Genomic DNA, 274,158 nt, shown 5'->3' with positions numbered 1-274,158 from the left:
GATTGTAGATAAAAATAAAAAATAATAATAAGATATAGCATGTTTAACAAATAAAAACATCATAACTTTTTGCAAAAGAACAAATCCTGAGAATTTCAAAAACGTCATTATAACTTTTGTAGATACGCTTTTGGGTGGAGAAGAAGTAGTTGAGATTTGCATCATTGGGTATTCAATGATGTTTCCTATAATAACTACTCCATTTTATCATTAATAAATACTAAAAAAGATAAAATATATAAATAACATAGATTTCCATGAAATACCGAAGCTTGCACAACTATTCTACAGCTAAAAAATAAAAAAAGGAAAAAAATTTAAATGAGGTTGGATTAAATTAAATTAACTATATAATAAATATATTCGTAACATAGTTATATATGCAATTTAAATAGACAAATATTAAAAAGTGCAGCAGGATCAAACTCGAAATAATATTTTCCAATTAATAGTTATTAGGCACAGTGTTGGAAATTATTAATAATTAAGAAATTAAAAGGCATTTTTGAGTGAGTAATTTGATAGTTATAAATTTCAGCAATTAATAGTTATTAGGCATAGTGTTGGAAATTATTTTTAGCTCGGGATTAAAATGATAGGTCCAAGTCCACACACTCTTGAAAGGCTGCCAACCTTCCTTGCCCCCGCTCCTCCCAGCCCACTCCCTCCGCCTAACTCATTTATCCAACTTGCTCCCTTTGGCTTCTTGTTTCCTTAATTTGCTACAGTAATTCTAAATTTTTCCCTCCTTTCTCTCTGCCTCCTCGTTCTCCATCTCCCCTCTCTCTCTCTCTCTCTCTCTCTCTCTCTCGTCTTCCTCCTCAATTTTCTTCTTGCACCGCCCTAACCGCCATTAATGGCGTCTTATTATAAATACATTTTCCTCCATGACTCTGCAAGTCAATCTAACATAGAACAAAAATATTCTCTCCCCTTCTCCTAACAGTGTTACCTTTGTGGTTTGGGATTTTCGTGACCGAGGCTATTTTTGTGAGGTGATTGAAGCCTTTGTGGCTTGAGTAGTTGGAGCCTTGGTGGCTTGTGTTGTTGGGGCCTTTGTGACTTTGAGTTGGGTATAACAACCATGTGTGGTTGTCGGTTTAAGTGGCTGTGGGCTTTCCTCTCGAATCTAATTCCCTGAGCCTTTCGTTTTTATTCCGTTCTTATTTACTGTTTATTACATGTATTATGTTCTGTAGATTTAATATTATTTTTATAATAATTTCTTATTATTGTAATAGTAGTATGTATTAAGAATTTTTGTAATCCACAAATTTTCTGTAATAATTTGATTAAAATTTCGGGCTCGTCACTTCTGGGATTAATTCCCAACACACAGTTCATTTTCTGAACCTCATTTTGCTTCAACATTGTTGCAGCTAAGTGTCAAAAGTTGGTTACTTGTTACTGAATCTGCAAAAGTTTGTTTGCATTTGATCGACATGAATTGAATAACTTAAAATTTAACATAAGGTCAGAGTTTCGTAATTTTTTAAATTAAATTATTCAAGTGATTAAATCAACAAAGTGATTTAGAGATCGTGCGTAGAAAGTAAGTGAAAATGAACCACTGAGGCTTGGGTTAATGGTATGTTATTCTCAAATTATGCCATGTATTAAATAATTTATGGTTGTAATTTTAGATTTCGAGACTGATTGGGTCGAGCGGACCCTCCCTTAATAGGAGAAATGTGAACACTTAGTGATACTTCTAGACTCGGTGATTCTATGATTTTCTATTCATATTGCTTACTAGGGTAAACTACAACGACCTTTCATGATGTTTTGGCATAATTACGAATACTCTCTTATCGTTTGAAAAACTACAAATACCATTTTGATGTTTGATAAAATTATGTAATTCTTAAATGAAGGTATGAAATTGTCAACTATGCCCTTATTGTATCTTTTTTATTTAAAAAAATTGTAAAAAGAAAATCAAATAGAGTGGATGCAAAAAATTAAAAAATTATAAAAATATTATCAACTCAATCAATAAAAAACGAAAAAACTAAAAATAAGTAAAATTATAATTCTTAATCCACAAGGGCATTTTGGTCAGTTTAATATAAAAATAAATGAAAACTTAAAGAAGATTGAACTAATTGTTATTCTTAATCATGCCAAATTTCATAAATGTTCGTTCTAATTTACCTTTGCTTATTATTGTGCATGTGTTTTTTACTTTTTGGTGTAATTCTGCGGAGGAGCCAGTTTCAATAGAGTCGGTCCATCTAAGATCATTAGATGAAAAAACGATGAACAGTAAAAACAACCATCCTTTAAAATTTAACGACAATAACATAATTTTCATTGTGCTAAATTATTTAATAATTACAAACTATTTATTTAATGTAATAACCCGCCGTACATATTTGATACACATCAAACTATCAAATAACATGAAATTCCCTCCTTTATGACCAACATATGGTCCATTTCTCTCCTCAAAATCTCCCATTATTCTTCCAAAACCGGTAGATTTTTTAGTACAGATATGATGGTACCATTTTGGGCTAGTTGGGGGTTGGGGGGGTTTGATGCTTGTCCAAATTTATTTAATTCAACTGAAGAAGACATGTTTATATTATAGGCAAGCTTCAATTTTTTCTTATTTGTCTTTATCTATATACCTAAATTGGTTTTTGGTCTGGACATTTTCTGCACATCTTAGGTGGAACGCGAAGAACGCCTCCTTCCGAGAGGGGGGCCGATGCACAAGACATCGACGGATACCGTTATGCGAGACCTTCGAATTGGATAGTTAACTAATACAACTTTTTTTTTCAATTATTAATAAATAATTAATATAATTTTAATAATAAATACGTGTTGTAAAAATATTATTATTATGTTCGAATCTTAAATATTTAGCAAAATGAGAATTCAAGCGATTTGTTATCGTGATTTTATTTTTATATTATATCTATATATGTAAATAAATAAATAAATGTACATTGGAAATATTATTGATATTGAGACTTTAGGTCTATTTGATGCTATTAGCTTTAATACAGATATGACCATAATGAGTGACAGGTGACAATCAATTCTAATAGATTGCATCATAATTTCTATTCCCAAAATTTTCAACCTACCATCTAAGCTACTCTTAGGCTTCATCTACAACAGGGGAAAAAGAATTACACTCTCCACCCTAAGTTTTGGTATAATTGACATAGATCCTCTATGATTTAAAAAATTATATTTAATATCTTTGAGAGTTGTTCTCATCTAATAAATAAGTCCTTCATTTAGTCAAAATTCATCGAAATTGTTGATATTAGAAAAAATTTGATAAAAATCTATATTTATTCTCGTATTGATTCATTACTAGTTTGTTGCAAATCAAATATTTTTTTTTATGATTAAGTTGTCCTTATACATGTTCACATGTTAATTGGTGTGAGGATGTATATTTTTAATATTTTAAAGATAATTTATTAAAAAAATTATTTACCCTACAATAAGTCAACGAGGATTATCGATTTTTATTTATTTATTTTTTGTTAATATAAAGAAATTCAGTGATTTCAACTAACGGATGGACCTATTTGTTGGACGAAAATAAGGATCATGAACACTAAATGTAATTTTTTAATGAATAATTACACTTTCTTCCCCTGAAGTTTGGTGTAATTTCACGTTAACCCCCCGTGGTTTTGGAAATTATATTAAGCACTCTTAAGATTTATTTCCGTCTAACAAATAAATCCATCCATTAGCCAAAATTCATTGAATTTGCTGATTTTGACCAAAAAAAAAAAGTTGAATAAAAATTCATATTTACATTTGATCGATTTTTAGCAAGTCAAACATTTTTTTCCTGACTAAACTATATTTATAACAGTGAAGATATACCTTCTCACATGCATTGACACATGAAAACGTATGAATGTAATTGATCATAAAAAAATTTATTTAATCTGCAATAAATCAATAATAAGTCAATTGGAGGGTAAATATTGAATTTTTTTTTAATTTGTTTGCTAATATAAGCAAGTTCAATGAATTTAGACTAGTGGATGAACTTATTTGTTAGGCAGAAGTAAACATCACAAGTGCTAGATCTAATCTTCCACACCAAAGAGGGTTTACGTGTAATTATACCAAACCTCATTGGAGGGATGTGTAATTATCTCATTTTTCAAACCACATAAAATCATAAAACAACATCTGCCAGAAAATAAAAAAAAACTATTACAAAACAGAAAAGACTCGAATTCGATTAAATGAATAAGGACCTCAAAATAAAGTCTGATTTGCAAAATATCTCTATTACTTACATGAAAATCTTGATTTGAATCTTTTATTCATGTAAATGGATCGTTCTTGAATATTATCTGAACTGGTATATAAATAATAAATATACATATATATACTAATTTATTATTTTACATTTATAAGATACATCATTAACTCTGAATAATTTGAAATTCTTGATGCTTAGATATTTTTTCATATCAATATATTCCCATTTATATTCACAAAAAATTTGAAAAATCCTGCAAATTACTCTGATATTTCAAAGTATATCCTCAAATCAAATGTCAAACGGTAATAAATAAATTAATAAAGTGAAATCCACGCACCGAATCACGAGCGTGGAGAAAGGGCATCCGGACACAGCACACGCACATTTGTAATAGGAGACCCCACGCCTACCCACCCTTGAAAATCCTATTAACGTTATTGCTATATATACAATTTCATTTATTCGCTCTTTTTTTTCCTATTTTTTTTCCCTCTTTTCTACCATTTCAAGGTTCAAGAATTGGGGTTCCAAATTCAATCTCAAGGCCCTTTCTTTTCCTTTCTTCTGTTCTTTGGATTTCTCAAGAAAAAATCAATCTTTCTTCTGCAACAGAGTCAATCTTGAAAAGGGCCTCTGGAAAAATTAAAAAAAGAAAAAAGAAAGAATTCATTGAGTGTAAGTGTGCCATTGGAGTCACTGTAAGTCAGCTCTAAACCTGCCAAGAATCATTTTTTATTGCAAATAAATTAATAACTTCGAGGAATAAGAAGTCTACAAATCTGGGAATTTGTATTTATCTGATTCTTTTATGTGTTAGAGTTCAGCTTCTTCTGCTCTGATGGTCACACTCAGAAGTCGCAACATTGGACTTTGGTGTTTAGATTTTGTATGCATATAAGCAAAAAAAAGAATCAGTAAAAAGGTGGTGTACTTTAATGTGTTATGTTGTCCTGTTCTAACCCTTTTTTCCCATAGGATGATGATTTGAGAATCACAAGTTAGGAAAAAGCTAAAATAGTGAAAAGGGTCTTTTTCTTTTGATGGAAAAGAATGTGGTTTTCTGGCAGTTTTTGTCGATTTGAAAGGGTGTTGAGAAGTCTACGTTGCGGTGTGGTTTTTTATGTGTGATGCCCTCTATTTTCTTCTTAAAGGCCCTTTTGTTTTTCTTCTTTACTGGGGTGACGGCTAAAATAGTCAAAACCCGAATCTTTGGTTTTATTAGAAGAGAACTAGGGTTTTTGAAGTGGGGGCCTGGGTATGGTTGTGACTTGTGAGAGCGTAGTAAGGAAGCTCTGTTGTCATGTACCAACCCCGTTTGGTTGTTCTTAAATTTTCTGGCGTTTTGGTTGGTGAAAATATGTGTTTGAGGTATAGCTAAGTTCTTGAAAGGCAAACCAGAACAGTGAATGCTTGTGCTGCCAGGAGTTAGGCTTTTGCGTGTGTTATTATTACTTTCGGTTATTGCTCGTAGATTTATATATGGAGATGGGCTTGTGGTGTTGAGGAGGAAGATGAAAGTTTGAAAGAGAGAGCGCCATTTTGAGTCTTGAGCTTTTTCTTGGAAGATAAAAAGGGTTCTCTTGTATTCTTCTCCTCTCATTTTTGCACTCTTTTAGATGAGCTTTGGGGGGTTCACTGGTAAAAGTAGTGGCGGCGGTGTTAGTGACCATAGTGGTGGTGGTGGGAAAATGGTGGCTGATGGTTTATGTTCTTATGGTATCATGTCAACTGGTGCTATTTCTCAGCCTTTGCAAATGGTCCATTCTTCTCATTCTCAACCTATGTTCATCTCTCCGCCCCTTTCTCTTGCCCTCGTATGAACTCTCTCTCTTTCTCTCTCTCTCTCTCTCTCTCTCTCTCTCTCTCTAAGTGTGTGTGTGTGTGTGTTGGCAAATGATTTTTATCTTCTGTTTGTCTTCTTGAGTTTTTAATATGTACATGTAATTCACTGTTGTTTGTTGTGTGATTGGAGTAATAAGTTCTGGGGTTTCTGATGAAGCAGCCTAAGATGGAGAACCTTGGGGAGATGGGCTTAATGGGTGAAAATTATGATAGTGGCTTAATGGGAAGGACAAGGGAAGATGAGCTTGACAGCAGGTCTGGCAGTGACAACTTTGAAACGGCATCAGGGGATGATCAGAACACCACTGAGAATAAGTCATCAAAGAGGAAAAAGTACCATAGACACACTGCATACCAAATTCAAGAGCTTGAAGCGTAAGTTTCACTATTGCCTCTCGTCTCTATTTCTGGTTTTGTTGTTTTAAGGTAAATACTAAATCAAAAGAACTTTTAGTACTCGCTGAGGTTTTTGCTCCTTTAGTTCTTTTAAGGACAATCCACATCCTGATGAGAAAGGAAGACTAGAACTTGGCAAGAGACTAGGCTTGGAGCCGAGGCAGGTGAAATTTTGGTTTCAGAATAGAAGAACCCAAATGAAGGTAATTTGCCAAAATAGTATGCTTGTTTTAGGTGAATCCCGTTTGTTTTCTCATATTAAAGTTGCTTGTTGAATTGGCATTACTGATATGAGTGTGATGATTAAAGACTCAACTGGAGCGCCATGAAAATTCGATCCTAAAACAAGAAAATGACAAGCTCCGCATTGAGAACATCGCCATGAAGGAAGCCATGAGGAACCCTATATGCGAAAATTGTGGCAGCCCAGCTATTCTTGGAGAAGTACCTATAGAGCAGCACCATCTTATGATTGAGAATGCGAGGCTGAAGGATGAACTCAGTCGACTTGGGATCCTAGCAAACAAATTCTTGACTAGGAACGGTGGTTCCATGCCTCCAATGGTTTGCAACTCAAAGTTGGATCTTGCAGTAGGAAGAAACAGCTTTTGTGGTTTGAACTCTATTGATTCTGCTTTGCCTTTGGGACTTGACTTTGGCAATAGGGTGCCTAATGCATTTCCCATGATGCAAACCAATGGGCCTGCCGTGGGCATGATGGGTGTTGATGCTCCCCTGGACCAGTCGTTGTTTCCAGAGCTTGCGTTGGCTGCAATGGATGAGCTGATGAAGCTAGCCCAGCTTGATAGCCCTCTTTGGTACAGAAGCTTGGACGGAGGCGGAGAATCCTTGAACCTTGATGAGTATATGAAGACATTTCCCCCTTGTATTGGCGTGAAGCCCAATCATTTCGTAACTGAAGCAACTAGAGCTACTGGTACCGTAATCATCAACAGCTTGGCACTCGTGGAAGCATTGATGGATGTGGTAATTTCTTCAATTATTAACAAGAATTCCTACTCCCAATACCAGATTTATATTATACTTATATTCAACTTATTGTTCCTCTACCAATGCAATTCATGGAATATAGCTTCCAATATGAGTGGCAAATATTTAAACGAGGTTCAAGTTTGGTATATCGTCTGCTTCACATCAATGGATTTCTAATATGCTTTCAGTATGCAGAATCAATGGACAGAAATGTTTCCATGGAACATAGGGAGAGCCTCAACTCTTAATGTAATCTGCCCTGGAATGGCTGGAAACAGAAATGGTGCACTGCAACTGGTATAGTATTCTTACCCCTCCAAGACCCTCAACATAAACCATGGGGAAACAAAATATAAATAATTAAATAAAAAAAGAAACACCTGAAGTCACTTTCTATCATGTATCCTAGATGCAAGCTGAGTTCCAAGTTCTTTCACCTATGGTCCCCGTCCGACAAGTAAAGTTCGTTCGCTTCTGCAAGCAGCATGGACAGGACATGTGGGCTGTGGTTGACGTGTCTGTTGATACCATCTTCCATGGCATAAGAGGCAACACTTCTGTGAATTGTAGGAGACTCCCTTCAGGTTGCATTGTGCAAAACATGGCAAATGGCTGCTCCAAGGTAACTGATGACAGTGAATTAGTAAAAGAGTTTCTCATGTCTGAATCCAACCTTAACCAACTCGCCTTAATTAGACGGGATTCTAGACTGGGTCATTATTGTATGTAATTAGATTAATGCGGATAGCTTGAATCCAACCCTCTTGACTTATGCTTGGCTTTAATTATTTTAAGCTGATCTTTATGATTCTTGACCATGAAAACTTCTAACTTTTACAATCCAGTACTTTAGTTGTCTGTTTCCAGTTTAGGGATGAATAGATGGAAAGCATCTGCAATATAATATTTCAAGACAACATAGATATTTGCATTTCAACCATATTTAAATATCTATAATCTTTCTTTATGGTAATGGCGTTGGGACTATAATTTTTGGTTGTGTATGGTTAAAGATACGATGCTTCTATTCTTCTCTCTCCCTCATCCTCCCCCCCCCCCTCTCTCTCACACGCACACACATACACATGTAATCACATGAATATTTTTTGTTATCCACGAGGCTGTATAAACTGGATTAAACTTTTTGTATCTTCTGAAGTTAACTAGTGACAGCCTCTGGATATGTGTTTCATCTGCACCCTAAGCGAGGAAATATTGGCATTATGATATAATGATTGTGATAGTAATACTTGATTTGATAAGCATAACATCTTTCTTTATACTTATTTATTTTCAATTTCTCTCATAATTTGCCTTTTCCCATACTATATTTCTTTCTTTGTATGATGAAACATATTAATCCTAAAAGATGAATTTCAGGTAACCTGGGTTGAGCACACGGAATATGACGAGAATATCATCCATAATTTGTACCGGCCATTACTCAGGTCTGGACTGGCATTTGGTGCACAGAAGTGGGTTGCCAACCTACAACGCCAATGCGAACTTTTTGCTACCATCAGGTCCTCTATGGCCTCCAGCAGAGATAATTCAGGTGCGACATTTATATGCTTTAGTTGCTCTCTGCAACAAACAACACTGGACGCTCAAACTCTCCCATGTTTTTCAGCACTTTCTGCAAACAACAAGAGTATCGTCATGCTGGCACAACGCATGACTCGTAGCTTCTGTACCGGAGTTTGTGCCACCGTCCACAAGTGGGAAGTAGTCCAAAGCTCTGATAATACCAAGTTGATGATGCGGAAGAGCATGGGTAATCCCGGGGAGCCACCCGGTGTTATCATGAGCGCTACAACTACAGTTTGGATGCCTGTATTACCTCATCATCTGCTTGAATTCTTGCAGAATGAGAAGATGAGGAGCCATTGGGACGTCTTATCTCAAGACGGTCCTATGCAACAGATGTTGCAGATTCCCAAGGGCCAGGATCCTGGCAACAACATCTGCCTTTTGAGTACTAGTGTGAGTGGTCATGCAATGTGTTAAACTTACGCTGCCTATTCAATATGTGAAACGTCTTGGATGTTCCTAAGACCATGGATGCTCGGTCAGTTCTCCATTTATTTCAGTTTCATTTTCTGTATTTCAAATTTGCAGGCTCCAGCATCCAGTGCAAATCAGAGCAGCGTGCTGATTTTGCAAGACACTTGTACGGACACATCCGGATCACTCATCGTCCATGCAGCAGTTGAAACAACATCAATGAACATAGTGGTGAACAGCGGTGATTCTTCCAGCATTGCCATCTTGCCATCGGGTTTTGCAATCGTGCCAGATTGTTATTCCAACTCCAACAATTCCGAGAACGGCAACGAGGGACATCGCGGTGGCGGCAGAAGCGGCTCGTTGCTTACCGTAGGGTTCCAAATACTTGTCAACAATCTGCCTGCAGCCAAACTAACAATGGAATCCGTCGACACCGTGAAGTCGCTCATTGCACGTACGCTTCAGGGCATCAAGTCTGGTCTCCAGTGCAGTTAGCGCGCATTCATTTCCTTACAAAAGCATACTAAATCTCAACATGCATGAAACTTGTCCATAAAAGAGAGAGATCAGATGCTACAAGGTTGGAGATGGCATTTTTGGACAGGGATTTGAGTCAAGAACGAACCTTTTGGTGAAAAGAAAAGAAACCCTCATGGAGTAGTATCAGGTAATGAAGTGTTGTTGGCACCAAGTGAAGGGTTGTGGTTCGGGTATTGACTCAAATGACCTGCGAAACAAAGGTTGTCTCTTTGTATTTAAATATGTTGTTTCTTAAAAACAATATACTGCTTGTGCTTACACCTTCATTTCATTTCATTGGTTTGTAGAAGATTTTGAACAGGTTTTTGGGTTGGTATTTATGGTTTGAGTTGTGATTGGTTTAAACCTCTCCAATGCTTCCTCTTCTCTTCTATATATGTATTTGTGTTTGCATGTAAAAAAATTGATAAACTACTTACATGACATCCTTAAAAGTTATTACAATGCTAACTATATTCCTATTCCTTTTCAAACTATAAAAATTTTCATATGTTAATTTTCCATCCTTACCAAATTAATTATTGCTAATTTTTTGTTGTTACACATACAATAATTACATTTTAATAAAATTTTAAAAATTATCATTGATTTGGGAATGGGATGATACACATATGGTGATATGAGGTTTTGATAATTTTATAAGAGAGAAAGATACCAGCTTGCATGCGGAGTATATATATGTTAAATGAAATAGAAAATATAGTGTATATATTAAGGGGTAAATTATAATTGGTTTTTATGAAATTTGCTATAATTACAACTGTTCTCTTATTATTTGAAAAATTACAAATGCCTTCATTGAATCAACGGTCTCTAACAAATATCCCAACATAATAAACTATTGTAGAGAATATTTATTAGACGATTATGAGAATATTTTTAATTTTTAAATAACGACAAGTATTAAAAAATTATAATAAATTTTGAAAGAGTCCGTGATTTGTTCTTTATTAAATGAGCAATAATATAAACAAAACCTTCCATTCACTGTATTCTCTTTTGGGCCGTGAAGCCCTTTTTGTAACCATTGTGTTCTCTAAGAATTCCAAAATTACACTACGACCCACATTACTCTCTTTAATATCAGTTAGTCCCCACAATTCATTCTAATTTCCACCAGCCTCCACTCCGGCTTCCCTGTTAATACACCACCCAAAATCAAAATCAAGAACCTTAAACCCCCAAAACCCTAAACCCCTGTGAAATGCGAGCGTTTATTTCGTCCGCGTCAAAGCTATTCAGCTCCAGAATCCTTACCCGATCCATGTCTCAGTCCACATCCATACCCAGAAAACAAGCGCGAGTTCGAGACCACGGGTACGACGACTACATGGAAATCGAGAAGAAAGTGCGCAAAGTCCTCAAATTCCAAGAACTTATCCTCTCACAACCCAACAACATGATCTCCATTTCACGCCTGGACTCTCTCTCCCGCCGGCTCGGATTCAAGCAATTTGAATCGGGTCGGTTTATTCTCAAATTTCCGCACGTTTTCCAAGTGTTTGAACACCCAGTGCAGCGAATCCTGTATTGCCGGCTATCCCGGAAAGCAGTTTCGCAGATTGAGCAAGAAAATGAAGCACTTTTGCGGCAAATACCCGATGCTGTGACCCGGATAAGGAAATTGTTAATGTTGTCAAATACGGGTCGAATTAGGTTAGAACATGTGCGCATTGCGCGGAAAGAGTTTGGATTGCCGGATGATTTCGAGTACTCGATAATTTTAAAGCACCCGCAATTTTTCCGATTGTTTGATGCTGATGAAACTAGGAATAAGTATATTGAGATGGTGGAGAAGGATAGCAGCTTAGGTGTTTGTGAAATTGAGAGAGTGAGGGAAAGAGAGTACAGACAGAAGGGTATTGATGCTGAGGATATTCGGTTTTCATTTATCGTTAATTTTCCACCCGGTTTTAAGATTGGGAAGTATTACAAAATTGCTATGTGGAAATGGCAGAGGCTGCCTTACTGGTCGCCGTATGAAGATATTTCTGGGTACGACCTGAGGTCGTTGGAGGCACAGAAGAGGATGGAGAAGAGGGCGGTGGCAATGATTCACGAGCTGTTGTCTTTGACAGTGGAAAAGAAGATGTCATTAGAAAGGATTGCGCATTTTAGGATGGCAATGGATTTGCCCAAGAAATTGAAGGAGTTCTTGTTACAGCATCAGGGGGTCTTTTACATTTCGACAAGAGGGAATTATGGGAAGTTGCACACTGTTTTCCTGAGGGAGGCGTATAAGAAAGGGGAATTGGTGGTGCCAAATGAGTTGTATTTGGCAAGGAGGAAGTTGGCTGAATTGGTATTAGTGAGTCCAAGGAAAGCGAGATTGGATAAGGAGTTGGTTAATTATAGGAGGGATGGACTGGAAGATGATGCGAAGAGTGCTAAAAGAGACTATATGGAGGATGATTTTCAGGTGAATAGGAATGGCAGTGGAGACTTGGAGGTTGGAACTGAATCAGATGGTGATGTGGATTTTAGTGATGCTTCTGTTGACTCGGATGAGGGTGACAGTTCTAATGAAAGTGGTGTGGAGGAGTCTTGTGCAACAAAATCATGATGTTATTCCAAAATTGCTGGTAGCTATCCATAACATTGCAAATGCTGTATTGCAGATGCCTTACTTGGGGAAACTTTGGAGGCCGGAAGAGGTGAACATATCAGGATGTGGTTCTTATGTGCGAGATCGCCTTTTCATCATTGCTGAAATAGTCCAAGTCCTAATCATCTGATATATTATAAGAACTTCACTTTATAGTTTGACATGCAATATGGATGGAGGAGTTGCACACTGCAATATACTTTTGATGCATCTGTAGATTTGATCATCCATACCACGCATGCAAAGGAAAAGTCATCCAGTGGACGGTCAAACTTTGATGTCTTGATGGTAGATGGTATCAAGCTTGCAAAATGAGGATGTTGGACCATAACTCTCCTGCTAATGAAATGGAATGCGGGACTGGACTAAATTATTATGTTCACTTCAGTCAATGGTGGTTTAATTGCTGATTGTTGAGGAAATCGCCTGGAACTGCAGGTTTTAGTGCTTACAGAATGCAATATTGCATTGTATAGGGTGCCATATCCATAGAATACTTATGAGGGGGGTTTCATGAATTCAATATATAACTCAGGTGCCTAATTCAAATCCGCAGTAAGTTTTTTCTCCTCAATTTCATGTGAATTCTTGTTCAGTCTAAACTATGTCTCAACATGGGATACATCGAAGCAATTTACTGATGTGAAGATTATGTGTCTGAAGCACATATCTTAGCCCTTTCCCCAATCTCAAGATTGTGGTCCTTATTACTGATTATGCCAATGAAAATGTTTGAACTCTTGAATCTGATGATTTTTATCTCAAGGTATTCCCATAAATGATAAATCTTGGTTTTCCAAATACTGCAATAGGATCCAAATCCCACAAAGACAAGTTGCTTATGTAATTGATGATTGCAAACTTGCAATAAACTATTGACAACTAGGTTTACTTGAGTCAAAGATTAAGGTCAGAAACTCAGATATTTAAGGATCCATATTTGCAAGTCTCTTTCAAATGAAATCATCAGTTACTACATAAGACGTTGATGATGACATTGTTCCTCTGCAGGCACGCCACCTTTGTATTTGTTAGTTGTTAATTCTTGAAGATATTTTGAATGGAGTGAATTATTATATTACTGAAATGTGTGTGATCAGCTGACCAATCTATATCTGATTCGATTGATTGATAATTGATTACATTGCATTGTTTAATTCCGAATGCTTATTGGTGAACCCTTTTCCTGGATTTGGATTCAGTAAGAAGTGTGAATTTTTCGATTGGTAAAATGCGGGAAAACTTAAAAAAAAAAAAATATTATAAATAATCTGAATTTATTTTATTTAAAAAGTAGTATTTATCTTAGGAAAATCCTAGAACCCATCTTGGTATTATGAGTTATACATTTAACTTTAAGGCTACGTTTGGGGTAAATTATTATGAAATTTGTGATTAAAAATAATTTATAAAACCCACTTCAATTGCTAAACCCAGCAGCCACGTCTCTTGGTGGGTTCTTTTATTAAACAGAAGTAGTGATTAATACGGGGCGGAGCAATACATTTTATGAAGTAAATATGAATTCCTCAATATGAACAACAGAGCAAGACGTGTAATAGCAGTTAAACAAAATTACCTGAGATTAACTTTTACATTTATTATTGTATGGATGATGGAAGTTCCTTTTCAATAATCATTGTCTCATACGTAATAACTACTTCTGCTTAATCCAAATGCAACCAAAACCTCCTAACCCTTTATCTCATTTTTAGAAATTATTTATCATACATATTTCAGGATCCATTCGTCATTTGTAATTGTTTTTTTTTTTTTCTCGTTTCATCACAAAATAAGATTTTAAGGGATTATAATTTTAATTTTAAAATTATATATTCGTCGTCGAAAAATTCAAGATCAAATGAATTTAAATTAATTTTTATAATAAATAATAATTATAAAAAAATAAAAAGAATGAGTGAGTGTTGTCAACAGCCAGAAGCCAACGACCCCAAACAAATAGTACTTGACTACTGGATCAAACATTTAATTATCCATACGAAGACTATGATTTTATTTTATTTTATGTTTTTACTATATTTATTAATTATAATATGTATTTGAAGGAGGTATAAATTATGTATTACCAATTTCTAACCACTCAAATCTCTTTGGTGGCATCCAGAAATGATGATCAACTTGACACAAGTCACTTTCACGTACTCACCTAATACCATAAATAATTAAACACCTCGACCCCATTTTTGTTGTAATAATCGATATTGATCATGTCTCTTACTTTGTACTTATCCATGTTTATTAGTATAGAAACATCTCATGAATATGTGGAATACAAGCAATAGGTATCTTATAGATTCTTAGTCATGTAGATTCTTAGGGTTGAGAAAATTGGACATTCTTGTCAATTTTTTATGTTGTTGGAAGGGTGTTGTTCCAATGGTGTTAAGTATTATTAATATATTGTAAATTTGAATTTAATGAATTTTTATGTATATTTATATTTACAGTGATCTAAATTTAAAATAGATGTCATCTATATGAGTGTATCATGTATGGGCAGCCGTTACGATTTCAAATATAGTCATCAGATTATATCTCCACAAATCAAGTCAGAGAGCTGGCAATAAGGCATAATTCAATTGACGAAGTTGAGGTCTTATGACTCTAAGGTCAATAGTTCGAATCCCGTCAACGTGTGGGATATTATTCTAATTTAATAATAAGCGTTGATTAAATATAACTATTTGATATATATATGATTATTATAGTTGTTAGATATAAATATTTGATATTGATGATTGTAATCGATTTATTTAAAAAATATTTGATATGAATGAATATTTTGTTTCTTAATATACTACAGTCCGTGTCTTGTTGAGGCCTTATTATCATAGACTAAGTACTAAGATAAATCATATAAATAATATTTATAAAAAAGCAAATTAGAATAGGAAAATTTAATAAATATCCGATAGTTGTGTGTAGATTAGGCACGTAAAGAAACTTTGATTCACTTCTCCGGACCTACTTCTCTCTACCTTTCTGCTTATCCAAACATTTTATACACATATCATAAATATATATATATATATATATTAAATTAATAATAAAAAAGTTAAATTCGGGTTCCCACCACCATAATTTTGATAATATATTAATAATGATAATAATAAAAGTTAGGATGTTCCCTCAAAAAGTTTGAATTTTTGTTACAGTGAAAGAATAGAGACAAGAGCAGAGCAGGTCCCTCAAATCTGAATGGATGTTCCCCAAACCCACCTAATTCTTTACGTACAATCCGAGTATTGTTGTACTATAATTAATTACCATCTATCTATCCATATATATATATATATATATATATAATATAATTATTTTTAAATTATTAAACCTGTTTTTCTGTACTAAACAGGGGCTAATTCTCTGTTCAACGCAGGTTCTTTAATGCTCCTAATTAATTAATCAATTTGTCTTTTATTACAACAAATAATAGGATAAATTACAATGAATTTTCTCGAAATTGTCATAATTACATATAATTTCTTATTATTTGAAAAATTACTGATATCTCTTAATTTTAACGATCGTCCACCAACTAATCCATCTCACAGTCCCCATTAGATTTTCTATTCATTTTTTTTTGTTAACTTACTCAAAACGTACTCTTGATCTATGAATTATAACTTTTAATAGTTTAAAATTTATATTTATATTATATCACATGAAAGCTGGTTATATTTTATCCTAAAAATAATGTGATAATGAGTTTTGAGTCAACAATTATAGTGATAAGTTGTGGTAGAGTAGATTCATTAGATGGGTCTAAACCTGTGAGTAGTGAGTAGCTCAGAGTTTGATGTACTTTGAGCTTTTTTTCCTGAGAATTTAATTGGTGGGGTGGGGGAGGGTGTAGGGTAGGGTGGTGGATATTTTGCAGCTGAAATTAAGGCAGCGGTGTGGAGAAATTGTAATAAGAGTGGATGTCCGATTCCGAAGCAAGGGGCAAAGGGGTCCACTCATTACGGACTACTATCATTTCATTTATGTCTCTCCCCTTCATTTTTCTTCTCTTTTTTCATTGAGATTGTTAGTCTCTTAATCCATCGTATAATTATACATAAATTTTATATGATTTTAAAAATTATATTTAATATTTGTTTATATTTTAATAAATATATTTATTTATTAATTAAAATTTATTTAATTTGTTGATATTGATAAAAAAAATTAAATAAAAATCTGTATTTATCTCTTATTGATATATTGCAAGTCAAATAAATATTTTCTAATCAATCTGCATTTATCCATCTTCACACATTAATACATGTGATGAGATATATTTTTTACTTTGTAATTACAATTTTATCAATAAACTGTAAAAATAAACATTTAAAAACTAATTTTTATATCACATGTCAACGAATAATAAATCAGCGGTCCAAAATTTTGGTGGTGCTAAAAGTTTTAGAATTTCAATATTTAAGAATCTAAATTTTTAGTTTATTTTATTTTCTGCCTTTTTTTCAGAGGTTTTTCGATGCAAAAACCTGCCGTATTTATTAGTAATGGAAGATTTTTATAATAGTATGAGAAAGATAATTTATTTATACTTTTCATTAAGTGAGAGATCCTAGAATAATCACTATGATTTGACAAAAAAATGAATTACCTAAAATGCCCCTGACTATATTTATTTTTTCCACAAATAATCGTGTTGTTTTATTAATCGATTTAACTAATAACTTTTTATTCCAACACATTTGAAGTATTTTTATTTTATCAGTTCTGGCAATTATTTATTTTTTTAATTTAATTAAAGATATAATAAAAATTTAATTATATATATATGTATGTGGAGTGTGGTGTGTATATATATATGAAGTCCCATATATATCACCAAACTCAACCAAGTTGCTTTGCTTGTGATGCAAATCATTAGAAAATGTAAAAAAGAGAAGGGAATAAAAGAGGGGGCAAGAAAGACAAACGCCAATAAGTTGAAGAGCTACGGATTTCAAAGCAAAGCATTAAAGAATTACATGTAAATCCAAAATTTCGAACAAGAACATCAAAAAACACGCACCAAATATTCAATGAGAGAGAGAGAGAAGGCAAAAAGGGTTGCCTTGACAGCGGCATCCACTCCCTCTTTTCTTCCCCACTATGCTTTCTCAAAGCAAGACATCTTTGAAATTTTTTAACAACATAATTCCAAGCAACCTCTGAGAAATATGTGCAAAATGTACTTTGAAGAAAGTATTTTTATCAACTGCTTTTTTCCAGAAATTTTGTGGGATTTTGTATCTGTGTCTGAAAATTGTTTTTTTCTCACTTTAATTTTTTTTTATGTAAATTGTACATATTTTGATGAGTGAATTGGGTTTTTGTTTTTTGTTTGGTTGGGAAACACACACACTCACACACAGTACACACATAGATACAGTCCATCTAAAAAGAGCTCACCGTAATCAAGAAAATTTTCCCATGTCGAGTAAGGAGTTAATCCTTTTTTACCATTTTCGTCTTACTTTCTTGGAAAATTTGTTTAACGACGGTTGACCTAATTATCTTTCTTTACATAATAAACTCCCTTCACTTCTCACACTCCAACTCCTATAGGTCCACAGACAGATACATAAATCTAGATAAAGATTTAGAGGGAGGAAGAAATAGAGCCCGCAAAATCTTTTGCCTTGAGGGGTGAAAACGGTGAAAAGAATGGGGAATTCGTTTGGGTGTTCTGCCTCAGGGGAGAGATTGGTATCAGCTGCAAGAGATGGAGATTTTGTTGAGGCAAAGATGTTGTTGGATTGCAATCCATGCCTTGCAAAGTACTCCACTTTTGGTGGTTTGAACTCTCCTCTTCACTTTGCCGCTGCTAAAGGCCACAATGAGGTGAAGAGAGAATCCAATTGTTCCATCCTTACATTTTGTTTTTTTAGGTTTCTTGGAAAGCCCATTAGTGTGTTTTCTCCTTTTGTGTGTTGATTTCTTGTGTGTGATTTGTGTCCCAATTCGCGGGTTTGGATGCGACCCCTCATTTGTGGAAGTTTGGGTTTTTAGATTGTGGCATTGTTGCTGGAGAATGGAGCTGATGTGAATTCAAGAAATTATTGTGGGCAGGTACAAGATTTACCTATTTCGCTTCTGTGATTCTGAAGTTTGTTTCTTTGGGGAAGAATGCTTAATTGTGTTCTGGGACATGAATTGTGTGGTCTCTCTCGTTTTCCTTTTTCCAAGAAATGAGGGACAACGCTAAAGTCCTATGTCAGCAATTTGCTGTTTTAATGGGAGATCAGCTGGGTTGTGATTTTGATTGTTTAAATGAATTTTGGGAGAGTATTATTGGGAAATTTTCCTTTGATCAAGAGATCACCGCTGGATCTTTGTCAAATCGGAGTCTTTTACATGTTGCTTAACTGCTTCTGCAGACAGCTTTGATGCAAGCATGTCGATATGGACACTGGGAAGTTGTTCAAACTCTTCTTCTTTTCAGATGCAATGTGAGTTATTCACTTTGAACTCCTTTTTCCTTTTCTCTTTCTCCCTTTTCTATATAGTAGGAAAATTTGGTTTAGGAAGCTTTATAATCTAGTTCAGTATTTCATCTTCACATTCAGATGCAATTAATTAAGTTACAGGTTTGGTTCCGTCCTATTAAATTTGGGTGCTTATCTTAGATTGTTGAATTTTCTATTGAGGGTGCTGTTCTCGGTGCCTTTCAGGTTACTAGAGCAGATTATCTTAGTGGGAGGACTGCTCTTCATTTTGCAGCTGTCAATGGACACGTACGATGTATGCGATTAGTGGTTGCTGATTTTGTTCCAAGTGCTCCATATGAATCCTTAAATGCTCAAAAATTAAGTGACAGAACTGATTCTTCTAATTCTAAAACCAAGAATGAACAGAGGTTTGTGGTTTTAAATATGTTCTAGTTTTGTTCTCGGTTGTTAAAATCATGTAAGTTCCATGTTGGAAGTGGCACATGAAGATTATCCTAGTCTGCTTCTTTCTTCTATTGTAAATAGTTCTTTGCTGAGGGTCAGACCAGCATAGGGTGAAGCATTTCCCATGAAATTTGAGAAAACAATAGCGTGTTTGAGGTTGCTGGTGGGTAAGCTTTGGAGTGTCTAAGAGTGTTTTCAATCCATTAGGGATGGACTAATGGAGAAAGATGAACTTGGAATAAAGAAGAACAGAAATTGAAGGGACTGCTGTAATATGATGATTTTGGTAACTTTGCTGATAAAAGATCTATGTTTTGACCATTCATTTTACCTCATGATGAGGATATTATTCATAGTGATAAAGAGAATTTTGATATGGTTGTACGATATGACGGCTTGCAAGAATTTGAGGATTTTTTGTTGGAAATTTGGTTGATCGTTTTCTTGAATTAGAAGCTGATATACAAAACTTGCCGCTGTGATGATAATGGTTATTCATCTAAAACGAAGCATAAACCTATACCTGTTGCTCATTATTATACATTTCCCTTTTCCACTCCAGCTCACTCTCCAAGCTTGTAAACAAGGCTGCCGATGGTGGTATTACTGCTCTTCATATGGCTGCCTTGAATGGATACTTTGACTGTGTCCAGCTCCTACTTGACCTTCATGCAAATGTATCAGCTGTTACATTCCATTATGGAACATCAATGGATCTGATAGGTAGGTAACTTTCTTAACGGTAGATAATCTATTTGGAGATACCTCTATTTCTTCATCTATTGAAGCTACCTGTTCATACTTTTACAGGGGCTGGAAGCACTCCTTTGCATTATGCAGCTTGTGGAGGAAATCTAAAGTGCTGCCAGGTGATTATAAGTTCATTTTCATTAACTTCTACTTATTACCAATAATAATTGGCACCTGTATGTACTTTCTTGGTACTTCTGGTTGTCATTTACTAACTATGACACTTTCTGCTTCTGCAGATCCTTCTTGCAAGAGGTGCTAGTCGTTTATCATTAAACTGCAATGGGTAATGCCCTCTAGATATATTCTTCTTAACTTTGATTATGTACCTATCCGTGTGCAACACCTGATGAACGTGTGTTCTGTTTCAGATGGCTTCCACTTGATGTTGCAAGAATGTGGGGTCGTCATTGGCTTGAGCCCTTGCTTGAACCTAATTCTGATTTGCCAATCCCAATATTTCCACCTTCTAATTATTTATCGTTGCCACTCATGAGCGTGCTAAATATAGCAAGGTAAGATTCAGTAACTTTTTACCACTGACCTTGGTATGTTTTAATATATGTTGTTACTTATCCCCCTAGCAGCATATACTATTCAGATGCTAATAATAATATCAAACTATAGTTGAATATGAACGTAAAATTTTGATTGATTGTGGCATTATTCTTGTTCTGTTATGTATTTAAGTAGCTTTATTCTTTTCTCCTTTATTCAAGTTTTGATCTTCAACGTTGAAAATTCTGGCTGCTTCAGAGAATGTGGGTTGCAGTTCTCAGCAAGTGCCTCTGATGATGCTGATATTTGTGCTGTTTGCCTGGAGAGAGCTTGTAGTGTAGCTGCTGAAGGTATGCTCTCTCTTTCACTATGAACATACTACTGTCCTTGTATAAATTATAATTGCTCCGTGGTCCTTTCTATCACTTACTTTGCAGGTACCCAGATTTCTTTCTTCTTATTCATTCTGCTCTGTGTTGGCCATCACATGGTTGGCAAAAATGGGCTTAAATACATGAAGATTTTGAGTATTTTTGTTCTACTCAATGATACTTATAGTGGCATATTTATCTTACCATAAACAGCATCAACACTGTTACAGTGACTTAAATATGACTAAATCGAAGCTGTTATAATCAAAATGAGTTACTTGGTATACATGTTACTACCAACCATTAGGTTTATACCGTTTACTTGATATAAATCCTAGTTACTGTCAGCCACAGGTTCCCAAGGGCCATAAGTACAACATGAACCGAGCTCATGTGTGAGTGAAACAGATTATAAATCAAGAAATTATGGTTTTAAGGTCTGATCTCATTATGCCCAGATGCATAATGAGTTGTGTCTGTTTCATGTCCCATAGTTAAGTAACATCAGGAAGTACTATAATCTTGATTCTGGCACTAATTCACTCAAATTCTGACCTCCAGGGTGCGCACATGAACTTTGTGTAAGATGTGCTCTATACCTCTGCTCGACCAGCAACATTCCTTCGGAATCATCAATACCACCTGGTTCCATACCCTGTCCTCTTTGTCGACATGGCATCGTGTCTTTTGTCAAACTGCCGCGTTCTTCAGCAAAGGAAATCAAATTACCTTTATCACTTAGCTTATGTACACCATGCATGCTTCACCCCAGAGAACAAGATGTATCTGAAACTGTCGGCTCACCAGATATGAGAAAGAAACGTGTGGATTCAGTTTCGTCGGATATTTTCTGCCCAGTCACTTGTAGCCCGTTTCCTTCTGTTGCTATCCCGCTATGCACATGCAACGAAGGGCCTTGCCCAAATTTTGATGCTGGAGAGAGTGATCACCAGGAAGAGTCTCCTCAACGTTCACAATCCATATCAGATGAGCAGGAGAAAATGGAAGGTATGAGATTGGAGAAAACGACCTGTTCGAGTATGTTTTGGGGGAGACGAAGCTGCAGCAGGGAGCATCAATGCAATGCTGAGATCAATGCATGAACGATTTAGTGGAAGGTCAAATTCATACTTTTCTATTGATTCAAGCTAGTTGGATTTTAGGTTTCACGAGTGTTTCAGAAGTGGATTTGCTTGCTTCTGTTTCTCTTCCTGAGTCAATCAACTACATCTGCGGCTGGTTGACGACTTCTTGATCTATTGTCGATGTTTTTAGGAAAATCTTTAGGAGCTTGTAAAAATCTGTAAGGCAGAAAATTACTGATTATAGCAGCCCACCAGCTGATTGGTGGCATTTTTCTTTGATAATTGATTGGTTTTATGGTGAAAAAAAATATTTGTTGCCCTGATATTTGTACACAGAATCTTGTCTGAGTCAATGAGGCATTGCCTTGGTTCTGCTTCAAACTGTGAGCTATTCTTGTTTGAGTTGGGGCTAGTTAATGTTACTGCGAACGAACTTTTATTACATAAACAATTGTGCAATGGGCAGAAGATCTATCCATTACAGTTGCGATACATGATAAACAAACTATAATAACAATCATGATTATTGTGACACATGATAATCAGGGGACTACAGGACAATCCCATTACACATGCAGCAAAAACACCCTTTATTTTCTTTTATAAGTATCCATTTTCTAACATCATCAGAACCTTGAAGAAAGCTAAAAAAGCTTGTGGGACCCCTCCAGTTTCCAAACATAGTAAAGGGTTTTATGACACAAAGCAACACAAGAAACCTCAATATAACACCCCTTTGTTGTTTTTGCGTGATATTCCAGGTCTAGTTTTTATCTTCTCCTGCAGGCAGTCTCTCTTTGTGCATTGAAATAAACTGCGGCAACCGGCAACCCTAAGCCATTCTCTTCAGCAAATCTCCTTGTATTGAAGAGATCTCTTGAAGCTGGTGGCCTCACAGTGTGCCTGGCTTTCTGCCTGAACAGAAGGAACACATACCGATGGATCCCAATGACTGGTTTCGGTGTCTCGTAGCTCACAATCTCTCTCCCTGGTTCAGGTAAAATGCACAGAAATCCCACTTATGATTACTTTCATAATGCATTATTAGTTAACTATAATAGCAAAACTCGAAGCATATTTTGTTAATGGTCATTTGCTATTCTGAGTTTGAGTGTGTAATATATCTTGTTTAAAGCAATTACTTACCAAAAGAAGCATCAGTGGTGCCTGGAATGTCTGTAACTATCCTGAAAACCAAATCGAATCACATAAATTCTTGCATAGAATATTCACATAAATATAAAATAGACGATAGCGTAATGCCTAACGTATAAATTGTATTCGTCGTTAGACGTTTAAGTTGAAAATCAACAGACCAGTGGAGATGTTCCCTCAAGTATGGATCACTGGGGCCTGGAACATCAGGATCAGTCATCACCTTCAAGAACATGCAAACATGAAAATGTGAGAAAATCACACACTACACTCACAGAAAACACACACAATGGTGGTGTATATATGTATAATGGCAATGGCAATTACAAGAGTATAAGCAGCCCTCAGATCTTCTCCACCTATCTCGACTCGGGGTTTAGACGTAATGACCGAAGGCATGAGCTCATGGCCATTGGAGACCTGTTTGTTGCTGTTGAAGGTTACAGTCAACTTGACACAAGGTATAAAACTGTCAACAACTTCTCCTATAACTCTCCCTACAGAAAGTGGATCTAGCTGCCTCGACATTATTAGGACAACCTTTGCAAAGAGTTAAGAAGACAATGTGACACTTGAACACTTAAGGGAAATGAGGTTTTGTCTGTTTTATGTGTGAGATTGATACAATAATTTTCAGGGCTTTTTATAGAGGAAACAAAGAAACCAAAGGGGCATAGATTCTCAAGAATCTATCTCTGCATGCAATAAAAAGTTGCCCTATATGCTCAACGAAACATGTTAAAAAGAACTTTGCAACTTAGCTGTCTTCTTCAGAGTGGAGGCTGATGAATATTTCTTGGAACAGACCCCTCTTGAAGTTTAAACTCCTATATTAAATTATTAACATTTGTGGTTGCAATAACAACAGTTTCTCGAATATCGACACATTCATAATTAATTCAAATCGGGAAAGAACTATGATTATAAGTTTTTATGCCCTCTATTCAACTCGATAACTCTTGCTTGCTTGTAGTCTCTCCTAATTACTATATACCGTCCAAATCATTTATGTTAAACTAATTCCGACCAATCCAACAAAATCTTGAATGTAATCTCTTGCAGCAAAGTATTACACGCAGCAGTCCATTATTACATGCAGTTCAAATCTTTTATTTCAAACTGATGGTTCTATTCAACTTTAATGAAATCTTGATTATAGTCTCTTGCAACCAAGTATTGGCAGCACCTATTCTTACAATTCAACTTATATTCCATTATTGTCATAACCAGCTAGTTCCCCATTGGCCAAGAGTTCCTATTACAATACACACAATGTCTATGGGTGATTGGGTGGATGAGAATTAAGAATATAACTTTTTGTAATTGAAAACAATATCTTGAGCAAATGGGAATTCAGCTTTTGAGGTGCAATTCCCTAAACACAATTAATACACATGATAAAGCCAAAAAATAGCTTATCATGAAAGCTTGGGAAGGTGTACATAATTCAAACAAAAAGGGTTTTTTGTGATTGTAAGGATGCCTTTGCCCAAAATAGTATGACAATGCATTTTCTGGAAATTCTTTTAGCACTGGTGGACCATTCTTTTACCATTTATATATATAGTATTCGTGTTATTTCCTAAAGTAAGTTGATGTGCCATCTTCTATCTATTTGTCTCTTTAGGAACAAATATTTATCCTTCTTGTTATAGAAATTTGTCCCTAAAATTAGGGTTGGAGAATAAAGTCGATAATTTTGACTTACACGAACCAGTAATTTTTTTAAATCTTTTTCTATTTTGTGTTATGTTTAGGAGAAAGTGATGGAGGTGAACTAAAACTCGATGTATATGAAATTCATTGGCAGTCCAATTTTGTTTCCATCCAAAAGTGGGCAGAAAAATGAAAGTATAAGGCCAAAAAAACAAAAAAGTACAGTTTTTTACTTTTATTTTCTCTATTACACACACACATATATAATTTCTCTCCAATTTTATTTCTCCTTCTTGCTGATAATACTATAATTGCCAAAGAAAAAATAACAGAATCGCTGAAAAACTACTGCATTGAAGTCAACAGTTAGGTAAATATCTTGTTAGTAATTTTTATTTATTTAAACTAAATAGTTTAGAATAAATGAACGTTAATACTCATTTTAATGAATATTTTATTAATAAAAAACATTTTTATTCTAATTTGATAAATTTTTTTATTAATAAAATTTGTAAATTTTGGATATATATACTAAAATTATATTAATATAATATTAATTTTTTTATTTTCTGATACAAAGTGAAGAGAATAATAATTCAGTAAAACTATAAGAGTTGGTCTTTTGTTTTCTCTGTACCAACAAGGGAAAGTATTTGAGATTTATTCTCCTTCCAATCATACCAAACAACTTAAAGAAAAACTATTATCTTTTCCTCCCATCCCCCTTTCACTTCTCTTTTCCTCTCATTTGAATCAAACGAATCCTTTACATGTTATTAAAAAAGAAAAAACATGATATGCTTATCTTAAAATTCTTTGTTTTAGAAGAATATTTCGAAAATTATTAAATATATGTCGAAATAATATAAGCGGTGTGACTCATCAACCCCTTCATTAGTTTGATACATCAGCACAATGGTTTTTTTTTTCCCTTTTAATGAAAATAATGAAATATCATCATCAATATCAAATATTCATATTTAATAACAATCGACAATTACAACAATCATATACTAATTAATCATTAGTATCAGATTGTATATCTAATCAACATTTGTTATTCAAGTAGAATAACACGTATTATTAAAATAAAATAACATCAAGCATGTAAGTGGTGTTCGAACTCATAAGCTTAAAGTCATGGGCCTCGGTTTCGCTAATTGAGCTAGGTCTCATCGAACTTATATCAACATAGGTCTTGTTGATACTAAAGCGCAATCAAACTTTAATATTTTGACACTCGATTCATTTAAAAAAAAAAAAGAAAATTCCACTCTATAATTTCAAAATAGGGTTTTCCATATATCGACTCAGCATGAAAAGTACCAAATAATGTGAATTATTACATATTAGTATAACCTAGATCCCACTATCGATAAATGAAATTCAAATAAAATAATATTTTTATACTTGATTTATTTATCTATATGTATACTATATAAAAAAGAAATTTTATTTTCATTCACGAATAGCGACTTGTTACACCGTGACCCCAATTTTTAAAATTATAAAAAATATTTTTATGTATTTTCAACCATTCCTACTCAATTCTTCTTTTAATCTATATATCTATACTAATATGAAATTTTCATCACAAATGGCATTTTGTAAAACAGCAATATCAAATTTTTTTGTATGGATAATATTGCTTAATTAGTTTATTTTTATTCATTTATTTTTTTTAAATATAGTGTGTTGGTTTATATAATTTATTCTTATTTATAATATATTTTAAAGCACAAATAATGATTTATTACATATACGTAAGGACGACGTACCATAACGGCTAGTATCTATACTATATAAAAAGAAAAGGTTTCACAAACGGCATTTATGACACTATAATATTAATTTTATCGTTATACCAATTATACCCCTAAATTATTTTTTTCATTGCTTTCTTTCTTTTTAAATTTTAAAAATATAATATATTGGTTTATATATATATATATTATTCATAATATAATTTAAAAAATAAAATATTATTTATTTATTTGCACGTAGAAATCATGTGCCATAATGATTAGTATATTAAGAAAATTCAAATTTTGGTATATATGTAGAATAGGAGAGGTTCCACGTGTTGGTTAAAAGCAAGATGAAGAAGTGATTCGGTTAGTGGGCAAGTGTCGTTTGGAGGGTTGAGGAATATTAAAATGGGATTCAAATGCCAGAAAGTAGTACTACTGTAACTGTAAGCATAATTACAATTTACTTGCATTAGAATCTAACACAACCCCCCCCCCCCCCACCCCCATCTTCTATAAAGGTTTTGGAGCCATTACAAATAGACACATGTCATATTTATCCTATATACTTGATGCCTCAAAAATACATATAATCAAAAAATAAGTCCAATTCGAAGAAGACCTAACAAAAACTCAAAATTACACGGAGTTTAAGGAAAAAAGACCATGAGCTTAAATGCCCCAAAAAAGTTGATTGCGCAAGAAAGCCCCTATAAGGGCCTTGAAGGTTTGCCCCCAAGCTTAAAGGGGAGGTTAACATGGCGGCCACTTGGGCATTACTACATCCTCGTACACATGTAACAATATGGTACTCAGTCAGTACGGAGGAATGATGGCAATGTAAATGCCGAGGAGACCCAAGGATCCAAGCAAGTCACCGAACTTATCCTAACTCCCCTCTAAAAATCCGGGAGCATGTCTTATGAGAAGGTTTATCTGTTTCAAGATCCCAAACCATGAACACTCCAAGAGTTCCTTAAAATTTATTGGAAAGGTATTCTCGAGAACCACCTTCCCCAATTTCGAGGAAATTACACTTCTACACTTCATCAAATGGCAGTGTATGAAGACTATAAAAATAACTCTTCACCCTGAAGGGTAATGCATTTTTTCCACTTGTACGCATATAAGCACTCTTATTCTAAATATTCTAGTTGTGAAGCGTTATTTTACATTACGCTTTGTTTCAATTTAATTTTTATTTCCACCACTGTTTACTGACTTAAGCATTGCAGTGTTAATGTATTTTTGCAAGTCTCCGTTACCAAAATCTAAAGAAAATTAGGTCAAAAAATCTCAATTTGAATGTACCCGAATGAACAACATTTTGCACGCATTAATATTGATAGTGGAAATCACACAATATATGACGTCTATTTTTTTGTTATATTTATCTGATTAAATAATAGAGGGAAGACAAAATATATATTGAATTTGATATCATTAACGTAAAAAAGAAAGGTGAGTATGGATTATGACATCATACTTTAATGAGGGGGACAAATCAAAGAAAAAACAGGCATAACAATAATTGGGACAGATGGAACTAATTGACGTACAATACAATGATCTAAAGCATATTTATATATATTTATATAGATCCATAATGTTGGGATATATACAATTGTGGCATCATATCACTCCTTTTCTCGATCCAAAAAGTTGACTGTCGGAAATTGAAATGCTTTAGTATTCGAGTAGCAATTTATCAAATGCTTAATTATTAATAATGTTCGAGTAAATGAATTATGTAATATTTTTAATTGAATATGAATCCAACTTGAATAATTTATTTTTTATTAATCGTATTAAATCCACAAACAACTTCAAATTATAGAGTTATTAATTTATCAATTTAATGTAATAAATTCAGATAAATTTATAATGATCGAGTTTTAATATTAATGGTTTGCGTCCACCACAATGACACGTCCATAGGCTTAAAAGAGATAAAATGACATGCATTGCACTTTTTTTTCAGTCAATCTCATTAATTATTCCTAAATTCCAACCCTAATATTCTTGCTATCAAGCAAAGCGACACGTTGCACATTTATCTTTTTCGGTTAATTTGACACGGGTACTCATTATTTAAATTCATGCTACGTCAAGTACTTCGTATCATAAAAAAATTTAACTTATTGTTTATTTTTAAAAAATTGATACGGGCAATCATTTAATGATCCTAAGTATTAAACATCAAATACAATATTTACAAGATTTAAATGTATTTCCTTTTAGTAGATCAATAGTTGGTCGAATTCTTCGTAGTCTTTCAACAAAGAGTATGAAAGCTGATTAATTAGGAAAGAGCAGCTAAGAAGGATAACTTGCCCTCAACCCTAGTCTAAAACCTAGCAAAGAAATCATTGTAAATTAGGTGAACTAGTGCCCCACCTATCTTCAATCCAAGGGTTAAGACAACGAGTTATTAGAGTTGTCAGGTTTAATCCATACTTCATGCATAGTGTTTGGATTCGTTGTTCAAGTGTTTTGTTGTATTTTATGGAGATAGAGAGAGAAAAATAAAGAAAAATAAGTGTGTGTTAAAAATAGTATGTATGTTTGGATTTATTTTGGAGATAATTTAAAATTAGTATTGTATGTTTAATGTTGTGCTTTGGAAGACAAAATTACTATCCATTGTCAAATCATGTCTTTTTTTTATATATATATGTATATGTATGTATTTATATTAAAACAATTAAAACACCTAAAATAGGTGTTTTTGAATGATGTCAAATATTGGGTATGCTTTGACTCGTCCCATAAATAACTTGAAATTGAAAACAACCATAGCGATGTTGTTTGCCAAAACCTAGGTTGAATTTGTCAAGAATAAAAAGTTATATTTTGAAATAGAGTTAATTACATCTAGGCTCTCTTTGAGAAAACGAAATTAAACTTTACCTCAAAAAAAATTTAAAATTATATTTACACCCCCTTAAAAAATTCTCCACTTACACCTAACATAATTCCATTAGGGTTTGGAAGCGAAATGCTGAAATAAGCAATAAAATCTATATAAATTTTTATTTTGACTTATATTTAATATTTATATATATATATTTTTGTATTTATAAAGGAATAAACATAATGATAGTTTTTCTTTAAAAGTATAAAATTATTACACTAGAACGTTAAATGAGGGGTAAAATAAAATTTTATATAATTTTTTTGTTAACATCAGTATTTTTTGTGCAACTTCTAATTTAAGGGGGTCGGATTATAAACAGTGAATATTTGAAGGGACTATAAGTGTAATTTTGAAAAACATAATTTCACATATTTAACAGAAGCCTAAGCATAATTAACCCTATGAAAAAATTATAGATTATCAACAAATTAAATAACTAAACATGAATGTAATATTTTTAATTTCATATAATTTGATTTTAGAGTAATTCAATATCTTTCAACAGCGAGGGATTGTATATAAGTACTTAAGTGGTATATTCATAGACGTACATGAACAGTCAAATTACGTTTTATCTTTATATTTCGAACAAATATTCAAATTCAGCCTCCATACTATAATACGAATACGAAAATCGTGTCCAATAACTTATTTTCTCCTTAATAAAAAGGGATAATTACGCTCTATTTCTATATAATTTGGTGTAATTACACGTAAATTTTTTATAGTTTGAAAAATTACATTTAGGTCTCGGGTCTTACTTCTGTCTAATAAATAAGCCCCTCAATTAATCAAAATTCATCGAATTTGCTGATATTAACAAAAAAAATCATAAAAAACTTTATATTAACCCCAGATTGATTTATTACTGATTTATTGCATGTCAAATAAATCTTTTTATAACCAAATTACCCTCGTATGTCTTCACCTTAATAAAGATACTTTAGTTCGAGAAAAATTGTTTGACCTGCAATAAGTCAGTAATCAATTAATTGAGGGTAAATATCAAATTTCATTCAGTTTTTTTGTTAATATCAGTAAATTCAGTGAATATTGAGTAATTGAGAAACTTATTTGTTGGAAAGAAGCAAATGTTATATGTAATTTCGCAAACCACATAAGATCTATATGTAATTATATCAAATATCTGGGGAAGGGAGGGTGTAATTATCCCTAATAAAAATTGAGAAATTATAATAGGATTATTGAACATAATCATTGCCTCCATTGTCATAATAAAAGGTGATGAGAAGAAGAAGAGGTGGGTGAGTGAGAAGTAGTTGTGAAGTAATTAACATAAAAGCAAAGAAATAAATGATTAATAAATAAATAGTTATGAAAAGTTGGTGGTAAACAAAATTAGGTGGTTTTAATTATTGAGATTTTAAATTGACCAAATTAATGATGCGAAGACCAGCACCATGTGCATATGTTAATTACTTTGAACCTTGCAATTTAATGTATACATAGCTGGAAATTTTCAAAATAATATTAATTTTGAGAAATCTCAATTAAAAGTGTTTATAATTTTATGTTAAATTAATTATATAACTAATTATTTTTATATGATCATGGGTAATTTTAAAAAATTATATATATATGTAGTTATTTTTCATTATTTAAAAATATTTAACATGGACATACCCTATAATAAATATAATTTTTTATTATGATTAATTATTATAACTAAAAGTAATAAATTATAATCTATACTAATTAACTACGAACTAGCCCCCCTTTTTTTTGGCAAGTGAAGCAAAAAATATTAACTTTTTTAAGAATTACATTTCTTGGTTTTTTAGAATTTCATTTCCTCAATTATTGTCTTTGAATTATATCATTTTAATTAATATGTTAGATACAAAGTACTAATCGTATATGATATTTCTATACTGGTCAAGTATATAACAATGTCAACATAGGTTATTAAACGAACATAGCATCCCCATACCACCTTAATGTATAGCTATCAGTACAAGATATTTCCAATTACACCTAACCGTAATTTTATTTTTCTCATATCATAGATCATGTCATCAATCACATAATTATAACAGCATGCAGCTCGTCATCAATCATATTATCGTAAATCATTGAGTATACGCCAAACTAAGTAAATCGTCTCTTTATTTGAATTCACAATATTTCCATAAATGATTTTATCATTCAATTTCTTTTTTTAAAAAAAGTTGCAACAACCACATTTTATAGCCTGAAAATAATTATATTTTACAGCTATTTAGGCTCAGCCCAATTCAACTCAAACAAATTCTGTAGGTCCACTTCCACAGTTCTAACCATACCCGGCCCGAAAAATTAGCCGAAAATTAATAATAATAATAAAATCAGTCACCATAGATAATTCGAATTATGTTTTTTTTTAATTTATCCAAATGATCAAAAATAAAATTTCAATTTTTTAAAAGATATCCCTTTAATTATAACTAATTTCAAATTATTACATCATAATTAAATACAATTTACCCCTTATATTAACGAAAAAGTGTAAAAAAATCCTTGTAAAAAAACAAAATGCAAACCCCTTGTGATTTAAAAATAATACAATTTACCTCCTTTAATAAATTGACAGAGTGAGTTAAATTGCATCATTTTTAAATCACAATGAGATTTTTAACGCTTTATTTTTTCACAAGATTTTTTTTTTCACTTTTTCATTAATACAAAGGGTAAATTACATGTAATCCATGCTAACGAAATATATTTCAGTTCTTGAATTCTTACTTGTAACTCCAATCCAACAAACAATAATTTTATTTAATTAATACTTATAAGAACAAACAATTTGATTATATAATATATCAACTATTATATAACAAAAATAAAGTAATAATAACAGTCACGTGCATGAGACTCGAATTTAATATCTCTCGTATTTTGACAACAAAAAAATAATAATGATAAATATTACAAAATAATCGCGAATGGGTATATCTCTTTTCTTGAACCCAATCCCCTTCCAACACGTCAGAGGTAACATCCATCCACTTAATTGCTCTATTAAATGCATATAAATAGAAAGAGTCGTCATATACTTAATTTTCAGGTTTCTGCAAAGGGATATTGGTTTCAGGGTCATCACCTAAACTTTCGAGTCCCGCTTTTACGCCAAAAATGAAAGCGTGCACGTTCTGCTCAACGTTTTTAAATGTATCGCTAAAATCCAAACGTCGAATCGACTACGATTTTATAACTTCAGGTAAAGCGCCAGACCTCATCATTACCTTCACTCCATTTAATATAATTTACTGTTTACGGACCTTTTCTTACCTGTGGAGTATTGCTATTAATTACAGTTGGAGTAGCAGTACACCCCTTTTTCTTTAAAAAAAATAAATTATAATAATATATATCAATATATCATATTTAAAACAAAAACAAAAAGAAAAAAAAAACAACAAATAAAAAAAAATCAATTAGAGGTATTATTGGTATAATGATAAAAATTGATGTTGCGGTAGTATAGATATATATTATCAACAAAAATTGTATGCATAAAATTCTCACTGAAATAATTAGCGACACACACAATGATGATATAGTGCTAATAAATAATTATAGTTACTGCATTTTATTTTGTTATTATAAATGCGGCTCTAATTGTCTGTAGTAATAATTATTTAAATACTGTTTCTTATTTACTAAAATAAACAAAAATAAAATGAGATAATTTAATTTAATTTAATCAATCATCATCATCATCTCATTTGGGTCTGGTGGATGTGGTCAAACTGCTCAACATGAGTTTCTATTTGGTATGTAGCATAATTTTTGGCAGCTTTCTTTTATAGGGAGCGGATTGCATTTCTAATACTATGTTTCGTAAATTTGACAAAAATAGTAACATATAAATAGAATAATGTACAAGTTATGTAACTTTTGAACAGAAATAAGTACATGGATCTCATGTAGTTGTTAAATAAGACTCGTTGGGGGGTTAAAAATCTGGCAATGAGTTTTTGAGGAAAACTAACGATTGTTAGGCTGATTTTTTAGCTCGTTATATTTTAACTAAAAATAAAATTAAAAATAGTACTGTATTCCATACTTCTATAGTGATTTAGATGCTTTGGGCATAACATCTTTTTTCCCATGATTTCATGCCACCGATCCCCTATTGGGTCGAATAGCATTTAGGGTTCTTCTTAATTTGAACCAAAATCGGGAAAGATAATCAACGGATTCTGACAACATCAAAGTTAAGGGTTTGAGATGAAAACAAGAAAATCATTTTGGGAGAGAAAACGATGGTATTTAACTTGAACACTTTTTTGTTTATATAATGTTGTTATTGTCAAGCTGACAAAATATGGTACCACAATTTATAAATTAGCCTAAAGTGTGGTATCGAAAATGCAATTTGCTCCTTTTATAGGGGTGCTTACAGTAGCACTATGATGCTAAGTTGTAAAGAAAGTTTTAAGTAGTATTAGTAAATTCCGAAAGTTAATATAGAGCTGCTCATTACTTTTAATTTAAATTTATATATCTAAAAGGAAAAAATGTACAATAAAAATATGAATTTCAACTGAATTTGGATAATAAATAGATAAGTTAGAAGATCCTAGTACAAGAATGAAACAAGATTAAGAAGGCGTAATCAAGTTGAGTGTGTGTTCTACTAAAAACACAAAGGTTGAAAAGATGATAAATAAGATTTCCATTTTGGTAAGTGAAAAAACAGAGGAGGAAAGACAGAGCAGTGGGTGAGTGGCACTGGGTACGAGAAATTCTTTTAAGTATTTGTTTGTTTCCTGTTGAGGGACAGCTGAAATCTGGGGCTCTTTTCAGGCCCACCCCCCCTTTTCCTATCTCTAGTCCCATCACAAATCTCTTTCCCTCCAAACAAGTCATATATTCACTCTACTTACTACACTTACCAAAACATCCCTCTTTCCTTGTACATCTTCTTTTACTATATATTCATCTTAAATTTTTTTAATTCAAATCGTATGCATAATATTTATCATATGATTAATATATAAAAAGTGATTTTTATACAATAAATATATTTTACTTGTCATGTAATTGTTTTAGATCAACAAAATAAAAAATAATTCCATTTTTCTTTGGAAAAATTGTAATTTTAGTCCTGTAACTTTATAATTTTGACAATTTTAGTCCTTTTTCGCCCCAATTTGATCGAAAATTAAAAATTTACTTGCAATTTTAGTCTTGTAAATAAGTTCATGAAGGACAAAAAAATGATGAAAATTGCCAAAATTTTAAAATTATAGAACTAAATTGAGAAAATCAATTTATGTAGAACCAAAATTGCCAATCCACATGAATTACAAGACTAAAATTGCAATTTCCCTCCTTTTCTTTCGATAAATGTTATCTGATAAGGGTGGTTGTATCTTTTTGCATTTATAATTTTTTGACAATTTCTTGTTGAGGTGAACTTTTTTATTCTATATTATGTTATTTCAAAGAGATTTTTGGGGAAAATTGTAAATATTTAAAAAATATAGATTCATTGACAAAATTAAATAAAAAATTATTCAGGCTAAAAATGATAAAGAAAGAAACACTTAAATCATAAAATTCTTACTAAAAGAATGAACTAATAAGATAAAGATGACGAAATTTTCCTTTCGACTGAATTAGAAGATTATTATATCCAAATGAAGGTTTTTTAATACACAAAGTTTTTATATTTACCATTCACATAACTAAAATAAATTAAATTATATATGAAATAATAAATCCAACTTGCTAACAAAACCAATCTAGACATTATTAGTATTAATAAATATAGAACAAATTAAAACAAACTCTAATGAGATTTATTGTAATTATAAATACATCATCATTATCTAAAAAATTTTAAATATTTTTTTAAAATTAATGAACGTCTAACTGATATCTCACTGTAATGTAGGAAGTCTGTATAATTTACCCATATATACAATTTGAGGTTGCACCAAAGAAGCAACTTTTGGAGTGAAGAGGGGCAATACGGTCAAAATGCATATATGTATATTTGAAGGCAAGAATCGATAGTGAGTAGGGAGAGAGCGAGAGAGAGAGAGAGTGTCTGATCTGACAAACTCTTGAAACCCTTTTCGTATTCTTTTCGAACTGCTTTACACTGTGAAGGGGACCCCCACATCCAGATTCTGAAACGACGCCGTACATCCACGTTCAATCTCCCCATTGCTTCTCTCTTCCTCTCCTCTGTCCCAAACACTAATAATTATTAATCTTTGTTTTTTTTTTTTTTATGAATTTGTACCATCGCCACCCTCTTCATGTTCCCAACAAACTGTACCTCTCCCTCCTCTCTCTCTCTCTCTCTCTCTCTCTTTTTAACATTGCTTTCAAGTTTCAAGAAATCATTATTGGAATTCTCTCTCCTTATAAGAAAACCCGCAATGTGCTGATAATGCACTATGATTTGAAAAACTTGAGCCAAGATTTCAGTTTTGTGCTTGTATAGTTCTTGCCCATTTGGTTCTTGCACTGGGAAAGAATGGCGTTTGTGTTAGTCCATTGGTTTTTCATTGTGTTTATACTGAGTTTCTTCTGTTCAAACGCTATCTTGGAGCAGAAATATGGGAGCCCAGATAGGGAGAGTTTGCTGTCCTTCAAAAACTCTCTTGAAAACCCTCAAGTTCTCTTCTCATGGAGTCCTTCCGTGTCGCATTGCAACTGGACCGGTGTGTTTTGCAATGAAGGTCGAGTTACTTCGGTCGTTCTGTCTACTCACACTCTTGCTGCTAACCAACTGAAGGGTCCTCTCTCCACTGCTCTCTTCTCACTCACCAGCCTCGTTGTTCTGGATCTTTCTTCTAATCAGTTGTATGGTGAAGTTTCACCGGAAATAGCTTCCCTCAGCAGGCTGGAATTATTGGACTTGGGTTACAATCGCTTGACGGGTGAGTTACCGAGTAGGCTTGGTGATTTGACTCGTCTGCAGACGCTGAGACTTGGACCAAATTTCTTCACTGGAAGAATCCCGCCGGAGCTGGGAAACTTGGTGCGGCTTGAGTCTTTTGACCTCTCAGGAAATTCTCTCACCGGAAATATCCCACCCCAGATAGGCAACTTGACTCAACTGCAGATTTTGGCTCTTGGGAATAATTTCCTGACGGGTTCCTTGCCTTATAATCTCTTTACGAAGCTTCAATCTTTGTCTTCATTTGACGTTTCAAACAACTCTCTTTCTGGAAAAATATCGCCGGAGATCGGAAAACTCACCTCCCTTAACGAGCTTTACATTGGCGACAACCATTTCTCCGGAGTGTTTCCGCCGGAGATTGGCCAGCTTTCAAATCTTGAAATATTTTCTTCGCCTTCTTGTTTGTTCAATGGCCCATTACCTGAAACGTTCTCGAAGCTGAAATCTTTGAGCAAACTTGACCTTTCTAACAACCCATTGCAGTGTTCAATCCCAAAAATTGTTGGAGAAATGCAGAACTTGACCATATTGAATCTTGTTTATGCTGAGCTTAATGGAAGCATCCCATCCGAGATTGGAAAATGCAGAAACTTGAAAGTCTTGCTGCTTTCCTTCAATTCTCTTTCCGGAGTTCTGCCTGAGGAGCTATCTGAATTGTCTTTGATAACACTTTCTGCTGAAAAGAATCAACTCTCAGGTCCATTGCCTTCTTGGCTTGGAAAATGGACACAGGTTGACTCGATATTGCTTTCGAACAATCGATTTTCAGGCAGCATTCCACCTGAAATTGGGAATTGTTCAATGATAAGTCACATTAGTTTGGGTAGTAATTTGCTTACCGGTGAGATTCCTAAAGAGTTGTGTAGTGCTGTTTCTCTTGCAGAGGTTGAGCTTAATCATAATTTTCTCACTGGGAGTATCGCAGAAACTTTTGTCAACTGTAGAAATTTGACACAGTTGGTTTTGGTGGATAATCAGATTGTTGGTTCTATTCCAGATTATTTCTCTGAGCTTCCTTTAATGGTTCTTGAGTTGGATTCCAACAACTTCACGGGTCCTATTCCTGTGAGCCTTTGGAGTTCACTAAATTTGATTGAGTTTTCTGCTGCAAATAACCAGTTAGAGGGTTCTCTCCCTTTGGAGATTGGAAATGCTGCTTCTTTGGAGAGCATTGTTCTCTCTAATAATCATATTACCGGTAGAATTCCAGCAGAGATTGGGAAGCTGAGTTTTCTCTCTGTGTTGAACTTGAACTCCAATTTTCTTGAAGGGAATATCCCTACTGAGCTTGGGAACTGCACTGCTCTCACAACATTGGATTTGGGGAACAACAGTCTCAATAGCTCCATTCCAGATGAACTTGCTGATTTGCCTCAGTTGCAGTGCCTTGTTCTTTCTTATAATTATCTGTCTGGGCAGATTCCTTCTAAAGGTTCCAAGTATTTTCAACAGGTATCTGTTATTCCTGACTCTAGTTATGTTCAACATCATGGAGTCTATGATCTTTCACACAATGGATTGACTGGTTCGATTCCTGAGGAACTGGGGAGCTGTGTGGTTCTGGTGGATCTACTGCTCAATAACAATTTGCTTTCAGGGGAGATACCAAGATCTTTGGCAAGCTTATCAAATCTCACGACTTTAGATTTGTCAGGAAATTTGCTTACTGGTAATATTCCTCCTGAATTTGGTGATTCATCTAACTTACAGGGACTGTATCTTGGAAACAATCAGCTCACAGGCACAATCCCTGAAACACTTGGTCGGTTAAATGGCTTGGTGAAACTTAATTTGTCTTCTAATATGTTATCTGGTTCAATTCCTCCCAGTTTTGGTAGCTTGAATGGGCTTACTCACTTGGACTTGAGCTCCAATTCGTTAAGCGGTGAGCTTCCTGCAGCACTATCTGGAATGGTAAATCTTGTGGGCTTTTATGCTCAGCAGAATAAGCTTTCGGGTCATATAGATGGGCTTTTCAAGAATTCGATAGTTTGGAGAGTTGAAATTTTGAATTTAAGCACCAATTCCTTTGGTGGGAACTTGCCAAGATCTTTGGGCAACATGTCCTATTTGACAGTCTTGGATCTTCATGGAAATGGTTTTACAGGGGAAGTTCCACCTGAGCTCGGAAATCTTGCACAGCTCGAGTATCTTGATGTCTCAGGGAATATGCTTGATGGAGAAATTCCTGGTGATGTTTGCAGTCTTACCAATCTTTTGTTCTTGAATCTTGCGGAGAACAGTCTGGAGGGTCCAATTCCAAGATATGGGATCTGCAAAAACCTGACAAAAGCTTTACTATCAGGGAACAAGGATTTGTGTGGTGGAATTGTAGGATTACGATGCCCTTTGAAGAGCTTTGGCAGAAAATCACCTATGCTGAATGTCTGGGGACTGGCATCAATTGTTGTAGGCATTATTCTGACAGCTCTTTCATTGATCATAGTGCTGAGGCTCTGGGCTAACAGAAGCAGCAGAAACGATCCTGAAGATGTTCCAGACAGCAAGTTGAATAGCTCAGATGATCAAAATCTCTATTTCTTGAGTAGCAGCAGGTCAAAGGAGCCACTAAGCATTAACATTGCTATGTTTGAGCAGCCTCTCCTCAAATTGACACTGGTTGATATACTTGAGGCGACGAACAACTTTTGCAAGGCAAACATAATTGGGGATGGTGGCTTTGGAACTGTGTACAAAGCTACCCTGCCTGATGGAAAAATAGTTGCAGTAAAGAAGCTGAGTCAGGCCAAAACACAGGGTCAGCGGGAGTTTTTAGCAGAGATGGAAACTCTAGGCAAAGTAAAACACAGAAATCTTGTTCCTTTGCTAGGCTACTGCTCTTATGGTGAGGAGAAGGTGCTCGTCTACGAGTACATGGCCAATGGAAGCTTAGATCATTGGCTGAGGAACCGCACTGGGACTCTTGACATCTTGGATTGGACCAAACGATTCAAGATTGCTCTCGGTGCTGCACGTGGCTTAGCTTTTCTCCATCATGGGTTCATTCCCCATATAATTCATCGCGATATCAAGGCCAGTAATGTCCTACTCAACGAGGACTTCGAGCCGAAGGTTGCTGATTTCGGGCTAGCAAGACTCATCAGTGCCTGTGAGACTCATGTAAGTACTGACATTGCTGGCACTTTCGGGTACATCCCACCCGAATATGGCCAGAGCTGGAAATCCACAACTAGGGGGGACGTCTACAGTTTTGGTGTGATTCTGCTCGAACTGTTAACTGGGAAGGAGCCAACAGGACCTGACTTCAAAGACATTGAGGGTGGTAACTTAGTCGGATGGGTGTTCATCAAAATCAAGAATGGTCATGCTGTGGACGTGCTTGATCCTACCATTCTCGATGCAGACTCAAAGCAGATGATGCTTCAGACGCTGCAGATTGCTGTCATCTGCTTGTCGGAAAACCCTGCTAACCGGCCTACTATGCTCCATGTTCTTAAATTCCTGAGAGGGATCAAAGACGAGTAGAAGGCCAACAACGATCTTGCTGATTACTTGCCGATCTTTAAATAAAATAGCTAATGGAATTGTATTAATCTGCAGAAGTTGCGACCAGTGTTTTCATCGACTTTAATCAACATAATGACTACCTATGTTTACACATATTTGATGTAGTTGGTCTTATATAACAGTAAGTACCTAATTTACATTCATATTAAAGCATTAATTTACACTTTGTTTTGCACATGCATCCCCATATTGAGTTTTAATGTTGTTTTATTGAGACAATGGACACTTTTAATGTCTGATAACCAATTGGGGACATAATAATTTTGATGGTTGAGTTGTGAAAGACCAACTGCTGCATTTTGTTGCTATAGCTGGAGAAGACATGACCTATGATAGAATAGGATAAGACATTTTCAACTGAAGCTCTCATCTGTGTCTAATAAATGAGGATGCAATTGTCATTTATGTCAAACTAGAAATCATGGGACAAATCTTCCACTCACAAATTTGAGGATGTACTTGTGAGAAACACATTAATGCGTCATGTTAAAGTCTGTTTCCTAGTATTTTTCTGTAGCATTACATATTTCTGTTCTAATTTAATTATTTATTTTTATTAAAAACATTACCGACTCCAGTATCGAGAATTACGATCAATGCATCCTCACTAGATGGTGGAACGGAAGCAACCAAATTTGAGGAATAATTGAAAAACATGTCCCCAACCATCAAAGATTTGGGGAGAAAAGTGAAATTTATTGCTAAACAATGGTCCCCAGGAGAACAATCCAATAATTTGAGTTCAAGATTTCTTATGAGAGGTTTCGTAATCGAACTTGAATGAGTGCGTGAGTGTGTTGGGCATATTTCGAAAAAAGAAAAATCCATTTATAATATGAATTCAAATAATAGAATTTGTATGTAGTTAAAGAAAGGGTAAATTATAGCTACCTCTCTTGAGTATTGCTAAAATTACAAATACCTTCTTGTTTTTGAAAATTTGTAATTGCCTACTACTTTACACTTGTATTTTGAAATAAAAAATAAATAATTAAAATAATTTAAAAAAATCTTAAGGTGGGTAAAGTAAATAATTCATTTGAAAATATTAGTTTATAAAAAGATTTTATAAAATTGTGAAAATATATAAAATTATATTTGATAATTCAAAAATATATTTTGGATATTTCACCATAAAATTGAATGAAAATATAATAGAATTGGCTCGTTGTTACATGAACGTTATAATTAGGGGAGGTATTTGTAACTTTTCAAACAATAAGGATGTATTTGTAACTATGCAAAACCTCAAAAGAAATGGTTGTAATTTACCTCTAAACAAAAAAAATCCTAACCTAAGCAACAAACCTCACGACAGCCTAAACTTCGGACTACTTAACTACAAAAACTCTAACATATTAGTAATAACCTGGTAAAAATATGAGGTCCAAATAAAATTTATCAAAAAATAAGTAAAAATTAAAAAAAAATCCGAAAGTTGTTAGGTCATAATTGCCAATTGTAAGGGGTTGGGTTTCGATCATGAGATGATTATGTGAATTATAATCGTTTGAAATTCAACCATCAAACGAGCAATATTATGTACAAGTGTTTACATTTTATTACGTAGATGGTGAGTTGTTTACCTTCTGACAAGGTCAGGAATACTATAGCCATCCATGAAAACAGGGAATGCCCCTTTTTATGAAGAAGATGGATGAAGAGCAGCATACCATGTCATGATTCAACTTAGTGCAAGAAATTGGGGTGTGATTCATGTGCTTTACACGTGTCTGAATATTCAACAAAAGAAAAACAGGAAAGAACCAAAAGACTAGTCTAATTAATCAGGCAGCCTTAAAAGGTTGTAATCCCCTTTAATTTCAAACGTTCACATGGATTAAACGCAACATCAAGCAGTCAATAGTGGTAGGTCGTAGGCCCCACTCTCGTAAATGTTACAGAAAGAAATAGGTATAATTATACCGGACTCTCTTTACATTCAGTATAGTTCAATGTAAATTTGTTATCACTTTTTTATTTCAACCTATGAGATTTGGAGCTTTTATTGTTCTTTAATGCTTAATTAGTTTATGGTTTCAATGTTTTACTAGAGAGTAATGGGTAAACATTATTTTTGGTCCCTCAATTATACCATTTATTCAGATTTGATCTTTTATATTTTTCTCCCATCAGATTTAGTCCCTCAAATTTATATATTCCATTTTTTTCTGTTAAAACTAACGAATTTCTTGAAAAGTCAAAAATATTTTTGCTGTCCAAAGGATTCGAAGCCGAGATCTTGAGGAAAAATTTTAATGTCTTCACCACTGCACCAACACTATTTGTCTAATTTTTCTAAATAAAATATATAATACTGTTGTATTCTGTTGTACCGGAATAATTTTATAATTATGTTTTAACTGATGTTCAGAATGTTTTCGAGATTTTTTTATATATTTGATAACATCACATTTATGTGTTTGTTTGTGACTTTTATGTTTTTTTTAATGTACTTTTATGTGTTGTGATTTATAATATTGTTAGATGCTTATGTTATTTTAGTTGGTTATATTTTAATTTTTATTATGAGGATATATAGGATGACAATGATTTATGTAGGTTGATTTTAAAAATTTTCAGCATGATGTTGAGATGTTTTTAACATATTTTTATTTTACTGTTATGTATATATAATATTTTATTTAATAAAATAATTAAGTAGTGCACTTGGTAGATTGGGAAAAACATTGAATTCTTTACACAAAGTTTTAATTTCAAGTCCTTTTGACAGCAGAAATAATTTTTTAAGTTGTAGGTGTTAATTAATATTTTATTATTTAGAAAAATAAATAAATGATGTATTTGGTGCTGTTAACAGAATTAAATTCTTCCTCGAAGTCTTGGTTTGATTCCTTTGGATAGCAAAAACAATATTTTTTTTTTTAAAATCCGTTAGTTTTAACAGAAATATAATAGAGGGGATAAAAAATGATAGAATATATAAACTTGAGAGACTAAATCTGAGAAGAGGAAAACATGAGGAATCAAATCTGAATAAGTGGTATAATGGAGGGACCAAAAGTGACGTTTACCCATTACTCTCTAATAAAACATTGAAACCATAAACTAATTAAGCATTAAAGAACAATAAAAGCTCCAAGTCTCATATGTTGAAATTAAAAAAAAAAAAAAAGATAATTACACTCACTTCTCAAAAATTGATGTAATTTCACATTAACTAGCTGTGATTTAAAAATGCATTGAATAACCTAAAATTTACTTCTGTCTATCGAAAAAGTTTTTACGTTAGTCACAATTCACCATCATTCCAATATTAACAAAAAGATCAGGTAAAATTCATATTTATTTCAAATTAATTTATTATTTATGACAAATTATTTTTATACATGTTCACATATTAATACATGTGAAGAAATAAATCTCCACTCTTGCAAGGATAATTTAATTAAAAAAAATTATTTAATATGCATCAAATCAGTAATAAATTAATTAAAATAAATATCACTAATTTTTAATTAATATTCATAAATTTAATAAATTTTAATTAATTAATAAACGTATTTATTAGACAAAAACATACCTAAAATGCTAAATATAATTTTGCAAATTAAAAAATTTATGCATAATTACTAGAATGGAGGGGACTGCGACTATCCCAAAAAAAAAAAAAGGAAGAAAACTTTACAAGAAGTGATCCAAACACAGTCCAGCGACACTATACAAAAGCAGATCCATGTCCGTTCTTAGTACATAGTTATCACAAGAAGCAACATACCTAACATATGTAGTAATAAGATAGTATAATTGGCACCCTCCTTATGCAAAAGTTAAAATAAATGAAATTATAATAATTCAGAATAAAGGACTAAGAGAACCTTCCTGATCGGGGGGTACTTACTTTGCAAAAGGTTACCGAGGCACGTGCACGTGAACCTCTTTCGCACGTGCCTCTCCTCGTACATCACAGACCCTTCTACGCTAATCTTATCTTATTCTACCGGATCTAATCCTCTACACTAATCCCCATCCTCCCACCCAACGCCTACATCAATTGCACACCTTCCGATTTCTAGAGTTACTCCGTTTTAACCACGATGTTTCCTGGTCAGTGCCGCTGTTTTCTTGATCCAATGGCTCGGATTTAATATCCCCACCCGGCTGCTGTAGCTGCAAATCCATCTCATGGTCTCCCGAGCTACCCTCGCCTTCCCTCCCGCGTTTCATACCGATCGGCACCCCGAACAATCTCGCGCTTATTTCCTCCGCCGCCGATCTGATGTGACTTTCTTCTCCGCCGTTGGCCGCCGCCGCCGCCGCGACCACAGCGGTTTGCATTTCTTCGCAAAATCTCGTCATTGGTAGTAGATCCAACGGCTTCACCGCGTTTTCCGCCAAGTATAATTTACAGCTATGCCCTTGATGATCGTTGCTGCCGTCATTTTTGTTGTTGCTGGCGTAATTTGACATCAAAGCGTAAATATTGTTGCATAAACTTTTCATTTGGCTCAACTCTTTATTGAGCTGCACGTTTTCTTTTCTCAGCCTCTCGTTTTCTCCAATCAGTTCCGCTGTGCTGCCGCTGAACTCCCGGACGGTGGCGGGGGAATTCGAGGAGGAAATTACTTGCTCCTCACCTGAGTCCGACGGAGACACCGTCCGCGGCGGCGCTGCCGGAGACGGTTGTACAGCAACCGCTGCAGATGGCGTCGCCACCGCGGTCGATGATGCCGTCACGATTTTCCGGCGCTGAATATCGCACAAAAGCTTTTTCTCACCTCTTCGAAAGCATTCATTCGAGAACTCCCACCGATCAGGCACAACCTTCCTAAATCCCTAAAAGTTCCACAAAACAACTCGATCAATAACCAAAATCAAAACTTAGTCACGAATTAAAAAAAAAAAAAAAAACTTGATCATAGAAACTTACGTAGGTATTGAGTTGTCTGACAAAACTCGAGAAATTATTGTGCTTGAAATACTTTGGCAGCAAATCTCTAGCAAACTCCGTCGGATTCCAAACGATAAAAGTAGATCCGTCCTCGTTCCAGGAGATGACGTCATCGATGGCATGGTCATCCACCAGCTGATAAGTTTTGGTCAAAAAAGGCGTCGGAAGCGTCCTCGGCGTATCACCGGCCGTCGATTCACCTCCACCGTTCCGATCCACCGGCGGCGGAGCCATAGCTCCTGATTCACCGAAAACCACCAATCTCGATAAACCAAAACATCAAAGAAAACTAGAGAAACCAGAAAATCAAAACTTACAGACGTTAATTCAGTTGAAAAATCCCAGCACAGATCTAATTGTTGAGAGAGAGAGAAAGAGAGCGGAGGATGAATGGTAATTCTAGAAGGTTCTGGTTGTGAATAAATACAAGAAGAGAGAGAAAGGGAGTAAAAAGGGAAAAGTTGGAGACGGAATAGAAAGAAAATAGAGGAAAAGAGAATAAAAGTGAAAGGGAAGGGAAAGAACGAGAAGTTTCGGTGGGGTAGAGAGATGTGGCGGCAGCATATTGGAGAGAGCCACACAGCTCAATCAACTCTGGAGGAATTGGAATTAGTGTGGCGTGGAAAATTCTAAGACGTGTTTCTTAGTCAATTAAATTAATTAATTATTTTAACAAAAACCTTATACTAATAAATCAATCAAGGAATTTTTATTTTATTTTGGGAGAGAAATATCTAGCTAGAGAATCTATATCCCTTTTCCTTTTGAAGCTTTGACTGAATCAAGAAGCAGATATCAACCATTTTTTTTTGTTATTTCATATTTTTAATAATTTTAGAGTATGTGAAAAAAATCATAACTATGTTCATTAATTTCAAATTAAAAAATTTGAGAAAAATAATTTTAAAATTAAACCAGATTAAATGCATCTGAAATTTATCAATATTTTGTGAAAACAATTAAGATTTTAGCCTTATCATTTGAACGAGGTATCATTTTATAATATGAAAAATTTTCATAATTCGATTAGGGTCATCGAGATATCATCACACTAATGATGGAGGTGAATTTTTTCATTTTTGTTTTTATAAATTACAACAAACTCCTATCTAATTTGACATAATTATAAATATATTTATTGTGTTAAAAATTATAAATATTCTCCTAATATTTTATGAAATTATGCAATCCTTTGGTGGAGGTTTGAAATTATTAGCTTTGCTCTTACTATATTTTTGAAAAAAAAAATTACTAAAAAATTATTAAAAAATCGAACAAAGTGGATGAAATTTTTTGAAAAATTACTTAAAAATTATTCACTTAATCCATACAATTTTTTTAACTATTTTAAAAATTAAAAAAAATCATAATTTGTAGCTCTCAAGGATATTTCGATCAGTTCACCGAAGAAAACACAATGGATAATATTGGATTTGGTTGGTTATTTGATGACCATTAAAATCATGAGATATTGATAGTTTTTCAATTAATAAATACCAAAATATTTATAATTATGTCAAACCTAAAAAAAACTCATTGTAATGGTTTTGGCTGATTCATTTGAATTTGGTCATATATATCAAAGTTCTAGTAAATAAAAATCCAAACATACTTAGTTTACTAGGACATGATTTAATTAGTTTTCATAGATTACACATAACATATATTTATTTTGTAATTTCGTATTTATTTTTCTTAAAGTAAGGGCAATACAATTATTGTTGTTGAATATCAATATTTAATAAAAATTATTACAATAATTATAGTCTGATTAATAATATCGAATAAATTAAATATAAGGTAACTGGTGTTCAAATGTTGATAGAATAATTGTTTTTTTCTTTTTTAATTTAAAAGTGCTAAAAGTTTAGCAAACAAGTACAAGTTGTCCACCCCTTAACTTTTGACTACAAAGTAGAAACCATCTAGAAATGGAAATTTCATGAGAATTTTTCATGTAGTTATCTGTTAAGAGTAATTATCCTCCCATCCTCTAAATTTGATGTAATTAAATGTAAATCACTATAATTCATAAAATTGCATTTGATACTATTAAAGTTTGTTTTTGTTCAATAAATAGGTCCCTCAATTAGTCCAAATTTACTGAATTTTGTTGGTATTAAAGAAACAACTAAATGAAAATCGATATTTACCCTAATACAATTTTTTGTGACTAAACTACCTCTATAGCAGTGAAAATATACCTCCTCACATGCATTAACATGTGAAAATGTATAAGAAATTTCTTATCATAAAAAGATTTATTTAACCTACAAAAAATCAGTATTAAGTCAACGCGGATGAATATGGACTTTTATCCGTTATTTTCGTTAATTTCATCGAATTTGGTAAATTTTTTGACTAATAAAAGGACTTATTCGTGAGACAGAAGCAAATTTCAGGAATATTAAATATAATTTTTTAAACCATATGATATCTACGTATAGTTATAGATCAAAACATAATTATTTAAATCTATTTCTACATACCATATTTTAATAAAACTCATTAGTCAAAGTTAATTATTTTAAAATAATTCAACAATCATATAAAAAATATTTAAGGTCAAACCAGACTTACAAACTCCTGCTAGTAAATCTATCGAGCAAGCGAGCGAGTCCATATGAACCACAAGCATTGGATAACACATACACAAAAATCTTCTTACTCCATTTCAAGGGATGTTTACAATAACGTCTATTTTTGTATTTAAAATAAGTTTCAGAAAAAAAAATATAAGTTAAATAGTTGTAATAGACAAAAAAATAAAAATAAAAAGTGATTTTTTTTAAAAAAAAAAATTGAGTGTTTGAAAAGACAACTTAATACCTACAATTTTATTAATAAGCTGCATAAATTGATAATAGGCCATCTACGTCGCGGTATGGTGCTTGAGTTTGGAGTGAGGGCTGCTACTAATTTACTAGCAATAAATTGTTCTATACGGCGTTCAAAGTAGCGGACAAAAGAATTGAACAAACATATATGATGTAGGTAAGTATTCCAAATTAGTTGTAGATGAGAAGTTTCAATTGCTTATAAATTTCAAAACAAAATCGTGGGCCTGTACGTAACTAGAGCAGATGATGTAGTCAAGTATCTCGCATTGGTTGTAAACGATGAGTTTGAATATTCTCCCTAGCAAGGGGCCATTTTTCAGAGAAAAAGGTATGAGGCTCTTACACAAATAAACCAATTAACACCTCACGTAATAAAACATCGGAAGAATTGCAAATTATTTTGATATATAAAATAAAATACCAAATAAGAGACGAAATATCAAAACAGATAATATTTTGTGGTCTGGACAAAGGAAAGCAAAGACACAATTGTTGGAGAAAAATCTACATTAACTGGGGGGAAGAAAGATGTCCGTGATTGAATGTAGTTACATGGTGACATGCACAAGGACAGGAGCAGTTGAGTTATATTTGTGGTCGAAAAAAGCTAGGGCGCGAAATTATTCTCATCCAAACACCACCCACATTACGGTCCCCAATCCCAAATCCGAACATAGCTACACATGTTGCCTTATCCCACACTTTATCCACAACCCACAAAATAATACAATGATGGTCCGCCCACAGGGAAAGTGACTTGCTGCCCTTGTAAGAATACAAGTGTTGTATACTGATTTTATGATTGGTTTAATTCGGATAAATTTAAAATTTTGTGCGTAAAAGGAAATTTAAATTTATTTGGGTAATTTCATATTAAAAGAATTTTGAATTTTTCCCTGTTATTTAGAACTATATTTTATTAAATTTTGATGAATATTTTTATATTGTGACAGTATTTGAAATTATTTTAATCAAAAGTTTGGTTCAAATCCAAATCCTTCTTTTCAAATATAGGCTTAGTGTTTGGACCAATTTTTTATAGTCTTAAGCTGGTGATCATCTTGAATTTTGAAGCTAGTGGGACTTGTTAAAATAACATGAGCTTGCCCTTGAGATTGGCCCCATTTTGCAAGGATGGACTCGGGACTGCCAAGACTACAGTCTTAATAGTTATTACAACAAGAAATTTTTCCCTCATTGCTGGGAGAATTTTATTAATTCGGCATTGATGTGGGTCAAAATACTATTTCGAGTTAGGCCCACTAGGAAGAAACCCTTTTAAGTAAATAGGATCTGCGTATTTTTAACTTGGGTCAAACTAGTTTGACCTGACCGAATCCCCACGGCCAGCAATCGGAACTTTAGGATCAAGAACACGTGGCGCCATCTTGGAGCGTCCTGTGTAGTCAGTACGTTAGGTGCTAACTATAAATGAGATGCCATAATCATCTTTAAATATGTGTTTGTTGTCGGATCATTATTATACGTTTTTTTACCTTATGACCGTAATATCATTAATAGTTTGAATGTGGAAGTGTTTCTGTTGGGAACGATCCTAACACCTCTAACGTATTTTGTACTGAATTCAAGTTATTCTTCACCTCCATTTAGGGTCCAACGATCCCATCAGACATATTCGTCTTGAGAAGTGAGAATAATGGTAATAAAAATTTTTGGGAAAATTAATGTAGTTGGATGAGTTCATAGCCCAAAAGCCCGTGCATTTACGGGCTACCCTGCCGAGGAAAAGCAGGTGTCCTTTGGGCTTGTCATGATTTCTTGACTAACCTTTTGTATGAAAATTCTTCTCTTGTCTTTTCTTTTTTACAAGTCTAAATAATTTAATAAAGAGAATTTCATTCTTTTGCAATATTTTATATTTTTTTTGACTCATAAAATTGCAATTAATTAATTAATTGTTCTGGTTTTGCTTTCTTGAAAAAAAAAAAAATCTTTTCCTCATTTTAGAATATTGGTCAAATACTTGATATGGAAAGTTTGTAAACATACGCCTATACACAAAGTACCCATATATATAAAACACATAAATAAATATTAATGATATGGAAGAAAATGAAGTAAGTTAAATTCGGAAATTCATCATTTAATAATCAATATAAATCACCCCCACTGTTATTACAGGACGTGGTTTTCAACAATTAAACATTAATAAAGACCGTAAATCAAGATCGTAATTAATAGGCGATTCAGGAAAATTACACCACTACCCTAAAAAAAAAGTGTCGTATTTAACGCGATGCAAAGGTCCAACGGGCAAGATAGTAAAAGACAATACTTTTCTTTGAGAAGTCTACCTCCTTTGGCTCATTTTGAATTCAGACAAAGAAATAAAATAATAATTTTAAACAAAGAAACTCAAAAAACAAAATTAAGATCATCAAAAAAACCAAAATAATAATAATAATTCCTTCACAAATCCAGACATTCTTATATGGAGTAGGGTTTTGGCAGTCCATTTAAGAATCTTATCCTAATTTTTTTCTTGTCATTTTGCTGTGGACTTTTGCTCATGCATTGTAGCTTATAAGTTGGCAGCTTTTATATTAATGTTAAAGAATGTCCCAAGTTTTCTGAAAGTGGGCATCTCCTGCAATGCTATGTCCTTATCAAAATATTGCTAAATAGGACCCTGTTTTCACCCAACTTTTCTATTTTCAACATCTTCCAAGTACATATCAATTGTAGGGCACCCTATATCACTATTTCTCCCCGCGATTTAATCACATGAAAATCAATACATATGTTAGAATATACATTTAATTTTATCAAATAGATTCAAATTCACATTGACAATGTTCGATTTTAATCACTCAATCACAATGATTGTTGGTGCTTTATAATAATTACAAAGTCGGACATAAATCCGTATGCCATCCTTTTTTTGTTTTTTTTTACAGGGGGGAAGGGGGTTCATATTCTACCTAATCCAGTTAAGCCCGTTGATCAACTAGGTTGACGGTTAATTAAGAAGTCTTAGAATGGACATAATGTAACCACGTAAATACGTATATGTTTTGACACGTAGAATTCTCTATAAAGATAGTTAGTTATCATATATCCCTTTAAGGTACCGATGTTTTGGCATTAAGAGATTTATAAAGTGTTTACTAAGTTTATTTAATATTTTTAAAACTTATCGTTATATCAAATCTTATTATAAAAATAAGTGTTCATATAGTCTTGATAAAATAAGACGATTGATCTTATTATATGTTAGTGATTTAAAATTCATTATTAATTTGAAAGAATTTGTTAATATCTTAAGAACAAGTTGAAAATTCTTGTTTTTTTTCAAAAAAAAAATAAAAAAAATAATATCCTAACGTCTTATTTTTCAGAACTTCTAAGCTTTTTTTTTTTCTATAAAGAATTACAGAATACTTTATAGCATCTTATAAACTCCTAGAGTAATCACCATGATCGGCAAAATGTGAATTGACTTAAATACCCCACCTCAATTGTATTTAATTATTTCTTACACAAACTACAATATTTTTTTATTAATATCATATTTATTCAAACATGTTTAAAATTAATTTATCTTATCAGTTCTGATTAATTATTTATTTTATTTTTAATTAAATAAATATAATAAAATTTTAATTATACTCACACATCGAGCTTAGTTGTTGCGATCACTCATTTATATAAAATATCTTGATTAATCGGTATAACAAATAGATATTTTTTTAAGAAAAATCAAAATTATGAATTAAGGCTAATTAACGACGATCGCCATCTCCGCTAAAAGGGGTGTTAGATTTTTATTTTGGTTATAGAAGCAAAAAAAGAAAAAAAGAAAAAAGAAAAAGGGAAATTGTACTTAAAATTTCTTCCATATCCTGAGGAGGAATTATTCCATGAGTCACACGCCCCAACAAAATATCTCACCACCCGTCAATCGTCATCTCTCAACCCTGAGATATTTTCACCTCCTCCCTCCGCTTCCCCTAATCGCACCACTTCGTTGGTGTTCCTCACGCTCCTCTACTTTTAGTTTTGCACTTTTCTTTTATTTATTCACCCATTTTGGAATTGCTTTGGAGTGAATTTAAAATAAATAGTGAGTTTAAAAAATTTAAAAAAGATTAATATCATATTGGTTTGAATTAAAAACTGAGTTTTTCCCTTTTAAAAATATTTTCCTGCAAAAAATAACCCACCCCTATTTCGTATATTTATAAGAATTTTTAGTAATTTTTTTAGAAGTATTAAGAGTTTTATCTATTTGATACCACTCGACTTTTATAATAAAAATATTTTATTTAACAACAATGAAGAATTAATTATAATATGAAAAAAATACAAGTTATTGATATGAAGTATATATAAAATTGTCCTGTATGAAAAATAAAATACTAAATTACCTATCTCTCTTATTAAAAATGAAGCAGTGCATTTTCTTGAAAGACGGGTAAACTTTTCTATTTTGAAAAATACAAAAAATAATATATGAATAATTTGCTCATTTATAATATTATAATGAGTAAATTGTATTAAAAAGTCAATCATAATATGCATGTAAGCATTTTTAGTTTTTCTTACCATAATTATTATTTTTCAAAATCCAATCATCCAATTGTTGAACTCCTACAAAACACATCAATTTGAGAACAACATTTTTTTCTTTGTCCTTTTTTTATTTTTTCATGTAAAGCTCTTCTAAATTATTTATTATAAGAGATAGGGAAAAAAAAAAAAAAAAAAGCAAGCAGTGCATGGACGCGTCAACATGGAAGGGAGAGTACAGGACAATGATACTCTCACGCACCACTCGTAGTTGGAACAGGCCGAAACTTTTCTGTTAAAGACGGACCCAAACAGCCACCTCCAAGTCACACTATAAAACCTGGGAGCACCCGAATCTCAACACAACAAAAACCACACAGCCCTCCCGCCGTATTCCACCGGCAACCAACAGTCAGCGGCGGCGGCCCCGCCTACTGATGATGGCCGAGAACAGCAAGAAAGGTAGGGGATCAAGTTGGCATTGGACAAACGAGAGACACGTACATTTCTTGAACTCTATGGAGGCTTCCTTTGTTCACACCATGTTCGAAAGTAACGGTCGACTTCCCCCTCTCGACCGTTATTTACCCGACACCTCGGACTCCACAGAGGATTTGTGTAAGGAAAGACGGCGTAGGCACTCGGCCTCAGGTAAAATTCACATGTATCTCATATACGCACGTATAAAATTATGTAAAATTTTGTTGAAGTAGGGCATTTCGCTTTTCATTTATAGAATAACAACATTTGACGAGGATCGCAAATATTTAACCAAAAATTATGTTGAGGACAAATATAATTATTCACAAGTTAAAAGGAAATGCTGAAGAAAGTGATCCTAAGTTAAGTTTTCATGTTAATTATATCGATATTCGTTTATTTAGATCCTGTAATTTAGAGGTCTACATATACAAATACGTTTTTTTTTTCTTTTTTTTATGCTATACTTCTTAAAATACACTCTCCATTCAACGGTAAAACTTTATACAAGTATCCCTAAATAATTGTATCTGTAATTTTCTAAGATAGAGAATTTTTGTGTATTTATACCAAACCTCGACAAGGGTAAATGTAATTTATGTTAATCTTTCTTGGTAAGGTTGGAAGATCTTATTTGATTTGATGGAGAGAAGCACACATAGCTCATAATTAAAGTAAAATAAAATCCAAGCTCTAATTATTGTAAAGTTTAAAAAAAAAGAAAAAGAAAATTACCCCTTATGAAAAAATTATAACGATTGTACTTTTAAAAATGAAGCAATTTACCTCCATATCTAAGGAGGTAAATTGTTTCATTTTAAAAAAGATAGGGAGGTAAATTGCTATTTATTTTTTCGTAGGGGATAATTTTACTCATTTATAATATCACAGGGGTTGCTCGTATTTTTTTCTAATTAAATATTAAGTTTATTTTTTTAGGTTGAAATAATTAAGATATACAGAATTAAAACATTGTAGATATTGTTGTGTCAAGTGGGAGGACAGAGAAAAAGACCAGAATTTTATCATGCCAAAAATCTTCACAAGATCAGGTTTGTCTCACTCACTATATATATATATATATATCCTTTTAAATCAAGGTCACATGCAACTATAAATCAATTATTTATTTTATTTGGATTGGTTTTAAATAAATTAAATAACCTACATAATTATTTAATTTCTCATTGATTTTCAGGTGGTCCCACAATTTCAGAACGAGAGAGACAATAAAGATAAAGATGATGATAATTGAGAAAGATCATCTTGATGATGATGTCTCCCTTGTAACACCCCCTAATTAAGGAAATTAATATTAGTATTAATTGTTCTCTTCATTATTAATTACTTTATTAATTGTGTTGCCTTTGATCTTTAGTATCATTATTATTATTTTTCCTATTTCCTTTTTATTTATTTCCATTTTTTTTCCCTTTTTTTTTCCCTTTTTGAGATGAATATATACAGTTTCGATCGTATAATTAAAAAAGGTTCCAAAAACTATAAATTACTTCACAATTAATGCACCGGAAGGAATTTAATATTTAATCATGATTACTTATCATGGTTAAAAAAAATAGTCGTAGTAAATAATCATTAACCACAATCGCTTATCAATTATTGGTCGTGATTTTTGTGAGTATGACTAAAAATCATGACAAAAGTATGAGCTATAGCAAAAATAGCCTCATGGTGGATAACTTTTTACATCGATTTTTATTCGATCATGATTAGTAATAATTATTTACCATAATTTTAATCCACGACCATAGTTGATAGTAAGTTTTTCTACTGATGAGGGTATTTATAATAAATTACCCATCGATACAATTTTAGATACCATTGGAATAATTCGAACCTACCATACCTGACAAAGAGATAAATCCGTTCCTATGAATTGAGCCAACATGTGTGGATGTAAATTTTGAGATATATTTCAATATATACAATTCTTTTTCTATTCTTTTAAAATAAATGGTAAATATTCATCGAGACAGTTTTATATACGGACACACATGTTATCATTCGATATGTGTATGCGGTTGGTTATTTGATCTGTTCATGCCGGGTAGTTGAAGAGATAGTTAAAACACGACATTACAACAACTTGATATACAGTTGTTAATTGTCATCATCAATGTCATTAATTTGTAGTTGATTTCGTAATAAATATAAGGATAAATTACCGCTCCTCTTGTTAAAATTTGATATAATTATAAATATCTTTTCGTTATTTAAAAAAATACAAATACCCCACTTCAAATGAAGAATAATTACATAACCTCTGGACGGTGAGGTGGACATTACCATTTTACCCTGTTGAAAAATTTTAAAACATAAAAAAAAATATAAAAACAGAAAAATATTGAGGTGGGTAAAATTGATGGTTCGTAGAGAATATTAGTCCATAAAATTATTTCATAAGATTTTAAAAAATATATAAAATTATAATTCATTAATTCAAAATAATATTTCGATCAGTTCATCATAAAAATTGAATAAAAATCTAACGTGGGCTAACGGAATAGACTTAGTGTTAGACGAATATTAAAATTAGGAGATATTTATAATTTTTAAAACAACGAAAATTTATAATTATATTAAATTTTTGAAAAGATGGCTCATATAATTTAGCCCCTAAATGTAAAGATTATTAGACCTATATGGCTATAGAGACACTATGTCTAGTACTATAGCCGAATAAAATATAGTTTTCAATTATTACTTGTGAATTATAGTTGTGTAAGAACATATATACTAATTTAAAGAAATGGATCTAATCCGTTGATCATCAAACTATTGGTGGATATGGACTAATCTTAAACATCTCACATGAAAGTTTCTTGTTTGGATTGATCAATATCTTGTTGGGCATAAGTTAGATAAGACGTTATGCTTACCACTCATAATTAGAGGGTCAGAATAGGGCTGAAAAACGATTCAACCTATTCATTTAATATCGATTCATAAAAACTTGTTTGAATTTGATTTTTTTAAATTAACAAACAAAATTTGAGTAAAATCTTTTGTTCGATAAGTTTTCGAGTTTGAATTTGATGCAATTAGTGCAAATATAATAAAATATTTAAAAATATCAAATTGTTCGATTCTGATTTATGTTTGAGTGCCATTAAAGTTCGTTTGATCTCTATTATATTAATAATGAAATCAAATTCGAACGAAGTTTTTCAAGCTTGATAATAATTTATACAACTTTGAACAATGGTGAGTTCGACTCCACTCGACTTGAACTATTGACAGGTCTAACTCGAGACCAGATTAGGGGAAAAAAATCTAAAATAACATCGATGACAATCTAATAATAATCACCAATTTTATACATGATGCACTGGTCACCATGGTATGTATACTTGTACGTATACAATCAGATGGATACGGCAAATTGTAATTTGAAAAATAATTTGTTTTAATGTTACTATAGTTTAAGTGATGATATTTTTACATTAATAATCTTTATAATTTTATTAATGATAAAAAATTTAAAAAGATTATCACTAACTAGTGGGAAAAGAAAAACTATGTGATAATTATTACTAGTGTAGTTGGGATATAATAAAAATACAATTATTCTTACGTCGAAATTGTTGCTACACATGTTTCACTATTATCGATAAATTTTTATGCTGTGGCACAATAAAATGTATTATTGTTAAATATTATTAATTTTTGAGCAGAGTTGTTAAATATTATTAGTAATAATATCGAGATATATATATATTTTTCATTAAATAAAATTTGCAAAAAGATTTGTTCTAATGTGATTCCTAAAGTTTATTATAAACACGCAAATAATTTTTAATAAATCAATCAACGTGAAAAAAGAATTAAAAGTGCTACTATCGTAATATCAAAGTTACAGTTAAATGGTTATATGATGAGTTATTTGGCGTAGATCGTACACCAAATAATATCGAGAGCATATATCAGAAAAAAAAAAAAAGAAAATATTTCGTCGACTTCTATAATAATTTTGGATAAATATCTGCTAATCAAATGCAGATGAACATAAGAAACTCGTGTCAGAAACTAGAATCGTAGTGTCTTAACTTTATCACTGGAGCAAAACTCAATAAATCATGTAAGACTGATAGCTAGTAATATAAAAGATCCTTGGCATCAATTGCATCATGAACAGGACGCTCAAGAACACACTGTTTTATTGAACAAGCACAGCAAAAACTAGAGTTCCAAGAACAGACTGTGAAAGGTTCTGTTATCAAATGTTAAGGGTCCATTCAGATGTCTATGTACAAGTTGCAAAATCTGAAAGAGTAGCAAGTAAGCTGCAAAACCACAGTGACGACGGCAACAGAAAGGCACGGTATGATGATGTGGCATGACAGGTATTAAGATTTAAGATCCATTTGCTGGCTTTGATGGTTTCTCAACGTCGATGTCTTCCGCACCATCAGTTATGGATGACGATGAAACACATTGCCTGTCTTTCTTACCATTGGCCTTTGTCTCCTCATCAGACTCATCTTCAAGAAAGGAGCCCTGGCGCAGAAGTTCTTTGACCTTGCGAAACTCGTCGTAGTGAGCTTTCCTGTGCTCCCTAAAGCTCCTGTGTCTCTCAAAGTCGGAACCTGATAGGTTTGCATTAGGAAATGAGTGAGAATCAGGGTTATCTTCCCCAGGTTGGTATATTTCATCTCCCTCTCTCTCTCTTAATGTTATCGTTATCATTAGTATTGACATCACATGCCGTAGCAGATACGAATCATAGAAAATGATGTATAAATGAGTAAATAACTATACCAACTGGGAACAAAATTAAGAACAGGATAACACATATTCTTCTGAATCTCCTCTTTTAAACTAATAATTTAAAGCAATTGCAGCAAATTACAGAAACGTTGAAACCTTCAAACCGTTAAGCTATTCATTTGGTTAAATTAGTAGAAGAATGGAGCCGTTTTGACAACAAGGCGTCATGCCTCAGAGGATAAATAACAGTTAGACTGAAAACAAACAATGCAAACCTTCTCCATCTTGTTCCATTGCATCTGCCTCATCTTCAGATGTACTCCAGCCAGATTGATGCGAGTTAGTTTTGCTGGAGGAAGCTACATCATTCAATGCTGAACGGATGGCTTCTGCATGCATTGCGTCCTCCAAACCATCTTCGAAACTTCCGCTTCTAATAGGAGATAATGATCCTACATTCATCAAAAGAAACCAGTAGAGTTAATGTTATAGCACATGTTTTCAATAGTTTCAACAACTAGTTAAACTTCACTAAAAAATGTGCATGTAGCATATTCAGAAGTCACTGACAACTAGTTAACATTCAGCATGCACCATTCTTATATCAGAAAAATCTATCATGATATCACTAAACATAAATTTATGTGGTCTGATAAAATATGTCTCTTGCCCCCGCTCCCCAAAAAAATAATTGGTGAACCTACTAATTGCAGGACGGGATCTTAGGTGTAGGAATTGCAGCACCATAAGAATCAAAAAGAGATAAGAGCCAACTCTCTTGACATCCAGCACACTACCTCTACAGAAATTGAGCATTGTTTAATAGAAAGATCTATTTACGTGTTCATGACGGAGGGCCCCAAACCAAAACAGAAAAAAGTAGAGAACAGAAAGAGAAACTTTTCCTGCAAACAAGAAGTCAATACCCAAATAGAGAGAAACCAACATGGCAGGCACCAGACAGAATGATGAATTGGGAACTAAGGTCATCATGTTTAGAATGCAAGATCAGCTCAGATTTGACCCAGCGCACGACCAAGAAATTAATTAGGCTCACATGACAACATACAACATATCCAAACAAGCCACATAAAAGGGATTGAACCATCTTATCAAGGTAGTAACTTCAACAATCATATTGCTAAACGTGAACCAAACAAATATTTATCATGACAAAATCCACAAGGAATAGGGAAATTTCTAAAGCATGATTAGAGGAAATGAACCTATATCAAAATCACAGATAAGATACATGCAAATGTAAAAGAAACCCATACATACCTTCATCATCAATCATTGGATGATAAGGTGTCTTCGGTTCAGTTATTTTCTGCCTCACGGGTTTAGTTGCCTCGATTTCCCCCAAGTTATCTTCATCCCATTTCACTCTTCCCCTGGCACCTCTATAAATTGCCAGCATCAGTATAATTTCAGTGAGGAGTTAAAACTTCACCTTAACAAACAGTTCATTGTAACTGAAACTCGTGCATATAAGAAAGACATGAGACCTCATCTTGACTAATGCCACGATAAGTCAATTACATCTACTACTACGAAATTTCAATTATTCAACGAATTATAGGGCACCCAGGAACCACCATGCTTTAGATGTCAGCAAAATACTTTACTGTTATCTGTGACAGGTTACTCAATTCACATGTGGATTTTCTAAGGTAAGGTTTCCAGCCACCATACTAGATCCAAGACATATCATATGAAGCCTTTTTCTGACATGCAAGAGAAAAAATAAAGAATTAGAAATCAATCCAATTTTGAATGGCATTCCATTTCAAGTCCTAATTATATGATAAGAACGACTACAGACAAAATAAATGTCACATACAAAACAAGAGTATCCGACAAAAAGGCCATAACATAAATAATAAAGAAATTACTTCTTCATATCAGCCATCTGATAATCCTCCGTATCCCCAAACCACACTCAAAAATGGACCGTAGGCCGAATACTCTGTAACAAGAAAACACATACACTCATTACATCAAAGTGTCAAACCTGAGATGGTGTCTACAAAGAAAATAACAATTTTAACATAATGTCCATAAAAGCCCACTATTCATGCTTTGATCAATGTTTTACCACCTTGAATGTCTTCCTGTCAATTTCACCACCGAAATTCAAGAACCAAGGTTTTGCCTCAAATCGAACTGCACAACCGTCAAAAGACAGCAGCAAAAACGGAACAAACACAAAAAGCCCTCACCAAAACAAGATTTAAATCATTAAAATTCTAAAAGATATTCATAAGCCGACAATTAAACCAATCAACAAAATTCAACCGAAAAATACAATTCAAGGCCCGGAAAATGCAATCTTCTCGGGCCATGACGTCAGAATTCAAATGGAAATACGACGTCAAAACCCACAATATGGAAAAGCCAAAAACCATTAGATCAAACGACCAAAAATTAATTCAGAATAAAGGAGAAAAAGTTTCTACCTTAATGAAGAAATGACGGACTTTCTTCTTCAGCTCTTTTACTCCTTCTCGGGAGCTTATGATAACAAAATAAAAACAAAAATTATGAGCTTTATTTTGTTCTTCGCGGGGCATTTACATGGTTTCCCCAAATGCCCCCAGGGTCCGAAACAAATGACGACTATACCGGGAGTCTTTTGCGGGTGCGGTCGGGTTTTATTGGACTATCCAGATCCAGATTTAGAATACGTTCTTTTTTTTTTTTTTAAATTAGAATTGGGATTAATACCCAATAAATATTTATATGGATTGTAAAAGCTAAAAAAAATTAATAGTAAATTTCATTAAATGTCAATAATTATATATTAACGAGACATATATTTGATTTAATTATTAATAATGACTAAAGAATTTTAGAAAAATAAAAAAAACTCAGATCGATCCTCGATAATGTACTTGATTGGTTAAATTTTAATCTATTTTATTTATTTTTAACTAATTTATTGCTTTTTTATTTAAATAATAATATGTAATTTATTGGGTACTAATAATTTAGAAAGTATGTGGCCATCTTAGATAGTATTTAAATCTTAGAGCTCTTACTTATGAATTAATTATTACCAATACAAATTATTATTCAAATATGAGCTATTTAAATAAAAACTATATGCATATGGCTTCATAAGTTCATATTCTAAATGGATCGGGCTAGACCCTGTGGGTTCCGGACTTCTGAGGGGCGTGACCCGACCCCTCTTCGGGAGGGGCATTATAGGCATCCGACTCGTAAACGAGAAAATTGGGGAAACAAATCTGAGTAGCGAAAGCTGAAGACAGAAAAACGCATACACCTCTTTGTGGAGCTCTTCAATTCACTTTTACCACTGCCCTAGAACACACACCAGTATGTTTCTCTTTTTCGATTTCCCAATGCATTCCGAAAATTTTGTTTGTTCCTTTCTGAATTATGGAATTTCGTGATTGTGATTTATGCTGTAGTAAATTCCATTTTGCATTTTTTTCTCCAGTTCTTGATCTTGGTGTTTTGACTTTTTATGTTCTTGTAGGTGACTGAATTGAGTGCGTTTATGAAGTAATGTTCCTTTTATTTTTTTTGGTTGGTTGGATCATGCGTCGATTTGTTTTCGGTGTGAGAAAGTTGAGATCTTGATCATTGGGCACTGTAGGAGAATTTCTTCTTTTTCTTGATTTTAGTGTTCTTACGAGGCAGTGAGTTTTTATTTTGGGCATCGGATAATCTGGATCATTGGTTCTTGAAAAAATAAAGAAAAAACATGGTTTCGTTCCTTCATGGTTTAAAGGGTGTATCTAGAGTTTTGCTCCTTGGGCATCCGGATTCATTTATAATTTACTTTGCATTTTATTCTGTGTTTTTGAGGGGCTAACACCTACATCTGGATTCGTTTATAATTGACTGAATTGAGTGTGTTTATAAAGTTTGTTCCTTGGATGTCATTAGATATTAGTTTAATGATAGTTTGATGATCATATAAGCAAAATGGCTGTCCGGTGCACATGACCTGAACAGCAGAAAAAAAATACATTGTTGAAATTTCGCTGACAGACATTCTAGATAAAGATAGTCTCTTGTTGCTCCAGCTGTTGGAATTTTCTAGTTGTTTAGGAAACGTTTTGGTTTGTGGAGTAATGATAGTTGCTTTAATCAGACCAGATGTTTTTGTGACATTAGCACTTGCTGCATACCTCATTAGTATATTAAGTGTAGATCTTACGGAAGCAACTACTCATTCTTCCACTCGAACCAGTAGAAGATTAAGATTGCTAATTCTGTCTTATCTTTCTTTATACTGCTGATGTATTTTATATCCGTTTGCATTCTACAATTGCAGGGTGTGGAATTGAGTTCCTAGTTTTTACTGACAAAAGGCTTCATAGAAGTATAGAACAGGGCTACTCACAGATGTTTTCACTGTTTTATGGACTATGGAAGTACATGTTCAGCAAAATGGAGTTTCATGTTCTTATTCTTGGAATTGACAAGGCTGGAAAAACAGTAATATTCTCAACTAGTCTACTCTGATTACATGCACTTCTTTCTTTTGCTTATCTCTGTCTACTTGTTAGATCCTTAATTTGATGCAATCGATCTGATACATGAAGATAGATAACTACAAGCAGGAGACACTTCTCCTTATCTATAATGAAAGTCGAGCGGAATTGTTTTAGTGCCAAATCATTGTTTTGAGCTAGTTCAAACATGAATTTCAGACATTGCTGGAGAAGTTGAAGGCACAGTACTCGAACTTGGAAGGCCTTCCTCCAGACCGAATTGTTCCAACTGTAGGGCTCAATATTGGTCGTGTTGAAGTGTCTAATACAAAACTAGTATTCTGGGACCTGGGAGGTCAGGTTTGGAATGTGCTCTGAACTTCTTTGCTAATTGGTCTTTGTAACTGCAAAAATTTCTGTGACCTTGACAAATTCATAATTTTCAATTTATATTCATATTTGACCGTGAATTCACGGTTCTGTTTATTTCATTACGAGAAATTTATACTGATGCAAGACTTAATTTTCAACAGCTTGGTCTTCGCTCCATCTGGGAAAAATATTATGAAGAGGCACATGCTGTGATTTATGCAGTTGATGCCGCATGTCCGTCCCGTTTTGAAGATTCAAAATCAGCACTTGGTAAACATTCTGGGCGCAATAATACTTGTCATTGCGAGTTGTTCTCAGTATATTTGCTCATTATGTTATGATGCCACCCCAATTTTCTCTCTGGTTTGCAGACAAGATTTTACGGCATGAGGATTTGCAAGGAGCTCCACTGCTGATATTGGCAAACAAGCAGGTAACTATTTCTTCTGTCCCACTTTAGGATTGCCTGGAATAGTTGTTTATTGAGGAACATGGATCTTAACTTCATTTTCTGAATGTTGTCGGTGTAATATGATAGGATTCTAGGATAATTCACCCAGTTATGATTTGCCGCTGATAGGCTTCTCCCTCTGCACCTTTCTCAGACCAAGTACTTTTATGTTATCCTGTCATTGCTGCTGATTAGCTTTAATATATGATCCTATTGTATGAAATTTCTCTATCCATTTGTTTCATTAAATTTATCATTCAATATATAGGAATACTGTGACAAAATGAGAAGAAGATGGATCCAACAAACAAATTTCATTTACAATGTAATTAGATGAGTGTATTGTGTACTCCACAGGATCTCGAACAAGCTGTATCAATTGATGAACTTGCTCAATATCTGGACCTCAAGACATTGGATGAGCGAGTTTATGCATTTAAAGCTGTTTCAGCTTTTGATGGGTAAACAGATGGATTTTAATTTATCTAGTTTGTGACAATTTAATAAGTTGTTTGGGTTTCAGGGGATCCCACCCTCATCGCAAGTCCAACACAAGGGATATGTGATCAATTTGAGATTTTGTTGCAGGCTGGGCATAAAAGAAAGTGTAAACTGGCTGGTAGATGCTATGGAGAGGAGTAAGAGAACTGAAACGTTGAGGCTTCGTGCTGGATCTAGTGTTGTTTAGAACTGATATTGTATACATACCGCCACACCTTCCGTGTAATGTTGTGCGTAAATCAAGGGTCAATCTCATGCTATATGATGTAATATCGAACCTATATTATTGAATAGTTCTCCCGCAACAAAGTTGAAGTTCTTTCTGAAACTAACTTTGGTTTTACCACTTTTCACCCCATTTTCCAATTAGCATGGAATAACTTTTAGCCCATTAGGTTTTAGCAGTGATCCAAGTTATACTTCAGGACTGTTCTCGAAATGCATCATATGGTGGAAACCTTTCCTTAGTATAGAGAATAGGATTATGTTACTCATTCGTACATCTCCTCTAAGAGCCATACCATTGGATAAAAATACAGTACAACACATAAACTATTGCATTGAATTTAAATAATTTTTCTTCACATTATTTTTCTGAATTAAAATTTTAAAGAAACATCATTCAAGACAATGTAAGCTCAACACTGAACATATAAACCAAGGAAACAGTAGGTTGGCAATGTTTATGATTATACAGCGGCCTTCAGGCAAAAATCCTAAGATTCACTAGTACTTGTAACATTGTTTCAGATCACCAACTCTTGGCATTAGATCACCGAATTAGTGCAGCACCATGGGTGCAGTGGCTTTTTCCTTGACAGCAGGTTGAGGTTCTGCAAAGAGCAAACCACAAATCCAACTCTACGAGTTATTGTCAGCAAAAAGCAAAAAAAATGAAACCTTGAACTGGAGAACATGACTGAATACAATTACCGTAAGCTAAAATCTACAGTAGAATTAGCAAGCGTGCAAGTCAAAGTAGAATGCAAGAAGACCAGTTTCAAGAAGTCATAAATGGTAAGTCTGATTACCATCTCATACATGCATCACATTCATACCACTAGAACATCTCAAATTAGAGAGACAACAAATTGAAACACATGGCCTTATATTTCAAGTTACAGATTTAGATATTTACACATAAACCTAGTATCATGGAATTTGCTAGGAAATGTGCGTTCTGAAAATCCGGGGTCTGGTGTTCATTTTCGTGTGTATGAGAGACTAATGGCATTACGTGCAAAATGATGCTTCCAAATATAAAGCAAATGGTATCTTCATTGATAAGTTCTTGCACATATCAGATGTATCCTTACTGGATATAAGAGCTTTAGGCCTGGTTTTGAACAAAATCTTGTGGCGAATAACTCCAATCACATCCAATTCTACCCCTCCGGAATTCACATCGTCTTCACCCTCCTCTTCTTCTTTTCGGAGTTTGATCTTCCTCAACACTAAAATCGGCTTCTTCAGACTCACTTTTGTTCCTGTCAGCTCATGGTACCCAACTGTAAATGTATAATTTTCCTGAAAACCCAGAAACAGAAACAAGACAATGAACCCCTCAATCAACAGTAAATGTGCAAACCTTTCGGAAAATCCACCCACTAGCTACACACACAAAGTAAGAAGATGCCCGGAATTTTTACCAAAGGAAGAAAAATGAGTTAATCGGAAGCACCTGTAAATGGTAATAAGGGAAAATGTAGGAAACCTGAGAAGAAGGGCGGCAGAGGACGCCGATCTGGAGGTTCTGGAGGCGGTTCTCAAAAGAGGGTTGGGCTTGAACTACCCCTTGAAGTTCCACAATTGCCCATTCCGGGCAGTTGCCCTCTCCACAACTGCACTTCACCTTGATTTGCATTTCTTTATATGTTCTCAATTGATGAAACTATGATCCATTTCCACTGTTTCTTCTTGTCTTACTAATTTATGAAATTAGGGTTTTGATAACCGGGGGAGTTGAAGCAGCAGCAACACCTGTTGCTTGGAAGTGGATTTGGCGCCAAAAAGTTAATCTGTTTCCGGAGTGTTGATACGGCGTCGTTTTATACGGAGGACCGAATACATAATCAAACTAAACTCGTGGTGGCCTAAATATAATATTAGAACAGGCTCGTTATTTCAGAAATAGATTATTTGGAATCATTAAATTAATTAAAACTATTTTTTAAAATTACAACAAATACAAAGTGATTATCATCATATCAATCAATAGTGAGTTTATAACAAGGGAAAAAATATTTGTTTTTGTTATCTAAACATGAAATATAGATTTAATACATAAATAGTACAATTCATTTTCTTGATTAAGTTATGGAATAATTACATTGCCACAAGATTTGATGTATTTACACATAAATTCATTGTATTTTGAAAAATTACATTCAATATTTCTGGCGTTTGTTCCTATTTAACAAATAGATTCTTCCGTTAGTCAAAATTTACTGAATTTGCTAATAATAGTAAAAACATTAAATGAAAATGCATTTTTATCCATAGTTGGCTTATTATTCATTTATTGCAAGTTAAATAAATCTTTTCTGACCAAAATAACCTACTCACATTAATTCATGTGAAAGTGTGTAAGAATTATTTGATTATAAAAAATTTATTTGATCTACAATAAGACGGTAATAAGTCAATCGAGAATGAATTTATATCTTCATTTTTTTTCTTTTTTTACTAGTATCAACAAAATTGATAAATTTTAACTAACGAAAGAATCTATTAGTTAGACATCATAAACGAATATTAGAGATGCTAAAAGTAAATTTTTTTATTATTATTCAAGTAATCAAATTTTTATCTTCTTCTCTTTGTTGTCACATAATAAATACTCAAAAGAAAAAAAGAGAGAAACAGAACAATATATACAACAAAGAGGGAAAAGAAGAGTTCTAGCACTAGATTAGCATTTTTACAGCACTTGAAAGTGTAGTCAGCTGCTGCAGAAAATCACAGAATTACGATTCAAAATTCTATTGCACGCTTTCTGCATACATACAACCAATTTCACAGACTAAGTCATACACCACCCCAACTTCCTACATGAAATTCTGCTTTCGCCCTTCGACCCCGTTGCGAAGGCCGACAAAGTTCTGTGAGCCACCATGAGGAGGAGGGCAATCTCTCATACCTTGTTGCCTCATGTAAGGCTTTTTTACAGCATTCGGTTGGCCAACTGATGAGTATACCGATGGGTAGACGTTATCTAACCTGAACTCTGGTGCCGTTAGGCTGTTGCATCCACCGACTCCTGATGAGCCGAGAGGCTGCTGGAATGACACCCGCCATTGTGTACCGTCCTCGGCAGGCGTTTCACTGGTGAGCATTTTCACGGCAAATTCAAAGCAAGGATCGGCCCAGATATCGCCAGACGGCAACATGGAAGACGAGGATGAAGTTTGATTAGGTGAAGCTAGTGATGAGACGGGACTCTCGCCGAGTTTGTCCATATCTTCGATAGGAATTGCACCGGTGAGAGTTTTGACTGCAAATTCAATGCACGGATCCATCAATAGATCCTTCAAAGAGGAGTCGAGATGTTTTTCGTCCTTGTTTTCTTCCTTACAGTCGACACCAACATCTTTATGGTCTTTAAGAGATGAAAGATTTCTCTGAACAACTGGTTCCTTTTGCTCATTGTCAGTAGGATTTTCTGTTTTGCATTTTGAAGGAAGCTCTTTCGGGTTGTTGCATCTATCGAATTTTCCGATAGTATCAATGTCTGGCTCATCTGACTGTCCAGCTTTAACAACACTTTTGGAGGTATTAACTTCTGGCTCACATGATAGTGCAGCCTCAGCTCCAGCTTTGTCACTGGTTTTCACTTCCAACGATGGATCAACTTCCACACATGCAAGTCTCTTTGAAGCTCTCCGAGGCAAGTCACTCGTCCATTTGCTATTTGTGTTTTTTCTCTTATTTTGGCACAGTAAACTTTCATGTTCTTGTTCCTCTCCCATTGTACCTTTCTCTTTCTCTTTGCGTTCGAAGCCATTGGTCACTGGCGTATCAACATTTTTCTTCCCAGCACCTTCTGAGCCTGCCAACACAACACACCAAAAGAACTTTTCACATTCAGAATTTCAGTTTGAACATCAAGCAAACAAGTTCCATAGTCGGGAACTTAATGCATGCGAGAAACATTCTCAGGGAGTTCAATGCAATGATAAATCATGACCGAACATCTTATCACCTGATTCTACCGACTGATCTTTACTGATATTATCTTTTAGTTTACTGTCAGCCAATCTCTTGCTTTGCCTTCTCCCATATTTCAGGTCTTCCTTTCTATTAACCAGTGGTAGCGTATTTGGAAGGCTCCCAGCTGCGGAATCAAAGTTTCTCTTAAGTTGCTTCGTAACATTTGCTTCAGGCATATCTACTTTTTTCTCTGCACCACCCACTGATCCTGCAGTTGTAATTTACATCACCAGGATATTATACATCAGTTCAGCAGAAAAACTATGGTACTTGAGGTGAAGTTTCTTTGATCATATTATCCTCTTCATGTCAACTCTTCGTGAATTGTATTCATTCAGAGGCATTGACCAGAAAGGGGTGCAAGTTAGGAAAACAGTTTCGTGTACTACGCCTAAGACTCGGTACAGTACCTGACTTGAACCTCCGATCCCCATCAGCTCTTTTATCTACTTTGTTGTCAGCCAATTTCTTTATTCCTGCCATTCTATCTGCATGTTGTTTCACTCTGTAGACCAATTGTAGCTTATCAGAAAGTTCAATAGCTAGAGAATCATCTTCTTCTTTTCGCTCCAAATGATTGTCCTCCTCTGGTTTGCTCATGCTATTCGTTGCAGCAGGTTTCAAGGCAGCAGCAAGTTTTAGTCCTGATTGCAAGAAAGAAAGATTACAATATCAACCATATAATAGTTTACGACAATCAGAAAGTTGCTATTAGAAAATGTAATCATACTGAAAAAAGCAAATTCTTATCAGTGAACCGCTATTCTGTGTCTATGTGCATTTCTTTTCATTGAATGCTCAATTGTAAGAAAGGTGAAAGTTGTTACAATTATTTTCAGCCTTCTAAAGCAAATTGCATCCCGTCACAGGCACAAAATCAGCTGAGACGAGCAGGAGGACAAAATGAAAATTCATAAATCTATTCTACAAGGTGAATAAATCTTTACAATGCATTATTATGTTAGGTAGCGGAATACAATGTCCAAGAATAGGCTCAACACCTGACTTTATGCTTTCATGCCCACTTAAATTTTTTTCTGCTGTCTTGTCCATCGACCTCTGTCGTTTGGCCTCAGCAGTTGACTAGGGATGAACCAAGCAAAGTTAAAGTAAAGTTAGAGAATGCAGAGAATCCATAACATAAACATAAAAGGCCGCATCTAAATTGCATAAACAATTCATTAATAGAAGGCACCAAGCCCGAAACACAGAGAACCTCTGGTATGCACCAAGCTATGACAATATTAAGGCACGTAAAAAGAAAAAAGATCATGAAGCACGATTCGGTAGTATACTGATCTAAGCAAAGGAGTCAATTTACAAAAGGAAAACAGAAAACATATAAGGAAATGAAACACATGAAAAGCTACTGACAGATTGAGGATGATCTCCCAACTCCTGATTGATGTGACCTTTGCTATCTAGCTTGAACTCCGCTTTTCCTGAATCCTTAGATTCTAGGTAGCGGAAAACTTCTTGCATAGAGCGGAAGTAACGTCCGGTAACAGGATCAATGTAATACTGCAAGAATCACAGACAAACTAGAATAAATAAAGATTCTCTGGAGAAAGAATGAAAATACAGATTTTGAGCCAAGATTAGAATGCATGAATTTATGCACAAAAAATGGACAGCAAAATAAGCAGTTTCAGAAGGCGGACAATCTGCTAAAAGTAGAAAAGCAATGATGTGGTAAGAATCAGAATGAAATGAGAAAATAAAGATAATAAAGGAATCAATACCGGATCTCTCCTGGTTTTGCGACCCTTCTTCGTCGTTCTGATTTCCTTAATCCATCCGGGAGGCAATTTGTCTGCCACAGTCTTTCTGATCTCGACCTACAATGTTGCAACAATAAAAAAACCACACGAAATGCAAGAAGAACTGTTGCAAGGAAAATCTCAGATGCATACCCCTTAATAATGTGAGATTACAGTGGGTCCGCCACATTATATGGGTCCCACATCTCGGAAAGCACAAGAACAGATATATCGTATATCCTTCCAGTTGGACTATTTGTCCTGGAGGAATATCAGAAATGAAGTCAAGGTTAAACTAATATGGCTCCTACAAGCATTTGTAAGCGTCCCAGCTGGCATTCACCTTATTATTAAGCGCCCTGGGTTTCCGACCTTTTGCTGAATATTTGAGGTACCGAAGCACTTCCGGCTTGGAGTTGAATTTGAGGCCATTTGAGGGATTCACATAATACTAGAGCAAACCCATAAAATAATCAGAAACAGAAGTTAGACGTCATTCAAGGTAACAAAACTAGATCGGTGAAAGATCTGCAGGAACCATCTGAAAGAAAGTTCGTAACAATATGATTTTGCAAATGAATGGAGAGGAGATATCTCAAGTATAACGCTTTCTTGTTTGGAATGCATTTATTACACCACCAAAATACAATAAACAATTCCATACAGGACAACCCAAAAGAAGAATAATTTGTTTTCGTCACTTCAGAGACTAACAAGAACTGAATGCCCGTTGGTCCGGAAAGAAGAGGGCAAAAAGAACATACAATAGATCTTACTAAAAGGTAAAGATCAGGTCATTATAAGGAAACATAACCCAAAATATTGCTCTCGTCTTGACAAGCAATAAATTGAATTACAAACAATCCCTTCATCCCTTTCCGCTCCCCCAGCCCCTCAAATTTGTCCTCAGAAACCCTACTGTGAATTGTTTAATATGTCTGTAGCTTCTCCGGTTTTATCAAAACCATCACATTAGATTACCATAAAAGCAACTAATTCCCACTTATAAATTGATCGTGGAACTTTCCCTGGAAGGAATCAGAGTAACGCCTTATTCAGAGAATTGAAGACAAGTGAGTGCTAATATCTACTTGCTCATACGATGGCCTAACCGCATTATTTATGTCCGAAACTTTCATTGCAAAACCAATTATGTTGCTCAACTTCCTCAGATAACTCAAAAGTAAGAAGGGTACTGTTCCAACTCACCCCAAATTGTAGGAAACCCACTGTATTGGTCTAATCAAGAAATTAACATCAGAAATATGATTTCCAGATGCTTTGCTACGACAAGGTCCAATGAGGTAATTCTTCTGTTTCCATCAATCTATATTAACTCAAAATGAATAAGAAGATTTTGGTTTCAGCCACTTCATTTTACCTCTAGCTGAATTCCAGAAAGAATAAACAAAGCCCTAATATTGCAGCCTTAGATAATTATACATAACCTCAATAATCCGCTCCAGCTTTCCCTAACCTCAAAAATGTTTCTTGTTTCCATTTTTCGGCATTCAGGCAAATAAAGCAGAAACACAATAGCATACATCACGCAGCAGTTCAATTTCTAATTAGAGCACTTCCAAGTCAAAACATCAAAATTTTGATTTATCAAACATCAAAATAGATGTATTTACCAGCATGCAAAACCACAATCCACAAAAGCACACAGATCGACAATCAACCATAACTTCTCAGACAATAGTAATCATAAGATTTACGAAGCAGATAAACAGCGAAATTAGAGCACTTTTTCAACAAATTTACCTTGTCTTTCCTTCCACAACTCCGAACTTTCACACTAACTCTCCAACCCACTGGTAACCAGTCCGGGTGTTCACAACCCATTTCAAGAAACACTCTAACAGGTACTAATCTAAAATCAGAAATAGAACCCCCACAAACAAGAAACGCATAAAAAGAGAAGAAAATCAAGAAAATACAGACACACACTACAGACACTAATCACATCCTTTCACTATAAGCTTCCACTCTCCACTAAAATCCCAGCTGACTGCAAGTTCCGCGACTCTTTCTTTCACTGAAGAGTGAAGATTAAAGCAAGAAAAGTTCAGAAAAGAAAAAAATAGTTAACAAATAGTGTTAAAGAGTTAATGGGGTGCGGTAATAAGGTGAGGGAATCGGACAAAACGCATTGACAACCACGTGTTGCCAAACTTTCTGCGTTTGCATTCCGAGAAAACCCCAAAACGTGTCCGAGATGATTGCATAAAATCTAGTAATATTGAACGGTACGTTTCAAGAATTCAATTAAAGCGTTTTTTGGTTTCTTCTTTTGTTGGGTTTTTATTTTATCCTCTTTGACCAGATACCCCATGTGACATGCACTGAATTTGTCATTTGTGGCCTGTGGGTGGTGGTTTAGCTAGTTAGGTATTTCCCACCAACACTTCAACCACAAAAAATAAGGGAGAAAATGCCTGAAATTCAAAGCAAAATGAGTAAAAACTAAAAAGAAGGAATTTTTCAATGTAAAGTTTTCATTTTTCTCTCTAACCAGTGACCATCATCATGTTATTGGCAACAGTTAGCGAACGGGTTCTTGAGTACAAGAAGCAATCAAGGGGAAAGTGCAAGCAGCACAGAACTTAGATTTTGTTTAATTGCTGGGTCCATGAGAAGATGCCCATTCATAACTTCAGATTGAGCCCACTAAAGCATCTTATTAATTAAGAAAAATTACTTTTCTCTGACTTTTCTCCTTTTTATCTGCAGCCCAGTTCCTCTTTTTCCTTCTCTTTTGAGCATCTATGGGGATTTTACTTTACAAGGTGGGTTGACACAGTCACTACTCTTAAATTTGGTGGGTTCTTATGGGACCTACTAATAAACATCTATAATTGTTCTGGAACTTCACACTGGATAGAGGAGAAAAAAAGTATGGAGAAAAGCATTTAGAATCTTGATTTCCTTGACATCACTAAATGGTAAAGATTAGCCACTTCTTGAGAAAAACAGAGCAGATGAAAATTACTCAAACCCCACCAACTGATAAAGTTTCCTTGTTTATGTGTTCATTATTTGTTGCAAAATTCTTATAGTACAACACAGGTGCATGATCAGCACACTACGCAAAAAATTGATTCTCCAGTTTCAAACAACACCTAATGATCTCTTTTCCAGACATTACCAACCAGAAACGGACAGGGACTCTAGGAAGAACTAAATATACTCAAATGATTACACTAATGCTACAAATGTTTGATGGGAAGCAGAGAATTGAATGTTAATAGTTGAAAATAATCAGAGATGGTTCTTCCTCCTAAAGTTATATTTATAGGCCCAGATGTTCTAACGGGTCTCCTCCACGTGGCAGCATCTCAAGCCTTGAGCTGATAAAAAGTCTACGGTTCAGATCTCAAGTTACTAATGTGGGTCGGGTCGAAGTTGGGTTGTTCTAACGATCTGACCTGGAAAAAAGTACACAGATCTTGGGTTTTTATGGCATTTTACCCCTATAGAAGGGTCATTAAGGTACCGGAGAAAGGTAGACTAGAATTTAGCTCTTATTCTTTCTTCATTGGCAGCATCATTCATGTCCATGCAACCGCACAGATGAACCTGTGCTGAGATGATCATAAGTATGACAAACAAGAATGAAGTTGTCTGAGTTCTCATATCTGAATTCACTTAAATACAATCAAAATCTTGAGCAAAGAGATTTGAAGGTTAAGAGCAAATGGTGCTTGTAAATGTTCGGTGCAATGAGGGTCAGAACTTCTTTATATAATGAAAGCAAGAGGCATTGAACTATGATCAGGAGCAACTTTTCGACTTAGTACAAAAATTCCAAGAAAAAGGGTTCGACTTCCACGTCGTAAAGTCAGATTGATAATTGCTTACAATATCAATTGGATGACTTCTTGTTTTCCTTTAATCATCATGCAATCAATTTTAAGTACCTGTATTATTGATTTTGATGGGGGGTATTAATTCTAACTGAAGCCTAAAATACATAACCGATTGAAGTTAGTTCCTTAAAAATCACAATTCTAACAGCAATTTTCAACAATGTACTATGATGTTCAATGTTTGAATGCCAGTCTATTCTTGAAATTGACTCCATTAACTATATTCATGTGCCACAACTAAAGAATGAAAGTGGTGCTTTGGAAAGATAATGAGAACAGAATTATGTGTCTTTTCTTTATTTAACTTTTTGTTTTCTGTCAACTCATACCATCTTGCAGGCTGCCGCTTAATTTTGCTTTACCTAGTACTAGTACAAACATCTGAAGTAACAGTTTCTGTTAAAATTACAAGTCTGTAACATGTGCTTACGCTGCATTGTGATTGTAGAGATCTGATGACCATCAAGGGAAGAAGTTCATCACAAGGAGTAGATAGGAAGTTGACCGTGTGTAATAATCATCTGCGATATCGGTCTTTTCAGACAGAACATCACAAAGAGATGCATTACAGAGTTTTATCAAAGAGAGAGAACTATCTCAACCAGTGTAATATCTTAGCACATGAAGAACCTAAATTTTAGAAACTATTTCGGGTTGAGATTAGTATTCTAACTTCTGATTCAACTCAAAAAATTGACTATGATACTTCAGCAACATGAAAAATGAGCATGACATCCTTTGTTCTCTAATTATAGCTGAACTAGGTTACAACTTCATGTTCACGAAATCTGCTCAAATGCCAACTAGCTGCAAGAATAACAATGAAAATTGTCAAATGCCAACACTTAGCATCCAACAACGAAAGCAAGTCAGTCTATATCTGCCTGCTTTGTACATACAAAGCTATCAATAATTTCTCTTACCTGGAAGGAATTCTCGCCTCTGAATCAATTGTGGAGAGGGTTAGGCCCCTCAGGGACAAGCAGTCGAGCCACAACGTGCAGAGTTTCACTCTTCTTTTCCTCCAAGTGATCCCCATTGTAAGGAACTGTTGCAAAGTTCTTAAGATAAAAGGATAGGAATTTAGCTCTTATTGTGAGTTCTGATTCTTCCGTAGGAGGACTGCTGATGCGCCTGAAACTGGATACCTGAACCAATACCAGAAGAATTATGAATATGATAAATAAGTGGGAAGCAGTTAAAATTCTCATATCTAATGACGAAAGAAATCTAGACGAATACTTTTGAAAGGAAAAAAAGTAAGAATTTATTATAGATGTTAGGTGTAATGAGGTGGGAAATCGCCTTATAATGGAACTGGGATCCTGTTGATTTCGAAGCAAAAGTCAGAAACAAATATTGCAAGAAACCTGTCCGATTGGAGCTGACTAGCGAACAATATCAAGAATTCGGATTATCCAACAAAATGATTTCGTGTTGTGATGTCTTAAGGAAATCTGCTTGTTTTAATTAATATAGATGGATACTTGATGACAGTTCAATTCAGGTTTCACCAATTATATTCAATATGCTAAAAAAATATAGAATCGTTTGGAGTATGCTTTCAAGTAAGTGTCTGTATCTGGTAGAGCTACTCAGCAATGCCGTATAAGCTGGTCTCTTGAGATAAAGTAGGTAATCCTTGCAAGCGAAAAGATTACAACCTAAAACCTCTTTTCACCCCCAAAGAATCAAACGTTGTGTTCACTATCTGAATTCTGTTACAAATAAAACGCCATGTAAAGACTATAAAGGAAGAATTTGAACTTGCAAGTAGCAAAAGTATGAAATGATCAGCAAAACAAGTTGAGTATTTGATCAAGAAATGCAACATTTTTGTATTTTTGTATTCAGTGATAGGCTTGCATATTATAAAATAAACTTGTTTAACAGTCAGGCCGATCTCTGTTTACTTTTTTAACAGAAAAGCTTTCACTGATGCAGTTAAAGCCACGTCTTCTGCATTTATCCGGTAAAAATGAAAAAAAGAATTGCTTTGCTAGAAAGGTTTCCATTGTCTTTTGTCTTTGTTGGTCCAAATGCAACCTAAGGGACGAGACAATAGTTCGGGCTGGGACAACCACATTTATCAAGCTGTAATGGTTGGTAAGTTGACCTGTCCCCAGTTGGACATAAAACGCTTTAACAATATCATGAACTTTGTAATTGTACCTGCAGATCAGCAATCTTGGTGCAAAAACTGCTCCATAACTTGATCATATTCGCCATAAGCATAGGCTCTTTACATATCGAGAGTGAGAATTACTGGGTAGCATTAGAAATCCTCGCACGTACATCATAAGTCTGAACGCTGACCACCACGAGAAGTGCTACTGGCTATTAGCAAGGTTCAGAAATGAGTTGATGACAAAGTTGTTGAATAATAGGGGAAATAATTGTTATTATTATTGTTTTCTTGGGTGCTCTTATTATTATTTGTCATTGGGGCCATGGGCATCTGGTCTAGTAAAAAACACAAATTGCCTTTGAAAGTGAAAGCAATGTCTTGCCAAAAATCATTTATTTGGAACTTCTTGTCTGCAGATCCTTGGGAATCTTTCATAGTGGACATGGGCATTTGGCCCCATTTGGCTTTTTTTATTCTTTATTATGGCTTGGAAAACATAAGGCTTCAAATCTGCAGCTCAATTGACTAACAGTAAATACTAGAAATATATTTCAGCCAAGAAAATGGATGGCCAAAGCATATATTAGCTTCCAGAAGTAAGAATACATCGATAAGAGTCTATGGATGAAATCACTAAAACAAAGGAGTTCCAAGAATCATCCACTCCTCACAAGGAAGTCAGGAAAACTACTGTTATCCCCAACTTAACAAGTCATTATCCAACAACGGGATGTTTAATCAGCTTTGATATATAACTTTTATCCTACACTTTGTATGATCCTCCATGCAAAACAAGGCAAACCAGGCAGCCGATGATTCAGCCAGCTTGGCAGTTCATTGCTCTTTGGAAATCACTCCTTTTTCTCAGCATCACCAGCGCTTTTGGCTTCCTCAGTTTCCTTTGCAGCACTCTCCGATGTGCCATCTTCAGCTGGCTTTCCGACATCACCATCAGCAGCTTCTGCTGGCTTACCAGCATCACTTTCAGCAGCCTCGCGTGGTTGGCCTTCAGCAGCACTATCACTTACTCGCACGGTGGACTTGACAGTTCCAACCTTCACATACTTGCTCATGAACTTGTATTCCCAATCTTGTAAAGCTTCAAGCTCAAATACACCCAGGCCAGTGAGATCACCATTCAGATCTTTTTGTTCGAAAGACATCTTTGCAAGAGCTCGACTAGCATCCTTTCCCGCAAACAAGGCGTAAGGTCCACCAGGCCCATAAAACATTCTGCAAACAACAAATATGATTAAGTACAGAAATATTTTGAAAGGGGATGATTAAATTTATCTTGATTTCAGAAGGCTAAAGTATGTGGTCTCAGAGAGTACACTACTTGAGTATGGGAGGAATGGTATTTGAACTCACTTTGGGTTACTGAATGCTGTAGCAAGCAACTTCACTCAACTAATCAACTCATATTTGCATTCAGGATGGTAATTAACTACGAGAAGAGATAATCACATGGAGTCCATAACTACATGTATATGATAGTTGTCCGAGTTACTCTGTCACTATCATCTGGAGATGGCAGGATGTTCTTCACTTCCATGTAGGCTAAATTAATCACTTATTGAGTTTTTTATCACTGAAACAAGTGACAACTGATATCATAAAAAACCAATGTGTAATTGTATAAAAACAAATTTTCAACTTATAACTATCATACTTTTGAGTGAGGGGAAATCAAGAAACACAAAAGATATGCACAATAAAAATCATTTAGACAGCATACGCTTATTGATTTGCTCCAATGGTTGACAAAAAGATATACCAATTTAAATCAAATATCCTACAATCACCAATTCACTATACATAATATCATCTGTGTTCAGTTTTTACAAAATGAAAGTAGATTTGACAAACGGTAAACAGAAGCCAATACAGGCATACATGTCAATGAATTAAGAAATCATGAAACGTTCAAAAAACAACCTTGAACCAAACAAGGGACAAAGAAAGATGGACCAACTCCTCCTCTCTGTGCAAAAGCACATACACATAATTCACAAATCAGAAACCACAAAGCACCAACAAAAACTTCAAAGTTCCAGTTATTTCTGAGCACCAAATCAACAAAAAAAGGTCCAAACTTTACCCTTCCCGGAGCCCATATCACCAAATTCATACACAAGTCATAATCTCAATCTCAGCCCACCTAGTCCACAACCACCAAAGTTCATCACTACCACAAAAACAACTATATATATCTCAATAGACACAAAACGAAGCACCCCAGCAATCAAAAACATAAACCTTATACCTGCTCTGGGAGACATCATAGATCTGACCCTTGATAGCCATGAGCAAAGGCTTCTTAGGATCAGAGCCATCATACTGTTTCAACTCCTCATCAGTAATCTCACCAACCTGAACAGGAGGAGGAAGAGGCTGCAACTGCTCCTCAAACTCCCCGGAACCACGGTGATGTGCATCATCAGAAGAACCGAAATAATTTACGGCCATGTAATAAAGGGCCAGGCCTACAGCAATAGTGGTGAAGAAGGTAGCTGGCGAGAGCCCTGTATATGCTGTGATTGATTCTTTTAAGGTCTCCCACAATTGAACAGCCATTCTTTCAGGGGCTCAAAGGACTGGTAGAGAGAGAAAGAATTGATTTCTTGAGGACAACGATGAAGAGTAGGAGAAGTGGAGTATTTCTTGAATTTTCAAGGGTGGCGTTTCTGATTTTTATCTACTCTCAGATGGCTACAATCATGTGTGGGGGATGGGATGGGGTGGGGTGGGGGGAGGGGGGGGCTTGTTAACACCTTTCTAGACTAATTGACTACTGACTAGTAACACCTTTCTGCTCTCTTTTTTCTTTTTGTTTTTTTACCATAAGATATTTTACTATAATGGGGTCACAAAAAAAATTAATGTATATCTTGTGAAAAACTGATCAACTAATATTCACAAGGTCAATTTTAATAACTTGTACAGAGCCATATATCACTTTGATATCCCTTGAATGGGTAGGGCATCAATTGTTGACATTTTGAGTGTCTGGATCTGTTACGCACCCGACTCGATAAAAAATATGGGCGAATTTTCAATCTGTTTGGTTATTTTTTTAGTTTTTAAAGGGTAAAATTGTTAAATGGGGATTTTACATTATTTAACTCTATCAAGTAACCAATTTTTTTTTTTTTTTGAACTCTAATTAATGTGTTTTCCATTATAAAGAGCCAAATTTCCATAAAAGAGCCAAATTTCCATAAAAGTAGGCCTTGAACCCAAATTCAATTGGTTGGAAAATATAGTAGCATTGGCGAATTTTTTGGTCCATAAATAGTGAGCTATCCTCAGAGTCCTGAGCTTCCCTGCAGGAAGGGAAACGCATACGCATGAGCCTCGCGCGGACAAAAAATAATGGCTATAATTAAATACAGGTCGTTCATCAACTTTTTTTTTTTTTTTCCTTTCTTTAATATTTGGCCCCATTATTTATTTATTCATTTCATTACTATTTGATTTAATTAAAAAAATCAATATCGTGAGTGGATAATTTAAAGCAAATTTTTATTGATTGCAATATTTTATTTTTCTCTTTCTGCTCCATTTTTTATTCTCTTTTAAATAATTGCATTTTTTTGTTGTGAAATTTTTAAATACATTATGAAAAAATAAAAAAGAAAAACATTTTATATTTGTGGGAATGATAAAATTTGGGGATAATTATATTGTCCTCCCAAATGTTTGGTATAATTATAAGTAAACCTCTTGTAATTTGGGAAATTACATTTAGTATCCAGACGTTTGTTTTCATCTAATAACTAGATACCTCAATTAGCCAAAAATTCACCGATGTTACTGATATTAGCAATATAAAAATGAACGAGGATTCATATTTATCTCAATTGATTTATTGCATGTTAAATATATATATATATATGTGTGTGTGTGTGTGTGTGACTAAACAACCATGATAAGAGTAAAAATATACATGTTCACATGCATATGATGTAAACATATATAAGAGTAATTTTGTCAGAAAAATATTCATTTGACCTGTAATAAGTCTATAATAAATATCAATTTTCTTTTATTTTTGTTAATATCAATAAATTTGTGAATTTTGACTAATTGGGAGATTTATTAGTTAGATGAAACAACTTTCGGGATACTAAATGTAATTTTTTGAATCATAAAAAAAATTGTATAATTAAACAAAATTTTGAGGACAATGTAATTATTCCTAAAATTTAATTAAACAAAAAAATGAATATTGTAAGAAATGATAGTCCAGTTTGCTTTAATGATCCAATATTCTGGGCAACACAAGTTCCAAGTCCAGCAAAAGCCCAAATGTCTCAGACCAAGCCCAATAAGGCTTATTTCTAAGGTTGCTGAGGCCCAAACCAGAGAAATCCAAAATGATCCGGTAGCCCGATTCAGATCAAACGCTGTATTTCTTTGTTTCAGCGGAGCAATTCCGTCTTTTGGTTTTGCATCTGGTTTTTCACTCTCCAGTAATAGTAGTAGTAGCAGAAGAAATTCTATAGCAGATGGGCGGAGGAGGAGAGCACCACCACGCCGATGGGGCCCACGGCGGAGATTTCAGAGCGAAAGTCTGGAGTATGACGGGCGGGCCCTACTGCCGCCCGAAGCACTGGAAGCGCAATACCGCTTTCGCCATGGCTGGCATCGTTTTGATCTGCATTCCCATCGCCATGAAATCTGCCGAGCTCGAGGTACTTGCAGAAATATGCGCTTGTTCTTGTGATTAATTTGTTTTTGTGGGTTAAGGGGATTTTGGTTGTTTACTGATTTGTTTTGCTGTGGAGGGTTTGAGTGTTTGGGCATTTGGCGTTTCCTGCGTTATTCTTGATCAAGTTCGGATTTTTAATCGCTAGGGCTTTAGTTTCGTGCTTTGTTTTTCCAGTTTTATGCGTATCATGTTTTTCTTGCTGCTCAAATGGTTGCTTTTCTCAAAGTCTGGTGGTCATCGAGGTGTAATAAGGTTAAAATTCGTTTAATGGGTTAGTGACCCGAATATGACCTTGTTTTGGCTGGCGAGACTGGAGTTCATGGCTGCATTTTTTTCTTGGATTACCGTGAAGGAAAGGAGCAAAAGAGGGCAAATGGGACGGATCTTTTACCTCTCAGTTATTTCTACTTTATTTCAAGATCAAATTAAGTTATAATATCTACTAATTCGTGACTGTGATGAAAAAGAAAAGAGAAAGTTTGGAATTTTGCTCTCTCTCTGTTAAGCCCTTAATCTGTTCGACAGAATTAGAACAATCGGCGACAAGATTCGCCGCAAGAGATAATGAAATTGGACTGTCAAGGAAACTAATTTCTGTTTTCAATTTGATTTCTCTGTTCATTCTCCCCCAATTCTCACCATAACTACATACTGTTAGTGCTCTCAACAAGGGATCTCTCTGCACGTGTTTGTCATCCCATAATGCTTAAGATTTTTCTGGAAAAGGAAATAGCTAACAAGCAAACATAACTAATAATCTGATAACATCAAATGTGGGCTAACTTTGTGAAAGCTGTATATGGACTCCTGCTTAATCCAAGTACCGGGCTGGTTTTCGGATCTCTCTTCTTGGTTTGGGCTGGGCTGCCGACACTTTGTGAGTGGGCCTATCACTCTCTGTTGTATATTGCATGATCTTTCTTCTTGTATTACCCAAAGTATTCAAATATGAGAAACATAGTGTTTATATCCAAGTGTAAATGCTGTGTAAGCTTGGTGGTTATTTAATTGGAAACGAAAGAAAATAATGTGTACATGGGCTCATTCAAAACGGCATGAGAGCTAAGTAATTTTCCTTTCTGTAGTCAGCATAGGGAGTAGAAATGATTCAAAAGTTTTTCGGTTGGAAGTGGAAGAATGATATTGATGTATTGGTCCATTCCATCTAACTGTTCTGCCTCTCATGGATAGACCCTTTGTAATATGACATTTTGTGCTCAAATAGGCTTGCTTCCATAGATAGTTGCAGTTCTTGTTAGTGGAAGTTGATTGCTATACGTAGACTTAACTGAGCAGTTACAGGAGGATTATTCATTAAAATTATTGTCTCCATGAAGCTTTCCATATGGTTACAAGCTTTTTCAACCTTGTTTATATAATCCTCTTTAGCTTGTTGATGACTTGTTTTACTAATGGATCAAGAAATCCTTTCAACTTTTAATTCCAATAGCCGAATTGCCTATGCTTGTATTGGATAAACATCGAGCGAGAAACTCGTGTTTCTGCATTCACTATGCACAAATTACTACACTGGAATTGATGAAACTAAAATGTCCAGAGATACAATTTCCATTTTATAAAAGTATATGTTGATACACTTCGTATGGTTTAGTTGTTAACTGCAAACACACCTGATGAAGAGTCTATTCTATTAACTAGGTTATTCTTTTCCAGAAATCATAATATCATAGCCGAATTGATGCATATGTTGCTAGTCTCAGTTTTCCTGTTTCTTCCAAAATTTAAATATCTAGCAGAATTCATTTTTGTTGAAATTAGTTCTTGCTTTCAAGAAACTCGCAATGCCAGATATACATGTTGCTACTCTTGTTTCTGATATCTACTAAAACGATATTTCTTCTTTCAAAATTTTTCAAATTTTTTTGGCTTAACTCTAATAGATCAGACATAGCAAGCTATTAGGCTAAATGCATCAGCCATCGGGTGATTCTTAAAAGCGGATTGATGACCTGAAATTGTTACTGATCCATGTCATAGGCCGAGGCTTCAAAAAAATCTAGATGAAGAAGGCCTTCTTTTGATATAAATGACATCATATGGGTCAATACATAGTGCTTTAGTTTAACTTTCAATTCTAGTAATCAATTGTTATATTCCCTAGACGGAAATTGTAAGGAATTGATTTTTGTTAGCCTTATTATATGGTTTTGTGAGATTACATATTTTAGCTTCATTTGTTTGGACATGGAATGAGAAAAGATGCATATCGGTGATATCCATTTTCCACTTGCCTTGCTTTAAAAAAGTCAGATCAAGATTAAGAGTTTTGTCAACTCTGATAGTGCGGAGAACATATTCTTGAGGAATCCCTTAAGTCTGCTGAACATTGGACTAGTGAAATTATTGTTCTAAAACCTCAGAAGCTGTCGAATATCTTGAAGATCCGAAAGAGTACCTTTTCCAGAAAAGTTAAACTGGAACCCCTTAGAATATAAGCCAGCAATTAATGTTCTCTTACTAGTAATTAATATCTTTGTTTTCAAGATTTTGAATTCCGTATGTTGCTTTTGGGTTCCAATATACAAGTCTAATTTTCATCAACTGATTTACTTTATCATAACATGAAACTGATCTACATATGTTCATCTATCTTACTAAACTTTGAATATTTCTTGCAGCAACGTCCACATCTTCCAGTTCATCCAATTCCCTCCCAGATCTGGTGCAAGAACTTTGGGAACAAGGATTATTAGTTTGTAATAAGTTTTGTAATGCAACTATAAAAATCACATTGCCTTCTGTAATCAATTTCCGATGGTGTATTTCTGGGGTACTTTTATTTCTGAAACAAGTGACTGTGAGGGCTGAGGTCTCCATTTGATGAAATAAAAGACGATTGAATTGGTGTTCAGGTTCCTGTAGAGACAACATTTTATAAGCCTTATTGCGCTATCACGGTTATTGTCTAGTTGCTATTTGTAAGAACAACTTCTGCACTGAATGAAGTTTGTTTCCAGAGTTCTTGCTTGAAATGAAATTTACTCTGAAGATATGCTTTTATCTGCACCCCCTCTTCTTGCCACAAGTGATGCTACTTTCAATGCTCTGTGCAAATTAAATTTTAGGGATAATTATATACTCTATGGTTTATTTACAAAAATCATTTCTATCTTTTATATAATTACATAACTCACTCTGACAATAAAAAAACAGGTGTAGTTTGTGTAAGGATTTTTTAACATTTTGGGAAGTGCATATATAAATTTTCAAAAAAAGCAGCAACGATTTGTGTAAATAAATTATATGCTAGGAGGTGTAGTGTAACTATCCTTGGATTTTATAATGTTCATCATCCATTGTTTTTCGTTCCCCCTATACTTCTCATTGAATAAAAAGATTTCAAGATCTCAGAGCAATTTTTCCTCTATGGCGGTATGCTGCTTCTCATTGAATAAAAACTTACTGTAAATTTTGATTTCTCAAACTTTCTTTTTCCTACTATTTTCATACTAGAACATCTTTTGATAAAAAGGAATCAATGCATTCAAAAAATAAATAGAAAGAAAAAGGAAAGTCAAATTTGCTCTTCAAGCCCCTTCCGTAGATTTCACACACAATGTAACCCCTCAACTTTTCAAATTTCAGTCTTGGCTCCGTAGGTTTTGGAAGAGTGAAGACAGTACGTTGCAGAAAAGCATTTCAAAAAGCTGAAACGATATCAAATCAACGGCTACTTCTGTGAAAACTCGTTTGCTATTTCTCAGTTACACCAATTCTCGCTCGTCTTGAATAAACCAGTTATGGTTCTTGGTAAAGAACTTCACACACAGTATGTGTGATGTAACCCCTCTCAAGTGAAAAAAGGTGGAAGAATCGGTGAACAGAGGATGGGAGTGAAGAACCTTTGGGATATCTTGGAATCTTGCAAGAAAACTCTTCCTCTTCACCATCTCCAGTAAGTTAATTTCTAGTAAAATTATCTTCTGCTGAAACCCATTATTTTAGTACATGTAATGGTCTGTTTGAAGTCGAAATGTAGGTGCTTTTTTGGTGATATGATTATTGTCTAGGAACAAGAGGGTGTGCGTGGATTTGTCTTGTTGGATGGTTCAACTTCAAAATGTCAATAAATCGCATTGTCCGACGAATGACAAGCTTTATTTGAAGGGTCTGTTCCACCGCCTCAGGGCCCTCATTGCTTTGAATTGCAGCCTTATCTTCGTTACTGGTATTCTATACCCTTTCTCTTATGGAAGTACTGTAATCTTTAATTTGGTCCTGTATTATACCATCTAAAGTTCAACGTATATTCATCAAGCAAAGTTCTCTTCATTTTCTAATTGGGGGACATGTTGAACTTTGCATCTGATAATGTTCTAGCAGCTCTCTGCTATTTTCAAATGTTCGATCTTTTCTAGTCCGACAATCTGAATCTTCAATTACAGTATCTTCTTTTATGAAAGTTGTGACTTAGTTTATTGATTGAGTTTTTACTATAACTATGAAATGGATGTTTTTGTTGGTTGTCTAGATGGCGCGATTCCTGCTATCAAGTTATCTACATATAGGCGCCGCTTGAATGTTGGAAATGAGGTAATACTTTCTCTCAGACAATCCGTAAATTTTGCACCCTTCTGCAACATCACCATTTTCCTGACACCATGATTCTTCATCTTACCTTAGTGCTCTAAACATGCAGGCCATTCAAGATGCTGGAAATCCTCGCAATGTATCAGTTAAAAGAAATAAGGGATCTGAATTTTCATGTATGATTAAAGAAGCCAAATTTCTGGGTGTGGCCCTTGGGGTTCCATGTTTAGATGGGTAACTTACTTGGCCATGTTCAAATTTTAGTTTAAAGCTCATGCATTGGAGAAGGAAGAGAACACACCAATCTCTAACATTCCCCCTGTTTGTTTCCTTGGAATTTTTTCATTTAAAGCAAAAAAAAGAAAGCTATGACTTTTGCCATCTGAATATCTAGCACCGCACTTCGTGTATGATATTAAAAGAAATTGCAAAAGTACTCTCTCTCTCTCTTCTTTCTATCTTTCTATTTTTTTGTTCAAAAGATTCAGTTTTGTATTCAGAGAATAGTGCGCAATAATTGACTTTACAATTTTCTCTTATCTATCAGGAGTCCAATTCTTTTATATATCATTACTCTTGTATAGTGAAAACCTGTACTTGGGGAATACTAATTTAAGATTTATCATGTTACATATATTATGAGTAATGTGAATAAAAAGCTCTTGTTGGGAGCAGCATTAGACAAACTTTGGTTCTGTGAGTTTGTTTTCTGGCAGTATGGTTACAACCAATTCATGGGTATGGTTTTGTTCATCACCAATTCAACTGTTCACATTGTTGTTGGATAAATAATTTATGGATATGTTCTTTCTCTTTGTTGCCAGTACAGTTGTTTTCTTTATGGTTTGGATTTCTTCGACATTATGTCTGTCCTTAAACGAAAACATTTTCTTTTGGTAAAATAGCAAATTATTCAATAAAGTTCTTGTAATTTAGTCACTTACCAGATCATAGAAATAATCCAAGATGTAACCTTGACTGTCTAAAGGGTACATCTCTCTTATAGCCTGAGATTCTCAAGTCTCTTTGAAAAGTTCAAATTAGAGTGGATGTCAGAAAATGTAGATGACACATTCGATCTATTTTGTGTAACTCTCTGTGGGCTAAATCATATGCAGGATTGAGGAGGCTGAAGCTCAATGTGCATTGCTTAACTCAGAATCGTTATGTGTATGTGGATGCTCTTATTTTCCAATACTGTGCCGACTATGAGACACATTATTTCAGCTGGAACTCTGATTTCTATTGTTGTCATAACTTTGATCATTAGGATGGGTGTTTCACATCAGATTCAGATGCCTTTCTGTTTGGTGCAAGAACAGTTTATAGAGATATTTGTCTTGGTGAGTTTATGAAGGTTTTTGCTTCCCAGTCATTCAATTGTTATATACTTATTCTGCTGTGTTTTTCTTATGTTTAGGAGAAGGTGGATATGTTGTTTGCTATGAAATGGATGATATCGAGAGACAACTCGGGTTTGGAAGGAATTCCCTGGTAATTTCTCTTTGACTTTTTATTTGAATATCGAACAACATTTTTAAAATTAGACATTTTATGTTGGTCATTCAGTTTGATCTTATCATTTCCGCATTAGGGGGAAAATGTGGATTCTGAAGGATAAATGCTGCTTTGATTATACTACAGTGTTATTTTGCATGAAGTTATTAGTTGTGACAAGTTGGATCTGAATAATATAGCTGCATGAATTGCAGAAGTGGAGCCAAAGTTCAAAAGTGAATTCCAACTTTGGGGAACAACCTTTCTAGTGGTTACTTTTCACTAGAAAACCTTGTTCCCACTACGGGCATCAGAAGCCTCTGAGTCCTACTTTTGCTTAGAAATATATTATGTGAGAATACTCACTGTGAAATATTGTTTCTTACCAGCTTCATAGAAATTAGCAAAGTGGCAATTTTCAGCATTCAACTTCTGAAGAGTGATTCACAATTTCTTTTATGTATTAAGTTTATGCAGTTAGAATGAGAATATTAGTATAGAGTTGTATGTTTCAGAGCCTCGATTAACATTTTATGTGCAATTTATGGCCTTCAGATCACTCTTGCTATTCTTCTTGGCAGTGATTATACCCAAGGAATTCGTGGTTTTGGGCCGGTAAGATTAAGAAATTGTCAACTAATCCCTTTTGATCTTCAGTCGAACTACCTATATGACATTCTTTTGTCTTGGATGTAGGAGTCAGCTTGTCAGATTGTGAAATCTATTGGTGAGTCAGCTGTTCTTCAGCGGTTTGCATCAGAGGGATTATCAATTGCAAAGAAGCAAAAAAGCTCAAAAAAGAAGGGCCAAATGTATAAGGATAAGAAGAATAATGCTGATAGTGAGAGGGATTTTAATGGTGAGTTATTCGAGACTGGTCTTTATCATATGACTTCCATTACCAAATTGTTTCAACTTTTTATTCGGTTTTTAGTCCAAGTAAGGATCTTTTTTCCAAATTGCTATATGGGTATCTCATATATTAGTTTAATATAAGATTTAACTTTGACTTGTACCTTTCCATCTTACTGCTTTTCTAAATTCACTTGATGTGCTGGAAGTTTGGCTGGCATTGCTTTATTCAAACTGAAGATGAGGACAAGCACATACATTTGATACTTATTGATCTAGCTGCAAGAATAATACTGTAGTAAGAGACCGCTGCCATGATATTAAGCCCTCCTAACTTAATCTTACTCCTACACAGGAATTGAATGTGATTTAGCTGTAGACAATAAGTTCTTGCAAGTGATCAATGCATACTTAATGCCAAAGTGCCATTCAGCAGACTCAGATGCTGTGCACAGGTATAATTCTAGCTTACCCACTGCTATGTGAGTGTGAAGTGTCAAGGTTTTCTTTCTGAAGAAGTTTTTCTCACAGTTGACACTTTAGAGATGTTTGACAGGTTTTATTACTTTTTGTTTTTAAAACAAGATCTATGAAATTTTCTTTCCTCCGTTGATGTAGGGTTCTTGCTCTTTATCCATTCAATCACAGCCAACTGCATCAGATTTGTGCTCAATTTTTTGACTGGCCTCCTGAAAAGACAGGTTAGAAAATATAACGCACACATCCTCGTTATGGACCAAATATAAGAGATTCTATATAGGTATATCTGCATGAAGTGTACGGACATGCTTACATCAGTGTACTCATGCACACAAATCCTCAAAGTACATGCAACAATTATAAGCTACATAGGTACACATTGACCATGTGCTGGTCTTAGGTTCTTATTTGGCCAATCGACAATATATGGTAATAGTTGCACATATGATAGTTCGACAATTATTCTAATCTGGTGCTTTTTGTGATGAAAGACATCTTCTTTATATATGGTATGGTGAAAGTTGTATTCAAGATTGCAATAGATGTGAAGGTGCATCAAAGTAGAACCTCATCCTCTTTTGAAACCAAAACCATCTCTAGTGAAGTGGGAAAGATCATGTAGAACCCATTTTGTTTTGTGCTACACCTCTCGCTTCTGAAGGTTTGTGTGTTCTTGGCTTTTATACAGATGAGTACATCCTTCCAAAGATTGCTGAAAGAAACTTGAGGCGATTTGCTAATCTTCGTTCAACCTCGTCGGAATTAGGACTCCATCTGCCAATTAATGAGGTACGAGGCACCAGTCTCTTTATTGGTGTATTGGAACTGTGTGTTTTTAAGGTTTACCTGATGCTACCAGTGAATTTTCTATGCTTACTGCCATCTGCTTATATTGATTATTTCTCTTTTAACTTTTGCTTATGGTCAACTTTTAATATATGAAAAATGCAAAAATAAATTGCTTGGGAGTACAGATACCAGTGAAGTGTCCTATATCTAGCATCATCAAGCAAAGGAAATTCCAGGGAAGAGACTACTTTGAGGTTTCTTGGGAAGACATGGATGGGCTCAAAGCATCCGCCGTCCCAGCTGATCTGGTGGAGAGGTATTTATGTTAATACCTTAACAGTTGGTCTATGCTCTATGCATGGGGAAACTTGAACACATTAACTCTGCTACACAACAAAATAGTACACATATTACACATTCCGGAGGGTAATAGCGCGATGAAGAGCGGTCGTAAGGGGGCAGGGGCCGGTAGAGCTCCTGCTTTAAGGAGTTATTAGTTCCCAAGTCTTGATGTAAACATGTGAGTCTCTAATTGCTGGTATAAGTCATGACCTCGTTCCGTTCTCTTTCTCTGTTAGTGCTTGCCCTGAAAAGATTCTGGAATTCCACGAAAGAAAAGCGGAAAAACAGAAAGCCGCTCGTAGATCAAGGCCGAAGCAATCCAACAAAAGAGCAGCAGAGATGAAGGAAATTGAGGATAAACTCCACAAATTGCTGCTTGACATTGAACAAGAAAGTAGTACCACAAGTAATGCTGTTAGCTTAGGTGCATTGTTGCCACAGAAGATCCCAACTAATGCGCATGTTGATCTGGATGAAGGACGGTTGCACCTTAATGCTAAGTCAGTAAGAATTAGTCGAAAAGATAATGGCAGCAGCAACGTGGGAAGCTCTGGTTCTGGTTACTATTCCACTGCTTCAGCATCTTTAGAAACAGAAATCATTGATCTTGTTAGTCCACCACCACGCGTACATTCCCATGAGGTCTTAAAATGCCAAGAGGTGAGGAATATCGACGTGATTGAGTTGAGTGATACGGACGATGCGTCACCTGAACATGCCAGAAAAGCAAGGGAGTTGAGATTGTTTATGGCCAGTGTTAGAGATGAAAACTTGTAGTTGACAGTACAGAGATATACGTTCGATCAAGGCCTGTCTTGATCAAGAGGTGTACTTTATGTCATGCTCTTTTTTTTATTTTTATCAGTGTACTGTGGACTGATAAAACCCAGCTTCGATGATAAATATACAGAACTTTGTAATATCTTATTGTATATATGTATGTGAAAAAAAGAAAGGAAATGTTATTTCCTTTTAGTTTTAAAATCAAATAAAACACATTTGTTTATATTCAATAATTGAAAAGGATGAAACAATATTACATATTGAAATACCAAAATCACACATGAATATGTGTTCCACTATTGGTATGGTTTTCATTTTCAACTATACACATTTCCATGCGAAATTAATTGGTATTTTAATGCATCATTTAAAATTCTATAATAGAAAAAGAACCAATTTAATTGACTTTTAAATGTATATAAGTGAAAATTATTGAAATAACAAAAGATCAATGATAGTGTGAAACTATTAAATATGTATATTTTACTTTTTAGAAAAACAAGGATGTCGAAAATCATAAAGAATGTTGTGTAACTCCCCATGACGACACTAAGCATGAGTCCATCAAGAACTAAAACCTAATGAATTGCCAAACAAATTTAGATCGGAATGTAAGTTTATACCGAAGTCCAAACACACTAACAGTCAACCTTTAACTATTAGGCCACAGGCCATAATATTTGGCGGTCTGCGCACATATGGTTGGGATCAAGCAAAGTAATGGTTATCCAGGAAAACCCAATAAAATTTACACCAAGCTTATACAAACTTGAACCTAGAAATTGGGAATTGAACTCTCTACTTATTATGTACAATCATGATATTTCCCCTGTGCTTCCATGGTAGTATTTCCAGGCTACACGGTATTTTACCTATTTAAGAGCTTGCCCGCGAGGCTTTTAGCAAGCTTCAAACTGCACAACCTCTTTGCAGCATCTTCTTCTTCGTGAAAGGCGAGATTTAGGTGAAAGAATAAATCTCTGTAGGCTTTCTCAATTTCTTCTAAGTTTCGAGTTCCTGCTGTGCGCAAGCAATCCATGGGTATGTAAGCATCCTCTTTGGCATTCTCTGATTTGTCATTCGGCATTGCACAGTTCATTAAGAACTTCATTTTCTCTTTTTTGCATACTTCTGCTTCCAATCTTGCAGCCATGGCAACCGCACGTCTAATGCACGAGGAAGGTAACTGAACAGGGGAGTAAGCATGAGTAAAATATAAAAACAGTGGAGTAAATCTTGATGCACTGAGCAAAAACACAAGTATAAGCCAAGATAGAATATACGACATCAATAGGATAATGGGTTATTGTAGTACTGTTTAGCATTTTTTACGCGTCTTCAACTATAAATATTGGAATGGCAAACTGCTTTACATGAATGAATCACAAAGAAAAAGATACTGAAGCTTACTTGTGCAAGTTGAGCGACCTTAAACCCAAAACTTCTCTCAGAAACACCAGCCACAAGTTTGTAAAGATAGGTAACATCATCATGATTCACGGTATCCATCTCATGGTCAGCTTTGAAGTTGAGATCTGTCTCCTTCTGTGGTGTCAAATATGAGACATGGTATGCTCCTATAGAGCCTGGGAAGTCATTCCCAATGTTGACTATTTCAGGATAATGAGTAACAAAGAGGACTATGCATCTTTTATGCTCCAGAAGATAATGCAACGTAGCATAAGCAATGGCCACACCATCGTGTGTACTTGTGCCTCTCCCAAGTTCATCAATTATGACCAACGAGCGGGATGTGGAATGCTGAAGAATGTGGGAGGCCTCACTCAATTCTTCTAAGAAAGTGCTTTTGCCCAGCTGAATACTGTCAGAAGCTCCCATTCGAGTGTAAATGCCATCCAGCACATGCAATTTCGCTGATGATGCTGGTACAAAGCAACCAACCTAGAGAAATCAGACGGGCATTTCGATAAAGTCATTCCAAAGATATAAATAACATGTAATCAGCTCCGAATATAATAAATCAACCCCAATAATTAAATAGTGGAGGCAGGTATCTGTTTGTCAAGAGCTTCTTTTGGATTTGTTGTGTTTTCTTTTCTTTCTTAGTTTTTCCCCTATCATTTTCCTTTTTCTTTTTTTTTTCTTTTGTGTGTGTGCGCGTGGGGTAGGGTTTCAGTGTGTAGGAGTGGATCAGCTTCTGTCAGCTTCAGCTATTCAAAGGTCGAGCATCCAGAATCACGGGAGTTTTCCTTGAAGTACCAGAATGTACACTCTTTACATGGTTAATATTGATTTACTTGCATTAGGAATCCATGCCACTGGGTTTAAGGAGATTTAGGGGGAAGATGACATATGATGCAATTGAACACACACACTCAGACAGGGCCAATTGGAATAAGCAAAACTGCAGGGGACATGAGAAAAGCATATGGTTCTTCAAATTGCGAGGACAAGGCTAATTTTTTTACCTGAGCCATGAGAGCTATTAGAGCAACCTGGCGAATATAGCAACTCTTCCCACCCATGTTTGGTCCGGTAACAATCTGACAGTACTGGCCATCTGCATGCAAATTTGTATCATTTGGAACAAAATCATTTTGCAAAATATCCTCCATAACCTGCCGGAAGTCAACAGCATGAGCAGCGAATCAGGGTTAAGGGGCTCGCAGAAAGAGAAAAGCATATAGATACTTGCCCAAGCAAGAAAAGGTAATAATCTATTGGCAATACACAGCAACAACTCAGGTAGGGAAAGAACACAATAATAATCAGCGCATGTACCATTATATCATATCTTGGAAGTAAAATAATCCTACCACAGATATAGAGCACTAACCGAACAAAGAAATCATCAGGTAACAATCTTGACAGACATCAAGGGCATAAGATGTTCACAAGCCTCTAGAAATCAAATCAGCATAGAGTAATGTAACTCAGTGAATCAGCCCGAAGCCTTATGTTGATTACTTATGCAGTGAAGTCAACACAATGTTGGATCCTTGATTTTAGTGAAACACTGTGAAAATGTCTTCAATACTCCAGATGATGCTAGTTGATTACTCTTTTAAATGTTTATTTCCTCATCCTTTTCCTATTCGCTTCTTTGCCGAAACCCGATGTCCAAAACATAGTCCAAACAAAAGACAAACAGCACAAGTCATCACATGGAAAAATCGCTTCTGTTTTTCAATTGTCTTCATAATCAAGATGAAAACATTTATGGGTGCAAAAATTACAGTCAAAAGCATAAACATCCCAAAGTGAGATAGGCAGCATTAGTATCCCAAATTACAGTCTCTAACATCTCCCCATATTTCAGAATTTAGGTTACAATAGAATGTCCCACAAAGACGATATTCAAGTAGACCGGGAATAGCACAATGTCATAGAGACAAAAACTGAAGAAGTGGAGCAATTATGAAAATCCACTGAAAATATTCAATGAAACTCACTTTTTTATTATTTGTCAATAACCAGAGAATTTGGTGTCCATAACTAAATATTTTATTTCCAAGAAAGAAACTAAACATAGGTAGCTCAGCCTACAATATGAAATTAAGGTGTCGACGGCACATACTGGATGTCGACCACAACTGATGTTTATCTCAGCAGGCTCATTGTCACTTACAAAAACTGGGCGCACATAATTCTGCAAGAATGAAACCAAGAAAATTCATTAACAAAGTTGTCGCAAAGTGATGAATAGGATCTCCGTGATCATGTAACAGCGGGACCTTAGTTCTTGAAACCATGGCAAGTGAATAGAGACAATCCAATGTAGCTAATGCTTGAACAGCAGACTGAAACTCAGAATAGGATCCACCAAATGTCTTCAAAAAACTGTCCCAAGTGGCTCGACAAACAACAGAAAGCTCCTCATTTGCCAGAGTTAACTGGTCTAAAGCACTCAATACTTCAGGTGGATGATATCTAATTGTTTTTTTGGTGCTATTTACTTTAACCCAGTCTGGAGGAACCTTCACATCAAGAGGCAGCTGCACACGAAGTTTATATTAATATTGGGATGTAGATCATGCATTAAAACACATCAAGAGATTTTATGAAAAAGACAAGAGGCTTCTTCCACATAACTAAAACACCAAATAAAATTGCAATACTGGTGGCCCATAAATGTAAATCCTCTAACACGAATTGTGATGGGGCCATAAAATTAATACCGAATGGCCTTGACTTCTTCCGAGACGAAGTAAGAGATATACACATCCAATAGCCATGTCCAAGTTGTCTCAGGAAAATGCATAAAATCCTTGATTAACTAAAAGCAGCACACAAGAAATCTTTAAAAAGGGGTAAAGGAAAGCTGACATGCATAAAGACAATATTCAGGCTACGAGACTACGAATTGAAAAGGAAATCATGTGCTCAACAAAGTCAAATATGTGCATAGAAACTGCTGATGCCGAGAAATCTAAGAATAGATTACACCAAACGCAAATTTCAATAAATACCTCTATCAAATGAGTGACCCCAGATACACTCATAAACTCTAGATTGTGAATCCGCAGCTGTTTGCGATATAGAGGAAGCAATTGGTATAACCTTTCATTTGCCAAGTGAACTTTGGTTCTTGCTGAAGCAACCTATACATGTACCAGTTAGATTTACTGTTAATTAATGAAGATAATTTACAAAAGGTTAATTACACTTAGATCCCCTTTGAAAATACGAAATTACACTTTCTCCCCCAAAGAAGATTCAAAATTATACTTAAAATTCATTATTTACACCCGATCTCCATTTTGTGTTAAATTTCCAATTTTCCCCTCATTTGACATTCCTACACAATAATTTTGTTCTTATAAGGAGAAGAATGTAATGATGTTAACCTCACTCAATATTTATATATTACATTTATTCTAAGTACAAAAATATACTTGGAAATGATAAATGAAAGGCAAAATTGAAAATTTATATAATTTTGTGTTTGCTAAAGTCAACATCTTTCTTCCAAACCCTACCGCAAGGGAGTTAGGCGTAAATGGAGAATTTTTTAATGGGGTGTAAACGTAATTTCAAACTTTTTGGAGGAAAGTGCAATTTCACATTTTCAGACAGGGTCTAAGTGCAATTAACCCCTTACAGAATACTTCAAACAGGCTGAACAGATGAACTCTTCAACTAAACCTCTGGGAAATTTCCATCAGAAATGATAAAAAGATTGTGAAGATCCCGTTGATCTGCAGCTTCTTTGTTCAGCATAGACAAAAGTCTTGCTGCAGTGCTAATAACACTAGAAGATGAGGCAGTCAATATCAACTTTCTCAGCAAAGCAGAGCGCACAGTTCTCACTTGTGGACTTCTGTTTTCATCTTCTTCAATGTGAAGTTGACACAGTTGTCTTCCAGCAAGTAAGATAGCTTGGACAACCGCAATAAACTGAACATACACCAAGAAAATGGTCATAAATATCCAGAGCAACATCTGCTGGCTGCAGAAACATTACCTGATAGCATTTATTTAGCTGAAACAATGAAGGGCAATACAATGGATAACCATTCCGCATTTATTCAGCATCGCCATGAAATGGAAATCATACAATGACAAAACAACTATTAAGGTGACAAATACACGAAATAAAATATAAAAAGGATATTACATTAAGATTGCTTACGTGCTGATAGCATTTGAACAGGAAGGAGCATCTGGGGTTGAAGGAGGTAAAATAGCAAAGATATTAACAAGTTAAACAAAAACCTAGAGTATGCATATACACATGAAGGAAGCAAGCAAAGGCACACATACATGAAGAAGAAGCAAGCAGAGACAAGGATAAGAACAGCGTTAGGGCATGAAAACCAGTAACTATTTGTTACCTCGGATGCTGTGGCAGTTCGATGGAAAATCCTTGTAATCCCACGCTGAACATCAGGTGCCCTTCCCAATGAGATCAAGACAGATGATATCAAATGATGAATCTCTGGTTGTGCAACAGTGATGTCAGAATTTTCCTCATTAAAATCAACCTCAGAGGCTTTAGAAGAACCCATCGACTCCAGTATTTCCGAAACAGCATCTGAACGTGCATATATCATACTTCTATCACATAAAGGATGGGTAACCTATAGAAACATGGAGCACATATCATGAGTTACAGTATCACCAAGCAAGACAAGACAGTAAGGGATTGAGAAAAACAAATATTGGAGAATACATATGAGGGTCTGCCACACTCCATACCCAATGTCTCAAAAGCCTTGAACCAAATACGGTCAGAGTATGATTCATGCATTGCAACAAGGATCCATTCTCAGAACCATCAGAGTTATTCTTGAGCACCTACATTTGGTGGCAACGTAATTTACAGATTATAAGTAGTCATTCATTTGAATTGCATAACATGCTTAATAGTCACTAAGCCACTCACCTCTAGTTGTTGCAGTGCATTAGCTGAGAGGGTCATCTCCATGATGCTAGAGAATGGCCGGAATGAAGCGTCCAAGCATAAGATTCTTTCAAAACCAAATTGTTTCAAATGACGAACAGTTACAGCTAATGCTTGAATAGCTAATTCAGGCATGTCCATAAGTCCCTTTAGATTAATAAATTAAGTGAAGAACAAATGAATACAGTATTAGCAACCTCATTCTGAATAACAAGTTATATGAGTGGAAATAAATAAAATAGGTTCATAATTGAAACCCAAAAGTTTCTTCTTTTATTTGGTTACAACAAGAAAACATACTTTAATCGCACCTTAAATGCCAAGGAATTATTGCCTTGGATAGATGCTATAACCTTCTCCTGCTGACCATTAGGTAAGTTATTTTCATTTAATTCCTCATACAATGATATCACTTCAGCAAGGGCACCACCATCATGAAAGCGATCTTGTGAAGCATACTCCACTCGAACATTTGACACGGGTCCAGCGAATGCCAGTAGCAACTAAACAGGAGGGGGGAAAACTCAGTCTGCTGGCAAACAAGATGATAGAAATTATAACAGGAAATAGTAACCAACAAGAATTTAATATGAATTGCTTTATATACACCAACACACCGATTCTACAAGGAAATTAGGTGAGAACCAAAGATACCACATGCATCAGGACAAGGTGGATTAGGAGATCATGCCTGCAAAGCTTAAGACATACATAATTTCTCAAGTGTTACACACTTTCATGAGGCTTCACTAAGAAGCCATAAGCAATCATGTAACCTTATTTGCAAATCTATAACAATTATAAAAATAAAGGCAATTCAACTCTTTTATAACTTTAAAAAAAAAATTGCTGAGGCCCTTCAAAGCATTAAAGACTGTGCTCATATTTGTTATGCAAACTGCAACTCAACCTCTTGGGTTCATAGGAATCCATAAATGCAAAAACAGGATGCTGATATTCCTGGCGCTTCAATACTAATAAGAATAATATTGATCAAAGGATGACTTCTAATAAGAGGTTATTCTGTAAATAGTAAGGATACTGACAGTTACCAGAAGTATCATACATCTTACTCAAATCAAAATGTTTTCCGCAGAAAAATAGAAGAAACTGAGGAGTAATAAATAAAGGTCTATAATCTGGGTGCCCACAAGTGGGGAGAACATTGGGCCCCTAATATATTTGGAATGTGGATGGCATATTTGTTTGGTTCCAATGCCGTGATATGTACAATTTCCAATCAGATTATTTCTGCATGCATTAAAAATGTTTCTTAACAGTAGATTCTACAAGTCAACTAATCAATCCATCAATAACCAAAAGGTTGTAGTTGTTTAATTTTCTATAACTGTACAAAATTTGATAATAGCGAAGTAACTATGAAATTGAAGTGACATAGGAAAGATTTATAATGTCCAAAGCACTTTTAGACATAACAGTTCAAAAAAGGTTCTACGAGATCTGTAGCATTCAACAAAATATCAGTCGGGAAAAGGTTCAATGAGATCAGTAGCATTGAAATACTGATGTATCCATTTTCCAAGAGAAAGGCTAAGACCGGTACCATAGAGTTGGTCATAAGCAGCATCATCTAATGGACTTTCTTATGTTTCTATTAGAGGCTCCAGAACTCAAAAAAGGCTGACCCAAAAGTTCGGTCTTAGCATTTGGTGCTCCTTCGGCCTCCTATCTAGACCACTGCAAGCATCATATGCACAAACTCGAGTTTCATTTATATGTTTTTTATTTCTAGAACCCTTCAAGTTTTATAAAGGGGCCAAACTTTTTGTCATCAACAACACAAGTCAAATTGCATGTTAGTGGATTTAAACGCTTCAGTGCAACTTCCCACAAAGAAACAACCACAACCAGAGCAAGTAAAGGAAGCAATAACTTAGTGCAAGCACATGCTGCCTCCTACATAACCAATGTGTCGCCTGATTTGCCATAACAAAATCAAAATTAATACTAAACTACCTTCTCCGTCTGCTTAGACAGCGGTCTTCCAAGAAGTAATTCAGCAGGAGCCAAGTTCAAAAGCATAGCCTCCAACCCAGCCCTCATAAAGTTATCATCAAACTCCCCATAAACAACATCACCTGTTGAAATCTCGACCGCCACAGCCCCAATCTTCACATCCAATCCACTCTCCATATTCCCCACCATCTTCTCCACAACACAGAACAAATAATTGCTACACGACCCACACCTTTCCTCCCCACCCCCCAAATCCTCCGCAGCCTCCAAAGTGGCCTTAGTGTACAATGCCGATAACCCGCGGCAAAATGGGCCCAACCTATTCGTCCCATGGGCCTTAATTGCCGCGGTCTCAGTTTGTTTGACGACGCCAACTTTATAGCCTGCACTAACAAGTCTCCTCACATGAACATGCAGCCTAAAAGTTGGCACACTAGCAGTCAAAAAATTATGATCCATGTGCGCATATATACCCAATACTCTAGCAGCATTTTCAGCATCCTCTCCAAAAAATCTGTATTTATAACCAACCTCAATCATTAAAAGCACGTCAGGGTACCTCTCTTTGAGTTCAACTACTTGTTGCTCTAAAGGTGTGTACTTAGGGTTTCGGATTTGGGTGGAGTTCTTGTTTCTCGAAGGCTCTAGAAGCTCGTGTGGAGGTTCAAGAAGTTTGTCCAGAAATTTCTGGTGGAGGGCGGGGTTGGGTAGGGGTAAAACGGAGTTATCAGTGGGCGTGGGGTGAGTAAGTTTCGGGAGCTTGTTATGGCGGGAGTTCAGCTCGGTGGTTCTGAGGCGTTTGGCGGGTGAAAAGGAGACGGTGCTGGCGATTTTCGGCGGAGGTGTGGGCGGGTTTTGTGGTTGTGAGGGGCCGGCCGTGGTAGTGGAGTTTTTGGGTTTCGGTGCAAAGAAGCGGGAAATAACTTGTTGTTTCTGTTTCCCCATGGCAGCGTGCTGGTGGAGGGATAAGACGGCGACGCTGGTCGACGGCGGTTGTCCTACAATATTTGGCGGTTGGGCATCCTCCAGCTCCGGACCTTTCAGTCGTCCTGCACTTGTAACTCAGACGAATTGAAAATTATTATTAAAAATTAGTCAAATTTTCATTTTAATGATTTTGTCAAAAATTCAAAGAATTTTGGACATGCTAATGCTATTACGTTATTGGGCTGTCCATCGCATAGTGCACCGTGAGCCCACTAACATAACTGACAAATTCTTGAACCCTTTATTGCAATTATCCATCGCCCCATCTATACAACGTTTCCTTAGGCCCGTTTATTTTGCAATATAACTTATTTGAATTTTTGAATTATAAATAATTTATATTAACTATACTATATATTTATTTAGATTGTTTGGATTGAATAACCCAATCCACACAGTAATTAGTATCTGTCAAAATAACATGAAATAAACTTAACTATGACATGTAAGCACAGATATTTCGTTGAGTTTTTTCTGGCACATCCTGAGTCGGGGTTCATTGTTGGAAAATTTTAAGCTTCATATAATGAAATAATATTTTGAAATATAACAATCGAATTTAAAAATAAAAGTCACATTGAAAACAATTATTACATCACAGTTAGAAATGCTATTTACGATCAGAAAATTAAATAGTAAACTTACAACAAGAATTGCATCGTAACAATTCTCTGTCCATTGGTAATTGTAAAATTTAACCGAATTGTAGAATTCACTGTTTGTTTTAAAGAAAATATACGTCCCGCATCAATAGTGGATTGGGTACAACATAATTTCTCCCAAAATAAGACAGTTGCAGTTTTTACGATTTTAGCACTTTAAGGGTGAACACATCGATCAAACACTGAAAAGCATTTTACAAAACTTAAACTCAAATCTAAAATTTTGAGACATAGGTTAAGACCGAGAGAAAGAGCTCGAGAGTGTGAGTTGTGTTTGAGAGAATGAGGAGTGGCCTTTTTATAGGCATCCTCACATGCAACATTCAAAACAACCAATTGTGGCACTCAATTGTCCAAATGAGACAGCCACAATGGTTAAAAGAAATTGTGGCAGTTTTGAATTTCAAGTGAAATCTGAAATTGAAAATTTTAGGAATAAAAAAAATTAGAATTTTATTTTCAAAATTGAACTCAATGTTTTATATATATATATATATACAATGTTTTTTCTCCTTTTCTCAACCTAATATATGAATTTCATATATTTTTTACTAAAATTACAACAATCATTAGTTCGAACTGCATGCGCATGATACTGGAGTCGAGCAAATAAATGAGTAGGGGGCTGGTGGTGCAGGGAGTCGAGCTTTCATAGGCTCCAGGCTGTTTCAGGCAAAAGAAGAAGGATAACAAAAAAGAAAAAAAAAACCCAAAAAAAGGAGGAGGGACAATCGGAACGGCAAAGTATTGAATCTCAGTGGATGATAGCAGCAAAGCCACTCTGTCCCTTACAATACCGCATGGCTCTCTCTATCATTTAATCTTATGAAAACTAACAAATAAATCTAGCAAAATAAATTTCTAGGGTTTGTAAATTGGGGATTCATGGTCCCTCTATCTTCTTTAGGATATGGGTACTTTATGACCATAATGCACACAATTGTTGGCATACAAGAAGCCACATACTTATAAAAGTACACACCTTAGCTACTACATTAATTATGAAACAAATTTCACTCTACCCTGTACTTCATAGTAGAGTAAAGGGTCATACGCACCGACCCCCTCTTTTAGTATATAAGTAATTTTAGTTAATTTATATATTAGCTAATACAAGCTTTCATTAACATCAATTGTATTTTATTTAAATATTTCGAAAATTTACTTATACATTCGATTTAATATCTCATATATTTTAAGAATATTTACAAAATATAAATATTTCAGATTCTTTGATCTTTTTCGTCATATCAGATACAATTTACGTCTAATTTCTTGTATATGATTATGTATATATACATACCACGTGTATTATGTATGTGGAGGGTTCATAACCTCTTGTTCATATACATAAATCTGAAACAATTTGAATAGGGTTTCCTGCTAAGGCTAAGAAGAGTACGAAGAGCTACCATGCATGTTGAATTATTCAAGTTTTCATCACAACTTAATTTATTGCCCTGCAGCCCTTTGTTTTATTTATTATCAAATATTAATGCAATACATATATGGACAAAATTATTATTACGTGATTAATTCATCAATTATTCAAAATTTAACATTAGGAATTAATAACATAATTTTAGAACGAAATATATGGGTTCGATATTTGATTTTTCATAATAAGAAACAAATTTAAAACGAAATGCAAATGAAATATCTTTCAAATTTAGGGAGTGTCACATTATATATATATATATTTTTTGCCCTTCATTAATGTTCATCCTACATATATATTATTCTTATTCAAATCAAATTTAAGTGGATGGGACCAACTAAATGACAAGCACATTAACACAGTTAATTTTCTAAACTGCTTCATATCTGATTAAATTTAATTTAAGTGAAGTTAGAATTTCCTTAATTTACTGTATATATACATGAAGTATAAAGTAATTTAGTACAAGAATTGAGGGGACAAAAGGTTTGGCTTAGACCACGTAAGACAATGGCAGCCAACAACCTACGTCCACAAAATTGAGGTACAGAAGCAACCGCCATCTCTCTTTGTCCCTCCTCCACTTGTACTAATAGACTTATATAGTATCAAATACCCTCAATTAATACATCCTCGCATGTCCAACTGCCCAAAGAGCGATGAAAATTTCCCCTACTTTAATATATTCCCCTCAACTATTGCAAAAATACCCTAAAGCCCCCTACTATTTTCTTTATAATTCCATTTGTAAAATGGTGCACGCAAATACAACTTAAACCATCCATAAACATAAAATTCGTGACAATTACGTATTTAAGGTAATATTTAGTTCATATATATGATTGGTTTGTGGATATTAAATTTGTGGTGCAATAAAATTTTGCAACAAAAATTTGAGCCATATCTAGATGTGGTGAACGTGCAACACATGCAAAGAGTGGTAGAAATAATGCATGATTTCACTTTTCACGGGAAGTATCAATTTTTCCAAAATTTAAGGAATTATCAAAGCCGGTTATTGGTCAAGTGGGGTTAAGTCTCTTTGAGACAAAATCAAAAGGTCTTGATGTGCGAAAGATAAGAAGTATATAAGATTCAATTTTTGGTCCAATTGAGGTCCGTTGATGATCCAAAATCACCATAGGCTTTTTTGTTGCATATTGACGATCTGACCTATTCAACTGACATATTAGCATGATTAATCTAAAACGGCACATCAACCTAAAAAATCCATCAGTCGAGAGTAATTGGACCAACAAGAAGTTCAGAATAAGGATTTGAGATGACCTCAACATGTAATGACCTACTAATGTGCCAACAATATATCTTGCTTGTATGGAACATGACTGATGTGGCATACAGTTAGACCAATCCAATCCAATGAAATTACACACACATTTTAATCTAGGAATGTGGAAATCATGTTCAATCGATTCCTTGATTCTTTCGACCAACTCCTATAAATCGGAGAACACTTAGGATAAATGAGGTATTAGTCAACCAACGAACAAACTTATCAATTTACTCTTTTTTTTTTCTTTTTGCACTTTCTAGCAGTCTATTCATTTTTCCTAAACTCTTTCAGTTAAACTTATGATATTCAAGTATTTACCATACATACCTTGAATATCAAAGTTTACACTGGTTTGTAGATTTAATCCCCTAATAATTTTCATATAGCTAGTTCACATTTTATGACTAAATCCCATTAAAAATCTCGATCATTCTTACTAATGTTTTTAAATTGATCGTTCTATATTGTTATCTTTAAGTGTTTCTCAACATAATAGTAGAATATAGTTTTCTTGAAAAAAAAAAAAAAACAAAGTAATCTAATTTCTATGAACATGAGAATCTAAAATGATCTCCTCCCCCCTCAAAAAAAAAATGGAAAAAAAAAATTAAGGAAAAACAATGGAAGAGGGGTATCATAGTCATATGTCGAGACTTCATGGGCATTTGTGAAAAGAAAAAAAACAATGGAGTCAAAAGTGAAATATTCTATACCACGTTGAATCCTCTTTGAACATTGATAAACTGCCCAAATCCCACGGGAGCCTTTCATTGGTTACAAACCCACAAGAACAAAGCAACAAAAAATCCAGAACAATTCTCCGCATCAATCTGATCATATGAATGGGAAATGAAAAACTTCTCGTCCCATTCTCCCCTCCAAAACCCGCAGCCAAGCACCACCCCATTAAACCCAGAAACAGGACGAGGAGGAGAAGAAAAAGAAGAAGATCAGAAAGCAAGATGCGAGTGGGATTTCAATCTCTCCGCCGTAATTTCTTCTTCGGACGCCGGCTCCACCCCTTCCGACGCCATCGGAGTTGTCGAGTTCAACCAGAACGATAGCTTTCTCGCCACCGGCGGTATCGCCAGAAAAATCAGAATTTACAGCTTGGAAAAATCACTTGAATCGTGTCAAAAGGTTGAAACGGGAGTTAAGTTTCTCGACCACGCAGCTGCATGTGAATTCTACATCTGTACTCCGGCTAAGCTCAGTAGCATCAAGTGGAAACCCGGGTCGGGATCTCGGGTCATCGGGTCTGGGGACTACGATGGGGTGGTAATGGAGTATGATCTCGAAAAGCGGGTGCCCGTTTTTGAGCGCGACGAGCATGGAGGTAGACGTGTCTGGAGCATGGATTACTCGCACTGGGATCCGACAATTGGGGCATCTGGGTCTGATGATGGCACCATGCAAATGTGGGATCCGCGTTGCGACGGGGGGAAGTGTCTGGCTGTGGTCCAACCTAACCGGGTCGCCCGCAGCCCAGTTTGTTGCGTGGAGTTCAATCCGTTTGGCAGACCCCTCGTGGCCGTCGGATGCGCTGACCGTAGAATTTACGGGTACGATGTGCGCAATCTGGAAAACCCGGTTCTCCTCCTCGATGGACACCAACAGGCCGTCACATACACAAAGTTTCTGGATTCACGAACAATAGTTTCTTCCGCCATTGATGGGTGCTTGATGATGTGGGACACAGAGGATCAGCGCCCGATTAGGACTTACAGAGGACACGTCAACACCAGAAGATTCGTCGGATTATCCGTTTGGAGAAATGGCGGGCTGTTGAGCTGCGGGTCGGAAAACAATCAAGTGTTCGTGTATGACAAGAGATGGGGCGAGCCCATATGGGTTCGTGGGTTCGCACCGGCAGTTCAGCCACGGAGTGAACCGGGTTTTGTTAGCGGTGTTTGCTGGCGGCAGGCCGGAGACGAGCGGTGCATGCTGGTGGCGGGTGGTTCAGATGGGGTGTTGCAAGTCTTTGAGGGGGAAAGGAAGTCATGCTCGTAAAGGAAATTTGCAGGTTAAATTTAACATTTAAGATTTGAGGATAATTGATCCAATAATGTTATGTTGTGTTTGGATACTTTGATTTGATTTTAAAATTTTCAAATTCATAATGATAAATACATCGAAGTTATTTGGAGAAATTTATGATACATAAACTTTTAAATTCTTACACCTTTGTTTTGAGTTATATATTACTGCATTGTAAGAAAATTTAAATTTTGTAGTCATTTAAAATTATATTTTCAAATTTAATATCTTCATTCTAAATTCAACCTTACTTTTTTCTTTTGTTACATACATTTGAGGAAGAGAAATTATATAATGTAAGAGGAATTAGAGGCTATTTTTGTTTAGTTTTTATGTTAGTTTAAAGTTTTCTTCTCTATTTAGGTAAATTAATGTTATATTTGGATCGAAAAATATGACGTTGTAAATTTTAGATTAAGAGAAATATTCTTTTGAATTTATTCTAAAGTTCAAAGTTTTAAAACGTTCAACTCTAAGTTTGAATTGTGTTTGATTTATTATATTCTTAATTTTTTTTAATATTGAGTCATTTGAATTATTTTTATCCAAATTCATTCATGTATTTAGATCGATAAATTTAAAAATATAAATTTTAAATCCTTAAAAACAAATCTCTTGGAATTGTTTGGTTAATTTTAAAATTTAAACACTTTCAAATCCTTGTATTCTAATTTTGAAATCAATTAAAATTTTAAATTCTTTTCATATAGAGTCATTTGAAATTATGTGTTCAAATTCATCCATCCAAACATAACCTAAGTATATATTTGGATTGATGTATTTAATTTTTGTAGATTTAAAATCTCTAGTTGAAGTTCATCTAATTTATTTGTCTAATAAAATAAATCAATGAATTTTAAATCTTTAATAGAATCCATTAAATTTAAAGTCGTAAGTATGAAATTTATTCAAATGACTTAGTAATTTTAAAACCTTCTGAAATGCCTTGAAGCGTAGCTATATTTGGATTTGTCGGAATAATTTGAAACAGTATTTCATATAACTTTATATAAGAAAAATTTAAAATTAAAAGATCTGAAAGTCTTTGAAATTCATTATTTCAAATATTTCAGTCTAAACACTACCTATAAATCCAAATAAGAAATTTTAAATATTCAGATTTGAACTACAAGAAATTCTAAATTATATTCGTTTTAAATTTCTAGTCAAATTACAAACCAATCATTCCAACGCAACCTAATAGAACCGTTCTCTATTAACAAGAATTGGATGTTTGCAATATAGTCCTAATTCAATTATTATTATAATTATAAATTGATATTACATCTTATATTGAATTTCATATGTACCTTTACCACATATATATATATACATATATATATTTTTATTATTATTATTTTTAGAAAAATATATTTTAGGCAAGAGCCCACATGCCGTACGTTGGACAGTTTGGTTGCAGTGAGGCCATGAAAATGAACCAAGTAGTAAAAGTAATGTTAAGATGAGAAAGGGTGGGGTACATTTGGATTTGCTCCATTTCCTACCCAGATATACTGTCGGACTTACCAGCTCACACCACGTATCTGTCTTCACCCTTTAACAAATGTAGGCCCGCCTGCCAGTGTATCGGGTTTTTCTTTAAAACCGGGTACGGGTATCCATAATCGTTACTTAGCAAGTTCGGGTTTCTAGCCGAGTTCTGAACGGTCATACCTATGATATTTCAAGACCCAACAGGCTGTCGCATCCCCCTTGTACCCAACAAAATGCCCGTGGACAATGAATTATACCTACCCAATCCAACCCCATGCGACCCGTTTCGTAGTTTGTGGGTCGTGTATGCTTGACCCGCAATGATTTATTTAAATTTTGGGTCATGATTTGTTTAAATTTTAGAACTAAGGATGTAAATAAAATTCCAACTTGTTTAAATTATACTCCGACTTAAAGAACTTGATAAATTATTAATTAAATTAAATATAGATGCCTTTTAATTGAAACAAATAATTTAATATTTACAAGTATATTATTACTATTTTTTCAGTAATTAACTCAGTACAAACGGATCAGGATTTATATAAATTCTTTTTGAAGTCTGGCATAATTACACATAAATTTTATGTGAATTATAATTACACAAAATCTTAGAGCATGGCAGTTAAAAAACCCCAAAAAACAAAAATTTAATGTAGTTCAAAAAAATGTGTAGAAATGGGCCGGGCCCAAAGAGCTAACAATTAATTCCCTCCAAAGATTAGGTCCAATAGAGGCCCAACCTATTTTTGGACTATGCCTCCAGTCAAGTTTCAGGCAGCCGAAACAATCATTTCTACTTGTGCCTTCTCTTGTTGGAGGGAAAGAGAGAGAGAAAGAGAGGGCATTAAATTTGTCTTCTGTGACTGTTCACACTATTCTTCCGATTTGAACTAAACTTGCATTGAAATCACACCGTTCTTGAATTGCCGTCTGCGTAGGACTGTCAGCGTACGAGCTACATTCCTCCCTCAAGTTTTTACTTCCTTCCCGCTCGAACACCTCTCTGAGTTCTGCAGATAATAGAGGAAATTCTTTCGCTTGAATCTAAAGTGGAATAGGAGGGGAGGATGGTGACATCGCAGGTGGTAAATACGTACCCGCTTTCAAGCTACACTTTCGGAACCAAAGAGCCGAAAATGGAGAAAGATACCTCCGTCGCCGATCGCCTTGCCCGCATGAAAGTCAAGTCTGTTATTTTTTTTTTTTTTGTTTTGTTTTTTAGTCTGATCTGTGTATGCTCTTTTGTAATAGTAAAATCTTAATCAAATTAGTTTAGGGTTTATCAGCCGGCCTCAGAAATATGCTTCATTTGTGGGTTTGTTGTTTTATGCCTTCTTATCTTTTTTGGGGATTTTGAGTTGCAGTTACATGAAGGAAGGCATGAGGACTAGCGTTGAGGGGATTTTATTGGTAATACATTTTTCTTCCTTTACTCAAATTGGCAACTATTTATTTGTGTTTATCCAAGAATTTCTTTCTTGTCTTCGTTCGAAACAAATTGAAGAATTTTTTTTTCACTAAATTCTGCATTCGCCATAGAATTAATCTGCAGGTATGACTGTTGTTATTTTTATGGCCTGTTATATTGGGAATGCCTCAATATGCATTTGTGTTTGGTTGTGTTGCATTACATACAGTCTCTTGGCCTTGAATTACGCCACTTTTATTGTTGTAATGTGTGTCAATTGTGTGGGCCATTTGATTAAGTCCAACTGTGTGGGGCTTAAGTGCAAGCTTTCAGCCGTTCTCTACTATCTGCAAAATCCTCTTGGGAAATGGTTGTAGTCTTGAGTCTAGTTTCTTTATGTAGGATAACATCAAGAAAAGGTTTGAGGTGGTTTGCCATCTTGTTTCTGTTGGTAATATCATTTTTCCTTTGTGTTGACCAACTTCCTAAGTATTTTCTGATTCTATCCAGGAAGATGCTTTCTCAACAATATGATGTTTGGTTGGATCAGGCTGCATTCTTATTGTTTGGACCTTTGTGTCTTATTCAAACCTGCATAATAACATGTGTGCTTGCTGCAGAGTGTACTTGTGTGAAGTCATGTCATGCTGTTTTACCTGCAAATAAATACGACAATTTGATTTCATGCACGATCAAGGATGGCATTGTGATTCCTGGTCTTTAGCACCGTTCCTCATGGACAGACATTATTAGCTGTTATCTTCTAGTACCATGAGATAAAGCCAGAAGTGTTGTCCCTATATTAAGTTAGTAAGGCATGCACTTTCTCTGGTATTCCATGATCATGACTTAACTTGTGTAGTTTATTAAGTTAAATGCATAATAAGTAGGAGAGAAGTAGCCCAGGCGAGGTAGACGTTGACATACTTATGTGTTCCCAAGTAACAAAGTTGATAATGGTAGAACCCTCACGCAGCAAGTCTGTCATTGAGCCATGCTAAACTTGATACTTCAGTTCCATTTTAATCTGCTTCTCCAGCTAAAGTTCAATAAAGAATGAGGATATCATCCTCACAGTAATCATCTCCCCCACTGGATGCTATTATTCAGCTACTTATGTTTTCTAATTATAGAAAAAAATGGCTGTTTTGCAGGTACAAGAGCATAATCATCCCCATATTCTTCTTTTGCAAATTGGAAATACTTTCTGTAAACTTCCAGGAGGCAGGTTGAAACCAGGAGAGAATGGTAAAATATTTTTTTGTTTCATTTTTATTCATTGTTATTCAATAAATTCTGCTTGTTTTTTTTTTTAATTTTACATAGGATAGAAGAAAAGCAACAACCTGAATTGATTTATTTTTGTTCTTGTTTTCTTTTTCCTTTCTTATTTTCGTGAATACAATTTACAGAAATTGAGGGCTTGAAAAGGAAACTCTCTAGCAAACTTGCGGCTAATTCACCTTCTCTACAACCAGATTGGCAGGTAATGCACAAGAACAGTTAATACTCTTATATAAAAAAAAATTATTAGATATAGATTGTGGAAATGGAAAGTGTTTTTTGAATATGCTTTGGAAAAAAAATACAGAGTTGAATTGTATGTCGCTCACCTGATATTCCATGTCAAGGGAGCCATATTTTCGACATGTTCCTTGTTTCTTGTCTGCTTCTCGTCAATTAAAGTTTTGCATGGTAAATGCTTACCGTAAGATGCAAACTTTTATGCAGATTGGTGAGTGTGTGGCGACATGGTGGAGACCGAATTTTGAAACCACCATGTACCCTTACTGCCCCCCACACATAACAAAGCCTAAGGTAAGATCACCATGATATGTAGATGTTACTCGTCCACAAATTATTCTTAACAGAGCGTGTGAAAATGCAGGAGTGCAAGAAACTTTTCCTTGTTCACCTCTCTGATCATGAGTATTTTGCTGTGCCAAAGAACTTGAAGCTTCTTGCTGTCCCATTGTTTGAACTCTACGACAATGTGCAGGTGCGACAAGGTTCAGTAGTTGGCATAGTTGCAACATGAGAAATAGCATGTGTTTGGGAGTAGTACTCCAGATATGAACTTAGCATTTCAAAGTATTTTTAACTAAAGAGTTTTACTCAAGCACCATGTCCGTTATTTCGTTTTCCATGTCGTATTCACTTTCTTGGTGTTACAGTTATCTCTACTCTTCTTCTCTACTTTCTTTGTCAGCATCTGCAGGATGTCCATCTTAATAAGGTCATTATAATTCTTACAAAGCTCTTTGTTGATCTATGTCAGAGATATGGGCCTGTTATATCTACCATCCCGCAGCAGCTATCCAGGTTTCATTTCAACATGATCCATCCATAAACTCATGGGGGATTCTGTGGAACTCAGATGGAAGACAGAATGCAACTGTTGATCTTGAGTTGGTTAGTCTGGCAGGTCCAATGTTCTGAGAACAAGTGGTCAATCTCTGCTTCATATCACGATACAACTTTAGCAGATAGAACTTTTACGTTTTAGTTTATCTGTTTTCTACTTTAACCTTGTTCAACTTCTAACTTACACTATGAATTGAGTCCTTGGCGTACCTGTAGTTTTATTCATTGACTTGTTTTTTTTCTTTTAATTGATCATGTAGTCCTTTTCTGTTTTTAGATTCTCTGTTTTAGAGCTAATAGTGTCATGTAAAGTTGGTGAGAGTAAAGGAGAGCAGACTGCAGAAGTTGTATGGTATACAATGTAACTCTCGATACCCTGTTCCTGCGGAGTACTAGCGCCTTGTAAGTGTAACTTTGGCATACTTGGAGCAATTGATCAATTTTAAATTTTCCTTCTGCTCTTCTTGTATTGGGTGAAAAATCAGGATAGCTACTGACTAGCATCACATTTCTATTTGACTGTCCGCACTTAAATCATGTAGCTAATATACTGACATCCTTTTTTATAGGTCTAATGATTATAGAACCTTTGATTTTGATAAAGAATATCTGAAAACACCTGATTGCTTTGCCCAAAACTGGTAGATTGCGCTGGTAAAGTTCAAATGCGTATGTAAACTACATATCTACTACACAACTATGTAAATGAGTATCATTTAATATATTTATCATGATCTTTTGGACTAACAGCCTGTTTACTTTTGTTTTTTCTTTCCAACAACTGGCAACCAGTTGGGAATCGCCTTTATACAAAGAATTGTTTTCTCTCCAGTCATCCTAAATTATCAAATTATACTACTGATTCCTGTTTTCTTCAATATCCTATTCTCCTCCATCAATTTTCTTGTACGCAACGCCTCTGACCACTGACCCATTGAGGCATGAATGTTCGATAAAAGCACATGAACTCCAGACTCTTCTGATCTTAGCTCAATGGCCTTACTTATAATATTCTCTGCCAACTTAAGATTACCTCTTTCCCGGCATCCACCTAATAAAGCTCCCCAGATGGCAATGTCTGGTTCTACCTGCATATCTTTGATCAAGGATTCCGCTATTTCTAGCTGATCATTTCTGCAGAGTAGATCAATCATAGAACAATAGTGCTCAAGCTTTGGATTAATGTTTAAATGCGTTTTCACGGCTTTGAAAATCTCTTGGCCTTCCTCTACTAAACCTCCATGGCTACAGGCAAAGAGGGCGCACGAATAAGTGTGGTCGTTTGGCATCAATCCTCTTTTCTGCATTAGATGAAAAATCTTGATTGCATCTTCTGCTCTTCCATGGACGGCTAGAGATTTTATCATAACGTTGTAACAGAACACATCCTTGTTCCCGATTTTGATAAATGTTGTAAAACTTTTATCAATATCCCCACAGTTTGCATACATTTCTACAAGTGCAGTCCCTACTATGACACCCATCCTAGGCCAATCTCTTATTAGATAATGTATCCATTTCCCTGATTCTAGATTACTTAGGTTAGAACAGGCTGACAGAGCTGCAACAAAGGTGAAAGAATCAGGCTGCACACCTTCTAATTGCATCTGGACAAAGAGATCTAGTGCCTGCTGAAATTCCCCTTTCCGGGTGTAAATTGACATCATAGAATTCCAAGAAACCACATTTTTGTCGGGCATTTTGTTGAAAAATTTCTGGGCCATTCCGATGTCTCCTACTGCAGCATATGCTCCAAGCATAGTAGTCCATGACACCACATTCTTCTCTGGCATTCGCTCAAACAGATATCTAGCATTTGCCACATCCCTTGCCTTAGCATAGACAGAAATCATGGTATTCCAAGAAACAACATCTCTATCAGGCATTTCATCAAACAGCTCTCTCGCACTCTTCACATCTCCTATACTCACATACTTTGCAATCATTTTATTCCACAACTCCACCGTTTTCTCACACATTTCATAAAAAATCCTCGTAGCATCAGTCAAGCTCTCCTCTTTCGCCAATCCCACTTCCAAATACTCGACCTTTTTAACATAAAAATCAAAAAGAGCATTCCCAACAGAAAAAGCGCTCTCAAACCCAGACTTTATTATACGGCAATGCACCTTCTGGCCTGTACTAAACAAACCCATTTGAGAACAAGAGCTTAAGACATATGGGTACGTGAAATTATTCGGCTTAAGATCTCTCCTAATCATTTCATCAAACAGTGATAAGCAGTTTTCACAAGGTCCATTATACGCATAGCCTCTAATCATGGCATTCCAGAGGGTCATATCAGTGTTCAAGAAACCACCCATTTGGGCGAATATGCGATTCGGATACTCCATTTCGCCATACTCCGTGCTTCGTCGGAGAAATTTTAGTCGTATATCCGGGATTTGACCGAGGGAAGTTGTGATGATGAAGGCATGAATCTGTTTTAACTGTTTGTATGTGCATTGTTGCAGAGAGTTGAAGACTTTGTGCTGTAGAACATAAGACATGTGGTAGATAATAATTCACACAAGTGTTGAAGACATGGTAGTTATTTTCCCTTCATATTCTCATCCTTGTAAATTAATTCTTCTGCACTCTTCAGTAAATTGGATAAAATATGAAATATGATAAATTAATAACCTTTTTTTTTTATATTTAATCAATTGAATAAAATGTAAGAAAGAGTTGGATTATAGTATTTGAAGGTATAAAAGTGAGATGAATAAACTTTTATTAATAAAGACTTTGCATTCTTTCGGGAGAGACTATATATTGGTTGGTTATTTATTGTGGCATTGACGAGGAGTTTGAGAGTAGATTCTTTTCTGGGCTTTATTTTTGTCAACAATAACTACATTATCTCTGTAATTTGAATGAAAATGCTGACATCAGTAATAAAAATATATAAAGTTTTAATTTTATTCCTCATTCAATATTTCATAAGTTGTTGACAACATAATTAGTTTTTTCATTCATCTACGGCTACTCCTTATCTAATGACAATAAATAGGAACCATATTTTATTATAATTGCATCTTATTCACTTTATATATATTACAACCAATCCATTATAAATATAAAAATATTACCAAGATATCTTTATTAGTAAATTATACAAAATGTTGAATAAAGTATAAAATTAAAAATTTATGTAATTTTTTTGTTGATATAAGTATTTTTCATGAAAACCCTATTGTATATCCAGATTTTTTAGATGAGGTATAAGCGTAGTTTCAAAAATTATTTAAAGAAAAATATAATTTAACATTTTAAAGGGTATCTAAATATAATTAATCCTTTTCTTGTGGTAAATAATAATGCCACGAATTAAACTAAAATGCGTCTCTTTATATTGACCAAAGGCAACTTAGGTGTAAATAATGTTCCTTAATTTAGAATTTTAGTTTTTAATCATGCTTTAAAAGTCTTAATTTAAACCAGTGGTTTTATTTAAAAAATCAATGGCGTGGCAAAACCCACGTCAGCTTCATCTCCTAAATCATATAGTAAAAAAAAATAATATAATCCCCCATGCTTATTACATATCTTAATAGCCTAATTTCATCACTCCTCTCTAATTTATTTTACCAACAATTGATTAATTATAATATCATTTTCCGAGGATTTTTTAGCAAAATTAATTATGATAAAATTGTACCAACACTGCCAACAAATTATAATATTTAATCATCCATCATTCTCATTGACCATTAATTAAAAAAAATAATTGTTTTTACAGTCTAATTAATATAATTAATTAATTATAATGCATGTCGTACGGGCGGGGGCAGACATAAAGCCGTGGACCAAATATTAATTATCTACTAAAGTTGCTACTAATTAATTATCTACTAAAGTTGCTACTCATAACTGCAGACGTGATTTAACTAATTACACTAGTAGCACTAATCAATGTGAAAAGCCATATGACGACTTAGATAAAGTCGTGTTAACTGCTAAAATTGTTGATTAAGTCGCGTTCTTACCTTCCGTTGTTGCAGCGTGGCAGCTTTTGATGTGATTTGTAAATGGAGAATATTGTAAGTAATGGCTTTCATTTTTATTAATAAAGTAAAAGTTTGGTGGGATTTCTGTATTTATTATTTAAGAAACCACATTCTAAGTCAATGAATTAATTATTTAAAATTAAGGAGGGAATAAGAGATAAATTTATTAAATAAGTCACTTGACTTTTTATTAAAATTCATAGGTTAAAATAGTCATCTTATATATAGATGTTTGTGTGACAGAAAGAGCAGTGATTGGAAAGATATTAATGTTTAAAGGATTCTCCTTTTTAATAATTTAAAATTGTGAAATAATGAAATCGTCTTCCTTTAAAATTTAGTATAATTATATGTAAATCCCTTACAATTTAAAAAATTACATTGAATATCCTTAACATTTATTTTTCACTAACAAATAGATTTATCTATTAGTCAAAATTCAATAAATTTGTTGATATTGGCAAAAGAATTGAATGAAAATTCATATTGACCATCAATTAACTTATTACAGGTCAAACAAATTTTTTTTTTTTTTTGATAAAACTACCCTTTACATCTTCGCGTGTTAATGTATATGAGGATGTATATTGTCATCCTTATAAGGGTGGTTTAGTTTGATCTATAATAAGTCAATCGAGTGTACGTAAATATAAATTTTCATTCGAATTCTTTTTTCTAATATCAGCAAATCCATTAAATTTTGACTATCAGGAGAATTTCTTTGTTAGATGAAAACAAACGTAAAAAAAAAAAACTAGACATAATTTTCTAAATCACATGGGATTTATGTGTAATCACATCAAATCTCTGAAAATGATAGTGTAATTATCCTAACCTTTTAAATGAGCTTAGCCATGTTACATGGCATTAGGGCAAAAGCAAACAAGAGGTCTTGAATTTTGAATTTTATTGCCATTCATTTATGAAAGAGACATTGTTCGCATATGAGAAAAACGTGTTCTGATACTATATATATTAAATAACCATCCGATTAAAAATTTGCAAAACATTATATCAATGCAATCCAAATAAAAAGTACACGAATCTTATTTTGTTTGTGTATTTTTAATATATATAAGCCTTATTTGCTTGAAAATGGACCCTAAAAGTTGTATATTTTATTTTTTTCAAATAAAAAATATGAATCGCGTGTTCAATATTTATTAATTGGTCGTTGAGAAATGTTTCAAGTGTAAAATGTGAGATTATAATCTAATTATTGTTATCATAAATCTAGTTATTGAAATTGATTCGTATTATATATTCTAAATCACGGAGAGCAAAAATTAAAGAAAAAAAAAGGGAAATTGATAGTAGAAAAGTTAGATAAACGTCAAATACAAATTGTGGCACGAGTAATATATTAAAGGAATTTTTGGATACGTTGAGATTTAAGTGATGGCAACTGCAACTGAATTTGATTTGTCAATTCTTTCTAGGACAAAGAAGAACATAAATCAAAGGGTTTAGGACATGCCACGAGGATATCTTTGTCCTAATTGCCAAACACTCCAACTGATTAAGAACTATAAACTTATAAGCACACGCTGCCCAGCCAATTAAATGTAATGACAGTTTCAACATGCTAATCATTTTATTCTTTGTTATATACCAAAGTAACTAACTGCTCCCTTACTTCTCACAATCATTCATAAACAATTGGCTTTTTATCAAATTCAAACTGTACCAATCAAAAACTTTAGTGGAATCAGAGTTAGACCAAAACTAAATCAATTATGTGTAAAAAATATTATTTATGCTCGATGCACGTAGTTTGTTAGATGATCATTGATTTTAAGGGGTTATTCGTAATTTTATTAAATAATTAGGGTGGTTGTAATTATGGTAAATTTATGAAGAATGCATTGTAATTTGCTCGAGTTTTAATGTAATTAATTTGATATAAAGAAACATGATTGGATTAAAATCTTTTCCTGGCAGACATAGCTACTGGTTCCTGTGAAGTAGGTTTAGGCCTGCAGGATGACAAAACACAAAGAATGTCCTTTTAGTTCTTGACACCATTTCTTTAAGCCCTTGTAATTGTTTAAGACAAAAAGATGAATAATGTCAAAACTTCACTATTTTTAGTCTAAATAAAAACATGTCCAACTAACCCTCCCTTTAAATTCCTCAGCCCATAGGCTGCAAACCTCATATCAAAGTCTACTTCCTGTCCAAATTCAACACACATTACACATTCATTTTTCATAGAATATTACCATAAAAAGACATTGTTGAGTTGAGCTTGTCTGAGAATGGGCTGCAAGCCGTTAGAGAAGACGAAGCAGAAGCACAAGAAGGGGTTGTGGTCTCCTGATGAGGACCAGAAGCTAAGAAACTACGTCCTCAAGCACGGTCACGGCTGCTGGAGCTCCGTTCCTGCCAATGCCGGTGAGTTGTATAAGGTTGTTAAAGATTGAAAGTATAGGATGAAATGAGAATGAAGAGTTAACATAAACCGTTCTTCGTGTTTCGGTCTCTCCTTCTGTCTATCCTATCATGATGATAGCCGTTGCCAAGCCTCATGAAACCTATCAAGAACATTAACAAAAGTTATACAGCAAAAAATACCCTATGTAATCCCTATGTTCGATCAAGCATCTGTCACAAGTTATAACCATTAGCAAAGATACAATTCAAACTTTTCAGCTGTACAGCTCAAGCATTATGTTTCGACCGTGGTCACCTCCACAAGAGCACTTGCTCCGACACAAGCCAACACCTCATAGGTAAGGTAGAAAATTATGTAGAATATGACTTTGAATGGGCATTGGTCTGGTGACAATAATACATGCAGCAAAATTATTCCTTAATCAACAAAGAGATAGTCTTCTGCTAATGATGATGCCTCTACATCATACGACTTTGTCATTGGCACGCTAGTTAGAATAAGGTTTTTGAACCAGTAGAATGGAAACTAGAAGTCAACAACAACATTATTTTATGTTAGAATCTGGTGCATTCTGAGTATACAGTTGTGATTATTACCTTTTATTATCTTGTCTATAGATTAGGAGGAAAAAAAAAACAACGTTGTAGTTGACTTCTTGAAGTCATCCTATCATTTTATTGCTTTGGCAGGTTTACAAAGGAATGGAAAGAGCTGCAGATTAAGGTGGATTAATTATCTAAGGCCAGGACTAAAACGAGGGGCATTTAGCTTAGAAGAGCAGGAGACAATTGTGACCCTTCATCAAATATTCGGCAACAAGTAAGAAACTCTTAAGTTTTTCTATGTAGCATAAGCGGTTTCCGGAGATGGTTTTGGACCTCTACATTGTTCCCAAACTGTTGTTCTTTAGAGATCTAGATGAATTCCAACATCGACTCACAACCCTTACTTACTCCTTTACCTGCTCTTGGTATTCTTGACAATCCTTGTGATGACTTTGAACAGATCAGTACAAGTAATAAAGAAGAAACATACAATGTTTCTACCATGCTTTTGTATTATGGTAGCACTTGAAATCATAAAATGAACTCATACTCCAACCTAGCCCTACTACATCTATTTGCCACATTCCATATCAGGGACATTTTACATATGGTTGTACCTATCCCTGTGATTGATCAGACAGATTTTCGCATATAACACTTGTTATCTCTCAGGTGGTCTCAGATAGCCCATCATTTGCCTGGAAGAACTGATAACGAGATCAAGAACTACTGGCATTCTTGTCTAAAGAAAAGAGTGTCAAAAATGGCGGAAACTGAAGGTGATCAGGGTGAATGCATGAGTGAACAAATCCAAGAACTAGAACTATCACCTTCTTCCCTTAAGTCGACTCCCCAAAATTCTGGCTTTGAATCATTGGAGAACATGGATGTTTGGCTAATGGACACAGATCAGTCCATGCAACAGAGAGACAACTCAAGAGGAGCTAAAAAATGCAATTTACCGAAAGTTCTTTTTGCCGAGTGGTTCTCTTCAGATCAGTTTCATGTCCAGAGTTTGAGGAATTCTGGCAATACAAGTGATGTGAAGTACTTTCTTGACAACAGCAATTCAAATTCTGAAGATTCTTTGGTTCATGGTCTACAGCTAAATGAAGGGGCCTTTGTCAATGAGATATACCAAAAATCCAACAGTATTTCTCTGGATGACATGGTCCAGTATTCAGGGTTCAAGTTTGAGGATCAGATCTCAGAAGGCGGTTTAGCTGATTATTTTCCAGGTGAATTCGATGTAACTTGTGACGACATGTACGTATGACGGATTTTAGTTGAGCTACTTCACGGAAGCATAGCTTCTAATTCGCACGAACAATAATCTTAGCATATGAAGACGCTTCCTGGGATACGTGTTCTTGTCAGCAATGTGAATGTCAAAGGTTCTTCTGTAATAAGCTACAACTGAAAAGATGTTGTCTGATGTGAGCTGTTTCCTACATCCAATTCAATTTTATTGTAACAGCACTAAGAAGACAAAAGAAACAAAAGTTACAGAAGAAGATATCAATATACATTCAATTTCAGGTAATAGAAATTACAGAAAGAAATTACATTGGAGAGCAACAGAAGCTCTGTAATAGTAAGATAACATGCCACTAGAGCTAAAACTTGCCTCGAAATCTTTAAGTACGAATATCCTCATACTCTTGTCCAGAGATCACAAACAGATACGAAACACATCCTAATAAGAATATGACCTACTAAAAGTATTAGAAACCAGGAAATAATAAGTCATCTTTAAGAAGGCTGGTCCATATGAGTATGGTTGTAACAGCTAGAACTAATCCTACCGGGATCCATTTCAGAGCGATAATCTGAGATAAATCATAAAAAAAAGAGCAAAAATAAGCAAGCCTCTCAGGTACTTAGCAGAATGACTCTGTTGTTAAAAGCCAAGAAGCACTAGAATTGCATACCTCGAGCCTTTTGGAACACCATATTGGTGAAGCATGTAGATGTGCTTCACTCATTCTCCGCAACATATCTGACCCAAAAAAAAGTTCCATGTCGTCTTGCGATTGAGATGATAAATCAAGAATGGAGTTTATATACCGAGAACTGATAAAACCATACCGAATCTTCGCCTTCTCTTAACAATCTGTGAAAAGCTTTCGGATAAGATATCTTCCTCTTGAGAACCATCAGAGTTTAACTTTGATAAGTTGGCCTGAGTCCTTGTATCAACATATTTGCTCCTAATATTTCCAATGATACCATCTGTGTTGGCACTCAATACGATATATTTCAAAGTCATTATTTCATATACATCCACATTTTCTTCTGAAGCAGACAAACTTCCCATCTCAAAGATCTCTCAGCAAATAAGCAATTCAAGTGTACTGCGTTATCTAACTATAATAACAGGAATTACCAAATTTCATAAAGCTATATGGTCTCATAATTCTCTCAGTGACTCTCACATCAAACTTCTTAAACTCCTTCTGCAGGTCTTGTAAATAATGGAAAACCAGCTTTCTTGGATACATTGAATCACAGACTGCCATGAAGCAAATTCCATGCTCAACCATATAACTGCAACCAGAAAAAAAAACAAAAAAAAAAAAGAAGTGAGCCAACAATAAGCTGTACCATCCTATATTGAGATGTAAATGCCCTGTAAGAAGTCCTATAATCTTAATTTAGCCTTGCAAAATGGTAAAATCAACAAAAGGCAAAAAAAAATTGGGACTTGCAAGATAATTAAACTTAGACCACTAGGCGTGGAACTTTTGGTGGTAAATCGCGGGCTCTTGCACGCGGACTAGATTGAGCGGGCCTTGGTTTAGCAAAGGAAATGAGGTATATTGCTGGATTGGACCATATATCCAGCAATATCCTGACTCACGGAGCAAAGTAAACGACGCCTAAATAGATGGAATAGGCCTCTGCACCCAAAGAACAATCACAAGCCAAAGGGCCTTTCTCCAAATTCATGCTAATTCTGGGCGAAATCCTAATGCAGCCTTTTTCTCATCAACCATTGCATGCAGTGCTTTAATATACTAGAAAGCTAGAACTGGGCTAAAAGCAGCGGAGATCGCTGCTTTAGTTGCATATTAATCTCAATTGTTATGATTTCTCAAATTACAAATTTTTTTATTATAAGTCATGACGTGACTTTTTTCATCGAAGAATCATGGGGCCTTTAGTCCAGCATTTGTTCGAACTAATAGCCGTCGTGACTTTTTCGTTAATTATATTTGAACTAACGGCTATCGTAATTTCTCCATTAATTATTGGAGATGATACATGGGACAAAAATGTGATTTTCCCTAAAAGAATTATAACAGGCCAACAAGAGAAAAGCATACTTGAAGCAGTGGTGATCCAAGAAAATGGTCATCTTGGAATAGGGCAAGGCTCCTCTTGAGATTTCTTTGAGCAAGAACTCTCCTTGTTCCTTGTAAGCAGGAACGCTGTCATCCTCTTCATTCACATACCTCGGACCTTGTGCCAACGGCAGCCCATCACTCACCCTCCCAACTATTGTAAGCTTCAACGGCATTTCTACTTCAAATACAGGGAATGAAAGAACAACAGTGAATCTCACTCCTCCCTCCCTTATCCAACAACTCTGTCACGATCAACTTGTGCTTTTTCTGCTCAACTAATACTTGAACATGAAAACGGCTTTTCTTGTCTGTACTTTCTTGTTAAAAGAGTGAACTTTTGTAGATGTTAGAGAGAGAAGGAAGGAAAGAGGAGAATTTATAGCGTTAGGACAAAAGGGCGAAGGTGGTAAGGAAGTGGAGGGAACTTGGTGACCAAGTTATTCCGTATTCGTTCTGTGTCTTGGTAGATGAGATGACCATACGCGGTACACCAAAGCAAAAGCTTCAAGGCCCTCAAAAACAAAGATTGTGAAAAGCAATAGGGAAAATAGGTTTATGATCCCCACTCTTTTTTGTTATAAACTTTCAAATCTCCCTTTTTATATAACAAAAATACTCAATAAATTTAAATTTCCTGTTTCGGTTCTTTCTTCCCTTGCAACTGAAAGTCCGAAAATTGGGCTGGGCTTAGAAAATACACAAAGCCTGGCCCATTATTGTATTCTCCTTGTTAATAGTTTTTGGTTGACATTTTGTAAACACAAGGCCCAAAAATGAGACAGTAAATAAATTGAATCAAATCGAATACATTATTATTCATATTTATTTAAATTATTATTAAATTTAAAAAATTATATTTCAACTTGAACACTACTGGTCGAAATCGAAATCAATCGACTCCCAATATAGATATCAGGTACCAAGTAAAAACTTTCAATTTTCACTTTTTTGGGGTAGTAAAAAAATATTAATTACACGTACTCTAAAACTCTTTATCACAAGGAGGAGGATATATCATATACGCATACTATAATAATTTAAAATTAGTAAATTATATGATTTGGGGGTTTAAAATTAAAAAAGTAGGGGGCAGAGTGATGATGATGATTTTGGAAGGAGGGAGGGACAGAACAAGTGAAGATTGATGCTTCCACATTTTCCCTACACCTTCCAAAATTACTTTCGCGTGGATGGTGTTTTCTGGGCCAATTTTGGGCGTGGGTTTGACGTGTAACCTACTCCATATGATAATTATATTTTCACCCCTCATTTATTATTTATTTATACAAATGATTCATATTTTTTTTATCTAATTATAATAATTATTTCTAGCAGTTAAAAAATAAGGATAGTTTGTGTAATAACATTGACGTTTTGAGGGATATACGTGTAATTTTTAAAAGATATGAATAGTTTGTGTACATGTTGGTGATGTTTTTGGATTGGTGTACGTGCAACTTTTCAAAATGAGTATTTTGTATGTATGTATTTGTCCTTAACAAAGTGGCTATATTATATTTAGGGATACATTTACACCCCTTATCATCTTTATCTTTTGTATAATTATGAAGATGGACATTAAAATGAAGAACGTATTTTAAATTTTTTAAATAACAAAGAAATATTCATAATTATGTGAAATTTTAGGAAAAATAATGGTAGTTTATCCTATTTTGTGTTTACAAATATTTGAGTGAGTTGATGTTGTGTAGTTTATTAAATTTTTCAAGATACAAATTTCTAAAACTTTAAAATTAGATATTTTTATCAAATTGAATTTCTAACTGCAATGATTAATATTTTGTGAATTTTGTCAGATAATTTAATAACTTATTTTCAGAAGAATAATAAACATGTTATGAATTTTAAAACAATTTATACTACACGATGCACATGTAATATTGAATAAATATTTTTGCGTATGTGATATATTATTTTCCTTAGTCGCTATGAAGAGCAACAAGAATATTACATATATGTAAGAAAAAGAAAATAATTTTTCATGCATTTACTATTAACAAAAATAGAAAAATATTACAATTAGATTTTTGAAAAAGTGCCAGTAGTAGAATAAATATAAGTTGAGGGGGTAAATTGCTATAAAGTGATTTTGGAGAAAGCATGGAGGTTGCATGGAAAACGAGCTGAGATTGTGGTAATATTATCATATTTGGGATGAATATTTAATTGATTTTTATGCGTCAGCAAAAATTCACAATCTTTTGTCATATGTACATAAAAAAGAAGAAGCCATGAAATCAGCTAAAACGGAATATCAAAACAACACATGAAAGGAAAACCTCAGTTACACAATTTCTTCACTCCTCTCTCTCTCTCTCTCTCTCACTACTCTTGATTCTCTGGTAAGCACCATCTCTCTCTCTATATATGTATATGTGTGTGTGTGTGTGTGTGTTTTATGTCTATACACACAAGCTACTATAACTTCTGCATGCATGTAACACACAGAACACACACTAGAAACAGGTAGTGATGGTGATAGTTGTGAATTCTTGGGGGGCTTCTTTTATTTTTTTTTTTTTGTTTTCTTGAATGAGTTTTGTGGGTTTTGGAGTTGTTATGTGGCGTGGAGGTGGTCAAAGATGGAAACTTTATCACTGTAATTATGTCAGGTTTCTTTCCTCCCAACTTTAAAGGTTTAAGATAAAATGTGTGTTGGAGCAGAGAGAAGTAAATAGTGGCAGTGGGGGAGAGTACAAAATAAATGCCTGGCTTTGCAGAGATGAAAGCAGATGAAAAAATGAGGGGTGGGCTTGGATGTCTGTGATAATGCCTTCCATTATTGTGAATCTCATCCCCATGCATTTATAGTCTTGAGATTCTTTTGCTTGCTCCTTTTCTCACCCAATTCTTCATCATATCATCTCTTTCTCTCTCTGCATATACATACACTCACAGGCACACCTCTCTGAAGAAACCTGAGTCTATATATTGATTTACTTTTTCCTTGTTCTTCTTCATTTCTATCCAACTTTTTGTTAAAGAAAGACAAGTTTTTTGCTTCCACATTTCTTGTAAATAGTGTGTCTCCAGGTGTTCTTGTGCAGTTCATATCTGAGTCTTGCTTGAAAAATGGTGAAAAAAAGAGATAACAAGGAGGAAAAGAAGAAGAAGAAGAAGAAGGGAAAAATGTCATGCTGTGAAAGAGAGGGAGTGAAAAGAGGGGTGTGGACTGCTGAAGAGGACAAGATTCTTGTTGACTTCATTACAGAGAATGGGCATGGGACTTGGCGAAATCTCCCTAAACTTGCAGGTTGTCTTTATTTTATGTTTATATTTTCTCCTCTTCCATATTGTTTTATCCAATTAATTTTCACCTAATGCTTTGATTCATACAATTAATGTTTTTTTGGCAGTTTTAGGCCTTATGATGCGATGGGTTCCTGTTTGTTGTAGCTGAGATCAATGGGTTCTTTATGCTTGCAGAAAGATATCAATTCTTTTGAGCTAAACCTTAAAAAGTATAATACAGTATGAGTCAGTGATATGTAATATACGTTGGTATATAATAAAGTACCAGTAGGTGAAGATACCAGTTGGCTGACCTCATTTGATGAACTTGAAATTTAATTTAAAGACATATACTAGTAGTTCATCAGTTGATTCTTCTGTGTTTTATGGCATTTCTTTGATGTGGTAAGAGATGTTGATTTCTATAACTATTCAAGTGCGCTTTCCCTTTTACTTTTTTTCCGTTTCTTGGGATGAATAATTCAAGTGCCTTAAATACAACCAACGCTTGCTAAAAAGTGGAGATGGGAATGAAAATTGATACATATTGCTGCTAATGTGCTAGGGGTTGGTCGGGTTATTGTGTCAGGTGGCTTAAGCAGAGTTCGTTGTGTCTGTTCCTGTCGCACGAACTAAGTTCATTTCTAAGGAGCAAAAGGTTTAAAATATATTCAAGCTTTTAGGTACTGCTACTTGATATATTCCAAGTCATTGCAATAGATAGAGCAAGAAGCATTAGGAGTTTATTGCTACTTGATCTTCTTGTAGTTTTAGTAGTATGCATCGATTATGCTCATATCAACATATTGAACATCAGCATTTGATTCTTGTCTACTTTTTATCCGTCTTCACGACTGTATGTTCCTCAACTAATAAATCAATGTCAGCTATTTTAGTTGTTCTGGCTTTCTGTGTAGATTGAGATAAGAAACATGTATAAACAACACATCAATTCAGTCCTGAAATAAGGTTCAACCTCAAGAAATGAGAGCTCCTCGGGTTTTGTTTTTGCTTTCTTCTCTGCTTCTCTTTGCCGTCTTCAATAGACTGAATTTCCATTCTTGATGCATTGTATTTCAAGGATGGCATCATAGTATAGGCATGCCTAAGAAGTAAGTTGGTCTTTCCAAGTCTTACCAGAGATTTTATGTTCTTTGATTACTTTGCCTATGAGGGAAGCACTATTAGATCCTAGAAATGAAGACATGGTTCCTGATTTTCTGTTTGTTAGGGAACTAAGAGGGACCTTTGTATGTGTGAAAATTACAGGTCTGCTTCGGTGTGGAAAGAGCTGTCGGCTTCGCTGGACAAACTATCTTCGACCCAACATTAAACGTGGTCCCTTTAGTACTGAGGAAGAGAATACTATTATTCATCTGCATGGGACGCTTGGTAACAAGTAATTAATTGCTTCTGTCACCTCCTTTTCTTGTACTCTTATATCAAAATAAAATGAATTGTACTGAAGAATCCTTATATTCTCTTGCCCCCCTCCTTTGGATCTAATCTTCTAGAACATTTCATCTTCAAACTTGAGAATTTACTGCTTATAACCATATGATCGCTTTACAGCGTATCATTTATGATGAATCATAATGGTCATGAGCTTACTGATAATCAGTTCGTGAACATGTATGCTGCATTTTTTCGTGGTTTTCCTAAATTTGTAGAAGATTCATTATATTATTGATATAGATCAAGTGCAAGTAAAAATAGGCATGCATTTTAGGTATCTCTTCAAAAAGAATATCGATAGGTTGATACCTTGACCACCCCTGTTCTATCCTTCTTTATGTTTTCAATTATCAGGCATTAGTTGCTTAAATAGCTGCAGCTGCAGTGCTTTTCTCATCAACATACTTCTATTTCTTCAGATGGGCTGCCATAGCCTCCCACTTGCCAGGAAGAACAGATAACGATATCAAGAATTTCTGGAACTCACATCTGAGGAAGCGCGTCAGCAACAAAGCCCTTGACCAGCCACCTTCCTCTTCAAAGTCAGTTGATATCAAATCTGACACTCCTTCAACTCGACACATGGTTCAGTGGGAGAGTGTCAGAGTCGAGGCTGAGTCCCGTCTGTCAAATAAACCATTGCCTCTCAGAACACCATCAGGCAGCAAACTAGGGGGTGATTACTTCCTACGGCTGTGGAACTCTCAAGTTGGTGAATCATTTCGAAACATCAATGAGATCACAAATGAATGTGAAGGAGCTGCATCCCACAGTCCAACATCACAAACGTCGTCTCTAACAAAAGCTGAGTCTGGCTCAAGATCCACAACCATAATGGGACCCTTCAAGACCACTAGCACGCCTGAAATGGCTGGTCAGAAAGTGGAAATCTGGAACTGCAAGAGGGAATCAGAAGAAGTGACAGCTTATTCAGAGTCCTCAAAGTCATATGAGATGGATGATTCATCAGATGCAATGATGAAGCTATTACTAGATTTCCCTGAGGGTGGAAACGACATGGGATTTCTCCAAGGGCCCGATGATGATGCCTCTGCTTACATCCAAGATTAGCTGCACTGACATGCTAAGCCTGAATCAGAACTCAAAAGTGCTAAGGAAGAGGATTATGCATTTGGAAACTTTGCATTCTCTTCAACATATATAGTTTAAAAGCTGTCAATTTAGTAGTTTGTGCAGTAGGGAAACAAAGTTGCTGCTCTCAGGAGGAGCATTTTGAACATGGAATGGAGCTTGATAATCTGGTTTATTTATCAGAATGCTCTTTTCTCTCTGTGTATTATAAAATTCCTTGGATTTGTGTCCATATATATTCATGTATGTTTTAGGGTTCCTCTGATGGTGCATCTGCCGAAATTGGGGTCAACAATAACATGCTATAAAACAAAACATTGGTGCTCAAATCAGGATTCTTTCAGCCTCCAAATGAAGATAATGATACCAAAATAACAAAATTTCTTGCAAACTTGAATCTTTGTTTTCACAAATAGAGGAGCTAGTATTCTCCAGACCATATCTATAAACAAATACATATCACTATTCACACATAACAATGAACAACAAACATAATTCTACTCCAAATCAACACACGGTGTATCTGAAAGATAAACAGATATTCAAATGCAAAATGTACAAATGCAACTTCAGTTTTCAAATTTAATGTCAGCTTCAGAAACAGCCGAGCAGCTTTTTTGGAGCAGTTCCAGTGGCACGATATTTTGCTGCTATTTCCTCAGCTTTGAGAAGATCTTCCCCACGTTTGGCTTCAATTATCGCTCGTTTTTCTTCTGCTGCCTTGTGGATGAGAGCAACTCTGTTCTTCATTGTCTCTATATATTTTGCTTTCTTTTTCTCCAGTTGCTCCTACAGACCAAGTGTAAATAGAGTGCTAAGCAAAAAACGCTAGATATCATTCTAACAGTTTATTCAGAATAGGACTTGTTACCTCAATTTTCTTAAGCTCAGCCTCTAGACTCGCTTTCTTGCTGTTCTCCCAAGCTGCGATAGCAGATACTTTCATCTGAGCCCTATAGATTATTTAGAAAGCATGAACTACATCAATATCCTCCCAAAAGCAAGCAGCCAATTCAGCTTCATTTCAGATTCTTATTATATAGCAACACTTCAAATATCAAATCTTCTTGAAAATGCCCATAGTCCATATGTTTCCAGATAGTGTATCTTAATCTAAAATCAAACATACTAGTAATTATTTGCAGCTCTTTAAATTGTTTAAGAGTTTCGGAACTAGCAGATGTTAATGTAAGATGAATTTTGTTAGAATAAGTTGAAAGGTAGAGTCTCTTGTAATCAATTCCAAAACACTTCCCAACCTGAGTTTTCACCTTAAACTTACAAAAGAATTAGTTCTTCATGCATTCATATGGAACATAATTATATGTGTTTGTTAATTTCAATAAAGTAAATTCCTGAAAGCCATGGACATAATGTGATAGACAAAGCACACAACACATACAAGAAGCACTTACTTGTTTTCAGCTTTTGACTTCTCACTTTCTTCCCATGCTTTAATCAAAGACAACCTCTTCTCTGTAGCTACCCGAGCAAGCACAGCATCTGGGACAACATTAAAGGAATTAAATATGTTTAATTTCATTAACATATGGACAATACCGCAAAATAAATGGAATATGAACACTAAGTACCTCTGTTTATAGAGCCCTCAGGTTTCTTCTCCTCAGCAGCTTCTGGTTCTTCTGCAATAAACACAGAAAACCTTAGAAGTTAAGAGGAAACAGCTATACTTCATTAACTGCAACTGAACTCGATACTGTGCAGAGATTAATAAACCTCAGAGTAACAGAACTGCAAAGCAGTTTGAAATTGAATGAACAATGATTTCATGTTAAAGGAGTTTGCTTTCCTATAAAACATTTTGTTCCACTCTTTTGTTGTTTTAGGAAGTAAGAATCAAACGAGTTACATTAAAATGATTTGTCTGAAGGCATAATGAAAATAAATCTGAAATCCAGAAAAGCCAAATGACAAGAAAGTTAAAAATTATTCACCGACAGTAGCAAATATATTTCCCAGTAAAAGGCAAAAGACTAGACTCCTAACTTTTCCTTTATGCAAATACTAACAAATACAAGAATCTCCACCCCTGCAACTCTTATCCATACCAAATAGATGATACCAAAGAGAAAACTTACACCAAAACGACCTCAATTAAATAATTTTCACCTTCCCACCCGAGCAATGAAATATTTATCCTGTACTGCAAGATTTTTCTTAGAAATTCTCAAGTCCTGATTTCCACCCGAATTTTCAAGAAATGTATGAAGAATAGCTCTAACCAACTTAAACAAGCAGCAGTAAAGATCTTGAATTCTCAATTCAAGAAAACAATTTTCTGCCAACCATAAAAACAACCCACCTTTCCTATGCATAGATAGAGCTCAAAAACTTGTAGAAAATCAACCATCAGAGCATAGATTTCAACCTATACATACATATTCAGATATTGATACTAAGTTTTCTGCTCAAAAAAAGATTTTCCACACAAGGAGGAAAAGGGGCCACCTTATACATATGTAGACCCATCTGAAACCTAAGCAACTAATTATCAACACATAAGCAGACAAGAAAAAAGTGTTGAGAGTAAATTACTTTCAACCACGGCAAGAGCTTTGCACTCCTCAGCTTTCTCTTCAGTAGGAGGCAGCGGAATGACGGCTTTCTCCTCAGCCACGTCCTTAGGAGTTTCAACCGGCTCCTCCACCGCAGGAGGAGCCTCGGGAGAAGGCTCCGGCTCGGCCTTCTTGGCTTCCTCCTCCGCCATCACTTCAGAAAACTTAGCTATATTTGGTTTAGAAGGAAAGAACTAGAAGAAGGAAATGGGCAATACGAATAGTAGAAGAATATATATAGATGGAGAGAGAGAGAGAGATTGATCGAGTGGGTGTGGTGTGGTGTGGTGTGCGAGAGAGAAGGAGAGAGAAGAAAGATATTTGGAGTTGGTTGGAGGAAGGTAAGTGTCGCTCGGAATTGAACAGAGAAGTGGGAGCTGGAGATGATTGGTACAGACTACAGAGGATGGCGGATGGGTTTGGCGTATCTGTGAGTTGGCACAATGCACCACGCCCACTGATTTTATACACAATTCTGATAAGGAATAAACAATGCACCAAAGGACAATTTTGGTAATAACACATAGTACGAGATATTATCATATGCTGCAGGGTTAAAACGGGTGTTGGAGGACCAATAGCTCATAGTCAACACTCAAGAATAATACAAAATAATCTTATAATACAACAATATAGTGGAACCTAAGCGTACAAGCTGCCGAAGCAGGGGGAGGAAGTTGTGAGAAACAGGGGACCCCATCCCCAGCAATTAGAGAGTGGTCCCAAGTGTGGTGGTACTTTTAACTGAATAGCACCGTTTGAAGTTGCTTTTCCTTTTTATCTTTTAAAAGCCGAATTTCACTGTTCCCTGTTTGGCCAACTCTTCATAATCTCCTCTCACAAGAGTTTGTTGTTTGATTAAACAAAAATTTGGGTTTACAAAGAGCAGTGATGATTGAATTTCAACAAAAATTTAATTAAAAATTAAGCTTAGGTGAGAGATATTTAAGCTCTAAGAAAAGCTATCGCAACACGGACTCAACACGGGGCTAACTCACCACATTAAAGAATATATATATATATATATGAATTATTGTGACACGTCATTACCGTATGTATATAATATATAATATTTTATAATTTAAAATATATTATAAATATAAGCAAAAATATATAAATCAATACATATGTTAATAAAAAAAAGAAAAAAATAATAATTTATCAATTAATGTAAATTTTGAAAAATTGAATAAATTAGTTATTTTATTATAAAGTGTATTTTTGACTTTATAAAAAATTGATGTATTGGTGTCATTGACCGTCATTTGTGAGCGTGGAGAGATTTTTTTTTTATATTAGTATAAATATAAACAATATATATAAATCAATTAAAAAAAAGAAAATCAAGAAATATAAGATGATATTTTAATGGTTTGATGACAAAAAATAGATTCTTGAAGGAATCCCCCCACAAGTGGCAATCATGGCCATATATGACACCCACATTGCCCTCTCCAACCACATAAAATAAAGTAAAAGTTAAATTACTTAGATACCCTTAATATTATTAGGTTGGATTATATACATATATACACACATTATTATCTAGAAAGTTACATATTCAAACCAGTTTTAGTGTATAAGATTGCATTTATACTCTGAATATAAAATTTGAACGAGTTTTAGTGTGTTTTTTTGTTACTAATATCTGTAGATAAATTACAATACAGCAATTCATCAAGATACACTGAGCAATAAATATGACTAACAATGATAAATAAATTATAATAATTCATATAAAATGAGAAGAACAGCCAAACGTCTAATAAAATTCGAACCCATAATTTTAAATTTATTTATACGATTTCAGCTTTAATCTTAACCACTAAACTAATACATTATGGATGGATGGTGGTATAATTGATGGTAAGGGTACTTGAATGTCAAATAGTGGGGTTGTTTAAATAATTTGTTGGGTAATAGGACCCTCTAAATTAATGATGTAGTGTATCAATTAGTGTACTCTATACTTCACACTTCCAAAAGATAGAAAGAAAAGATCAAAAAATGGAAGGAGAAAAAAGGTGTGGGGTTCTGATTTGAGGAAAGAAAAGGAAAAACAAAGAAGAAGAAAGGGTATTCATCCTTTATTTGAATCCAGAAGTGTTAGCACATTCTACACTATTGTGTAATTTTTAAAAATTATTATTTATTTTTTATATAATAAAAAATATGTAAAATATGTATATGTAACAAAAGACCATTATGGTTGAAAAATTTAAAAATAATTGATTAATTTAAAAAAAAATAAAAATAAATGATAAATCACAAATTAGAGAGAATACTAAAATGGTGTTCTCTCGTAATAATAAAGTATAAGTAATGAGAAGCTTTAGTGAAAGTGGATTCGGCGTGCATATGTATATAGATTTTTCTGTCTGGACAGTTAGATGATTGATATATATTTTATTATTTATCAGATAAGAGTATTCGATGTAGCATGAATTTAATTGGTTTTCCAAAATAATAATAATAATAATAATCAAATAAGTTTGTGTGGGGCCCGGGGACCATTGATGAACAACTTGATCCTCAAGGTCACCATGTGGTCATAGATGCATCGATGGAGATGCCTCGGCTCAACCCCTATTGCTCCAATCCACCGATGAGCTGTATATCTCTATATTTTTATTGGGAATTTATAGTTCACATCACCTTTTATTGAATTCGAATTAATTATATAATAATTGTAGTATACTTGTTGTGTAATTGATATATATTTAAAAAAAAAAATGATCAGTTGTATTTATTCTGTATTGATTTAATTCGACTGAACTTGAATTAAGAAAGAATTTCTACTTCTTATTTTCTTTTATGCTCTCTTTTTTTTTTTTTTTGGGTCCTTTCTTGAATCCTCCTTGGGGCGAGCCAGATCACATTTTTAGATAGTGGGTTTAGCCCAATTGGGAATTAAATTAATTTGTGTTTGGAAGAAGGTGATTAGGAGTTAATTTACGATTTAGTGCAATGGGTATGTGATTAAAATTTTGAATTTTAATGAAGTAATAGTAATATGAGCATTAACATAATCTCTAATCTTGGAGCACAGTAACTAAGGAGTAAATGCTGTAAATGAGGGTGAAACAATTGAGTTTCTTGAGAAGGCTGCAAGGGGGCCTGAAAAGACTGCCTTTGTGGGTCTGCAGCTCCACTTGAAAGGTTTGGTTAAAGGGGACAAACAGCACAAGGATATGTCTATATCTTCAATCGCATGCGGTTTCCAACTATATGAATTCTGGCCCAAAGTAATATTAGCAACATTGCAAATAAGGATAATTTCACCCTTCTTTGTTGAGATATGGTTTAATTATCTATAAAATTTTCTATGATTTGAAAAATTATATTTAACACCTTTAAATTTTACTCTCTGATAAATAAGTCCATTCTGTTATTCAAAATTCATCGAATTTGTTATTATTAACAAAAAAATATATTACTCCCTAATGACTTATTTCTGACTTATTGCGGATTAAATAAATCATTTTATAATCAAATTATCTTCAAATATCTTCATGCTATTAAAGTATGTGTGGAAGTATATCTTCTCCTTTATAAGGATATTTTAGTTTGGAAAAAATTATTTGACCTACAATAAGTTAGTAATCAGACAATCGAGAATAAAGTGTTGGACAAAGGACAAAGTCATGGTTGAAGTATATGATATATACAGTAATAACATATGCACCTCGCTCCTTTATCATGAATTAACAATTCCAATATAGGTAAATTTATGAACACACACATAGCAGATATCTACTTCATGGAGCTCTAACTGATCCATCCAACCTGAATAGGATAAAGGAAAGTGGAAAGTAGCTTAGACCTAAAACAAGAGAACTGTAGTAGACACCAGCACCGTTATATAGCTGAGTAACTATATTCATCTTCTGGAGGGGCCTGAGAGAGAATAGTTAGGATGACAAAGGTCCCGAATAAGATTGTGATTATGGCAGTGAAATTGACGAGGAATGCCTCTGAGCCGTATTTTGCAAGGCCGGAGTTTTCAAGGAATGTTAGCTTTTCAAGGTATCCCAGTGTAGCTGTGCCAACAGCTAAGACATACACAAAGATACCGAAGAGCACATGCCATGGGAGTGACTCGCTTCTAATTGCTGTTGTTCCTCCAGGAAAGAAGAAAACCAGGAAACCGTAAATCCACTGCAGATTATAAGAAATAACATGAGAAGAGGATTGATGATGGAGGAACATTGGAAAGTGTCTAACTAAAAGTTGATTGGTTTTTCCCATGCTTGGATAGAGCTGTGTAAATCTCAAGCCAGTCATGTGAGCTGAATGAAAGTAGTACCAAATTCAAAGTGAAAATTAATGCATTGAAGCATCACCTGAATGCCATAGAGAACGATAACACCAATACCAAGCCAAGAGTGTAAACTGTATAAATTGGCAATATTGCTTTCATTATGAAATTTGAATGCCATGTATATCCCAATTATGCCGAGTATAAGAGCAGTAGCGTGCAACACAAGATGTATGAGTTTCTTCTCTGGCTTCTTTAGCGGCAGGCATTTGTAACTCATGATGGCTGCAAATTAGAAAGAAATAAAGAATAGATTAAAGAATTCATTGTACACATACAGGTAAAACTACATGTACTTCCCAAGATCAGAGATTAATTACCTTCACCTCCAATTATGATTAACCCTATAAGCATCAGGACAGGATGAAGCTGGCCATAGGGAAACGAATTATGAGATTCACAAATAAGAATTATCTTAGTTTCATCAAGTAAGGAACAGGAAATTCATCAGAAGTTCATCTCCCGTGACTTCAATTGAAATAGTCTACTTTTACCTACATTCAGGTGAGTTCACAAATGGGCCTCGATTCACGTTTGTTTTCCGGAATTATTACTCAACCATACTCCTAGTACTAAATTGTCGTGAAAAAGTGCAAGAAGCTTCCATTAGTAAAGAACAATAAAATTTGTAATCGCTTTAAAGTTGTCTTTATTTGCAAATAAACATTTAGGTGTACCATACTCAATCATCAAACTTCAAAGCAGCTTTGACCACCTAATGAACAAGCTCTGAATGACATTTCTGACACTTGAAATGACAAGCGCTTAAGGACATTATCTTTGGTCTAAAACACAACGAAGCATGTAAATATTAGGCATCACTACTGGTGCTGTGTGAAAGACAACCGGGTCAAGGAAACAACCACGAAACCATTTAGGTCCCAAACTGGCGTGTATGATCATATAGGTCCCCCATTGCAGTTTCTACTTTTCAACCTAATTTGTCAAGCACAATATTGCATTCCTATGATTAAGATAAAATGTGCTCCAATAGACACCATCTGCATCACCTAACTAACTATCACCGGCTGACAAAAAGAACAGGCTTCAACCAAGAAAGTTAGCCCCCAACTATCACATGAAGGAAAAAAGGCAATGAAAAATTGAAGGATTAATCAATTAGAAAAGCCAACTTAGTTTCTTCTATTAAAAACAGGAAAGGAAGGAGCAGTAAAAATTTAGCCCTATTGCAACATCTTAAGACAAAATGATATATATCCCAATCGAGTTGCAACACATTATTGCTTGTGTCCATTCCATATCAATGCAGTGGGCCACTTCAAGATTTATAGTCTAAACTGTACTCAACACCACTCAGAGGCATCAGCAGAAAAAAAGCAGCATAAGTTTTTCTTGACTTCAAAACCTAGACATTAATTACTTCAATATTCCCTGTAAAACCATCTCCAGGATAACCGGACTCTTACTATTTTAGGCAACAATTCTTAGCAAGTAGCAAATATATGAATACCTACAGCAAACTCATATCTATATAACCATCCTCCAGTACAGTCAATAACTATAATCAACAAAATACTTCACAACTGATGCAAAGAACAACAACAAAAAGTCCCAATAATGAATAACATAAGAATCCAACCATCAGCACTCTAAGAACCGAAACCCCACCAATTTCAATCCTCATCCCTCACTAAACTCACGAAAACACAAACGGAAGCAGAACCAAGAGAGGTAAAAGATCAAGAAAAGAAAAAAAAGAAAAAAGAAAGAGAGAGAGAATTTCCTTACATTGAAAATGAGATTCTTGTTGGTAGCTTCCCACGCCAAACCACCTCTGAAGCTAATGCACCAAATCAACACCAAAATCGCTCCTACAACCCCCAGAAAATGGGCAACAAAAGAAATGGGCAAAGCCTTCACCCCTATCGCCATCTTTCTTCCACACCTTTCTGGGTTTTTCAGTTTTCACTCAGACTAGATAACTAATCGATCCACAAAGTTCCAGTCTTTCTTAATGATAATCTCCTCTTGTCATATTATTCATACTTGCTAGTAGTTGACGCCATCTGGGCCGTCAGATTACGATATCCTGCATCGCAGTTTTGGAAAGTGGACACGTGTTGACGAGAGATAGGGTTATCCGTATCCCACGTGTTCCAGCCACCATTGACACTCGTGTCCGTTTGTGTACCCTGTTATAGCTCTCTGCTGGTTGGTGGGCTTGTGCTCTGTTCATCATTTTCTTTACTATCAATCACCAAATTTCAAGTTCTAACTACCACAATAGGGATCGTAATTTGAATCCCACCTTCCACACACTCTTAACTATTTTTTTAAATAAAAATACATTAATAATTTTAAATTAATAATATATTATTATTATAATTTTTGACATGTTATATGTTAATATTTTTAAATTAATCAATAAATAAAAAATAATATATTATTACAAGAAATAAATTAAATACTTATATTCGTACATCACAAGGTAAGAAATCTTAAACTACATTTGGATTTAGATTTTAAAGAATAATTATAAATAATTTAATATCAAAATAATTTCAAACAATTAATATTTAACAGAAATTCAAAAAGTTATTAGTAAAACTTTTTAATTCATAATTTGAAATTTATTGATCCAAATAAACCTTACATTAATTTGGGAATAGGTGTCGGAAAAAATATTAACGGCCGAAAAAAGGATAAATGATTTAACAAGGACATGTATGATGGGATATGAGGAGTGGTATTCTGCTAGCAATGCATCTGGACCAGAAACAATAGAGAAGATAAATATGTGTGAGAACTTATAATTGGAGATGAGAGTGAAGAATAGACTGGAGAGAAGCTTGGGTAATCCATGACGTCAGATCTCTTTCTGTGGGCCCCACACTGTCCGCAACAAATACAAGAAATGCTTACAATAACTTTCACTTTTATGGTAAAAATAAATTATAAGAAAATTATAAGATAAATAATAGTAAAAGTTGTTAGTTTTTTTTTTTTAAAATAAAAGTTAAAAATGAAACAAAAAATAAATATTGAACATGGAGTGCTTGGAAGGACAATTTGATATTTATAAATTTATCAATAAATTACATAAACTGGTAGAGATTTGTGAGGGTTATTTTATACTTTTTGGGTTAAATTAATTTAATTATAAAAAAATATATAATAAAATTATTTTTTCCAATTTATTTTTAATAATAAGTGAATAATATTTATTTTAAAAATTCACAAACACTCCAAAACCTTGGACCATAGGCCCATTTTGAGGCCTTGTGGCCATCACAGTCTCTCAATAAATATAAAAAATTCTTATTCTCATATATTTATCGTATGATTAATGTACAGTTTAAAAAATACGACTAACCACATTATAAGCATATTATGTTTGTTTTATATTGATTTGATTCGATTAAACTTATTTTGAGTACCATGATGTCCAGAGTTACGTCGAATATATATATATATATATATATATATATTTGATTATATAAAACATGAGATGATTATTAGTTTGGCATTACATTAATGCGGTCTTCAAGAAATACAGTTTTATGATGCTTTAATGTAGAAATTCCATTTTTAATCAACATTGAAAATTTTAAAATTGGATTATGGTACACAAGTAAACGTGTACTTAAAAAAACAAAACTTTTGATCTTTTGCAATTAATAAACTGAAGTCCTAAGCATGAAAACCGGGCCATTCTATGCAACCACTAAGGAACAGTTTAATAAGACGGGCAGGATAAAGAATACATACTTTTGCAATCACATTTTAATATCTTAGTTAAATGCAAACAAAATACCTTTGATGATGAATAATAATTATTACCTCCTATATCATTATTTTGTAAATTAGAACAAAATTACTGATATAAACCTAAAAGTTTTGTTTAAATCTTTCTCCTAGTCTCCTTTCTTTTTTCATTTATTTGATTTTTTATCTTATCATTTTCACTTTTATTTAATTAAGTTTTGTAACAAATCTTCTTATCAAATGCTCTTGCGGTGCTTTACCACCTACCGTAAATCAAAATGGGTATTCCTTCTATGGGATGCATGGCGTTCTTCTTCCTCTATAAAATAACTATGACGACAAAAGAAAAAGAAAAAAGATGTACAGTCTTCTTACTGCTTGGGCAGAGAGTCAACTATTGGGTGTCACTTGATTATAATACCGCACCCACGCTCACACTTTTCTTCTTTTTCTTTCTTCTTTTCTACTCGGTCCGCGGACAGGGTCTCTTCTGTTATTCAATCAAGGGAATCATTACAGCTCCAGCAAAGGGAAAAAAGAAAACAAAACAATGCAAGCAAATTTCTTAGTATGAATAACAGCTCACTCATGTAAGGAAAAGAGAAAGAAAAACTCATATCATTCATCGTATTAAAAAAAATGTAACATAAGTTTTAGGTAAGTTATCTACCAACTCCCCTCAAATTTAATATAATTACGAATACTTTTCACTGTTTGAAAAATTATAAATATCCTTGGTGTTTAATAAAATTATGTAATTCTCAAATAAATATCTGAAATTTTCAAGATATATAAAAAAATTATCTATTTAGTCTATAAAAAATTTCAAAAGTTAAGTAAAATTATAATTGAGCATTTCTGTTAGTTCACCATAAAAAATGAATGAAGTTATTTTGCAAAATAAAACTAACGAATTGGGTTAATCGCTGACGACCTAAAATCAGAAGGGTATTTATAATTTTTTTAATAATAAAAAAATATTTATAATTATATCAAAAAACAAAAAAATTCAGACATAAATTACCCTAAACTCTAACATATCGTGAATTCTAAAATGGGAGAATACAAATGAAGTGAAATAATAACGGAGAACAAATGGGAGAGCGCACATGTAGTCACGTGGAAACCCTCATTTCCAGATCACATTGCAGGCATTTAAGGAACAATATGGGACTCGTATTAATATCACAGCAATAAGTGCAGATGACCCCACTAGTTGTTTTATCAAATTTAATTATATCAACTTCCCCAGTACTGGTGCGAGAGTACAGCTATTACAAACTTGCGACGAGCATTACAAGCCTTATTAAGGACAGTAGACACAAGCCTCTTTTCTCTTTGAGGGGGTTGTAATGTATCTGTCACACAACCTAATTAGGATCAAATACTGCTAACTTTCATCAAACTCATTGCCCCACACCTATGCTTAAAGGTCCATATATGACACTAATACCTAATGGTAGTGATCTAAGGGCATGTAGATGTATAAATAACACCGACTAATCACATGTAACATGAAGTTTAACATAGATCTACTCCCTTCAAACCCAAATTAACTACTATGAAATAAGTGAATTATATACCTATAAGAAATTGGATCTACCTAATGAAAATTTTTTTCCCAAAATGAAGTTGGTTGAACCAAATCAATCACAGAGCAAATGCGATACACTTCATCTGAATGGTGACTATTACTGAACTGTATACACCACTTACACTACAAATTTATTATACTTGTCATATAGTTGATTAAAAATTTTTCTCTAACTAAGCTAGAATCTTAAGAACGGAAAAATTGAAGTACACCCAACTGGAGCACGATGCAACAAGGATGCTAGCATTGATGAAAATCCATTATCAATACCCTAATTTATTTCCATATACACACACAGGACTCACGAGAGTATATTGAATACTCAAACGAAATATAGCTGCTGGAGTGTTCATTTCGGAATCTCTGAAGGAACAGAAGGAAAGAAACAACGGCATTCAAGAATAGATCAACAAAAGGAACTACAAAAACAGTAGTAATACTTTCCAAAGTGCCAAGGATGGCATAAATGTGCCACCGACAGTAGCAGAGTTGCAGGAATTAAGTCTTACAGGTTCCCTATAATTTCATACAGTTCATTACATGAATGCGTCATATATGAATAATTTATTCGAAACAAGAGAAAAAAGGCGAAACAAATAAAAGATGAGACTTACAGTCTGATTAATAAAGTCCAACTAATTTAAAAATATATTTTTAGAAACTTGAAGCAATAAAAAGTTTAGGTGTATTAGATGCACACTCCATCCCCCAATCTCTCTCTCTCTCTCTCTCTCTCTCTCTCTCGGCATAACATAGTTCTCCATTAACCAAGAAAGTACAGATAATATTAACTAGTCCCCTTTTTCTTAAGCATCATAAGTTTTTAAGGATTTTATGGGGCATTTGCCAGTTGTTCATGGCAGCCACGACTTCAATGAAACTGAGGCATATTTGACTTGCTGGAGGGTGGATTAGGGCATCCAAATCCATACAATAATCATAGAAATATGCTGCGTCTCCAGATTCTTACCTGGTGCCACATGCAGGCAAGCAAACAAATCTTCGACGATCTAACTCAGAAAGTCAAAACAGAAAACTATCCGTTTGTAACTATATTCCAAAGTTATATGAGCATATAAAATATAAGGGCTTCTCATTATTTAGTGTTGGCTCTTCATCCAACCACCAAATCATTCAGACTAATTCATATTGCTGTTCACTTACAGCTAAGGCAACAAAAGGACATCAGCTACTAGTTCCTCACAGCTACTAGAAGAACCAAAAGGATCTTGACATTTCATGCATAATACCCAGAGAAGATGTTTAAGCGAAGCGAGAAAAAGATCAAAGCTGTCTTCAAGATGCAGTTTCAAGCAACACAGGTATGTCAAATCTACAATGTGGGAAAGACATGTCTGTGCCTATGCAATGCATAATAGTCTGTTTCACTTTTAGAATTTATAGTTCTTAAGAACTCTAAGGAATTGTTTTTTTGTTCTGGATTCAAGTTTGATGAAATCTAACCATAGGATCAGAAATTAATTAGTTCTGCTTAGCTTTAAATGCTGGACCATGAAGCAACATTCTGATATCTCAATATTAAAATGGGATCATTTCATATACAGGGTAATATTCGCAGATGAAAGTAGATACTGATATTATTGATAAAGTAATTCAAGATTTTTGGAATGGATTTCTCACCGGTAATTCAATTTCATTTCTTCAATTAATTTCAGGTGCCACAGCTAAAAGCAAAAAGCCTCATGATTTCTCTGGTTCCGGTAGATGTAGGAAAGCCAACAGTCAGATTAGCAAAGGCGCCAATCGTCGAAGGGATCTGCACCTGGGAAAACCCTGTGTATGAAACTGTCAAATTGGTCAAGGAGATAAAAACAGGGCGAATCAGAGAAAAATTTTACTATGTGATTGTATCAACAGTAAGTTACATATTTCTCCAATTTTGCCCAAGACCGAATATGGGAACGAAGGGAGCAGTTCTTCTTTAGCAGGTCAAAGAACAAAAAACATAAATAACAAAATGTTTTGGTGCTTACAGGGGTCATCAAAATCAGGCTTTCTGGGAGAAGTCTCCATTGATTTCGCAGATCTAGCTGAGGCTACCAAACCATTGAATTTAACTCTCCCTTTACAGACTTCAAAATCGGGTGCAGTATTACATGTTAGTTCCTCCTCTCCATCTCTTCTTGCATGCAAGTGCACATCAAAACGGACCAAATTAGAAGCACAGATATAAAGCTAGTAGCTGTCAGCATTTATCTCATTTGATTAGCACAATGTTGCAATGCACAAAAGTTACATCAACAGCAAAAATATATCTTTAAACTAGTTTATAATTATCAGGTCACAGTTCAGAGGATGCAAGGAGGGCCCAATTCAAGGTAATGTGATGACCAATCTTGTTCTACATTGTAATATGGCAGAATACTGCCTCTAAAGATGAAAACTAAAGAAGCACTTTCTTCCCCTCATGAAAAATCTCAGATACAATGAAGAAGGTGAAGCACCAGCGGATGAATCATGTGATCAAAATTCGGATACAGAAACGAAAGATTCTTATGGCTCTGGGAAGAGGAACCCAAAATCTCCTGAAGTAAGGTCTCAATTATAAAATCCCAATTTTAGTTGCAGCAAATAGAATTAGAAACTTAGAAAGAGGGACACCTAATTTATGTTTATGATCCACTATTGGTTGCATTAACCAGGACTCCTGTTTTTCTTTACTAGAGTGATGACTTGAGCGAAGAAACATCTCTGCATGACGAACAAAATGGAAGCTTAGAAGATGCTGAATCAAGAGATGGAGTACAAGAGGCTTCAAATGGTACCGGAAGGTTGACAAATCAAATGAAAATGTTAGAAAGGAAGGCAGAACTTTCAGAATTGGAAGTACAGTCCCTCCGGAAGCAAATTATGAGAGAAACCAGGAGGGGACAGCAATTATCCGAGCAAATTGTTTGCCTAAAAGAGGACAGAGATGCACTTAAAGAAGAATGTGAACGACTTAAATCCTCATCAACATGCAAGAATGCGGAAACAGTTTCAAGTCATATACACAAAGAGACGGAAACTCTGAGAAGTTCATTGGAAAACATAAAGCAAGAGCTTCAACGTGAGAAGCAATTAAATAAAAAATTGAAGTTACAACTACAGAAGACAGAAGATTCAAACTCTGAATTTGTTCTTGCAATGAGAGATCTTAGCAAAAAGTTGGATCAAAAAAATACAGAAATATCTAGACTTTCCAGCAAAATTAAGGCCTTTCACAGTGGATCAGAGGCCCCTGCAGCATCTCCCAGAACAAAGATGAATCAGAATGAAGAAACTAAAGCAACTGAAGACCTGGCAAGCAAGAATGGAAATGCTGATGAAGCAGAAATGTCGAAGCAGAATATTGAAAACCTCTATGTCGAAATAGAAGTCCACAAGAAAGAAAAGGCACAGATAAAAATGGATATAGAAAGGCTTACTCTGGATTACAGAAGTCTGGAGATGGAATACAAGGACATATACTCCAAACTAGAGCGAACCGAAAAAGAAAAGATGGATATGCAACACAATTATACAGAATCCTTGGCTGCAGTGAAGCAGTTCAAAGCCCGGGTAGCAAGCTTGGAGGAGGAAAACAAAAGGCATGCACTTCAATACTCTGAATCTTTGAATATGATTGATGAGCTTGAGTTTCAGGTTGAGAGCCTGCAGAAAGAACTGGAAAAGCAGGCACAAGTGTTTGAAGAAGACCTGGAAGCAGTAACTGGGGCAAAAGTTGAGCAGGAGCAGAGGGCCATACGAGCTGAGGAAGCATTAAGGAAGACAAGGAGGAACAATGCAAATGCCGCTGAGCGACTTCAGGAGGAATTCAAGCAGATTTCAGCAGAAATGTCAGTAAAAATCGAGGAGAACGAGAAACTAGCTCAGAAGGCAGTTACAGAAGCCAACAATTTGCGCCAGAAAAATGATGCTCTAGAAGAACTTCTCCAGAAAGCCAAGGAAGAACTTAAAATGATAAAAGACCAATATGAAAGATTACTTCAAGAGCGTCCAGAACAAAATGAAGGGAGCTCTGAAATGGGACACCGGAAACATATTCTCAGAGATGAATCTGAACAAATGAAAACAAATATTGAAGAATCAGAGATGTTCAAGAAATGGAAATTGGAAAAGGAAGATCTGGAGAGACAAGTGACTTCAGTAAGGAAGGAAGCAGAAAAACTAAAGCACGAAAATATTTCCATGAAATCTCAGATAGATCAGAAGAAGACAAAAGAAGAAAACTTGCATTTAGAAGTGAAAAAGCTGAGACTCAAGAATAATGAAGTCAAAAATCATCTGCTTGAACTGGAATTGGAGAAAGAAGGCCTGAAGAAGGAGGTGTCCAAGTTACAGGGTGGTTTATGCAAGAAGGAACAGGTAAATTCCAAACTAAAGAAAACCAAAAGTTGGCAGAATGGTAAAACTAGATTAACTATGAGGGAACTGAATAAAAATGCATTTTTTGCTTTTGTCTCTGATATTAAGCTTGGTGGTAGTTTATCTTGGGAAGCAAACGAATGTGGAAAATTAAACTTAGAATCCATTGGATTTAATATCAATAAGAGCTAACATGAACATAATGGAATATATATTTTATTCACATTCCAAAGAACCTAAACAGGGAAAATCCATAGTCCGTCAAATATCTGAAATGTCTAAGAAATTTTTTTTGTGCCAGAGCTTCTGTAATCTATACAACAATCTGCTCCTCAAATAATTCCTGTGAAACTAACATATGCTAACATTTAACTTTTTTTGCTCATAAATGACACTACTAAAAGGGTTAATTTGACAGGGACAGGAGAAAGCTGCACTACAAGATTCTGTCACTCCAACAGTGAAAGAAAAGAGAGGCTTAGAGGACCTTTCTTTGGAAAGGAATGGCCAATCCATTGGTAATTGTGATGTTTCCAGCTTATTAAGTGAAGTAGCATCATTGAAGGAAAGAAACAAAAGCATGGAAGAAGAATTGAGAGAAATGCACGATAGATATTCAGAAATAAGTCTCAGATTTGCAGAGGTAGAAGGTGAAAGGCAACAACTTGTCATGGCACTTCGTAATCTGAAGAGTGGAAAGAAAAATTAGCTAATTGGAACTATGGTGAAAGCCTATAAAGCAATTAGCCACAGTTAGTTTGATATGTACATTAATAATCCTTTTCTAAAAGCATATGTATGTGCATTTTTGTTACTCGTCTTATGCTTCGAAGTCTTGAACAATACTATACAGATCGGCGATGTCATGATTCTTTTCATCAAATGTTTGCAATCTCAATTTTAGCATATGGTCCCTTGCAACAGACTACAAAAACCTCTTCAAACTTCAATTAAGTCTGTTTAGGCAGGCCATTGCTGAGGAAAAGCAATAGCTGGATAACAAGCTTCGTGGTCGAAACATGAATTCTCTGAGTAATATTACTCAGGCCAGTTTCTTCCAAGGCTATACATGGATTAATATACCAATAGACAGCTTGATCACAAGCCCCCGGAAAACCTTTTTCATTTTTTGCATTCTTTTGATAATACTTCTACTAGAATGCTGTCTTTCTCAAGAATACAGTACAGAAAAATATTTGACCTGCTTGTATACTAACCTGGACCATTTCAATTTGTGCTGGGAGACAGAGGTTCAAATGAAGCTAGCCAGTGTAAATCAATAATCAGCCATTGTGCAAAAACACTAGGGTCAACACTAGCATTACTTCAGCTGCACTGAAATCACCCTTTTTATAATAAGTGCTGGAAATAAATGTTGACATGTGATAACTTAACAGCCAACAAGCCTTATCATTTTCGGAATTTCAGGCAATGCGTACTTGATGCTACAATCTTCTATGTGCTGTATGGTAATTGGTCTCTCTCCAAACCAGCTTACGTTGCCCTCCACTTCCACTTGTTGAGAAAGATAGTCTCTACAGTTGATGAAACACAGATTAAGGTGAAATATGAAGATACTCTAGAAGGAGTTTCATTGGCATACCCGTCTTGCTCTCTTATCGGGTGGAGTCCATGATGAGGGACAGGAAGCAGGAGCTATTTTATCTGTCATTGAGTTTAGTGGTCGTGAAGATCCCTTTAGCTTTTTTTGAGCAACTGTTTTCTGCAAGGTGTTACCTCCTTTGTACTTGTAGAATTCAAGAATTGAGGGACTTTTCCTTTTAGTAAGCTTTGATGTGTTACTGGAGGAGCCAAAACGAGGGGAGGCTAAGTCATGTGAAACAGACTGCTTACGCAATCTACTCCTTTCCCTTATTCTGTTAAGAAATTCAATTGTCCAGGGTGATCCTTGTTGCAGCTGACTAGAGTGGAGAGCATTCGAGAGTGGTGTGCCACCAATGCAGCCAGTACTGTTTTCTTGGAAAGACAATTTGTATGAATCCTGTGGAGCATTTTCTGACATTCCACCCACAAGCCCTTTTTGGCTCATCATAGAATTATTATGTCTGTTAATGGTATCATAATGTGGTTTAGTTTCTTCTCTCAAGATTTGTCTCCTGTCATTTCGAGAAATCCAGGCACCAGATGCAGAATCAATATCAGCAGGATTTCTAAAAATGGGAAGATTAGTGGCACTGTGAGGTTGTTTGCTCGTTTTGGAACTTTGTCCAGCATAATCTTTCTGAACGTCAAGCAGAAACTTTGAAAAGCTACTGGAATTTTCAACAGAGAAATTTTCCCCAAATGCTTGAGTGTCCTCTACATCTATAACTTCACCTGTGAAATTCTCCTGAAGAATCCCAGTCCCCTTGATACTTTGTCTGCCAAGGTTGTTCTTTGGTGTCATCACGGATCTCCATCTTGTACTGCTGTCTATGTCAAAAGGAGGCATCCAGGGCTTCTCTCTCTGATCGGGTATGTGAAGACCTTTTGCCGATGGAAAATCATAAGGGCTTGACTTATCACTAGACAACTTTATATCAGCATCAGTATCATGAATATGACTGAGTAACTTCTCATCGCAAGATAAACTGAAGTGCTCCAGTTTATCAGATATCTCAGCTCCTCCTGACAGCCAAGAATTGCATGAGACATACAATCCGGAAAGATTATGTTGGTCGTCTGGAAGTAACTTTTGGGACCCCACATGAAACAAGTTGTTTGGAAGCTCACCAGCAGAAAGCTTGTTTGTGTGTTTAGGTTGGTTCATCTTTGATGCACCTTTGAATTGGACATTTCCTGAGTCTGCAATTGATACTGAGGAGGAGCAATCTGTCATTCCAGACTTAGAATCTTCCCGCTCCCCATATCTGCTTATTGCACTTAGCAAAGCAATGCTTACATCAGGGACTTGATATTTTTGAAGAGCGGATATTTTGCCCCCATTTGATAATTCCAAAAACTTGCCAAGTATGGCATCTGAAGACAATATTGCATGAGCTGAGAGAGGATTAATTGAAGCAAATGCAGTGAGAAAAGATTCTGCTAGGCTTTCTGAGTCCGACATTTTGGGATAGAGGCCCCTACTCAACTTAGCTGAAACACTGATGCAGGACAATAAAATTTCTTCTGTCATCTCAGATGAATATGAACAAAAAAGCTGTATATCAATTCCTAAGCTAGCTGCTGCAGCATAAAGTTCGTCTGATGATTCCATAATGCTACATAGGAAATTGCATTCTCCCTCAAATATCTGGAAGGAACAATAGTGCACCGGGTCAGAAACTGTAGCATGGACAATCTTTGTGAGGTTTAATCCAATCCAATCATGTTGCTGCCAGAACATTGCATTTTTTTTAATTGCCTTTTAGGTCCATAATTATAATAATAGAGGATTGAAACAAAAATATGTTATTATTCCTTTGCAAAGTTACCTTATTAAGTTTAAGCAAACTGAACACGATAATAGACATCTGAATGATAGCCATTCTTCACTAGTAATAATGGGGCAACGGAGTTGATGTTTTCCATTTATATATCCCCTGTAGGGACATGAGCAATATGACCAGTGTAATATAAAATATCCTAAATGCTACCTTAATATGGTGGTCACCTCACCAGCAACAGAACATAAATGAATCACAGAAGCAGAATTTCATAGAACACTGCAAGGAATAATTGCACTAATCCTAAAATTTCAAGCAAAAGAATTACCAGGATGCAGCAACTGAAAGCAAAACTCAATGATGTCAAAGTACTTGCTGCAATGCTTTCAACACACAGAGGCAAGCATGAAAAGCCCTCGTCTGGAGCTGAAGCTTTCCTTCCAATATTTCTGAAATCATACCAAGTAAGAGAAACAGCAGAACTAACTATTAGATCAACAGGAAGACAGATATCACGTTCAACAACTTGTGCTCCTTCTTTCTCCATTTCAAGAATCCTTTGGTATGTGCTTCTCCTGGAAATTACCATTTCTTCATTGAAATTTCGGGTATTCACAATTACAATAGTATCTGGAAAGAGGGGCTTGGAAGAGAGATTTTGCTTTGATGCCAAGCCCACTGGCATGGAGTGAAGGGACAACATACTGCAGTCTGCATCTTCATTTACAGCTTCCACAGGTTCATTCCCGTGGACCTCCTTGACAGGTATAGTATTTAATAGCTCTTCCAACTTACTTTTGTTCTCCTTTTGGGCTAATGCAGAATCCAAATCTCTTTTCTGCTATAATGAGTTGAACAAGATTAACAGCAACACTACAAAGTCATTTGAGTAAGTTGACTATAATCGAGAATATGAAGATGACACGTGAAATAAAGATATTAATACTGTGCAACTACTAGATCTAGTTTGTTAAAGATACACAGAATTGATCATTTAGAGCCACACTATTTAGAAGTTAGCATAGCAAACAACTTTATCTTTCCATTAACTCAAAATAAATCCCGATTAAGGAAAAATGGAAAAAGACAGTTTAAAATATGCATCAGACCAATTAATACAGTTCATGGCAGGAGAGAATCATCAACCAACCACAGCCCTCTGCCCTGTTCAGTACAGATATGCAAACAGTTTAACTATATGAAAAAACCAGTCCTCAAAGCTTGATATCAGCAATCTCTGACTAGAAATTGCACTGAAGCATCCTCTACAACTGAAGTATAATGCATGGATTAAACAATTTTGACTTCAGCATCTCTATTATGCCGCAAGAATTATCTGCAATTTTGTATTGGGGGATATCTAGTGCTAACTTTTTGTCCATTCTTTGAAGAGGGCTGAATGCAACAAGTCTTCAGTTAATACAAAGTTAGATGCAACATCAAACTAAATTCACAGAAATATACACTTGCCATCTCAAATTTGATACTCTTGGGCATGCTGACACCATGGCAAAGAGCTTCAGCAATGCTTGATTCCTCCACTTGCACCTTGAGGAAACAAAGAGTGGACAGCCCATCTGGCTTCGGGCAGACGGAGGATATCCTGGATGATACATTTGCGCCTCCATATTCCAAGATGAAGCTGAATTTGCTAAAAGGAAATGAGGCAGTAACATATCTACAAATCGAAAGTACAAGTAAGGAATCATTAGCCAACTTCTTCAGGACTAGCTGATAAATCAAAGAACTTAGTGCCTTAAGTAACACTGAGGAACAGCCTTGGAACACAGCATAAACCTTAAAGACCAGAAATTCTTGCACTGTGAAAGGAGATCTAAGAGTAGATATGCCACTAGACTAAATCTTCCACTTGTATTAACTTTAAGATTCAGAGTTTTGGAGAATCTACACAGATGATAAGAGAGGCAAAATAGAGATGGACAACACTACAATTACCTAAATAATGTGTACCTATCATTAGAAATTTGGATATAGTTCAGTGAACCCATAAGTGTTATGAATGCAAAGACTTGCAGTACTGACATTTGGAATTAGACATTTCCTACACCTTCTATGCACCTACTTCAGGTTTTCAACTTCAGAAATTTTGCATCTCATGCTTAACTTGGAAATAATAGTTCAATGAGGTAGGTAAATTTGGATATTGGTAGTTAAGTGTTATGAAAGCAAAGATTTGTACTACTACATTTGGAATCAGACATTGCCGGCACCTTCTGTGCCCCTACTTTAGGTTTCACTTCAGAAATTCTGCATCTCATGCTTAACTTTGAAATATTAGTTCAATGAGGTGACCTATCAAGTGTCATATCTGCACTAGAAGGTGAAACAGAAGAAGACATCGGAGAGAGACCTCGCAAGAAATTGCTTCATTAGACTATCTTATGAGTTTATATCTAAACAGCCTTCACTTTCAGGAATGCATGTTTCAAACAGGATACATGGTTTAAACAAAAGACATGAATTCTATCAAAGAGTCCACGCTACAATAAGCTGATATGATATCATTACATTTTGACAAACAATGAGTAGATACATATCTGACTGTATTAGTACTAAAATTACGATCCGTAACTTAAGGTACTGACTGCAACGTAAGTGCAATCAAAATACTCAGTACCATGTATGCCCTAGATATCCTCACTGACCAAGTACTTAAGTGATGTATGATAATTCAACCAATATACCAAAAATTCTGCACCAACAAAGACGTCCTTGGTCAATTTGATATGCTGATGATCTAAAGCTAACAAAAGTTGGTACAGAAGATGGAGATCAACTTATAAAATGACAGATGAAAATGAAACCCTCACATTGCAATGTAATTTACATGGTCGATACTTACTCATGAGATACCAAACAGCAGTCAGAGTTAAGCATGATATCCGTTATAGCATCTGTGATCTCACAACAGGGCTGCCGCTGAGATGGAGAGCTGAAAAGATGTTGTGGCTCATTATATGACATCTTCAAGGACGTCAATAGTCTCTTCAGTGGATACCAGAAAACTTGGTCAGAAACAATTAGAATTTTTGAATTATGGTTGCTTAATGTTGTCTGCAGAACTTCTTGCAAAACGGAGATGGATGGGTGGAGGATACTCAATTCTTTCTTAGCTTTCTGGTTCTCATCTCTGATCAGGTTATAGACAAAACTTAATCTAGCTTTCACACACTGCAGACTTGTACTCAACTTATCTATATAGAGATAAGTTGCTTGAATTCCATAATAGCAAAGGTAGAAAGCCATCTGCTTAATTGCAATCAACAAGGCTAACACCATAATATTGTCTTCATTGTGACCCAAATAAATACTTGATGCAACCTTTTCCTGAAGACGACATATGAGCTTGTCGTTGGGAAGGTGGAGTAGCGTCAAGTCATTAGAAGCTTGAAATCGGTTTCGCATCTGTATCAACTCTTTGTCATTCTCCAACAGGGCCAAGAAATCCCTCCACAAATAATCAATCAGTACTAGAATATTATCAGACAGCTGCACCTGATGCATTTTGACGCTCCAGTTATGCTGAGCTGGTTTAGCGGCAGCAGAATCACTAATGTGCATAAAGACCTGACATGCAGTATTAGTATGAACTGACTTGTCTGCAGGTATACTTCCTCTACCTGTAACGTAGTTTCTGGGATTCAAAAAAAACTCAAGGTCACTAGACATGGATTCACCAAATATTGGAACTTTGTCAACACCAGTTTTCAGTAAAATCTCTTCATTTCTTCTTTTTTGATCTCCATGATTCCTTGAGGTACTTATATCTGCTTTACCAGAAGAATGGAATAGAGAGACATCATCACTACAAGATAAGTTCAGAATTTTCTTATAGTCTTCCGCATTTGGTTTATTGGAGTGACCTTCAGAGAGAATAAAATCAAAGATTAGCTTTCCACTGTCACTTGAAATCATCGCAGCATCGATGTCATAAGCATCTATCTCCCACAACATTTTCCAACAAGAAGAATATTTAGCCGATTCACATTCATCTTCTCCTAGTAAATGCCAATCTAGATATAAACAATCAGATGCTGATGAAGACTGGCAATCCAACTGTGCCAGTAACTCCTCAACTGATGTATGTAATGAACTAGTATTTCCATGATCTGAAAAGAGAGGTATAGGAAGTGATTTAAACGAGTCATCCATAAGGGTAAGTTCGTGGCAAACAATCAATTCGCTCAAACTTCTAAAATTCATGGCTTTGCCAAACATGGATTCACATGTTTCAGCTTCAATCTCCTTTGACAAATCTGAAACCACCTCACAAAGAAGATATTGGTCCAAATCAATGAACAAAAATTCATCAAATAGGATTGGGTCCATTAACCAAATTGAATCACCATCTGGTTTCCCATTATATAGCGTCGAGCAGTCTTGACGATGTGACAGTTCAACAATGCTTACATAGTCCAATTTTAATGAAAAATTTGTGTCTTCTAGATACTGTGTTGCTACAGAATGATGTAATAGATACTTTATCATGTCAAACTCCACAGAACCCAAAAGATCCTTGTTATCATTAATTGCTTCATATGGTTGAACCACTTGCTGCTTTTCAGCATTTTCAAAACTCAAAAGTTCATCCACGGTGTATGTTTCTTCAAGAACACATGAGCTTTCGGCATTCAATTCAAAAAGAGGAAATCCGATGTTATGAGAACGAAACTCTCCCTGAACAGAATCAGCATCTTCCAACAAATTAGCCTTTTGCTCAATTGAGTATTCCACACTCATGTCAACAACTGAATAAACTGTTCGTTCAATTTCATGGAGATCATGTAGCATAAGCTCAGAATTTAATGGCTCCTGCAATTTCACTTGTAAACTGATGACTTGCGATATTATTTTAAAGAGTCAATAATAAGTAGAACTAAGAATACAAGAAAGAAACCAGTTTTTCCTTGGCTTTTTTATTCTTGTTTACTTCACCAGTACATGTTAAAAAGCAGCAAGAATGAAATAGTACTACACAGCACTTCCCTAAGATTATATAGGGTTCTACTAGATGCGAAATTAAAACCAGCACTGGGATAGGCCATAGAACTTTGAAAAACCATCACAAGTCCTCGAAAAAAACTACTTCTTAGATACTAACCTTTAATACCTAAATAAGCTAAACAAGCATCATAACCTTTTTATCAAATTATGACAAGTCTGGAGGTCACACAGAAAGAAGTTGTCCATTCTGAGAGCACATTGACTGGTTAATAATGAAATATGAGGAGATAAGGACTAGGCATAAAACATCAAACATTTATGCCAGGGAAATGTGGACATAAAGATCAATACATTTACCATTGTAAATTCAGCTTCTGGAATATCAGAGAAAATGTGTGAACACTCGATATTGGAATGAGGAGCATTTTTCTGCTGAATACAGAGAAGAGTAAATATATATAGAGACTGTAATATGAATACGTGGAAATAACTAAACATCAACCAGTATCCCAGACTTGGAAGGAAAATTTACCGATTGAAGCAAAGATATATTCATATCTGGAATTTCAAATTGCACAAATTTAAGTTCATTCCCACCCTTATTATTGGATGTTGTTCCATCTTTCTCCTGAGACAAAATGAATTAGAATCTGAATAATATCCCGAGCATAGAGCATGTCGTAATAGAGGGAAACTACAAAGGGACAACGTAGTTGATACCTCAATCTCCATACTGTCAGAACCCAACCTGTCCAGTTCTGTGTTGCCATAGAAAATCTTGGTGCATCTCTGCATGTCGAGTTTCCACAATTTAGAGAAGAAAAAAGTAACTTCACATGATTTTTGTACTTTATACTTTCACATGAAACTTTCTCTTTTCCGAAACATATGAGCTGTACATTCAAACTTTAGGCAGTAATTCCCACATCTGAACACTATCTTATGCTAATGCAGCACACAAACTCGTCAGCGAATGATCCTGTGGATATATTAAAAAATATGATATGATCCTTTGGCTGTCTGGAAAGGAGACAAAGAACACTATTATGGAAGTTAGGGTGAAGCAAACAGTGCATAGATCAGATCAACACTGCAGGCAAGGATGGTGCAAAGACACCATGAAACTGAATTTGTTTGATTAATAAATTTAAATAGCATGTCTAGATGGCTCTAGAATTAAATGAAACAACAAAATTCGTGATATTGGTCTTTTCTTCATTAGATGTGACTGTATGAGAAACTAAATCCAGTAAAAATCAGATCTCACTACTCCAATGATTATAGCACCTAGATATAATTTCGGCCGAGGGAAAGTAAGCAGGACCGACACAAAAATAAAGTTAAAATCTCTACATACTATAATCGCATTTCTCGAAAACCTATCAATTCTAGACTTGAGATAATTTTCTGCACAACAAATCACCGTCAATTTTCACATAAAACTTAACAAAAGCATAAGAGTAGAACAAGCGTCAATGCAAAACTTACGCTTCCAATAAAGAATCAAAATAAGAAAGTCTTCAACCGAAAATCCTGATTACCTCCGCAGGTACAACCTCAGTTTTTTCCCGACTGCTGCCGATTCTCGGTTCCTCAAAACCAGCGCCATCGACAAAGTGAGGAAGTACGTCGGACAAGAATATTGAGAGAGCATCGTCGATCGTTAACTTGTCAACTTCATAAGAGATGTCACAAACTGGAATTTCATCAAAGGACTGTTGAAAATTTGCAGAAACTGAGGGATAATTTCGAGGAGGAAGGAGAGGCAGAGGAAGGCCGATGAAGTCTAGCGTTCCGAGTGGACCCACACCGGCGGCGGTGGTAGAGTAGTCCGTCGGGAGGAAGCGGGTGCGCATTCCGAACGATGATTTTGCTGCAGAAGCGTGAGAGAGAGAGAGAGGGGAAAATTGAAATATGAGAGTTACAACGGGCAGATTTTCATTTATAAGTTTGGCGGTAACTGAGAAAAAGTCTCTCTTTCACGAAGTGCCGTTGGCAACGGCTCAAACGAAAGGAGCGAGTTTTGACGGATACTCCCTTCTGTTTGTTAAGTGATTTTTATAAATAAATTGCTTCTTTACGGAGTCGAGTTTGGCCAAAATATTTGAATGTTTCACATAAATATAGCATGCATGCAAAACGGTCCTTATCTCTATCAATAATTAATATAAATTGATTATTAATATCAAATATATAATTAATTAATAATTATTATTACAATAATTTGATAATTACTATTACTTATACATTTTTTTCTGTTATTGATAATTACTATTACTCTAGTAATCACCTTCCTACCATTCTATACATTATACATATATACATATATATATATATATACCCACAATTTCTCTAATTAGTCTCCTTTTGTGCAATTATATATGTTCTTTGAAATTTTGCAAAATTGATGATAAAAGAAATAACAATCAATTTCTTTTGTGGTTTTAACGAGATATATGCACGCATTTGCTTTTTCAAAATGCGTTAATTGATAATTAGTGAAACTGAAATAAAGTAACTAGTTGTGTTGGGCATTTATTAACATATTACTTGATTTTCTTTTAACTAAACTTACAGTATAAATGGTAAATTCATGAGAAAAACCTGCGGAGATTCACCATTTCCTGTGCACAAGTGCATATAGCATTATAGAAACAATCAATGTAAGGAATAGCGTCGATCATATTGAATCTTGACGTATGCTTTCTTTTGATAGTCAAAAACTGATCCTAAACTAGCACATTATGATCACCATTCTAGCGAGGCAATCATAAGTACACATCCACCATTGCTTCATCAGAAGCACGATACTAGTAAGCAAATAGAACCAATCTGCCTCAAGAATTACAGGGGAAAGAACAGAAAACGAAAAACGAAACATGATGTAATATGGCTAGTTAACTTGTCTGCTCCACAAATATCTACAAATGCAGATGCAGATCGACTTGATTGACTCCAAATTTACTAATGACGGTGTTATCATACTTGGCCGCAAATAAAAAGAGTAGCATACAGTAATTGTCCAAATTGATTACCAGCTAATTGCCACTCTACTGAAAATTAGAATAAAAAATACCCAAAAAGCAGATGATAGACACCACTTTCGCAATTGAGATGGAATGATTCGACAAATTAGTGCAAAAGATTGGCATAAACTATTTTAGCCAGAACCATCTTAAAAGATCATCATTTCAATAATAATACTCAGGAAAAAGACTGGAACAAAAATCAAACAAAGAAGTTATCAAAAAACAAGCTCAAACATATTTAATAACATCTCTTGCCATTAATTTTCACTACAAAAATTGTACAGACTCTTCTCATAAAATCCAAGTGAATTCAATATAGTAGAATACAGAAATGGCAGCAAATGAATAGTACCAGTCTAATCCTGATGAAAGAGCATATAACTGCACCTCAGTAACAATTTTGTTTTCCAGCCAATCAAGCAGATGCACATCTCTCTTCAAACAGACAACTCTGTTTTAGACACCAAAATACCATCAGTATCTGCATAAAGCCATTCTCCGTCAGATATTCTAGTTCCAGCGATAGTTATAGGGACGTGCTTTTCTCCAATCCCTTTCTTATTAGCTTTCACTGGATGTGAGGCCAGAGCTCTTACCCCAATGTCACAACCGTTGATTTCATCTACATCCCTCACACAGCCATTCACTACTATACCAGCCCATCCGTTGTTCTGAGCTTGTACTACAGGGTTGCCACCCAATATTGCACATCTCAAACTACCACCCCCATCTACAACAAGAACTCTTCCATTACCCTTCTCCTCAAGAAATTCACGTATCAAAACATTATCTTCAAACACTTTTAGCGTAACTACTGGTCCAGAGAAGACTTGTCGTCTACCATATATCTGGAAAACTGGTTGGAGAGCCCGGAGCTCACCACTCACAATGAGCTGTGGATTTGCATCACAAACTTCAGCTGTGGTTACCAAGGCCATCCTAGATTAACGACCTTCAGAAAAAAGATGCATCACCACAACTAATCATAATTAGCATTGCAGGATAATGTCTATCAACAAAACCCTTTGGGCTAGATTTAAATTAAATCACTTCAATTACACGTGAAATTGCCATTCGTGATCCAAGAACCCACTCGTCACTCTGAAAAACTCAGATCAATTTCCTTGGCAAAAACTATGTCATGACAAAGATAAACCAAATAGATCAGACAATGACTCTTTTAATCTCACTGTTGAGTACAAATTTTCCATTCAGACTCAACAAATTTTCCATTCAGAAGTAATGGGAGGTCTAACAGCCAGTTTCAAGATAGAAAACTGGTCTCATAACATCATAACTTATGGTAAACGCAAATCCATAATCTTGCCCACGACACAACACATCAACTCCAATGACTCAACAAAACAAAGGCAATCATTCATGGTAGAATGATAAAGGTGAACTCTTACAACACTGAATTTCTCTTGAACATGCAACGAACAGCAGATAAACAAAAGGAATACTCAACAGACATGGATCTACAAATTTTACTGATTAAGTAGTACGATATCTTTCACCTGTTTAATATATATACATAGAAAAAGATAATAAAATGAAATCAATCGGTTTATAGCACATCCCGTGCATGGCAAAATCTTCAAACATAAGGTGAACTAAAGAAACAAAGGAAGTATGAACGTAGAAAAAATCAGATTTCACTACCAAAATCAAACAGAAACTATTAAAACTGCAAAACATCATAAAAAATCCAACAGTTAATCAAAACAAGCATAAAACAACAGAGAAATCGAAGAATCATACAATTTAAGATGAATGATCGGATGCCGCGTGATTCAGCCCTGGAAGCTACTACACAAGCGACTGGAATTGAGTAAAAACTAGGGCGAAACGAAGTATTAAACTGACGTATTAGAAATTCCGGTTGATGTGTGTCGATCGAAATTTGGAAAATTAGATGGACTTGCAGGGACGACGAATGGTGAGTGGAGCAGCGTGTCTGCTATTTAATTTAATTTAGTTATTTAAAGTTAAAGACCACATAATTTGTTGAAATGCTAAAAAGTGGCCCAGGATCTTTCCCATGTGATCCATCTCCTTTTCCTCTTCCTCTTCCTCCTCACCTCAACATGTCGAACATGATTCCCAATTTCGAAGAAATACAAAGGAAATTCCCAAAAGCAAAGTAATATTCCACATCACCCCCATCAAATGGTTGATTATGAATTAGTTTGCAAACTCTTGGCGGTGCAAATTCTATTTTAATTTTTCATACAATAATATAATAAAAAAATTTATGTATTAAATTAATATTTGTTAATTTAAATTTTAATGAATGATGAATTAAACTTTAAAATTGACTGACGGATCAAATTTATGGACAATTAATCCATTTCAATACTAAAATATTGATCAATATATTTAATTTTTCCGTCTAATGTGACTAAGCAATTTTTGAGAAATTAATATTGATTTTTACTTTATACAAATAACAAAATAAAGAATAATTACACTCCTCTTTTTTGAAATCTGGTGTAATTATATGTAAACCTTATGGTTTGAGACATTACATCTAACACTCCTGCAGTTCGCTTCTATCTAACAAATAAGTTCATCAAAATTCATTGAATTTGCATAGATTAATAAAAAAAAAAAATTGAATGAATTAATATTTATATATCCGATACATATGTTTTTTACTCAATCCAATAAATATGCTATACATATATTTTTTGAATAAATTGTGTACATATATATCCTATATATAAAATAAAATTAAAAAATAAAATATGATTTGAAATATAGACTTCTCACGAGGATGCACAAATTGTTATGTTCATTACATTTAGAATTTATAGACAAAGCATGCCAAGTAAATTGGATTTTGATTTATCAACAAATAAAAAAAGAAAGGGATTTTGACAGTTTCAAACTTTTCTTTTATAGTTAAAATCGAATTTGGTTGAATTTAAATTATTTATATAATAAATATATTAATTAATTGAATAAGATATTATTTATTTAAGTATTATTTTCTCGTCTAATCTTAATTTCGATATTCAAAAACAGTTCATAGCCAGACCGACTGTTCTAAGAATAAAGAACCAATGAGCCCCTACCCCAATGCCACGTCCACAACTTACTGAACGACACGAAGCTCAAGCCAGACACGCGTACCACGTGTGTAGTTCCGGAACCGCCATCTCCATGCAAAGCTGGCCGATTCATTCCTCAATCTTCCCTTCTTCTTTACGCTCGAACCGCTCCAGTTCTTATCCCCTACGTCTTCCCACACATCTATATATCTATATATATACACGACACTCCGTACTTCTGTAAGTTGCTGAGAATACATACCTATCGTGTATCAAAACTCCATCTGTTTGGGACTTGGAAAATGGAAGCACAACTGCAGCGGCCTTCGCATGGCCAGGATCATCACTATGAAGATCTTCGCACTGCTGGGTTGCACTCTGGTCAGTCTGGATCTTTGATCTTACTGCTTGTCGATCTGTATTATTTGCGTAGTTCTTTGGTTGCTAATTAATTAGCCTGTTTTGTTGTTCTTGGAAGTGATGGAAGGTGAACGTGAAGGAGAGCATAATCAGAGTGGGGAGAAGAAATCAGTGTTGAGGAAGGTGAAGGAGAAGGCAAAGAAAATCAAGGACACGATGAAGAAGCACGGACATGGCCACGGCCACGATCATGCTTCTGAGGAAGACGATGATGAGAGCGAGGAAATGGTGAACGATCCTGATGTTCACGGTGCAACAAGTAATTCGTTGACTTCCTGTGTTTATTTTACTGATTAGTTGTAGTCGATCGGTATCATTTTACTGACTGATGATATGATTATCTTTTCTTTGCGTTTGTAGTGTATGAATCTGCAGTTATCACAGGCACGAAGCTGCCTATGCAAACTGATGTGAATTTGGAAAAGCCGATGGATACGCGGGAGGATCGGTACAGTCGTCCTACTGTAACGAGTGAAGTGTATCCTAATGTAGTAGATGAAATGGAGAGTGCGCGCTCTGGCCCAGGAATTTTGGGGATGGATTCACCTTTTGAGGCCCGTGAGCCGGAAAATAAGAATCCTCTTGCAATCGACGTGGAAGAGCCCAAGGTCGTAGAACCGACTGTTAGAATTGGGCCTCTTGTGGGTTTAGAGGAAGACCCTCATTCCCCAAAGAGTAGGACCGGTGAGATTCCCGCCTCAAATTATGGAGCCAAAGTCCTTGATCCTACAGGCGAAGGTAGTAATTACCTACTAATACTAAGATTATTAAGAGTGTTTATGGAATCTGATCAATTGCTTTACAGGTCCTAAAGAAGCAGATGTTGCTCCGCTTGTTCAGCGTTTGGACAATCTGAATATTGGTGACAAAAAGCCCGAAGCAAAACCAGAGCCCTACACGGGGAGTCACGATCAGTTTGCTCCACAAACAACTCCCACCGCGGACTATTTCAATCCAGAATCAAATCCACTGGTCGGTGAAAATCCTGAACCAGATTCAGCCCCGAAGATTTCTAATCCAACACAACCTGAATCCATTCCCCGGGACACTCTAGCCGGAAAAATATCTTCAGCCACATCAACGATAGCCGATAAAGCAATCTCGGCCAAGAATGTGGTTGCTTTGAAGCTGGGATACGGCGGCCAACTGCAAGAAGCAGGCGAGGATTTGCCTCGGAAGCCTGCAGCAGATTATGGACACAAAGTTGCAGAAACACTGGCCCCCGTTTATGGTAAACTGGCGGGCGCTGGAACCGCCGTACTGTCGAAAGTGCGGAGAGGTGGAGGAGATGAACATGAAAGCAAAGGCGAGGGTGTCGGGGAGGGGACAGATAAAGGAGTTTCTGTGAAGGAATACTTGGTTGAAAAATTGAGGCCTGGTGAGGAAGATAAAATGTTGTCAGAGGTGATCACCGAGGCATTTCACAAGAAACAGCCGACGGGGCGGAAGACGGAGTCGGCTGTGGTGGAGAATACAACGGTCGCCCGTGGTCAGACGTCAAACGCAGGAGTTGTTGATCGTCTGAAAGGCGCCGTGGGGTCGTGGCTTGGCAAGAGTGGTGGGACGCAGACGGCTGGTGAGTTTCTTTTACATCTAGTTTTGAGTCTCTGAAAGTATGTTTATCTAATTTTAACAGAGATTCTCCGAAAATTTAGGTTTGGGTTCTAGTGGAGTGGGGCAGAGAGAGGAAGAAGTTATGAGCGAGCAGCAGCCGCCGCTCAAGGCGCAGCAGTCATCAGGCAACTGATTGGCGGTATTGCATGAAGCAATGTAACACAAACGAATTCGGAAAACGTGTTATCCCGTAGACGACTCCGTCTGTAGTTATGAATATACTGTTGATGTAATCGAGTGTTTGTGGTTTTCGGCGACTGCTGTGTTTGTATAAACGAACTTGTTTCCTTCAACAGACAGTGGTTGTTTCGTGGTATGATCGATGTTGGTAGCAGAAAAAAGACGTTTGAGGCTTCTAGAAATTAAAAAAACACCACACAAAAATGTTATTCCAAATTTTGAGGACAAGAAAAGGTTCCTTTTCAATATTATTAGACCTCATTTACTAAGTTGGAGAGGTTATTGCATGATTATATTGAGAACACGCAATATATGTGCACTAAAACTCTCCCATTAGACAAAGACGCAAAGTTGATGTCAATGTTGCCATGAGTGGTCATTTTTATTAATTTAATCAATATTTGGAACGATCAAGTAGGTAAATATTTTAAAAAATGGCAAGAATGTCTTAGGCCTTTAATGATTTATGATTTTAATAGGATAATAACATAACAATAATCATATATGAGCAATACATGCCATTTAGTTTTCTTGGATAACTAACAGCAAACTTTTAATACAATGACTTTTGAAAGATAAACCCACGAAAAATTCTTATTCAGACTTGGTTTGGTCGAACAATTTAATTATCATATTTATTTTGTGGTCGTTTCTTTTAAATTGTAGATCATTCACTTATTATGAGATTGGTTTAAATTTAACTAAATATTAACTACAACTTTCCATCTTCTGAAGTTGAAAATAAATTTAGCAGTTCATTTGGGCCCGCAACACTCTCTATCTTTGGGCCAGATTGCCAAATATTGGCTATAGCACAATGTAACATTCTCCAATCCACCTTGGTTGTGGGCCTTAGGTTTGAAGCATGACACATTGTATCTTTAATTATACCAATTTTGATTTTCTGAACTTTTTGTTTTTATTTTTATTTTTTAAATGGTGTATCGTGTAGAGTTACAAAATCATAAGCTTGTTATGTATAGAAATACATGTAGAATAAATGGTCGATAGGCCAATAGAGTAAAATGTGATATAGAATAAATTAATATTTTTTAGTGTTTACCCATTTATATAAATTATGAAAAATGATTAGATTATATTATCGTACATCTAAAATAGCATAAATTATCGTCTTATGAATTACTCACGGAATGTCATGTTTTATAGTGAAATGGATATGGGTGGATTGAAGGCCCAATCCACTCTTAGCAAACCTTATTAAAAAGAGATAATAAGTGAAAATATGTGGATCAAACTTCAAAATTATAATTTATAGGGTTTTTATATTTAGATTTCATATACATAAATTTTTTATTTTGCTTTCCATTTAATATTTTTGTATTTATAAAAGGATAAATAATATATATTTAAGTGATGATACTATTCTAATATTTTTTTTTATAAATATAAAATTATTCCATCAGCATATTAAATACAGAGTAAAATTAAAGATTTAAGAAATTAGTAATTAACAATTGACGTAAGTTTACGAACGAGGACCCAAAAGTTCCCTCTATATTTCATCTCTCTGGCGAATGCAGTCCCTTTTTCCGTGGGAGCTCCTCTCTGCACTTCATTACGACTTTCAAAACCGAAAGTTTCCTTCAGCAAATACCCCAAGCACTAAGCTAATTGGGGCGACCCGGAATTGCCCCTGCCGCTCCCTTCGGATAATTATCAAATACCCTTATTTTGCCTTAAACCCTGAGTAGTTTTTTCAACTCAACTCCATCTGGCTGTCATTTCAATAAGGTATTTTGAGTTTTCATGAACAAATGCTCTTTGCAGGTCACAGCCTGTGATTCCTGTTTCTCAGTTTTCTGTTTAATGGGAAGTTTTGGGTTTCTTGAATCGCGTGAAGTTGAACTCGCTGTGCTTGTGTGAAGTAGGAATTTGGTGGATTTATTGGGATTTCGGGGTACTAATGACTTACAGATATGATGGGCTTTCCCTAATTTTTGATATACTTTTGCCATGTACGCTGTAGGTCTTTTCGGTCCCAGAATTTTCAAGGGATTTTCTTGTTTTTGTGTTGTTACACGTACTTTGTGTAGCAGAATATTGAATGGCGATGATGTCGAAAATGGGTTTGGGCGCATTGAAGATTTTCTTAATGAATCTTGGAAAAGTTCGCAAATTGACTATGATGTGGAGGAAAAGACTTCAAGTTTATATGATTCGCTTGGGTCTGAGGGAAACTTTGCTGCAAGAAAGAGTTTTGTTGATGGGGTGATAAGTGATGCTGAAAGGATTCTTGAAATTCTTCATCAAGATGGTCCTGGATTTGATGCAAAACAGGTCCTAAGTGATCTAGGTGTGAGGGTTTCAGGTCTTCTTGTGAGAGAAGTTCTTTTCAGTATCTTGAAGACGATAAATTGTGTCAACAAAAATCGGTGTGCAAAGCTGGGATACAAGTTTTTCGTGTGGTCTGGTGAGCAGGAGAACTACAGACATACGGCTAATACCTACCATATGATGATGAGGATCTTTGCGGACTCTGAGGAATTTAAGGCAATGTGGAGATTAGTTGACGAGATGATTGAGAAAGGGTACCCAACTACTGCGAGGACGTTCAACATATTGATATGCACTTGTGGTGGGGCTGGGTTAGCTAGGAAAGTGGTGGAGAGGTTTATCAAATCGAAGACTTTTAATTATAGGCCGTTTAAACATTCATTTAATGCAATTCTGCATTCGCTTTTGACACTAAATCAGTACAGATTGATTGAGTGGGTGTATCAGCAGATGTTGGTTGAAGGCCATTCCCCTGATGTGTTAACCTATAACGTTATTATGTGTGCAAAGTTTAGGTTGGGAAAGCTGGACCAGTTTCATGGATTACTTGATGAAATGGGCAGAAGTGGCTTCTCACCTGATTTTCATACATTCAATCTCCTGCTCCATGTGCTAGGTAAAGGGGACAAACCGTTAGCAGCATTGAAGCTTTTGAATCACATGAAGGAAGTTGGTGTTGATCCAAGTGTTCTCCACTTCACAACGTTAATTGATGGGCTCAGTCGGGCTGGTAATTTTGAAGCTTGCCAGTATTTCTTCAGTGAAATGACAAAGCATGGATGTGTGCCGGATGTTGTCTGTTACACTGTCATGATAACAGGTTACGTTGTGGCAGGTCAGTTTGATAAGGCTCGGGAGATGTTCAGCGATATGATCGACAAGGGACAATTGCCTAATGTGTTTACCTACAATTCCATGATCCGTGGGCTTTGTATGGACAGGAAGTTTGAGGAAGCTTGGTCGATGTTGAAAGAAATGGAATCAAAAGGTTGTACGCCCAATTTTCTTGTGTACACTACATTAGTTGGTTACCTGCGGAATGCAGGCAAGTTGGCTGAAGCTCATGAGGTTATAAGACATATGGTGGAAAAAGGGCGGTATGCTCATCTGCTGTCAAAAATTAAAAGATATAGGAGATGCTAAGGAGGTGAAGTACTTGTAATACGGAAGACGCATTGTAACCTTAATGAAATTTTGTTCATTGATGGAGCTGTTGATGCGTCTTCCTTCATTTACTTCAGAAACCCTGTAAGTCTCAGCACATCCCAATTTTGACAATCTATAAGCTTTCCGATAGCTTCCTTCTGTAGCAGATGTGATACTCTTCTCGTGCAGCTTCTTGATTAACAAATATTTCAAGGTTTGAATTATGTCTCTGCATACTATATCAAAAGAAAGAAATGATCAAATAAGGCTCTTTTGTTGAATGAAATGGTCATCTGGGCTGTTAAGCCATAACATCTACAAGCAATATGCCATAAATGCATTAGAAAAAAATAGTTGAAAACTTTGCTCATACACCTAGCTGGATTTGCTAAATATGTGATAAAGGCCTTCTTATTAGCTGGTCATATTTCACGATGCATGTTTGTCTGCCTTTGCTCATATTTCACTTTACGTCACGTGGCAATTCCTCAGATACCTCTTGCTGTTTCTAATTTGAATATAAATTCTTTAATGGAACTTGCTGAGTCAACATACAACCTTGCAAGCACTCTAAGTGAACTAGTGCATAGCGATCAATCTTTCACACACCCAGATTTGCATGCGTTATCCTTGTATTCCACTTGAAATCTGCTCGCTGACAGACAAGGTGCTAATTTCATAGCTTTCCATATCTCTAGCATTCACTGTTGCTCAGTTTACCTCTGAGGGTCAAATTAACGTATCTTCAATTATTATTTTTGGGATCTCTTACCAAATTTTGTATATCTGCACTATCTTACATGATTCTTTTGGTATTCTATGCATCGTATCTACATAAAGCACATTACTTCTTCTGGCCTACTTTTGTTGTGTTTTAAGTCAGACATCTTTGAACACGCTCCAGTTGCCTACGCTAAAGGCAGGTGATATTGTGGTTTCAACTTGTTGAAGGAGTGTTTGTCTGAGTAGCTTCATGATGTCTCAGTTTTTTGTTTCTTATCCTAAGTATCAAAACACATCTAGAAAATGATAAAGTTGAGAACATTATTTCCTACGCTATTTCTGAACCATTTTTAACCATTTTAAGTAAATGCATGTGTATCGTGTAAATGAAATGCACGAAACAACTTGGGTCATGCTTTGTTCTACTAGCATCAGCATCCTTGTCTGGCTTGAAATGTAAGTAAATTCACACCACAGGCTCCATTCTTTTTTCCTTTCTTGATGGCCATATCATACACAGGCCGCGGTTATTCTCTGATTATGGGCTTCTTCCGAAGCGATTATACGATAAAATGCAGCAATAATTGTCTTCGGTTGTGTCATCCGTTATGTTTCAGCAATAATTGTCTTCGGTTGTGTCATCCGTTATGTTTCATTCACTCGGCATCATATACAAACTGCAAAGTGGGCTGATGTCAGAAATTAAACATCAGATGTTGTAATGTTCTGAAGTGAACCGAGTATTGGGTGCACCAAATATATTGAAGGTCTCTTGTCTTGTAGCTCTCTGTTCTCTGATTTCTGTGTGGTTTTCATGCTCATTTCTGTGGGTTTACCAGTGTCATTCTGTCTTGTACCGAATACTTTAATATTACAACATACTATTTCATATGCTATGTTTAGTGTTGAACTGCTGGCACCTGCACAAAACATGCGTTTCTCCTATATTTTAATTCATGTGACGAACATTATTCTCAATCAATGTAGCAACAATGACCTCATGGAACAGTCATTCTGGTCATGTTCAAGCAACTCTTTATGAACCAACCATTTCGTCATCCAATAGCTGCCAGATGCTTGAAAAGCCAAAAGAGCACTTGTTTTGAAATTGCCACAAGCGTTATCTTTTGCTCTTTTGATAAACTTTTATACAGTTCTGGCGATTTATTTGACAAATTAATACATAGGAAAATGACCCATATGAATTAATAATAGTGGAATTGAAAACTCCGTGGGGAGTGGGGACCGTGGATTTCCCACAAGAGCAAGGAACGCGTTGTACCTGGAAAGTCAGCAGCGTGTTTTGTTTTACTTCAAATAGTAAACACATAATCAATCGACAGGCACATTCTGTTGAAATTGATTTTACTTAAATCTTGAACATGTGCAAGAAATATACAAAGGGTTAATTTCCGATACCCAAGATTTACATAACTTGCTTGTGTTTACGCCCTTTCTAGATTCATTTTTAGGGGGGCCAGCCCTCAACTCAACCCCCACCTTCGGCCCACCAATTCTGCGTGGAGTCTGAATATTGGGGACTATCCACATTCTGATACTATTAAGGTTTATATAATTCTCATTGTTTTTTAGCTGAAAACCAATAATTGATAGTGTAATCTGAAGCGACAAAAACTTATGAATTGAATGTAATGTAATTTTTTTTTCTTTTGAACAGTAATTGAATGTAATGTTGATAACATGCTCATGTTAGGCAAAATACCCAGAAAAACTTATTCAAAGATGATACACAGAAAATAGCCAAAGATTGAGAACCGGAGTATGTGTGGTTTGATCACTTCTTCTCCTCAGGCTTCTTATCTTCTTTCTTCTCCTCTTTCTTCTCTTCTTTCTTCTCCTCTTTCTTTTCCTCTTTCTTCTCTTCCTTCTTTTCTTCCTTCTTCTCTTCTTTCGCTGGCCCAACTGACAAGATATCAACCTTCCCCACTTTCTTCAGTTTCTTCACCACAGCAACCGCATCCATTTCTCCAATCACCGTCAGCTTCTGACTGCTCAGATCAGCAGCAATCGAGTCCACCCCTTTTCAAATGCAAACATCAAATCAGTACTCTAAAATCAATCGATCTTCCATTAACAGAGATCAAACAATCAGAGACTACCAAATATATCCGCCGCTGCTTCGATTGCTTTCTGCTTTGTTTTCTCATCAGTCATCGTCAGTACCTTCAGCACTACCTTCTGTTTCCATCAAAATCACCAACAAATTTCATGTCAATTCCCAAAAAAACAAAGGAAATCCACTTCTCTGTGTGTGAATTGTGTGAAGTTATGGAGAAATTCATACCTGAGCCATTGGAGGAGAGGACAGGTTATGGATTAATGCGGAGCTTTTTGACAAGGAGCAGAGAATGAGTGAAGAAGGTTATGGAAGAACTGTGGACTTTGAAGCGATGTTTGTTTGTATTGTATGTATCTTGGGTTTTATTGTGGAGAATTGGAAGTTCTTGTGAACAATTGTACATTCCCAAAAACCATATAGGTCTTTTCTTTAGGGGGAAAATTTGGGGGAATTTATAATTAATTCGAGTATTATTTAATGTTGGCTGCTTTTTTTGCGACTATAGGTAATGGGGTTATTGAAATTATGACGATCTGATATAATAATACAAACTTTTTCTAAAAATAGTGAAAGAATTTTAGAACGATTACGATTACGTGTTGAATGTATTAGTATCGGGTAAGAATTTTAATAAATTATGTGCTTGGATTGTGTCTCAAAGCGAATATTTTGTAATAGTGGAAAATTCTTATAATTATATTTAATGAATATTGCGAAAGTTGGTCATACTTTTTTAATATTCTATTTCTTGAAAAAGTTATATAAAAGATGAATTATATGGCCCCTAGATTTAGAAGTGGGATGTCATATTTGGACAAGATGAGTTGTGCTAATAATGACTTGGAAACGTCAAAGTGATTGGTAATTGGATGTGTTTTTGATGGAAGTGTGACCATACGAATAGTAGAAAAATAATGTTACGAAGAAAATAATCAAAGAAGAACAAGAAAACGGGCTAGGTAGAACATTCTAATCTCACAAAAATTGGAAGGGAGGAAAGCGAGTGACTGTCTAGTTGACAGGCAAGAGAAAACTAGAACTTATTTGTTGATATTGATTGAGCTCTTAGGTAAAATGAGTTAAATGAGCTAAACGATCCGATCATTTTTTAGGGTACGAGGGAATGCTGTAAAGTTGTACCTTTTCTATTCATCAAGCTAGTGCCATAAGACTAGCGATCTAGAGTGAATGACTAGAAGTAAAAAACGGAGCTTTCTAAAAGAGATAGCAGTTATGAGATTCTAACAGAATGATATGACATGGAGTCTTTCTTGACAACTAGAAAGGAAGAGCTCGATAGAGTAATATTATTTGGAAAAAATCCAGAGACCCCCCTTGTGATAATAGGAATGTTCAAAAACCTCCCTATGAAAATTAAAGTATCAAATACCTCCCCTATGATATAAAATAAAATTCAAAAAACCCTCTCCGTACAAAAATTGGGCCACACGCGATTTGACTGCAATTTTTCTATAAAAATACCCTTTTTTTGATATTTTTGCCCTTCTCTCACATTTAATATATAATATTATATATATGTATTTAAGAATTAAATATTATTTTATATAATAATTATTTAATTTAAATATTATATATTCTATTAATAATAAAATATTCTTTTATATAATAAAATATTATTTTAGTTAAATTAAAATTAATTTTATATATAATTAAAAAAAAATAGCAAACGCCGTCGCTGCTGAAGAGGAGGGCCGGCGCCCTCCTCACCCTGGGCGACGGGGGAGGGAAGGGGAGGAGGGAGGGAAGGGGGCGTTTGGAGGTGGAAGTGGGGGAGGGGGTAAGAAGATGGGGGTAGGGGGTGGGGGTGGGTATAATTGTTATTTTTAATTTTTTTTATAAATTATAATTAATGTTATAAATATATGGTAAAAATTATAAATTAGAATAATTATATATTAATAAGTCTAGTTGACTGGGTTGATTAGAAGGGGTATTTTAGTTATTGTTTCTAGAAAAATAGATTCAAATTGACCAAGGGGCAGTGTGATTATTTATTGTTAACATAGGGGTGACTTTTGACATTAAAAATTTCATAAGGGGGTTTTTGATATTTTGTTATATCACAGGGGGTCAAAATGAATTTAACCCAATATTATTCTGATGGGTGTTGAATTCACCAAAAATATTATCCTACTAAGAACTTATAAAAGTAGTGAATAAGGTTGAATTCCACAAAGATTGGTTTCAAATTAATTCCTTTAAGAATAGAAGTAGGGGGGATTGTTGTAAAATCTAAAATTAAAAAAAAAAGGATACTTAAAGAGGATAAATATGAGAAAAATATTCCAATTAAAGATAAGATCATGCTTAATTCCACGGTTGATTGTAGATGCAAATATGACAATCATTCATCATAGATAAATTGATTATAGTTATTCGTACGACCTAACAACCTCACATTTCCTTACCTTGTCGATAGTTAAGAAATGTCATCTGATAAATCTCTAATTAGTAAACAACCTTGGGAACAATCTTAAAATTTAATTTACCAACAACGTTATGAGCGAGAAAAGCTCAATTCTATCAATAAATTCCTACGAGGATTTATTTAAGGTAGATTGTGCATTCCCCACAACATAATTCAAACTGCGACATAATCATTATATTGCGTTATCACTAGTTATTGAATTAAACAAATAATTATTGATTTGCAAGTTCAATTGACTAGGAAAATATTCTTGACAATGAATAATGGTACCTATCATTCATAAATTAGATTATTTGTAATAAAAGTATATAGAATAACACAAATACCAATATGAATTAAAGTAGAAATCATAAATTAAATGTCACAATGTATTGGAATTAAATATCCGCAAAGTCTTTAACTCAAATTAAAGAACTAGCCTAGCATACTTAAAAAGAGAGTTGTATACAAAATGCAAAGAATAAAAGATCCAAAAATCAAAAGTTGTCTATATGATGAATTACATCACATATTACTAACTACTTAATTAATTCTATTAGAACTAAAAAAGATAAATTGCTAATAAAACTAACAGTGTTAAGAAAGTAAAATTATTATCCTAAAGAGAGATTCTTCCAACAAAGATAGCTTCCAATCACTCAAAGGAGTCCCATTTCGCTTCAAAACCTTCCAAAATCCTCTTGGACTTTTTTTTTTTTTTTTTCAGTCACATTCCTGTAGGTTTAGGTGTGGGCACGCTTAACTCATCCCTCTAATTTGTCCGCATGTTTATTTTGACTTCTTTATCTCTTTTTCACTTCCTCAATCCATTATAAGCTAATGTTGCAATATGACATTTGATTAGGAACATTTTAACAGCAAAAGATATCAAATACCACTTAAAATTATAATGAAATGCACTCTTATCATATTCAAAAGAAGGGGCTCAAAGAGGACCTTCTAAAGGATTATAGCGCGACAGAGAGCGATCAATAGAAAAGAGGGAAGGAGTTCGATTGTATATGTAGCTAAAGCAGCAAGCGACTGACCTCCTAATTGGAGGGCAGGATGAGGGAATGACTAATAGGCCGAAGCAACAGGACTCGATTCCTAATCCTGGGCCCGTGAGCTCAAAAGCCATGAGGGCCTATGACATAGTTGAAAGGAAGGTGATTAGTTTGGGCTTTGAAGAGTAGTCAATCCAATAAGGTTGCGTTTGGATGAATTGATCTGAATGTAAAGTAAGAATTTCAAATAACTCAATATTAGATGGATCTCAAGTCCATTATAATGAAATAAAATATAATTTAGAATGAAATTTTATGGGTTTGAAATCTTTCATAGTGTGAATTTATTTAAACAAATTTGATGAATTTGTTATTATGATTTTGAATCTTTTTATCCAAATTCGTCAATTCAAATCCAACCCAAACTCGACATGATTCGTCCTATAAATTCCGTAAAACAGTAGATAAAATATATCAATTTTTTTTTTGGGGATCATTTTAAGAATTCTATAAAGTAAAAGACTAAATGTGTCGAATTTTTTAAATTTTGTAACCATTTTAAAATTCCATGAAACGACGGACTGAAAGTGTTGCAACTCTTATCTTGCAAGACTAAAAATATAATTTTGCTACTTCTCCCTATTTACCACAAATGTCTTGAACAAAACATGTCAAAGTGCAAAAATTCTCAGTTTGTGTGTATTTAAAACAATTAATAAATTAATTTCTTTAAATGTAAAAACTTCACATATTACTATAATATGAATTATAAAATTAGAATACAACGTTACTAATTGTCATGACTTGAACAACCATCAGCACGATGATCTAATAGATAAATCATGAGATTGTACTTAAATATTACGAGTTTGAATCTTAAAGAAAAACGTACTTCATGACAATGAGCATAGAATATTGGTGTATTATGGACATGTAATAAAGTTGAATGTTGTTTAATTATCTTTGCATTGTGTTTGTATTGATGGATTAAAAGGTATGAATTTCAAATGTTTAATAACAAATATTTGGATTGTTGGAATAATTTTACAATAGAAAGAATTTTAAATTCTTTAATTTTGTTTCGAATTATATTTTGTAAAATATTAATTAATTTTAAATTCTTATAATATAAAACCATTTGAAATTATTTTTTCTAAATCTTCCCTCAAAATATAAATTCTGACATCCAAATATAGGCTTACTTCATACGTTTACACTGAATCAAAGCTGACTTCGCCTTACATCCCATGACTTGCTCAAATATCAAGAGGTACAAAAGGTGTATTATAAATAAAAATGTCCACACAACAACCCTATATTTTATATTTTTTTTAAAAAAAAAAGCTTGGAAGACAAGAATTAAAAAAAGAAAAAGGGACACATAAAATAGCCAAAAAAAAAAAAACAAAATAGATCAATCATAATACACAAATACCAAGTGAATATCGCACTCAAAACATGCTTTAGAAAAGCAAAATTTGGATTAGATAAATAAAATAAAACAAAATTAAAAGGAACTAATGTAGGTATTTCACATGATCGAACACGCATGAGGATTGTCATCGCTAAAAAGAGAGGCTACGGCCTCGTCGGAGGCCACAGCCACCGAGTACACAGCCGGTGTGTGGAAGAAGGTGTGCACATTGGGTGCAACCACATTTCTCGATGTGTCGTAGTAATGGCTGATAATGTGAGTAGGGTACTTGTAGAATGAGGAGAAATACGAGTATCCTGGATACGGCCATGGCTCGGCCGCCTTTCCCGCACGTTTGATGGCCTTGAGCACCTTTTTCTCCTCCAATGCGTAGCCCCTCACCGTTATTTTCTGCAACTCCATGTCGACGTCTACCTCATCCACCCCTAAGATCAATTAAATTCATCAAAAGCGGCATTGCTGCAAAGAAATGAACTTGACGGTATATTCTTATGTAATTTGTCATTCGTCTTGAATAGATGAGCATAAAATTAAACGTGGCTCGGACTATACCAATCCTTTGACCTATAGACTCTAAGAATTAATGAGCTTATGAAAGAAATTGTACTGCAGCATATCTCACTCAGTCCCACAACACATCTACTTCATCACATTATGAAAATAAACATTTTCAAGCCATTCACTCACTCCCATCCCAGAATTTCAAGTAGCTAGACACACTTCTTTATATATTCAATAGATAATAATAATAATTAAGTTAAATTATATTTTTGGTCCTATAATTATAGGTCGATAGCATTTTTAGTCTATAATTTAGCTCTGTTTACATATTTAATCATTTTTTTTATGAATATCTCATATTTATTTTTCTTTTTTTGTAAATTTAGTCCAATGATGACAATTTATTACTAACACACGACCTATAGTTACAAGATAAAAAATTAGATTTACTCTAATGTGAAGGGATCAAAATTGTCAACTCCAGACTAAATTTACCAAAAAATAATCAAATGTGAGATGTTCATGACTAAATTCGTCCAAAAAATGATTAAATGTACAAATGAAACAAATTACAGAGCAAAAAATACTAACAACTTATAATTATAGGACAAAAATGCAATTTCTCCCAATAATTAAATCTCTAGGAGGAGTGTAGAAACATACAAAAATCAATACACATGAACAGAACATGGCCGCTGCATATCCACCATAAAATAACCAGCTCCATGATCAAAAACATCCTTGGTGGATTTTGAGTAGTGTAGAGGAGGAGAATGAGAAGTGGATACCTTTGAGCTTGAACAAAGCTTTCCTAAGCTTGGCAGCACACCCATCACAGTCCAAGTTAGGAACTCTCACCTCCAACATACTCTGCAAACAACCCCCCAACCTACCCCGTTAACTATGTAATATTCTCAACAAATTACAATAACACATTGCACAGAAATACACAAAACAAAATAAGCAATTAGAAAAACACTTACAGACATATTTATATGTCAAAGTTGCAAGAATGAAAACTTGTAATTTGGTTCTGGTTTTGCTCTTATCTAACTAAAAACAGCAAGATGAGGAGCAGCCCTTGTGCTTTATTATTATGAAGAGAGAGAAAGAGAGAGAGAGTGGGGGGGCATTGGGGTTTGAAATTACAGGAAAGCAGGAGGAGTTCACGCGTGGGCTGGGACAGCGTGATGACATACTGATCCCCACCCCCCAAACCCCGAGCACAGCTATTATATATGTTCCCGCAGAACCGAAAACTGCAACTGTTTTTCAGCTTTACTGCTATCTATGTCAGCACTCTATATGCACTAATGTTTCAAACTCAAGTGCTAAGTAGATCACCCCTTCACTACATACGCAGAATGGGCAGTACTTGAGAAAATCGCAATGTATGTTTCACAACTTAATTCTTTTTCTGATTTTGATTGAATTGTTATTTTAACAGTCCCTAAATTGTGAGAAAAAATTTTTGGAACCTTTGTCCCAAGCACAAACTCCCTTACCTATTTAATGGATGGAGCATGTGATTTGTATGTGCACTGTTTAATACTTACGAGGTTCGTGGTTGGGACAAAAATTGCAAAATTTTGTGACTTATACGAACCGAAATCGGAAAGAGGGTAAGTTATGGGTGATACTGCAATTTTCCCACCAGCATTTCATCAACCAAAAATATTCAAGTCTTGGAGGCTATTTGGCTAAACTTATTTAAAATATCTTATAAGATGTTTTAAAGCTTATAAAATATTGGATCGTTTCTAAAAATATATTCATGAAGTGTCTGGAAAAAATAAAATGATGGAGGTTATACGGTGCTGGTGAGCAAATTTATAATTAATTTGAGAGGATCTATTAAGAGATTAGAATAAGTTGTCTATTCTTTGTTTTTTTTTTTTTTTTAAAGAGCTTATAGGTTCCTAACATTTTATTTTGAGATTTTATAAATTTTTTATTTAAAAAAAATTATCAAATACTTTGTAGCATCTTCTAAACTTTGAAACATCTTTAAGATATTTTAGAAAATTTATAGCACCCAAACACCCTCTTTATACCACAAGTTTATTGGAGCGATCTATTTCATATTACTATTTAAACCAACATTCATATAAGCTAAATTACAATTTAAACATAATACCATGTATAATATACTTATTGGTATTGTGATATCAATATATATATATATATATAAATATAAATATAAATATATATATATGTAATATCTATTCCAAAGATCAAGATGTGTCATAAATGTTTGGGACATGAGGACCTCAATTTTGGGGTTTGGAGTAAGGAAGAATTTTTGTCCGAATAAGATTTGATTTAAATTGAATTAATTATAAAATAAGAATATTTTATTTATTATGTGATTGATTACTTTTTATAAATTATATATTAATCACATTATAAATATAATATAATTAATTTAAATTTAATCAAATCGAGTCCAAATTAAAATTTCCTCAACTAAGTAGCATGGATCGAAAAGGGGCATGTAACTTAACGTAGTGCAAGTAAAGATGAGAAGGGTCATTATTAGTGAGGGGCTTGTTTGGGAGCACAATCGTCAAAGTCATGATGATGATTATGGCTCTTCTAAAAATGATAACAAATGCATTTTCACTCTCTACCGGACTTCCTCCATTGATTTTGAATTCAAATCTGCAAATGTGAGGCTCAATTTCTTATTATCAATGATGTCTCGGTCTAATAATTAATGCTGAGATTTTTTAAATAAGTTAGAGGTTATTAATTGGAGTTCTATTAAATGTATGGATATTTGTCTAATTTAAAGTGAGTTTATAAAATTATATTTTTGATCTCACATGAGAGAGTATTTTGTACTTTTAGTCCTACAATTTATAAGTTTAGCACATCTTGTCTACAAGCTAAAAATTACAGTATTTGGGACAAAAAATGCTATAATTGTTTATCTTATGGCACCAAATGTGCTACAATTCTTATCTTATGAGACTGTAAATACTAAAATATTTTATTTTATTGAATCGAATATTCTAAGTTTGAAAAAATGTGGGACTAAAAGTACAACACCTATCATATATGTGTGGGGGGGGGGTGTGCATGTCACGGTAGAACATGTTTTACTTCCATTTTGAACATAGAAGAAGTGAGGTGTTGCTTTTTATCTTCTGCACCAACGAATGTTATCTGAGTTTTGTTACATTTGTCATTCTCCTTCAATTTCTAAGTTTTCATTTCTATCTTCACAACCCTTTTTTTCGTGCAGGATGTCACCATAGTTTCGCAACATTTCTGAAACAGGTAAGTTGCAAGCACTTTTCTGAATCAGGTAAGTTGTAGGTATATATTGTAGGAATTGAAGGACAGGCGAAGAAAGAGAAAGAGTTGGAAGGAGAAGAGGATGAGTAGGAGTCACCATCATTCAGATGATGATTCTTCTGATGATTCTGCTGATCTACGGCATAAAAGGAGGAACAGGAAGGCATATTCAGACTCTAATTCCGATGTCATTACTTCAGATGATTCGCGAGTGGGTAGGGGCAAGAAACGGTCTGAGAAGAAGAGCAGCAAACATCGCCATGAAGAGGACAATTATGTCTTGTGCTTTTAAGGTTCCTTTAAACTGCTACTAAGTGTGCCCTATTCAATCTTTAATCTGGTGGTTGATGAGCTTCTTGATGAAAACCACTTTAACTTAGTGGACAATGCATTAGTTTGGTGCATTTATTGTTTTTAAGTTTGATGTAATATATCATTTTAATTGATTTATTCTTTTGGTTTTAAGAATTTTGATATTTATGGAGTATGCTATGTGCGATTCCGACATGTGATCGGCCCTGTTAGTTGAAATATTGAAGTAATGCTTTGGAATTTTATTGGGTTTAAAGTTCTTTTACTTATTTCTATTCGATGCTTTGGGAAAAACCTGCTTGTGGACATCAAAAAGAGTTTAACTATTGCTGCTCTTTTTAACCCAGTGCTATGATTGGAGCAAAGAAGGCTGCAACATTTCACAGTGTGTTTTATATATGTAACTATATTAGGGCAATAATTTTTGTGATTAATATTATCTTATTTCTGGATCAACTTTTTGAAAATGATGATCTGGTGTAGCAGGTCTCTGTTGAGATCATGATGCCATGGAATATATTTTTATATGTTCTAATCAGCTACTGCATTTTTTTTTCAATTTTATCAGAGAACTTTTGTGAAATGATGCCCCCTCCTTGTCTGTGCGTCTTTTGTGTGTGTGTGTGTGTGTGTGTGTGTGTGTGTGCGTGTGGGGTGTGTGTGTATGTGTGTGGTGTGTGCGTGTGAGGTGTGTGTGTGTGTATGTGTCAGTGTAGAACGTATTTTTTTTCGATTTTGAACATAGAAGAAGTGAGGCGTTGCTTTTATCTTCTGTGCCAACGAATGTCATCTGCGTCTTGTTACATTTGCCATTCTCTTTCAATTTCTAAGTTTTCATTTCTATCTTCACAAGCCTTTGTCTCGTGCAGAATGTCACCATAATTTTGCAACATTTTATGCTCATTACGGATATTGAGTGTCTTTGTGGTCTATTTATGTCGTTTGTAATATTTTTGTGTGGATACATAGTGTATTCTCATTTTTGTTTACCCGATATGAAAGAGTATTTTTTGAAACGAAGAGCAATAACAGGACAAGACAGAGTGCATTGTCCCTCTTCCTTTTTCCTTTCAATATATCTCGTTAGCAAGAGTGGTCTCGGGTTGATTTACTTTACTAGAGGGGATATAGTGAGAGAAAAAGAGTGGAGGATTGATAAAATCTTATAAATGCCTTGGGTGGTTACGATCTGAAGCATCACCTTTATTTTTTTGTACTCGCATGCAAGAGGGAGAGTGGTTCTTTTGCTCAGGAACAATTAATCAGTTATATATGTTGTAGCTAATGGTTGACTCATACTTGTGCTTCCATGTGGCTTACTGTTTATTAGGTAAAGAACTAATCATTCACCTGCCCAAGTTTCTGTTATTTTTCTTCCTTCAGGTACTTATGGGCAGTTTCATACATATTTGAGTGGTAACAGTTTCCTACTAATGTGGTTTTGGTATTGGACAAACCAGGATATTAGGCCTATAAGTTGTTGAATATATGGTGTTGCTTGATAAATGGCACAGCTGTTCCTGTGGCTCTTCTTTAGAAAGTGCATGATTCCTTTACTGGAAGGAAACACTAGCTTTAACTTTTTGGAAGAGAGATAAGTTTAATGAAGTAATCAAAAAATCTATTACAAGTTTTTATGCTAACTTTGTTAAAGGTTGGGGTGTCTTGTGTGATTTATGTTTCTTTTCGCTTGGGCTTTTGCTGAAATGCCTTAGTAAATACAAAGCTAACCCAGCGCTAATTGCTTTCTGTTAACCATCCCATGTATTCATAATATTTTGGATTTTGGTTTACTTTCTGATCTCATGTTGCTTTTGAGCAGTATGGATAGTTGGATTATCTTGAAGGTACTTTTTTATTTTTCTTTTTAAGCAATTGAAGGCACTTTTCTAAATCAGGTAAGTTGCAGGTATAAATTGTAGGAGTTTTATTAGATGTGTGGGTGTTTGTCTAATTTAAAATGAGTTTATAAAATTATATTTTTTATCTCACATGAGAGAGTATGCTGTACTTTTAGTTCTACAAATTACAAGCTTAGCACATATGGTCTACAGGCTAAAAATTACAGTATTTGGGATAAAAAATGCTATAATTGTTTATCTTTTAGCACCAAATGTGCTACAATTCTTATCTTATGAGACCGAAAATACTAAAATATTTTATTTTATTGAATCGAATATTCTAAGATTGAAAAAATGTGGAACTAAAAGTACAACACCTAGCATGTGGGGCCAAAAGTACAACACCAATCATATGAGACCAAAAATACAACACCTATTATATGAGACCAAAAGTACAACACTTATATGGTACCAAAAGTACAATACCTATCATATAGAACCAAAAGTACAATATGTCCATGATGAATATTTACCTCACTTATAGTGAATTTATTGTATAATATTGTATTAAAATATATTTGTAGTTTATTAATATTAATGTAATATGTAATTATCGTTTACTGTTTCTATCAAACAAAAAAAGAAAAAGAAAAGCTGAATTTCTTATTCTGCCCCTTTTTTCGTTTTGCACTTCTTTTTTTTAATTTTCTTTTTGATCAATGGATTGACGTTTTTCAATCAAATTCAAGGATATAAATGACAATTTTCTCGGTGAAATTTTGATCAGGAGAGTTTATTTGGAATATGAACAGCATTGTCATAATAATTCAGAGATGGTTGGATTAGAATCCATCCATAATAAGTCAGAATTAGGAAGAAAAAAATAAAAAATAAAATTAACCAGCAAAAAAAATAATTAAATAAATTATTAAAAAATTACTCTGAAATATTTATAAAGAAAGAGAGCCTTTGGTTAGGGATAATGAATAAATTGCAATAATAGTGGTTACATACGTCTAAAAAAAAATCATTCAATAATGAGTATTCTCATCACTCATGATACACCAGACCTAGGGTTTGATTTAATAAAATCTTTTAGCTATTTATTTGTAACTCATCCGTTAATATATTTACTATTAAATAATTATTTTTATTAACGGTCTCAAATTTTAAATGAGATAATTATTTAATATAATATCATATGAAATCAAATGAGATGCGGTGACCATCTCAAAATTTTGAAACCACTTCTCTATTAAGTATTTCAAATCATTCCGAGTCTCATGGTTGGATAGTTGTGAATAAGTCTTACGAAATTGTAATTTCACCCTTTTTTTTTTTTTTGTCTGAATTATGGTATTTTAGGTAACTATTTTCAGAAAAATTCTTATTCAAGTTTGGTTGAACGAATTAATTAGAGTTTGATACAATTATGATCATTATTTCTGAAAATCAAAATGTATAATACTTATTATATAATTGATTCGAGTGGAGCCAAACGAATTAAAATTTCCACTATTTTTAGTTTATGACTTGTCTTTTTTCTTTTGCGTTCTTGTTTGGATGCAACAGAGTACCCAAAACTTTGACACCCCAAACAACAGAGAGAAAGAAAAGAAAATAAGGAAAAGGATTAGGAAAAGATGTCGTCTTGACAGGCAGCAGCAGGCAGGCAGAAAAGGGACAGAATCTACTTTAGGTGACTGATCAAATTTTCCTTTTCTGTTCTTGATTATTATCTTTTATCCCGTCCCATATTCATTAAATTTCTTCACTTTTGAGATGAAAATACCCAGTTTTTGCAAGTGGACTTGTGCATGGATATATGTTGGACGTGGATTGAAGGGGCTTGGTTCTGCTTCTATGTTGCATTTAAATAGGAAAATATACTTTCCTTCAGAAGAGAAAAAGGTTGGGAGGGGCGACCAGCTTTTTTCGACTATGGAATTGGATTGAGGGGTTGATTTTGTGTGGATGTGGAAATCAGATGTGTATGGGCATGTTTCATTGTTGACTAGCATGAGGTTCTTCATCAATCTGAATAATCTCTTTAATCAAACAAGATTTATATGCAAGATTAACATCTAAAAGTTGAATGATAATTGGAGAAAAAGAAAAAAAGAGTGCCCTTTGATCTTGAATGGAATTTTCGTTTGATGATCAAACTTAAAAGTAGAAAATATATGGTTTCATATACTGCTTGTTAACTTAGTTCTTGAAAACAATATAGAAGCAGAATCCTTACATTGGTCTATTTAGAGTTGAAGGTGAAGGTTTGATTAAGTTTGAGGGGATTCAAGCATTCAACACTGCAAGTCTTGAAGTGATAAGAGTAACATATTAGCAGAGAGCATGCAGGGAAGTTACAGGCGTTTGGCTGAATCGTTTCGGCATCAATGCAATTGGAATAAGCCTCACACAAGATACACGTTCGCCTTTTTCACCTGCCTTCTGGTGGTTGGCGCATATTTATCCACCTCGATTCTTGACATATCTGTTTCTGTAAGTTTTTCTCAGACTAATTTACTAAAAACAGCTAGTTTACGGTAAAAGAGAACTGAAGTTTACTATGTAGGAATTGATAGTGAGTAATGATGTTTGTGCTTTCTGGTTAAATTGTTGTAACATAGAAGTTTGAATGTAAACTAGCAATATTAAATCGGATTAATGGAACGGAGGATTGCAGTTTGTAACAGTTAATACAGTATTTTTCATGGTCTAAGTAACAAATGTACAATACAACGTTGTTTGCGATCTGAATGCTGTCTTATGTTGTCGAAGATCGTGTCGGTTATGGCTGTCAACAGCTTCAAGGCAGAAACTATGTGGTCTTATTACATGACTCACGGCGTAGCAGATAGAGTTAAAGAAGGGCTGTTGTGTTCTTGTTTGAATTGATTTGCGTAGTTTAATTTGGTTATTAGTTCTCTGATATCAGTAGTGTAATATCTCTTTTTATTAATCTTCTCTATGAAGGTAAACAAAGAGTTGCCAACAAAAATAATAGAAATCCCACTTGACTGTTCTTCCACTAATCAGACAAAAACATGCCCGGCAAATTATTATCCATCAGCTTTACCAACAATCAGACCACGAAGTTCATCAATTCTTCTGTCCTGCCCTCATTACTTCCATTGGATCCATGAAGATTTACGACCCTGGAAAGACACAGGCATAACTGAGGAAATGGTTGTGAGAGCTAATAGAACTGCAAATTTCAGGTTAGTGATCTTGAATGGGAGGGCTTATTTGGAGACTTATGTGAAGTCGTTCCAAACAAGAGACGTTTTCACATTATGGGGCATTCTGCAGCTACTAAGACGGTACCCCGGTAAGGTGCCTGATTTGGATTTGATGTTTGACTGTGTGGACTGGCCTGTGATCAAGTCGAGTGACTATCAGGGGCTGAATGCACTAAAGCCACCACCGTTGTTCCGTTATTGTGGGAATAATCAAACATTTGATATTGCTTTCCCGGACTGGTCTTTCTGGGGTTGGTAAGAAACTCATTGTACTCTAACTTGTAGATCATCTTCAATCTTGTGCAGCAACTCAAGTTGTTTTATCCGATTTTAGGCCTGAGACCAACATAAAGCCATGGGAACAATTAATGGGCGACCTAAACGAAGGGAACAAGAAGCTAAGATGGATGGACAGGGAACCTTACGCTTTCTGGAAAGGTAATCCTAAAGTGGCTGAGAAAAGAGTGGATCTTCTCAAGTGTAATGTATCTGAAAAACAAGATTGGAATGCTCGAGTTTACAAGCAGGTACGACTAGTTCTTGGATGTCGTAAGCACGGTAAAGGTGACTTTATTGAGCGGAACGTATTTTGTGCAGAGTAATAACGTTGCTCATGTTATTACTGTTCTTTTTATTCTGATGTTGTAATGCAATATGCACTTGAGGACTATCTTTGATGCAAATTGCGATATTTAAGCGCGACAAGAAAATGCTAAAACGCACTTTATGCACGATCAATGCATTGAGAGCTGTTATAAGATGTTTGGCAATGCTTTCAGGATTGGGACAAAGAGATAGAGGAAGGTTTTAAACAATCAGACTTGGCAAAGCAATGTACCCATAGGTAATCATCAACTGAACTCAGTTTCAGCAAGTCCACGTTTCTGTTATTCGTAAATGTATTTTCTGCATTAGGCTAATTTTTCTTCCCATGATATAAAGATACAAAATTTACATCGAAGGATCTGCATGGTCCGTCAGTGAGAAATACATTCTTGCCTGTGACTCCGTCACGCTGTTGGTAACACCAGACTACTATGATTTCTTTACAAGAAGTTTGGTGCCGATGCAGCATTACTGGCCGATAAAGGCAGAAGATAAATGTCGATCAATTAAATTTGCTGTTGATTGGGGCAACAACCACAAAGAAAAGGTATATGCTAACATATTTTCCAAGATTAGCAAGTATGCATGTAACATTAGGTGCATTATGATTAGTCAGTAGTTGCCATTCATCACTTTCCCTTTGTGAAGGCAGGCTCAAGAACTAGGAACGGCAGCGAGCAGCTTCGTCCAAAATGATCTGAAGATGGATTTCGTTTACGATTACATGTTCCATCTCTTAAGTGAATACTCAAAGCTATTGAGATACAAGCCTAAAATACCTCCGAAAGCAGTAGAGCTCTGTTCGGAGGCGATGGCTTGCCATGCACAAGGATTGGAGAAAACATTCATGCTCGATTCCATGGTGAAGAGTCCAAAAGAATCGAGCCCGTGCTCGATGCCTTCTCCCTTGGAACCTTCTGCTCTTAAGCAACTTATTGAGAGAAAACAGGCTTCAATAAAGCAAGTTGAGTTGGGGGAACAGAAGTACTGGGAGAAGGTTCAGGATCAGCAGAGATAGAAGGTTTTGTAGAAAGGCTTAAATATATTTCTTGGTTTGGTTAGTTGGCAATGCACTTTGACATTTTTATTTAAAGTTGCAAAATAGTTTTATAACTTTTTTATATTTCGTGATTTTAGTTCTTTCGTTACCAAATTCTGCAAAAGTTGTCGGAATAAATCACATTATCCTTGCGATTTTACCTTTTTTTTTTCCTTTATTTTTTTAAGGATCGCAAAATAGTCGTGTAAATTTTTTGACATTAGTCAATTTTGATTGTTCTGATGCCAAATTTCGTAAATTTTTTTGAAATAAATCTTGTGGATCTCACGATTGTTGGATCATCTAAAGTAGAATATAAGATGAAATATTAATTTAAAATAGAAGATCCGAACTTGATGGGGCAAGAGTGTTGAACCTCAGGTCAAAATCGAAATTTTAATGTCACATGGTGCATCATGACTGTTCGATCATCTAACGAAGTTTAAGTTATTGTTATACCCTCGAAACATTTTCACACGTCAATTGATAGTGGAGCGTAGAAATTGCATAATTTTTTTTTAAAATAATTATAAAATAACAAAAAGGGCTAGTTATATATAAATTCTTCTGAAAAATGAGAAATTATATTTTCTGCTAATTTTTTTTTTAAAATTATACTTACGTCTTTTTCGAAAATTCAATATTTACATCTGGTACCTTATCCCTTTATAAACACATTACATTTATCCTTTTATAAGTACAAAAATATAAATATAAATATTAAATAATAGGCAAACTTAAAAATTTATTTAATATTATCAGCATTTTCCGTCTGAACTATAATAAAATTGAATCAGGTATAAATAGAAAATTTTAAAAAATATGTAATTTCGAAACTTCAAAAAATTATAATTTTATGTTTTTAAAAAAAGCCTAAGTATAACTAGTTCTAACAAAAAATGAAAAGTTAAATAAAATATATAATAATTTGCTTTATTTACTGGAGTATTTACAATCTGGTAAATGCATTAGGGGACTCTTATATCCAACGTCGACTCGGCCCAACTTCTTTCGAGCCCATTAACAGTAATTACATTGAGGCTTGAGCCCTTGTAAAATCTGCGCCCCGTTAAAACGCTGAACTTATAGACATTAGTCGCAAAGAAAAAGCGTGTTACTCCACGAGCAAAAGCGCAGAACTAAGCATTCTTTTCCAGTTATACCCAAAACCCTGCATCTCTGAGCATCAGCTGTAATCTGCCCATGTCCATTCGCCTCTATTTTTGAATTTTACAGCAACGAAAAGAAGCGAAAGGAGCAGAAGGAGAAAGACAAATGGTGAGTAAAAGGCAAAGATTGGCCAGAAAACGCTATAAAGAAGAACACCCGGAGCTTTTCCCGACGCCGCCGAAAGAACCCAGCAAGAAGAAGAAGAAGAACAGCAAGTTCAAGCGCAAGAAATCGGATTCAAGTGATCCCAACAAGCCCAAGAAATCGTCATACAAGAAGCATCCACTTAGGGTTGCTGGGATGAAACCTGGTGAGAGCTGCTATATATGCAAAGCGCCGGACCATATTGCCAAGAATTGCCCCAAGAAATCTGAATGGGAAAGGAACAAGGTTCGATTTGCGGATGATTTTTGGATGTTAATGCACCTTTTTGTGACTAAACCAGAAAAAAGATTGAGCTGGAATTGTATGAAGAAAACCTGTTCTTTTATGTTTTTGTCTTTTAAACTGTCTGTCAGTATTCCACTGATTTTTGTGAATAACAGGAATATATTGGGCTTTAGCATTTTATTTAGCAAAAGACGTTTTATATTTGGGCCAGCATCTTAAATTCATGCATTTGCCTTTTGCTTAGTTGAATAAGAGTCTGGGAAATTTTACTTATTTTTTGCATGAATTTTCTTGAAGATTGAGAATTGCTTTTTGTGATGAAGAGTGACCATTTTATTGAAGTTACTGATTACGCGCAGTTGTTAGAATTTGCTAGTTACTGTGGAAGAGCAATTCTCTAGTTTTGATAATGGTTGTCTTGTGGTTGACAACATGTTTGTAGATCTGTTTGTTCTGTCGACAACGCGGCCACAGTCTTAAGAACTGCCCCAACAAAAACAATGAGTCAATGGACAAGAAATTGTGTTATAATTGTGGAGAAATGGGGCATTCCCTGTCTAATTGCCCTCAACCTCTTCAAGATGGTAATTTATCTACCCCATTTATATTTAATAATGTATGCTGCATTATATCTGTTCGTCTTTCTGTATACCATATTCTGGTTATTAGATACTGCTTTGCAAGTCCCATTGCCTAATGGCAGGGTATTTCTGTTGACGACACCATATTGCTCCTATGAGTTTCTCATTACAGGAGAATTCTCTGATGTTTTACTAACTAGGCCTTGTGCTTGTCAAACCAAATTTCTAAGAGAAAATGATGGCTAAAAACCAGACAATGATGCCATTTTGACGAGTTATTCTAAAATGAAATGGTAAGAGCTACATTTGGTTAGGATTGTAAATTAATCGAATCAAGTTGAACGCATTGTTATTTGGGTTTGTTCGATCGAGCTTGAAAAATTGCGTTTGAGCTTGGTTTCATTAATGATCAGAACGAGTTTGAACGAGCTTTAGTTACATTGAATGTAAGTCGACCTCGAATAGTTTGATGTTTTAAAATATATTTTATTATTTCTAACTGAATCGAGCTCGAACCGAGCCTAAAAATTTGTCAAACAAAACATTGTTCAAGTTTGGTTTGTAAAATTAACGGATTGAGCACAAATGAATTTCACCAATCAATTTCGAGTCGAATATTGAGGAGTTTGATTATTTTTTCAGCCCTACTTCTGGGATTAATCGGGACTGGTGTTGCCTTGGAGATTTATTTGGCATGTCTAGCTTCTAGTAGAGGAATAAATAAAAGGAGAGCTTTGACCAGGAGATTCAACTCTACAAGCTAATTGATAATAAACTAGACAGGTTTAGTCATTGAAGGTTATCTAGTGACTTAAATAATGTAAAAGAGTAGCATTGCCATTCGCCAAAAAAATCCAGCCTCAGGATTTGCTTAAAATTGATTATTTGAAATGTTTTATAGATCATGATTTTATAAATTCTTTTCTCCTCCTGTATTCTGTATCCTTATTCCCACCAAATATTTTCTGAAATTCTCATTTGGCTTTGATATTTTGTGGTGCAGGAGGAACGAGATATGCTAGTTGCTTTATATGTAAAGAATCTGGGCACTTGAGTAAAAACTGTCCCAAGAATACCCATGGAATTTATCCAAAGGTACATTGTCTTATACCTTCATAAGTTTAATCCGGCTCTTATATTAGTTTAGAATTGCATTTTCTACTCAAATATACATTAAACCACCCTGTGTCTCTGCCTCTCAAGTCAATAACTGCATAGTTCATCAAGTTACTTAAGTCAACCTTGTTGGATGACTCCGAATAGCTGGTTTGCTTATATGCATGTATAGCTGCAAGTCATTGTCACACAGGACTTAATTGTTCTACATAAGGTGATAAACACCTCCATGGTGTACCTAGAAGTTTATGCACCTACCAACGTCAACTGGAGTGGAAAGAATCAATATTGAAAAAACAATGAGCTCGGCGAAAGCTATTGGAAACATACAAGACAAATTGTGAAATATGTACAAAAATAAAAATGAAAATCAAAGACAACATACAAACATACATCGTTCCTGGAATGCTCCTTAAAGTCCACGGTTGCTGAATGTTCTCGTACTAGGATAGAGTTTCATATGAGTAGAATAAACAGCTATACTGCGTTGTAACACCAACGCCGCCAGCTTGGCCATGTTATAATCCGACATTTAACATGAAATCATTTGTAGGGCGGATGCTGTAAAGTTTGTGGTGGTGTAACGCACCTAGCCAGAGATTGTCCTAATAAACGCAGCAGAACTTCTGATGCAGCTGGTATGATTGATCAATCTTGTAATCTCACATTGCTTTTTCTTGATTTTGCTGTTAGAATAACTAAGTAGTTAAGAAACGCTGATGCCCGTAAATTATACATATCATTTTGGCTGGTAGCTAATGCAAGAGCCCTTTTATGTGAACAGTTGAAGTTCAAGAACGGCCTAACCGAGTCATCAAGTTCGCCAGTGGGGATGACCTTGAAGACGACTTTATATCTGTTGTTCCACTCGACGAAAAGGACAAAGATGTAAAGACCAACAAAAAACAGGGACCCAAAGTTGTTAATTTTGTTGCTTGACAATTTTGATACTTCATAGTGGTATACTGTAAGTTTTTTTATACGATTTGTTGGGAGCCTTGTAGTACCAAGTTATATTCCAGATATATTTTTTGCCCCAATATGTAACTTTTGTTTCAAAAGAAGACTAACTTGCTGCTGGCATTTCTATTACCAGCTTCATTCATATCCATCTTTATTGCACTGATTCAATGTTTATTTATGTTGTTGGGAAGCCACCCAATGTATCAACACATAATTTTAATCGCAGCGCGGTGAATAATTAATAATTTCACTTTCATATTATAGCAAAGCAACCATTATCAAACAAAATGTGGGATTTTTCTTAAACAAATCAAATCTAAAATTACTGTTTCCAATCCATATTATTAGAAAATAATAATAATAATCTTGAAATTGCATATTTTAATCAAAGTCGTGTGCCAAATTCACTTAATATAAGAAAAAATTGCATCCCTAGAATTGTTTGTTTCACCCAAACAAGACCTAAATAAGGTTGGTCCCCTTTGTCTAACAATTAAGAAGTTATGAGTTCGAGTGGTACCAACATTTTAAACAAAGAATGGGAGGGAAGAACCGAGGAGTTGGTTATAGTTATGGTTATGGTTAGGAGAAATAGGAACCGAGGAAGGCGTTGGACGATCCTTGACCCTTTATTTCTGTCTTCTTCCCCCGCAATTTTCTCTCTTTTAAAAATACTTCTCTTCTTCCTTATTCCTTTGCGATTATTCCTTTCTCCATTTTTCCTTTTTTCTAATCATTTCTGCTGCTCTTTCTCTCCCTAATCCGAAGACAAAATGGTAATACATTATCTGTTTGATGATTATTTGGTTTCTGCATTATTGCTTTTCTTTGTGTTTATCACAAATTTGTCGCCCCCCCCCCCCCCATTATGATCTTAATACTTCAATTGAAAATTTTTACGAAAATGGCTTGTGGCCTTTGATCGCATCTGGAATGATCGATAAGACCTTTCATATTTCTTTCCTGAAAAATGGTAAGCGACGTAGAAATTTTGAGATATATGCATTTCATGTCAAAATTCATCTGCCTTGTATTTCTAGAGAAGTATGGTTTTAACTGTTGGGTAAACTTTATGCCTTGTTTGGTTGTTTTTCATTTTCAATTTCGGCCCAGAATGACCAACTCCCACTATATTTGGAGTCATCTGCATTGTTATTTTGTGGAAATACTTTCTGAAAATATTTTGAGATGATGCCTTCCAATGATGGGTGGAAATAAGAATGTTTTATGATGAATTTAGTTGCGAAGTTTTTCATTTGAGAAGAAACATTGCTGGTTTACTTTGGTTTTCAAGCATTTCCTGGAAAATGGTGTAGACTTGAAAAAAATTAAGGTGTAGAATTGGAGAAGGTAGTTGTTATTTGAAAATCGGATCAGAAAATGTTTACTGTGAACATCACAAATAAAATTTGTGTTCTTTTTCTGGGAAGGAATTTTCGTGTCGTGTTGATGATGTAGGTGTGGACAGGCGAATTCGGCGTCTGGAATGGCCGTGCAAGATGAGTGTAAGCTCAAGTTCCAAGAATTAAAAGCAAAGAGGAACTATCGTTTCATCATCTTCAAGATCCAGGAACAACAGGTGGTGGTGGAGAAGCTTGGCGAGCCTGGTCAAAACTATAATGATTTCACACGCGCTCTCCCTTCTGATGAGTGTCGTTACGCTGTCTTTGATTTCGACTTCATCACCAACGAAAATTGCCAGAAGAGCAAGATTTTCTTCATTGCCTGGTCAGTTTGATCTATTGAATCAATTATGCTACTAAGTATGCGTTTGCTCTTACTTTGTTGCACATTTTGTTGAGAAAATTGAACTTCACACATATGCGACATATTGAATCATCTGTTTATTGTCAATCCAAAATGCTCACTTACACAACATTAGAGAAGTTTGTCAGTGTAATCTATCTGCTTTTTCGTTTTTGAAAGTTTTTCATATATATGTGAATTGAAGTGTCAAAATTAGCATCCAAAAAGTTACTTTACACGGGTTCTAATTCCCACGTAATATGATGATTGTTGTTAGTGTGTGTGAAGAAACTCATGAATTTGACTTCTCTAAGGTGCAGATATAAGACTTTAAGATATAATGCAATAATGTTTCTTTAAGTTATTTCAAAGAGTTAATTGCACTTACTCCGTTTGAACATATGAAATTATATTTTTCATCAAAAAAGTTTTGAAACTACACTTACACCACCTCCGAAAAATTCTTGTTCACACCTGTTCCCATTCGTTAAGTAATTTTTTTTTTTCAAACGTCAATGTTTTTCGTCCAAATCCTAATGAAATGGGTTTATGTATAAAAAGTGAATTTATTGGAAGGCATGTAAGCATAACTTTGAAATTTTTTTTATTAGAAAGTATAATTTCGAGAGGGAGCCTAAGTGCAATTAACCCTAATTAAAAGGAAGTGATTTTATATGACTAAGGTATGGGTTTATGAGGTTTTAGGTCACCAGATTCATCAAGCGTGAGGATGAAGATGGTGTACGCAAGCTCAAAGGACAGGTTCAAGAGAGAGCTAGACGGGATTCAAGTTGAATTACAAGCAACAGATCCCAGTGAAATGAGCTTGGATATCATAAAAGAGCGTGCTTACTGAAATACCATTCTCAATTTCATCCTTTGAGATTGAAATTCAGAGCACTTATGATTCTCATCTTGGTAGCTACTGCATATATTGATCTGTAGTATAACAGTCTTGTTTGGTTAATTGTAATACTGTGCATTATTGTTTGTAATCTTCTTCCAAGATTTTAATAATTGTCCTCTACTCCAGCTAAGCAGATTAAATGTCTACCCTAATTTGCTTTAAAGTCCCTTCTCTTCTATCATGCATGTATTATTTATTTGTGATAATTACATTTACATCTCTTTACTGATGATTCGTTTACGCAAATCATCTATTTTTTTTGTATAATTACAGAAATTATCTTTAAAAAGTATATGTATAAAATAATGTTGACATGTTTTGTGGATGTTTGTATAATTAACTGACGAGTGAAACCTAAAATACAGTATAAACAAAAAATAAAAATCTGGCAATGATACAAGGGTAAAAGACTTCATTAACCATCTGTTAAGAAATTAAAATTTTTTCTATCTTTTTTTTTCTTGAATTCTTTATATTACGTAACCCAAATGATAAAAAACGCATAATTCTCTTAAATTTTTGTTGGAAAGTAGATATCGATTATGTTTTAATTTGTTATGGCATCAAATCAGGAAAATTGGAAATTTGTCATAACATGATCACCAATAGAAGACTTTGCATTCCTTGCTTTACATTGAAGGTATGATAATGATGAGCAGAGTTGATGATTCGGTTGCTTCTTTTTCCCTGGCAAACTGAACAAATTCCTTGTTACCCATAACCTCAGCTTTTGTCACCTTAGAGTGCAAGCAAGTCTAAGTGAATAGCATGGGCCTACTTGCTTTTTCTTGCAACAGCAGTAGGACATTGGCCTATCACCCACTTGCTTGTAAATTCAATAAATGGTTCATCACTAGATCCATAACGCACAGCTAACTTACTTAAATTACATTGATTTTAGGTTTTTATTACACTTAATCTCACTATAAAAATATAAAATTACACTTTTTCTTAATGAAGTTTTGAAATTATATTTGCACTTCTTTTGAAATTCCCTATTTACACATAACCTCACTTATTTAGGGTTTGGATGAAAAATACAGACTTCAACAAAAGTATTACATAAATTTTATAATCTACCCTTTATTTAACATTCACATGTACATTTTTATACTTATAAATAAAAATATATATAGTGTAATATATATGTATATGAGATGAGATTAATATCATTATATTTCTTTTGTTCTGTAATAGCAAATTAATAAATGTAATGCAACTTTCATGTGATTAAATTTAATTTGGCCAAATTCAGTTTAAATTAATCACCTATTTACCCCGTCAGTATAGGAAACAATGTATAATTTGAATTTAAATATTGATTGTATAGTTTACTTTATAATATATGCATGGAATAGTATATATCATTTGTATAAATATTTTCTTAAAAAAAATAGAATAAATAGCAATGAGGTCTCTTGAAATTTGACGTAATCACGAGTATTTTTTCATTATTTGATAAATTATGAATATTTTCTTGATATTCGATTAAATAATGTATGCATTGGATTGAATTTTTGAATTGTCAATTTTATTTTTATGATCTATTCTTTTAAAAAAAATTGAATAATTGTAAAAAAAATAGATAAGGTGGACGAAAAAATAAAAAAAAATTATCCATTTGGTCCCAGAAAAAATTTAAAAAATAAATAAAACTATAATTCATAATTCAAAATGCATAAACTCACCATAAAAATGGATGAAACCCTATCGGGAACAACAGGTTGAGTTTGTTGTTAGACGACTGTCAAATTCAAAAAATTATTAACAGGGTATTTATAATTAGCCAAATATTGTAAAAATTTGTTATAATTTATCCAAAAATATAACATACTTTTTTTATATAATATATATTAATTAAAAAAAATACAACAAATTTGAAATAAAAAAATTGAATGAGCGCACACCCAATAAGCTATTAACTACTCTTGACTACCACTTATACCAAGAAAAAATAGCCGTTATCGGTAGAGTCTTCTATGTATTTCTGAATTATTTATTGAAATAAAAAATGGCCACCTTAGATCTACAACTCACCCATATAAACACTCACATGCCCCTCCACTCACTCACGTGCCATCTTCCTCCAACCTCCCACGTGATTAGCGCGTCGTATTCACCCTCCCCAACAGAGCGTGAGCATAGAGTCCTCACCCACTTCTTCCCAACAATTTTCAAATTTTTTCAAAATTCAAAATTCAAAATATTCCCACTGGAAAATCCCCCCTCCTATATAAACTCTCCATGTTTCACTTCACTCACACTCGTACACGCACCTCCACCAAACCCTAACCCTCTCTGTCTCGCTCCCACATTCTGTATCTACATATCTTCTCCAACGTTCAACTTTGAAAAATGCGTGAAATCCTGCACATCCAGGGTGGCCAATGTGGCAACCAGATCGGAGCAAAGTTTTGGGAGGTGGTGTGCGCGGAGCACGGAATAGATTCCACCGGAAGGTACAACGGCGACAACGATCTGCAGCTTGAGCGGGTGAATGTCTACTACAATGAAGCCAGCTGCGGGAGATTCGTTCCACGCGCCGTGCTCATGGATTTGGAGCCCGGTACGATGGATAGTGTCAGATCTGGCCCGTATGGGCAGATTTTCAGGCCCGATAACTTCGTTTTCGGGCAGTCTGGTGCAGGGAATAACTGGGCGAAGGGGCATTATACAGAGGGAGCGGAGTTGATTGATTCCGTGCTCGATGTTGTTAGGAAAGAGGCGGAGAACTGTGATTGCTTACAAGGTATTGATGCTTTTCTATTCTACTGTCATGATGCTTAGAGTTTTTGTGTTTGCTATTATTTCCTTGGTCAACTGAGTGGATCTCTCGATTTAAGTTCAGTATCTGTTGCATTTTCTAACTTAGATCTGCAGTAGTATGCATTAAGGTGATTTTTATTGTTATTTACAGCGTGATATTTGTAGATCTGATGGCCTTAAGTCACTGCTAGCGAGTTTAGTGATTTTCCGCTGTTCTGCTATGATGGTTCGGTATTTAATTTTAGGTCTGCGTTTGGTTTTTCAGATGAATTAGTTGCAGTTATGATGCTATGAGAAAAGCTGCTTGTACTTTTCATATTCATTAGGTGTAGTTTCAGAGTATGAAAACTCAATCTAAATGGAGTACCATGACGTTATGGTCTTCTGACGAGGGATGTCTTGTTCCAGTGACTGTCATGTATTTGATTTAATTTGCTTAGAAATATCCATGTAAAATTTAATGTCCCTTGTGATTATTCTAACATGTTAGTATAAACTTTTTGGCTCCTCATTTTTATCTAAATATAAGTCCCCTGTTTCCCCAAAAATGAACTAAGATTGTGAGTATAAGGATTCATGTATGTTTTCTAGATTTTCTCTGTGTGTACATCACCCTAAGCAAGCTACAAGTTGATAACATTTCTGAGAGAGGGAATGAAGTGCCATTTACATGTACTCTTCTTTTGTTTCAAATGGTAAAATGGTTTCTTCTTTTGTTGTTTCTCAGGTTTCCAGGTGTGCCACTCATTGGGAGGTGGAACTGGATCCGGAATGGGAACTCTTCTAATTTCTAAAATCAGGGAAGAGTACCCAGACCGCATGATGCTTACGTTTTCTGTCTTCCCATCTCCTAAAGTGTCAGACACTGTTGTTGAACCCTACAATGCTACCCTCTCTGTTCACCAGCTTGTTGAGAACGCTGATGAGTGTATGGTGTTGGATAATGAAGCACTCTATGACATTTGCTTCCGAACCCTAAAACTCACCACCCCAAGCTGTAAGTTGCTCTTTTTTTACTCTTAGCTGTTTATTAGATTTATTTACTTTCATGCCATACTGCCATCTGTATCAGGATTCATAGGATCCTGGAAGTATGTGGCCTGTGAATTTGTAAATCCTATAATTGATTACTGAGACTTGATTAATTCTTTGATCAGTTGGAGATCTCAACCATCTGATTTCTGCCACCATGAGCGGTGTGACCTGCTGTCTCCGTTTCCCTGGTCAGCTGAATTCAGATCTTCGCAAGCTTGCTGTCAATCTTATTCCATTCCCTAGACTGCACTTCTTCATGGTTGGGTTTGCTCCACTCACATCTCGTGGGTCACAGCAATACAGAGCCCTAACTGTTCCTGAACTTACACAACAAATGTGGGATGCAAAGAACATGATGTGTGCCGCTGATCCTCGCCATGGGCGATACTTGACGGCTTCAGCCATGTTCCGTGGCAAGATGAGCACAAAGGAGGTTGATGAGCAGATGATCAATGTTCAGAACAAGAACTCATCTTACTTTGTTGAGTGGATTCCCAATAATGTCAAGTCTACTGTATGTGATATTCCACCAACTGGGTTGAAGATGGCGTCTACATTCATTGGTAACTCCACCTCGATCCAGGAAATGTTCAGAAGGGTCAGTGAACAGTTCACAGCCATGTTCAGGAGAAAGGCTTTCTTGCATTGGTACACAGGAGAAGGTATGGACGAGATGGAGTTCACTGAAGCAGAGAGTAACATGAATGATTTAGTTTCTGAGTACCAACAGTACCAAGATGCAACAGCTGATGAGGAAGGCTATGATTATGAAGATGAAGAGGAGCAGGAGGAAGCTTAAATTTGACCTTTATGTTGTAATTTGACTGTTTCTTTGTGTTTAAACTGTTTCATGTTGCTGTCAAATGGTTCTTTGGGGATTGGGTTTCATATCATTGCCTGCTTGGCATGTCTCATATTTGCTGTGGTTTTATCTCCTAGAGTTGTGTTGGATGTTCAATTGATTCTATTAGGTCTACATACATCTTTTAGCTTGAGATGTTAATGAATTTTTGGTTATGATCTGTTCTGTGCTTGGATATGTTGAAATCGTCTGATATTTTGGAACTTGAACAATACTTAGAAGTGAATAGCCCACGCTATATAACTACAGTTCTCTAGGGAACCTCCACTTGACTCTAAAATGACCAAAACAGTGTTTAAGCGTGCTGAAAGAAAGTAAAATACTATTTGCTTCTGCCTTAAACACAATTCCGGAATTCAACATGTAGAATTCCAGTGACGAGACTATTTTGGTTACAGGGTTAACCAACTGCAGCATTAAACTGATTAAAGAATGATGTGCTACGTATCAGAAAATCCCTTGACGACCAAAGTAAAAAACCTTCAATTGCTTCAGACTTAAAAAGTCTAGTCTCTGGACCACTATAATATACTTTCCGTCCCCAGGTGTAAAATCTTGATAATTTTATTTAGAAGCCATTCATCTGGTAGGTATAACGACGACAGATTTTCTCGTTTCCTTCAAAACCAGCAGTTTAGGCTCCAAACTTGGGGACCTTAGCAGTAGATATCTGTGCAAGGAAGTGCTCCGACACAATTCGCCGCTGGATTTTCCCAGTAGCAGTTTTAGGGAGTGAATCAGTGATAAAAACCTTCTTTGGAACCTTGAAAGCAGCAAGATTTTTCTTGCAGAACCTAGCAACCTCTGCCTCGTCAAGGTTTGAGCCTTCTCTGGGAATAACCGCACAGTTTATCTGAATACATAGGAATAACAAAACAATCAATTATAATGACATAATAATGAGATTAACTTTTAATACATGCTAGTCCTAAGTGTTGAGAGCATATAAGAAAGAAAGTAGTACAATCAAAAAGCACAAATTTCTGGCCCTCGATGACAAAGTATGTGCAACTCAACAGATTAAACAACTAAGTATATCTCTGAATGCGGTAGGATAAACTTTGGTTTTCTCCCGGCACTCACAATGGTTGATAGGAAAATATCAACATCATAACCATAAATGATCCCTTTTACCTCTGACTGTGACTTTTTTCCCAGTGGATAGTGTGTCACAGCTTTCTTGTGCGAGTGAGAACCAGTAAAAGCATCATTAAATTCGTCATCCAACTAAAATTCAACAAAATGTCCGTTCAAGAGACTAACTAAGCCTGTGGTGACCACACATTTTTAATTTCCAATGAACACGAGACAAGTAAATAGAGAGGATATGCATGACCAATAACGACAATGAGAGAAAAGAAAGGATTTTCTTACTTCTTCTCCATATTTATCATCCGGAACGCCGAATGCAACAGCTTGAGCAATATCAGGATGTGACAATAGGACAGCATCAACTTCGATTGGTGATATCTTTTCCCCTGCAATTGTGGAGAATTTTAATTTGCAATTGAAATCCATCTAAAGTCGAAATAATTGTGGTAGAGAAAGTTTCGATCACTCATGGCTAACAAGGTGTATACCAGGTGGATGTAACTTGTTTGGACTATTAGGCAAGTTGCGCTATCATAAAAGGACTACATGCACCTCAAATTTGAAAACAGAGTTTTCCAAACATAAGTTCGTTGCATTTATTATTAGTTCCTGTCTATTTTTCTGGAAAAGGAAAGTCCAGCGAGAACAACTCTCTCAAAAACAGTTCAACTTCCAGTAATTTTACAAATGAGAAGGATTCTTGTGGACAACTATTGTGCATGCTATGGCCGTGAGCTTTCACTGAATGGACTGCCGTGGAGCCTAGTAAAGAACTATTGTGGAAATCAGAGAAAGATGACAATTAAGATTCACCGATCAAAAGATCAGAATCCAGCGGGGCCAACTTCATGAACCTAGTAACAGATCACATGCACTTGAACTGGTGGATGCCAACCTCCTGAGCCATTTGGTATACGGCCCAAAGAAATGGGAGTTAAGGAGTGAATTAATTAAAAGACAAATAAAAAGTAGGTGCTCTAGTACTAGAACATATGCAACTGCACAAATCAATTGGAATTTTAACATGGAATATAACACGTAATGCTCTCGCTGCCCAAGGAATTTTAGGATGCTAATGCACTGAGTTTGGCTAATCCACTGAAGGTTAGATGCCAATCAGATCAAGTGATAAACATGATAAGGTGTGAATCTCATTAACTTGATGAATTTTAGCGTAATATGATACAGAAAAATACTACAAATGCAAAGAAAGCAAAGGGGTAGCGTTATTCACAGAAGATTACCTCCGCGATTGATCAATTCCTTGATTCTGCCAACAAGATGCAAATATCCATCTGAATCAAAGAACCCCAAGTCTCCTGTATGAAACCACCCGAACTGGAAAGCTGATTTATTGGCCTCCGGGTTATTCTTGTACCCTTTTGTCACATTCGGGCCCCTTATGCAGACCTCGCCATTCGAATTAGCACCTTGGACAACTCCATTCTCATCTAATACAGCCATCTCCTGACCCACCGGTTTACCAACCGACCCAGGCTTATGTGGGCCGTCCTCGGGCAACGGATTTGACGCCATCAAGTGTGTAGCCTCCGTCATAGCGTACGCCTCCAAAACTGGCGCACCAAATGCCTCCTCTAACCGAGACATAATCGCAGGCGCCAAAGACGCACTGCAGCTTCGGATGAACCGAAGCTTCGGGTAAACGGGTTCGGGGCTGCTGAGGTGGCGATCGAGTATGATTTGATGGATTGTTGGCACCGCCGTGTACCAGGTGGCTTTGTACTTATTCATATCGGACCAAAAAGTGGAAGCTGAGAATCTCCCGGCGGCAGGAAGAGCCACGGCGGCTCCGGCGCCAAGTGAGCTCAATAAACCGGCTAACAAGCCGTGCACGTGAAACAATGGCAGAACAATCACAGTAGAGTCTGATTCAGTTATTTTATACACAGATTTTATATTTTGCACCGATGAGTACAGATTCTGCTGAGTCAACGGCACGCCTTTGGGTCGGCTTGTGGTGCCGGATGTGTGGAGGAAGAGTGCCGCGTCGGATGGGTCGTTAGTGAGTTTAGCGAGCGTGTCAGTGTCAAAATTTGACTGAGTTGGAGACAATATGATGTCTGAATCGGCCGTTGGCAGGGTGGCTGAGAGATGAGGAATGTTGAGCTTCGCTGCCGCGGCTTGAGCAGGCTCGTTGCCTTCTTTTGAAGTGAGCAAAAGTTTCGATTCTGAGTCCGACAAATAGAACTCGAATTCGTCAAAAGTGTACGCAGCGTTCAGCGGCGCTGCCGTCGCTCGGACTCGTATCACAGCCAAAAACATTACAACAAACTGCAACAGAATTAAATAAATAACAAAAAAAATTCAATGAGTCAAAATGATGTCGTTTCATCGAAACCGTTGCTATGTCAAAAGAACATGCAATTGAAACAGATTGCGAACACCAAACAGAGCGTGAAAAACAAGGAAAAATCACATTTCCTCCCTCGTAGATCACTAAAAACTTCCCCAAGTTCAATTAATTAATCCGTATTCAACAGAGAAAAAATTCATCCACGAACCAATCGAACAAAAATGACAAAACTCACCTCAACGGTGTTGGGGAAGGTAAGCGCGACGACGTCGCCAGGCTTAACGCCAGCGGCGAGAAGCTGAGCGGCGGCATATTCCACAAGCTGATTGAGTCGTGCATGGGTGAGATCGAACTTTCCGGAGACAGATATGGCACGGCGAGAAGGGAATATAGCGGCGACATGGTTCAACAAACCGGTGAGGGTGGAAGTAGCCATTTGTATATGGACGAAAACCCCGAGAAAGAATGAATAAAAATACTAGAGATAAGGGTAAAGCGATAGAGCGGTTATAATATAATGATAGAATATAGATGCAGGAAAGCGTGTGAGTAGGCGGGTGATATATATAGGAAGTAGAGCACCGCAATTAGAAAGCAGGGGAGGAGGAGCAGGTCGAGGTCGATGCGATGGGAGTTTCCATTTTTCGTCATCTTTTCCGTGGAGGCCAGACTAGGGAAGGTACCAATCCTGGCCTTTAGGGTAATTATATGCTGCCACGCATGTTTTATTCTTCTTTTTTTTTAAAAAAAAATAATTAGATTATTACTGCACCACATCTCACTTTTTTTTTTAAATTAAATTGTTAAGTTCGACTTTTACTCAAAATTCTAATTAAATCAAAGATGAATTGGATGACGGCTCGTTTGTTCAATCGTTTTATTACTGTAAAAATAATTCTAAAATAATTGAAGTTCATTTTATTTTAATTTTATTCATTTACAAAATTAAATTAAAATAAGTTTATACATATATATATTAAACTTAAACAAATATATCATTAATAAAACTAAAAGGCCCGATGAACTAATAAAAAGATATAAAATTAATACATATTTATAATATATTTATATATATGATAATTATATAAATATGGTAATTTTATGCATATATAATTTGTTTTGAACTTTGTTTGATAAATAAGTAAGACTAATATAAAATGAGCCACAAATATAAACAACTCGATAAACAAATCAAACTAAAATGGTGATTTGTCATTTTAAAAATCTTTTTTTTTTTTCACAAAGCAATTTTTGTAAGGTTAAAATGGACTTTTCAAACTTAAAAAGCAAAGACAGGGTCTTTTTTTTTTTCCTTTTAGGTTTTAATATTTAGGGGGATAATTGATGTGGGGTGAATATTTCAGATATGATAACTGAAATTGACCCAAATTATAATAATAATTTAAATTCTTCACATGATACATAAAATAAATATAATTTAAATTCCCTCAAACAACAGTTATTATTATCTTTTTAGCCACAATTGTTTTCTTGATTTTTACAAAGTACCTATCATGAAATTCTTTCAAAGGATCTAATCAACATAACTAAGAGAAAACCCAATTTTTTTTAAAACTTTTTATAAAAATATATTGATAGTTCTAAATCAACCAATATACAATTATTACAATATTTGGTATGTAATACATCAATATTTTAAAATAAATTAATAAATTAAAGTAAACAAAGAAACAACATACCACTATTAAAAAGTAGACTGAATACTTACATTCGTAAAATTCGAAACTGACAATCTTTTGATTGTGAAATTTTAACTTCAAAATAAAAGTAATGAATTACATCTTTCTTTATGTACTATTGATCGAACACCAGTTGTACTGTTATTTTAACTTATTTCAAATGTTTTGAGTTAGATTAATTGCATAATTTACGAAATTTTAATATATTTTGATGTTACGAGATCTTATTTCAAATTATTGTGCACTCGGTTGCATATTAGTAGAAGCATAAAGCGTAGTAGCAGATTTTGATTCGGTTGTAGTTTCCCAGGCCATTGTCCACCTAAGCGTTGTGCATACGTGGCATCGTGTACTGTCCTGAGATTGTTGGTCATTTTTGACTCGCTCCGACCAAAGAAAAGAGAAAGAAACAGTTTTCAATTAATATTATGGGTTTAAATCTCACTATTAGTGTCAATATTCGTGTAATTTTTGTTATAATTCTTTAATAAATTGATATATTTTATAATTTAATTTCAATATTAATATAATAATATAATTATCATTTTTATAAAAAAAATTATTATGAATATGATGTTGTCAAGGATGTTAATATATTAGCATAAAGTGTGATGAGGGAAAATAATAAAAGACTAATATACCCTTAGTATGAAGGGTAGAGATAAAGGCATAAAAGTAGAGATTAAACCTATTACTCACGTGGATAATCTCAGAGACGGTGAAGGGCAATCTTATACCCGAAAAAGGTGGGCCACGATCGCGAGATGACCGGTCGTGGAAGCGGGCATTAGGATCGTGCAGAAGACACGAAACGGGATCAGTATAAAAAGAAGAAGGAAGAGAGAAAAAAGGGTTGGTCTGGCTTTTATATTTCACTTTTCATAATCTTTGATATTTCTTTTACCGTATAAAATTCTCAATACTGACTTGAGCGTCGGAGTATCTACGCCGGTTCCTAATCCGGCTAGGTAAAGTTTGTTCTGTTTTCAGGATATATCGGATCCGTCAGAGTAGAGAGGGACGACATCAAGCGCGACCCGCGATCTCGGTCGGATCAAAGTGGATTAATGTATTGCCACACGTCCTTATATTTAAATGGTAAGATTAAAAATGGACTATCATGATCTACTACATGTTATTAATTTATTCAAATATTAAACTTTTTAATTAATATTTATATATTAACAAACAAGACAGGTGTTTGCATTGAATTTAAATTTAAATGTGATCAATGTTGACATTTGACTTTTTATTTATATATACACACCACACAACCACAAGCCTTGCATTTGCATAATTCATTATTGAAATAAATTTATCAAAATACTTTTTCGTTTCAATTAAATTTGATACTCATATTTGATTCAATTAATATTTATTTAAATTTAATTAGATCAATAATTAAATTAAATTATAAGCACAATTTTTTAATTTAATAATAATTTAAATAATAATGTATTCGGACTTGATTGAAATAGAGGAGATGATTGAATAGGTGAGCCTTGGGAAAACCAATTTGGATTTGGTTTTTCATCTTTGAGGGTGCAAGTGGGAGTTGGAGGGGGAGGTACAACTGGGGCAGCCAACTGCCAATGGGCTCCGTGATCCTGATCTGGGTGCAATGCGACGACATGCAGCACGGTGTTGGCTGCCTATCACATGTTCCTTTGGAGACGATATAATATACTTCTATTCTTCCTAGGAAAGCTGTTTGAATGTTTGTCAAAAAATTTTAAAAAAAAAAAAAAAAAAAAAACCAAGGGGTATATTTATTTATTATTTTATTAAATTATTCTTAAAAGAAATATTTATTTAAGAAGAAATTAAAGGATTTGAGGTCGGAAAATGATGAAATGGTAACGAATTTGTGGTAGATATAAATGGGTAAATTACAACGAATTATTCTAAAGTTTATCATAATTATAAATACACTCTCGTTATTTGACAAAGTACAAATGTCTTAACATATGTCCTCTTGTGACGGCTCATTGTAAGAGGATATTAGTAATTTTTTAAATAAAAATAGAATATTTATAATTATAGCAAATTTAAAAGAAGTTTGTTATAATTTACTCATAAATATAAAACTTAATTACTAATGTGTGTTGTCGGAAATATTTTTATTTTTGTGAAAATGGAATTAAAAGAACTTTTTAAAAAAAATAAATAAATAAATTGGAATTAAAAGAAGAGGAGGGGGGAGGGGGTTCTGGGACTTTCCTTTTGCTTCTGCCCTCTACTTGTTCAATTTGAACACGGAAACTACGTTACAGCTAACAAAAAAAAACGGCTCTTGGAATGGGCGTGAGCCGGTTTGGGGTTGCTCAATTTATCGTAGAAATTTCTTTGTTAGTTCAACTTAGGATCATTTCATTTGTGTGGGAACTATTTGAATGTGGTGATTTGGAGTTTTTGAGTAGTAAATGATGCTTACATGAGTCTAATAATATTAGAAAACATCAAGGGATTTAGTTGAGGATTTTAAAATTTTTGGAGGATTAATTTGTAAAATATGGAGTAGTCTGATATTTAAATTAGTATTTATTTTGAAAAAAGATAAAGAAAGAATATGTTGGAAATATGCAAGAATGAGTAGGCTAATGATGAAATACATAAAAAATGTGTGGGGTGCATATGAAAATAAGAGATTTGTCAGGTTAGCAAGTTGAGTGAATTGAACAGGTAAAATCAAGTTATGAAGGTATGTTGTGAAGTTATTTTTGTGACTTACCTAAGTCCCTATTTATAGGTTGAATAAGATAATTGAGCTGTTGATTGTGCATAATCTTGGTATCCTCGAATTTTTTGAAAAGTCTATTTTAAGGGATTAACATTAGTTCAGTTATATATCACGCCATTCACGTCCTACACAAACAAGAAACAAAATTGCAGCATCAACAAGAACATCCCCTATTTAAGGGAAAATTCATTACCTATCTGGCAGCATGTCTGGCCTTGTACAGAAATTTCGTCAGACATTAATATCCCTTACTGATGTGTCCTCAAATTGACATGTCATCCAAGATGGCAAATATAACTGATGTGTCAATTAAGCTGGTCAGTCCGCCAGCAACTGAAAGTGAGCCTGAATCGATCTAATTTTGCGCGCAATTTTTGTTCATATTTACTAACGATTTTACTTTAGGTATCCATATAATTTAATTAAATCAAAACATTCTGATTCCTTAGGAATATTTGCTTAATTTGTCCGTGTCTTCTTGATTTTCAAATAATGACTCATAATGCACATCTGTTGACACATGAAATGTTGTACTATTCACAGGCGCATCAACCCTACGTCTTCCAAATCGAATTCCACTCACTTCACTCTTACGTGCGATAAAAACAAATAATCCACGTTAGACGTACTTAGTGTTTCACTTCATTTGCACCCATTTGTCTCCTGTCTACGATATTAAACTTTGTTATATTAATAATTAAAAATGAGAAAAAGAGTGAACAATATAGCAATTATTTTTCCTAATCGCTACTGTAAAAGTTCCACATCAGCGTCGTAAAATATTCAATTTGAACTATAACTATATTATATAAAGGACGACGAATCCCTTATCATAATTCTAATGAAAATGTAAAGTGAATCATAACCACTTATTTGAATAATTTTTAAATTTCAATGGACTCAATTTCGATTAAGAAATAATTAAAAGTTATACTTATTGGTTCCAAAATCACTTTAATTCGGCCAAGCGATTGGACCAAAAATAATATTTTTCATTCTATAATTTAAATTTTTTTCACTTTTAATTTCATTGGTTATAGAATTCTCGATAAATGGTCTTGTAACTTCTAAAAAGTAGTATTTTTTTGCATCATTGGACCTTTGCTTTAAATAGTTAATGAAAAATATTACGTGCTTAGTGCATGATCGTTGGTGCTGTTATACTTTTGGTCTATCGATTATGAGATATCACTTTTGGTCTCGTAATTTTTCAAAAGTAGTACTTTTGGTTAAATACACTTAAAATCACGTGGTTTTTTTCATTAGACACCCACAAAAAACATCATTGGATCAAAAGTACTATTTTTTTTTTAAATTAGAAAATCAAAAGTAAAAAATTCGTAATTAAATGAGATTAAAAATTAAAAAGAAAAAACGTTGAATTATGGGAGGAAAAATGCTAGTCGTACTTCTAAAATAGCCTACGGACTTCGATCAAAAGCGCGTTTGACGTCCTAACTCAAAATTAATGTTGACTATTCGGAGCTTTCAATGGCATTTGACAATTCAAATAACGATTTTTTGCGCATTTTGTAAACAACAAAAATGTACATCTATTAATCAATCATAATTAACTATGTGAGAACCAATTTTACTAATTCAATTACTATTAAAAATCAATTATGTTAAAATCAAATCTTAAATATATAATTAACTTTTCAAAAATTAGGCCGAACGCGTCTAAAACTATGAAAAAATACTCGAACAATCCACTTAATGCATCTCACGAGACAATATATTAATACGTGATCAAGAAATTTATTGAATAATATATTTCAAAACTCCTTTTTGTATAAAAATGATTACCAAATTTTATAGTCTTTATTAAGTTGCTTTATTGGCTAATTTCAATTAATTATTTGGAGGAATATTAGAACCCATTCTTCACAAGCTTAAATTTGTTGATATTTAATTGCAAAGAATCTTTAATTTAAAAAAATCATAATTGATTAAGTTGGGCCGGGCCTCGTAAAGTGGGCCCCAAGAAGTCGAATCTGATGTTGCATAAGGTATGAAATAAAGCTCAACAAAATTCTCCCCAACCCCTCCCTGGGACTCTGACCCCTCCATTTTGGGTAATAACTACCCAAACTGTCAAACAAAGACACTCATGATATATACTTTTATTTCTGGATAAATTACGACGATTTTTTCTAAATTTTGATATAATATTTTTAAATTATACATCAATCATACTGTATTCGTGGTTTAATTTATTCAAAATTTATACAAACCTGATTTAGAATGTTTGAATTTCAACAAATGAGGGTGCAATTTTTTATTTCATATATCAACACAAATTCAATTTCAGTACAGAAACAAACATGACACTCCACAATCCCTCGGATGAGGACTACGCCTGTTTTCCAACTACCACATTTCTCCATGTAATAAACTCATAGTTTCAGAAGCAAAATCAATTGAGCAAAACATGGAACACACATATGTATTGTGATGAAATTGGACAAAACATCCTTATTTCAACTATTCTTTGATACTTCTACTTTTCTATGTGGATGTCAGTGTAAGAAATCTAGAAAGGAGATGGTGCAGGGGCGTAAACGAAATTAACACCGGTGGCATACTCCGGCAGTTCCGGTGCAGGAGCGATGTATCCCGAGCTCTTAATCTCCGCCATCTCCCGCCGTGCCTTTGCTCCTTGTGCTTCACATAGTTTCGGAAGATACGCGCCTTCTCCGGCAGCAAGATTGAAGTAAAGATCAACGACGTTGGGGCAGCCGCGGTAGCACTGTTGGGAGCAAAGCTTTCGGACGAAGCGCGATTCCAGCAGAGAATCCGAAGATATACCGAGCGCGCTCCTGTCCAGCCCGCAAGCATCAATGCATGCGTCGGTCTCGATCCAATTCTTCATTTTATCCGCCTCGATCTGCGAGGTGGCGCACGCGTACTCTTCCGCCCCGCTCCTGCGTACGTGCTTCTCTAGCACGCACCGCTTCCCCGTGGATGACACCGCGAACGCGCACGAGTCTTTGTTGAGATTCTCGCACTCGATGGTTCCTACACAATTGTAATCATAACAAATGTACATTACTATACATGACAAAATGCGACTAAATAATCTTATGGATACAGTTCATTATATAATTAAGTAAATTATGATAAAAACAGAGATATACCATGCGATGTACTCTTACCTATAAATTATGTATAATTTCATAAATTTTACGTGCATGTAAATTTTGATATAAACGCGGCTAATCACTAACCAAAAGTGCCTTGCACGAAGAAGGGAAAGGCGAGAGCGAGGACAAGGACGAGGACCGAAAGAGGCTGCGCCTTTATTGATGCCATGGAGATGAACGTCCGTGGATGTGCCAAAATGTGGTACAAATGAAGCTTCTCTGTGGTGCAATGATGATACAATTGTAAGAAGAGGTATTTATAAAGATACGACGAAGAAAGGGAAAAAAAAAAAAAACTTTATTTCAAAGTGTGTGAAAAGTACAGAATCCCAATTTTCTAAGAATTTGGCAAACCCATTGATTTGGGTGGGGTGGTGGCCTTGACCATTTGGTTCATACTTTGAGAAGAAAAATCTCTTGCCCGTCTAATACTCCACCATTTATTGCAACCCTGTTTGGGGCACTGATCGTGGAATTTATCTCACACGGCTGCGTGTTTGGTTGATTTTTCAAATTTATTGTTTGCCTATGTGTTGCAATAATTACGTGTTATTTAGGGTAACGGTATTTTGAGTCTTGGAATTCTTTGGGAGGTCCTGCACCTATGACCTCTTGGTGTAAATATAATTTGAATATAATTGTGTGTGAAAGTAATTTTTTTGTTCTAAAGTTTATTAGGTTCATCATTAATTTCGTCAAATAAGTGTGAATGAAAAATTGATGCTGGTAGATATTATTATTATTATATCCCCTTCGTATAAATTTGATAATTGACAGGAGATTAAATTGAATGAATAATTTAATTAAGAAATTGAGAATATTTCATTTGTGACTGTGGTGTGCGTTGGAAAAATTAATGAAGAATTGTTGGTATCATGTGGAATATCTTCCGTAATTAGCGGGGAGTTGTTAATTTTCCATGCATTTCGTGATGGTTCCAACAAATAATACATTTTATGAAAGATATAGTCAAGCCTAATTTTTATTAGGCCATGAGTTGCGCGCAGTGACAGTATTTGGACTTGGGAGATGTTGAACAATGTCTGTTGGCCCAATTTTAGAGCGAATTTGGACTGTACCGGTTAACAATTCTATCTGAGTTAATTATACCTAAATTACCTCGAAAAATATAAAATTATATTTTAGTTTTTAAAAATAGTTTTAAAATTATACTTACACGCCCTCTAAAAATTCATCGCTTGCACCTCACCACTTTTCGTGATGTTTTCAATGAAAAGTGATGACATTCGCAAAAAATTTATATAAATTTTAAATTTTACTCTGCATTTAACATTCTCATGTAATACATTTATACTTATAAGGAAAAAGTATAATAATGTTAATCTTACCCATGTATGTATACATTTATCTCATGTATATATATATGAGAATGTAAAATAAGGAGTAAAATTATAAGTTTATGTACTTTTTTTTGTTGATGTCATCATTTTCTGTCAAAACTATAATGAAAGGGGGCCAAATGGAATGAAACATCTTCAAAGGGGATGTAATGTAATTTTCAAACCTTTTTTTGAGAAAAAAATATAATTTTGAATTTATAAAAAAGGTTTAAGTATAATCAACCCATTCTATTTTATAGAACTTACAAGATATCATCTCTCTTGATGTCAACTAACTCATCCATAATTAATAATACCGTATAATCTACAAATATACAATTAATCTTGGAAACTAGACAAGGCTTTACTCAGGTGGTGTGGATTCACTTAACACTAGCTTCGCCTAATTGATGTACTTGGATATTAGGTACATTATTGTGTTGCTTAGTCTGTAAGAATTATATACATATTCTTCCTCAGACATCAGCTTTAAGACGTAAGGCGGAGCTTTGCACATGAAAAAGGCAATTTTGTTGGAGAAAAATGGTAGGCCTAAAGTCCATGGTATGCGCCTTTGAAAGTACTAGTCCCAAAACACTGGGATAATCAATAAACCAAACTAAAGTGAAAAAAATGAAGGACAATGGAGATATTTGTAGAGGTAGAGGGATTGGTAGTGATAGAATATACAAATAAATTTTTATTTTGGATGACAAAACTTATGATTATTTGTGTATGGATTAGTCCTTTGTTTACTTTAATGTATTTAAGTTGAAGTAGAATTGCGTGTGTGTGTGTGTGTGTTTTTAATAAATGTAGCTCAAGATAATACATTTTTTTTCCCAATCATCTAGCAAACTTTTCTTAGGCACTCAGTCATTTTCCAACAATTTTTATTTTTTCCTTTTTAATTAGCAATTTTCGCAGGCTTTTAGGAATGTTTTCCCTTTCGGGCGGCAAGTAAATCCACGACGCTACCACCTCTGCGCGCATGTCCACCCGAGCGGCCCGTCGTTGGCAACCAACGACATCGCCACCTCCCCCCAAACGTTCGAATGGAGCAACGGCCTTTACTGTAAGCTATCGGGCAAGAAGGTGGGAGAGAGAGTGATATTTCTTCTCACATCTTTCAGAAGTGCTTTAATTACTGGGCCAGTAATTTCTGAACTTACTTGAGCAATTAGGGGCAATTTCAACCATTAGTACACACAAAATCGGACATAATGGGCAATCGATTTTTTATCCCAACCATGTGGGCCGGACCAAATTGCTTTAGTCCTGATTTCGGTCCATTTATCATGGGCCTATGTGCTATTATCCGGACTTAGTATTTTTGTAAGTAAACAAGCAATCAAGCAGGCTTAATCCGGCTTTATATATTTAAATGAAATATGAGATGCATCACAGAATTATGCAATAAAAGACCCAAATTATCTATTAAATTAAATATGTTTTTTACTCACATACGATAAATACACTACAATAATTCACATAAAGTGAGACAAACGCCAACACCTTCTATTTCTCCAACCTATGCTCTCGAACTTGTTCGTGCGATAACACTAAAAATGCTTCATAGTCACTCTAATGCTACTCTCTTTTTTTCTTTTTGTTATTCAATACAAATTCATTAGACGAAATATATATGAAATGGATGTGCATGGCACAAATTGAGTACGGCAGACAACTAGACATAGCTTCAAATCATAACATGTTCAAAAAGTTTAGGCTATAAAAAGTACTAAAAAGTGTGTTTTAGCTCTTAAATGCATGGCCCAAACATACATAAATAGCAAGAAATTCACAAAAGTATATGCTAATTAAGTGGGAGTTAAGAGATATGCTATTTGTGATGAAGAAGCCTGATCAAATTGCCAGACAGCCAGACACAAGAAGAGTATTGGTAAAGAACAAGGAAGAAAAGCAAATAATGTCCCAGCAGACAGTTCAGATCTGCATTCCATTTATACACTGGAAACACAGATGGACCACTTCCATGACATGTTAGTATTCATCATGGCCTACCACTACACCAATTGCTTGCTCAATCAAATAAACATATAAATGTACATGTATAGCTGCAATTTCTCATGTTCTATGTGTTTATATACATCAGCCATGCATATTGCACTGGGATAGTAAAAATCCAGTAATAAATATGCACATGTGAAGCAAGTGTTCTTTCGGATTATTTTACTACTAACTTTACGACTTATTATTATGCTTTTTTTTTAAAAAAAATGTAAGTTGAACTAAATTAGTGTGTTTATCGAAGGGAATAAGCTGTTAATTTATCGTTTTTTTCACCGGTTTTTGTTATATATATATGATATGGTAGAGATCAGCAGGGAGGCACATAATTTTTACATTCTAATATAAATTTAAACAATAATCAAGAATCGAACTGAAGAAATATGTAGACCCAAATTAACAAACCTTGATCATAATATAGTACGGGAGTTTTATTACTCAATACTAGTATTTGAACTCAATAAGGAAAAATTAAGAAAGCTTAATTATCAACTTTGCTATTATAATTTCAAAACCCTAATATGCTATGTGATGATGAGGGCTTGATTAATTGGTTTAATTACAGATCATGACTGACAAAAATCCCATGAGGGTTGTCCAGGTTTTCTTACCGAAAACACACACACACACACACACATATATATATATATATCAGACTGCAAAATATGTTAATTAATTCTCTCAAAAAAGACATAAAAAAGGAAACAAAATCTCCGTACCTCATGAATATCTCCACAGTCCACACCCTCCCTCTCCAAATAAGAAAAAAACAGGAAAAAAAAAAAAGAGTATATTTCCTTCCTTTTCCAACTTTAATTTGATTGTTTCACATACACAGATTGCAGATGCGTTTGTGTTGGAAAAAAAAAAAACCTGATGAATTGATTTCACGATCATCAAAAAGGAAGAAAAAGAAGGGGACAAAAAACGAAGAAAAACTAACCTGACAAAACCAGTCTGATCATTGCTGGAATTTAGTGCAGTATGACGGAGAATTCCTAAGGGATCGCATGATCCGGAGATGAAAATTTGAAATCGGATACTATATCATCGATCGGATCAATGCGATCCCTTTGGAATCCTCCACCTCACACCATTTTTGAAGGCTTTGTTGAGGGGGGTGTGTGTGTGTGTGTTGTATATATGCAAGTAATGGAGGACGGAAAGTAGAAGGTAGTGTTTGTGATTGTAATGGTGTTACAGTAGAAGAAGATGCTTTTGGTTTGCTCATTTATATTCACTCGTTTGGTGTGAGCAGAAGTTAGTTAGGGCGTTTGGAGGTTTATATATATACAATACTTTTCCCTTTTATCAAACCTACCAAATTCCCCTAAATTCATCAACAATTTCCTCTCTTTTCCCTTTTTTGGTTTTCATCTCAGTGCTTTGACAGTATGCCATTTATTTCATCATTTGATATATTAAAATTTAAAGATTAATTTTGTCTATTAATAATTTAAATCAACGAATATGTTAAAAAAAAAATAATACTTTTCTTTCTGTAAATTGGACTTTTTCCACTTTTGGTATTATCAGTTACGAAACAGTCAATTGTAGTCCCATAACTTCTATGAGGTATAACTTTTGGTCTCACGACACTTTTTTATTTGATACTTTAATTTTCTTAGAGTTTTTACACTTTTGGTCTCATATATTATAGAATCTCACCTTTTGTCCTTTTAATTTTAAAAAATAACATTTTTCATCCCGTAAACTTAACTAACAGTTATGTGGTATTTTTCATTAAATATCTAACAGAAAGGTGTCAACTAAAAGTGTAACTTTTTTTCAAAATTACAGAATCAAAAGTGAAAAGACCTAAGATACGAGACTGAGAATATTATTTTTTCATTAAAAAAACAACAACAATAAATTATTATGGAGTCGACATTTACACCCACTCTCGTGGAATTTGGACTTGCGTCCTTTTTTAACCTTTTGGATTTTTTTGGGTGTTTTCCCCCCCTACTATTTTATCAATTAGCTTAGGAATGTTGATGTTATAAAATAAATAATTAATTAGTTCTTGAAAACTCATAATCATAATTCAAAATTAGTTTACAAATGCTCGAGATTTTTAAGGTCACTAAATATATGTTATATCAATATTTTAATATTAAATTAATATATTTAAAAATAAACAAAATAAATTATAATAAAACACGCGAATCTGATAAGCTTCGAGATTTTATATCAAACTTATTCATAAAACTTCAACAGTAGCCATTAGACTAAAACGTCATCGACCAATTTTTCTTTTTTCCGAAAGTCCGTTTACAAGTACTTTGTCACTTCTGCTTCAATGTGGCTTTCTGCATTTCTATGTTATTTTTCTTCAATCACCACTATTTACCATAACTTTATTTTTTCAAAAAAATAAAACATGTAATATTAATTCTTGTGAACTTTTTCTCGTGGGATTAATGTAATTCGATATACACATTAAAGTGTCGTATATTTATACTAATATAAAAAGAAGACACTTCTTATTTATAAACGGTAGTTTGTGACGCCACTACATTAATTTTTTATTATGTTGATAATACGATTTAGTTGATTTTCTGTCGTTCTTTGTTTTTTTAAAAAAATGCAATATGTTGATTTATATATGCATGTAGGAACGACGTGTTACGACGACTACTGTCTGAAAACAAATACTTATGTAATTATGATTAGTTTCAATCAGTTGAATATAATAACTTATAACTATATATATGATACTGAGTAATATATATTGTTATTAAAAAAAATACTTGTGATAACATCATAAAATAAAGGAAAATATTAAAATTTTTGTAAGAATATTATTATTAGAATTTAAATATTAATAAATTACTCTTAATTAACTTCATATTATTAAAAATAATTGCCACTCATATTTATTTCAGACATATGGGGTATTAATCATAGGAAAGGCAGTCCTATGATGCAATTGATTACTCATTTGAACATCTTTTCCCACCAGCAATGAAATTTAACACTGCCTCGAAGATCTTCAAGATCAAAGGCGTGCACTCAGTTTCACGTCTTTTATTATATATTTATATATATTAATTAATTTCCACTAATTAGATTATAAGCGTGCTAAGTGCACTATAATAAGTTCAAATCCACTAGCGACATATATGGTGCAGTAATTATTATAATTTAGGGACTTACTATTTTGGGCTCGATTGATTATGAAATTATTATTTTTGATTCAGTAACTTTGATAAAGCAGTATTTTTGGTCCCATAACACTTTTTCTTTAGATATTTAATCAAAAAATACCACGTAATCGCTAAGTGTTATGTTTTTAAAGTTATGGAACTAAAAGTGATAATTTCGTAACCAATAAGACCAAAAATTTAATGAACATAATGGCCATAGAAGTTACGGGATCATAATCGAGAATCTCATAACCAATGACACCAAAAGCAAAAAATGCCCTGAACTATAGGGTGAACATTGTTATTTCTCCTAAATAACCATCGGGTAGAACGAGCTTATTCCGGTTGAATAACGTATTTAGGGTTATTGACGACTCTACTACTACATACATTTCAGCAAAATTCCTTTGATACTTAAAAAACGCAGGGAAATGACTGTTTGACGTTCAAATTCTGCATAAGAGCAGTTCCGAGAAAAAGAAAAGGAAGGAAAATAGAAATTGAGACAGCGGGAATGATTTTATTATTTTGAGGGACGACAGAGGGAGCCCGCGATCCTTGTGATATGTCTGGAACATGTTCATTAGTCAAAGTAGCACAATCCAAATTGTTGTTATGCAGACAATGACAATGCCGGATTGTGAGCCTCTCGGCTTTAATGGCTTTTCTATGGCAGATAGGAATTGCAATCACAACAGCTAAGGCATGGGAGATAAAAGCGAACACTTGATCCTTCCAAGATTACGACCGCACTTTTGCTCTTCTGCCTCTTGAATTGTTTCCCATTTATCTTGTCCACTATATATGTATCTAAATTTCTCCAAGTATTACAAGAACTAGCAGTAGGACACATCGTTTGTGCGTGCATATATGAAATAATTTTTCATACTTTAAAATATATTATAAATAAAAATAAAATATATTAATTAGATAGTTAAGTTAATGTAAACCTTGAAAAGTTAATTAAATTAGTTTTCTATTGGGATTACAAAAACGGTACAACTGTGTTAAAATCGTCACTTTATGTCTATAACACATCTTTTTTTTTTTTTTTTTATAATAGTATAGATGTCGTCTGTTTTAATAGCTGTGACTTCTGCTCTTTGTGTAAAATACGTATTTTTTTTAAATATATAGATGACATTAATATCGTATATATTTGATATGTGTATAAGTAAAATAAGAAATGTAACATCATTTTATTAATTAAAATATTAATATTGAATAATTTTTTTCTTTAATACTTTAATTTTTTAAATGAGGTAGTCGTTTAATATTGTATCAAAATTAGACCAAAGAAGAGGTTCAGGATTCGAATCTCATGGTCCCATTTATAAAAGAAAAAATTCACGTACAGAGCTTGTACATGAAAGAGACATATTAAAATATTAATATTAATGATTATCCTCTATAACAATTTAAACTTTTAAATAAAATGACCTTTTAGCATATTTTGTAATAAAAAATTGATTTTATTTTCTTCAAGTGAAAAGGCAAAAATAATCGTATATATAAGAAAGTGCAGTTAAAAATAAAATAAAATTCAGACTAGAGGATCTAATCTATTTGGACACAAATTGGATTGTGGTGGTAGATTCATGATTTGATTATTAACGTAATTATGATGTATTTTGTATTTTACTTACTTTTGGACGGTAGTTATACTTTAAGATTTTTTTTTTTAAATTTAACACAAATATGAATACCTCTAAATAACTACTAATACCCCATAATATTTGATGAAATTATGTAATTATTGGATAAAAAAGTTTAGAGTTGTCAACTTCGATCTTATTGTAATTTTTTTTATTTAAAAATAATTATAAAATTATAAAAAAATTCAAACGAGATGGATGAAAAAAAATTAAAAATTATAAAAAAATGCCGACTCAATCCATAAAAAGATTTCAAACTCTTTTAAAAAGTTAAGTAAAATCATAATTAATAGTCTATAACGAATTTGTCAGTTCACTAGAAAATGAATGAAAATTTAATGAAAGACTAACGAATTGTACTAGTTGTTGGAAGATTATTAAAATTAAAAAATATTTAAAAAAATTAAATAATATAAAATATTTATAATTATATCAAACTTCGTGTACATACGAGGGTGTAGTAGGTCTAATTTATATCAAAGATTTTACAGTCCGATGAGAATTGTTACAGGAAGTAACATGTAAAAATATAAAAGATAACATGTTATGAGCTGTTATAAATATAGACAGTAAAAATATAAAATATTTATGTAAAAGGGCAGTGATAGGTTTGGGGGTTGGGTGGGGGGGGACTCCGGACCCTCTTGTCCCTTCATTACAGGAAGTAACATGTCCAATTAATACGCCTTAGCTGCACCTACACCAAAATCGCGTGAGCTGTCATCACAACCGCACCTACTCTATGTACCTCACCATATCATTACTACATGTTTGGTACAAGTGCAAGGACTGACCTAATTACAATTAAAATTTCAGAATTACCATCACATATTTTTTTACATGTGTTGGGATTTAAATAGGTAGTCATCACATAATTGATATATTGTGTTTTCAAGAATTTCGATAGTTACATCACTTGTTTGGTACGGCAACTCACAATGAAATAATTCAATATATTCTGTAATTTTCAAACTCGTCTACAAGCTTTCGAACGATCTCGTGAATATACAAGCACGTCTTTTCTGATCTTTCTCTCAGTTCTTTTTTCTTGCTCTGAATGTATTGCTACCAAAGTTATCTACCTACTTTACACGCCTCTAACCCTCAAAGACTGTGGTGATATTCCAACTGAGAATAAAGAGAATATTTGAGAAAGTAATATTTGGAAACAATGTACATAGAATAAATGCATACTCTTGAATTCAGAGAAGCCACCCTATTTCTGGGTGTGCATCATGTATACCACACGAGAAGCCCTGATCCTAGATCAACTTGGGAAATCTCAAAATCTAAATAGATACCATTTATCTAAAATTAGTATTTTGTCACAATACCAAGTTTTGAAGACCACAAATACTGTATCAAATAAGCGTCATTCAAGAGGAGTCTTTCCAAATACAAATTTGGGAGACTGCAAAATTATATCAAATATGGATGTGTATTCAATAACGTCATTTTAATCATGATAAAATGTTCTAATAACAAACAAACTATATAAGTTATTCAGACGAAGAAGGCGTCTGGAGTGAGCTTATAAGTTTTTAAAAATATTTTATAAGATGTTTGGAAATTTATGAGATGCTACAAATTGGTAATTTTTTTTTAGAAAACGAGCTTATAAGCTCTAAAAGTTAGATGTTAGGAACTTTAAACTCTTTTTTTTTTTTTTTTAAAAAAAAAGAAGTTGAGGTTGATTTATAAGATCTAAATAAATTCCTCAAAACTAATTACAAATTTGTCATCACCAACATATTCTGTGCTCTATTCTTGTCCAAAAAAAAAAATATTTTATAAGCTCCATAATCTTATTTTACCCAACACTTTATGAAAATATTTTTAAAATAAGATATAGAATCTTATAAGATATATGAACTTATAAGCTTTTTTAAATAAACTTAGAAGGTGTTTGGCTAAACTCATGTAAAAGATCATGACATCATACAAGATACATATAAAACTTATAAGGTGTTAGATCTTATTTTAAAAGTAAATCAACAAAGTGTTTGGATATAATAAAATTACAGAGCTCAGAAGACTTTAGTAATAAAACATGCATAATTAATTTGAAAGAAGTTGTTAAGATCTTATAAGTAAGTGGAGAACTGCTTATTTTTCTTTAAAGAACTTCTAAGCTCATAACATCGTATTCTTGTCTACCATACACTCTATTATATTTTATAAATTTTCAAACATCTTACAAAATATCTTATAAGCTAATCGAAACATCCTCTAAGCAAGATCTCCACCCCCCACCCCCACCCCCACCACACACACGTGCAAGATGACAACACATGTGAGGGGGTTGTTAGTTAAAAGGTGCATGTGCATCATTAGAGCAGCATCTCATCTCATGTCCCACGCATGCACAAACCTTGAGTTTGCCTAGGGAAATTTCACATTGATTTGCCCCCCTCATACGCCGCATATGGGCTCCCCCTCTCTTTATTCCCTATTTTAGTAATCTCACTTGCATTCCAACTCTTACTTACATCACAATTCCTCATCACACTTTTACTCACCCCTTTCCCCTTCCGTGTCTGTGTCCGTGTCCGTGTCTGTCTTTGCTATGTGTATGTGGTCACACTTGTTGTGGCTATCTCTATCATAACAACTCACATGTACCAAACCCTTGACAATTGCACGCATACAACATTTACTATTTCTACTCTTTCATTCATCACAATAACTATCTGCACAAAATTACATCCCGGGATATGTATATTTGGAGGTTTCGAAGATCACAACCCTCCCTATTATTTTATTTTATGTATTAAAATTTGGGTGCTTTTTTTTTTGGAGTGTTTCTCGAATAAATGTTTTCTGTTTTTGAAGTGTAGGGTTAATGATTCTATTTTCTTTGAAAATTTTCAGACATCTGACCACTGCTCTAAATAATATTAATTTGTGAAAAATATTGTATTCGTCTCCGGAGCATTACATTAAGTAAGAAATATATATTTATGTTTTTTTCATCATTACATTAGTATATACTAATAACAATTATATTATGTTTGAATTGATTTATTTTTTTAAATCAGGTAATTACCAAATTTAGATTGGACCTTCCGCAAAGCAGTTGTGTCCTTAGCTATGATGGGCTTATGTCAACACAGCAGTTTATCCGGCTCATTAAAGCCCAAAAGAGTGTTAGGGAAATAAAAACATGGAGCGGCCCAATTTCATGAACGGTCCAACCAACATCATCAGTTGCAGGGGCAGCCCAGTAATTTGAAAACAAAAGGAAAAATATGAGAAACTATTAATTGAGGGCCCAACCGGGTTCGAACCGGTGACCTCTTGATCTGCAGTCAAATGCTCTACCACTGAGCTATGGACCCTTGTTGCCTGTATTCGGATAATTACATTCTATAGGAACGTATCTCCAGCCACCGTATTCTTCCCGCCTCTCTTCTACTACTCAGTGCCACTCTCCCGTTTCTATTCTAACAATCACACGCACAAAGCACACAGCGATGGTGTCGCCGCACGGAGTTCAGCTAGCCACCCATTTAATCTCCTCCTTCTACGGCGACCTGTGTTCGGTGAAGCATATCCCACTTTCTGGCCCTCTCTTTCATTAATCTATTTCTGTTTTTCTGAATTTAAACATTTTTTTTTTGGGGGAAAACTTCTGTGTTGCAGAAAGTATGCGAGTGTTTACTCCGCAGAGGAACCCTAACCCTAGCTCAAATCATCCGGTTCACGGAGCTCAGCAGAGAAAACGTCATCAATTGCTTACGTGTTTTAATCCACCAAAATTGCGTCCAAGCCTTCGCCATCCAGCAAGAAGGTTCGCTGTTGTGCTTAAATTTGATTAAAGTTTCTGATTATATGTCAAACCTGATTTAGTCACTTTTTGTTTTTCTTCCTTTTAATTAAATCCAAGTGCGTTGTTTGATTGAGTTGATTACAACTGATTGAGGAAAACCAGTTATTTGAAACTTGCTTATTTGAGAAATCAGTTACGAGCAATCGCAAAGCCATGTCACTTTAACACATTGAGGCATGATTTTTAGAAAAATTAATTTCTCTTATCGTTTCAGATTGGAGAAAAAAAAGAACGTACAATGTAGTATAGAAACTGAGTAGCTTTGAATTGATTTTGATAATTCAGTTTTCAAACAATTAGATCAGAAAATTATCTAAACCAAAGAGACCTTACAACTGATGATTTATAGTATTATATTGGACTTTTAGGTGCTTTTGGTGAGGCGCCGAGAATTATAACCCAGTATATGGCATTATTCGACAATATGATACACAAAATGAGGGCTCCGAAATTTATGCAAATTGTATCAGAGGAGCTTGGCAAAGATGTGGGTAGTGCTTACTCTTTTTCCTGCAAGTTTTGCTTTTTTTTTTTTGTTGTTTATTCATACTCAAGTCATGTGTAGTTGACTGGATGAGCAATTAATTATTTATCATTTATGTAGTGTCTAGGAATATTTCAAGGGTTGATTCAACATGGGAGGCTTTCAATTAATCAAATTATTGATAGGAATGAGCAAACAGCAGGTATAGTTAACAATTTGTTGTTCTTTTTATTGTATACATTCTGTTGATATATTGCATGTTGAGAGTGGGAATTATCTGTACTGAGATTCATTTATGCTATATACTGTGTAAATATAGGCCTCGTTTCTTCTAGATAATGCATTCTGCTAATGAGTACTTATGAATAATTTTGGAATTAGTGATTATTTAGCAATTTATATGCGGAAATCCAAGTTCTACAGCTCCAAACGTAGATATAAAATTGCTATAAGTTGTCAGGCATGTTTTGTTAAAGGTGATTTTTCTGATTAAATCATTATCAAAGTCAGCCAATATACGTTATAATAGTTATCGTATAATTCTATTTGCCCATGGAGTGATTAGAGCACCTTGCGATGCATTTGACTATTCCAACTCCAGCAGTTGTTTGTTCTTTTAGGTAGTGCTGATGTTCATGTTGTGCGAGAAAGCTTCAATAGACTTCTAATTGCCCGATTTATTGAACGATGTCCTGCCCCTGAGCCTTTTCTTGCACCACCTGCTGATGGAGAAACTCCTGCCAAGAAACGGGGTGCCAAGTCAGCCAAGGTACTGCCACCTACCAGTGACACATATGGAAGAAGAAATTTTGTCTTCATGAGTGTACATTGTAGAAGACCAGGCTACAAACATTGTCAGATTGTTTTCCATTTACTGATGCTGGACTCTGGTCCCTTCTTGTTTCTAAGTGAGCTCAGAGAACTGAAAAAGAAAAAAAGTCCAGTTTTTGCATATTGATGTTTAGAGTGGAACGAAAGTGAATGCTCAATGAATTCTATCCTGTATGCATGTATGTTTTATCGACTATTTCTCTGTTTTCCATTTGCCTTGTAATTTATCAGTCATTCCCTCATTTCCCGAAAAAACAACAAAGTTTAGGGTGTACATTTGAAATGATGCATATGGAACCAATTCCTGCATGTGGATTAGTACTACACATATGAATCTGTTCTGAGTGATAGCACCTGTTGACGCAGAGTTCTCGTTGCTCCAATCATTTGTATCTTATTTGGGGAAAAAGGGTTTTTTTTCTCCCAGAAAAAAAACCTTGTTAATTAACCTTTAAAAGAAGGGGAAGCCCTATTGTTTGATCAGGTTGTTTTATAGCTCCATCCTTTGAACTTCTTGTTTGTGTCATTAGTAAATTAATTCCCCACACTTCTATTCGGTACCTAAATGCTGACAACTTAGCTCAGTAGAATAAATAATGCTATAAATGTTAACAGATTGGTGAAGAACGGCAGACCACAGAGCAGCGTGCTTTGGCAGCTGCTGCCCCCATGGATTCGATGAGATTCTTAATGGAAATGGATGATCCCTCCGAGGAAAAGAGTGAGGAATGCACTAACAGTGTTACAGTTGGGGAGAAGGTTGGAGCAATGCTTTGCTTTTGAAAATTTCTTCTATATAATATTGGAGTTTATGGTTTTCTTTCCTTATATTTGGATTAAATAGCGCAAGCAAGATGTTCTGAAATCAGATGAAGATGCATTGGATGCCGATAAAAAGAAAGAAGTGCTTTGGCGTGTTAACTTTGAAGAACTTGTGCGCCGCCTGAGACACAAGGTTTATTCTGATAACTATTTCACCACCTTGTTACATCTCTTTTGAACTGGATCCTGTATTTAATCTTGTATGCAAAGCTTTGTCTATCAGATATATTGTTTATTTTCTTGTATTCTGTTTTCGGCATATCTTTTATAGGCTTGTGTTTCATATGTAAAAATGCGAATTAATGATGAAGCTGCTATAGTACTGAGCGCAATGTTGGAGTTAAGTAGACACTCAGAGACTCGGCAGAAAGCTGAAAATTCAGGTAGCAATTCCCTGTTTTGTGCTTAAATGGGATTTTGAATCACATTATTGGTAATCATCATTTCCCAGCGGTATCATTGATGAAATATATTGCTTGGGAATCTAAGGTCATCTCTCTCATTTTTTTATAACATTGATTCTGATGTTTAAAGGTCAGATCTAGATAGGTAAATGAATATCAAACCTGATGCACTAGTTCATTTGAATAATCATAAGGAGATAAACATATAGTGAAGTTTGCTATGTTAGAATTGATCGGTTTTTATTCTAATATATGGATATCCAAACTTCACAATTGGAAAAATCGCGTCAGGATTATAATGGTATGTTATAAGTTCTTTCAATTAGAAGATGTGGTATTCTTGATTGCCTAATTTCTTTGAGAAAAGTTTAAGGAGGTTTGTTGAATGATCACTTAAGTACTACAAGGAAACATGTGGATAGACAATACTTATTTCTACAATTTGGTCACTCATAGAGAGTTAGGTTCGTGATGCCGCATGCATGTCTTTAGATCTATTTGTCAATTTTGAATTCAATTTTCTTTCCTCTGAATTCTGGGATTTGTATTCTACTCTGAAAAGCACAAGTATATTTTTTCAAATGCAACTGCAGTCAATTCACCTAAATAGATATTCAGAACTCTAGCATCTATCGCCTCCTCCATGCACCTTTTACTCACCTTCTACTTTCCTCTGTATATATTTTCAATAGTCATCATTATGTGTAGATGCTTTTGATCTTATGCATCACGAAATTTTAAATGCGAAACTCAAGAAATCGTTGTCCCATACTTGGATGGGGTTGCGGGCATGGATATCTCCCATCACTCAGCTGAAATAGAAGGCTCTCTCCGGAGCCAGACCACAAGTACTCAGTTCTTTTTGAATTACTTCATTCTAAGTATTTTAGGTTAACCTCTCTTCTCAGGTTGCCCTTTAATATTAGTTTCATTAATTTTCTTAACTGGTGCATCTAGAACTTTTTGATTGCACACGAAATCTTAAGATCCATCTCAGTGAGAAACCTGAATGGGAAGGAATATGACAAGTGTTGAATGGCATATCATTGCACGATTATGCTTAGTCCTCTCAGATCTCTTCTTGTACAAACTTTGCAGTCGTGCCTATCATCAATCACCTGACTTATAAAGTATTATTTTCAGCTTACCTATCCATAAATGCTATATACGATGAAGTGATTAAAAAGGAGGGTGGTCTTGGCATGGACTTCGAACGTATCAGAGCTTCGCTCGAACAGCTTGGGTGTCAATGCCTTGAAACAGGGGTGGATGAAAATTATAGTATTGGTACCCATTCTCTTCATTCTACTTATTTCGATGCAGTTGGTCAAATGGTATTTCTTGGCAAGACATTTTGTGTGTGTTAGAGTTATAATACACTGCTTTACCCCTCTCTCTCTACAGATATAAAGGGAATCATTGAATCGGCTCAAACTGAAGAAGTTTGTAATCTTGACCTTCTTCTTGGTTGGTCTCTGTTTAAAAGTTCATGGAGGTGGCATATCATGATAATTGCATTTGAGTGTAGGTGGAGTCTGTTGTATTGAGAAGATATGGGAGGGAGGCCTACAGGATATTCAGGTTACTGTCAAAGGCTGGTCGTTTTCTTGAGTCTGATAAGGTAAAACTAACATTATAACAATCTTGAGGGAGTATATTGTTGTGTAACATTGTCATTTCCACATTTTAGGATCAGTGCCATTGGGTTGTCAGTGTGCAAATTCTGTAATTCGCCAACCTGTAAAATTCCATAATTTGTTTGAAATGTGAATAACACTTATCAGGTGCTTGTGCTTGTGCTCCTGATTTAGGAATAAGCTATATTTGTTGCCTATATGTGACAGTCAAAGATAAATAAAAATGTAGTTTACCAGGTTGTAGAGCAGATTCTGCACGTTTAATTCTGAGACTTGATAAACGTTGGCTTCTATTTCGTAAAATATGCACTCGTTTGTTACTTATGCTTTGATTTGTGTTATTTTGGAATATTTCATAATACCTCAATACCTTGCCAACACATATGTGTATATATATATATATATATATAATAGCAATGCTTAATTGTACTTGAAGTTAACAAGTCAAAGTCAGAATCATATCAGGAAAATTTTGCTTCAATTAGTTGATGTATTTTACCAATACAACTCTGCAATTGACGTGGAGTCCTTGTGAAAGGTCTTCTTAGTATCCCAACTTCTAACACGTGATGATCAAAGAAAAACATTTGAAATGGAGGTCAAGGAGTTCAGCGTTTTCTTATCCATATATTTCACTCTTGAAGAAATTCAAAGATTATCAAATTCCAAGATTATGTTTCTTCTGAATAATCTGGAAAGGTTCTCTTATCTCTACAGATTTCAGATACTACATTTGTCGAGAAGAAAGATACAATCAAGATTCTGTACAAGCTTTGGAAGGATGACTACTTGCACATGGAGGTAATTTGTTGCATTATCATAGTTCCACAACACATTGTGTTTGGACTAAGCACCAGTTTATCTGTTGTCAAGTATGACAGATAACATATAAAACACTCTAAAGAAAATAATGTGTGAGGTATACGGTATACCTATAGAATCTTTTCAGGAAATCTATGAGGTTAATTACACCAGTCCATTTAGGATTCATTCAAATTGATTTTATTGACTAACAGAAATTAAAAATGTGAGAGGAAGGCCCTCAAGATACACCGCCCTAACTTTTGTTCATGGTAATTTAGATGGGATTCTCTTTTAAGTGGAAATGTCGCATTCGAATTAGTAAATTAAGAAACTCAGAGTTTAAGTACATGATATTATATGTGTAATGTGTTGCAGAAAGTTATGACCAGTGGAGCTAAGCAGTCACTGTTTCTGCTGTGGAGAGTAAACAAGGAGCCCCTTCGTGAACATGTTCTTGATGAAATGTACCACGCCGCTTTAAATTTGCGACTCAGAATTGCACATGAGCAAGATAAGGGAAAGGAGGTACCTAGATGAGATCATTCTATCATCTTCATATCATCTTAGTCTAATATGTTTCATAACAGTTCTGGTAGTGAATCAACATTTTCCATTGTGATTTGGCATGTACTATATCTAATACTCTCTCTATCATCATAATATGAAATTAGAAAAAACCATGTTGTTCTGATGGAAGGAAAAATCGTAAGTGATAAAACATTCCGTTCTCTTCCCCTTGTTTATCTTAATACTTGGGAAGTAACTGATTCTCCATGCTATATGTACCAGATCCTTCAATTACCTAGAGAGAAGCTCGTTGGGGAGCTGGAAAAAAGATATAAGCTATTGGGGAAAGTCCGGGTCATTTTGGAATCTTCCTTGATGAATCTCGATGAGGCTATAATGTTATTTCATGATTTCTGAACACAGGGCTTGCACGTTATTTATCTCAATTTTGTAATAGCACTTTTGATTTCTTTCATATGGACAAGCACTTTATCAGCGATAATCTTGTTGACAATCCTTCCTCTCACCTCCTCCTATCCCCCCCTCTTATGTTTTTTAACAAATTAAGTGATAGAGCATTACTCCCTACTTGAGAAATAAACAGAAACTTTGTGCACCAACATTTTGCATGAATTGCTTTCAACTGGCAACATTGGATTCTACTGGAGGACCAACAAGTCTTTCAGTAATATTCTCTAAGGGGCCAAAAAAAATACTCAAGATGTTCTCTTATTAGTCTGACCTAGCCAGCACCAAGTCCTCCCTATGCTGTATAGTGATATAACTGCTGCTTAAATCTCCTAAATTATTGGGAAGCCGAAGTTGTCTGGAAATGAACATGGTAGACTTCAGTCGTATTATTGTAATAGAGACCCAGTGTTGCTGGAGAGCATCCAGGCTTTGAGATTTCATTGGAAGATGAAAATATGCATGTCTCAAGAGCCTTGCCTGGCCTTCATGGGATTCTGTGCCCAGGTGATACATGTCTAATTAAGTTATTAAATATCTTAGCGTTCTCTATGCTGCGTCTGTGCTTCCTGCAGTTGGCCGCCCAGTTTCTGACAATAACCTCAAATTGGGTCCTCCAGCCTTTTTTAATGCAGCATATAGGCAGCATCTGCCAGAGCATCAAACAGGTTCTGGTATGTAAACATAACATCAAAATCAGGTATAGCATTATATACGAGAAGCTTCTCATAATCCAACTGGATGTTGGCTGGAATAGTGTATGTGGACAACACAGGTATGCATTGAGTAGAGGACTGTGTTTGGTTTGTAAAAATGTTGTAATGTGTAATGAAAGGTGAGGCGTTAGCTGAAAACAAGTCCCCTAACAAGGTTGATGTGATTCAACGCGTACTTGCATTGAAATAGCAGGGCTGACTGGTAGGGCTATTCTGACTGCACTCAGGGCATTGTCGAGGTTGTGCGTAGCACCAGGTATGTACTATGCTAGTACCCCTGGGAAACTTCATTGCCTGCTGAAATAGTATTTGAGTGTAAAAAGGAAGAAAGTAACAATGTATTAGTAATTGATATAGGTAATTTATGAGCTATTGCTTGTGCTCAATTGAATTGCTTTGTGAATCCTACATTCTCATCATCCTCTTTCTTATTAAAAATATTCTCGCCATCCTCAAGAACGGGCAAAGAAATACATATAATAATGTACAGGGTATAACATGTAGTCGTTCTCAATTCCATTTAGAAATTTGAAAAATCATGTGATAAGTACAAACGTACCTTATTCACATGACAAAACATGGTCTTAAATACTTGAAAATGAAGATAATTTCATCTCTTAGGTGAACACCATAAAGGGAAGTGAATTTCTCAAATATATAAAACGGGTGTTTAGGTTGATTGCATCATACACCTGTTTCACTTTAAGCATATAAATAGAAGAATATTAAGACTTAACGAGTAAAATGTATCACTGTGCATAAAGAACAGTATAATGTACTTTTCTACTGATCCTTTCCGAGCCCATCAACATTAAAATCATATGCAAACTATTCATATTTTTGGAACCGACAATACCGCCCTTTTATGTGCCCATTTACTAGTCTTTTATCTCTAGAAATGTTGGTGGTAGGAGGGGCGAGGGAAACGAGTTTTAATTGAACTGATAGATATTATGAAGATATATGCCCAAGTTCTCTCTCTCTCTCTCTTTTCTTTTTTTACAACATAAATGATTCTTTCTTCTCGTATGTGATCTACTTGTTGCAGAGAAGATAATATTAGAAGGATAATTAAGATCATGGTTGGTTGTTTTCATAAAATGTATGTTAGGTTGTTTTGGTGGAGCATGGATGTGGCATCAATAGCTAAATTAGATAGTGAAGTTTGAGAGCGATGAGTGTGGAGGTGGGGAAGAGAATAGTGAAAAAGTGGCATAAGTTAGAGGATAAGAACTCGTGTTTTTCACCATCTATTTATATATGTTGCTTGAATACAAAATTATCCTCATTTTAAACAAGAAGCCCAGCCTCCTACTTTCCTATATGCAATATGAGGTCATGTGGATGATGTATTTTTAGTATGGCACGGAACCAGTAGTACTTCTTGGAAATCACATGGCAAGTGGCATACTTCATCACGGGTAATTCTAATTCGGAATATGTTTGGTTAGATTTAAAATAATTAAATAGCAAGTATAATACACTCATCATATGATTGAAGTATAATTAAAAAATATATAATTATATAATAAATATATTATTTTTGTTATGTGATTGATTTGACGATCAAACTTTGTTTGGATAATAATTTTCCTTCATAGGCTTATACATCATTGTTGTAATGGCCTCACTTCATTTTCCACATGTAAATGTCTTAAAAACGAAAAGCACCAACGCGGGCAGGTAAATACTTTTCTGATATTTCTGAAACTTGTGGGCGTAAATAGCAAAGGAACTGTTCTCTTTTCGGGGAAACTATTAACGCATAAAGTTGTGTGGATGAATGATGAGATAAGTTTCTCAAAATTAAGGAACACATTTATGGGCATTGCGAATGATTGTTTTGCCAACCATTATAGTTTCAATATTAGTATCACGGAAATGGGGTTGTGCAATGGATCTACATAAACAGGAAAATGGGGACGGATGATGTCCTTGACACTTGACAGTGGCAAAGTGAGTCCTATCGTGGACATCATTGCATTTTGTGGGCTCATTCACTTCACTTCTCACCTATGATTCTTGATTCACACGTAATGCTCACTTGCATTTTGATACTCAATAGGAAATGCAGAAAGAAAAAAGGTGAACCACTAGCATCATGTTTTCTCTCTAAAATGTGAAGATCTATCTGGAATTCTGGCGACAACAAAAGGGGTTATAAAAAAAAATTGCATTCATTTAAAGAAAATAAACATCAACTCTCATCATATTTTCAAGAAAATAGGGATGTATGTTAGTCAAATTTGGTACTAGAGTATGGATGTGCATTCATTATTGACTACTATGTATATGGGATTGCGTTTTCGATTATCATTCCTCCTTAATTAGCTATTGCTGACTATTAATTACGTGGGAATCCGTCTTTAGTAATAATCCCTCATTATTATTATCATTCTATTTTCGACACAATTCCTCCTTAATTTGATCACCTATAAATAAACAATCTTTTTGACTGCACTGTATTTGATCTGATTTTGTCATGAGATATTGTTGGTACGTGCACATGTCGTAGCCCAGGACACCTTTCTATTCCTCCTGACAAGACGTGATTGTGGTTTCACGCATGCAATTTCCAGTTTTGGTGGGAATGAAAGTGTACTCCACCTTTCATCACACGGACTTCACACTCATATTCAGTGATTAAAAACGCAAACAAGGACAATAATGTGAACATTGATTTTCCGGGATTTCTACACAAAAGAGAAACGGAATTCATTTAAGGTTTGAATTAGGAAAAGTGCAGTGGAACTCACACTCAGCTGGCAATAGGGCCGCCGCTCCCTGCCCATATAAGGAATCCTTAAACCCAATCACATTCATCTCAATTAAGCAAAGTTGAGGTTTATAATTTTAAAGTTATGAGTTCGAACTCCACCAACTCGTGAGATGTATTTTTAGTTTAATATATAATAGGTATCGTTCTTTTTTAATAATAGTTGTTGATCAGATATAATTAAGTAATATTACTTTAAACATTAATTATTAATTTTATATGATTATCTAATATGAATGATTAGTATATGATTGTTCTCAATCCAAATAGAAGATCCTTAAAATCAATTGGGGCCTCAGCTCAGTACTTGATTGATGTTACGCACTTTTACGTTATTCTCAATGCTTTACATGTTTTTACAAAAATTATAAATTAAGTATTATATATTTTCTAAACCAAAATATGTCTATATATATTTGTATATGTGGTATTAGGAAGCACTTAATCGAGTGTTTTTCAGATTACAACTTAAATTAAGTTAAATAAAGGTGCATGTTTGGAAATATAATTAATGCTAACTTAAAAGTTTGTAGATTGGTGAGAAAATATTTGATCGCAACTTAAGACATTTTGTGAGTGATCCGGTTCAAATTCAGCGATCTCGAGACACGAACTCATCACAGATAGCTAACTCCTTTAAGATCAAATTTTGGGTTCCCTGAGAATAAGACAAGAACTGTGAGCTCATCGGGCACGTCCCCGACAATGACCCTTCGATGCTCAAGTTAGGTTGATTGAGAGAAAAGTGTGGGATCACAAGGTTTGATCTCAATAAATGCAGAACAGTTATCTTTAATCACGGCGTTTTGGGTCTATATATAGGGCACAACAGGATGGTGTTGACCAGCCACGTGGTCTCATCCTATTGGCCGGCGTCCATGATGGGACGGCTACGATTGTCCGGGTCTTCAAAGGCAGGCGGATCCGGGTCGGGTCCTTTCGACCCGACCGAAGAAGAAGACGCGGATCCTTGCTTAAATGACTAAAATGCCCTTAATGATGGGCATTTTTTTGGTATTTTCCTAGCACCTCTTCTTAATCCCACATCATCACTCCAACACTTATCCAAAAGTGCGAATTATCACTTTTGGAGAAGTACAGCGGCCTCGTCCGTCGATCTCGCCAGCAGAGCGTACACGTGTCACCATCCACTGGCCCCATCTGCGGCGCGGTTCCCCAAGAGGATGGGTCTATAAATACTCCTCTCGTTCAAATGCTTTTCTCTACCCCACATATAAGCTTTTAGTGACCAGATCTTTAGAATTCCAAGTTCGCGTTCGACCTGCAGCTTCCAGAGCCATCCTGTTCTTAAGGTATGATGTCTTTTAGCTTTTCTTCGAATTTCGATTCGAGTTCTGGCTCAGGTCGTTTGCGACCTCTTCTGGGTCTGCACACGGTTCTTTCTCTACTTTCCCTAAGAGAAACAAAAAATTCCAAACGTCCAAAAACCCTTTTGATAAACAAGCTGGGCCTTCTACCCTTGAGAAATTCCAAGATAGACTCGCTAGGAATCCATGGGAGGGGGTAGTCAGCAGTGTTAGGACCCCCATTCAAAAGATTAGGGAAAAATATTTCATACCCCCAGAGTACGAGATTGTTATTCCTAGGGCTTTCGATCGCAAAAGATTAGGGAAAAATATTTCATACCCCCAGAGTACGAGATTGTTATTCCTAGGGCTTTCGATCGCATGCATAGTCCCCCCTCTGGTTTTTGTGCTTTTTCTATCAAATATTTTGATGCCGAGCTGAGGTTCCCTTTAGCTCCTCCTCTAGCCGCAATTTTGAATAAACTGGAGTTATGCCCTATGCAGCTCTTCCAACTCTGTTTCTCATATTGTTCTTTTCATCGTAATAATGCAATATTTAGACATAGAACCCAGTTTTGACAACTTTGGGAGTTTATACTCTTTCACCACCTCCAAACAATCCGGTGATAGAGGTTTCTTCTACCTCTCTGCTAAACCTGACTGTAGATATTTAGATACTTTGAAATTAAACGTAGGGGCCTAGTTAGATAGGTACATTTTTGTACGACCTCCCAGGGGTGTATGACCCTTTAAAACGAAATGGAGTAAGTATAAACTTGTCCCAGAACAAGTGGAGGGGGGCTGGAGGGCGATGAAATAAATAGTCTAACGGCTTTTAAACACGACCACAAGAAACTTCTCACTGAGAAGGTTTTGCGACTGTCTGGGCTATCTCCAGTGCCCTTCCACATCGACGAGTCTTTAGGTGATCTCTTTTTCTTGTAACATATGTTCCTTATTGCTCTGTTCGAGTTCGCTCACATTCCTCTGTTTTGTAGATAGTTTGATCAAGAGCTCTCGCAATGCCATGCGGCTGAAGGCGGCCGCGAACAAATTGAGGAAGGGGAAGCAGGTCGCCGCTCCTGCAGATCCCCCTTCGCGGGTCCCGGCGCCTGCGAGCCCTGCTAGCCAGCAACCCATCTTGTCAACCACGCTCTTGAAGATGATATCTGCGGAGCTCCCACTGTCTACCAGGACTTTGTGAACCATGAAGTTTGCAACATCCAACTTGATGACCATTAGATCGTTCATCTCTCCACTTTCTTGTGGCTTGTCCGAGCTGTTAAAAGAAATGGCTTCTTCCTCCTCGACCTTCAGCACGAACTCTCTTACTCTACTCGAGCTCAGAGTTCTAGCACATCTTTTTCTGGCCTTGTTCGAATTTCCTGAGCTGGAACCCCTTGCGATAGTGTAGATCACCCCTTTGGTTGGTGCATTGTTTCCGGTGGTTTGGGCCTTGGTCGTCCTCGCAGGCCCGGAATTTCGATCTCGGATCCTCGACCTGCTTCTCCTTGTCTCGTCCTTACTGATTTTGCAACTTGGGGGGACTTGACTCCGGAAGTATCCTTGTCTTACCAACCTCTCGACTTCATCCTTAAGTTGGAAGCACTCCTCCGTGTTATGTCCTCTCTCCCGGTAGAACCTGCAATATTTATTAGAAAACTTCTTGGAGGGGGTATACCTGGTGTGCCTCGGCCATTTGAGAACATCAGCATTCTCGACCATCATTAATGCCTTCTCCCGTGACATGGGCAACGGAGTGTAGTTGTGGTACTTAGGCTGATACTTCGGCTCCTTGGGCTTGTCCTGTTTTGGCTTACTCCCTCCACCTTCTCTTGTATCATACGGTCGTCTAAACAATTATTCGCGTTCCTTCATAATCTTTCATTGCGTCTTCCTCGTCTATGTACTTCTGAGCTAGAGCCATCAACTATTCAGCATCGCCTGGCGGGTCGCGCGCGAGCGCGGATGCGAAGGGGCCTTTCTTCAATTCCTGGATTAAGATACTAACTATCATGTCAATGCGCAAATCCTGGACCTCTATCATCTCATTGTTGAATCTGCCCATGAAACTCTTCAATGTCTCCTCCTCCCTCTGTTGTATAGTGAAGAGATGGGTGGCCGATCTCTTCTACTTTCTCCTGCTCATGAAATGGAAAGAGAATTTCTGAACGAGCTGCTCATGCGAATCGATGCTTCCCCGGGGCAAGTTAGTGAACTACTCTTGGGCTTTCCCCGTCAGCGTAGTGGCAAATAGTTTGGCTATTATGGGACCCGGCTGTCCGTACAAATTCATCACCATGTCGAAGGTTGCCACGTGTTCGTAGGGGTCTTTCTTTCCATCGTACCTTGGCAAGTCGGGCACTCTAAACCCTGGTTCTACCACTTGAACTAGAATATCATTGTTAAAAGGGGAGTTCTTGTTATGCGCAACTATCTCTCCTCATTTTTTCAGCTCATCGATTTGCTTGTTCAGACTTTCTATCTTTTTCCCCACGCTCTCCACTTCTGCTCGTGATATCACGGGTTCTCCTTTCGTTGTCCGGGCATGGCTGCTGGACCCCGCTTCCGACGAGACCGGTTTTTTAGTTCTACGCTCTGGCTCACCACGCTCCCTCGATTCTCTATAGGGCTCTGTGTTTTCGAGCAGCTGCCTTCTGGTTGTTTCTTTGCTCACTGGAGTTGCAGTCCTCCTCTCGTATTCCACTATAGCCTTCCGGCTTACATCCTCGATTATTCTTTGCAAGTCCTCTTTTGTGATTTGGATCATGGATCCTCCTTTTCTCGATGTCTCTTCTTCCCCGGCGTTCCTTCTCGATGAACCTTTCATGATGATAATTCTCAAATGTTCCCACAGACGGCGTCAACTGATCCGACTCAAATTCAGCGATCTCGAGACACAAACTCGTCACAGATAGCTAACTCCTCCAAGATCAGATTTTGAGTTTCCTGAGAATAAGACAAGAACTGTGAGCTCGTCGGGCACGTCCCCGACAATGACCCTCCGACGCTCAAGTTAGGTTGATCGAGAGAAAAGTGTGCCATCACAAGGTTCGATCTCAATAAATGCAGAACAGTTATCTTTAATCACAGCGTTTTGGGTCGATATATAGGGCACAGCAGGATAGTGTTGACCAGTCACGTGGTCTCATCCTACTGACCGGCGTCCATGATGGGACGGCTACGATCGTCCGGGTCTTCAAAGGTAGGCGGATCCGGGTCGGGTCCTTTCGACCCGACCGAAGAAGAAGACGCGGATCCTTGCTTAAATGACTGAAACACCCTTAATGACGGGCATTTTTGGTATTTTCCTAGCACCTCTTCTTAATCCCACATCAGTGAGAATCCTATCAAATTTCTGGAGAATTTCTTGCTCCGATTGTTTTTTTTTATATATTTTAAAAATGGCTGAAATTTACCCCACAATTTTTATATATATATTTTTAAGGGCAGTATGGTAATTTCACAAAATAAATTGGTTTTAATCAAATATTTTCATACCAACTTTTTTCTTCTTATTTTGTAAGAAGAAAAAGTAAAATTGGGATAATGTTACATATATAAACTGAAATTCTTGAAATAAAGTGGAGATATTGTGGTGGGAATGTTTTCGTAGTCGGATCAAAAATTCTGAATACAAAATCCTTATTCATTTAAGTTTCAAACCCCTTTGCAGAAACGTGACAAGTGTATGTAACATTAATTTCAGTCATCATCATAATTAAAATATCACATAATTACATAATATAACTTTATTATAAATAAATTGTTCTACGCGTTCGCTCTCTAATGATGATTAATTATTATATTAACGGGTATTAGTGCTCATCATTAATGACGGATTATATAGGCTCATGCCTATTTTTTTTTCAAAAAGAATTAATTTTTGATTCACTATCAACTTCATCTTAAATGCCATTAATTAGTGGATTTATAGTTGAAAAAAAAATATTATTTTTGGAGGGTTTGATGTACGTGTGCAGACCACAATCAAATATTATATATTAATGACAGTTTGACCCCTGTGATTAATATAAAATAACCCAATTAAGACTTTTTGGCTTTGTAGTTTTCAAATCCTTGGGTCAACTCTGAAAATGCGACTTCAAGCGTCCTCAATTAGTCTCCATTCACCAGCAAAGTGATGTTGATCCTCCTCTTCTTCATCTCCATAAAACGTGTTTCCTATCTGTACTAAATCAAGTACGAAAAGTATTCTGTAATAAATATGTACACATATATATTGCGACGTACATGTGAAAGAATTTGTTATAATTTATATATTATAAAAAGCTGATTTTCGCGACTAGAAAATAACTGACATTACAGAACCCTCATTTTTTAAAATTTTAGGACAATAAAGTATGTGTTATGTGAAAATTCCATCTTTTGTCCTATATGTTGGGTTTTTATAAATTTTATTTTATTTTTCATAATTTTTTTATATTGCATCCCATAAATTAAAAAAAAACAATTAAATTGAACCCAAAAAGCAGATTCCTAGTTGACTTTGATTGATATTCGGGCAGTTAAACTTGAAAATTTGGCTTGTAAAAACATGATTAAACCAATCAATTCAAGATTACATAGTTGAATTTGTTGTTCTTCTTCGTCAGAATTATTAATCATAAATATTTGTATGTGTGTGTTTAATGAGAAAATTATCTGTAATTTGATTGGAGCGTTCATTCATATATTCACATACTAATTTAATTATTGCTTCCATCGAAAATATATAAATTCCTTGCAATGTGTATCAAAGTTTGCTTAAATGGGTGTTGGGTTCAACTTATAAGATCCTTAAAACATCTTATAAGACGTATGAGTCTTTATAAGTTCTTGAAAATTATTTGACAATAACTTTTCAAAGAACTTATAAGTTCTTTAAAACAAAAATTCACCAACTATTTTTTAAATTTTATTTTAAGCTCCTTAATCTTAATATCCATAAACAAATATCGTATTCATAATTTTATTAATATTTTTCAATTTTACCCTTTGTGTATATATATATATATATACTATAAAATATGCAAATCTATAATATAATTAATATATAACATTCTGTAATTTTTTAAGCAATACATTTTTATTATATAGACATGTAATTGAATAAAAATTAATAAGTTATATAACATACTTTCTTTATAATATTATACGCATTATGAATTAAAACATATTTATATATACTTTTTAATATAATTTATTTACTTTGTGTTAGTGTAGCTCGACATGAATAAGTCGTTATTCAGCTCAACGTTCTCGCTAATCATATATATATATATATTTGTTCTCGCGCTTAATGATGGGATTTGAATATTAATTCAATCAGGCCACAACGTATTGAAGTGTCTAAATCGCGTATAGAATGACTTTCCATATTTGTATTCATGTAAGAAACACGATTTTCCTTTTTTGGAATATTTTTTTTTCCTTTTTTTTTTGGCGGGTGTGGCCCGGCCATTGATTTATTTTATAGACTTATGTGATTATGTCAATATATAATATTTGAGGCACCGACACTATTATTAGCAATTAATAATCAATAACTAAGATATAATTATATGTTGAAGGGAATGCAAAAATAAATAATTTTTTTTCCTTTTTGGTGTCGATTAGGAGAATGGTCAAATAAATATAAATAATTCGTTGTGTTCAAATTATAAACTCAAAATTCATCGAGTACAATAATTAGATACATCAAGTTCAAATTGTTGGACTGTCCGACTCCTGAAAGAATGATATTAATGTAATTTGAACTCAAAAAAAAAAAAAAAACTACGATGTGAATTGATTAATTTGAGTAGATAGAGTTAATTACTGAATGATAATTAATCTATTATTTATTGTTGAAGATCAACACTTAATTACCTACGTACCTTAATTTGGTCGGAATATATATGCGTAATAGTCGTGTTTTCAAAAGGGTTCTCTACATTGACCTGATGAATATCTCCGGTCTATAAAATACAACTTCCTTATGGAAGTGAAAAGTGTACGTAGACGCCGAAAGCATAATGAAATATCAATTAAAAGCGCAAAAATATTTTAAAATAAAAGAATTTATATGTGAGTTTATGGTGATATGTTTCATCGTTCTTTATCATATTACTTGAACCAATATATGTATATATATATTATTAAATTTATTAAAATATTGTATAATCATATGATTATTATTTTTTATGAAAAAAATTATTGACGAATTAATGTTAATTATTGTGTATGAATCTTCGCCGAAAAGCAAACTTTTGATTTTTAATAACAAGAAAAATAAATCCCCCTAATACGTTTTTTTAATTTGATATTTGATGTACATTGGTAAAAAATATTAACCCGTAAGGATAAAAAAGTAATTTAACATATATGAGGCACACATTAAACAAATGCAACCCACCACACCATATGACTTCCAATACTACTATAAATACCAAAATTATTTTTCTCGCAAAAAGACCTCCCTCGACAATCGTGTTCACCTGGTGTATAATTGTGCAATAGGTAAAAATTTCAATTTTATCCCTTTGTAAAAACCTCGACCACATCAATATTAAAAGTAATATATTTGATTTTCCTAAGGTTTATATGCATGTAATATTTGATCATCATTGACTTTAATTTTAAAATAATAAGATTGAGAATCAAATCGTTGAATGAAATTTCAAAGTGGAGTGAGTTAAATATTTTTTGTGGATGAAAAGGAAATTCCACATCATCCATATACATGTAAAGACCAAACATTAGGCACACGAGCAAAATGATGAAAGAAGGGATACCTCCTCCTTGTTCAAGCTCTCCTACCCCTACATATATATATATATATATATATATCCTTTTCTCTGCTTCACTATTTTATTTATTTCACCCTTCACTCTATCATTAATAATCCTCTGTTTTTCAACAAGGCTGTTTGTCCCCAAAAATTAATCCAATCCAAATTGAAATTTTGATACCTTGAATTCAATTTTTTCATTCATTTCGATAAAAATTATAATTAAATTTGATTGGGTATGTAGTACGGACCAAATTTTTGGTTTGTTTCGATACTATTATTTTATCCAAATGTGTATACTTCTATGAATATGCATGGTAATGGATTCAGGTAAATCGAGGTCTCGTTTGGGTCTAATTAAATGATTGGGTTCGGGTTTATTTTTTGTCAACTTATCTCAACCCTTGGTGGGTCTTGGGTTTTGTTGGGACAGAGGACTTGGACCTGAACACAATTATTATTAATAATAATTAATTTATTTTCTAATTTTGGATTTTTGAGTTTTGAGTTCTTTTTTTATTCCCTCACTTCATTTATTTGAAAATTATGATTTGAAATTAAGTATAGATTATATGTTGGTAAAATTATATTTTTACTCCTGTAACGTTAGATTATTAGTATTTTTAGTTCTGTAACTTACTCCATTTATACGTTTAGTCTTTTTTATTTAAATGAATTTAGTTCTGAACGTCTCACATTTGGTCCTTTTTTTACCAATTTACTCCTGCATTGACAATTCGATCATAACGACTCATAGGTACAAGATAAAAAATGAGATCTATTACAGTGTGAAGGAGATCAAATTTATTAAAACATGAGTAAATTTGTTAAGAAATGACCTATACAATTTGAGATATTTGGGACTAAATTTATCAAAAAAAAAAAGAATTAAGTATATAAATAGAGTAAGTTAAAGGACTAAAAGTACTATGACCTAAACTTACAGGATTTTTCCTTATATGTTCATTCGAATTATTAATAATGTACTTTGTTTATCTTTCATACCCAGTCTAATAAATATTTAGTGGTTAAGACAATTTGATTTAAAACAATAATTACCAAAAATCACATAATTTTTGAAGCAAGAACTAATACTCTCAACTTTTTTATGGTTCGTATTAATTAATAATATTACGTAATGTGACTTATGAAAATATTTACTATTTTAGAACTTGAGAAGAAAAAAGATTAGGCGGGGCACATTAGGTTATGAGTTTCGAGGGGGGCGGCTTTTTACCCTATACATCTTCATCTTTATATGTATTTTTTATAAAAAAAAATTTGTTCGACTTACAATAAATACGTAATAATTAATAAATTGAAAGTATTAATTACATCAAATTTTATAAAAGAACAATGAAACTGCCCCTTAAAATAATGGTATAAGAATAAGCTAACATCTTTTTTTGGGCTATATAAAGGAGAAATTTGTCATGAACCCATTAAAAAAAAAAAAACTATAGAGGTATTGGGTTGGAGATATTTTTCCCAAAAAAAGAAAATAAAAAAAAGGAAATGAGGAAAACATTTATAATATTGGTATGTGTGAAGGTAAGGTACGTAATAGGTCCTATATTGAGTAAACGTGGGACAGGGTGACTTTAGGGGCCGGCTTCAATATAAATAGCAGAATGTGGACCGAGTCTGAGCCGGAATTTCGAGAGAGAGAGAGAGAGAGGGTTTTGATTTTAATCAACTTTGACAATTCAGTGAAAACCTAACATGAAAATAAACATAAAATATATACAAAAAACATCCAAATCCAAAACCCCCACAGACATTAAGACTGTTCAAACTCGGTAGTTGTTCAGTCAATTATTTGACATTCTTCAATCCCCAGGTAGGTAGCTAGCTATCTTCTCCTATAAATACCCCCTTTCTGTATTCATATTTCATCACCATCATCACAAAACTGAACAACTATTTCATCACAACCAAAAACTCATCTCTGCACTATCATCAAGCAAACTATTTTTAAAAGAAAACAAACACACACACAGATGGAATCATCACTGCAACTCTTTTTAGCTCTAAGTATTGCGATGGCTGTGTTTCTTATGTTGGTTATCGTGGGGAGCTTGTTGTTTTCTTGGTGGGTTTTGCCTTATTTTGCTTACAGAAAGCTCAAAGCAAATGGGTTTTCTGGGCCAAAACCTGCTTTCCCTCTAGGAAATTTGAATGACATGAAAAGGCTAAAGAAGAAAGATTCATCATCATCTTCATCTTCATCTTCGAGCATATCCAATGACATCCACTCCACTGCATTCCCATACTTTGCTCGCTGGCAGAAACTACATGGTAAGAATTCAACACTCACTATAGCTGCATGCATGTGTTGTTGCTTTATCATACATTATGTCTTTTGATTTAATTTCTTGCATGCATGCATGATGTACATATATATACTCGATGGGTTGAGAGAGACTCCAACAAGATTGATCATTCATGCATGTATTAAAATGTTTGCAGGGAAAGTGCTAATCTACTGGCTGGGCACAGAGCCATTCCTTTACATAGCAGACCCTGAATTTCTGAAGCAGATGTCTGCTGACATTAAAGGTAAAAATTGGGGAAAACCCAATGTTTTTAAACATGACAGAGAGCCCATGTTTGGTAGTGGTCTTGTCATGGTTGAAGGTGAAGATTGGGTCCGACACAGGCATGTCATTACTCCTGCATTCTCTCCCGCCAACTTGAAGGTATACATACGTATATCTATATAATTCATTACACATTCTATGTATGATCAAGAAGAAAAATTTTAACTTAAACCGGATTTGGCCACACCAGAATTAATTACATGATAAGTGTATAACATGATCCATTTGGTTTGGCCTAACTTGGTTCGGATGAACAAGAAAACTTAATTTTGATCAAACTACATGTTATGGTTAGAGTTATGAAACCGAACCTACATTGGCTGACAGGCTATGGCGAGCTTAATGGTGGATTCCGCTACGAAAATGCTGGACAGGTGGGCCGACCTAATCAGCTCTGGCCTGCCGGAAATCGACGTAGAGAGAGAAATCATCAGCACGGCCGGAGAAATAATCGCCAAGACAAGCTTCGGCGTAAGCTACGAAAACGGCAGAAGGGTGTTGGAAAGATTAAGGGACATGCAGATTACACTCTTCGAGTCCAACCGCTACGTGGGCGTCCCCTTCGGCAAGTTCTTGAACCCTAAACAATCCCTAAAAGCGAAGGCACTAGGCAGGGAAATCGACGAGCTTCTCAGGTCAATAATCACTGAAAGAAGTGAGAAACCGCGGACTGGGAAACCGGAGCAAGACCTCCTCGGGCTGCTGCTGGCCGAGAACACGGTGGATGGCCGGAAAAAGAGGGCTCTGTCCACCAAGGAGCTGGTGGACGAGTGCAAGACTTTCTTCTTCGGCGGCCACGAGACGACGGCTCTGGCACTGACGTGGACCCTCCTCCTCCTTGGCCTCCACCCCGAGTGGCAAAACGAGCTGAGGGAGGAGATCAAAGAAGTGATTGGAGATGGGAAGAGTATCGATGCCACAATGCTTGCTGGACTCAAGAAGGTAACCCTTTGTCTTTATACGCCAACATGCACGTTATTTTGCTAATTGAGAAATCTAAGGTTTAGTGAGAAAAAGAGAAAAAGATAGGAAATGAAATGAAAAGTTTCATGGCTCGTTACTACAAATTTATGTTTGGAGTAATAAGTCTTGTCAAATTTTAATCAATCACATTCAAATGATAATACAATTGTCATATGATTGGTGCACACAAGTCTCATATGACTAATTACAAAATGAATATATTACCCACATGGTGTTATTAGTTTGATTCCAACTGATCTTATTTGAATTAAATTGTCTTGCAGTGGATGAGTAAAAACAATGTTATGATTCCATTTTTTGGGGTTGGCATAGAGATAACTCCATTGACTTAGAAAGTCACTTTCTTGGATTGTCCGTACTCCATGTGATAGTTAGAGGGACATAAAATGAAAGTTTTTATCTTTATATATAAATGGACCGAGTTAGAGTTTCATGGTCTACGTTGTGATTGGTAGAGATTCTAGATAGTTTGTCCGTACTCCATTTGATGTTTTGGGATGGGACAACGTGGGGTTGCACAATAGGAAATCAAATCTAGTAAAAACAAATGCTATAAAAGTTAAGTTATTAATGTTGAAATCTATATACCAAGCTGATGTCACATAATTTGAATTATTGAATATATTTTTTTCTTATAATCCATAAAATGTGTTCTATTCTGCATGCTTGGCTCTAAACCATCCATTTTCTGATGTGGAGCACCCACTATTTATGTGCCACGTTGCCCATTGTTTGACCGTTCCTCATCCTTCAGGTGAATGTGTGTATGTTAGCGACTGAAAACGACCGCCGCACGCGGCCACGCAACCACCAAACCCCCACCAGTACCCTGACCCCCGACCTCTGGGCCCCAACTATGGGATTTTGCTCGGTTTCACCGACCCACCAAAACCTTATTTTTTTTCTCAGTTACTAGTATTTACTAACATATACATATATATATATATATATATCAAGAGTTCAAGTTTTTTTTGTTTTAATACTCATACACTCAACACATGCAAACACCTAACACTTGTATGCAATACCTTCCATAGAGAAGTCTTATACCCAAACAATTAAGTTGTCCCTCTAGAAGACTAGATGGTCCAAGTGTGTGATGACCATCAACGTTCGAGTGTTGTTCTACTGTTTTCCCTTATTTTACACACATTATTACATCATGCAAGTTAAAGACGTTTGCACAATTACTTGGTTGAATCACCACAAGCTTGTGAGTTTGAGCTAAAAGATGATGTATGCTCTCTTGTGCAGATGGGATGGGTGATGAATGAGGTTCTACGTTTGTACTCTCCGGCTCCCAACGTTCAAAGGCAAGTAAGGCAGGACATTCAAGTGGACAACTTAGTGATCCCTAACGGCACCAACGTGTGGATCGATGTTGTATCAATGCATCATGATCAGAGCCTATGGGGCGACGACGTGTACGAATTCAAACCCGAAAGGTTTAAGGACGACATATTTGGAGGATGCAATCACAAGATGGGATTCCTGCCATTTGGGTTTGGAGGGAGGATGTGCATTGGGAGGAATTTGACCACTATGGAGTACAAAGTTGTGTTAACCTTAATCCTCTCTAGGTTTTCATTTTCCCTCTCCCCTAATTATAATCATGCCCCATCCATCTTGCTCTCCCTTAGACCTAAACATGGCATGCCTCTCATTTTTAAGCCTCTTTGAGTGGCGGGAGACCCTTTCTCTAATGCCCTTTTTCCTCATTCACCTCCCATTTTTAGGGCGATTATAGCTGGTTGTCAGGTTATGAGAGATTCATATAGGTGTTGTGTGTTGTATCAAGTAGTTAGTGAGGGATGATGAGTGTTTAGCGCTTTAAATAGGCGCTGAAACTCTTGTACTTATCCACTTGAGGGGGATAAATGAATGTCTTTTCTCTAGTTTTGTTAATGTTAAATGAATAACGCTTTTTAGTATTTTTTTTAAGTGTTATTTTGAGTAACATATGTATAAATTTGAAGTAGAGAATTGGGTGGTCAAACCTGCTTTTGAGTAGTCCTGTTCAGCCAATGTATTCTTTGTCTGGCCATCTTTCACTAGCATACACCTAGCTAATTTGGAAGAAAATTTCATACTAGTATGATTATTGACCAATTCCCCTAGAGGAACTAGGATTATATTAAATCCCAAAATTGTATCAAATATTATAACTCTTATGGGAAATTCGTGAATTGTCAAGTCTTACCTTGTAGCTGAGCTATAGTACAAGAACAGGATATGAAGTTAATTATGTAAGCAATAACATCTGAGGAGACAACCTTGTTTACGATTAAACCACTACTCTGGTAACATGCTAAGAAACTGAAAGATTTATTATTCCAAATGTTTTATTTCACTTATTCCTCCTCATCAGGGATGATCATTATTTCTCACGAAAATTGCAATGGGAAGCATGCATTGCATACATAGTGCAGAGTTTGTATGGTGAAGCAAAAGCTTAGAAAAGAGGGAGACTGGCAGGGAAGCGCACATGCATCCATTGTTTCTCGTAGGACACGAGATGATGCCACCCAATCTGCTCCAGCAGTGAAAGTCTCAGATCATAAAACTTCTTCTTGGGAGGTTGGCCATCCTCTTGGATCATGTCACTTAGCACCTGGTTTAACAAGTCAGGCAAGATGAAGCGTTCGAGAATGGAATATATATGCAACTTTGCGTGATAGCTAATAGCTAATGTAATGTATCATTTGGCGTACAAATTTGTCATGTCTATTGAAATAAGGGATATGAAGCCTTTTGAGCCGGCTCTTAGAAGTTAATCAAGGTATATTGCATATAAGGGGCTTTTGTTATGCATTATTAGTTAGAAGGAACACCTCAGTCATAGGACATGAGAAATGCCTAAGATTAAAATTTGATTGGAGGCCATTGATGGGACAGGGGTCAAACAATCCCAGTCACGAACACAAAGAGACTAAAACAGAAATGTTGCCTTTTGCAAGAGCACCTCAGTGATAGCTAATGAAGGCCATAAGGATTGGGCTCACTCGAGTTCTTTCTAGTCAACTTGAAAAAGGCAAAATGCATTACCTCAATTGACCTGATCCATCTTTTGAGATTCCTCCTCAACAGAGACAAAATAAAACTGATTTCATTGTCCAATATTTCAGCTCAGAGAGAAAGGAGCTCTACAACAATTTTACATGCTTATACGTCATCCATATTCTACTTGCACAAATGTTTTCTTATTACCCCAACAAAATATACATTTGATATTTAACTAGGTATTAGAACTCGAAGAGAATATAGATCAGATATTTAACTAGGTATTAGAACTACATTTAGTAATATTAAGCTTTTCCAGTTCTGGGACTTGGATATTCAGGGAATGGTTTTTAAAATTATTTTCCACCTAAACCCAAATAACACTACTTCAAAGATATTAAAAGAAGTACCTTTAGTGCAGTTCCAAGCCGCCCTTGACGTCTCTCACGTATAACAAAGAGGGTTCCATATCTGGAGGATTTCACATCCACCCACTTCCTGAGTTCTTTGAAGTTCTCTTCAAATAGATCTGGCTTGACACTAGAATCTGATGCGGCTTTAGCATCCTCCTTATCCACAACCTTCTCGCCCTGCTACAACAACTTCATTATGAACAGAAATAACAACCCAGAATGAAATGTGAACTCAACTCTTTGATTGAGTAAATAGAATAAGAGACACATTTACCCATTTCGACTTTTATAGTAGTCTACTGGATGGTACAATATGCTCATTCTCATTTTACGGATAACTGATGCAGGGGGTCATGCACATTGAATTGTCTAGCAGCACTGTATATTCAAGTTATCAAAGATAAGCAAACTTTTGATATTCTGGCTAACATTTGGTTATTCCCTTGGTTGTGGGGGCAGCAGGTGAGCACTTGTAGATGAAGCAGCTTCATAATCACAAAATTCAGTGATTTATGCATTCTTACCTTTATTGATTCAATCTCTGCTAGAGCCAATCCTTTCTGATATAAAGCCTCTGCCAATTGGTCACGTGTTGTCTCCATTTTCTTCTTCAATTTCTGGGTTATGAAGCACATCACAAGTTTGATATTACATTACATTTAAAAAGAGAGAGAGAGAGAGAGAGAGAGAAGAAGAAGAAGAAGAAGAAACAAATATACAGCTTTTGCAAGCAGCAGTATATATTTCAAATTACAAGAGTTTGGAATATTAAATGCTCACTTCTGCTCCCTCATCTTCAGGATCACTTTTGAGGGAAAAATATTTTGCCAACTCATCTGTATCAATACTTCCTATAACCTCATCTGCGGCACCAATAATCTGCAAAATGAACTCCAATTACTAAATATCGAGCAAATAAGCAGGGAGTACATTGAATAGTAAATACATTACTTATTGAATCTGATATATCTAGGAAGTCAATAAAAAGATCTAATTTCAGATTACAACTCCCATCTGATTGCACAGTAAGTACTTTACCATCTTATTTTTGTTATCATCGAGGATCGAAGAAATGGTAAGTGAAAAGGGATTACCTCTTCATAGTGATGAATTTTGTCTTCAACATTGTTCTGGGATATTAAGGCTTCCAATATTTTAGCAAGCAATGGAGTATATTTCGGGTACTCTGACTGCCAAGTTCCAACAGATTGATAATTAGGAAGGAGTTCAGAGTGGAAATGATACTGGAACCATGGGTCCCAGAAACTAAACAACACATAGTATGATGCCTGAGAAGTTCACATCTAGAGAATATTGCCAGAATTTAGATAAAGTTGAAGCATTAGATGCAGACGCATCTAGAGAATATTAGTTAAAAGGCACCAACTTTCCATATAGATTAATGCTAAGATAATTGACCAAAAAAAGGTACAGATACTTTCTCCGGTTTCAAGAAAGGATACATCCCCTGTCTACTAATACAGAAAATTCTGAAGTCACAGCTGAATATTTAGTATCAAAGTGGATTCATATGAGAGTTACCAGATGATCTTGTTTGATTACATTTCTTTAGATGGAAGAGCTAAAGCTAGAGTTACATATCACAAATGGGAGAGCATGAGCAGTGATTAAGAGCATTAAAACAAATAAATTTGAAGAAAGAATGAACTATTAATGAGGTAATGGTGTGGGTCCTGTAGTGAGCCCAGTGCAGCAGATGACATCTCTAAAGGGCTTAAAGGAATAATTGGTGCCTGCTAAAACAAGTTACCATTCATCATAGGCGGACTGCACCAACAATCTAAAAAGACATGGATGAAGCTTTATACATCTTAGTTAATCCATAATTTCCTCACGACGATGAAATTAAGCTATTGCATAAATGGAGCAGTAATTGAATTTAGATTAGGAAGAATGTAAAGCCTGAAGCAGTGCCTTGAACACGCATGTCATATAAAATGGAGACAATAGAAAGTATAGTTTTCTGGCAGAAGGACAAAGCTCAAATGGTACTAAGTAGAGTGAACCATGGTGGCAGGGAAACATATTGACCAGGCATGAAAAGGTACAATATCTTGAAAGTTGAGGTGAATGCATGACTGTAGGTTTAGCTTGCCAAAAGGAATAGATTGTTTACGTTAAGTCAGATAGTGTACAATGATTGACAATATCTTAAAAGAAAGGCAGTAGGCTTGCCATACTTTTACTGGTCTCACACACCAAGCTTTATGATCACGGAATACATAACCGTAAATAAAAGCTGTCTACCGGAGTAACTCAATGGAGAATTACCTTGAGCGAGATTGATAACTTTTTCCAATCTGAACGTTCCTCATCTGTGCTTTGCTTTAGGCTGGAAAGAACCCTTATTTTCGCATCGCGGACCTGGTAGGCAAGATCACTTCTTAACTAAGGATCCAGGGAATTCAGTTTGGCACTAATGAAGATAAGCAAAATTCTACAATGTTACAACTAAGAAAGCAATAATAGCAACTAAGAAGATCCTAATATGCACATTTCTCTTCCCTTCCTCTTGTCCCTAAAGTTTCTAGATTCTTTACTCTCCTTCCTTATCTTTTTTCTGTTGGTAACTTTTCCTTTTCCCATTTGCATTTTAAAGGTTATGGTTGAGAGGATGTGGGGTCACCAAATAGTGTATCTCTGGAATTTGCTCAAGACTGTTACTACAGATCACTACCGACTTGAATTAAAATTTTCAAGAAAGGCACTAGAAGGGTTTTGACTCCACAATTAGGAACCTAAGTTAATTTATGAACAGCAAGAAAAACAAACAACAGCACAATTTTAAGAGCTCTAACCCGTTCTATTGCTACATGGAATTTGGTAAATATACCTCTTCCTCTAACTGTTCTTCCACACTTTTGGTGCAACTTGAAGAAGAGCCTTTACCTTTGTCCTCGTCAAACTGAAAGAGACAACATGCACAATTTTACAAAAAGATAGGGAAGATACATGAAGAGCCACATCATGTTTTAAAACAATCAGCGAAAGTTCTCCCCATGAGATAAATGGAGGAAGAAAAGTGAACTTAATAACCTGTACTGGCGGAACTATATATGATATGCAATAAGATACAGGGTTCTTTTCTGGATTTTTCCCCTCATTATTAACGCCAAAAGCAACCTTTCCATATGAAATTGCCCCAATCAATACAGATCCTGCAGAAATACCCTGCAAGTACACCAAAAGTTGGGCATCAACTGTGATTGTCCCATGTTGCTGTGGAAAGAGAAGCAGCAAGATAACAAGCTATTATTGGATAATTGAAAGAATGCATGTGACTGAAACCTTGGGTAGCTTGTCCTTTGCAGGAGGGCCCACATAAAATGCTTCCTTTGCTCTATCATCAGTAAATATGTTGCAACTCAATAAGTATTTATAAGATCTGATTGATAAGAAGATAATGGAAGCATAGAAAAATATAACAAAAGCATACCCTGGAACCAAAACTGAAGAAGTAAAGCTGCTGTTACCCGTCACTGGGCCATCAGGTTGTGCATAAAAGCTCAATCGAATCACATCCTACATTCAGAGGAGGAACACTGAACTCTTGTTTGATTGACAAAGGCCAATTAACATTGTAGCAGTTATAAGTATTCCGTCAATGTAATTTTACCTTCTCGTCCAAGTTTTTCTCAATGAATAGCACCAACTGCTTCATCTTCTCCAAATACTGCACATTGTCATGCCTGCAACAAGGAATATTAGAATCAGAATACAAGCTCTACCACTTGGTAAAGCTTTTATCTCCCACAATTTTGCACCTCTTCACCTCCCACTGACTATTGCTAAATATGAATATATATATATATATATATAGAGAGAGAGAGAGAAGTCAGTCTACAATAATCCAAAAGCACGATTATCAGTTACAAGTACCTTAAGTAGAGCTGTAAAGTGTATTCACCCTTGGGAAGCTTGGCAGTATCTGGATAAACATCGCCCATTGCATATACATGCTATATTTACAGTAGAATTGATCAAGAAAAAGACTCACAGAGAAAGGAACCACGTTAAAATCATAACTAGAGGTGATAATGAAAGCACAAGAGGATATTCCTGTATATGAGAAATATATGGTAGGAAATGGAACCACAGAGAATAAACACTTCATTAGAAGTTGGATTTGCAACACTGGATTCAGAATAGCAATAACTTTCACAATGCAGTCTGGGCATCCAGTTGATGTTCAATTGAATTGAAAAGAAAAAAAGGTTTTATCAAGTTAACTTTTATCAAGAAATTTCAAGTGCCAAGAGTAAATTATAGAAATATGAAAATGACGAATGCATTAAGAATGTAAAAGATTTGACATTTCAGAGGATTCAGATACAAGTTAGCTGTAAGTTCTGCAGGCGGAGTTTGTTATGATAATATCTATTCCTTTTTTATTGTGATTGGTGTTCCACGAATAATAATGGTGGCAGCATTGTTCACAAATTAACCATTCTGTTTATAAATTACTATCACTTTTAGGATCTTTTTCCTATTTTAATTTATTGTTGTTCGGGTCAATCAAAAAATTAGTCAAGGTTTGATATTTAATTCTTACGACAGGGTGTTACGTGTAAGCACATAATATATTAGGATTCAGGGGCTTCAATTAATGGCCTTTAGCAATCACAAAATGCATCTGAATAACAATTATAGAGCAAATGTTCTCAAGTTTTTCTTTCCCTACAGCTTTACTATCAACTCCACCACCACTTTCTCTTCTCAGTCCTATACTTGCTTGCTGGATGCTGTACTATCAGACAACTTTGACCAATTCTCGTAGCCAACAGCTTTCCTTAAAGGCACATCCAGAAGTGGCCTCATCCAAAACAGGTACACAACTTCAGATAACTTGACCAGCATACTTGATATCCAAACATAAGTTTCATATTGCTTACCCGCTCTTAAACAATGTGGGGTTTAGTAAAAGCACACATATGCTTACCTATAATTACATTGTGAATTAACTATCTACATTTTAAATTAGATAATCTCATGAGAGCAATCCCCATCAATCCAATATACATACTCAAGAAGCGTCATCATTCCTAATTTATTCCACACTCAATGTCCCTCCATCTGAATTCTGAAGAACATTCCTAACTTTCTTTATTAAATTATTAATTAGGAACATGAAATTATGCATCCAACTGTCCTAAAAAGTAAATGATATTTTTTTATGCAGATACCCTCCTGCTCAAGTATATACAGAGACATGCATATGAATCTACTACAAGAAGGTGCTTCGCACTAAACCATTTAAAGACGCTTATGCTCTCCATAATTACCATGGAGAGCATATAGTTTGAATTAGTCTCAGGAGAAAGAGCATCGTCTTTGCTGACAACCATAACACAGTCAAAGAGTACAAACAAGAAGAAGGAGCCGAAAGTTGCAATAAGGAAAAGGGAAGCCACATGTTATGAGCAAAACATTAGTACAAAAAAATATTACATTAAACAAGCCACTGACCTTGTTTGTATCTGATATCATGTAAAACTGAGACTCAAATTTATTGTCATATATGCGATTGTTTAGCAAGGGAATATGAGGCTTTATCTCAGCACCTTCTTCAAATTTCAACTTGTAACTGTAGCATCAGAGGAAAGTTCTGCCAAATCATTATTGTGCACAACCAGATAACAAAGGGAAGGGAATCTTACACTAAAGTAAAACCCACGTTAGCAAGAGTGCCAGTATCTGTTTGCCTGAGGGCAGTTTGTCACGCTCCGCCGGAAGTGTGCTCAGTTTAGCATCAACAGGACGATATGGGATTCTTACCTGCAATATGCATTAAGACATTAACAAAAGAAAAAAAGCAAAAAAAGCAGTGAAAGTATTTTATTCCTTATGACAAAAGGGAAGGCATGAAGAAGAGAAAGAAGAAAGATGACATACACGATCGCAGCCAACAACTCTTACCTTATTTAGCACAGCTGCTGGGGCAAGATTCTCCAATGAAAGAAGAGCCTCAGCATCAATCCGTACTGGTGCTTCACTCCCATCCAGAATGATTTCCTCTTTGTTGATGTCGATGCCATGAAATGCAATCTGAAATTTGAATTAACATCCAAGGAAAAGATTAATACATCCATATTTTGCATGTAATAACAACAAAGCTATAAATTATCAGTAAATATCTATACATAACCATTCCCTTTTGAAAGACATAGCATGAAGTTAGAGATTCCCGAAGTCAGAAAAAATCAATCATATCATGAAACAATATCTAGTTGACATAGAGAAGTAAATACCTAATCATATACAGGAACACAAGCTAGTCTGGAAAAAGCAAGACACCAGACCTTGAAACAATGTAAAAGCAGTTCCCTTCTTTCAGTAAATCCCACCCATATCTAGGCAGCGGGTTTGGCAAGAACTTTTAATTTGCAAAAGAAATGGCAAAGGATTCGCACATCTACCTAACCACCCAACTGATAATGTGAGAAAAAGGTTCAGGAAAATAAACCAAACTAGCAATAGCTTTTCCTGGAGTGCCTTAACCTCATTTAAATGAATGCAGAACATAGATAAAAGTTCTAGGTCAAGATATTTATAGCAGATCAGAAAGAGAAAAGAGGTTGGGAAAATAGGCAGAACTCCAACAACCAGAATCACATAATTCATCTGTGCAGAAAGTAAGAGGCTATTTAAAGATAACAAAGGCCACATTCCACCATTATGCAACAACAGTACAAGGAAAGAAAACAAATAATATTGCTTAAGGTTTTTACTTCTGCACAAATAACTTCTAGAATGAACAAATGTCAAGTAATGTGATTTGCATATATATGATTATGTATGTATATATACTTTTATACACATTGAATTACTAGAGTAAACCTATGTGCCATGCAAGAACGAAAAATATGAATGTCAGTGGTTCATTGGTTGATTATACAGATTGAGTTACTGCAGTTTATCATTTCTGCATATACCCATGTATGAGCTCCAATTAAGCAGCATCTTCAGTTATTAGCGGGAAAGAGACAATACCTCGAAATCCACACTGGTTGTATGATGGCTTCCTACGCCACTTGACCAAAACTGGGCAATTGCTAGTTCCATAGTTCTGCCTCCCTCAACGGCAAAGGCAAAACTTTTGGAAGAAGGAGAAGAAAATGTGGCCACGGTTTCCCATTTAATGGGTCTTTGCAGTGGAGAGATCTATATATGACAAGCATGTCAACAAACTCCAGGCAATGGTTTTCCTTCAAGATTAAGATAGAGAGAAAAAGAAGTATTGGGAAATACATTTCAGATCCCCACCTGAACAGAGTCTATGAAAAATCTTCGAGCTGTAGTGAAACCAGATGTTTTCACAGTTACCTCAACCCAGGTGGCACCAATTGGTACCTCAACAAATTTGCGTTCAATGTGGCCTACGTCAAAATGATCAAAATCGCAAGTTTCAGTCACATAAAAAGTGATGCAGAAAACAAAAGAAATGAAGTAGAATAAATATGAGTTAGTACAGTTTGCAGATGACCACTAAACCTTGGGGTAGGATAGATCTGAAAAGAGTAAAAGACTATGCCAACTTCCGCAGTTGAAACGTTCAACCTCCAGGAAGTTCTTAATCTATAGGTGACTTTCTACACAAAAGCCAACTAACTTATGTTCTGCATAGGTTTATCTAGCTATTGAACTTCAAGATCGCTCATTCTGTCACACTACTTTAAGTACCATGCTGAATGTATGCAGGCATAGAAGATTGAGTTTGTGCAACTATAGCAAAACCTGTTCAAGCCTGATAAAATGTTTATGAGGCTAGACGCATGACTCATTGCAGGGCCTTCAGGTGAACGTCTTAGTCTTGACAGAGCCATAGCCAAATGGGCATCCATCAATTTATAGAAGTACCAAGGTGCATCCTTTACAAAGAAACAATTCTCACACTATCCAAGTTATAACCAATGTAGGTCGTAAATCTTCTCATTCTTCTTAGTAAATTTACAAAAGCTTGCCTTAATTGTCCTCTAAAATTAATTTAAATAGTAATCAATATTCCTCGATGTAAAATAAGTCATCTTGAATTATAATTCTCTTCCACGAGCAGTATCAAACTTATCAATCATCCTATGCAAAGAATATAATAGTCATTATACTTTTAACCTAATTCATCGTCCACGGGAAAACCTTGAATGCATTCACAGCTCGAGAATAAACATAATGCTATGTTCCACCATTCATGTATTTAAACCCAGATTTATTCTTATTTAAATAATTGTACCAAGTCTTTCAGAATGGATAACAATCACAGCATAAGATAGCTACGAAAGGAACTCCTAAATTTAAAAGACTATTCATATCAAGTAACTTCATCAGAAAATACAAGTCAGCCCTTACATTCTAATATTGTTATAAAAAATCCAACGAGACATTCAACTAACCCATACATAAACAAATAATATAATCACACATAAAAGTTAGCAAAAACAAATAAGAGGCAAAAAACTGTCATTTTAAATGATCATATACCTGGTACAAATGACAATCCTTGGAATACAATAATTGGAGGTCGATTTTTCACAGCTTGAGGCTTTGTGATGGTGATAGGAATTCTGAAGAGAGGACCACGCCATGGAGATCTACAGTCTAATGCATAAACTTCGTAATAGTGTAAACCATCATTAAGAGTGGTAGGATCCACAATTATGCTGGAAAAGAAAGGACAAGGTTACAATCAAAGACAAAATCCAGTAATATCAGGATGGCTTTAACTGCAGTTAGATGATGTGGCAACACGAAAATAACTTACAAAGAGAACATTATACAAGATGTTGTTTGCCTTAACTTTTACACAAAAAAGCACTGCACTATATATTTTAGCCCTTGGTAGCTGTAAAACTCCCAACAGGATCTTACTCAAACACACCCATGGACTGATCGCTTTGGAATAAACAACTTGCTTGCCATGCAATCAATTGCCTCATTTAGAATCTAATTGGGGCTTTCAGAAATGGATGTTCTCCTTAAATAGTTTAGAAAAAACAAGGGGCAGAACAAGGATAGATGTGAACCTACATAAGCAAACACGTGACAGCAGTAATGGAGTACTCAAGGATCAAATAAACTTGACAGAACTTCTTTACTCTTGCAGTAGAATTATTAATGTCTTTTTGAAATTGTGAGGTCGGTAACTGAACAGAAGGTAGGTATAACATTGATTCTGAATAAAGAAGATCGAGAGGTGCTATAATGCTGATTTTTTTATGTATGCAACCAAACAGGCAGTTTCAAGCATTTCCACATTTTTGTAAAACAGGGAGCATACGAATTTAAGAGGACTACAGCCAGAAAATTATCTGACAAGTAAACACTTAAGCCCTTCCACTTCTACTATGAACACTCCCCCATTCCCACAGAAAAGAAAAATGAAATAAAGAAACAAAAGCTACAGCATCCCAGATTCTATGCACACTGCACAAGTATAATATCTGAAAGGAGATAGAGTGGAGGGTGCAAACTAACTTGAACTCACGACCGTTATGAGTTAGGAGGAGATACTCCGGCGCCCTCACCACTGCCTCTCCAGAAGATTGTAACTTTACACATTCTTCAAAAGGAACAAGCTCATCTAAGTTGCTTGCATCGTCATGGAACTTTGGTTCCACTTTCACTGTCCACTAAGAGAACAAAGTCATCAGCAACTCCCACACAATAAACAAATCTGCTAATATAGAAAACAAGAAATAAACCACAACTATCACTGTCCATAGGAAACCACAGTTCATGAAATTACAAGGAAAAATAGGATGCAAGATAAGCCTATATCGATCTAGTGTTAGGTAGCATAACCATCTTTTTCCTTGAGGGAATTTCTTAAAACAAACATGCATATCTAACTTCAACTTATTAAATCTTCACCAATATTGAAATGATATAACTTTGTCATCTGTTACTTTACTCAGCCGAAACACAAAGCTATAACCCGCGACACAAACACACACAAGAGAAAAAGAAAAGAAACGTAAACAAACAATAATAAAACATGGATTAGACAAAGCATGCCCACAGCAGATGATGAGAATCAACTGGTGTAGGTAAAAAATGTCTATGAATACAAGCTCCCAGAAATAATATTCAAAAATTCAAGAAAAGTTCCATAAGTAAAAATGAAGCTGAAAGGAGGTGCTGGAATGAAAAGCCAAGGAGATCCATGTATAAATTGAGGTCACGCAGAGGCAAACACACAGGCATACACACATGCATACCATAGAGTGTAACACTGGAAACAGTCTTAACTACAGAAACATCCAAAACCTTAAGGCCATGAGAAAGCCATGTCATTCTCTTACTATAGCAAGAACCCTGTAACAATTTCTTACCTCAGTCGACCTTTGACATGAATCAGCCTCCCTTAGGTAGATGCCTCTTGATGTAGGTGCTACAAACAAAAGAGTACCTTAGAGACAAGTCGTAAATGGTCATACTGGAAACATGATCACAGAACAAGAAACTCCCACCAATTATTAAATACCAAATGAAGATAACGCCTGAAATACAACTGCTAAGTACTCGGTCATGTTTATAAGAGTTATTTCTGAAATCAACTTATGCATCATATTCTTGAAAGAGAGAGCTTTTAGGTGTGAAGAAATACACAAAGGAGAGTTTACCCACTTGACTTTCCAGATTGAGTGATCTTTATTTGATACCGAACAGATGGGATGTCACGCGACTTCTGAATGTAATCATAGGCCCTGCCATCCAATCACGGAAAATGCAAAGTCACAAAGGGTTCTATTAAACTATTGCAGGTAAACAAAAGAAGCTCTAGGTAGTAAATCTAACTTGTCAACTTGCATCAACCCCTGTCCAGCAGATAATTTATCTTCAGGAGAATCACCCACAGGAATAGATGTATTCTCAAGTGCCTCCCGTACACTATAAGGACTCACAGGAACACCTTCAGCCTGAAAAATGTAGTATTCATATACAGGACGAAAAAGGATAGCACAGATGAACCATAATGACATCTGAACATGCACACAGAATAACCTTCATGGCACTGATAAGCAGCGCAACCCCTCCACAAGCACATGGAGATGACATTGATGTTCCATTCATAAACATGCGATGTTGAAGGGTCCATGTAGGAACAGGAGCCATGGCACCACCAGCGGCACTTATACAGACTCCAAGATCCCCATCAACAGTTGGTCCGCGACTAGACCTACATCACTTTCAGCTATAAGTTAAAATGTGAACCACGTATGACACAGCCAGCTGACTACATACAGATCGTCAAGCACAAATTTTAAGTTCTGTGAGATAATTTGGGGATTAGATTACAATATACCATGTATATTCAAGACCTTCCGGAGGAGCTTCAACTAAGTTGTGGGCTCCTGCAGCCATTGCAGGAGAAACATATGCTCCAACTCCTATTATACTTGATGTTGTACCACCTGGTGCACCCACAGTGCTCAATGCTGGTCCATTATTACCCGCGCTACTGATGAATATCAGCCGATGCTTGTTGACTACCTAATATTCAATAAAAGCAGATAGCGCAAAAGATCATACAGATAACATGACCCAGAGTAATGCAAAAAGCTAGTCCCAGTAAAACTAATTGGACATCTTACCTCATTTACTAGGTCAACAAAGCGACCATAATCCGGAAGTAAAGTGGGTTCCCCATAACTCATGTTTATAAGATCGCACTTGTGCTGCAAAACAATGACAGAAAATCAGTATCACAAGATTTCAGGAGATGATACCTCAGAATCATGAACAAAACCAAAAGTGCTCGGATGATAGACTCAACAGTAAAAACAAGACTGAAGATTGTTCTTTCCATTGTGATATAATTAGACTGAGAGTACTCTCTGTTGTGCTGTGGTTAGCATTAAACATTGCAAGTTCTGAAATGACCATAATTATATGACTGAAACCTACCTCCACAGCCGCAATCAGTGCTCGAACCAAACCTGTTCCTGTTTCCATTGAACCTAACCGTGAGTCTCCAATTTTGCATGAGATCAACTGAGCTCCTGGGGCAACTCCGTTTAACAGAGGTTCCTAAAATGATGATACTTTTAGTGAAAGTGCAAAAACATAACAGTGAGCGGCTTCATATTTTTACTGATGATGTCTACTAGATTACCTTTGGATGGTAAGCAGACGTAATACCAGCAACGTGAGTACCATGAGGAGAACTGTCGGTGACAATACTCAAAACATTGCCTTCATTGTATATATTAAGGACAACTGTACAAGCATCTAATTTGCTAAAGATGCCATACTTCCGTTCAATCCTACAATGACAGTCACCAGAATATTGAGATTTCCTGATAAGAACTGGTGAAATGCTACTTTAAATGTTGTCAACTCAATATTTATTCTAGATAATGAATCTGTTGGAACGCGCGACGAACTATAACAAGCATCCGAGCTAGCATTTTAATACACATAGTGATAAGTTGAAACTCCAAGTTCCACCAATATATACAGCATATAAGATGAACGGGGGGGTGGGGGGGGGGGGGACATTAGCACACAAAGAAGAAAGCAAACAACTTTTTAAATTCATAAACACAATCTAAGGAAACAATCTTTTCATCGTATCCAATAATGAAGTGGATCTCTGAATTTAACATGTGCTACCCTTCTCTAAATTTCGATTAGTATAGATGCATTTTTCTTTTTTTTACATTTTACAGCTTTTTCCTCTCATTTTATTTTGGTTGAGATGTGGTGGTTCATAGTTAATTCTCTTCTCACTCTTCAGGGTTTGCCAACAACTTTAAGCTCCAATACTTCAAGCTACATATTGTTTAATCAGTGTATATCTAGAGTTATCTGAGATTATTTGTCATTCATGGTGGATAACAACATCATCCACATGGAGGCTAGTAAATGTATACTTGCCTCCATTAGAAATCTGATCCTTGGGCTACTTCAGTTTCATTTCCAAATAAATTCTTATTTTCCAAAAGAGTGATTAAACCCATGAAGCCAGTTGAGACTCATTTGATGATGTATGCTCGGAGCAGTTACGGTAGCAACTATAGTTTATGTATGTAGCCAAAGAAACTAGATATTCTTCGTTCACCACTTTTTCTTAATGGAATAAAATAATGTGTATAAGATACTAAAATCAGAAGGAAATTTCCCTATGCAAAGTTACCGTGGTGATTAAAATGCAACATAGTTATGCATTTCCTCCTGATGAGTGAGTGTTGGTGTCAGTGTTTTTCACTTCATTAGCATCATGTTCAAATTCTCCACTCAATTAAGGACACCACCATGTCCCATTATTAAGTAATCCACCCAGTTTTCTAAGACGCATGAGCACATTTAATTTTCTGAGATACATGAAATGGTGTCAGATAAATACAATAAGCATGCCAACAAGATATAGATGAAGAGGTTAAAATACCTATAATTAGTAAGAGGAACAAAGTCAGCAAGCTTCCCACATCCTGATTCATCCTCAAGACCCTGCGTGTCGAGAGCAGCTCTCCAAACTTCTCCATCATTCCATACAACAGCATCTATAATAGGTCCTTTATCATCATAGCTCTGAAAGATATGACCATGATTAAAATTAAAACAGGTGAAATAATCTTGATTGAAGACAAAGATTGTAACAGGAAAACAATCTAGTATGAAAGAACATTACCTCAGCCTGCTTGCGCAGAAAGTCAACTCTACTTTGGAGATCTTCTCGTTTCCTTTTCAAGATTGTGTCATCAACCTTTGTGTGTTTCTACAAGTTGCATAATGGATCAGTAAAAAGCAAAATAAATTTTATAGAGAATCATTACGTTGGACGAAAACAAAATGTAGGTGCACATGCACATTAACTTTTAATAGTTTCATCATTTCTGGCACTTACATTATTTCTGACAGAACTTCATTACACTTGCAGTAGAAATTATTGATTAGAGATTAATTTGACTAATAAAAGTATAAAACCAGAAAGTTGCATATAGATTAGCTTTACATTCTCATCTGTAAATCATCTCTTTCCCGTGCAACCCATCGCTCTTCTCCCATCCCCAGACTATAAATACAGGGACAGGAAGGAGAAATCAAGAAAAGAAAACTCAATCTGCATGCATAATGCCCTCTCTCAAATCATTGTAACCATAATAATGCATGTTCAGGCTATAAATCTCAACTAAACATAAAAAAAGAAGGTCGAAATCGTAACTGCTTTGACCATAACCAAAAATTGACACCAACAACTTAATTGACCATGCCTAGTGTCTAGCAATTAAATGCCGGTGGACACAAGTGAAATCTCCAAATTCTACTTGCTGAAAGAAAAGGACTCATGAAGCTACTAAGGTGTGAAAGGCAAAACTATAAACTAGATAACTGAAAAAAAAAGCGTAACCTTTGGAAGTGCAGATAGAAGTAACAGAAACTTTTCTGCCCATTATTGGGCTGTATTCTGGAAATGTCTTCACCATAGGGCAAACCATTAACACTAAGACCAGGGTATTAATACCTTGTCAAATTCATCAAGTTGCTTTACAGCTTCAGCTATTGCTTCCTGATTTTTTTCATCCCACTTTTTCTTTCTCTCTTTCTGAAGAAAGCAGAAAGCAAAATAAGGGGAAATATAGAAAAAAGAATATTAAGTCAAACTCTTGGTCCATTTTGGAATTTTCACCAATAATCATAAGGGCTACCTTCAACCTATCTGTCAGAGTATTCGTGAAAAGCTCATAAACCAATTTACATCCGACATGCCATTCTCCTAATGGATTTTTCCATGACGAATTTACAACCAAAGAATTCCCTGATAAATGTTGCAAGTCCAGACAAAATAATTAAAAAAAAAAAAAAGGAAAATTGTCAGATGAATTTCCAGATCCAGCTTTTAAAGTCCAGGTAATGCCGAAACAAAGCTATATGTGCATCAAGAAAACACACCAGAAGTCCCACGGATGCACCCCTTATCATCTGCCTTCACAATGGTTGATGTATCAATATCTCCACTTCCAGTACTACCAAAGAATAAATCCAGAAAAATTACAATAGTTAGATAAATCTTTTGGATATTACTGAGAATTACATTAAGCAAGCACAAAGTCCCCAACACCAATCCCCACCCTTCCCCCTCCCACTACCCACCCCCCGGGAAATCAGACATGGAAATTACTATACATGCAAGAAGCATGAAAAGCCTATTGATTACATGCCATAAACACTAACACGCACAAGTCATAAAAAAAAAGCGAACTAATCAACTACATAACATTCGCACAAGACTCTTCGGAATTTGAAAAACTTCAATCTTTCCTATCCCCTCCCACAGTTCTCACCTATAGCTTCGTAATCATCACAAAGTTTCATTCACATACCAATCAATAACATCTAAAATTTTCGGCTTTCCTTCTGAAGTCACTTTCAGTCCCGCAGCTGCCGGGTCCACACCAGAATCTAATAAGTAGCATCAACAAGACACAAAGTAAACAAACAACTAAAACCAGTCATCGACAACCAAAATAAGTAAAATCATTACGAGAAACAATATTCAAGAACAGACCGAAAATGGCAATAACAACGCCGCGGCCGTCGTACTCGGGGTGCGCCTCAACGAACCGGTCGGCAGCGATCTCTTTCTTCGGCATGAGTGAAGCTAAAAACGTCGATTCGTTCAGCTTGAAATTACGCAAAGCTCCATTGTCCTCGCCAGACGGCATGGCCCTAGTTCTGAAACTATTACTAGTGTAGAAACGCTTAGAGACGGTGTCAGTGTATTTTCTCTCTCTAGCTGTTCTGGGGGGCTTGAGTGCAGTGATGAAGAGAGGCAGAGAGAGAAACGACAAGCGACAGTGGTGTGATTGGAAATTGATGACATTATAGTTACTATTATATACTGGGCTATGCATTGGGTGTAATGATTAGATAATTAATCGATTGTGCAGGGGTGTTTTGGGTACTTTAAGCGGGATGGGGATCCCAGCGTGGTGGCGGGAGGGAAGAGATTAGTAAGGGGGTTGTGGTGAGGATGGTTGTGCTGGCGGAGCTCTCTATGTTGATTGGTAAGAATTACCTTACCTATCCTTGCATGGAAATGTATTGACTAATTTGACCCACGTCTTGCGTATAGGAAATTGGGACCAGTTAAGGGCGAAGCCTGGCCCATTACAAAAAAGGAAAATTTATACTACCTACCCTTGAAATTTGATATAATTAAATATCAATATTATATAATTTAAAAAATTATATTTAATAATTCTAATATAGTTTTTTTATTTATCAGAATTTATCAAATTTAATAATATTAACAAAACAATTTAATAAAACTTCTATATATTTTCAATTGACTTGTAAGTGACTTATTGCAATCCAAACAGAAATTTTTCTGACCAAACTATCATTATACATCTTCACATGCAAATAAATTTGGGAAGGTATATTTCACCCTTATAACGGTAGTTTAATAAAAAATAATTTATTTGGCATGCAATAAGTCAATATTAAATCCATCAAGGGTAAATACGATTGCCATTCAAGTTTTTTACTAATATCAACAAATTCGATAGATTTTGACTAACGAATGAGTGTATCTATTATATGAAAATAACGTTTAGGGTATTAAATATACTTTTTCAAATCACATAAATTTTACAAGTAATTACATTAAATTTCAAAAAAAAATATTGTAGTTGTCCCTATTAAGAAAATAGCATATACATTCTGTATCGGCATTTAAATAGTTCAAGTTACTCATGAAATTGAAAACTTATATATGTAATTTCTTTCAACATCATGATATCATATGGTTTTGAAATTATCAAAGTATAATCATTTTATTTATGTTTTTTAAACTAAACGTACTAACTGAAAACTTATTGATGATTTATTAATGCTAAATCAATTATTACCGAGTAATATTTGTGCTTCGACCTTCCCATATGTAGGAAATCAGCCTTGTCCCAATTGAAATGAAATTAAAGATCGATGCTAAATATGGGAAATTTGTTGGAAAAAGTTCAGAAGTAAAAGGTAAGAACAAAAGAGTGAGCAGAGGGACGTAAAACCCCCACCAAAAGACAGATGCTAATAATAGCAGTGGAAGGGAAAATGTTCTCACCAGTTTCGTCTTGTAGCAACACTACCTGAAGTAGATTACTTCATTGCAGCATTGCTCTTATCGATTCTTTGTACTTGCCATACATGATATTTGTTAAATCTCTAATTAAATATTAAAAATTTGATATTCCTAATATAATAGTGAATGTATCTTAACAAGTTTGGAACGCAAACCAGATCTTACTTTTCTGTCGCGAGTTTTTCACATTTATACTTGTTGTAGTTCCTTCCCATAGCTCTGCTAACTCCTTTTTCATCCAAGAGAGGATGACTAATGGTTCTGATTCAATATCCGTTGAAATCAACTTTGTATATGATTGAAATGCACAAGCCACCGCAGCATTTCTCTCACCCCAACCCAAAATTTTGGAATTGTTTCGATATAAACATAATCTAGGACCGGTAGTGCAACTTAAATATTTACCAATTTATATCAAAAAACATAGGTTCAAATAGGCAGAGGATATCCCGTGATCATGTGACGACTGCAAAACATCCCTGTATTATCGATCTTGATGCCAAACTAAAAGTACGCATACTGCAAACAAGAGCTGACACCTCAACAACAGCCATTACCCCTACTATTAGCACTTCCATTGGCAAACAAGGCCCAAAGCTTATCAGAATAAAGCAGAAAGCACAAACATTGACTTGCACCCAGGATGGATCACAGGAATCATACTGTGTATCATTTATACAAGTCAAATTAGATGAATAGAGCTATAATTTAATGCAAAGCAAGAAAAAGATTGTGGCATAATTCAGTCCAACAGATGATAAAACAGATTGAAGCTAAATGTAATTGTGTTCTGATCAATTCTCATAAAATTCAGATTCAAAAATTTCACTCTAAAAGCTGAAAGGCAAAAATAGACAGTGACACACTTCATTTCTTCTTTTCACCACCTCCAGCAGCCCTGTGTAAATCCCAAAATCCAATTAGTGATACATAAGAAGAACAAAGTTATATTTAGCTCATATGCACATTAAAGGAGATAGTAACAAAATGCAGACAAGAAAGAATAAGATCAGAATAAAGAAAGACGAAAAGTTTCCAGCATCATCAACAGAGAACAAAGAAAAAGTGAATGATTAATCACCTCATCTTCCTGAGTGCACCGGCCATCTCCTCTCTCTTCCTCTTCGCCCTCTTATGGGTGCCCAATTTTCTCTTGGCCACCTTCAAGGCACGCTTGTCCTTGCCAACTTTAAGAAGTTCTGTGATCCTCTTCTCATAAGGTGCAAATCCAGCAACTTCTCTGATGAGGCTCCTTGCGAAATGCACTCTCTTGCTTGTTTTCTGCCATAGTTGACATGACAGATTATGAGGGTTACATAAAGAATTACAAAGATAAGCAGGAAAAGGAAAGAATGAAATATTGCGTACATGTGGACAACAGACATTTAAACATTATCATAAAATCTTGGCATCCACAATTATTCTTGCCTCAGATAAAACTAACAATCATTAACTAATAACTAAGGAACCCTCTACAACCACTATTCCTTACAAGACTTGAACTATCAGAATCAGGTCGCAGCATTTACGTTCATTTATCAAGCTCAGCCAATGGAATTGGAATAAATCTGATTTCAAATTCAAATGGGCACATCCAATTCCACTTTTTAAAGCTCCTATCGCTTGATACAGAATACTACGTAACTATACTTGACATAGTCATACTACCAGATGAACATACAATATCAAGAAATAAAGAACCCACGATTCAACTGGCCAAAAGATGAGTAACAATGTTTCAGTCTTGTTATGTCTACTACAACAAATAAATAAAAAAGGCGCCACAAACTCAAGCACTACATCCAAAGATTCATAGGTTAAAACAAACTAAAACTAAATGACCTGAGTATAATCAAAAACGAAAAAGAGAACATAATCCATCAAATCGAACAGGCAAAAGGAATATAACTTACGCCTTTCCTATCTGCAGGACGCGGTGCTAATTCCTTCGGGGTGACAACATGCCCTTTCTTCAACCCCACAAATAGCCCACTGTTCGGCTGCTTCGGAGCCATTACCTATGCCCAGACAAACAGAATGCAGCTTATTTTCTGCAAATATTATAATGCCATTTGAAATAAGCAAATTAGCTAACAGATAGCTCTACAATTTATACTAACAGAACACGATTATAACAGCGATAGTTTAGAAAACAAAAACCAACATAAGCTTCTGTACTTTTCAGGAACGCATCAAACCCAAAAAAGAATAGGAAAAGGACAACCATACAAACGCCACCTTCTATAAATTCAAAAATTTCTAAGAAAAAAATATTGACGCTTACAACCGTAGTATTCACGTCGGCTGACTATCCCTATGCATGTAAACCAAGGGTGGGCTTACCGTTCCTTCGATCCGTCCACAGTCTGCTGCTAATATCCGAGGCGAAGGGCAAAGAACGAATTAGGGTTTTGGATGAGTAATCGCTTTTATATGAGGTTGGGGTGAGGAGATGATTGCAATATGACGAATTGAGGAAGGGTAAAAATGGGAAATCGTGCACTGTTGTTCACCTATTTGGGCTTAGCTGGCTTGGGCCATCGAACAGTGTGTTCAGACTCCAGAAGGGCCAGGGTCCAGGTTTCAACTTGTTTGGGCCATATTTGTGTATTTTAAGATGTTTTTGCACAATATAAGTTTTGAGTGTATATATATATACACAATTATAATACAAAAATAATAATTTAATAATGAACAGTGAATAATACGTATTAAATTTGACATAAGTATTCATACCTCTATGGTGTTCATTATATGTAGCCTGTAGAGTAGGCAATGATAATGTTAAGAGCTGATATTAAAATTTATAGGCTCCGTTTATTTTGTGAAATGTCATTAATACGTGATAAAATTATAAATAATTAGTATAAATAGAATAAAATTCGGATTTTATTTATTTAGTTGGACATGATAACAAAGGTTTATTTATTAATTTATTGTAGAAAAAATAAGAATAATTGTAACTCGACCCCACCCCAAAGTAGGGTAGAATTGCAAAAATAGCACGAATCATTAGCTGAGCCAACGGCTCATACTACTTTTTTTTGTTTTAAATGCATGACTCATGCATTATTATACTTTTTCAAAAAATTTAGCCGAAATCGTAAGTGGCAGTAACAACTCCAACTTGTTAGTGGGATAAACGACTTCCCACGAAAGACTCAGCCTTAATTTTTTAAAATTTTAATTATTATTTACTTAAAAGATTGATTTAATTAATAATATTAGGATATCTATATTTAGTATTTTTATAATTAAAAGTATTTGATAAGTAAAATATATTTAATATTTTCAATTAAATAAGATTTTAAATTAAAAAAAATAACAACTAATAAATTTGTAAATTTATATTCCAAAAAGAAAAAATGCAATTAAGATTTAGTTTCAATATTTTGCCGTCTGTGACACCGCTTTTGACACATTATTTTGACATGAAGGAGTTTGGCTTTCTTTAATTCTTATTGAGTGCAGATTTGTTGTGGCCAGATCATTTGAAGTTCGATTCATGATATTAATATTTGGATCACGTCCTGATTAAATACAAACTATATGAATTTATAACGAGGTTGACTAGCCACAAGCACGTGCATTGCATCAAATTTGTATCCCAGGAAATACTAAACTCAAGCTCCTTCACATCAAACTAACATGTCTAGAAAGGATCGTAGACAACAAAATAATAAAATTAATATTTTATTATATTTTTTAAATATAATTGGAAATATTAAATATGTTTTATTTATTAATATTTTTTATTAATAATCTTCTTCTAGCTTTTTTCACAGACACGGGAGTTTTCATCTTCCCAACTCCTTACACCAGGGTAAATTTCATTTTTGTTACCTCAATTATATCACTTATTTAGATTTCATCCCTTATATTTTTCTTTCATTAGATTTAGTTTCTCGAATTTATAAATTTTATTATTTTTATCCTTTTTATTATTTATCCGTTAATTTTAACGAATTTGTGAATATATATATATATATATTATATTTTCTGTTATCAAAATGACTCAAACTACAACCTTGGTCGAATGAATAGGCGGTCTCACCACACCACAAAGTACATCAAATGGTGGTGTACTTGGTGAGGCCACCCATTTCTTCATGCAAGGCCATGATTTTGAATCATTTTGACAATGGGAGATGTTTTTCGTTAAATCTAACGGATCGATAATGGAAGAGATCATAATTAATGAAATCTATAAATTTAAGAGACTAAATTTGATGAGGGGAAACATGAGAAATGAAATATGGATAAACGGCATAGCTGAGAAATTAAAAATGATATTTACCTTGACACCACAATAATATACATCAAGAAAATATAAGGTTAAGAATATTGAAAAAAATCTAATTTATTATTTATTTGCTAAATAGTATATGCATATAGACATTATTTCTCTATAAATAAAAAAATGTCCGCATAGCCGTCCACATCGATTGAATTGCAAACCCTATTAAATAAATAATCAAATCGTCATATTTTGCCTTGTATTCTACTTGGTACTATAAAAATCAAGTTACCGTGGTTGTCAAAATAATTTTGAAGTTTCCCACAATTCTAGCATGAGGAAGCTTCTGGAGTAATGGACGCTTGAATTGGGACCCAATAGCAATTGAAATCTCTCCGTGTCCCCGTCCTTTCGGATCATTGCGCGAATCTTTAAAACCCAAATGATAGTATTTTGAGAAAATTATAAATTAAAATTTATTATAATCATAAATATTTTTTTATAAAATTAATTATTATATAACAAATATATTTTGCAATAAAAAATTATTATTAATTTAAAAAAATGTTCATAATTTTTTAAATTATATATAAGTAATTATAATTATAATAAATTTTATAAGAGTACGTTGTAATTTACTCTAATATATATATATTTTAAAATAATACAACGTTGTTTGCGTTCTAATATTTTTTAAAGTTTTGTTTGGTCAACGAATGGTAGCTACTTAGCTTATTAACATGATAATGAAAACATGTATCATGTGATATCTCTATTGACATAATAGCATAATTTATATGAAATAATAATTACAAATATTAGATTTAATTTCAGATAAATCAACAACACGATTTACAATGAAACATTAATGATGTATAATCTATACTTTAATATTTTGATATTTTTTAAAGTTGTGTTGAAATACGTACATGTCATCATTTTTTTTGCAACATTATAATTATATTTCTTAGCTAAATTTTATATACATGATTTTAAAAATATTATACTAATAATTTTTGAGAGATAATTATAATTTTATAAAAAATAAGAGATGTTTGTGTAGTTTTAATATAACCCCTCAATATAACTTACTACCCCGATTATTTTGCTTCAACAACACCACGAGTGGTTAGTTGAGTGGCTGTAGACTTGCAGCCAACTACCCCCCTCCCCATAATTTCCCTGATTTTGTCTTTTAATATTCCTTCAATCAATTAATCTTCTTCTCCAAACAGCTCATACATATTATTGCCAAGGGACAGAACTCCATCACCTGTCCCTTTATTGCTTGTTTCTTGCCCCCAAACAAGCAACAAAGCAGCTGGCCCTGACTGAAAATCAAGAAACTCTCAAGCACCCTGGATTTTCATGTGATTTTAGTGGATCAGTTTTGGATTCTGGTACTTGGGTTCTTTTGTTACTCTTTATGTAGTTGATAAATCAGTGTTTTTTGTTATCTTACCTTGTTTTATCCTATTTCGTTGCTGGTGAAGTTCGGTGTCAGAGTTAGAGTTCTTGGAGAGTGAGCACTGAATGAATTCTGTATTTGTTTGGCTTTTGAGGTTTTGGTTTGTTATTTTATCTGTATTTATGTTGTCGAAGTGGCGAATTTGAAGTATCCGCTTTGGTTTTGTTGCTGTATAAGGAAATCCCATCTCCCATGTTTCCATTTCCTGTCTGAGTTCGCTTGTATCTTCATAGAACCGAGTGATAACACCAGCTTCAGTCCTGCAGCATATGTTTCCTATCATTTGAATTAAGTTTTGGTGTTTGCCTGCATTTTTCTTGGATACTATAGAATTTGGGAATACTTAGAATCAGTTAAAATACATCCTTTTGTTCCTATAATGATGCTCGGATATTAGGCGGCAATGTCAATAATATGTGGGCTTCCCCTTCTCGAATGTGTGTACTGCCTAGCATGTGCTAGATGGGCGTGGAAACGGTGTTTGCACACCGCGGGCCACGATAGTGAGACATGGGGCCTTGCCACAGCTGAAGAGTTTGAACCTGTTCCTAGGCTTTGTCGATACATATTAGCCGTCTATGAGGACGATCTAAGAAACCCACTTTGGGAACCTCCTCGAGGATATGGAATTGATCCAGATTGCTTAATTATGAAAAAGAATTACGAGGATACACTGGGACGAGCTCCCCCGTACTTGTTGTATCTTGATCATGACCATGCCGATATAGTTCTTGCCATAAGGGGCCTTAATCTGGCAAAGGAGAGTGACTATGCAGTTTTGCTGGATAACAAGCTGGGGAAAAGGAAATTTGATGGAGGGTATGTCCACAATGGGCTGTTGAAAGCGGCTGGCTGCGTTTTAAATGCAGAGTGCGACATTTTGAAGGAACTGGTTGAGAAATACCCCAATTATACATTGACTTTCACAGGGCATTCCCTAGGGTCAGGTGTGGCAGCATTGTTGACAATGGTGGTGGTGCAGAATCGTGATAGATTGGGGAATATCGACAGGAAGAGGGTAAGGTGCTTTGCTATTGCACCTGCCAGGTGCATGTCACTTAATTTGGCTGTGAGATATGCTGACGTCATCAACTCTATTGTCCTTCAGGCAAGTTGCTAATATAGTTTCTCTGTGCAATTTTGTTTCACTTACAGGTTATAGAAGCATCTATTTACTTTGTATTGGATCTTCCAGAGGCATAAATGGTGACATGAATACCGTATGTTTCCATGCTGAATTTAATGATATTCTTCCATTATATGTGGGCATAATGGTTTGGTTTACATAGCTAGTGGAGCTAGATAATTAGCATGTTTACCAATTGATAAGAGTCATTGTCAAATTCCCAGTCATCCAGTTTTACTTTTATTCCTAACCCCTGTCTGAACGATTGGCAATGGAAAGTAAAACTCGGTGTAGCGAAATTGCCTGATGAGTTTTTATCACCTGTTACGAATTGTCATGAATCTTAAAGATAAAGAATACTACAACTATGCTTCAAATAGGCCTTCTGTTATCTGAATGTCTTCTATCAGACTTTTCTATGTGGTTCTAACGTTTCTGAGACAAAGGAAATAAAATGACAATAGCATTCTCCTCTTTAGTCTTGTTTTGCATATTCTCATTTAATGGTTGTCATTTTCATATTAGAGGCCTTTTGAGCTTTGAGCATCTTATGATCCGAGCCATATATTGCTTTTAGTTGGGAAACTGCAAAGCATTTTTCTTGCTGGCTTCCTCAATTTATCTGCTGTCATATATGTCATGGCATGGAAACTTTGAGATGTTAGAGAGTCTAGAAAAATAAAGGTGAAAGTTCTATTAAAGGAAGAACAAGCTTTACTTTCAGTCATATGCAAGGTAGCAAGTTGATCTTGTTCTTGGGATTCTTGGACTTCAATTGATCTGAGAGTCAGATGCTGAATTCAGATGATAGTGATAACGATGACGTTCCATGTGGTGTTTGTTGTTACTGTATGTTAAGCGGCGATAGTTTCACATAGCAAAAATAGGTGAAGAGAAATCAATTTTGTTCATTATTTTTTCTCATCTCGTCGTATATGGATACGTTGGACCTCCTTGCTTCATAAGAAACATTCACATGAAAACATGCTCTACAGGCCCAAAATTTTTAGATTTAACAGGACATGTTCTTTACTGAAACAGGACGATTTTTTGCCTCGAACAGCCACCCCGCTGGAGGACATATTCAAGTCTCTTTTCTGGTAAAAAAAATTGTTACTTGTATTTCAATGTACACCTATTTTCTTGCAATGTAATGGACTTTTTCTGTTTACACAATACACATTTACCTTCTGGACAGTCTGCCATGTTTATTATGCCTGAGGTGTATGAGAGATACATGCATACCAGAGGAGAAAATGCTGAAAGATCCAAGAAGGTTATATGCACCTGGTCGCCTTTATCACATTGTCGAGCGTAAACCTTTCAGGTAAATGAAGAATATTCATTGCCCTTTTGCATGGTTATACAAATGTAGCTCGGGCTCAAATGCTCCTTTTAAGTTAGAATTACTGGGAGCAAGTTTATGATTCCCTTAAATGGCATAGTCAAACATTTATCCATCAATTCCCCAAGAATGTTATACTTGGTAGGAATTGAGGGACTCTAACTGTGCCTCTGTTCATTCATACGGCCACAGTAAGACTTTCTGATGGTCATAGCTAAAAATTAAGGTTATGCGAGTTTACCTTGTATAACGGAAAAAACAGGTTCTTGTTTATATTAATGATTGATCATCCCATAATTACGATATCCCTTTTTTTGGCTATAGATGTGGAAGATTTCCTCCAGTTGTGAAGACAGCAGTGCCGGTGGATGGAAGATTTGAGCATATAGTTCTCTCATGTAATGCCACTTCTGATCACGCCATCATTTGGATAGAGAGAGAAGCTGAAAGGGCTCTGGAAGTAAGTCGTCTTGCCTCCATTTCAACAGTTGTAGTCTTGTCTGCTGAAACATTACTAGCCGAAACTTGTTATTTTAGTCGCTACATTAAAAAGATGATCCTTATGAAAATACAGCTGATGAGAGAGAGAGATCACACATTGGAAATTCCAGCACAACAGAGGATGGAGAGACAGGAGACATTAGAAAAAGAGCACAGCAAGGAGTACAAGGCTGCTCTACGCAGAGCCGTTTCTTTGGCTGTTCCCCATGCGTTTTCACCATCACAGTATGGAACGTTTGATGAAAAAGATGACGAAGATTCCCAGCAGTCAGCAGGTGATTGTTCAACAGGATCATCAGCAAAGAGCAAGAGTGTAGAAAGTTGGGATGAACTCATCGAGCGCCTTTTTGAGAGGGACGAGTCCGGCAACATGGTGCTGGAAAAACCACTCATTGTTGACTGATAGCTGTAATGTATCACACCCAACCAGAACATTATTCTTTCATTCAATTGTGCTGTGTTTGTAGTCTTTCTTCTTATTATATCAGTGTTCAGAACTACATGTATGGATAGAGCATTATAGATACCATAATCAAGCATATTCAAGTCCTAGGGACAAATAAGTAGGATAATAGAAATTATTTGGTGATTGTAGATGAATGTGAAGTTCTCATATATTTAAATAATATGATGATTTTGGAATTTAAAGCACTTGTTATGGATATAGCAGCATAGAATCTGTATTTACATAATCAATTATTTAATTCTTGAGTAATGATTTCGTATTCTATTAGCGCATGGATGTTTATTTATTTATTGATTAATTATTAAACACAAAAAGTTAAATCAATTTTTTTAAAAAAAATTATTTCAAAATTATTTTTATGTTTATTTTTTTCATAATTAATTATGCAAGCGTTCAACTGCAAGCCTAAGAATTTTATATTTTCTTGGAAAGGAAATAAGAGTGAATAATGCAATTCCAAATATTTGGTGTGGAAAGAGAAAAAGCAAAAGAAGTTTTGTGAACTGAAATGCAAAGAATGAAAGTGAAAGGATCCAATTGCAAATACCGACACCAGGTTCCACTCTGTCCCTGTCTGTCTCAAATTAATTGACTAAATTACCCTTTTTGCAATTTCAAAGATGGGAGAGCCATTGGAGAGACGCGCCCCAGAGGGTACATTTTGAAAACCAAAAATAAAATACCTAACGGCTACTTTCTTCCATTATCGTAGTTCATACTTCTCTCATCTCCGCTCTCCCTCTAACAGTGCAGACAGAGAAATTTATCTAGAATTTTTTTCATACCTCCTGTAATGGCAGAAACCAACAACGTAAAACCGAATCGGTGCTTCAACCCCGCTAGAAAAGTGCGAATAATTGGGAAAATCAGGGGTTTTACAGACAAGGAATCTGAATCCGAGAGCAAAGATTCAAAGCCATGGATCACTGTCAAAAAACCGCAAGAGGATGGCTCATCTGAGAAATATGCAGTCTTTCTAGATGCTCAATCGACCAGGTATTTTTTTTTCTTTTGTTTTATCATTTGATTCTTTGATATATGAAGAATTTTGGTTAACTTGTTTTGGAGGTACTTTTTGGGAATTTTCATTTAGTTTTCTGCTCGGTTTCTTGGGATGAAGGTCCGAACTTTCTTGATCTATATGAAATTAGTCTGAACTTTTTTTATTGATGTTAAGGGAATACTGAGCTTAATCAGGTATTTCGTCCTTTAAGTTGGAAATTGAATTCTATGATAGTGATTGCATCCCAACTTGGTTTAGAAAGGAAATTAGTCAGAATAATAGTTGATTGGAGTTATGGGTTTTTTCTATTATTTATTTAAGGGATTTTAAAGATGGTCTTCAGTGCCTTGAGCCTTATAAAGACTTTGTGTGTGAATAGGAATAAGCGTCTGCTTTAATAGTAATTTCTGAATTGTCCATATGGCTTTAATTGTAAATTTTATTAGTATACTGAATAGAATCTCTTTTGGGCGGTCTTCTGTTTTTTTCCGGTCATTTAATTGTTAGCATCTTTAAGTATGTAGGGAAATAATACTCAAGTGTTTAATTGGATGGAGCTGGATTATTGATTTTTGAGCATGAAATGAGTCTGATTTTTTGGTTTGCGGCCATGTATTAGTCGAAAGGATGGGTATGAGCTCGATTATTGCTCTGAACAAGATGAAGAAATTGGTGAAATATACTCAAGAGAGATAAAACCCCTGGTCTCGGACATCTTTGATGGCCGAAATGCATCAGTCATTGCTTTTGGGGCAAGGGGAAGTGGCAAAACATACACCATCCAGGTTTTCTTCTTTTCATCTATGCAAAAGGCACTTCTGTCGTTACTAGTGAAGTATATGTGCGCTTGACCTCCTACCCATTGTAGGGATCTCTTGAGAAACCAGGTTTGGCAGTCTTGGCAATGTCTGAAATCCTTTCAAAAGCAAGAGAATTACAGAAGTCAGTTTCGGTGTCCCTCTATGAACTATCACATGATCAGGCATACGATCTGTTGAATCCTAGGCATCCCGCTGTCCAAGTACTGGAAGATGCTAATGGCAAAATCAACCTCAAAGGACTTTCTCAGGTAAGAAAATATGATTATATTTCCCCAAACAAATAGGATTTTCTGAAGTAAAAGCATATGCCTTTTTCATCTGCCTTTATTACTCATGTTGGTTCTCTGTAATGTCTTTCATAGGTCTCTGTGAAATCTATCTCGGAATTTCATAATATATACTTTAGTCAGGGTAATTTACAGAATAGTCAAAAGGTACAAACGCATCAACCACGCAGCCACAGGGGCTTGATGGTGCATATATCATCTGAAGAAGACTCACTAAAGACCAAGCTGGTGAACAAGATTAATTTTGTTGATTTAGCAGGTTTTTAACTCGTGAAATCTTCATCTTCATCTCCATTTGATAATTATACCCATACTTCTAATGACTTAAATAATTGTTTACTTAATTTTGTCTTCAATGTAATCTTATAGGCTACGAGGACCCCAAAAAAAGTAGCAGAGATGGAATCACACCTGCTGAGAGTAATTGGATAAATAAGTCACTTTATGCAATACTAAATGTTGTTAGTGCCATTAACGCGAGTGAGATTCGAGTGCCATATCGGGAAAGTAAACTCACTCGAATCTTACAAGACTCCCTTGCTGGCTCAAGTCATGTATTGCTTGTCACTTGCTTGGTATGACTTTTCGGAATTTTACTAGTTGTATTTGTATCAATCATTTGTTTAGCCATCTTAAGTTCTTTATAACCTAAAAGTTGTATTAATTCTTTCTTAATTTTCTGCTGGATGCAGAATCCTGTCTTTTGCCAAGACTCTCTTAGCTCAATAAGTTTGGTTTCTCGGTCATGTCGAAGCACAAGGCAAGTATTGACAGACTCCACTAATAGAATTAGTAGTTTAGCAAAAGCGAAGGTGTCTTCGTCATTGAAAAGTGGGAAAACAATGTCTACTTCCTTGAGTGTGAAAAAGCAGGTTGGTCGCAGTCAACTCTCTTCGGCCAATCAGGCTAGTTCCATCTTGAAGGGAAGGTAAAACTACTTTCATCTTACATTTTCATCTGAGGTAGAAGGAAATTAAGTTGGAGTTTCTATTGATATTTGTCTACCTTTTTTCTTCAAGGAAACTCTTCGGTGAAGAAAAAGTTGTCACCCCTAAGCAGGTATCCTTTCTAAAATCATCCAATTTATCAAATACATATTATTCCATTTTATCCTCCATATTTCTGTTTTTCATATGTACATATCTGGTTGTGTTATTGTGGAGATGATCATTTGAAGTTTTTCCAGTTTTTATAACTTCCTTTCAGGCTTTTTACCTTTTTTGAGTGACAGAATCCATAGCACATGTTGTAGTAAATTAGATTTTACTGCCTCAAAGAGGCCCACAGTCCATCCAATTAAAGATTCATTAAAAATAAAATGCAGTTGAGATGCCAGTCTGAAGATACTTCAGCCCAGAAGTCCAAAATTCTTCCAAATCTTGCTTTAATTGTTGCACCATTTTCTCTGGAAGAGGTATGCAAGCTCTAAATAAAGTTATCTTGGTGAGTTCTGCATAACTTTCAGCAATATCACTTGATGATGCTGTTATTCTTATTGCAAATACTACAGGTTCCACTGGATAAATCTAATTCACAATGTAGTCCAATGATAGAACCCGCCGAAGATGTTAATTTTGAAGGACCTGGATCTCAATCTTTGTTTGAGTTGCAGAATACTTTGTTGCCAAGTGCTCATAGCGCTGCTACGATGACAGAAATGGTAATTAGTTACAATGTCAATGGCCTGAAAACGAGATGCTTAAATATTACTTTTAATAGAGAATTGTAATTTTATATGTCCGGATATCAATTAGCTTTTGGGACCAAGAGCACTTTCTTTTTTCCCCTCAGGAGGCTTCTCTTCAAAGTGGGATCTATCACCTAAGATCTACTCCGAGTGCTAATTCAGATGCAATATGTGAAGCAAACAATCCTGTACACAAGAAGAACGATGCATCCCCGCCACTAAGTGAAAGAATTAGAGAAATATCTAACAACTTAAAGACATTATGTGCATCAAGTCCATTGACGATTAAGATGCCAGAGGAGGCAACTGCATCATACAGTAGTCAACTATGCTACAACGATATTGTGGAACCAAAAACTCCGGCTATGGAACTTAGCATTGCAAGATGTTGTAGCCCTCCGGGTAATTTCAGCAATCGCGGTTCCGGGGTTAAGGTATATGACAATACTACAACATACTTTATACGACTGAGATTTATGAATGTCTTACTAAATAAGTATTTCCTTGTTATGGCAGCATTCTCTTGTTCGTGAGTATCTCAGCTTTTTGAATTCCGCCAACAAGTAAGTGAAAATACTAAGTGTTTTCCATCTTCATCACCACAGCCTTTTGGTTCAATGTATTTGTAACATGGCTGCCATTTACTTTTAACATTACTTTAGGAAACTGCGAATAAGACGAATAGTTTGCAATTGACAATATGCACAGCCTATAAGTTTAACTTATGAAAATTTGATCACTAGTTTCTTCTGAATATGAGCTCAATTTTTTGCCATTCGATATCTAGGATGTTTCTTTGATATAGGTACAAGTTATTAAATATTTTTCTTGTTTTTATTTTCAGAGAAGAGTTGAAAAGCCTGAAGGTATGTTAATCTTTTCAAGTCACATATTGCTGGCATTTCTGTCAACACAATGGCGTCTCATATCATGCACTTATACAGGGTATTGGAGAGAAGAGAGCTACATATATTCTTGAACTTCGTGAAGGATCTCCTGAACCATTCAAGACTGTAAGGAATTATGTTTTGCAGTACTACTCTTTTTTGGGGCATGGTCATTTCTCAATTTTAATGTTTGGTCTGACATTTAACCAGTCTACTATTTGCTCTACAGCTTGATGATTTGCAGGACATCGGCCTTTCAGCAAAGCAGGTATGTTAATGTGTTTTATGTTTATGCAATGAGGCCTGGCTCAAGTAACAATGGTTTCATTTCCGAAGACTTTTAACAATTATGAGGTCTTTAGGTCAAGCTCCGACAGAGATGTGTGTGTTGTATTTGTTTACAGTTAAAATCTTAGTTTATCCATCCTCCTTGATGTTGAGCTCTGCCTCATGATTATTCGTTATGCTTACTTAGTTATTGATAAGCATTATTGGTAATTGTTGAAACTTGATTCACCGATATAGTTGTTGCTATAGAAAGTTCTTGCTTTACCTGCAGATCAAAGGCATGATGAAACAGGTGGCTGGAGATCTTTTCAATTAGATAACCCAATAGTTCGCCTGGCAACCTGAAGTTGCTACTCATATCCCCCTCCCCCTCTCTGCTTGTTCCCCTCTCGCGCTCTTCCTACTATTTAATTCTTGTTATGGTTGTATGTCCCCCCACCCTACTCCTTGATTCTTGTTATGGTTGTATCTTGACAAGATAACCTGTAATCCTTTGATTAATGTATGTCCATACTGTATCCAAGTTTCTTAACTGCGATTTGCCGATTTGCTATGTCACTATGATGATTCTTGGTTGTATTAAGACCTCGAGAAATGCTATAATTATTACTGGACAATAGGGGAAAATGAAAGGTCAAGTGGCAGGTTAAAATAGTTGGAACCAGAAATCTTAGATAAGGGTGTTGGGTGAAAACCCTCCAATAGTGAGCTCAAATAATAAACCTTCATTTAACTAAACAAAGGATCGTGGTTATGAAAAACCCTTAATATTACAAATCAATGTACAATAGTATTAATAGATACTTACAGATTTACAAAAGACAATAATAGATAAATGAGAACAGAATATCAGGTTCAGATGCCAGATCTGGTGACAGATAGCCCACAGCTATCAAGGCTGGCAATGATACACCGATTGTAAAAATCCAAATTGCATGACTAAGGAACTTGTCCATAGAGGCCACACAAATCACTAAACAGCTACCAAGGCTCAATCACATAGACTCAAATCAACCACTTGGGTTTCCACTTAGGTGATAGTTCACGAAAAATACTTTTAGCAAAATAGGGAAAAAGGATTTTGTTTTTGTCTATCCTTCTCACCAGAAGCAATTGGGAAACAATTATAGGAGGAACCATTGATGACGGTGAAAGAGAAGAACGGCAAAAGGAGAAATTGAGAGGAGAAGACGACGACGAAGATTACAGAGAGCGAAGGGAGATGGAGACGAGGAGGTGAGAGAGTGAGGGAGACTTAGGTTTAGGGTTACAACTGTAGAAGAGGAAAGAATTAATATAACAGTATTCGGGTCGAGTCAATGAGTTAGGCTGAGCCAAAGAGTGGACCAAAGAGGTTAGACCAAAGAGGTGAGTGGGCTGACATCCAAGGGTGTGGGCTTGGGTGGTGTGGGATGGGCCTACCAGTGGGTCATGGGCTACAATTTTACTAATATTTTCCATTTTGGACCAAGACCCAAATGAGGAAACTAAGTCCAAGATCATATATGGCTTTCATCATTGCCAGTTCGTTTGGATAGAACCTGCAGAACATAAGAGAGACACTTGCACACATATATGTTAGAAAGTGAAAAGAACAGTATTGGCAAACCATGTATACTTATTCGGAAATCTCTTAAGTGATTATATTTGCATCTTCTTTATTCTTTTCTTGTTTTGGCTTTTTACAGTCTTTTGTAAAATGCCGTTTTTCTCCACAATTATAACATCTTCGTTTCCTACGTTTTTCATCCCTAGTTCTAGACTTAGACCTACTATGACTTCTATGTTTATATTTAGAATACCTATTTTTGGTTATTCCCCTAACATAATTTACTTCATTTTGAACTTGATTAGATAAATTAGTTTTAAGATCCATTCTTTACTTTTTAAACCATTAATTACAGTATCTAAATTTACATTATCTCTACCATATTTTATAGCAGCTTTTACATCACTATAAGTTTCAGGAATAGCAATTAGAAGAACAATGGGGGAATAATCATTAATATTTTTATCTCCAGTCAACTTAATATCTTGGATCAATTTTATAATATCATCCAATTTTTTCTCAATGTTTTAGACAAATCTAGTTTGTAACGGAAAAATTTTTCAAGTAAAAACAGTTTATTGGGTAAGGAAGTTTCAATATATAATTTCTCTAACTTATTCCACAAATCTTTTGCTAGATCTTGTTTTCCAACTTTTCTTAGAATTGTATCAAAAAAATTTAAAATGATAGAAGAATAAGCATATTCATCATTTTTCAATCTTTTTTCTTCAGAAACATTTTCAGGATATCTACCATCAATGGCTTTAAAATTTTTTTGTTGAATTAAAATCCTTTCGTCTTTTGTTGCCAAATAGAGAAATTAAATTTTTCATTAAAGGGTTGCAGATTATAACCAGCTATGAAAATACAGAAATAACAACAATAAATGTAGCAAGATATTAATGAGGCAGAATAACAATTGAGACAAAATGTCACTGATACAGAATAAAATTAACAGAATAATTTTACAGGGGACTTCAGCTTAACATCAAGTAGATACCTGACAGCCTCAAGGGCTCGACCAAGTGAGGAATAAGCAAGGGATCAGTCTTGGTTGAGGAAAAGAATAAGTACTAAGCAATAAAATAATGCACTAAACAGAAATATAATGCACTGATCGAAAAATATTTCAAGCACTTAGCAAACCCACAAAGCAGTATTTTGTGCACTAAGCAATATGAGAGAAATTATCCACACAACAATATTAAAAATTTGCACACAACGAGAAAACTTCAGAATATCATATTTTGTTAAAAGAAACCAACACTAGGTTAATTTTTTGAACTAAGCAATTTTTTGCACAAAGCGGTTAATATCAGAACTTTAGAAAAATAATTTTAAAAAATATCGCAAATTTCAAAAAATAACCACATAGCTATTTTTTGCATAGAACACATAACAAGATATTTGTAGTAGGATTAAAGTTAGGAAAGTAAGGAACGATCTTACCAGTCACTAGAAGAAAAGAACCCGAAGCTCTGATACCATTGTTGTGTGAAAATCCTCAAGTAGTAAGACAAATAATAAACCATAATTTAACTATTACAGAGGATCATGGGTTATGAAAACTCCTTAATATTACAAATCAATATTATAAAAA

The 274,158-nt window shown here is 34.9% G+C and overlaps 43 protein-coding genes and 1 non-coding gene across 61 annotated transcripts; 23 read left to right on the top strand and 21 right to left on the bottom strand.

Annotated features, from left to right (window-relative positions):
• The first annotated feature begins 4,735 nt into the window (after nucleotides 1-4,735).
• Nucleotides 4,736-10,378, top strand: LOC105160506 (homeobox-leucine zipper protein HDG1). Of its 3 annotated transcripts, none has more exons than XM_088879927.1 (9): nucleotides 4,736-4,953; nucleotides 6,258-6,472; nucleotides 6,579-6,696; nucleotides 6,803-7,480; nucleotides 7,682-7,783; nucleotides 7,896-8,108; nucleotides 8,867-9,041; nucleotides 9,117-9,469; nucleotides 9,605-10,378. In XM_088879927.1, the coding sequence occupies exons 2-9, from the start codon at nucleotides 6,264-6,266 to the stop codon at nucleotides 9,986-9,988; spliced, it is 2,232 nt and encodes a 743-aa protein (XP_088736053.1). In that variant the 5' UTR covers nucleotides 4,736-4,953; nucleotides 6,258-6,263; the 3' UTR covers nucleotides 9,989-10,378. The 3 variants fall into 3 exon arrangements, with proteins under 3 accessions (XP_088736053.1, XP_088736052.1, XP_011076208.1); XM_088879926.1 differs by lacking the exon at nucleotides 4,736-4,953 and adding an exon at nucleotides 5,045-6,069 and having other exon boundaries at nucleotides 6,255-6,472; XM_011077906.3 differs by lacking the exon at nucleotides 4,736-4,953 and adding an exon at nucleotides 5,049-6,069.
• A 729-nt stretch (nucleotides 10,379-11,107) lies between these two features.
• RPD1 (Ubiquitin carboxyl-terminal hydrolase family protein) lies at nucleotides 11,108-13,212 on the top strand. Its single transcript, XM_011077905.3, has one exon. The coding sequence runs from the start codon at nucleotides 11,238-11,240 to the stop codon at nucleotides 12,594-12,596; it is 1,359 nt and encodes a 452-aa protein (XP_011076207.2). The 5' UTR covers nucleotides 11,108-11,237; the 3' UTR covers nucleotides 12,597-13,212.
• Nucleotides 13,213-17,787: 4,575 nt separating this feature from the next.
• LOC105160503 (E3 ubiquitin-protein ligase XBAT33) lies at nucleotides 17,788-23,239 on the top strand. 2 transcript variants are annotated; one of them, XM_011077904.3, is made up of 11 exons: nucleotides 17,788-18,090; nucleotides 18,219-18,494; nucleotides 18,663-18,722; nucleotides 19,031-19,102; nucleotides 19,325-19,509; nucleotides 20,109-20,269; nucleotides 20,357-20,415; nucleotides 20,536-20,582; nucleotides 20,668-20,811; nucleotides 21,053-21,144; nucleotides 21,727-23,239. In XM_011077904.3, the coding sequence occupies exons 2-11, from the start codon at nucleotides 18,318-18,320 to the stop codon at nucleotides 22,266-22,268; spliced, it is 1,539 nt and encodes a 512-aa protein (XP_011076206.1). In that variant the 5' UTR covers nucleotides 17,788-18,090; nucleotides 18,219-18,317; the 3' UTR covers nucleotides 22,269-23,239. The 2 variants fall into 2 exon arrangements, with proteins under 2 accessions (XP_011076206.1, XP_011076205.1); XM_011077903.3 differs by having other exon boundaries at nucleotides 17,788-18,494.
• On the bottom strand, nucleotides 22,725-24,030 carry LOC105160502 (CEN-like protein 1). Its single transcript, XM_011077902.3, has 4 exons — nucleotides 23,733-24,030; nucleotides 23,567-23,628; nucleotides 23,397-23,437; nucleotides 22,725-23,238 (listed from the first exon to the last, which is right to left on the bottom strand). Exons 1-4 carry the CDS (start codon nucleotides 23,931-23,933, stop codon nucleotides 23,021-23,023), a joined length of 522 nt encoding a protein of 173 aa, XP_011076204.1. The 5' UTR covers nucleotides 23,934-24,030; the 3' UTR covers nucleotides 22,725-23,020.
• A 12,056-nt stretch (nucleotides 24,031-36,086) lies between these two features.
• Nucleotides 36,087-40,357, top strand: EMS1 (Leucine-rich repeat transmembrane protein kinase). The gene has a single exon (XM_011077901.3). It carries the CDS (start codon nucleotides 36,220-36,222, stop codon nucleotides 40,132-40,134), a length of 3,915 nt encoding a protein of 1,304 aa, XP_011076203.1. The 5' UTR covers nucleotides 36,087-36,219; the 3' UTR covers nucleotides 40,135-40,357.
• Nucleotides 40,358-43,831: 3,474 nt separating this feature from the next.
• On the bottom strand, nucleotides 43,832-45,603 carry LOC105160500 (uncharacterized). Of its 2 annotated transcripts, none has more exons than XM_011077900.3 (3): nucleotides 45,410-45,603; nucleotides 45,068-45,327; nucleotides 43,832-44,973 (listed from the first exon to the last, which is right to left on the bottom strand). In XM_011077900.3, exons 2-3 carry the CDS (start codon nucleotides 45,320-45,322, stop codon nucleotides 44,188-44,190), a joined length of 1,041 nt encoding a protein of 346 aa, XP_011076202.1. In that variant the 5' UTR covers nucleotides 45,323-45,327; nucleotides 45,410-45,603; the 3' UTR covers nucleotides 43,832-44,187. The 2 variants fall into 2 exon arrangements, with proteins under 2 accessions (XP_011076202.1, XP_011076201.1); XM_011077899.3 differs by having other exon boundaries at nucleotides 45,406-45,602.
• A 7,184-nt stretch (nucleotides 45,604-52,787) lies between these two features.
• LOC105160499 (uncharacterized) lies at nucleotides 52,788-54,339 on the top strand. The gene is made up of 3 exons (XM_011077897.3): nucleotides 52,788-53,109; nucleotides 53,917-53,990; nucleotides 54,137-54,339. Exons 1-3 carry the CDS (start codon nucleotides 52,896-52,898, stop codon nucleotides 54,191-54,193), a joined length of 345 nt encoding a protein of 114 aa, XP_011076199.1. The 5' UTR covers nucleotides 52,788-52,895; the 3' UTR covers nucleotides 54,194-54,339.
• Nucleotides 54,340-57,051: 2,712 nt separating this feature from the next.
• Nucleotides 57,052-60,273, bottom strand: LOC105160498 (protein phosphatase inhibitor 2). The gene is made up of 5 exons (XM_011077895.3): nucleotides 60,126-60,273; nucleotides 59,562-59,635; nucleotides 58,948-59,069; nucleotides 57,942-58,118; nucleotides 57,052-57,545 (listed from the first exon to the last, which is right to left on the bottom strand). The coding sequence occupies exons 2-5, from the start codon at nucleotides 59,576-59,578 to the stop codon at nucleotides 57,313-57,315; spliced, it is 549 nt and encodes a 182-aa protein (XP_011076197.1). The 5' UTR covers nucleotides 59,579-59,635; nucleotides 60,126-60,273; the 3' UTR covers nucleotides 57,052-57,312.
• A 586-nt stretch (nucleotides 60,274-60,859) lies between these two features.
• LOC105160497 (uncharacterized) lies at nucleotides 60,860-63,791 on the top strand. Its single transcript, XM_011077894.3, has 7 exons — nucleotides 60,860-61,008; nucleotides 61,976-62,139; nucleotides 62,355-62,495; nucleotides 62,669-62,777; nucleotides 62,879-62,940; nucleotides 63,316-63,419; nucleotides 63,547-63,791. Exons 2-7 carry the CDS (start codon nucleotides 62,047-62,049, stop codon nucleotides 63,644-63,646), a joined length of 609 nt encoding a protein of 202 aa, XP_011076196.1. The 5' UTR covers nucleotides 60,860-61,008; nucleotides 61,976-62,046; the 3' UTR covers nucleotides 63,647-63,791.
• A 202-nt stretch (nucleotides 63,792-63,993) lies between these two features.
• On the bottom strand, nucleotides 63,994-65,478 carry LOC105160495 (chromosome transmission fidelity-like protein). The gene is made up of 3 exons (XM_011077893.3): nucleotides 65,174-65,478; nucleotides 64,776-64,986; nucleotides 63,994-64,292 (listed from the first exon to the last, which is right to left on the bottom strand). Exons 1-3 carry the CDS (start codon nucleotides 65,321-65,323, stop codon nucleotides 64,240-64,242), a joined length of 414 nt encoding a protein of 137 aa, XP_011076195.1. The 5' UTR covers nucleotides 65,324-65,478; the 3' UTR covers nucleotides 63,994-64,239.
• Nucleotides 65,479-66,313: 835 nt separating this feature from the next.
• On the bottom strand, nucleotides 66,314-72,618 carry LOC105160494 (uncharacterized). Its single transcript, XM_088879805.1, has 8 exons — nucleotides 71,193-72,618; nucleotides 69,772-69,879; nucleotides 69,411-69,506; nucleotides 69,043-69,189; nucleotides 68,670-68,751; nucleotides 68,079-68,312; nucleotides 67,661-67,876; nucleotides 66,314-67,507 (listed from the first exon to the last, which is right to left on the bottom strand). Exons 1-8 carry the CDS (start codon nucleotides 71,271-71,273, stop codon nucleotides 66,507-66,509), a joined length of 1,965 nt encoding a protein of 654 aa, XP_088735931.1. The 5' UTR covers nucleotides 71,274-72,618; the 3' UTR covers nucleotides 66,314-66,506.
• A 3,356-nt stretch (nucleotides 72,619-75,974) lies between these two features.
• On the bottom strand, nucleotides 75,975-78,161 carry LOC105160493 (membrane steroid-binding protein 1). Its single transcript, XM_011077890.3, has 2 exons — nucleotides 77,692-78,161; nucleotides 75,975-76,658 (listed from the first exon to the last, which is right to left on the bottom strand). The coding sequence occupies exons 1-2, from the start codon at nucleotides 78,000-78,002 to the stop codon at nucleotides 76,277-76,279; spliced, it is 693 nt and encodes a 230-aa protein (XP_011076192.1). The 5' UTR covers nucleotides 78,003-78,161; the 3' UTR covers nucleotides 75,975-76,276.
• A 1,693-nt stretch (nucleotides 78,162-79,854) lies between these two features.
• On the top strand, nucleotides 79,855-83,011 carry LOC105160492 (uncharacterized). Its single transcript, XM_011077889.3, has 2 exons — nucleotides 79,855-80,122; nucleotides 82,779-83,011. Exons 1-2 carry the CDS (start codon nucleotides 79,937-79,939, stop codon nucleotides 82,851-82,853), a joined length of 261 nt encoding a protein of 86 aa, XP_011076191.1. The 5' UTR covers nucleotides 79,855-79,936; the 3' UTR covers nucleotides 82,854-83,011.
• A 596-nt stretch (nucleotides 83,012-83,607) lies between these two features.
• Nucleotides 83,608-89,572, top strand: LOC105160491 (single-stranded DNA endonuclease family protein). 3 transcript variants are annotated; one of them, XM_011077884.3, is made up of 14 exons: nucleotides 83,608-84,055; nucleotides 84,171-84,328; nucleotides 84,632-84,693; nucleotides 84,800-84,924; nucleotides 85,809-85,860; nucleotides 85,961-86,033; nucleotides 86,111-86,184; nucleotides 86,743-86,802; nucleotides 86,884-87,046; nucleotides 87,395-87,494; nucleotides 87,658-87,740; nucleotides 88,208-88,308; nucleotides 88,494-88,624; nucleotides 88,887-89,572. In XM_011077884.3, the coding sequence occupies exons 1-14, from the start codon at nucleotides 83,988-83,990 to the stop codon at nucleotides 89,425-89,427; spliced, it is 1,791 nt and encodes a 596-aa protein (XP_011076186.1). In that variant the 5' UTR covers nucleotides 83,608-83,987; the 3' UTR covers nucleotides 89,428-89,572. The 3 variants fall into 3 exon arrangements, with proteins under 3 accessions (XP_011076186.1, XP_011076188.1, XP_011076189.1); XM_011077886.3 differs by having other exon boundaries at nucleotides 83,609-84,055; nucleotides 84,140-84,328; XM_011077887.3 differs by having other exon boundaries at nucleotides 83,609-84,055; nucleotides 84,129-84,328.
• A 493-nt stretch (nucleotides 89,573-90,065) lies between these two features.
• Nucleotides 90,066-98,872, bottom strand: MSH3 (homolog of DNA mismatch repair protein MSH3). 2 transcript variants are annotated; one of them, XM_011077882.3, is made up of 12 exons: nucleotides 97,775-98,871; nucleotides 96,109-96,300; nucleotides 95,780-95,944; nucleotides 95,593-95,691; nucleotides 95,229-95,474; nucleotides 94,540-94,791; nucleotides 93,864-93,995; nucleotides 93,129-93,389; nucleotides 92,972-93,043; nucleotides 91,863-92,012; nucleotides 90,844-91,335; nucleotides 90,066-90,619 (listed from the first exon to the last, which is right to left on the bottom strand). In XM_011077882.3, exons 1-12 carry the CDS (start codon nucleotides 98,717-98,719, stop codon nucleotides 90,302-90,304), a joined length of 3,324 nt encoding a protein of 1,107 aa, XP_011076184.2. In that variant the 5' UTR covers nucleotides 98,720-98,871; the 3' UTR covers nucleotides 90,066-90,301. The 2 variants fall into 2 exon arrangements, with proteins under 2 accessions (XP_011076184.2, XP_088735968.1); XM_088879842.1 differs by lacking the exon at nucleotides 90,066-90,619 and having other exon boundaries at nucleotides 91,076-91,316; nucleotides 97,775-98,872.
• Nucleotides 98,873-102,872: 4,000 nt separating this feature from the next.
• LOC105160708 (WD repeat-containing protein RUP2) lies at nucleotides 102,873-104,310 on the top strand. The gene has a single exon (XM_011078187.3). The coding sequence runs from the start codon at nucleotides 103,005-103,007 to the stop codon at nucleotides 104,163-104,165; it is 1,161 nt and encodes a 386-aa protein (XP_011076489.1). The 5' UTR covers nucleotides 102,873-103,004; the 3' UTR covers nucleotides 104,166-104,310.
• Nucleotides 104,311-106,468: 2,158 nt separating this feature from the next.
• On the top strand, nucleotides 106,469-109,917 carry LOC105160489 (Cleavage/polyadenylation specificity factor, 25kDa subunit). The gene is made up of 7 exons (XM_011077881.3): nucleotides 106,469-106,875; nucleotides 107,054-107,099; nucleotides 108,252-108,345; nucleotides 108,510-108,583; nucleotides 108,829-108,915; nucleotides 108,986-109,096; nucleotides 109,376-109,917. The coding sequence occupies exons 1-7, from the start codon at nucleotides 106,757-106,759 to the stop codon at nucleotides 109,445-109,447; spliced, it is 603 nt and encodes a 200-aa protein (XP_011076183.1). The 5' UTR covers nucleotides 106,469-106,756; the 3' UTR covers nucleotides 109,448-109,917.
• A 246-nt stretch (nucleotides 109,918-110,163) lies between these two features.
• Nucleotides 110,164-112,115, bottom strand: LOC105160707 (pentatricopeptide repeat-containing protein At2g29760, chloroplastic). The gene has a single exon (XM_011078185.3). The coding sequence runs from the start codon at nucleotides 111,969-111,971 to the stop codon at nucleotides 110,307-110,309; it is 1,665 nt and encodes a 554-aa protein (XP_011076487.3). The 5' UTR covers nucleotides 111,972-112,115; the 3' UTR covers nucleotides 110,164-110,306.
• Nucleotides 112,116-115,532: 3,417 nt separating this feature from the next.
• On the bottom strand, nucleotides 115,533-120,293 carry LOC105160488 (SNARE-like superfamily protein). 5 transcript variants are annotated; one of them, XR_016065385.1, is made up of 6 exons: nucleotides 119,738-120,293; nucleotides 118,798-118,958; nucleotides 118,500-118,643; nucleotides 118,343-118,410; nucleotides 116,093-117,859; nucleotides 115,533-116,005 (listed from the first exon to the last, which is right to left on the bottom strand). XR_016065385.1 is itself a non-coding variant. In XM_088880164.1 (5 exons), the coding sequence occupies exons 1-5, from the start codon at nucleotides 119,929-119,931 to the stop codon at nucleotides 115,997-115,999; spliced, it is 576 nt and encodes a 191-aa protein (XP_088736290.1). In that variant the 5' UTR covers nucleotides 119,932-120,291; the 3' UTR covers nucleotides 115,533-115,996. The 5 variants fall into 5 exon arrangements, 2 of the variants coding, with proteins under 2 accessions (XP_088736290.1, XP_011076177.1); XR_016065386.1 differs by lacking the exon at nucleotides 116,093-117,859 and having other exon boundaries at nucleotides 115,533-115,853; nucleotides 115,934-116,005; nucleotides 119,738-120,291; XR_016065387.1 differs by having other exon boundaries at nucleotides 116,093-117,827; nucleotides 119,738-120,290.
• On the top strand, nucleotides 115,730-117,687 carry LOC105160487 (transcription factor LAF1-like). The gene is made up of 3 exons (XM_020693584.2): nucleotides 115,730-115,865; nucleotides 116,556-116,685; nucleotides 117,084-117,687. Exons 1-3 carry the CDS (start codon nucleotides 115,730-115,732, stop codon nucleotides 117,685-117,687), a joined length of 870 nt encoding a protein of 289 aa, XP_020549243.1.
• A 1,698-nt stretch (nucleotides 120,294-121,991) lies between the features above and the next one.
• LOC105160486 (transcription factor MYB17) lies at nucleotides 121,992-125,742 on the top strand. The gene is made up of 4 exons (XM_011077873.3): nucleotides 121,992-122,121; nucleotides 122,813-123,032; nucleotides 124,280-124,409; nucleotides 124,885-125,742. The coding sequence occupies exons 2-4, from the start codon at nucleotides 122,852-122,854 to the stop codon at nucleotides 125,534-125,536; spliced, it is 963 nt and encodes a 320-aa protein (XP_011076175.1). The 5' UTR covers nucleotides 121,992-122,121; nucleotides 122,813-122,851; the 3' UTR covers nucleotides 125,537-125,742.
• A 179-nt stretch (nucleotides 125,743-125,921) lies between these two features.
• LOC105160484 (remorin) lies at nucleotides 125,922-128,551 on the bottom strand. Of its 2 annotated transcripts, none has more exons than XM_020693374.2 (5): nucleotides 128,114-128,551; nucleotides 127,150-127,197; nucleotides 126,973-127,060; nucleotides 126,429-126,510; nucleotides 125,922-126,346 (listed from the first exon to the last, which is right to left on the bottom strand). In XM_020693374.2, exons 1-5 carry the CDS (start codon nucleotides 128,283-128,285, stop codon nucleotides 126,152-126,154), a joined length of 585 nt encoding a protein of 194 aa, XP_020549033.1. In that variant the 5' UTR covers nucleotides 128,286-128,551; the 3' UTR covers nucleotides 125,922-126,151. The 2 variants fall into 2 exon arrangements, with proteins under 2 accessions (XP_020549033.1, XP_011076174.1); XM_011077872.3 differs by having other exon boundaries at nucleotides 127,150-127,200; nucleotides 128,114-128,544.
• A 3,207-nt stretch (nucleotides 128,552-131,758) lies between these two features.
• Nucleotides 131,759-134,440, bottom strand: ACYB-2 (Cytochrome b561/ferric reductase transmembrane protein family). The gene is made up of 4 exons (XM_020693321.2): nucleotides 134,201-134,440; nucleotides 132,772-132,820; nucleotides 132,477-132,676; nucleotides 131,759-132,291 (listed from the first exon to the last, which is right to left on the bottom strand). The coding sequence occupies exons 1-4, from the start codon at nucleotides 134,342-134,344 to the stop codon at nucleotides 131,992-131,994; spliced, it is 693 nt and encodes a 230-aa protein (XP_020548980.1). The 5' UTR covers nucleotides 134,345-134,440; the 3' UTR covers nucleotides 131,759-131,991.
• A 4,030-nt stretch (nucleotides 134,441-138,470) lies between these two features.
• On the top strand, nucleotides 138,471-142,955 carry LOC105160483 (Myosin heavy chain-related protein). The gene is made up of 8 exons (XM_088879558.1): nucleotides 138,471-138,757; nucleotides 138,938-139,093; nucleotides 139,448-139,648; nucleotides 139,768-139,890; nucleotides 140,073-140,110; nucleotides 140,214-140,322; nucleotides 140,457-142,139; nucleotides 142,558-142,955. Exons 2-8 carry the CDS (start codon nucleotides 139,031-139,033, stop codon nucleotides 142,846-142,848), a joined length of 2,508 nt encoding a protein of 835 aa, XP_088735684.1. The 5' UTR covers nucleotides 138,471-138,757; nucleotides 138,938-139,030; the 3' UTR covers nucleotides 142,849-142,955.
• Nucleotides 139,424-152,513, bottom strand: SHOC1 (shortage in chiasmata 1). Its single transcript, XM_088879559.1, has 11 exons — nucleotides 152,032-152,513; nucleotides 151,211-151,279; nucleotides 151,023-151,118; nucleotides 150,848-150,922; nucleotides 148,389-150,358; nucleotides 146,996-147,203; nucleotides 145,854-146,363; nucleotides 143,743-145,392; nucleotides 143,357-143,674; nucleotides 139,766-139,911; nucleotides 139,424-139,565 (listed from the first exon to the last, which is right to left on the bottom strand). Exons 1-9 carry the CDS (start codon nucleotides 152,344-152,346, stop codon nucleotides 143,585-143,587), a joined length of 4,983 nt encoding a protein of 1,660 aa, XP_088735685.1. The 5' UTR covers nucleotides 152,347-152,513; the 3' UTR covers nucleotides 139,424-139,565; nucleotides 139,766-139,911; nucleotides 143,357-143,584.
• Nucleotides 152,514-153,754: 1,241 nt separating this feature from the next.
• On the bottom strand, nucleotides 153,755-155,691 carry LOC105160481 (putative 4-hydroxy-4-methyl-2-oxoglutarate aldolase 2). The gene is made up of 2 exons (XM_011077869.3): nucleotides 155,281-155,691; nucleotides 153,755-154,471 (listed from the first exon to the last, which is right to left on the bottom strand). Exon 2 carries the CDS (start codon nucleotides 154,455-154,457, stop codon nucleotides 153,957-153,959), a length of 501 nt encoding a protein of 166 aa, XP_011076171.1. The 5' UTR covers nucleotides 154,458-154,471; nucleotides 155,281-155,691; the 3' UTR covers nucleotides 153,755-153,956.
• Nucleotides 155,692-156,735: 1,044 nt separating this feature from the next.
• On the top strand, nucleotides 156,736-158,899 carry LOC105160480 (low-temperature-induced 65 kDa protein). Of its 2 annotated transcripts, none has more exons than XM_088879362.1 (5): nucleotides 156,736-156,953; nucleotides 157,060-157,251; nucleotides 157,353-157,730; nucleotides 157,798-158,568; nucleotides 158,648-158,899. In XM_088879362.1, exons 1-5 carry the CDS (start codon nucleotides 156,875-156,877, stop codon nucleotides 158,737-158,739), a joined length of 1,512 nt encoding a protein of 503 aa, XP_088735488.1. In that variant the 5' UTR covers nucleotides 156,736-156,874; the 3' UTR covers nucleotides 158,740-158,899. The 2 variants fall into 2 exon arrangements, with proteins under 2 accessions (XP_088735488.1, XP_011076169.2); XM_011077867.3 differs by having other exon boundaries at nucleotides 156,737-156,953; nucleotides 157,051-157,251.
• A 1,405-nt stretch (nucleotides 158,900-160,304) lies between these two features.
• On the top strand, nucleotides 160,305-162,451 carry LOC105160479 (pentatricopeptide repeat-containing protein At1g55630). The gene has a single exon (XM_011077866.3). It carries the CDS (start codon nucleotides 160,761-160,763, stop codon nucleotides 162,222-162,224), a length of 1,464 nt encoding a protein of 487 aa, XP_011076168.1. The 5' UTR covers nucleotides 160,305-160,760; the 3' UTR covers nucleotides 162,225-162,451.
• A 2,142-nt stretch (nucleotides 162,452-164,593) lies between these two features.
• On the bottom strand, nucleotides 164,594-165,475 carry LOC105160478 (Copper transport protein family). The gene is made up of 3 exons (XM_011077865.3): nucleotides 165,256-165,475; nucleotides 165,071-165,149; nucleotides 164,594-164,990 (listed from the first exon to the last, which is right to left on the bottom strand). The coding sequence occupies exons 1-3, from the start codon at nucleotides 165,262-165,264 to the stop codon at nucleotides 164,746-164,748; spliced, it is 333 nt and encodes a 110-aa protein (XP_011076167.1). The 5' UTR covers nucleotides 165,265-165,475; the 3' UTR covers nucleotides 164,594-164,745.
• Nucleotides 165,476-169,726: 4,251 nt separating this feature from the next.
• LOC105160476 (Heavy metal transport/detoxification superfamily protein) lies at nucleotides 169,727-171,563 on the bottom strand. The gene is made up of 3 exons (XM_011077864.3): nucleotides 171,385-171,563; nucleotides 171,190-171,271; nucleotides 169,727-170,325 (listed from the first exon to the last, which is right to left on the bottom strand). The coding sequence occupies exons 1-3, from the start codon at nucleotides 171,388-171,390 to the stop codon at nucleotides 169,997-169,999; spliced, it is 417 nt and encodes a 138-aa protein (XP_011076166.1). The 5' UTR covers nucleotides 171,391-171,563; the 3' UTR covers nucleotides 169,727-169,996.
• Nucleotides 171,564-177,433: 5,870 nt separating this feature from the next.
• On the top strand, nucleotides 177,434-180,877 carry LOC105160475 (O-glucosyltransferase rumi-like protein (DUF821)). The gene is made up of 7 exons (XM_011077862.3): nucleotides 177,434-177,553; nucleotides 178,114-178,356; nucleotides 178,831-179,351; nucleotides 179,431-179,623; nucleotides 179,876-179,940; nucleotides 180,039-180,249; nucleotides 180,355-180,877. The coding sequence occupies exons 2-7, from the start codon at nucleotides 178,207-178,209 to the stop codon at nucleotides 180,718-180,720; spliced, it is 1,506 nt and encodes a 501-aa protein (XP_011076164.1). The 5' UTR covers nucleotides 177,434-177,553; nucleotides 178,114-178,206; the 3' UTR covers nucleotides 180,721-180,877.
• Nucleotides 180,878-181,850: 973 nt separating this feature from the next.
• LOC105160705 (VASCULAR-RELATED NAC-DOMAIN 6) lies at nucleotides 181,851-185,103 on the top strand. Its single transcript, XM_020693496.2, has 5 exons — nucleotides 181,851-182,301; nucleotides 182,744-182,885; nucleotides 183,886-183,977; nucleotides 184,552-184,636; nucleotides 184,783-185,103. Exons 1-5 carry the CDS (start codon nucleotides 182,017-182,019, stop codon nucleotides 184,935-184,937), a joined length of 759 nt encoding a protein of 252 aa, XP_020549155.2. The 5' UTR covers nucleotides 181,851-182,016; the 3' UTR covers nucleotides 184,938-185,103.
• Nucleotides 185,104-185,509: 406 nt separating this feature from the next.
• LOC148788477 (actin-depolymerizing factor 7-like) lies at nucleotides 185,510-187,724 on the top strand. Of its 2 annotated transcripts, none has more exons than XM_088879932.1 (3): nucleotides 185,510-185,737; nucleotides 186,430-186,689; nucleotides 187,413-187,724. In XM_088879932.1, exons 1-3 carry the CDS (start codon nucleotides 185,735-185,737, stop codon nucleotides 187,561-187,563), a joined length of 414 nt encoding a protein of 137 aa, XP_088736058.1. In that variant the 5' UTR covers nucleotides 185,510-185,734; the 3' UTR covers nucleotides 187,564-187,724. The 2 variants fall into 2 exon arrangements, with proteins under 2 accessions (XP_088736058.1, XP_088736059.1); XM_088879933.1 differs by lacking the exon at nucleotides 185,510-185,737 and adding an exon at nucleotides 185,833-185,934.
• A 2,140-nt stretch (nucleotides 187,725-189,864) lies between these two features.
• Nucleotides 189,865-192,437, top strand: LOC105160474 (tubulin beta-1 chain). The gene is made up of 3 exons (XM_011077861.3): nucleotides 189,865-190,363; nucleotides 191,108-191,377; nucleotides 191,538-192,437. Exons 1-3 carry the CDS (start codon nucleotides 189,970-189,972, stop codon nucleotides 192,212-192,214), a joined length of 1,341 nt encoding a protein of 446 aa, XP_011076163.1. The 5' UTR covers nucleotides 189,865-189,969; the 3' UTR covers nucleotides 192,215-192,437.
• Nucleotides 192,438-192,582: 145 nt separating this feature from the next.
• AAE3 (AMP-dependent synthetase and ligase family protein) lies at nucleotides 192,583-196,325 on the bottom strand. The gene is made up of 4 exons (XM_011077860.3): nucleotides 195,919-196,325; nucleotides 194,614-195,661; nucleotides 193,652-193,755; nucleotides 192,583-193,130 (listed from the first exon to the last, which is right to left on the bottom strand). Exons 1-4 carry the CDS (start codon nucleotides 196,117-196,119, stop codon nucleotides 192,912-192,914), a joined length of 1,572 nt encoding a protein of 523 aa, XP_011076162.1. The 5' UTR covers nucleotides 196,120-196,325; the 3' UTR covers nucleotides 192,583-192,911.
• Nucleotides 196,326-202,376: 6,051 nt separating this feature from the next.
• LOC105160472 (PAR1 protein) lies at nucleotides 202,377-203,511 on the bottom strand. Its single transcript, XM_011077859.3, has 2 exons — nucleotides 203,351-203,511; nucleotides 202,377-203,141 (listed from the first exon to the last, which is right to left on the bottom strand). The coding sequence occupies exons 1-2, from the start codon at nucleotides 203,433-203,435 to the stop codon at nucleotides 202,657-202,659; spliced, it is 570 nt and encodes a 189-aa protein (XP_011076161.1). The 5' UTR covers nucleotides 203,436-203,511; the 3' UTR covers nucleotides 202,377-202,656.
• An 11,196-nt stretch (nucleotides 203,512-214,707) lies between these two features.
• On the bottom strand, nucleotides 214,708-214,779 carry TRNAC-GCA (transfer RNA cysteine (anticodon GCA)). The gene has a single exon. It is a non-coding gene; the product is annotated as a tRNA-Cys (tRNA).
• Nucleotides 214,742-221,273, top strand: LOC105160471 (RNA polymerase III subunit RPC82 family protein). 2 transcript variants are annotated; one of them, XM_011077858.3, is made up of 14 exons: nucleotides 214,742-214,983; nucleotides 215,084-215,231; nucleotides 215,639-215,757; nucleotides 215,875-215,956; nucleotides 216,375-216,523; nucleotides 217,201-217,344; nucleotides 217,430-217,540; nucleotides 217,679-217,790; nucleotides 218,955-219,098; nucleotides 219,216-219,253; nucleotides 219,340-219,432; nucleotides 220,166-220,249; nucleotides 220,465-220,521; nucleotides 220,628-220,765. In XM_011077858.3, the coding sequence occupies exons 1-13, from the start codon at nucleotides 214,915-214,917 to the stop codon at nucleotides 220,477-220,479; spliced, it is 1,308 nt and encodes a 435-aa protein (XP_011076160.1). In that variant the 5' UTR covers nucleotides 214,742-214,914; the 3' UTR covers nucleotides 220,480-220,521; nucleotides 220,628-220,765. The 2 variants fall into 2 exon arrangements, with proteins under 2 accessions (XP_011076160.1, XP_011076159.1); XM_011077857.3 differs by lacking the exon at nucleotides 220,465-220,521 and adding an exon at nucleotides 221,042-221,273 and having other exon boundaries at nucleotides 214,745-214,983; nucleotides 220,628-220,777.
• A 5,674-nt stretch (nucleotides 221,274-226,947) lies between these two features.
• Nucleotides 226,948-227,751, bottom strand: LOC105160703 (uncharacterized). Its single transcript, XM_011078182.1, has one exon. The coding sequence runs from the start codon at nucleotides 227,749-227,751 to the stop codon at nucleotides 226,948-226,950; it is 804 nt and encodes a 267-aa protein (XP_011076484.1).
• A 6,930-nt stretch (nucleotides 227,752-234,681) lies between these two features.
• On the top strand, nucleotides 234,682-238,313 carry CYP715A1 (cytochrome P450, family 715, subfamily A, polypeptide 1). The gene is made up of 4 exons (XM_011077856.3): nucleotides 234,682-235,096; nucleotides 235,268-235,497; nucleotides 235,726-236,340; nucleotides 237,637-238,313. Exons 1-4 carry the CDS (start codon nucleotides 234,799-234,801, stop codon nucleotides 238,060-238,062), a joined length of 1,569 nt encoding a protein of 522 aa, XP_011076158.1. The 5' UTR covers nucleotides 234,682-234,798; the 3' UTR covers nucleotides 238,063-238,313.
• A 375-nt stretch (nucleotides 238,314-238,688) lies between these two features.
• TPP2 (tripeptidyl peptidase ii) lies at nucleotides 238,689-255,750 on the bottom strand. Of its 2 annotated transcripts, XM_011077855.3 has the most exons (34): nucleotides 255,322-255,748; nucleotides 255,137-255,215; nucleotides 254,706-254,779; nucleotides 254,462-254,571; nucleotides 254,278-254,358; nucleotides 253,444-253,530; nucleotides 253,201-253,343; nucleotides 251,926-252,076; nucleotides 251,718-251,840; nucleotides 251,405-251,488; nucleotides 251,116-251,303; nucleotides 250,815-250,989; nucleotides 250,608-250,729; nucleotides 250,437-250,516; nucleotides 250,142-250,200; nucleotides 249,285-249,439; nucleotides 248,292-248,470; nucleotides 247,080-247,192; nucleotides 246,807-246,977; nucleotides 245,733-245,861; nucleotides 245,491-245,591; nucleotides 245,283-245,400; nucleotides 243,696-243,775; nucleotides 243,433-243,505; nucleotides 243,253-243,338; nucleotides 243,105-243,156; nucleotides 242,853-242,987; nucleotides 242,650-242,721; nucleotides 242,088-242,180; nucleotides 240,890-240,985; nucleotides 240,576-240,674; nucleotides 240,320-240,412; nucleotides 239,793-239,972; nucleotides 238,689-238,993 (listed from the first exon to the last, which is right to left on the bottom strand). In XM_011077855.3, the coding sequence occupies exons 1-34, from the start codon at nucleotides 255,665-255,667 to the stop codon at nucleotides 238,835-238,837; spliced, it is 4,086 nt and encodes a 1,361-aa protein (XP_011076157.1). In that variant the 5' UTR covers nucleotides 255,668-255,748; the 3' UTR covers nucleotides 238,689-238,834. The 2 variants fall into 2 exon arrangements, with proteins under 2 accessions (XP_011076157.1, XP_011076155.1); XM_011077853.3 differs by having other exon boundaries at nucleotides 243,105-243,338; nucleotides 255,322-255,750.
• Nucleotides 255,751-257,580: 1,830 nt separating this feature from the next.
• LOC105160467 (large ribosomal subunit protein eL36y) lies at nucleotides 257,581-259,391 on the bottom strand. Of its 2 annotated transcripts, none has more exons than XM_011077851.3 (4): nucleotides 259,237-259,391; nucleotides 258,807-258,911; nucleotides 257,975-258,174; nucleotides 257,581-257,791 (listed from the first exon to the last, which is right to left on the bottom strand). In XM_011077851.3, exons 2-4 carry the CDS (start codon nucleotides 258,906-258,908, stop codon nucleotides 257,761-257,763), a joined length of 333 nt encoding a protein of 110 aa, XP_011076153.1. In that variant the 5' UTR covers nucleotides 258,909-258,911; nucleotides 259,237-259,391; the 3' UTR covers nucleotides 257,581-257,760. The 2 variants fall into 2 exon arrangements, with proteins under 2 accessions (XP_011076153.1, XP_011076152.1); XM_011077850.3 differs by having other exon boundaries at nucleotides 258,807-258,944; nucleotides 259,237-259,369.
• Nucleotides 259,392-262,262: 2,871 nt separating this feature from the next.
• LOC105160466 (alpha/beta-Hydrolases superfamily protein) lies at nucleotides 262,263-266,221 on the top strand. The gene is made up of 5 exons (XM_011077849.3): nucleotides 262,263-263,706; nucleotides 264,766-264,824; nucleotides 264,923-265,051; nucleotides 265,394-265,529; nucleotides 265,644-266,221. The coding sequence occupies exons 1-5, from the start codon at nucleotides 263,002-263,004 to the stop codon at nucleotides 265,971-265,973; spliced, it is 1,359 nt and encodes a 452-aa protein (XP_011076151.1). The 5' UTR covers nucleotides 262,263-263,001; the 3' UTR covers nucleotides 265,974-266,221.
• Nucleotides 266,222-266,678: 457 nt separating this feature from the next.
• Nucleotides 266,679-271,541, top strand: LOC105160465 (ATP binding microtubule motor family protein). The gene is made up of 15 exons (XM_011077848.3): nucleotides 266,679-267,032; nucleotides 267,659-267,824; nucleotides 267,908-268,108; nucleotides 268,223-268,406; nucleotides 268,517-268,722; nucleotides 268,840-269,075; nucleotides 269,167-269,206; nucleotides 269,472-269,561; nucleotides 269,658-269,807; nucleotides 269,939-270,268; nucleotides 270,351-270,397; nucleotides 270,679-270,700; nucleotides 270,779-270,847; nucleotides 270,951-270,989; nucleotides 271,281-271,541. Exons 1-15 carry the CDS (start codon nucleotides 266,830-266,832, stop codon nucleotides 271,323-271,325), a joined length of 2,028 nt encoding a protein of 675 aa, XP_011076150.1. The 5' UTR covers nucleotides 266,679-266,829; the 3' UTR covers nucleotides 271,326-271,541.
• Nucleotides 271,542-274,158: the final 2,617 nt, after the last annotated feature.

The sequence above is a fragment of the Sesamum indicum genome, linkage group LG4 (assembly GCF_026168435.1).
Source record: "Sesamum indicum cultivar Baizhima isolate 11 linkage group LG4, ASM2616843v1, whole genome shotgun sequence".
Classification (NCBI taxonomy): Eukaryota; Viridiplantae; Streptophyta; class Magnoliopsida; order Lamiales; family Pedaliaceae; genus Sesamum; species Sesamum indicum.
This window is presented reverse-complemented; position numbering and strand designations above follow the sequence as displayed.

What these genes read in the sequence shown, in the direction of transcription:
- LOC105160493 (XM_011077890.3), bottom strand. Translation starts at nt 78,002, where the DNA reads ATGGCTGTTCAATTGTGGGAGACCTTAAAAGAATCAATCACAGCATAT. An exon ending in TATGATGTCTCCCAGAGCAG is followed by an intron (nt 76,659 to 77,691) that starts GTATAAGGTTTA and finishes TGTTGTTTGCAG; the next exon opens with AATGTTTTATGGGCCTGGTG.
- LOC105160497 (XM_011077894.3), top strand. Translation starts at nt 62,047, where the DNA reads ATGTTTTCACTGTTTTATGGACTATGGAAGTACATGTTCAGCAAAATG. An exon ending in TCTGGGACCTGGGAGGTCAG is followed by an intron (nt 62,496 to 62,668) that starts GTTTGGAATGTG and finishes AATTTTCAACAG; the next exon opens with CTTGGTCTTCGCTCCATCTG. An exon ending in TGATATTGGCAAACAAGCAG is followed by an intron (nt 62,941 to 63,315) that starts GTAACTATTTCT and finishes TGTACTCCACAG; the next exon opens with GATCTCGAACAAGCTGTATC.
- LOC105160500 (XM_011077900.3), bottom strand. Translation starts at nt 45,322, where the DNA reads ATGGCTCCGCCGCCGGTGGATCGGAACGGTGGAGGTGAATCGACGGCC. An exon ending in TCAGACAACTCAATACCTAC is followed by an intron (nt 44,974 to 45,067) that starts GTAAGTTTCTAT and finishes TGGAACTTTTAG; the next exon opens with GGATTTAGGAAGGTTGTGCC.
- LOC105160489 (XM_011077881.3), top strand. Translation starts at nt 106,757, where the DNA reads ATGGTGACATCGCAGGTGGTAAATACGTACCCGCTTTCAAGCTACACT. An exon ending in GTTGAAACCAGGAGAGAATG is followed by an intron (nt 108,346 to 108,509) that starts GTAAAATATTTT and finishes TACAATTTACAG; the next exon opens with AAATTGAGGGCTTGAAAAGG. An exon ending in AACTCTACGACAATGTGCAG is followed by an intron (nt 109,097 to 109,375) that starts GTGCGACAAGGT and finishes GATCTATGTCAG; the next exon opens with AGATATGGGCCTGTTATATC.
- CYP715A1 (XM_011077856.3), top strand. Translation starts at nt 234,799, where the DNA reads ATGGAATCATCACTGCAACTCTTTTTAGCTCTAAGTATTGCGATGGCT. An exon ending in TCTCTCCCGCCAACTTGAAG is followed by an intron (nt 235,498 to 235,725) that starts GTATACATACGT and finishes ATTGGCTGACAG; the next exon opens with GCTATGGCGAGCTTAATGGT. An exon ending in TGCTTGCTGGACTCAAGAAG is followed by an intron (nt 236,341 to 237,636) that starts GTAACCCTTTGT and finishes TCTCTTGTGCAG; the next exon opens with ATGGGATGGGTGATGAATGA.
- LOC105160495 (XM_011077893.3), bottom strand. Translation starts at nt 65,323, where the DNA reads ATGCAAATCAAGGTGAAGTGCAGTTGTGGAGAGGGCAACTGCCCGGAA. An exon ending in TCTGCCGCCCTTCTTCTCAG is followed by an intron (nt 64,987 to 65,173) that starts GTTTCCTACATT and finishes CTGGGTTTTCAG; the next exon opens with GAAAATTATACATTTACAGT. An exon ending in GCCTAAAGCTCTTATATCCA is followed by an intron (nt 64,293 to 64,775) that starts GTAAGGATACAT and finishes TGCTCTTTGCAG; the next exon opens with AACCTCAACCTGCTGTCAAG.
- LOC105160478 (XM_011077865.3), bottom strand. An exon ending in AGCAGCGGCGGATATATTTG is followed by an intron (nt 164,991 to 165,070) that starts GTAGTCTCTGAT and finishes GCATTTGAAAAG; the next exon opens with GGGTGGACTCGATTGCTGCT.
- LOC105160475 (XM_011077862.3), top strand. Translation starts at nt 178,207, where the DNA reads ATGCAGGGAAGTTACAGGCGTTTGGCTGAATCGTTTCGGCATCAATGC. An exon ending in TTCTTGACATATCTGTTTCT is followed by an intron (nt 178,357 to 178,830) that starts GTAAGTTTTTCT and finishes TTCTCTATGAAG; the next exon opens with GTAAACAAAGAGTTGCCAAC. An exon ending in GCAACAACCACAAAGAAAAG is followed by an intron (nt 180,250 to 180,354) that starts GTATATGCTAAC and finishes TTGTGAAGGCAG; the next exon opens with GCTCAAGAACTAGGAACGGC.
- LOC105160488 (XM_011077875.3), bottom strand. Translation starts at nt 119,931, where the DNA reads ATGCCGTTGAAGCTTACAATAGTTGGGAGGGTGAGTGATGGGCTGCCG. An exon ending in TTGGATCACCACTGCTTCAA is followed by an intron (nt 118,959 to 119,737) that starts GTATGCTTTTCT and finishes TTCTGGTTGCAG; the next exon opens with TTATATGGTTGAGCATGGAA. An exon ending in TAAGAGAAGGCGAAGATTCG is followed by an intron (nt 118,411 to 118,499) that starts GTATGGTTTTAT and finishes TTTTTGGGTCAG; the next exon opens with ATATGTTGCGGAGAATGAGT.
- LOC105160498 (XM_011077895.3), bottom strand. An exon ending in TCCAATGATTGATGATGAAG is followed by an intron (nt 58,119 to 58,947) that starts GTATGTATGGGT and finishes TGATGAATGTAG; the next exon opens with GATCATTATCTCCTATTAGA. An exon ending in AATGGAACAAGATGGAGAAG is followed by an intron (nt 57,546 to 57,941) that starts GTTTGCATTGTT and finishes CAAACCTATCAG; the next exon opens with GTTCCGACTTTGAGAGACAC.
- LOC105160484 (XM_011077872.3), bottom strand. Translation starts at nt 128,285, where the DNA reads ATGGCGGAGGAGGAAGCCAAGAAGGCCGAGCCGGAGCCTTCTCCCGAG. An exon ending in TGAGGGCTCTATAAACAGAG is followed by an intron (nt 127,061 to 127,149) that starts GTACTTAGTGTT and finishes ATGTTGTCCCAG; the next exon opens with ATGCTGTGCTTGCTCGGGTA. An exon ending in CTGAGCTTAAGAAAATTGAG is followed by an intron (nt 126,347 to 126,428) that starts GTAACAAGTCCT and finishes CTTGGTCTGTAG; the next exon opens with GAGCAACTGGAGAAAAAGAA.
- LOC105160483 (XM_088879558.1), top strand. Translation starts at nt 139,031, where the DNA reads ATGTTTAAGCGAAGCGAGAAAAAGATCAAAGCTGTCTTCAAGATGCAG. An exon ending in TGCAGTTTCAAGCAACACAG is followed by an intron (nt 139,094 to 139,447) that starts GTATGTCAAATC and finishes AATTAATTTCAG; the next exon opens with GTGCCACAGCTAAAAGCAAA. An exon ending in GTTTATGCAAGAAGGAACAG is followed by an intron (nt 142,140 to 142,557) that starts GTAAATTCCAAA and finishes TTAATTTGACAG; the next exon opens with GGACAGGAGAAAGCTGCACT.
- LOC105160503 (XM_011077904.3), top strand. Translation starts at nt 18,318, where the DNA reads ATGGGGAATTCGTTTGGGTGTTCTGCCTCAGGGGAGAGATTGGTATCA. An exon ending in AAAACCAAGAATGAACAGAG is followed by an intron (nt 19,510 to 20,108) that starts GTTTGTGGTTTT and finishes TTTCCACTCCAG; the next exon opens with CTCACTCTCCAAGCTTGTAA. An exon ending in TTGTAGTGTAGCTGCTGAAG is followed by an intron (nt 21,145 to 21,726) that starts GTATGCTCTCTC and finishes TCTGACCTCCAG; the next exon opens with GGTGCGCACATGAACTTTGT.
- LOC105160476 (XM_011077864.3), bottom strand. An exon ending in AGCTTTGTTCAAGCTCAAAG is followed by an intron (nt 170,326 to 171,189) that starts GTATCCACTTCT and finishes AATTGATCTTAG; the next exon opens with GGGTGGATGAGGTAGACGTC.
- SHOC1 (XM_088879559.1), bottom strand. Translation starts at nt 152,346, where the DNA reads ATGCGCACCCGCTTCCTCCCGACGGACTACTCTACCACCGCCGCCGGT. An exon ending in ATATATCTTTGCTTCAATCG is followed by an intron (nt 150,923 to 151,022) that starts GTAAATTTTCCT and finishes CTCTGTATTCAG; the next exon opens with CAGAAAAATGCTCCTCATTC. An exon ending in CTTTCAGTTGCTGCATCCTG is followed by an intron (nt 145,393 to 145,853) that starts GTAATTCTTTTG and finishes TGTTCCTTCCAG; the next exon opens with ATATTTGAGGGAGAATGCAA.
- LOC105160487 (XM_020693584.2), top strand. Translation starts at nt 115,730, where the DNA reads ATGGGCTGCAAGCCGTTAGAGAAGACGAAGCAGAAGCACAAGAAGGGG. An exon ending in CTCCGTTCCTGCCAATGCCG is followed by an intron (nt 115,866 to 116,555) that starts GTGAGTTGTATA and finishes TTGCTTTGGCAG; the next exon opens with GTTTACAAAGGAATGGAAAG. An exon ending in CATCAAATATTCGGCAACAA is followed by an intron (nt 116,686 to 117,083) that starts GTAAGAAACTCT and finishes GTTATCTCTCAG; the next exon opens with GTGGTCTCAGATAGCCCATC.
- LOC105160466 (XM_011077849.3), top strand. Translation starts at nt 263,002, where the DNA reads ATGTCAATAATATGTGGGCTTCCCCTTCTCGAATGTGTGTACTGCCTA. An exon ending in TCAACTCTATTGTCCTTCAG is followed by an intron (nt 263,707 to 264,765) that starts GCAAGTTGCTAA and finishes TTACTGAAACAG; the next exon opens with GACGATTTTTTGCCTCGAAC. An exon ending in AAGCTGAAAGGGCTCTGGAA is followed by an intron (nt 265,530 to 265,643) that starts GTAAGTCGTCTT and finishes ATGAAAATACAG; the next exon opens with CTGATGAGAGAGAGAGATCA.
- LOC105160499 (XM_011077897.3), top strand. Translation starts at nt 52,896, where the DNA reads ATGATGGCCGAGAACAGCAAGAAAGGTAGGGGATCAAGTTGGCATTGG. An exon ending in GCGTAGGCACTCGGCCTCAG is followed by an intron (nt 53,110 to 53,916) that starts GTAAAATTCACA and finishes AAAACATTGTAG; the next exon opens with ATATTGTTGTGTCAAGTGGG. An exon ending in AAAAATCTTCACAAGATCAG is followed by an intron (nt 53,991 to 54,136) that starts GTTTGTCTCACT and finishes ATTGATTTTCAG; the next exon opens with GTGGTCCCACAATTTCAGAA.
- LOC105160467 (XM_011077851.3), bottom strand. Translation starts at nt 258,908, where the DNA reads ATGGCTCCGAAGCAGCCGAACAGTGGGCTATTTGTGGGGTTGAAGAAA. An exon ending in GTCCTGCAGATAGGAAAGGC is followed by an intron (nt 258,175 to 258,806) that starts GTAAGTTATATT and finishes CAACTATGGCAG; the next exon opens with AAAACAAGCAAGAGAGTGCA. An exon ending in GGTGCACTCAGGAAGATGAG is followed by an intron (nt 257,792 to 257,974) that starts GTGATTAATCAT and finishes GGATTTACACAG; the next exon opens with GGCTGCTGGAGGTGGTGAAA.
- LOC105160708 (XM_011078187.3), top strand. Translation starts at nt 103,005, where the DNA reads ATGAAAAACTTCTCGTCCCATTCTCCCCTCCAAAACCCGCAGCCAAGC.
- AAE3 (XM_011077860.3), bottom strand. Translation starts at nt 196,119, where the DNA reads ATGGCTACTTCCACCCTCACCGGTTTGTTGAACCATGTCGCCGCTATA. An exon ending in CCTTCCCCAACACCGTTGAG is followed by an intron (nt 195,662 to 195,918) that starts GTGAGTTTTGTC and finishes ATTCTGTTGCAG; the next exon opens with TTTGTTGTAATGTTTTTGGC. An exon ending in ATGATAAATATGGAGAAGAA is followed by an intron (nt 193,131 to 193,651) that starts GTAAGAAAATCC and finishes CTATGTATTCAG; the next exon opens with ATAAACTGTGCGGTTATTCC.
- LOC105160472 (XM_011077859.3), bottom strand. Translation starts at nt 203,435, where the DNA reads ATGGCATCAATAAAGGCGCAGCCTCTTTCGGTCCTCGTCCTTGTCCTC. An exon ending in CTTCGTGCAAGGCACTTTTG is followed by an intron (nt 203,142 to 203,350) that starts GTTAGTGATTAG and finishes ACAATTGTGTAG; the next exon opens with GAACCATCGAGTGCGAGAAT.
- LOC148788477 (XM_088879932.1), top strand. An exon ending in AAGATTTTCTTCATTGCCTG is followed by an intron (nt 186,690 to 187,412) that starts GTCAGTTTGATC and finishes ATGAGGTTTTAG; the next exon opens with GTCACCAGATTCATCAAGCG.
- RPD1 (XM_011077905.3), top strand. Translation starts at nt 11,238, where the DNA reads ATGCGAGCGTTTATTTCGTCCGCGTCAAAGCTATTCAGCTCCAGAATC.
- LOC105160480 (XM_011077867.3), top strand. Translation starts at nt 156,875, where the DNA reads ATGGAAGCACAACTGCAGCGGCCTTCGCATGGCCAGGATCATCACTAT. An exon ending in TGATGTTCACGGTGCAACAA is followed by an intron (nt 157,252 to 157,352) that starts GTAATTCGTTGA and finishes TTGCGTTTGTAG; the next exon opens with TGTATGAATCTGCAGTTATC. An exon ending in CCTTGATCCTACAGGCGAAG is followed by an intron (nt 157,731 to 157,797) that starts GTAGTAATTACC and finishes ATTGCTTTACAG; the next exon opens with GTCCTAAAGAAGCAGATGTT.
- LOC105160707 (XM_011078185.3), bottom strand. Translation starts at nt 111,971, where the DNA reads ATGTCTTATGTTCTACAGCACAAAGTCTTCAACTCTCTGCAACAATGC.
- LOC105160471 (XM_011077857.3), top strand. Translation starts at nt 214,915, where the DNA reads ATGGTGTCGCCGCACGGAGTTCAGCTAGCCACCCATTTAATCTCCTCC. An exon ending in CAGAGGAGCTTGGCAAAGAT is followed by an intron (nt 215,758 to 215,874) that starts GTGGGTAGTGCT and finishes TCATTTATGTAG; the next exon opens with TGTCTAGGAATATTTCAAGG. An exon ending in GTTTTCTTGAGTCTGATAAG is followed by an intron (nt 219,433 to 220,165) that starts GTAAAACTAACA and finishes TTATCTCTACAG; the next exon opens with ATTTCAGATACTACATTTGT.
- TPP2 (XM_011077853.3), bottom strand. Translation starts at nt 255,667, where the DNA reads ATGCATAGCCCAGTATATAATAGTAACTATAATGTCATCAATTTCCAA. An exon ending in GAAGGTCTTGAATATACATG is followed by an intron (nt 250,990 to 251,115) that starts GTATATTGTAAT and finishes AAAGTGATGTAG; the next exon opens with GTCTAGTCGCGGACCAACTG. An exon ending in AGGATTGTCATTTGTACCAG is followed by an intron (nt 247,193 to 248,291) that starts GTATATGATCAT and finishes ATTTTGACGTAG; the next exon opens with GCCACATTGAACGCAAATTT.
- MSH3 (XM_011077882.3), bottom strand. Translation starts at nt 98,719, where the DNA reads ATGGGGAAACAGAAACAACAAGTTATTTCCCGCTTCTTTGCACCGAAA. An exon ending in TCAGTTGTGGTCGACATCCA is followed by an intron (nt 92,013 to 92,971) that starts GTATGTGCCGTC and finishes GACTTCCGGCAG; the next exon opens with GTTATGGAGGATATTTTGCA. An exon ending in TAATAGCTCTCATGGCTCAG is followed by an intron (nt 91,336 to 91,862) that starts GTAAAAAAATTA and finishes TGATTTCTCTAG; the next exon opens with GTTGGTTGCTTTGTACCAGC.
- LOC105160492 (XM_011077889.3), top strand. Translation starts at nt 79,937, where the DNA reads ATGGGCGGAGGAGGAGAGCACCACCACGCCGATGGGGCCCACGGCGGA. An exon ending in TGAAATCTGCCGAGCTCGAG is followed by an intron (nt 80,123 to 82,778) that starts GTACTTGCAGAA and finishes TATTTCTTGCAG; the next exon opens with CAACGTCCACATCTTCCAGT.
- LOC105160705 (XM_020693496.2), top strand. Translation starts at nt 182,017, where the DNA reads ATGGTGAGTAAAAGGCAAAGATTGGCCAGAAAACGCTATAAAGAAGAA. An exon ending in CCCTCAACCTCTTCAAGATG is followed by an intron (nt 182,886 to 183,885) that starts GTAATTTATCTA and finishes TTTGTGGTGCAG; the next exon opens with GAGGAACGAGATATGCTAGT. An exon ending in CAGAACTTCTGATGCAGCTG is followed by an intron (nt 184,637 to 184,782) that starts GTATGATTGATC and finishes TTATGTGAACAG; the next exon opens with TTGAAGTTCAAGAACGGCCT.
- LOC105160506 (XM_088879926.1), top strand. Translation starts at nt 5,872, where the DNA reads ATGAGCTTTGGGGGGTTCACTGGTAAAAGTAGTGGCGGCGGTGTTAGT. An exon ending in GAAATGGTGCACTGCAACTG is followed by an intron (nt 7,784 to 7,895) that starts GTATAGTATTCT and finishes CATGTATCCTAG; the next exon opens with ATGCAAGCTGAGTTCCAAGT. An exon ending in CTCCAGCAGAGATAATTCAG is followed by an intron (nt 9,042 to 9,116) that starts GTGCGACATTTA and finishes CATGTTTTTCAG; the next exon opens with CACTTTCTGCAAACAACAAG.
- LOC105160494 (XM_088879805.1), bottom strand. Translation starts at nt 71,273, where the DNA reads ATGGGTTGTGAACACCCGGACTGGTTACCAGTGGGTTGGAGAGTTAGT. An exon ending in CCAGGGCGCTTAATAATAAG is followed by an intron (nt 69,507 to 69,771) that starts GTGAATGCCAGC and finishes GCAACATTGTAG; the next exon opens with GTCGAGATCAGAAAGACTGT. An exon ending in AGATCAGTCGGTAGAATCAG is followed by an intron (nt 67,508 to 67,660) that starts GTGATAAGATGT and finishes TTGTGTTGGCAG; the next exon opens with GCTCAGAAGGTGCTGGGAAG.
- LOC105160465 (XM_011077848.3), top strand. Translation starts at nt 266,830, where the DNA reads ATGGCAGAAACCAACAACGTAAAACCGAATCGGTGCTTCAACCCCGCT. An exon ending in ACCTCAAAGGACTTTCTCAG is followed by an intron (nt 268,109 to 268,222) that starts GTAAGAAAATAT and finishes TGTCTTTCATAG; the next exon opens with GTCTCTGTGAAATCTATCTC. An exon ending in TTTTTGAATTCCGCCAACAA is followed by an intron (nt 270,398 to 270,678) that starts GTAAGTGAAAAT and finishes TTTTATTTTCAG; the next exon opens with AGAAGAGTTGAAAAGCCTGA.
- LOC105160491 (XM_011077884.3), top strand. Translation starts at nt 83,988, where the DNA reads ATGGGAGTGAAGAACCTTTGGGATATCTTGGAATCTTGCAAGAAAACT. An exon ending in GGTTTGGAAGGAATTCCCTG is followed by an intron (nt 86,185 to 86,742) that starts GTAATTTCTCTT and finishes TATGGCCTTCAG; the next exon opens with ATCACTCTTGCTATTCTTCT. An exon ending in GACTCAGATGCTGTGCACAG is followed by an intron (nt 87,495 to 87,657) that starts GTATAATTCTAG and finishes CCGTTGATGTAG; the next exon opens with GGTTCTTGCTCTTTATCCAT.
- LOC105160502 (XM_011077902.3), bottom strand. Translation starts at nt 23,933, where the DNA reads ATGTCGAGGCAGCTAGATCCACTTTCTGTAGGGAGAGTTATAGGAGAA. An exon ending in TGAGGGCTGCTTATACTCTT is followed by an intron (nt 23,629 to 23,732) that starts GTAATTGCCATT and finishes ATGTTCTTGAAG; the next exon opens with GTGATGACTGATCCTGATGT. An exon ending in TTGAGGGAACATCTCCACTG is followed by an intron (nt 23,438 to 23,566) that starts GTCTGTTGATTT and finishes TTTGGTTTTCAG; the next exon opens with GATAGTTACAGACATTCCAG.
- ACYB-2 (XM_020693321.2), bottom strand. Translation starts at nt 134,344, where the DNA reads ATGGCGATAGGGGTGAAGGCTTTGCCCATTTCTTTTGTTGCCCATTTT. An exon ending in ACAAGAATCTCATTTTCAAT is followed by an intron (nt 132,821 to 134,200) that starts GTAAGGAAATTC and finishes CCCTATGGCCAG; the next exon opens with CTTCATCCTGTCCTGATGCT. An exon ending in TCGTTCTCTATGGCATTCAG is followed by an intron (nt 132,292 to 132,476) that starts GTGATGCTTCAA and finishes TATAATCTGCAG; the next exon opens with TGGATTTACGGTTTCCTGGT.
- LOC105160479 (XM_011077866.3), top strand. Translation starts at nt 160,761, where the DNA reads ATGTACGCTGTAGGTCTTTTCGGTCCCAGAATTTTCAAGGGATTTTCT.
- LOC105160486 (XM_011077873.3), top strand. Translation starts at nt 122,852, where the DNA reads ATGGTGAAAAAAAGAGATAACAAGGAGGAAAAGAAGAAGAAGAAGAAG. An exon ending in AAATCTCCCTAAACTTGCAG is followed by an intron (nt 123,033 to 124,279) that starts GTTGTCTTTATT and finishes TGAAAATTACAG; the next exon opens with GTCTGCTTCGGTGTGGAAAG. An exon ending in CATGGGACGCTTGGTAACAA is followed by an intron (nt 124,410 to 124,884) that starts GTAATTAATTGC and finishes CTATTTCTTCAG; the next exon opens with ATGGGCTGCCATAGCCTCCC.
- LOC105160474 (XM_011077861.3), top strand. Translation starts at nt 189,970, where the DNA reads ATGCGTGAAATCCTGCACATCCAGGGTGGCCAATGTGGCAACCAGATC. An exon ending in GAACTGTGATTGCTTACAAG is followed by an intron (nt 190,364 to 191,107) that starts GTATTGATGCTT and finishes GTTGTTTCTCAG; the next exon opens with GTTTCCAGGTGTGCCACTCA. An exon ending in AAAACTCACCACCCCAAGCT is followed by an intron (nt 191,378 to 191,537) that starts GTAAGTTGCTCT and finishes TTCTTTGATCAG; the next exon opens with TTGGAGATCTCAACCATCTG.
- LOC105160481 (XM_011077869.3), bottom strand. Translation starts at nt 154,457, where the DNA reads ATGGCCTTGGTAACCACAGCTGAAGTTTGTGATGCAAATCCACAGCTC.
- LOC105160703 (XM_011078182.1), bottom strand. Translation starts at nt 227,751, where the DNA reads ATGGTCGAGAATGCTGATGTTCTCAAATGGCCGAGGCACACCAGGTAT.
- EMS1 (XM_011077901.3), top strand. Translation starts at nt 36,220, where the DNA reads ATGGCGTTTGTGTTAGTCCATTGGTTTTTCATTGTGTTTATACTGAGT.